Raw genomic sequence first — 265,466 nt, 5'->3', positions numbered from 1 at the left:
AAACAGGATGTGCTGTTGCTAGTCCTGATAGATAATGGATTTATCAAAAATGAGACTGAGTGTGATGACATCTGAAGAAAAAATAGTTTATGTTAAATTTATGGGGTAGAAGTAACCTTTTTTTCTATAAAACATTTTGTTTTAATTATGTCCTTATGGTGTCACTGTAAAGGAATAGTTGAAATTCTTTGCACAATGGTGATGTGATTTATTAGAAACATTGTGTATTATAGGCCCATCACAGTCTCTGTTTATGGAAAAGATAACAGCAATGCAAAGGAGGGAGAATCTGAAGCTGATTAACTCTACATCACACTCCCAACATTTCTTGATGACAGCTCATATAATATTGTTAGCAAAATTCCATTATGTTGGAATGGATCATTCGGTCCAAAGTGAACTATTTTTCTTATTTTGTGGAATTCTTCCTTAATCGTTCTAGAATTGAATGTCAAGGATCACTTGATAAAGTAAAAATCCTTGATTATCACATCAAATCTTCTCCTGAGGGCTGAGAATTAAATGGATTTGAACCAATCTGTTCAGTAATTTATGAAATAGTTTTGTGTATTTACCAGCTGTCCAACACTGGACTGCTTTGATTCAGGCTTCCCAGTGTCCTAGTCATCTAAATGACCAAAAATAACTTGCTCAGGTGGAACAAGAATATTGTAGAAAGTGTTAGAAAGCATGAATTGAGCCTTTTCCTATTACCAAGCAACAATACCTCAGGGTACAGTAGCCTCCTAACTATGGTACTAGAAACAAGAGTTTGTAAATTTAGACCTCATCCTGGCAAGTTGTGAAATTGAATTCAATAAATCTGGCAATTTGTGGCTGGTCACAAAGTAGCTCTGACAGCTGGATTACTGCATAGACCCAACTGATTCACTTCAAGGAGGAAACATCACCACTGCTTGGTCTAGTTAACAAGTAATTGGCACTCACTGCCCATATCCCAAAATAATTTAAAAATTATAAGTCACGGGGGGAGGTTGTGTAAGTTCATACTAGCTCTTTAAAAGAGCTGTCAATTTACTCACACTCCCTGGCTTTGACCCTTCGTTTCTCACGATTTCCACCCCTTCCTATTATTGATGCAATTTCCTGAAAGTTGTTGGATCTGCTTCCTGTACCCTTTTAGGCTGACTACGATAACTTGCTGTATGCATTTCTTATTCCTAATGTTGTTTAAGGCTCTTTTGTCTGTTCCTTTCAAATGTTCTTCTGTTACAGATATTTCTGCTATAAGGAAGTTTTGCCTTATTTAATGTGCCAAAATCATGATTTTGATAAACCTGATTACAAATTTCCGTTAGCTTATGCTATATGGAGATTCTCAGGTTCCAATAATTCCAGGTAGCTCTAACTTAATAAATCTCCTCCACTCCCTCTCCAAGGCTTTGTTATCCTTCCTCTGAACTTCCCTGTATAGCTGAACAGGGCCCTGGTGAGACCACACGTGGAGTACTGTGTACAGTTCTGGTCTCCAAATTTGAGGAAAGACATTCTGGCTATTGAGGGAGTGCAGTATAGGTTCACAAGGTCAATTCCTGGAATGGCGGGACTACCTTATGCTGAAAGACTGGAACGACTGGGCTTGTATATCCTTGAGTTTAGAAGACTGAGAGGGGATCTGATTGAGACATATAAGATTGTTAAAGGATTGGACACTCTGGAGGTAGGAAACATATTTCTGCTGATGGGTGAGTGCTGAACCAGAGGACACAGCTTAAAAAAACGGGGTAGATCATTTAGGACAGAGATGAGGAGAAACTTCTTCACCCAGAGAGTGGTGGCTGTGTGGAATGCTCTCCCCCAGAGGGCAGTGGAGGCCCAGTCTCTGGATTCATTTAAGAAAGAGTTGGATAGAGTTCTCAAGGATAGTGGAATCAAGGGTTATGGAGATAAGGCAGGAACAGGATACTGATTAAGGATGATCAGCCATGATCATATTGAATGGTGGTGCAGGCTCGAAGGGCAGAATGGCCTATTCCTGTACTTATTGTCTATTGTCCTCAGTTGTGATGCCCAAAATAGGACACAGTCCTCCATCTAACACTTAATCTGTGCTTTATAAAGCTTCAGAAAATTTGAGGTCTAAGGCTGAAATTTGTCACATGTCGAAGATTTTCAAGCATTAGGAATTTTCAGATCTTGCTCCCTGCTCCTTACTGGCAAAATCTTATTGGAGGTGGTGAGTTAACTTCCTGCATATTCACTGAACAACAAGAAATGGTAGGTGTTTTATGTTATAGATGATTGTTAGGATTCTGGCAGCCTTCACTGTCTTCCCAGTCAAGATTGTGAAAGCAGCTGCCGCTGTCGAAGATATCAGTCTCTAAGTGACCCTTTACCATTTATCGCAGCTGTACATTTGAAATCCTTCAAATTGATTGCATATCCACTGTCCTGCTGTTTGCCACCTCCTCCAAGCTGCCAGGGTGCTGACACAGTGAGTGGCCTGTCTCTTGCATGGGAGGTTGCATTACTCTGCTAAAATAGGTGTTAATTTGGCTCTTTGGAAACTTTAATTAGATTTCTGCTACTGTTAGTTGGCTTGCAGTCACCACTGTCACATTTCCAGTAAAAGTGTGAGAAGGAGCAAGCGTGTTGGAGAGCCAGCCCTGACGATTTTATGTGTGATTTTTCACTATTCCATGTGACTGGAAAATAATGTCCTATGCTTCTGTTTCTAAAGCTTTTTAGTAGTATCACAACTTGCAGCAGGGAAACAGACTTTTCTGCTCAACCTATCCATGCCGACCAAGTTTTATAAACGGAACTAGTTCCATTTGGCTGCCTTTGGCTCATACCCCTCCAAAGTTTTCCTATCCATGTACCTATCCAAGTGTCTTTTAAATGTTGTAATCATACCCACTTCTACCACTTCCTCTTGACAGTTTATGCCATACACGCACCATCCTCTGTGTGAAAAGGTTGCCCCTAAGTTCCTTTTAAATCTTTCCCCTCTCACCTTAAACCTATGCCCTCTAGTTTTGGACTCCCCTACCCTGGGGAAATGACCTTGGCTATTCATCCTATATAAACCCCTCATGATTTTATAACCTCTATAAGGTCACCCCTCAGCCTCCGGCGCTCCAGGGAAAATAGCCCCAGTCTATTTAGCCTCTCACTATAGCTCGAACATAGAACATTCCAGCGCAGTACAGGTCCTTCAGCCCTCGATGTTGCTTTGATCTGTGAAACCAATCTGAAGTCTGTCTAACCTACACAATTCCATTATCATTCATATGTTTATCCAATTACTATTTAAATGCCCTTAAAGTTGGCGAGTCCACTGCAGTTGCAGGCTGTTCCACACTCTTACTTCTCTCTGAGTAAAGAACCTACCTCTGACATCTGTCAGTTTAAAGCTATGTCCCCTTGTGCAGCCATCACCAACCGAGAAAAAAGGCTCTCACTGTCCACCCTGTCTAATTCTTTGATCATCTTACGTCTCTGTTAAGTCACCTCTTAACCTTCTTCCCTCTAACGAAACAAGCCTCAAGTCCCTCAGACTTTTCTCGTAAGACCTTCCCTTCATATACCAGGCAACATCCTGGTAAATCTCCTCTGCACCCTTTCCAAAGCTCCCACATTCTTCCTATAATGCGGTGACCAGAACTGTACGCAATACTCCAAGTGCGGCTGCACCAGAGCTTTGTACAACTGCAACATGACCTCATGGCTCCCTTTCCCAATAAAAGCTAACACACCATATGCCCTCTTAACAACCCTATCAACCTGGGTGGCAACTTTCAGGGATTTATGTACATGGACACAGATCTCTCTGCTCATCCACATTACCAAGAATCTTACCATTAGTCTAGTACTCTGTATTCCTGTTACTCCTTCCAAAGTGAATCATCTTACACTTTTCCACATTAAACTCCGTTTGCCACCTCTCAGCCCAGTTCTGCAGCTTATCTCTGTCTCTCTGTAAACTGCAACATCCTTTGGTACTGTCCACAACTCCACTGTAATTTTATGCCATCTTCCAGGTCATGACAAAAAGCAGTGGGCCCAAAACAGATCCTTGCGGTACCTCATTAGTAACTGAACTCCAGGACAAAAATTTCCCATCAACCATCACCCTCAGTCTTCTTTTAGCTAGCCAAGTTCTGATCCAAATTGCTAGATCACCCTCAATCCCATGCCTCTGTATTTTGTGCAATAGCCTACCATGGGGAACCTTATCAAACGCCTTACTGAAATCCATATACATCACATCAATTGCTTTACCCTCATCCACCTGTTTGGTCACCTTCTCAAAGAACTCAATAAGGTTTGTGAGGCATGACCTCCTCATCTGATTGAAAATATCTATCCTTCAGAATTGTGGCGCTCAGGGTGCAATGTATTGCTTCAACCAGAAATTTATACATCTGTATAATAACATCCATAACTTTATCTTCAAACCTTCTTGAGTTAAAAAACAATATCCTGTTAGCCTAAAACATTTTTTGTATCTGTTCACAAGCTTTTACTGGTTCATGTACTAGGACCTATAAATCTCTCTACTTATAGAACATAGAACATAGAACATAGAAGGATACAGCGCAGTACAGGCCCTTCGGCCCTCGATGTTGCACCGACCGAATCCTACCTAGCCTATACTAGCCCAATAACTTCCAAATGCCTATCCAATGCCCGCTTAAATGACCATAAAGAAGGAGAGTTCACCACTGATACAGGCAGGGCATTCCATGAACTCACAACCCGCTGTGTGAAGAATCTACCCCTAACATCTGTCCTATACCTACCACCCCTTAATTTAAAGCTATGTCCCCTAGTAACACCTGACTCCATTAGCGGTAAAAGGTTCTTAGTATCTACCCTATCTAAACCCCTAATCATCTTATACACTTCTATCAGATCTCCCCTAAACCTTCTCTTCTCCAATGAGAACAGCCCCAAGTGCCTCAGCCTTTCCTCATAAGATTTTCCTACCATTCCAGGCAACATCCTGGTAAACCTCCTCTGCACTCGTTCTAAAGCTTCCACATCCTTCCTATAGTATGGTGACCAAAACTGCACACAATACTCCAGATGAGGCCGCACCAGAGTCCTATACAACTGCAACATGACCCCAGGACTCCGGAACTCAATTCCTCTGCCAATAAAGCCCAGTACACCATATGCCTTCCTCACAGCACTATTTACCTGGGTGGCAACTTTCAGAGATCTGTGTACATGGACACCAAGATCCCTCTGCTCATCCACACTACCAAGTAGCCTACCATTAGCCCAGTAATCCATCATCTTGTTATTCCTACCAAAGTGAACGACTTCGCACTTAGCTACATTGAATTCCATTTGCCACATTTCCGCCCAGCTCTGCAACTTATCTATATCCCGCTGTAACTTACCACTTCCTTCCTCACTATCCACAACTCCACCGACTTTTGTGTCATCCGCAAACTTGCTTACCCAGCTTTCAAGTCCTTCCTCTAGATCATTTATAAAGATAACAAAAAGCAATGGTCCCAAAACAGATCCTTGTGGTACACCGCTAGTAACTGCGCTCCAAGATGAACATAATCCATCAACTACTACCCTCTGTCTCCTTCCAGCCAGCCAATTCCTAATCCAAACCTCTAATGTATCCTCAATGCCATACCTCCGAAGTTTTAGCATTAGCCTACCATGGGAAACCTTATCGAACGCCTTACTAAAATCCATATACACAACATCTACTGCTTTACCCTCATCCACTTCCTTGGTCACCTTCTCAAAGAACTCAATAAGGTTTGTGAGGCACGACCTGCCCTTCACAAAACCATGCTGGCTATCCCTGATCACGTTATTCCTACCCAGATGTTCATAAATCTTATCCCTTACCATTCTCTCTAAGACTTTGCCCACCACTGAAGTCAGACTCACTGGCCTATAGTTGCTAGGGCTATCCCTACTCCCTTTCTTGAACAATGGGACCACATTCGCTATCCTCCAGTCCTCTGGTACTATTCCTGTTGACAACGACGACATAAAAATCCAGGCCAATGGCTCTGCTATCTCCTCCCTAGCTTCCCATAGGATCCTGGGGTAAATGCCATCAGGCCCAGGAGACTTATCTATATTCATCCTTTCCAATATTCCCAAAACCTCTTCCCTGCATATTTCCAGGGCATCCATTCTAATTATTTGTGATTCCATATTCACATCAGCAACAGTGTCCTGTTCCTGAGTGAATACTGATGAAAAGTACTGATTTAATGTCTCTCCAATCTCCTCCGCCTCCACACACAACTTCCCACTACTATCCTTGACTGGACCGATAACTACCCTAGTCATCCTTTTATTCTTGACATACCTATAGAAAGCCTTTGGGTTTTCCCTAATCCTACCAGCTAAAGACTTTTCATGTCCCCTTCTCGCTTCTCTTAGCTCCCTCTTTAGCTCCTTCCTGGCTACCTTATAACTCTCAATCGCCCCTACTGAACCTTCACGCCTCATCTTTACATATGCCGCCTTCTTCCCTTTCACAAGGGACTCCAATTCCTTACTAAACCACGGCTGCCTCACAAGGCCCTTTACACCATGCCTGACTGGTACATACCTATCGAGGACACGCAGTAGCTGCTCCTTGAACACTCCCCACATCTCATTAGTGTTCTTCTCTTGAAGCCTGTTTTTCCAATCCACACATCCTAAGTCATGCCTCACTGCATCATAATTTCCCTGCCCCCAGCTATAGCTCTTGCCCTGCGGCACACGATTATCCCTCTCCATCACTAAAGTAAAAGTCACCGAGTTGTGGTCACTGTCCCCGAAGTGCTCACCTACCTCCAAGTCCAACACCTGGCCTGGTTCATTACCTAGAACCAAATCCAATATAGCCTCCCCTCTTGTTGGCCTGTCGACATATTGTGTCAGGAAACCCTCCTGCACACATTGTACAAACACTGACCCATCTAATGAACTCGAGCTATAGCTCTCCCAGTCAATATCTGGGAAGTTAAAGTCCCCCATAACAACCACCCTGCTACCTTCACTCTTTTCCTGAATCATCCTCGCAATATTATCCTCTACTTCTCTAGGACTATTAGGAGGCCTGTAGAAAACACCTAACAGGGTGACCTCACCTTTCCTATTTCTAACCTCAGCCCAAACTACCTCAGATGGCAAGTCCTCTTCCATCGTCCATTCCACTGCTGTGATACTGTCTTTGACAAGTAATGCCACGCCTCCCCCTTTTTTACCCCCATGTCTGATCCTACTAAAACATTTGAACCCTGGAATGTGCAACAGCCATTCTTGTCCCTGTTCTACCCACGTCTCTGTAATGGCCACAACATCGAAGTCCCAGGTACCAACCCACGCTGCAAGTTCACCTACCTTATTCCTTATACTTCTGGCATTGAAGTATACACACTTCAATCCACCTTTCTGGTTACAGGCACCCTCCTTAGAGATCGCTGCATTATTCCTAACCTCCCTACACTCAAGGTCCTGTACCCTAAAGCTACAGTCCTGGTTCCCATGCCCCCGCGGAGTTAGTTTAAACCCTCCCAAAGAGCACTAGCAAACCTCCCCCCAAGGATACTGGTGCCCCTCAGGTTCAAGTGTAGACCATCCTTTTTATAGAGGTCCCACCTTCCCCAGAAAGGACCCCAGTTATCCAGAAACCGGAATCCCTCCCTCCTGCACCATCCCTGTAGCCACGCATTTAACTGCTCTCTCTCCCTGTTCCTCGACTCTCTATCACGTGGCACGGGTAACAAACCAGAGACTACAACTCTGTTTGTTCTAACTTCTGCACAGTTCCCAACTCTACCCCATTTCAAATACTCTTCTCTATGTTTTTACATCCACAATAGATGACCTTGCAATTACTTAATCTATCAATAACCCTTTACAACTTTCTGCTTCTGCTATTCCTTGCCCATGTCAATAGACTGTCTCAAATTCCACTTGCTCTCATTTTTGTTAACAAAAAGAGATTTCTTGTTGAATGTCTTCTGGAATTCCAAATAAATAACATCTGTAGAAACTCACTTATCTGACTTATTTGTTCCCTCTCAAATTTCACTGGGGTTATTAGACATGGCTTACTCTAAAAAATGTTTGTATCTTTGTAGAGACTTCACCAAAGGCCAGTAAGGCAGTAAATCCTATGAATAAAACAATCTTACTAATCTCACTATCTACATTCTCTTCCAAATCATTTATATATACAGTCATTTCTTTTATAACTCGATAATGGCATTCTTGTGTGACCCTGCGCTACATAAAAATTGCACAATAAGAATCACACTTAGTGTTAGTGATATAATCACATTATAGCCAACACAAGTTTTACAAGTTCGCATTTTAGAAACAGCTTTCTCTATTCATTTGCTGCACAGCCAATTCGTGTTAACGAAAGATGCATAATAGCAGAACTGGCTGTATTACAAACAACTTGGATTTTACCATGATTCCTGTGTTACATCACTGGTCACAGATCTCCAGTCAGAAAAGCACCCTTCCATCTGTATTCTCTGTCTTCTATGATCAAGTCAGTTCTATATCCACCATACCAGCTCAAAGCAGATCCCATGTGACTTCACCTTTTATATCAGCCTGCCTTAAGGGACATTGTCAAAGGTCTTGCTAATGTCCATATAGACGACAACTACTACCCTGCCGTCATAATCATCTTTGTCACTTCCTCAAAAAACACAATCAAATTTGCGAGACACAATCTTCCCCACAGAAAACCTTGCTGCTTATCACTTATAAGACCATAATTTTCCAAATATGAGTGAATCCTATCTATAAGAATCTTCTCTAATAATTTCCCTACCACTAACCTTAGGTTCATCAGCCTGTAAATTGCCAGATTATCCCTATTGACCTTCTTAAACTAAAGAATAACATTTGCTATTCTCCAGTCCTCTAGGACTCTCCTGTAACTAAAGAGGATACAAAGATTTCACACAAAGCCCCAGCAATTTCCTCACCTTCCTCCCTCAGCATACTGGGATAGATCACATCAGGTCCTGGGGGCTTGTCTACTTTAATGCTTTTTAAAACACCAACATTTCCTCCTTTTTCATATTGGTATGGCCCAGAATATCAACATATCCCTGTTGATGCTTACCTTCTTGTTGTTCTTTGTGAATATTGATGCAAAATATTCATTAAGAACCACCTCCAGTTCCTCAGGCTCTCGACATAAAGTCCTTCCTTTGTCTTTGAGTGGACCTACCCTTTCCCTAGCTATCCTCTTGTTTCTTATATGTTTAAAACATGTTGGAATTTCCTTAATCCTGTTTGCCAAAGACATTTCATAGTCCTTTTCAACCCTCGTAAATTCCTTGTTTGAGTTCTTTCTTGTTATCTTTGTATTCTTTGAGCTCTGTCTGTCTTTTGTTTCCTAAACCTTAAGTATGCTATTTGCTCTGCTCTTGTATTCAAACCCCCTTGAAATGAATTCTAACATTGAACTTCCCTTCTTAACTGAACCTGCACGCTAACCTTAAGAGATTGCTGAACTAGACCCTTTGAGTTTCAGATTCCTGAAGAATTTCCCCATTTCTAAAATAGTTTATTCCACTACTCTTCCTACCAAAGTGCATTAACCTCTCACTTTCTAACTTGTGTGTTCCATGTGCCATGTCTTTGCCCACTCTCCTAGCCTGTCCAAGTCCTTCTGCAGTTTCCCCACTTCTTCAACACCACATGTCCCTCCATCACATGTCATCCACAAACCTAGCAACAATGCCCTTGGTTCCTTCATCCACACATTTAAAGTATAACATGAGTAGTTGTGGTCTCAACACTGAACCCTGCTGAATTTCACTCATCACCTGAAAAAGACCCCCCTCTGCCAGTCGATTAATTCTCTATCCATGCCAATACCTTACCCTAACACCTTGGACTCTCATCTTATTTAGCAGCTGCTTGTGCTGACCTCATTGTAACCTCAAATCTGAATTCCTGCATCAGTGATAATCTTTCACCCCCTTGGTTAGCAAAAATCTATCTCTGCCTTAAAAGTATTCAAGGACTCTGCTTCCATCACCTTTTGGGAAGAGAGTTAGCAAGATTACTTTCTCGGAGAAACAAAATTGCCTCTTCTCCATTTTAAATGGGTGACCTCTGATTTTTAATTTTGGTGATCCCTCTTTCTAGCTTCTTCCATAAGAGGAAATATCCTTTCCACATTCACCTTGCCGGATCCTGAGAATTTATGTTTCAATCAAGTCATCCCTTATTTTTCTGAACTCCAGTAGATATAAGCCTAGCCTGTCCAACCTTTCCTTATAAGACATTTCGCATGTCAACAATGACTCTTACCAATTTTTATAGATGCACCGTAAAAAACATTCTATCCAGATGCAACATAGTGTGGTATGTTAGGATCAAGGAAAACTCTAAATCTTTCTATAGGTATGTCAAGAATAAAAGAATGATTAGAGTAAGATTCGGGCCAGTCAATGACAGTAGTGGGATGTTGTGCGTGGAGTCAGAGGAGATAGGCGAGGCGATAAATGAATATCTTTTGTCAGTATTCACACAGGAGAAAGACAATGTTGTCAAAGAGAATACTGAGATACAGGCTATTAAACTAGACATGATTGAGGTTCACAAGGAGGAGGTGGTAGCAGTTCTGGAAAGGGTGAAAATAAATAAGTCTTCTGAGCAGGATGAGATTTATCCTCGTATTCTCTGGGAAGTGATTGCAGAAACTTTGGCTTTGATCCTAATGTTGCCATTGTGTACAGGAATTGTGCCAGAAGACTGGAGGATAGTGAATATTGCCCCCTTGTTCAAGAAGGGTCTGGAGACAATCCTGCTAATTATAGACCAGTGAACCTTACTTTGGTTGTGGGTAAAGTCCTGGAAAGGATTATAAGAGATAGGATTTATAATCATTTAGAAAGGAACAATTTGATTAGGGATAGTCAACACAGCTTTGTGAAGGGTGAGTTGTGCTTCAAAAACCTTATTGAGTTTTTTGAGAAGGTGACCAAACAGGTGGATGAGGGTAAAGCAGTTGATGTGGTGAATATGGATTTCAGCAAGGTGTTTGATAAGGTTCCTCACAGTCGGCTATTGCAGAAAATACGGAGGCATGGGATTGAGGGTGATTTAGTAGTTTGGATCAAAAATTGGCTAGGTGAAAGAAGACAGAGGGTGGCAGTTGATGAAAAATGTTCATCCTAATGTTCAGTTACTAGTGGGGTACTGCAAGGATCTGTTTTGGGCCCACTGCTTTTTGTCATTTTATAAATTACCTGGATGAGGGCGTAGAAGGTGAGCTAGTAAATTTGCTCATGACACTGAGGTCGGAGGAGTTGTGGACAGTGCCGAAGGTTACAGAGAGACAGAGATAAACTGCAGAGCTGGGCTGAGAGATGGCAAAAAGAGTTTAATGCAGAAAAGTGTGAGGCGATTCACTTTGGAAGGAATAATAGGAATACAGAGTACTGGGCTAATGGTAAGAATCTTGGTAGTGTGGATGAGTAGAGAGATCTAATTGTCTGTGTACATAGATGCCTGAAAGTTGCCACCCAGGTTGACAGATTTATTAAGAAGGCTAACATGAGGGGACATAGTTTTAAATTGAAGAGTGATAGATACAGGACTGATGTCAGAAGTAGTAAGGGTGTGGAATGCCCTGCCTCCCACAGTAGTAGACTCGCTAACTTTAAGGGCATTTAAATGGTCATTGGATAAACATATGAATGATAATGAAATAGTGTAGGTTAGATGGGCTTCAGATTGGTTTCACAGGTTGGCGCATCATTGGGGTCCTGTACTGCACTTTAATGTTCTATGTTCTGTACACCAGACATCTCTATATCTCAGAGCTCATTTAAATAATATGTTTATTTAGAGTAGGTTTGAGGAGCTTCCCTTTTGAAGTTTTGTCAATTAGTATAGTCCTAGCTGATGATAATACTTAGAACTGTCCCGAAAGTATGGCAAATGGAGTGACTTCCTAGACTCTGTTCTTTGGGGAGGGGGACCATGCTGGGACCATAAGGCACTGAGAGGAGCTGAAAGCTGGGGTGGTGCTGATGTTAAAATAAATTAGTGCACAGTGTGACCTTTAGTTTAATTTACTTTACAAGTGGCATGACGTCATGGAAATATCGTGCCAGGTAGATGGTGAACAGGCTTTAGGGATTCAGGAGGTGAGTTACTCGCTGCAGTTCTGACCTGATCATGTGGTCAGTGCAGTTGATTTTCTGGTAAATAATAACCCCCAGAATGTTGATGGGGGAAATTCAGTGGATGGTAAAACCATTGAATGTCAAGGGGTGGTGGTTATATGGTCTCTTATTGGTGATGGTTATAGCCAGGCATTTGTGTGGTGGGGTTATTACTTGCCACTTGTCAGCCCAAGCCTGGGTATTGTCCAGATCTTGTTGCATTTGAACATGGACTGCTTTAGTATCTGACGAGTCACAAATTGTGCTGAACATTGTGCAATCATCGGCAAACATCCCCACTTCTGAGCTTATGGTGGAGGGAAGGTCATTGATGAAGCAGCTGAAGATGGTTGGGCTGAGGACATTACCCTGAGATACTTGTGCAGAGATGTCCAAGAGCTGAGATGACTAACCTCCAACAACCATGACCAACTTCCTATGTATCAGGTAATTCCAATTTTGCTAGGCCTCCTTGATGCCACACTCGGTCGAATACAGCTGTGATTTCAAGGACTGTCATTCTCCCCTTTCCTCTGGAATTCAGCTCTTTTGTCCATGTTTGAACCAAGGCTGTAATGAGATCAGGAGCTGAGTGGCCGTGATGGAACCCAAACTGAGCATCACTGAGCAGGTTATTGCTGACAGGTGTTGCTTGATAGCTCTGTTGATGACACCTTCCATCACTTTACTGATGATCAAGAGTAGATTGATTGGATGGTTATTGGCCAGGTTGGATCTGTCCTGCTTTTCATGTACAGGACATACCTGGTCAATTTTCCTCATCGCCAGGTAGATGCTAATGTTGTAACTGTACTGGAACAGCTTGGCTAGGGGAGGCAGCAAGTTCTGGAGAACAAATCTTCAGTACTATTGCCAGAATGTTGTCAGGCCCTATAGCCTTTGCAATATCCAGTGCCTCCAACTGTTTCTTGATATCACATGGAGTGAATGAAATTGGCTGAAGACTGGTATCTGTAATGCTGGGGACCACTGGAGGAGAAGGACGTGGATCATTTACTCGATACTTCTGGCTAAAGATTGCTGTGAAAGCTGGAGGCTTATCTTTTACAGTGGTGTTCTGGGCTCTTCCATCAATGAGGATGGAGATATTTGTGGAGCCTCCTCCTCCAGTGAGTACTTAATTATCCACTACCATTCTTGACTGAATGTGGTAGGACTGCAGAGGTTAGATCTGATACATTGATTGTGGGATTGCTTACCTCTGTTTATCATTTGCTGCTTATGATGTTTGGCAAGTAATCCTGTTTGACCAGGTTGACACATCATCAGGTATGCCTGGTATGCTCCTGGCATGCCCTCCGACACTCTCCATTGATGGAGAGTTGGTCGTAATGGTTGAGTGGGGTCTGTGCTGGGCCATGAGGTTGCAGATTGTGCTGGAGTACAATTCTTCTGCTGTTAATAGCCCACAGCGCTTCATGGATTGCCAGTCTTGAATTGCTCGATCTGTTCAAAGTCTGTCCCATTTAGCACAATGATAATGCCACACAACATGATGGAGGTTATTCTCATTGTGAAGGCGGGAGTTTGTCTCCACAAGAACTGTGTGGTGGTCACTCTCTTACCGTACTGTCACCGTGGGGCGGCACGGTGGCACAGTGGTCAGCACTGCTGCCTCACAGCGCCTGAGACCCGGGTTCAATTCCTGCCTCAGGCAACTGACTGTGTGGAGTTTGCACATTCTTCCCGTGTCTGCGTGGGTTTCCTCCGGGTGCTCCGGTTTCCTCCCACAGTCCAAAGATGTGCAGGTCAGGTGAATTGGCTATGCTAAATTGCCCGTAGTGTTAGGTAAGTGGTAAATATAGGGGTATGGGTGGGTTGCGCTTCGGCGGGTCGGTGTGGACTTGTTGGGCCGAAGGGCCTGTTTCCACACTGTAATGTAATGTAACCTAATCTAAATAGGTTACTTTTGCAGCTGGCATATTGGTAAGGATGACTTCCAGTATGTTTTTCCCTCTTGTTGGTTCCCTCAGAACCTTCCACATACCCAGTCCAGTAGCTATGGTAGTGGACATTGAAATCCCCCACACAGAGTACTTTTTATGCCCTTGCCATCCTCAGTAGTTCCTCTAAGCATTGTTCAACATGGAAGAGTATCTAAGTAATTGTGGTTCTGTTCGCCGAGCTGGAAGTTTTTGTTGCAAACGTTTCGTCCCCTGGCTAGGCGACATCATCAGTGCTTTGGAGCCTCCTGCGAAGCGCTTCTTTGATGTTTCTTCCGGTATTTATAGTGGTCTGTCCTTGCCGCTTCCGGGTGTCAGTTTCAGCTGTCCGCTGTGGTGGTTGGTATACTGGGTCCAGGTCGATGTGTTTGTTGATGGAGTTTGTGGATGAATGCCATGCCTCTAGGAATTCCCTGGCTGTTCTCTGTCTGGCTTGCCCTATGATAGTAGTGTTGTCCCAGTCAAATCCATGTTGCTTGTTGTCTGCGTGTGTGGCTACTAGGGATAGCTGGTCTTGTCGTTTCGTGGCTAGTTGATGTTCATGTATGCGGATTGTTAGCTGTCTTCCTGTTTGTCCTATGTAGTGTTTTGTGCAGTCCTTGCATGGTATTTTGTACACTACATTAGTTTTGCTCATGTTGGGTATCGGGTCCTTCGTTCTAGTGAGTTGTTGTCTGAGCGTGGCTGTTGGTTTGTGTGCCGTTATGAGTCCTAAGGGTCGCAGTAGTCTGGCTGTCAGTTCTGAAACGCTCCTGGTGTATGGTAGTGTGGCTAGTCCTTTTGGTTGTGGTATGTCCTCGTTCCGTGGTCTATCTATTAGGCATCTGTTGATAAAGTTGCGCGGGTGTCCGTTTTTGGCGAATACCCTGTATAGGTGTTCCTCTTCTTCTTTTTGCAGTTCTGGTGTACTGCAGTGTGTTATGGCCCTTTTGAATAGTGTCCTGATGCAGCTTCGTTTGTGTGTGTTGGGGTAGTTACTTTCATAGTTTAGGACTTGGTCTGTGTGTGTTGCTTTCCTGTGTACCCTTGTGGTGAATTCTCTGTTCGGTGTTCTCTGTACTATCACGTCTAGGAATGGGAGTTGGCTGTCCTTTTCTTCTTCTCTCGTGAATCGGATTCCTGTGAGTGTGGTGTTGATGATCCGGTGTGTTTTTTCTATTTCCGTGTTTTTGATGATTACAAACGTGTCATCGACATATCTGACCCAGAGTTTGGGTTGAATTTGTGGTAGGACTGTTTGTTCTAACCTTTGCATAACTGCCTCTGCTATGAGTCCCGAGATTGGTGATCCCATGGGTGTTCCGTTGATTTGTTCGTATATCTGGCTGTTGAATGTAAAGTGTGTAGTGAGGCACAAGTCCAGTAGTTTAAGTATGCCGTCTTTGTTGATAGTTCCGCCTCCTGTTTTCTGTTCTGTATGTCCAGTAGGTTGGCTATTGTTTCTCTGGCTAGGGTTTTGTCAATCGAAGTGAACAGTGCCGTCACGTCGAATGAGATCATGGTTTCTTCTTTGTCTATGTGTGTATTTCTGATGATGTTCAAGAATTCCTGTATTGATTGTATGGAGTGTTTGGATCCGCTGACCAGGTGTTTCAGTTTCTGTTGTAGCTCTTTGGCCAGTTTGTATGATGGTGTCCCTGGTAGTGATACTATGGGTCTGAGTGGGATGTCTGGTTTGTGTACTTTAGGTAGTAAAGTACGAACCTGTTTTTCATCTCTTCTTTCTCTTTCAACTGATCATGAAAATGAAGTCAGCAAAACCATTTCAATTATCTTCCCAGGTAGTTTGTTGGTCATTTAGGTAGAATTACGTGACTTGTAAATACTATTTTGAATTTTGTTCTAAATGATTTTCTAACATTCACTGAAAAGCAGGTCAGGCTTTTACAAAACCTGGAAAATAAAATTAATTTTTCGTCATGAGAACCCAAATTCTCAGATAATGTATTAAGAATCTTCATCACATCTCCCTGCAGAAGCAAGGATATTTTTAAGAGGTATTTTCATTTTCCATTATAATTTCATCATCACTATTTCTATTTTATATATGCAGATTTTAGTTTGATAATGTATATTTACATGAAACACACAGTCTTTTTATATCTTTCATATCTTATACAAGTTCATTTTGATCATGAAATTCATTTTCCTCAATATTTGCTTTGATAAAGCAACTGTTCTGATATTGTCTCTTCCTGCTACATAACTGGTTTTTGAAGTTGTATGGGTAACATTCAACTTCAGTGAAACAGTCTCAAATTCTTAGCATGACGTTTTGTTGCCTCTGCAGAGTTGTTGGGTACATAGACTGAAATGTTGCAGAACCATTATCAAACACAAAGTTACTTTTTCCACAGCTGAATATTTATGCTGGCAGAAATTTAACTTGCAAGAAACATAATTGATTGGTCATTCAATCTGGCTGTTGTCCTCCTGTGATAAAACTGCACCAACACTGATGTTTGCAGGCATCAACAGCCAGTTGTAATTGCTTTGCATGATTCAGTGCTGCTAAAACCATGGGATAGTCAACATAGTTTTCAAGCTGTCAGTGGCAACCTTACCCTCCTCTGAACATTTAAGTTTATTTTCTTTTAACAGATTTGTCAAAGAGCTACTGCAGTGTTGAAATTTGGAACAAACACCTAATAGATTTCAGTCCTGCCACAAATTCTCTCCTTTTGTCTTAGGCACCGGAGAATCCAAGGCAGCCCTTAGTTTTGCTTCTCCAGATGCTACTTGGCCTTGTCCCCCAGTGCCATCCAAATACATTTCTTTTTGTTTTGGCAAATTAAGTTTTGGCCACGTTTATGATTAAATTGTCTCTTTGGAATCAATTAAAGTATTCATCCAAATCTTATAAATGGTCCTTCCAGGCTGAATACAATCAATTCATTGATATATACAACACAATTGTATAATCCTTCATTGACTTTGTTGATTAACGCATGAAAAATTGCAGGTGCATTTTTATTACAAATGGCATGACTTTTACATTGACGAAGTCCACGTGGGATTAAAAGAGTTGATATTACTTTGGCCATTTCAATCTTTGGAAGTGGCCAACATCTCTTTAATAAATCTATTTCTTGTAATCAGCTATGCTTGTTCAAAACTCTGAATGCACTTAATACAATATACAACACAATACAGCACAGGAACAGGTCCTTCAAACCACCAAGCCTGTGCCAACTTCTAATCCTTATTTTAGACACGCTACTTATTGCCCATGTGCACCGTCTATTCCTCTGTTTACCTCACATTCATGTGTCTATCAAGATATGCCTTAAATGTTGCTAACATGCCTGCTACCACCTCCACTGGCAGTGTGTTCAAAGAACCCACCAGCCTGTGTGAGAGAGGTTTTCCCTGAATTTTCCCCTTAAACATCTTGGTAGACCTTCCCTGCACCCTCTCCAGAGCATTCATGCCCTTTTGGTGGTATGGCAACCAGAACTGCATGTAATATTCTAAATATGGCCTAATGAATGTAACATAACTTACCAACTTTTATATTTGGTGGCCCAGCTGATGAAAGCAAGCATGCTGTATGTCATCTTGACCTTTTATCCACCTGTGTTGTCACTTTCAGGGATCTGTGGACCTGTACGCCCAGATTCATCTGTATGTCAATGCTCCTCAGGATTCTGCCATTTATTCTATAATTCGCACCTGAACATGATCTTCCAAAATGCATCACCATGTATTTTTCTGTATTAAACTGCATCTGCCGTTTCACTGCCCAAATCTTCAATGTCGCTCAATGCCATTGCATCCTTTGACAATCTTCCTCACCATCTGCAACTCGGCCAATTTTGGTGTCATCCACAAACTTACTAATCAGACCACTTACGTTTTCTTCCAGATCATTTGTGCATGTCATAAATAACAAAGATCCTAGTGCTAAACCCTGTGGAACACCATATTCTGCAGTAGAATCAGATATCGTTTTGTCTTTAGTACTATATTAACGTTGTGATAATCTATACCTGTTCATTGAGATCAATTTGGTTTTGACACAGTGTCATGGACATTTACAGGACAGAAACAGACCCTTCGGTTCAACTTGTCAATGCCAACCAGATAGCTAAGAGAAATCTAGTCCTATTTGCCAGCGATTCACCCATATCTCTCTGAAACCTTCCCATTCATATATCCATCCAGATGCCTTTTAAATGCTGTAATTGTACCAGCCTCCACTAATTCCTCTGGCAGCTCATTCCATATATGTACCACTCTCTGCATGAAAAACTTGCCCATTAGGTCCCTTTTATATCCTTCCTCTTTCACCTTAAATTTCTAGTTCTGGACTCTCCCAGCCCAGGGAAAAGACTGTCTATTTGTCCTATCCATGCCTCTCATGATTTTATAAACCTTTATAAGGTCACCCCTCAGTCTCTGATGCTCCAGGGAAAATATCCCAACCAATCCAGCCTCTTCCTTTAGCTCAAAGCCACCAACCCTGGCAACATGCTTGTAAATTTTTTCTTAACTTTTTTCAAGTTTCACAACATCCTTTCTAAAGCAGGGAGACCAGAATTGCACACAGTATTCCTTACTAAATTCCAGATATTGTGATTCCATTCCAGAATCTCAATCTCATTGGAGCTAACGTCTCTGAATTGAGACTGTAGGATATTGCTTTATAGGTAATGCATCTCTTATATGGTCAAAGGTGTTTTTCCTGACCTTTTTACACAAATCAGTTTTGTAAGCCACATTGATCATTTTCTGGGAGATAGCTGTTATGAAGATGTGGGCATATTGTATCTTTAAGAGAATTTAAAAGCTAGCAGTGACAACACCAAGTGTTCTTAATAAGCTACAATGTAACAGGTGCTCCATCTGCTAGGATAGATGATTGCCTGGAAACGACAAAACAGATTTGAATTAGGCCAATCAGTTTAAATTATACCCCAAAAAATACCAAACTCCAATCCTGTTTGAATTTAGTATATCGACAATCTTAAAAGGCGATGATACGGATCCAAGATGGCGGCGACCCAGCAAGACTGAGTCCACAGTGCTCTACCCAAAACTTGGGCAAAGTGGGCTATCCACCCCCACCACACTCACTAAACCATTTATAATAGTTGTTAACCTTAAATAGTTACCTATTAGTACATTTAAATAGTCTAATACTAGCTGGAAAATGAGTAAAGGGAAGGGAACAGGCGGCTGTAAGAAAGCAGGGACCCCTCCCCCACCCTCTCCCTCTTCAGCTGCAACAAAGGTGTCTTCAGCTACTTCAGGAGATTTACCAATGAAGATGAGCTTTGAGGAGATGTTTGCCAGGTGGGAGGCGAAGGTTGATGCTTTTATCGATGAGTCTCAGCACAGCAGAGAAGCACTATCAGCCGAGCTGCAGAAGCAGGGCAGAGACATTCAGGAATTGGGGTGCCGAGTCAGAGAGGTGGAGTCGAAGGCCGCAGCCTCAGAGACTGCGATAAAATCAACAGCCGACCACATCCGTTTTCTCGAGAATCGAGTCCAGAACCTAGAAAACCACATTGATGACCTCGAAAATCGATGTCGTAGAAAAAATATTCGGTTGTTGGGCCTGCCCGAGCAGGAAGAGGGAGGTCAGCTGACAGCATTCTTAGAGCATTGGCTGCCACAACTTTTAAATCTGCATAATGGATCAGGCCAGGTAAGGGTAGAATGGGCCTACCGGGTCACAGTACGTGGGCCCGGCTCAACCCAGCGCCCACGCCCGGTCCTGTTCCAGCTGCAGAGCTATAGGGAGAGGCAGATGCTCCTGGAAGCCTCAAAAAATCTGGGAAAAGATCCCCAAGCTATGACCCACAAAGGATCCAGGATCATGCTGTTCCAGGACTTCTCCCCAGCTTTGGTCCGAAAGAGGAAGGCATTTGATGAGGCGAAGAAGCGTTTAAGGGACTTAAATATTCAGTACTCCTTACGATATCCAGCGACGCTACGCCTTAGCCACGAAGGATCCATATATAACTTCGGATCACCGGAGAAGGCTAAGGAATTCTTGGACTCTCTTAAATAAACTGTAAGAGATTGTGGACGCTGGTCTGCCTTTCCCATTATTTTGGTTTACATCCCTTCATCTTTTCTTATCTTTCCCCCTATGTGTGTATGTATATATATATGTTGGGGCGTTTGGTTAATGTTGATGGGGAGAGGTGGTTACCTTATTCTATTTTACTTCTGTTTTTAGGAGCGGGGTTGTTTTTCTTTCCCCTGTTATTTTGTGGTATTATATTTAAGTATTACATGTTGAGATTGTAATCTTATAGTTATATATGGTATTAATATTCACAAATATATTTAGATGTGGGTGTGGGTGGGGGTGGGGTGTTCACTGTTAACTCTAGCTTTATATTATATTTGAATTCTCCTCATTTTATTGAGGAACACCTGGGTCACGGGTGGGGCACTGGTTTGAAGAGGGTAAGATGGACTGTGGGAGAGGAAGTGACGCTCCCTGGGAACAAGGGAGAAAATCTCCAATTCGGAATGTTTTATATCTTTTATACTTAGAAAGAGTTTTTTGTTATATTGTTTTGAGTGTATCAGAGAGTCTTTACTTTTGTAAATCTTGTATGCTCCATGCTCGGGATGTTCTAGATAGGGTTTCCCCTCCCGAGGGGTCTCGGATCTGTCCAGATGATTATGGCTGAACAGTCGGTTAAGTGGTGCACCTGGAATGTCAGGGGGAGTAATTCGCCAGTTAAAAGGAAGAAAATATTATCAAATCTTAAGAAGGAGAGAGTTGATATAGCTCTCCTACAGGAGACACACCTGTCGGATAAAGAACACTTAAAATTACGACAGGGCGGATTTGATCAGGCCTTTTTTTCCTCTTTTAATTCAAAAAGCAGGGGAGTCGTTATCCTTGTCCGGAAGAACTTCCCTTTGAAAATTCTAAATCAGATAAAAGACGAATCTGGACGATATATTTTGATTAAAGCCCTCATAAATGGAGAGGAATATGGGATCTTAAATGTGTACTGCCCCCCGGCACACCCCTTTAAATTCATAACGGAAGCTTTTTCAAAACTGATGGCCTTTGGTGCCCGTCAGACAATTATAGGGGGAGACTTTAATTGTATTATGGATCCGGAAATAGACAGGATTCCCAAGAGTGCCGCTGGAGTATCTCCCAGATCTAGACAACTGGCGGACCTGAATAAAGAATTAGGATTGGTAGATGTATGGAGATGTCTCCATCCACAGGGTAGAGATTTTTCTTTCTACTCTAATCCACATAAATGTCACACAAGAATTGATATGTTTTTTGCCCCATCGATTTTTCTAAATTCTATAGCAACCTGTAAAATAGGTACTATAGCAATCTCTGACCATGCCGCTGTATACATGGAAACTAAGGTAAAGAACAATGGGACATCCGCTCGGCATTGGCGTATGGACCCCTTCCTGATAAAAGATAGCAAATTTTTAAAGTACTTCTCCCAAGAACTTAAAACTTTTTTAGAAATTAATACTGGCACGGCTAGCAATCCGTCAATGATGTGGGAGACCATCAAAGCTTATGCACGAGGTTTGATCATCTCCTATTCAGCGACCCAGAGGAAAATGAAGGGAGAGCAACAGCGTCTGCTCGAAGCTCGCCTAAAAGCAGCCGAAACAGCATACGCTGATAGACCTTCTATCACAAAATTGCAGAGGATTACAGCTCTTAGGACAGCTTTAAACACCGCGCTTACTCAAACGGCTAAAAGGGAAATATTATTTGCGAAACAAAGATTATATGAATATGGCGACAAACCGGGTAGATACTTAGCATTTCTTGCAAAGAAAAAGAAAGCCCCTCAAACTATTCCGACCATCAAGGAAAGTACAGGTACCCTGACTCATGATCATAAAAAGATCAATGCGACCTTTAAAGAATTTTATTCTGAACTATATAGATCGCAGGATTGTGAAGATAGGATTAGGAGGATGCAGTCATTTTTTAAAAATTTGACCTTCCCGGGCCTGACTCCGGAACAGGTGTCGGCCCTACATACCCCTTTAACAGTCCAAGAAATACTTGAGGCAATTAGGCAACTTCAGAGCGGAAAAGCACCGGGCCCGGATGGTTTTCAAGCTGAATTCTATAAAGAATTTACAGGAATATTGGTTGACCCACTTATGGATATGTATAATTTTGCGCATAGTCAGGTCTGTCTCCCGCCCACGCTGAAAGAAGCAAATATTTCTCTTATCCTCAAAAAAGGAAAAGACCCAGAAGATTGTGCATCTTACAGACCAATATCCTTACTAAATGTAGACTTTAAAATTCTCTCAAAAATGTTAGCACTAAGACTAGAAAGGGTACTGCCATATATTATAAAGGAGGACCAGACGGGATTTATTAAGGGCCGCAGATCATCCAATAATATCAGAAGGGTCTTGAATATGATCCAAGCCTGTCATCAGGGAAAGATACCAGGAGTAGTAATTTCATTGGATGCGGAAAAGGCATTCGATAGGGTTGAATGGTCATATTTATTTTACACATTGGAAAGGTTTGGCGTTGGACAGGTGATTACCAAATGGGTTTCAACATTGTATAATGACCCCAAAGCAGCTGTTATTACTAATGGGTTAAGATCGGATGGCTTCAGTGTGGGTAGGGGCTGCCGTCAAGGATGTCCTCTCTCACCATTGTTGTTTACACTGATAATCGAACCATTAGCAGAAGCCATCCGGACTGATCCTAATATAACGGCCCCGAGGATTGGTACAGGTAAACACAAAATTACCCTCTATGCAGATGATGTTCTCTTATTCCTCAGTAATCCTTTAATGTCAGTGCCTCGTCTAATTCAAGTTATTAATACATTTAGTGCATTCTCAGGCTATAAAATTAATTTTTCAAAATCGGAAGCCATGCCAATGGGTGGTCTGGCTATGATACCCCACTTAATGGACAGATCCCCTTTTCCCTTCCGTTGGTCCCTGGAGGGCTTCTTATATTTAGGTATTTTTATCATGCCAGTATTTGATCAGCTGTATAGGGCTAATTTTGTACAATTAATGGAAAGGATAAGGCAGGACCTCCAGCGATGGAGAGACCTTCCGACTTCCTGGCTAGGGAGAATAGCATTAATTAAAATGAATGTTCTGCCCCGTCTCTTATATCCTATGAGAATGCTCCCGCTGATGCTGCCAAGGCTAGCCCTACGTAAATTATATGGCTGGTTGGGCTCCTTTATTTGGAACCATAGACGGCCCCTTATTAAGCTGAAGAAGCTACAGCTTCCACAGGCAAGGGGAGGACTGGACTTCCCAGACTTTAGGAAATATCAGTTAAGCTCCCTACTAAGTTACATAGCTGATTGGGTTTCTTTAGATTAGACTTACAGTGTGGAAACAGGCCCTTCGGCCCAACAAGTCCACACCGACCCGCCGAAGCGCAACCCACCCATACCCCTACATTTACCCCTTACCTAACGCTACGGGCAATTTAGCTTGGCCAATTCACCTGACCCGCACATCTTTGGACTGTGGGAGGAAACCGGAGCACCCGGAGGAAACCCACGCAGACACGGGGAGAATGTGCAAACTCCACACAGTCAGTCGCCTGAGTCGGGAATTGAACCCGGGTCTACAGGCGCTGTGAGGCAGCAGTGCTAACCACTGTGCCACCGTGCCGCCCACTTGTGCCACCGTGCCGCCCACTGTGCCACCGTGCCGCCCACTATGCCACCGTGCCGCCCACATCTGATCATCTGATCCACAATCAATTTGGCTGGATATCGAAGCCTCCCAAGTAAAATACCCACTTATTAACCTTTTATTTTCAGATAAGAGGAAAATCATTACAGACCACTGTAAAAATCCCATAATATTAAACACAATTAAGGCCTGGAATATAATGCGGCAAAATGAGGGTAACTCACATAAAACATCCCCCCAGGCACCAATAGTAGGCGCATGGGGATTCCAACCAGGGATTACAGATGCCACCTTTAAACTCTGGAGATCCAGGGGCATCTCATGCTTAGGGGACCTATTTAAAGATGGGATCCTGATGTCCTTTGAGCAGCTGCGTCTGAAATTCGGAATACCTAATGGGGATCTGTTTCGATACTTCCAAGTTCGAGATTATATACAGAGGAAGACTACATTAATAGATAGTCTTTATAAATCAGACAGAGAACGTAATGTCTTACGACCAGCGGGGGCATCCTCCGTTAGTACTATATACCATTTGCTACATGATGGAGTCTCAGGAGACATGGATGACCTGCTTAAAACATGGGAGCAGGACTTGGGGCTAGAAATCTCTGAGGATATGTGGAATGACATTTGGGAAAATGCTAGAAGAATTGCTATCTGTAACAGAACTCAGGCTATCCAACTGAAGATACTTCATAGGGCCCATATAGCTCCGGCTCGACTGGCAAAATTTAAGGCAGGAGCATCTCCAATGTGTCCCAAATGCAAAATAGAGGTGGGTACTCTTGCACATTGTCTGTGGACTTGTCAGAAAATCCGCAGATACTGGACTAAAGTGGCAAATACCCTGACAGAAATTTTAGGAACGGAAATTAGGGTGGACCCTGTATCTCTCCTTTTGGGCTTTTCGAACCTCTCATTTCTGGATATGCATGGGAAGAGACTATTTTCTATTCTCTCTTTCTGTGCAAGGAAAAATATTTTGGTGAACTGGGTGGCTGAGGGCCCCCCTGGACTTTCAAATTGGCACAGATTAATTATGGAATATATCCCCCTTGACTTCCTCACAAATATGGTGCACCGAAAGACTGAATTATTTTATAAAATATGGCAGCCCTTTTTGAATTATATAAATGCAGATATTTCGGCTATCCTAACAAGGGCTTTTATTTAGTGAAGATTTCAGACCGGGCTGCTCCGGGGCCCCTTGGGAGAGGAATCCTGCGCGAATACGGGTTTTATTATATTTGATGTTTATACATTCCGAGCATGTAAGAGACTTAGGTATACACTCTGGTTAATTATAGGTTAGATTAGTAGAAAGTTGAGTTTTTTTTCTTTCTTTTTTCGTTTTTTTTTCTCTTTTTGTTTTCTTTCTTTCTCTTTTCTTTGTTAAATTATGACTATTGTATATATGATTTAATTGTACATCAATGTTTGTATTTGAGAGTTTTGTTTATTTTTGTAAATTTGCAAAAATGTTAAATTTCAATAAAAATATCTACAAAAAAAAGGCGATGATACAATCCAATGCTTTGGGAGTATAACTCGGGGGAAAATTGAACATTAGAGAAGAAAACTGCCAAACTACTAGCATGTAAAAAGACTGCCTTAAAATAGCTCTCCTAAAAGGTACCTTTATCGATCAGTAATCTGTGAAGGAGAATCCCATTCTCATCTTCCTGTAGGTGTACAGCTCTAACTCATATGTCACTAGCATCGATGGCAACTTTAAAGGTTTTGAAAAGTTTGGTGTTGCTAAAATGGTTTGGTGGTTAATATGGCTTTCAAATGGTTGAACGCCTTCTGGTATGGTTTTGTCCACTGAAACTTTGTGTTCTTCTTTAGCAAATCGGTTAACAGTGCCATGACACTGCTGAAGTTTGGAACAAACTTCCGATAAAATCCAATGAGTCCGAAGAATCAAAACACCTCTTTTTTATCTCTTTCTCTCCTTTCTCTCTTCCTTTGCTTATCTTCTAACTCCATTTTCCTCAATTGTAATTTAAGTTTTTCTGCCTCTACTACACTTGTCTGATTCTCTGATATACCCAATTGTTTGAGTAATTCCCTTACAGTTTAAACTTTACTTTTATCCTTGGTTAAACCCAAATCTAACTTACTTGGTAAGTCTAAAAGTATGGCCTTTTTCTTTCCTTCTAAACTTTCTTGGCAAACTTGAGAATCATCTTTGAATCCCAGAACCTCTAGAGCCATTTCTCTCACTTTTAATTTAATCAACCACAAGTCATCGAAATTAAACACATTTGTTTCACCTACATTTTATTTAAAGATCTAGGGCACTAACCTGCAAGTTTTTAAATCTGCTGGGATTTTTCGTATCCCCAAATTTATTTAAATCTGCCTCAACCGCTTCAAATCCCGGACGAGCCCCCAAGCTGTTATGACACGGGGCAAACGTTCCTGCTTAATTTAAACCAGCAAACAGAAAACATCTATCCCGTGTAGGAGTCTGATCAAATTCAAGTGGCCAAACATTATTTAAAGTAAAAATTAATAATTGTATTTCTTAAAGTATAACAGAGAATAATTAACAGTTATTTACAAGGCCTTCCTCTAACCTATCTCTTACCTTTCCCTTCTACAATACTAGTCTGATAAAACTCCCAGTTAAGATTTATGAAACAAAAACTTCTTATCTCAAAACCAGGCAGCTTTCAGTTTTCTGTGTATTCCTATCTTCTTTTCTTCTTGGGGATTCTGCTTTATAGGTTACTAATCGATAAAGGTACCTTTTAAGAGAACTATTTTTCAGACAGTCTTTATGTACTGGTAGCTTGGCAGTTACCTCTGAACTATTCAATTTTCCCTGGTCTTCTAACCCCCCCCCCCCCCCCCCCCACCCAGATGTCGGATTGTGTCATTGCCTTTTAAGACGGTCAATATAGAAATTCAAACTGGATTGGAGCTTGATATTTTTCGGGGTATAATTTAAACTGATTGGCCTAATTTGAATCTGTTTTGTTGTTTCCAGGTAACCGCTACCCTTAACAGTTGGAGCACCTGTTACATTATAGCTTATTGAGAACATTTGGTGCTATCACTGCTAGCTTTTAACTCTCTGAAAGGTTCAGGACACCCACATCTTCATAATATAGATTAATATTCCATTTAACTTTATTAACAATTCTCCTACTCACCAAAGGCAGATATATTCCAGGATCCCTAGTGCTAGTGCCACCTTTAAAAGGCTGGTATGCATCCAGTCAAGAACTGTCAGTCTGGAGCTGCCTCATGACACTTACCCTGGATATGACAGCAAAGGAGAAATTGGGCCCTACTTTTGTGTACCATTTTTTTAGATTAGCATCAGTCTGACCATTGTGGTACAGACAGCCCCACACAGGGCAGCTCCCACCTTAAATGCATTATCTGGGCCGACATGATGCCAATTGTTAAAAGTTGAGAATGTAACTTTTAAAAAAGCTCTGTGATTTACATATGAAAGAACTGATGAAATTGTGTCACCAGAAATCCAGTCTGACTTTCATGTGATGAATTCTCAATGTCTAGTTCCTATTAAGCAGGTAGTAGAATGGGCAGTTGGGGATACATGTTAATGAGGCTCCCAATGTCAAGAAAGATCTCATGTAATTTCTCACATGATTCTCCTAGATTCTCACCATAGTCCATGTCTTTGAAACATTAACGCTCAGATATTGGTTCTGATCCATTTTTTGTGTGGGCTGTTATTACAACTCACTCAATTCTGGATCAATTTTCTGCACTTCTGTTTAAGAAGATGAGCTAAACATGTCAATCCCATTTTCTTTATCTTCCTCCTTTTGCCTTAAGTTTTCAGAGATAGTGCCTGAAAACTGAATTTCAACATCATCTCCCTTTGCATAGACACTTCCTCTTCCGGTGTAACTCTGAGGGCCTGAGACCTATTCACAGTATAGTCAAGAAACAACACACATGTCTTTCTTGTAGCACCTTGTTTTGTGCCTCAACCCTTGGTAAGGCTAACATTTTAGATCCAGCCAGGTCATTTCCTAAACTAAAATAAATAAATTTTATTGGGATTTGTTGGACTACACTAACTGCAATTTCTACACTTAATATGATTGCTCTTTAATCCAATTCTATATAGTTCAGAATCTCTGTGTACGCCTCCAATATATATTTTGTTCTTCAGTAGTCCTTCTGGAAAACAAATTCAGTGACTAGCTCCAATAGTTTCTCAATAATATTCCTTGATTGAAAGAATAAAGAAACTTTTGTTGTTTTGAAATATTTTCAGAATGCCCAGTGGTCTGATTCTGTTTAGCGATAATCTGGAAGGGATTTTCTTGACTGTTCTGAGCTATCTCTCCATCTTTGTAGGTTCTGAAGGAACATGTTCCACCTGTGCTACTCTACAGCTTTAATACTCATTTCCTTTCCTGATACAGCCTTCTCTGAGGGTTCCTTTGACATTCTTCACTACTGTAATTTAATTACCAGTAATTGGATTTAGTATATGCAATCTTTATTACAATAGAGGTATTTTAATTTTTCTTTCTCATGTTGAGTATGTGCTGCTGGAAAAGCACAGCAGGTCAGGCAGCATCTGAATAGAAGGAGAATCGACGTTTCGGGCATAAGCCCTTCATCAGTCATTCCTGATGAAGGGCTTATGCCTGAAACATCGATTCTGCTACTGCTCGGATGCTGCCTCACCTGCTGTGCTTTTCCAGCACCACACTGTCAACTCTGATCTCCAGCATCTGCAGCCTTCACTTTCTATTTTTTCTTTCTCATGTTTGGGTTTATCCTTTTTCCTTTATTAATTTGGCATCCTTCTGATTGTTCTGTAAAACTCATACATTTCCTATCCCTATTTTTCCATTTTTCCAGTTTCTTTGTGGATCACTATATGACTATCCCTCCACAAGTCACTGCCTGGGTGAGATATCATAATTATCTAACAAAACTGCAGCTTTTCAGATCTTTAATACTTGATGCTCATATAAATATGTCTCAAGGTTTACAGAAATATTATTTTCGAATTATAACACATGATTTACCTCATGTTCTCAATTTTTTCCCTCTAATTCCAGTGATTGAAACCACTCATCCTATAGCATTTTTTTGTCTTATAAACTCTACAAACGTCTGATTAGCTTTCTTTCTTAAAATTGAAAATTTTGATTGATAAGCTTCAGGGACAAGTTTAGAAGCATTGTGTGTTGTCCTTTTAAAAAATTAATTATCAATAGACTGCTGTCTGACAAACGTTCATTGCTCTACCAATCAGGACACTCTGTAACATTAATGTCCAAACATCTTTTAGACATTTTGACTTCACAGTGAATTACTTCACAGCGTTCCATTCAAATATGATGAAATATCTTTCAACTCCATCCTCTGTAAATTTTGACATTAAATGCAATATTCTAGTTAAATCATATTCCTCATTGGAATCATCATCTGAGCTGCAGCCACTTTTTTCTTCCCTTACCCCGAGCTTTTCTGGATGTAAGTTTGCTCACTGAGCTGGAAGCTTTGTTTTTCCATCGTTTTTACATTTCCTTCTTTTATCTCTAAATGATGTATAATCACAATAAGCATCCTACCCTTTGGGGATCCTGCTTTTATTTCTGCCTTCAATGACTTTCTCAGTCAATGCCACATCTTTTCCTCCCAGAAAAATCTTAACCTCAGTTTAATTTGTTTTAAAATTCCAACCTGTGTAATATACTTCTAGCAACTCTCCAATGTTAATGCTCAATACCACCATGTATTTATTTTTAAAGATTCAGAGTTCCTCTTAAACTCAAGGAGTTTGATTTTGTAAAGAACTCCCACCCTGTTATAATTTCAGGAACTGGTAATATCAGACATTTTTGACCATCACAGTAAACAAAAAGAAAACAATCACTGAATATATTCACAAAGTTGTTGCCTATATATGTTAACAAAATAACATAACTGTTTATTACACAAAAGAGAAGCATGAATTATATCACAGTATATAAGAAATATTGGAACAATCTCATTACAGACATCAGAAAGAAAGACTCATCACTTTTATGATAAGCAACATCCTATATATGCATTGAAAACTCAGTTGAAGAGTGACTCCTTTCTCCACACTAAAGCTTCTTGCTCACCTGTAAATGTGTTTCTTTCCAGAAAATTCTGTGTTTTCATTGTGTTTTTTTTCAAAGTTTAATATCTTTCTCCAAGACCCTTAAAACCAGCTATTAAATTCAGCTCGCTATTATTCATTAACATTGTTTTCCTAAACTCATGTCTTGAATAGCTTTGTAGGATCGTTTCCTTTTTGATAGCTTCAGAGGCTTCTGCTTCTGCAGCTTACCTTTCTCTGGCTCCCAAGTAACTCAGGACCTCTCTGTAGCCCTGACTATTTGGGGACTGCTATTAACAGCAGTTCTGCTGTTACAGACCAGATCTTTCCATATGAACCTGTCTCCCTGTCTCTCTCTCTCTCTCTCTCTCTCTCGTTGCTATCACGAAACTCAAGGCAGCAAGCAGCTTAACAACTATTTCCCTTGGTTGGCTTGCTGGTCATTTAACTAAAATTGCATGACTTCATGTAAATGCTGTATTGAACTCAGTTCCAAATGACTTTCTGACTTCTTTAAAACAAAAAAAGTTACCCCGCCCCCAACAACTGGAAACTATAATCTACTTTCCTCCACTTTGGAACAGGTTCTCAAATAATAATGACACAATAAAATCTTCATCACAATCAACGATGGTAAATGCTAATTATGACGAGTTAGAATTCATAAGGGAAGGCAGGAGAATGGGTTTGGAAACACATTAGCCATGATTGAATGGCAGAACAGACCTGATGAGCTGAATGGCCTAATTTTGCTCCTATAGTGTATGGTCTTAAAGGAGAATGTCTAAATTTAGATTTTACAAATTATATTAATTATATTTAATTTTATACTTAATTTATTCAAAGGCAAAAAACATTTGACATCCTTAGAGATTTAGAGTTGCATGTACAAAGCTCACTCAAGTATCACAAAAGGTAATTAAAATACTGATGGAGTACAATCCTTTCTGAAGGCTAGAATGTAATTCGGACAATTCTTTTCTGCTCAGTACAAAGCCATAGTTCGATTGTGTCTATAGCACTGCGTACACTTTTGAGCATCACACTTAGTAAGGATATTGAATTAAAATGACCATATATTAGATTATAAAAGCTATTCAGTTATAAGAATGATTAGCATGAGAAATTAGAAAATCTTCATTCTGGCAAATATTATTTCTGATGATTTCTGATTAGAGTTTGTAAATAATACCCATCTGTTCATAATGCAGGGGAAATGTTTGAAAATATTGAATGGATCTGTTCATATTTCTCTAAATTTAACCACTTGAAACAAAATAAAATAATTCCTGAAGCAGAGTTTTTTTTGTGAAATGTTTGACAGAAAACTTTATCTCGGCTTTTTTTCAATGCTGCAACTGCCTCTTCTATAAGCAAGGAGAAAGTGACGACTGCAGATGCTGGAGATCAGAGTCGAGAGTGTGCTGCTGGACAAGCAGGTCTGGCAGCGTCCGAGGAGCAGGAAAGTCGATGTTTCAGGCCTAAGCCCTCCGTCAAGAATGGTGAAGGGCGTATGCCCAAAACGTCGATTCTGTTGCTTCTCGGACGCTGCCTGACCGGCTCTGCTTTTCCAGCACCACAATCTCGACTCTTCTATAAGATAATCTCACACCCTGCAATCCAAACACCGACTTCCAAATTCTGACTTCCCTGAGTCTTTAACTGTTCCTTCTGTAATTATATGCTGACTGGATGTTTGAAACCTCACATTATTCTGCAAAACTTCTTCAAAATGATGAAGATTACCCGTAAAACAATTGAAATGAAAATTGTGTGAGTTTGTGTAATAGCTGGATAACCTGCAAAGCCACTTTATAACTGTCCAATAAATTTGCATATCAAACTATGTATCTAAGTTTGTGTTGCTTTTGTGGGAAAGAGTTCCACATATGTCTCGTTTTTTAACATATCATACTCCTGAAAGATCTGGCTCTAATTTGAAGGCTATTCCCACTTGTCCAAGCAATGTTCCCTGAGTAGCTGAGAAACTCTGCCGTATGACTTCCTCTCTGTTTAAATATCATATTGATCACAGACTGCCTCACCCATGGAAGTGGTTGCTTTACCTATCCTATTGTTTTCTTTCAAAATCCTAAAACTTAAATCACCCTTAATTCCTCGCTATTCCATGGAGTACAACCCAGTTTATGTAATTTATGCCTGTACCTGAACCCTTGAATTCTTGATAATTTCCTTCCTCAGTGTATTGCTCACAGTGCTGTTGACATGGTCACAACAGGACTTCTTATTGCTGCAGTAAGACTTCTTTGAAGGTAATATCCTAGCCCTCTAGTGTGAAAAGTTAATATTCTGTTAACGTTTTGACCATATTTTGTATATGATTATTATATTTTAATGATCTCTCTATGAATCCTTTGTTTTGGCATTCTATTCTGCACCACAAAGTTTTACATATTATACTGTGATATAACATTCTTAGTGTGAAGGATAGTCTTGCTCTATTAAGCCAATCACTTCAGATTCCCACTAGGATAATTGCTGTTGCATATAATGCTTAAATATAAAATATGATTTATTTACCTATGATACCTTTTCCAGCTGGTTCATTAAAAAGAACTCACTCATGACTTTATTGTCATTTCTCCCTGATTGAGTTGTGCAGGCCTGAAGGACAAATGGCTTACTCCTGCACCTATTTTCTGTGTTTCTATGATAAGTTCAATGGGCCTTTCACCTTCCTTTCCAGGGCTAGTGGTGGAGGCAGCCTGTGGAATAGTCATCAGCATTTTAAGTTTTGGAGAGATTGCTTAATTATTAAGAGATTATTGTATTTTCACTTGCATATTGTGAAAGTCTTCATTTAATTTTTATTCCCAGTAATACATGAGTATAATGGAACACAAAGCAACTTTAGAAGGTGGTTTGCTGGTATGTTTGCAGCTTTAGCATATTAATGTATGATGTCTTCCCGTACATCACTGTGGCAGAGTTGGCTACAATGTGATTGTGGAGAACATAAATTGATTCTATTGTACTGATCAGAATTATTTAAGCACTGGACTGAAAGTTGTAGAGCTAAATCGTCAGGTTGCACTTCACTAATTGTCTCCTTGATGCATTTAATAGCTCCATTTCCAATGGCTGAAAGTATCATGTTCAGCTCATATAAAACCGAATACTTTATTCATGGTTCAGCAGTCAGTCAGTGAGCCAGTGAGATCAGAAAGTTTTGGGAGCTGGTCCCCATCTGTGTTGATGTAGTTGATCTAACCAGAGTGCTGTTTGGGCTGCTGCAATTGAGGTTAGTCCTTCAAAAAGGAAGAGAAAGTAAATGAACTGCTCTTGCACACAATTCAAAAGTACATGTGGATGTTGGGCATGAACATAGATTGGGGTTGATTGTGATGATCCTGTCCCTTGCCTGGATCATTCTGCCAAGATGCACTGTAGGTGCAAACTCAAAGAATAAGCAGTTGGTGAGGTTGCATTGTATTACAGGTATTAAACCCCATTAACCAGCAGTATCTAAGGAACACATAGAGGAAAACTCAAGGGAACAAAATTCCAATGGATGGAAATATAAATCCTTGCCATTGCCATATAATTTTCATACTAGACAAAACATCATTCTGATAAAGTTTGGACATTAATGGGGTAACACTTAGTAGATGATATACTACATTATGAGTTGTACCATGTTTAAAACTGTATTGAAGTTGTTCGAAGATTGTTAACAATGGACACATTACATTTGCATTGCATACTTGAGAATTATTAGATTAGATTCCCTACAGTGCGGAAACAGGCCCTTCGGCCCAACCAGTCCACACCGACCCTCTGAAGAGTAATCCACCCTGACCCATTTCCCTCTGACTACTGCACCTGGCACTATGGGCAATTCACCTAACCTGTCCATCTTTGAAGGTGTGGGAAGAAACTGGAGCACCCGGAGGAAACCCATGCAGAATGTGCAAACTCCACACAGACAGTTGCCTGAAACTGGATTTGAACCTGGGATCCTGGTACTGTGAGGCAACAGTGCTAACCACTGAGCCATCGTGCCACCCTGGGAAAGCCAGCCTCTGACCATTGAATGTTTGTGGATCCTATCAGTTAGTACCGCAAAGAATTATGACATCATGCTCTGCAATAGCAAATAATCAGCCTACTGGCACATTTTCACACCTGCCTGTAAGGATGCACAGTTACAACTTAGGTAAAGTGATTAGAGTGTTTTTGGTTGTTATTATCCCAGACCTTTTAATGGTTAATGGATCAAGGTGATTATCAGTGTCTCCTTGGAAATGTCCACTCTGCCCATGCTTCCTGAGTGAAGGTGATAGGGATGAAGATTTGCGAAGGGAGAAGACTGTACTCCAAACAGAAAGGACACCGTTCATTTTAGCTCTGCTCACTCCTTGACAAGAATCTGTCATTAGCTGGCTTTTCCCCTGTACTGTAGGTGTTATTACATCCAAGACTGTTGACAGCTGTGTGCTTTATGAGGTAGGTTGAGTCCCCTCTCTGACTACAATTAGGCTCTAAGCACGACATCATTAGATTGACTGCTTGCTTTGCAAGAGCATCCTGGGATCTTTTATTTGGGGGATAGTCTATTCAAATAACAGCACAAATTCTTTAGCACTTATTGACGGAACTCCTGTTACATATAGATATCTTGGAAAAAATTATATTTAACATTAAATTAAATTAAACATTAAAGGAATCCCACTCCTTCAATAGAACCCTGTTTTAAAAGCTAACGTTTTACAGGAACAATTGCTGGACAGTAATGTGCCATGAAAACTGTTTTTCAGATTAGAATTTTGATTATTTGGTTTTGCTAAACTTTAGTTAATTTAACCAGAAACTGTTTTCAGAAATGAACAGTAGAATAAGTTAGGAGCAGGCGGAGCAGCAATCGTGGGTTTAACTCTTTGAGACCAGCAGTTTCATGTTCGCATCAAAACGAAAAACAGAAGAACATTTCAGTTGTTGCTTTATTCAGAGTGTGTTACAGGAATGACATTTCTGTATTCTCAGGGGTTTTAAAACCCACAAAGGAAAATAACATAAGTGGTTAAAGGAGCAGATAGGCCATCTGGCTGTCTTTCTAACATAACAGCTTTTACAGAGGAAAATTTGGGCTTCTGATTTTCTCTCCTTATTATTGTACTTTAATCCCCTAAAACTGCAAGCTGGAGTTGAGCTGTGAGTCAATATCAGCATAAGCTTCCAGGAGAATTATACTGTTATTTGATGAGGGTACATATCATATCTTCATCTAATTCTGACTTTAACCAAATTCAGCCACCCCCACACCACTTACATACCACACCCAACTCCACTCATAAACATGTACCATGGTCATAGACCTCACCCTACATACACCCATATATTCACACACCCTACACCACCTCAAGACACACACATCATTGACTCTACAACATACACACCCCACCTTGCATATACAAAACCCCAATCACCAACGGACATACTCTGTACACTCACCAATCTCCCTACACACTCAGACAACCGCTTTGCAAATGCACTCAACTCTCCTATCCTCGTACAAACACATGCTCTACGTACAAACCCCATTCCACACACACCGTATGGACATACTCTCACACATATACACATTCACATTTTCCCAAAGGTATCCACATCCCACATGTGCACGTTTCTCACACACTCTCTTGTATACATCCGACCACATCTTCTCACACACATAAAAAAACCCCACACATTTGTCCCTGACATTTGGTTTGCACATTTGCTGAAGGTGGAAAATGTCTATTCAAGAAGTTCTTGGCATCATGAATATTGAGCATGCTTTGATGGAACAAGTGGTCTTTTGCTGCCCACATTTAATGTTTTTGTATACTCGGGTATTTCATAATATATGCACACATTCCAACAGTGAATAAAGAAATGGGATCAGCTGTAAATCTCCAGCTGACTCTTCATATCCTTTGATTCCCTGAGGGACCAAAAAAACTATCTTAAATACATGCAATGATGAGGCATCCATCACTGTGAGTTAGAGAATTCTATAGATTTACAAACCTATGAGTGAAGAAATTTCACTTACTCTTGGTGCTAAGTGACTGTACCTTATCCTGAAACAGTTCTAGACTCCCCTGTTGGAATGAGTCTAGGCTGTCATGCTCCTTCGGAATCTTGTATGTTTCAACAAGTTCACCTCATTTTTCTAACACCCAGAGAATTTAGGCTGAACTTACTCAGCTTCTAATCATAGGGCAGTCCACTCATCCCAGGAATTAATCTAGTGCATCTTTGCTGCCCTGTCTCCAATGCATTATATCTTTCCTTATATCTGGAAATGAAAACTGCACTACTGTATGTGTCAAATGAAGGATTTGAAATGGTTTTACTCCTCTCCAGCTCAAGGGTCAATACAGTCAATTATAATGCTTTGTTTGTAATATTGGATGGAGAACAGCTAATCCTGCCTCATTTTAAAGAGCATTATCTCTCAACACCATTGTGAAGATGCAACGTTTGGATCAAGTCCTTTTTTAATACAACTAAGAACTCTGATTAAACAAAAGAAACTTTTATTTCTACATTTTTCATTTTGTTGATTTTCTAAAAATGCTTCTGTTTGGGTGCTGAGTGCTGACGATTTTATTCAGGGAATGAGTTACTTGCAGGTATTGATTTGGAGTGAACATGGAAGCTAACTAAAGAGACACAAAAAATATGAGGGTTAGTGGTTGTATTACAAGCACAAACTGGCTACATGATGTTGTTGTAAGCAACACTGAATGAGGCAGTTTAAGTTTAATAACTTTATACTTTGAATCATATTAGTTGTAAATTCATGCTTTAATAGGTTTTTGGGGTTGCTTGATTCAAATTGTTGGGTTGTTTGATTTTATTAATCATCAAATGTCAGCTGCAGCTCAGTGCATTGCACTCTAACATCTAAATCACGGAGTTCAAGCTCACTCCAGCAAAAAAAAATGCTAACACCACACTGCATAACTGAGGTAATGTTGGAAGGTCATTACAGAGGGAATGCTGCATTGTTGAGGGACAGTAGGACCACAGAAACAGCAGTAGGCCATTCAGTATTCTGTGAATCATGGCTGATTTGTGGCCTAACTCCATATATCTGCCTTTTGCCCACATCCCTTACTACCTTTACTTAATTTTAAATCAGGGAAATAAATATTTATTAACACCTGATGGAATATCCACTGCGATTTTGGAATAGTGTTTCAACATCTACTGACCACTGTTTCCGAACATCTCTCCTGAATGGTCTGGCCCTAATTCTCAGACGATGCCCCCAGTTCTAGAATTCCCAACCAGTTGAAATAGTTTAATTTTATCTTCTCTGTACTTTCATGTCAATATCTTGAAGACTTCAATCAGATCACCTCTTAATCTTGTAAATTCTAAAGAAAACAGGCCTAGTTTGTATAATTTATCCCTCATAACTCTGAAGTCCAGATATCATTCTTGTAAGCTGACGTTGTAGATTAGATTAGATTACTTACAGTGTGGAAACAGGCCCTTCGGCCCAACAAGTCCACACTGACCCGCCGAAGCGCAACCCACCCATACCCCTACATTTACCCCTTACCTAACACTACGGGCAATTTAGCATGGCCAATTCACCTGACCCGCACATCTTTGGATTGTGGGAGGAAACCAGAGCACCCAGAGGAAACCCACGCAGACACGGGGAGAACGTGCAAACTCCACAAGTCTGTCGCCTGAGTCGCCTCTCAAGCGCTGTGAGGCAGCAGTGCTAACCACTGTGCCACCGTGCCGCCCACAAGTAGCCTCTCCAAAGCCAAGATATCATTCTTAAGGTGTGGTGCCCAGATCTGATCACTACTCCAAATGGACTTTGTTTAACTGCAACATAACTTCTGCATCCTTGTACTCCTATCCTTTAAACATAAAGGCCAGCATTCAATTAACGTTTGTGATTATTTTCTGCACCTGTTTGTGACATTTTAAAGAACTTTGCAACTGAACCCCAAAATCTCTTTGGGCACCCATTGTATTTAACTTCATATTATATAGAAAGTACCTGATCCACCCTTTTTCACTCCAAAATGGACAACCTCACGATTGTTTATTTTGAACTCCAACTGCCACAGTTTTACCCATTCACCTTGTCTATCAATATCCCTTAGTAATTTTATGCTAACATTTATAATGTCTACAATGCTGCCTAAGTTTGTGTCATCAGTAAGTTTAGATATGACTTTCTATGCCATTATTCAAGTCGTTAATAAATAATGTGAATAATTAAGGCTCTAACACAGATCCTTGTGGGACACCATTGGTCACTTGGTGCCAATTTGAGTACCTACCCATTATCCTTAATCTCTGTCATCTGCCACTCAACCATTTTCCCAGCCGAAAAGTGCCAAAGTTAAAAATCTGTGTGTGTGGCAGGCCAAATCCTGAACTATGAAAGCAACCACCCCAGCACACACAAAAGAAGTTGCATCAAAACATTATTCAAAAGGCCATAACATACTGCAGTACACCAGAACTGCAAAAAGAGGAAGAAGACCACCTATATAATGTATTCACCAAAAACGGATACCCGCGCAATTTCATCAACAGATTCCTAAGGGAAAGACAATGGAACGAGGACATGCCACAACCCAAAGGACTAGCCACACTACCATACATCAAGAGCATTTCCGAACTGACAGCCAGAGTATTGCGACCACTAGGACTCATAACAGCACACAAACCAACAGCCACTCTCAGACAACAACTCACCAGGACGAAGGACCCGATACCCAGCATGAGCAAAACCAATGTAATGTACAAAATCCCATGCAAGGACTGCACAAAACACTGCATAGGACAAACAGAAGACAGCTAACGATCTGCATCCATGAACACCAACTAGCCATGAAACGACACGACCAGCTATCCTTAGTAGCCACACACGCAGATGACAAGCAACATGAGTTCGACTGGGACAACACTACTATTATAGGATAAGCCAAACAGAGAACAGCCAGGGAATTCCTAGAGGCATGGCATTCATCCACAGATTCAATCAATAAGCACATCGACCTGGACCCAATATACCGGCCACTGCAATGGACAGGTGGAACTGACCACCGGAAGTGGCAGATTCAAACCACTACAAATGCCGGAGGAAAGATCACAGAAGCACTTCACAGGAGGCTCCCAAACACTGAGAATGTCACCTAGACAGGGGACAAAACGTCTGCAACACAAATTCCCAGCTCGCCGAACAGAACCATAACAATGAGCACCCGAGCTACAAATCTTCTCCCAAACTTTAAATAGAAAGCAGAGTTAACATTTCAGGTCCTGTGATCCTTAATGAGAACAGATGTTGCCTGATCTGCTGAGTTTTTCCAGCAATTTTCTTTTTATTTCCAGCATCTGCAGTTATTTGGCACTTTTTGTGAGCTTTTGTTCTGAATTTTTCCAGCAATTTCTGATTTTCCCAGCCATGTCAGTAATTCACACTCAATTCTGTTGACTTCTGCCTTAGTTAAGTTTCTTACGTGGAATTTTCTCAGATGCTTTCTGGAAGTCTATATAACAACATCCATGGACATTCCCCTGTCCGCTATCTTCAAGCAATTCACTGAGGTTTGTTAGACATGAATCATGAAACCTGTCATGAATCCATTCTGGCTCTCCCTGATTAATTGAACATTTTTAAGGTGTTCAGTTATCACACTTTTGATATATAGACTCTGACAATTTCCTCAACACAGATGTTAAGCTGACTGGTCTGTAATTCCCTAGTTTTTTTCTTTTGCCCTCCTTCAAAAGGGGAATATCGTGAGTGTGGTGCTGGAAAAGCACAGCAGGTCAGGCAGCATCCGAGGAGCAGGGGAATCGACGTTTCAGGCATTAGCCCTTCATCGGGACTGAGGCTTGTGGGCCGGGGGAGGCTGAGAGATAAATGGGAGGGGGGTGGGTTTGAGGGGAAAGTAAAAAATCTTCGAGTAAAAAATGAGGTCTGCAGATGCTGGAGCCAGGATACAAGGATTTCAGTGAGTCCCTCTCTCACTGCACCCCCCAGGTCATCTCCTCTGCACAGAAACGTTCTCCACCTATCCCACCTCCATCGCCCCTCCCCCTAGTCCCTCCTCCCTACCTTTTATCTTAGCCTGCTTGGCTACTCTCTCTTATTCCTGATGAAGGGCTTATGCTCGAAACGTCGAATTCTCTATTCCTGAGATGCTGCCTGGCCTGCTAGAACATAGAACATAGAACATAGAAGGATACAGCGCAGTACAGGCCCTTCGGCCCTCGATGTTGCGCCGACCGAATCCTACCTAACCTATACTAGCCCAATAACTTCCAAATGCCTATCCAATGCCCGCTTAAATGACCATAAAGAAGGAGAGTTCACCACTGATACGGGCAGGGCATTCCATGAACTCACAACCCGCTGTGTGAAGAATCTACCCCTAACATCTGTCCTATACCTACCACCCCTTAATTTAAAGCTATGTCCCCTAGTAACACCTGACTCCATTAGCGGTAAAAGGTTCTTAGTATCTACCCTATCTAAACCCCTAATCATCTTATACACTTCTATCAGATCTCCCCTAAACCTTCTCTTCTCCAATGAGAACAGCCCCAAGTGCCTCAGCCTTTCCTCATAAGATTTTCCTACCATTCCAGGCAACATCCTGGTAAACCTCCTCTGCACTCGTTCTAAAGCTTCCACATCCTTCCTATAGTATGGCGACCAAAACTGCACACAATACTCCAGATGAGGCCGCACCAGAGTCTTATACAACTGCAACATGACCTCAGGACTCCGGAACTCAATTCCTCTGCTGTGCTTTGACCAGCAACACATTTGCAGCTGTGATCTCCAGCATCTGCAGACCTCATTTTTTACTCGAAGATTTTAACCTACTGCGAATCCTCTTACAAGGATGCCTTCCTTGAAGAAGCTCTCTTCCTCCCTCTACAAGGATTTCAGTGAGTCCCTCTCTCACTGCACCCCCCAGATCATCTCCTCTGCACAGAAACGTTCTCCACCTATCCTACCTCCATCGCCCCTCCCCCTAGTCCCTCCTCCCTACCTTTTATCTTAGCCTGCTTGGCTACTCTCTCTTATTCCTGATGAAGGGCTTATGCTCGAAACGTCGAATTCTCTATTCCTGAGATGCTGCCTGGCCTGCTGTGCTTTGACCAGCAACACATTTGCAGTTGAGGGGAAAGTAGCTGGGAATGCGAGAGGTAGATGAAGGTGGGGGAGAAGGTAATAGGTCAGATAGGAGGGAGGAGTGGATAGATGGGAAAGGCAATGGACAGGTCAAAAGGGTGGTGTCAGGTTGGAGGCTTGACACTTGGATAATGTGGGGAGAGGGGAAATGAGAAAACTGGTGAAATCAGTGTCAGACCTCTCACCTTCTCCTCCACTTTCACTTACCTATCGCATTCTCAGATACCTTCTCTCCAATCCCATCTCCCTCCTATTTATCTCTCAGACCCCCGGCCCACAAGCCTCATTCCTGCTGAAGGGCTGATGCCCGAAATTTCGATTCTCCTGCTTCTTGAATGCCTGACCTGCTGTGCTTTTCCAGCACCACACTCTTTATTCTGAACTCCAGCATCTGCAGTCCTCTTTTTCTCCTCTCCTTTCAAAGACGGAACACTACATTGTCAGAGGGTCAGTACTGAGGGAGCGTGGCACTGTTGGAGGGTCGGTATGGACTGAACACTGCACTGTTGAGGAGTGTCAGTACTGAAAGAGCACTGCACTGTCTGGAATGTTGGTACTGGGGGCACACTGCATTGTCAGAGGTGTTGTTTTTCAGATGCAGAATTAAATTGAGGCCCCATCTGTCTTTGGATTAATGTGAAAAATTCATGCCAGCATTCAGCAGAAGAGCTGGAGACTTAACCCTGGTAACCTGACCAAAATAATCACTTGGTTAACACAAAAAAAGCAGAATATTTGGGCATTATCACATTGCTATTTGTAGGCATTTACATTTTGGCTATAGCACTTATTCATTACAACTTTGACTGCTCTTAAGGTGCATCATGAACTGTGAAAAACTTTGAGAAGTCAGTGGTAATGTAAAGCACTGTGCAAGTACAAGTCTGTCCGGCTATTAAAGAAAGCTTTGTATTATCAGGAGTGAACTATCACTTGCACTCACTACTGAATTTGGAATTCATCAGTTTGTACTCCCTGATTAAAGAATGAATGAAGAGACATTTCATTTTCTGTTCTTTCTACCATTTTTCCTATCATGTTCTGAATTTGTACACTCAACAACTTGTAATACCTAAGAAAATATTGGACTTGGATGCTGCTAAACTCAAGCAGTTCCCTAGCTCTATAGTAAAGAGCAAGAGAGCTATCTCTCTGTCAACAATGCAAATGAGTATAAAAGTAATTAATATTCTAATCAGTACTGGGTTTAAGATGGTAGTGACAGCAAGAGGCTCCATTACGACACAGCTCAAGTCAGCTGTTCAGTCTTCACAGCAAAACTCATGCAATAACTTTTAATATCCTCCTCAACAAATATTGATGACCAATACTTTGTGTATTTTTGGCAAACTAACAAATTAGGCAGTTGTAATGCAGACTAAGAATAGAATTCTGATAGGGTAGTGATGGCAAAACTTTGGACTTTTAAGAAAAAAACAGTACAGAAGTTCAATATGGGCCTTGTAGGTACCTACTGAATGCATTATGTAGAATGGGTTAAAGGATCTGGTATGTTTTTATTAGAGTCAAAGAGTCATAGAGATGTACAGCACAGAAACAGACCCTTTGGTCCAATTCGTCCATGCCGACCAGATATCCTAATCTAATCTAGTCCCATTTGCCAGCACTGGCCCATGTCCCTCTAAACCCTTTGTAATCATATATCCATCCAGATGCCTTTAAAAAGCTGTAATTGTAACATCCTCCTCTGGTAGCTCATTCCATGCATGCACCACCCCCGTGTGAAAAAGTTGCCCCTTAGATTCCATTTAAGTCTTTCCCCTCTTACCCTAAAGCCAAGCCCTCTAGTTCTGGACTCACCCACCCCAGAGAAAATACTTTATCTATTTATCCTATCCATGTCCCTCATGATTTTATAAACCTCTATAAAGTCACCCCTTAGCCTCCGACGCTCCAGGGAAAACAGCCCCAGCCTGTTCAGCCTTTCCCGATAGCTCAAATCCTCCAACTCTGGCAACATCATTGAAAGGGTTCAGCAAAGATTTACAAGTTTCACAATATTCTTCTGATTGGAAGGAGACCAGAATTGTACAAAATATTCCAACAGTGGCCTAACCAATGTCCTATACAGCCACTACATGACCACCCAACTCCTATACTCAACGCTGTGGCCAATAAAGAAAAGCAGACCAAATGTATTTTTCACTGTCTTATCTACCTGCAACTCTACTTTCAAGGAACTATGAATCTGTACTCCAAGGTCTCTTTGTTCAGCAACACTCCCCAGGACCTTACCATTAAGTGTATAAGTCCTGCTCTGATTTGCTTTTCCAAAATGCAGCACCTTGCATTTATCTAAATTAAACTCCATCTGCCACTTCTCAGCCCATTGGCCCATCTGATAAAGATCCCGTTGTAATCTGAGGTAACCTTCTCCGCTATCCACTGCCAGTCCACTTTTGCGGTCATCTGCAAACTTACTAACTATACCTCCACTGTTCACATCCAAATCATGTATATAAATGACGAAATGTAATGGACTGATCCTTGTGGCACACCACTGGTCACAGGCCTCTCATCTGAAAAGCAACCCTCCTCCACCACCACCCTCTGTCTTCTACCTTTGAGTCAGTTTTGTATCCGAATGGCTAGTTCTCCCTGTATTCCAAGAGATCTAACTAGTCTCCCATGAGGAACCTTGTCCAATGCCTTAGTGAAGTCTATATAGATCACACCTACTGCTCTGCCCTCATCAATCCTCTTTGTTACTTCTTCAAAAAGCTCAATCAGGTTCATGGGACAAGTTTTCCCATGCACAAAGCCAAGATGACTATCTCTAATCAGTCCTTGCCTTTACAAATACATGTACGTCCTGTCCCTCAGGATTCCCTCCAACAACTTGCTTGCTCACCACCGATGACAGACCCACCGGTCTGTAGTTTTCTGGCTTTTCCTTACCACTAAATAGTGGCACCAGGTTAGCCAACCTTCAGTCTTCCAGCACCTCACCTGTGACTATCAATGATACAAATATCTCAGTAAGAGGCCCAGCAATCATTTCCCTAGTTTCCCACGGAATTCTAGGTACACCTGATCATGTCCTGTGGATTTATCCACTTTTTGCATTTCAAGACCTCCAGCAACTCCTCCTCTGTAATATGGACATTTTTCAAGATTTCACCATCTATTTCCCCACATTCTATACTCCCAGTGTCCTTCTCTCCAGTAAATACTGACGAAAAATACTTGTTCAGTATCTCCTCCGTCTCTTGTGGCTCCACACATAGGCTGCTTTGCTGACCTTTAAGGGGCTCTATTCTCTCCCTAGTTACCCTTTTGTCCTTTTGATATCACTGAGTGTCTTGCTTGGCCATTCAAAAGGTAGTTAAGACTCAACTGCATTACAATGGGGGTGGGGGTGGGGGAGCTGGAGTCACATGTAGGTCAGACCAGGTAAATACAATGGACTTTTTTTCCCTAAAGGCCATTAGCGAGCTAGATGGATTTTTAAGAAAGTCAGAATCGAGTCGCTCATGGTCACCACAACTAATACAAATTGTCAATTTCAGATTGTATTCAATACTTTTTCATCTTAAAGCCATCAATGCCTTATGTTGGTCCATTGGCTGGTCAAACACATCTGTTAAAATCCTATGAACTAGGACCACATCTGTTGAGCTGACCAATGGAGTATTTCCAGATCTATGGGCTGATCAGTGGACTGACACCAGGTCTGGCCATTGGGTTCTCACCAGGTCCCTTGGGCTGGTCAGTGAACTGGCACCAGGTGTACAGCTGGTTTTGCCTTTTTTGATCCGCGTCTGAGAGCTCAATGGTTTTTGATTTCTGTCGATGGGCCTGTGAGAGTTGCAGGACAGTGATACACCTTGTTGCAGGATAGTGATACACCTTGTAGATAGGACAACTTCAAAGTAAAGCAAGGAACACTGCTACATTCTGGTGGCACTGGGAAACTATCGTATCCCTTTACAATTCCTCCAGGTCAATGTTTTTCTTATGACTGTGACTAAGAATGAGTTTCCTTTTTGGAAGGTTCTTCACAAGTTACTAACGCCTCCATTGGCAGACAACCCAAAACCCCACCCACCTGCAGCTAACAAGATGCAAGCGAATCTTCTGAATTTTCACAATGCACTGACAAGAAACACAATTTTCCAAAGTATCCACACGGCAGAGCAGAAATGTCATTCCCTTTCTCTGAAAAATATTCTGTCATCCTATGAATGAATCCCAGTGATACCACCTTATGGAGCATTCTGAGAATTACAGTTATGACTGTCTGTACTTTGGTTAGATGGACCTATGATGTTGAAATGAACTGTGCATAATTGTTTCTGGTTACTGTACTGGAATTGATATTCTGAAAGATTACTGTAAAGACTGTGGTGTTGGAGGCAGCTGCCACAGTCATGTTGAGTCAGGCTGTGTCATATTGAAGAGTAGTAATAAGAATATATTAAGTGGTTTTAATTTTTGGCAAGGTTTTTCTACTGAATTGGCATACGGATTGTGTTTGTTAGGCAAGTATCCACATTCTCTGAAATCTCTCAGTCTTTTCTTAATTGTTTTGCTTGTTAAGTTGCTAGTTGGAGTAGACTAGAAGAGGTGGTTTTGTGAATTTCAGTTCATGCTCCTTCTACCCAGTAGCTTAAAAGTGTAAAATGTATGATCAGATAATAACTAACTAATGACAGTGAATTATTAAATTACCATGAATAATTTTAGTAGATTTTTAAACAAAACCAAAACAATTCTTCCCCATGTCAAAGCTTTCTGACTATGGGAATAAATTTAAATGTTGCAAATTGTCTGGCTGTGGAATCATAACTATAAAAGCTACAGAAAATTATCAGATGTATGTACATAAATATGTTCTATTGTGATTGCTTCGCTGCTTGCGAAGATCTTTGCATCCTCGCTCTCCACTGGAGTCATATCTGAGGACTGGAGGGAGGCAAATGTAATTCTTCTCTTCAAGAAAGGAAATAGGAAATCCCCGGCAATTACAGACCAGTCTGTCTCACGTCTATTGTCTGCAAGGTGTTAGGAAGGATTCTGAGGGATAGAATTTATGAACATCTGGAAGAGCATGGCTTGAGTAAAGGCAGTCAGCATGGCTTTGAGGGACAGGTCATGCCTCACAAGTCTTATTGAGTTCTTTGAGGATGTTACTAGACAAATTGATGAGGGTCGAGCGGTGGATGTTGTGTATATGGACTTCAGTAAGGCATTTGATAAGGTTCCCCATGATAGGCTCGTTCAGAAGGTCAGGAGGAATAGGATACAGGGAAATTTAGCTGTATGGATACAGAATTGGCTGGTCGACAGAAGACACCGAGTGGTAGTGGAAGGAAAATATTCTACCTGGAAGTAAATGGTGAGTGGTGTTCCACAGGGCTCTGTTCTTGGGTCTTTACTCTTTGTAATTTTTATTAATGACTTGGATGAGGAGATGAAAGGATGGGTTAGCAAGTTTGCAGACGACACAAAAGTTGGAGGTGTCGTTGACAGTATAGAGGACTGTTTTAGGCTGCAGCGTGACATTGATAGGATGCAGAGATGGGCTGAGACGTGGCAGATGGAGTTCAACCTGGATAAATGCGAAGTGATGCATTTTGGAAGGTCGAACTTGAACGTTGAGTACAGGATTAAAGACAGGATTCTTGGCAGTGTGGAGGTACAGCAGGATCTTGGTGTGCAGTTACGTAGATCCCTTAAAATTGCCACCCAGATGGACAGGGTTGTTAAGAAAGCATATGGTGTTTTGGCTTTCATTAACAGGGGGATTGAGTTTAAGAGCCATGAGATCTTGTTGCAGCTCTATAAAACTTTGGTTAGACTGCACTTGGACTACTGTGTCCAGTTCTGGTTGGCCTATTATAGGAACGATGTGGATGCTTTGGAGAGGGTTCAGAGGAGATTTACCAGGATGCTGTCTGGAATGGAGGGCTTATCTTACGAAGTGAGGTTGACTGAGCTCAGACATTTTTCATTGGAAAAAAGAAGGAAGAGAGGGGACCTAATTGAGGTGTGCAAGATAATGAGAGGCATAGATAGAGTTGTAGCCAGAAAGTTTTTCCCAGGGCAGAAATTGTTAACATGAGGGGTCATAGTTTTAAGCTGGTTGGAGGAAAGTATAGAGGGGATGTCAGAGGCGGGTTCTTTATGCAGAGAGTTGTGAGAGCATGGAATGCGTTGCCAGCTGCAGTTGTGGAAGTGAGGTCATTGGGGATATTTAAGAGACTGCTGGACATGCATATGGTCACAGAAATTTGAGAGTTTGTACATTAGGTTTACTTTACATGAGGATCAATGGTAGGCACATCATCATGGGCTGAAGGGCCTGTTCTGTGCTGTACTGTTCAATGTTCTATGTGCTATTAATTTAGCACTGTAAAAATATAATTTATGACTTAAGAATTATCTAAAGTGGCTAGATTTGTTCATATTACCATGGTACTAAAATTTCTGTCCATTAATGACAGCACTAACTACCTTTATTGTCATTAGTGATATATTCAGAAAATATGAAGATTGGAATTTATCTCCTAAATTTTAAAACTTTCTGTTTCAGAAAATGTCTGACGTGGGAACAGAAGAGATCCAAGAAAAGTCTCAACCAGAAGGTAATGCTGCCCTTACTTGAATTATTAGCGTGTTACTCTCGAAAATAATATCTGTTTAGGACACTCTCAACCTAAAGGCCTGAAATGTTTTAGAATAAGGATTTACTTACATTTGGAAACTCAACTGCTGGCACCATCCTAACTATCATTCTGTTTCAGAGGTGAATCTAGCTGAAAGTCATAGAGTCACACAGCAAAGAATAAAATTTTTGGTCCATTGTGTCTACGCTGATCTATCTGCACAAATCTCTCTTTCTAGCATTTGACCCATAACCCTTAATGTTATAACATTTCAAGTATTTATCCATGTACCTTTTTAAAAGTTGTAAGGTTTCCCACCTCAAGTACTCTCCCAGGCATTGCATTCCAGACCCTATCTGAGTGAAAAACATTTTCCTCAAATTCCCTCTTAATCTCCCACTCTTCACCTTAAAATTATGCTTCCTTGTTACTGACCCTTCAAGTAAGGGGAGCACCTGCTTTCTATCTTCCCTGTCCATGCCCCTCATGATCTTATACACCTTTATCAGATCTCCCCTCAGCTTTCTTTGATCTAAAGAAAACAACCCAGTCTTATCCAGCCTCTCAGGCAACATCCTGGTAACCCTCTTCTGCCCCCCCCCTCACCTCGTGTCTCCAGGTGGAGACTATTAAAATGTTAGCATATTTTTTTAAAAATAGTAATGGATGAAAGGGAGTTAGTGCAGATGCTGGAAACCCGAGACAAAACGGAAAATGTTGTAAGTATTCAGGAAGGCATGCAGCATCTGTAGGGAGATAACTATTTAATATTTGGGATTGGTGTTCCTTTGTCAGAAATGTTTGTACCAAGCTTTAAACAAGAAGAAGGAGAAAAGTCACTCTGGATAAACAAAAGGGAAAGTCTGTCTGAAGAGATTAAATAATAGTAACAACATCAAAGGATAAGGTGGTGGTAATAGTACCAACAAAGCTAAGTAAGATGAACCTAGAGGAATGGAAATGGGAAAAGTGGCATCATTATTAATAGCTACCTCCTGAATAAAGGGGTGCAAAGCTTATAATCTGAAATTGTTAATTTGTTATTGAGTCTAGAAAGTTTCCTAAAAAAAATCTATTTAAGGCCCAGAACTTTCATCTGACATTACTACCACTTTTGTGCAAAATATGATCAATGTTCTGTCTTATCCACCACTGGTAGGTAGTTAGTTCTATAAGTTTAAAACAGAAGGTGGCTGTTTTGGCGACTTTGATATTTATATGTACACATTGTTGTGGTTCTGTTCGCCGAGCTGGGAGTTTTTGTTGCAAACGTTTCGTCCCCTTTCTAGGTGACATCCTCAGTGCTTGGGAGCCTCCTGTGAAGCACTTCTGTGATGTTTCCTCCGGCATCCATGAGCAAAACCAACGTAGTGTACAAAATCCCATGCAAGGACTGCACAAGACACTACATAGGACAAACAGGAAGACAGCTAACAACCTGCATCCATGAACACCAACTAGCCACGAAACGACACGACCAGCTATCCTTAGTAGCCACACACGCAGATGACAAACAACATGAATTCGACTGGGACAACACTACTATTATAGGGCAAGCCAAACAGAGAACAGCCAGGGAATTCCTAGAGGCATGGCACTCATCCACAGATTCTATCAACAAACACATCGTCCTGGACCCAATATACCGGCCACTGCAACGGAAAGCAACTGACAACTGGAAGCGGCAGAGACAAGCCACTATAAATGCCAGAGGAAACATCACAGAAGTGCTTCACAGGAGGCTCCCAAGCACTGAGGATGTCACCTAGAAAGGGGATGAAACGTTTGCAACAAAAACTCCCAGCTCGGCAAACAGAACTACAACAATGAGCACCCGAGCTACAAATCTTCTACCAAACTTTGAATATGTACACGTTCCACAGTAATGTACATGAGGATATTTTTTATATTGTCTAGATGTTGAGACAATCCCCATTGTAAGAGAAGTTTCAGATCTCTCAAAGAAGAATGATGTCTCTGATCCTCAAGAGCTCTGTGATCAAGAACATCTCAACACTGATACCATTGTTGGTAAGATCATAAATCAAATAAAAGAACCAACTTCTATCAGATTATTTTATCAGATGGTTGTCAGGATGTTTAATTCAATCTTGGTGGCTTGTATGGGCCCCTCTCAAGAACTGCCATCCATTAATGCTGCTTTATTGTTTAAAAGTAGTTCAGTTGGTGAGGTGCATGTCCTTAGTTTATATGATACTCCCGCTATTAGCCCATGTGAAACTTGGCAAAACTCACCCTGACTAGAATAGGTAGTTTACATAGTCAGATTAGATCCATTGATCTATGGAATTGGCCCTCAAAATTTAAGTATTTCTAAACAATTGGATTTTGAAGTAACATAATGTGCTTGTTTTTGGCAATTTGGGCAGTTCTACATGTTGTTCAGCTGAAGCCTCTGTATCATGTGTGGCCTGGCCTGGCCTACCAGTGTTGAATTGGACTTGGAAGACTCCTTGCATCGGGTGACACATGAGGCAGGCAAATTGCATGCTTTCATATGTTGTTTCCCCTGGGAAAAAAAAGTCACTAGTTTGAAGCCACAGGCAAGAACCTGAAGAGTGCTATTCTGAATCAAACATGACTGATTGAGAATCCTCTCTGCCATTAATGCCTCTTGCAGTATTGGAAGGAATTACATGGTGTTCGTCAAGTTTATTATTTTTTTAAAAAGTACACGTGCTGGAAATTTGAAATAAAAACAAAGAATTGGAGAAACTCAGTTCTGAAGAAAAGTTACATTGGTCTTGAAATGTTAAATCTGTTTCACTTTCCACAGATGGTGCCAGACCAGCTGAGTTTGTCCTGCACCTGTTGTTTATTAACTTTTTTACACCATAATTGGCCATTAGTTCCTGGAATGGTTAATCAGAAATATCTGTCTTGGAAACAGGATCACTACCTGGTGTGCCATAAGACCATCTACTCTCTCTTGAACCAGGTTAAAATGAGTTATTTAACAAGTGTGTGGCACTACAGAAATACCCATTCATCACCTTTGTTTTGTTTTAAAAAGTTAATGTTTTTCAAAAGCAGAGGATCACGCTTTGAATTAGCACTCTTTGTCTGCTGTCTATATTACAAAAATATTCATAAGTATGATAATGGAACTAAGGGGTTATAATTGTAAGGAAAAAACTAGCTAGGGGCCTCCTTTAGATGAGGGAATGGTGAGGAGTGACCTGATGAAAGTTAAGGATTTTACGGAGGACATACAGAAAATATGTTTCCTCTTGAGGGATGATACAAAGTTAGAGATTATCAATATAAAGCAGTCACTAATAAGCCCAATAGGGAATTCAATAGGAAGAACCTTCTATGGTGAGGATGTGAAACTCACTGTTCTATCAAGAAGTTAAACTGATAGAATTGTACAGCACAGAAGGAGACCGTTATACATTTTATTATTTAAAAAAATCTAATCTCATATTACCTTTGGTCCTTTTGTCAATTACATGAAAGTAGTGAAGGCTAATGTGGAGCATTAGTACAGTGTAATCTTGAAAAATGTCCATATTACAGAGAAGGTGGTGTTGGATGTCTTGAAACACATAAAAGTGGATAAATCCCCAGAGCCTAATCAGGTGTCCCCCTTCTGTGGGAAGCTAGGTAAATGATAGCTGGACCTCTTGCTGAGATATTTGCATCATCGATACGGCGGAAGACTGGAGGTTGGCTAATGTGGTGCCATTATTTAAGAAAGGATGTAAGGAAAAGCCATGGAATTATAGACCAATGAGCCTGACATCGGTGGTGGAGCAAGTTGTTGGACAGAATCCTCAGGGACAGGATTTACATGTATTTGGAAAGGCAAGGACTGATTAGGAATAGTCAGCATAGCTTTGGTGTGGGAAATCATGTCTCATGAACTTAATTGAGTTTTTCTTTGAAGAAATAACAAAGAGGATTGATGAGGGCAGAGCGGTGGATGTGATCTATATGGACTTCAGTAAGGCGTTCGACAAGGTTCCAATGGGAGACTAGTTAGCAAGGTTAGGTCTCATGGATGGAATACAGGGAGAACTAGCCATTTGGATACAGAACTGGCTCAAAGGTAGAAGACAGCGAATGGTGATGGAGGGTTGCTTTTCAGACTGGAGGCCTGTGACCAGTGGAGTGCTATAAGGATCGGTGCTGGGTCAACTACTTTTCGTCATTTATATAAATGATTTGGATGTGAACATAGGAGGTATAGTTAGTAAGTTTGCAGATGACACTAAAATTGGTGGTTTAGTGGAGAGCGAAGAAGGTTACCTCAGAGTACAATGGGATCTTGATCAGAAGGGCCAATGGTCTGAGGAGTGGCAGATGGAATTTAATTTAGATAAATGTGAGGTGCTGTATTTTGGAAAGCCAAATCTTAGCAGGACTTATGCACTTAATGGTAAGGTCCTAGGGAGTGTTGCTGAACAAAGAGATCTTGGAGTGCAAGTTCATAGTTCCTTGGAAGTAGAATCACAGGTAGATAGGATAGTGACAAATGCATTTGGTATGTTTTACTTTATTGGTTAGAGCATTGAGTACAAGAGTTGGGAAGTCATGTTGCAGCTGTATAGGACATTGGTTAGGCCACTTTGGAATATTGTGCGCAATTCTGGTCTTCTTCCCATGGGATGGATGTTATGAAACTTGAAAGGGTCAGAAAAGATTTACAAGGATGTTGCCAAGGTTGGAGGATTTGAGCTATAGGGAGAGGCTGAAAAGGCTGGGGCTGTTTTCCCTGGAATATTGGAGGCTGAGGAGTTCATAAAATCATGAGGGGCATGGATAGGATATATAGACAAAATCTTTTCCCTGCGGTGGGGGAGTCCAGGACTAGAGGGCATAGGTTTAGGGTGAGAGGGAAAAGATATAAAAGGGACCTAAAGGGCAACTTTTTCATGCACAGAGTGATGTGTGTATGGAATGTGCTGCTAGAGGAAGTGGTGTAGGCTGGTACAATTACAGCATTTAAAATGCATGTGGGTGGGTATATGAATAGGAAGGGTTTGGAGGGATTTGGGCCAAGTGCTGGCAAATGGGACTAGATTAAGCTAGGCTATCTGGGCAGCATGGACGAGTTGGACCAAAGGGTCTGTTTCCATGCTGTACTTCTCTTCAACTCAATGAATCAGTAGGGCTGAATGGCCTGTTTCTCTGCTATAAATCCTTTAAACAGTGTGCTAATTGGAAGCCAGTTATTTCTGAGTTTACTATAACCCTGTTTGTACAGTTAGTGTTTGGTCTCGGTTGTGGAAATATTAGAAACTTTTACCAGATTTTCAGTGAGTTTCTTTATATCATACCAGTGTAAGATAGCACTAAGCACAGCAAAACAAAAAAAACTGGACATCTTGATCTTGCAACCACTACTGATATTTGAGTGGCTGCTTCCATACTTACCTGGTTGAATCATGGTTCAGGCAGGAACCTGGAAGTGACCCTGCCAGAGGGCATCAATTAACAGGATTAGGAATTCTGATGAAGGGCTCCTGCCCGAAATGTTGATTTTCCTGCTCGTCAGGTACCGCCTGACCTGCTGTGCTTTTCCAGCACCACTCTAATCTTGACTCTGATCTCCAGCATCTGCAGTCTTCACTTTTGCCTGGCATCAATTAACAGGCAATCTCCAAGAGATCTCATCCATTGAGGACAGTGTTTGGATCAGTGAGATGTGAGCTGAACAGTAGAACTTGCATTAAAATTTAGCTGGCAGAATAACACAGAGACAGGCATATGTTATGCAACTAGGGAGATGTTGGCATTGTGGTATGTCACTGTCTGAGGCAAATGTTCAGGATACATGTGTTTGAATCGCACCGTGGCAATTGGTGAAGTTTAAATTTGATGAAATTTTGAATTAGAAGCTGGTATACGGGTGATCACGTAGCAATTTTTGATTGGCCTATCTGGTTCACTCATGTCCTTGGGGAAAGACTCCACACCCACAACAATGTGGTTGACTTCTAACTATCCTCTTGAAGTAGTGTAAAGAACCAGTCAATTAAAAGACAATTACAGATGGGCAACAAATACTGACCTTGCCAGTGATGCCTACTTCCTATGCAGGAATAAAGAAAAAGATTACCTGGATTATGGTTTTTCCACTATTGCTACAAAAAACCCTGTTTGTAATGCCCCATTATGGTCAAGATGTGGAGGTACTGGTGTTGGACTGGGATCGACAAAGTTAAAAATCATATGACATCAGGTTATAGTCCAGTGGTTTATTTGGAAGTGCCAGCTTTTGGAGCGCTGCTCCTTCATCAGGTAGTTAGTGGAGTCTGCTCCTACTCTGCTAGCTACCTGAGGAGCAGTGCTGCAAAAGCTTGCAGGTCCAAATAAACCTGTTGGACTATAACCTGGTGTCGTGTGATTTTCAACATTATAGTCAATTTTTGCCTAATCTGTCTACATGAGACCCGTAAAGTTAAGTTCTATTGTTTCAGAGAAATTGGCTTCACAAATATCATTTTAAGAGGTTAGATTAGAAAAGAAGAATATTCATTAATTGCAACTGATTTGAGCTGTGGAGTTGAGAGATGTAATGAAAAACAAGAGTCACTCCAGGACATGATTATTGTTGGAACAAATAAAATGCAGAACCAGGATATACTGGAAGTAGTGACTAGGTGACGCAAGCTTTGATTAAAGAGTGAAGATTAATTAGGAAATTAGTCTTCATAGTTAGGCTTTCAGGACAGTTTTGCAAAATTAAGAAAGTATGCGTTAGAGAAGGAGCCTGCAGCAGATTTTGATTTTAGTGTTGGGAATTAATGACACAGAAGGGAAATCAATGATCTGAAGTTCTGCTCCGAAGCTGAGACAGTAGAGTTTGTAAATTTCTTTGCTCTGCAAACAGAGATGGTATTATACTGATAATATCACTGGAATAATAATCCAGAGACCCAGGCTAAAAATCTGCACACATGGGTTTAAATCCCACTGCAGTAGATAGTGAAATCTGACTTCAATAACATTTACAATTTAAAGCTCGTCAAATATAACAATATAATCTTTGTTGATTGCTGTAAAAATCCATCTGGTTTACCAAACCCCTTTGGGAAGGAAATGGATCCTTACCCAATCTGTCCCACATGTAATTCCAGACTCACAATCAAGTGGCTGAAATGGCCTAGCAAGCTACACAGCTATGTGAAATTGTTACAAAGTCAAAAGAAAGGAATTGAATTGGATCTGCCATTCATCATCAGTTGAAGCACTGATGGCAAACTCAGCCCTGTCAAACCCTGTAAAGTCCACCTTGTGCCAAAATTGGGAGAGTTACATCATGGACTGACGAGCAAAGTCACAGCATCATAGGTTACAATGTACCAGACACAACCAGCACCATTCCTTTGTTTTCCTGCCTTACTTTTGTTTTAGATTACTTACAGTGTGGAAACAGGCCCTTCAGCCCAACAAGTTCACACTGGCCCACTGAGTGCAATCCACCCAGACCCATTCCCCTACATTTACCACTTCACCTAACACTATGGGCAATTTAGCATAGCCAATTCACCTAACCTGCACATTTTTGGACTGTGGGAGGAAACCCACGTAGGCACAGGGAGAATGTGCAAACTCCACACAGTCAGTTGCCCGAGGCGGGAATTGAACCCGGATCTCTGGCACTGTGAGGCAGCAGTACTAACCACTGTGCCGCCGTGCTGCCTTACTGACAGGATCCATCAAGTAGAAGTGGCAGCACTTTGGGGAGGTTGTTGCCTTGGCCGTCCTTAACATTGCTGCCAACCAAGCCCTCTACTCACCATTAATATAAGTGTTTTCATTCAATCACCAAAATGGCATTTAATCTCCTTTAGTACAACCGTTCACAGTAAGAGATTTCATCAAAGCTTCCTTAATGAACTCAAAATAACCTGCTTAAAGTGGCAAACATTTAAATTGTAATCTGGAATTATAACCCTTTTTCTTTAAAACATTTACACTCAACACAATAGACAACTGACTTTGTAGAGATGATGTTTGAAAGAAACATCATTTGGAAAATAAAAACACCCGTGTTGGCCAAGTTTCTGAAAATAAGACAGAGAATTTGATGAATTCTCACAGGTTCTATTATTGATAAAATTGAATTTGCTGGCAGCCATAGACTAATGAAAGGTCTGTTGTTTGGATTGAAATGAACTTGGCTATAAGTTCAGAGTTCTTCTTTCCGGACTTTATACAGGAGTCAGAAATACTGATATTTGGGAATGTTATCCAATTCCAAGAAGTTCCTGCTGAAGGAAAAGGGAGAAAGAAACTTGCAGCTTCTGGGGTTCTCTTCCTTGTGACTACGTCCATCTGTGAAAAGAGAAACAAAGCTCAGAAAGGGTTGCTAGGCAACCATGAGCAAAGAGGCTTTTGTATTGGTCTTCACTACAGAAGATAAAAAGTTGGTGAGTCAGGAAATGGCACGGAAGGAAGAACTCAGGAATTACTACTACCAGAGAAGTAGTACTGGGTAAATTGTTGAGCTGCAGGTTGACAAATGCCTTGGTCTTGATAGACTGCATTCTAGTATCTTAAAATATGTCAGTACTGAATTAGTTGATGCATTGATTTAATTTTCCAAAACTCCCTGGATTCTGGGAAGGTCCCATTAGATTGGATGATAACAATGTGAATTCTTTATTCAGAAGTGGAGGGAGACAGAAAGCAGGAAAGTACAAACCAGTTAGCTTAACATCTATCAGAGAGACAATGTTAGAATCTATTAACAAGAAAATTATAGCAAGAGACTTAGATACATTTATGGTAATCAGGCAGTGTCAACCTTTGTGAAGGGGAAATCATCTATAAACAATTTATTGAAATTCTTTGAGTAAGTAAGATATGCTGTGAATGAAGGAGAACCAGAGAGGTACTGAACTTGAATTTTAAAAGGTATTTGATGAAAGACCAGTTGAAAGATTAGTGATAATAAAAGCTCAGATAGGGTGTAGCATATTGGCGTGGATAGAAGATTGGCTGACAAACAGGAAGCAGAGAGAGTGCATGAATAAGTCTCTTTCAGGTTGGCAAGACGTAACAAATGTGTCGCTAGGATCTGTGTTGGGATCTCAACTGTTCACAGTTTATGCAAATGACTTGATGAAGGGACAGAATTATGGTTGCAAAATTTGCTGATGACAGATAGGTAGGAAAGTAAGTTGCAAAAGGACGTAAAGAGGCTACATGATTAGATAAATTGAGTGAGCAAAGGTCTGAAAAGTGATGTATCATGTCGGAAAATAGAAACTATCCATTTTGTCAGAAAAAAAAAGCATATTACTTCGATGGGAAGAACCTGCAAAGCTCTGAGATGCAGAGGGATCAGGCTGTCTTCATGCATGAATTGCAAAATGTTTGTATGCAGGTGCAACAAGTAATTTGGAAAGCTTGTGAATAATATCAAGAGACTGGCAATTCTATCGTAAATAATTCGGACACAAATCAAGAGCATGGAATACAGGGAGAACTAGCCATTTGGATACAGAATTGGCTCAAAGGTAGAAAACAGCGAGTGGTGGTGGAGGGTTGCTTTTCAGACTGGACACCTGTGATCGGTGTTAGGTCCACTACATTTTGTCATTTACATACATGATTTGGATATGAACATAGGAGATATAGTTAGTAAGCTTGCAGATGACACCAAAATTGGAGGCAGTAGATAGCGAAGAAGGTTGCCTCAATATACAATGGAATAAATGTGAGGTGCTGCATTTTGGAAAGCCAAATAAGGGCAAGATCTGTACACTTAATGGTAAGGTCCTGGGAACTACTGCTGAACAAAAAGTCCTTAGAGTGCAGGTTCATAGTTCCTTGAAAGTAGAGTTGCAGGTAGATAAGATCATGAAGGCGGCGTTTAGTATGTTTTCCTTTATTGGTCAGAGTATTGAATATAGTACTTGGGAGGTAATATTACAGCTGTGCAGGACATTGGTTAGGCCACTTTGGAGTATTGTGTGCAATTCTGGTCTTCCTCCTGTTGGAAGGATGTTGTGAAACTTGAAAAGGTTCAGAAAAGATTTATAAGGATGTTGCTAGGATTGGAGGGTTTGAGCTATAGGGAGAGGCTGAATAGGCTGGGGCTGTCTTCCCTAGAGCATTGGAGGTTGAAGTGTGACCTTATAGAGGTTTATAAAATTAATAGGAGCATGGATAGGGTAAGTAAACAAGCTCTTTTCCCTCTGTGGGGGGAGTCCAGAACTGGAGGACATAGGTTTGGAGTGAGAGGTGAAAGATTTAAAAAGGGACGTAGGACACTTTTTCACACAAAGGGTGGTGCATGTATGGAATGAGCTGCCAGAGGAAATGGTGGAAGCTGGTACAATTACAACATTTAAAAAGGTATCTGGATGGGGTAAATGAATAGGAAGGGTTAAGGGATATGGGTCAAGTGCTGGCAAATGGGACTAGATTAAGTTAGGATATCTGGTCACATGGACAAATTGGACCAAAGGGTCTGTTTCCATGCTGTACATCTCTATGTCTCTATGGTGGAATAATCTTCACTTGACTCAATGAGTGCAGCTCTAATAACACGAAAACTCAATATCCTCCAGGACAAAGCCACCCACTTGATTATCACCAATATTCACTCCCTTCAGTGCTGACACACATCAGTACAGTCTGTACTGCTTATAAGACATGCTGCAGCAGCTGACCAAAGTTCTCCTGACAGCACCTTGCAGACCCTTGATCTGTACCACCTACAAGACAAGGGCAGTTAAAGCGTGGGAACAATAGCACCTGCAAGTTTCCTTTGAAGCCACTCACCATCCTGACTTGAAAATATATCGCCATTTCTTCATTTTCTTTACATCGAAAGCTTCGAACACCCTCACAGTACTATGGATTCCATGGTCTGCAGCAGTTCTAGAAAGCAGCTCATGATCACTTTCCAAGGGTAATTAAGGATAGGCAATAATTACTTAACTAGTAGGTGTTGACACCATCCATTGACTGAATTTTAAAAATTGACTTTGGGAGAAAAAGACCCCAGATTGTTTAATTTATGTTCTGATGCGGGGTTAAGATATTAAGAGAAGTCAGGCTGCAGCCCCCAAAGAGAGTTCAGTGGTAGCTACAGGGGATGTCAGTAGTACGAAAGCATGTTGTGGGAAGTTGTAGTTATTAACCTCATACTGCAAAATTCTCCATGCACCACCCCAACTGAATTCATGCTATGTTATGCCAACAAATGTCTCTCTACTTACCTCAATGTCTCCCCATGCCATCTATATCAATCTGCATCCGTCCACCCAAACTCCATGTCCCTTCACAGTCCTGTGCCATCTCTTCCTAACCCATGCTTGCTACCTTTTTTCCCTTAATGCCCTCTACTCTGACTTACCCTTGGCAGACCATAGTGACCCAGGTGAGATTAGTAAACTCCTGAACTGCACATGAAAAAAGGATTTTTATTCATGGCCCCATGTGAAAGATTTTATCTAGCACTTTGTTACGACACAGGGTAAACTCTCCTGCTTAATTTAAACCAGCAACACAGAAAAGATCTATTCCATGTAGTAATGTGAAAATTCGAGAGGTCAAGAACCATCTAAAGTAAAAATTAACAACTTTATTTCTTAAAGTATAACAGAATAATTATCTAACAACTATTTACAACTCCTTCCTCTAACCTATCTTTTACCTTTCCCTTCTACAATACTAGTCCAATAAAACCGGAAATTAAAGATATACAAAACAAAAACTTCTTATCTCAATCAGGCATCTTTTGGTTCTTCCGTTTTCTGGTCATTTTTTCTTCTTCTTGGGGATTTTGCTTCATCAGTTCCTGATCGATAGTAGCTTTAAGAGAGCTATTTTTCAGGCAGTCTCTACATGCTGGCTTGGCAATTCTTCATAACATCTCTCCCCTTTTAAGAAAAAAATGAACCATCATATTGAAAGGATGGCTTCATTTTTTTAAAAAAACACATTACCCTAACATATAGATATCTTTAATATAAGTTCACTTTAACGCCATATACAAAATTAAATACAAATCTCATCTAAACTCAGTTAAATCTGTGATAACACATCTGTGATTACATTCTTACGACTTGCAACATGTATGATTTTTAAATTAAAAGTCTGTAACATAAGACTCCAATGAAACAGTCTCATATTCTTGTCTTGAAAGTGTTCTAAGAATGCAGTTAGATTCTGATCCATGTACACAACAGTCTTTGACACATTGTTTGTGACATACACATTAAAATATTGTAATGTCAGTACCAAACTCAATAGTTCCTTTTCGATTGTGGACATTTCCTCTGGTGGATGTTGATCTTTGAAAAGTAACCAACTGGCAGTTCAATCCTATCCTCATTTTCCTGTGGGAATACAGCCCCAACTCCTATGTCACTAGCAATGATGGCGACTTTAAAGGGTTTTGAAAAGTTTGGTGAAGCTCAAACTGGTTTGGTGGTTCTTATTGATTTCAAATGGTCAAATGCCTCCTTGCATTGTTCTGTCCACTGAAACGTTGTGTTCTTCTTCAGCAAATCGGTTAACAGTGCTACTACACTGCTGAAGTTTGGAACAAAATTCCAATTGAATCCGCTGAGTCCTAAAATCAAAGCACCTATTTCTTAGAGATTGGTCATGGAAATTCTTCGATGGCCTTAGTCTTTGCAATTCGTGGGGTCGCCCTTCCATACCCGATGTTATGTCCCAAGAACATCATCTCTGCTTTTGCATTTTTCCCTTTCCCTTTCTCAGTTTTATTTAAGTTTATCACCAGTTTTGTGTCTCATAGCTGTTCAAAGAGCTCTGCCATGTGATCTTTCCAGGACTTAAAGGTCACTACATCGTCCAAATACACTGCACAGTTTGTTAACCAATCCACAACTCTGTTCATGAGTCTTTGGAATGTGGTGGGTGTGTTCTTCATTCCAAAGGGCTTCACCTTAAATGGATATAGCCCACTTGGGGTTACAAATGCAGAAATTTCTTTTGCTGTCTCTGATAAAGGTACCTGCCAGTAACCATTCTGTAAGTCCAACTTGGTGATGTAACTGACTTGTCCGACTCTCTCAATACAGTCCTTCAATCTAGGAATTGGATAGGAGTCTGATTTTGTTACGGCATTGACTTCTGATAAACCACACAGAGTCATTGAGTCCCATCTGGTTTGGGAATTAAGACGATCGGCGTACTCCACTCACGCTGGCTTGGTTTGATTATGTCCTCAGAGCATGACTTCCACCTGGACCTATTTGACTTTGAAATGATTAAGCCAATAGGGCTGTTGTTTTTATCGGAGCAGTATTCTCTATGTCTACTTCATGTACAATAGCATTAGTCCTCCCCATCTGATTCTTACATATGTCCTTATACTGCAGTAACAAATATTTCAACTGCATTCTATGCTCCTGAGACAGACAGCTATCCCACTCCTCAAGGGCGACTTCATTTTTTAATCTATTTTGAGGCACATCAAAATCCACATCATCTGGATTTGATTCCTTACTCTGCAGGGCAGTAACTCGCACCAGTTTCTCCAGTTCTTTTGTATATTACAGTTTCAACATGTTCACATGACAAATCAGATTTTTTTTTCCTATCTGGCATCTTTACTAAATAGTTCACCTGATTCAACTTTTTCTCAATTTAATAGGGACCACTAAACCTGGTTTTAAAGGGATCTCCTATCAGTGGTAACAGTACTAACATGTCATCCACTCGGGAAAATGTCTGAGCCTGACAGCTTTTATCTGCCACCTGCTTCATTCTACACTGTGCCCTCCTTGGGTGCTGTTTAGCTAACTCACGTATTCTAGTTAATCTCTCCCTCACCTCTGATACATAATCTAAGTGTGAGATCTCTGGCTTTGGTTCTGTCAATTTTTCTTTAATTAATTTCAATTCATGACGAAATATTAACTCGAAGGAATGAACTGAGTAAATTCATTTGGGGCAAACAATACGAATGGGGTACCTTTATCCCAGTCATTCGGGTAATCCTGACAGTATGCTCTCAACATGACCTTCAAAGTCTGATGCCACTTTTCTAAAGCTCCCTGGTATTCAGGATGATACACACTGGATTTAAAGTGCTGCATACCTAAGCTAGCCATAACTTTACACCTTAGCAGTAAAATTTGACCCTTGGTCTGATTGAATCTCTCTGGGTGGCCCATACTGTGTGAAGAAAGCTACTAACTCCTCTACTAACCTTTTTGCCTTGATACTCTGTAATGGAATTGCCTTTAGAAATTTGGTAGACACATCCATTATGGTTAATAAGTACTGGTTCCCACTTTTAGTTCTCGGGAGGGGACCTATATAATCAATTATAACCCATGTGGAAGGTTCTTCAAATGTGGGAATTGGCAACAAAGGTGCTGGTTTTATTACCGCCTGTGGCTTACCTACCATTTGGCAGATATGACACGTACAGCAAAAGTTAACCACATCCTTGTGCATTCCAGGCCAATAAAATGTTTTCGTACCTTAGCCTGAGTCTTTCGTACCCCTGGGTGACCTCATACAGGTAGTTCATGTGCCACCCATAACATCACCTGTCTGTATGCTACCAGCAACACAATCTGGAACACTTTGGCCCATTTCTCCTTTGCACTAACCTGCTGTGGTCTCCAATTCTGCCTTAGGATTCTAATCTTTCAGATAATAACCCTCTGGAATATTCTCTGCCTCCTTTTCACTGTACGCATCCACATATATATCTTTTATTATCTTATCTTGCTGTTGCAAGTCCCTTAGCTGTTCAGGACTAAACATTTCTCTGAACTTCTGCCTGTTCAGGTTTTCCCTGCACCATTACGTCAAACAGGGTACCCGCTGATAGAACCTTAACTCCTTTATCTTTCTCTTTACTTTTCCCTTCATGATGTGACTTCTTACAGTGGGATCTGGTTACCACAGAGTCTGGGAAAATATCAGGATATTTCTGTTTTAACTCCTCAGTTTCTTGGTTTTCCTTGGGCTTCTCCACAACAAGGGTGTCACTCCGCCTTGGATCCTGCCAAATCATTCCCAAGAACAAACTGAATTCCTGGAAGTAACACTCTGTCCGTCACTCTCACTGTAACTTCCCCAGTCTTGAGTTGGCACTCCAACCTGATCTTATGTAGGGGAACACTACATTTCTGTCCATCTATCCCACAAATTACCACATTCTCAGATAACAGATCAGAAAGTGTGCATATTCGTTCATTTTTTACTATCAGTGACTGGTTAGATCCTGCATCTCTCAAAATGATAACTTCTTGCCCTTCTTCCTCTGTTCTTTCCGAGTAAACTTTACCCAGAGGTGAATTATTTGTAGGAGATCAGGTACTAACTCCATACCCAGCCCCTACCTAGGCTGTGCACACTCCTGCAGCTCCTTGGCTCTTCTTGGGATCTCCTTCACTAATGCCACTGGATCAGCTTCTTTTACCATTTCTTTTCCCATGGTGCCTTTCGTTAATGACCAGCACTGTGACTTTGTGTCCCATTTTACCACAGTAGAAACACCTGAGGCCTTTTACCTGCTTTCCATTCCCTTGGGCTTCTTTTTTATCTTGTGATAAATTCTTACCAGTGCTCTCCACTCTTAGTTTTGTAATGTAGACCTCCCTTTCTCCCAACTTCTTTTCCTTACAGAACGAAATTCTGGCCGGAAGCTTGTCTTTTGCACCAACATGCTGCCTTCTCACTTCCTGAACTTTCTGTGCCTCCTCGTGAACTCTTACCATCTCTGGAAGTGAGTTTTTAAACTCCTCCAGCAGAATAATCTCTTAGAGTCTCAAAGGTCTTATCTATTTTCAAAACATGCACCCATCGATCAAAATGACTAATGTTCAATTCTTTTGAGCTCAACATAAGTCTGACCTGGTTTCTTCTTTGTGTTTCTGAATCACTGTCTATTTGCCTGTACCAACTCATAAGCACTTAAAATAGCCTGTTTAACCTCTTGGTAATCTCTTGACCCCTTATCTTAGTGCGGCAAATACCTCACTAGCACTGTCTACCATTTTAGTCTGAACTAGCATTACCCATACATCCTCTGATCACTCCATCTGCCTAGCCAATTTTTCAAATGAAATAAAGGCGGCTGCAACATATTTTCATCAAAATGTGGCAGAGTTTTACGTCTTTATATATATATCGCTACCTTTTTTTAATCTCCATCCTGTTAACTTGACATTGCTGACTAACTTGCAACTTCTCAAGTTCAAGTTCTCTCTTTTTGCTCAGCTAGGAACCTCTCTCTCTGTCCTCTTTTTTTTCTTTCTTCTCCCTCCCTCTTTCTCTGTTTATCGTTTAACTCCATTTTCCTCTATTGTAATTTAAGTTTTTCTACCTCTACTGCAATTGTCTGTTTCTCTGACACACCTAAGTGTTTGAGTAGTTCCCTGACAATTCCAGCTTTACTTTTGTCCTTGGTTAAACACAAATCTAACTTATTTGCCAATTCTAAAAGTATGGGCTTTTTCCTTTCCTTCTAATCTTTGAGAAATTTGGGAATAATCTTCAAATTCCAGAACGTCTTTAGCAACTTTGAGTCACTTCTCACTTTTAATTTAATCAACCACGAGTTACCAAAATTAAATGAATTCTCTCACCTACATTTTATTTAAAGATCTAGGACACTAACCTGCCAGTCTTTAAATCTGCTTGCATTTCTCGTACTCCCAAATCTATTCAAATCTGTCTAAACCAGTTCAAATCCTGGATGAGCCCCCAAACTGTTATAACATGGGGTAAACTCTCCTGCTTAATTTAAACCAGCAACACAGAAAAGATCGATCCTGTACAGTAATCTGTGAAAATTTGAGAGGCCAAAAATTATTTGAAGTAAAAATTAATAACTCTATTTCTTAAAGTATAACAGAGAATAATTAACAACTAATTACAATTCCTTCCTCTAACCTATCTTTTACCTTCCCCTTCTACAACACCAGTCCAATAAAACCCCCAATTAAGATTTACAAAACAAAACTTATCTTAAAACCAGGCAGCTTTCGGATCTTCTCTGTATTCCGGTCTTTTCTTCTTCATGGGGATTTGCTTCACAGGTTACTGATCGATAAAGATAGCTTTACGAAAGCTATTTTTTTGGGCGGTCTCTACATGCTGGCTTGGCAGTTATCCTCCCAACTGTTCAATTTCCTCCCGTCTTATACCCCCAAAACATTGGATTGTGTCATTGCGTTAAGATTGTCAATATACTAAATTCAAACTTAATTGGCCTAATTCAAATCTGTTTTAGTCTCCAGGCAACCAGCTACCCTAGCTGCTAGATCACATGTTACATTGTATCATATTAAAAACACTTGGTGCTTGTCACTGCTAGCTTTTAACTCTTAAAGGTACAGTATACCCACATCTTCATAATAACTTGGACCTGTCAATCAAACTGTGAACTAACTGTGATGTCCCACTGTGATAATAGGTTATTAAACCTTTGTGGCGTATCATGGATTTATGTCAAAAAACAAAATTAAATAGCAAGCATTAATTTTTTAAACAGTTTCTCTCCCTACCAAAGTTAGTATCAAGATGCTCAACAGCTTTCTTTTATTCTTTCATGGGACTTGGGCCTCCCTGATTTGGCCAGTATTTGTTACCGATTCCTAATTACCTCGAACTGAATAATTGCACGACAATTTTAGAAGGCACTTAAGAATCAACCACACAGTTGTGGGCCTGATATCACATGCAAGTCAGACCAGCTAAAGATAACAGATTTCATCCTTTAAAAGCACCTTAGTGATCAAGATTGTTTTTCGTGGTGATCAGTTATAATTTCATGGTCACCATTATTGTGACTGGTTTTCAATGTGATGATTTATTGAATTTAAATTTCACATTGGTAGGATTTGAACCTGTGTAGCCATAGCATTATTGCTTAGAAGGGTTGTGGGGCAGAGTTCTTGAAAGGCTGGACCAGCTCCATGAAAATTGGGAGCCAAGAAATGCCCGTCCCTGTAATGATTTGGAGGAGCTGGTGTTGGACTGGGGTGGACAAAGTTTAAAATCACATAACACCGGGTTATAGTCCAACAGGTTTATTTGGAAGCACTAGCTTTCAAAGTGCTGCTTCTTCACCAGGTGGTGGTGAAGCAGGACCATAAGACACAGAATTTATAGCAAAAGATTAGTGATACATTGAACAAATCTAGATTATTAAGTCTTTCATCTTTTAGAAAGACTTGCTGTTTTCGGTTCTTTAATATGTAAATCCTAAAACTTCTTTTAAGTCACTTTCTCCAGATTAACTTAAGGTTTTGGAACAAAAGGTACCATCTCAGCTCAGACAATGCCTTTGAGATGTGAGGTTAGAGAGTCTGGATCTCAATCTTGAGTCAGACTGATTCTATTTCCAAAGTGGAATTACAAAACAAATTGCATGGATTGACTGTTTGCAGGTTCTGCGTTTTTTTCAACAAATTAGAATATATCTGAAAATATAATTCTGCATATACAAATTCACCCCAATAACAATAAGTGTGTGCGTGTGCAGGAGAGAGAGACAGAGTGAATGTGTGCATGTGAGTGCGGGTGAGAGAGTGTGCATGTGTGCAAGCTTGGTAAAGTGTGTATGGGAGTGTGATGGGGTATAAGCCTATGAGGGTACCTGTGTGGGTGTGAGTGAGGGATGTATGTGTGTGTATGTGTGAGAGAGGGTCCACATGAGTGTGAGTGTATGTCAGAGACTGTGTGTGTGTGTGAGTGAGAGAGAGACACAGAGAGAGAGACAGAGATGGGGTCACCTGCAGTGTGACATGAACCCAAGATCCTGGTGGAGGCCTGTCTATCAGCTTCTGCTCAGCCACTCTGCATTGTTGCCTGTCCTGAAGTCAGTCTTGGAGGATGGTCACCCGAAGGTCCGAGGCTGAATGTCCCTGACTGGGAGGGAACACCCTGCCTGGCGATTGTTTTGTGGTGTCCATTCATCCGCTGTTGTAGCGTCTGCTTGGTTTCGCCAGTGTGCCATCCTCTGGGCATCCTTGCCTGCAGCATATGAGATAGACAATGTAGACTGAGCCGCATGAGTACCTGCTGTGTACATAGTGGATGATGTTCCCACTATAATGGTGGTATCCATGTCCATTCTCTGACATGTCTTGTAGTGATTGCCATGATTTGAAGAAACCGCTTTGGACTGGGGTGGACAAAGGTAAAAATCACAACACCAGGTTATAGTCCAACTTGAAGTAGCACTTCCAAAGCTAATGCCTCCAAATAAACCTGTTGGACTATAACCTGGTGTTGTGATTTTTAACTGTGGTTGCCATGACAGGGCCGTATGATGCTGTGGTCGATGTTGTCCTGAAGGTTAGGCAATTTAATGCGAACAATGATCTGTTTAAGGTTTGGTGGTTGTTTAAAGATGAGAAGTGGAGGCATAGGAAAGGTCTTGGCGAGGTCTAATCCTCATTGATGGCTGCGAAGTCAATCCATGTAATTTTTTAAAAAAAATTCCACTTAGGAAATAGAAGCAATCTGACTCAAGATTGGGAAACAGACAGACAGATTCTAACCTCACACCTTTAAGGCATTGTCTGAGCGGAGATGTCACCTTTTGTTATAAAACCTTAAATTAATCTGGAGAATGTGATTTAAAAGAAGTTCTGGGATTACTTGTTAAAGAACCAAAATCAGCAAACCCATTCTACAAGATGAAAGATTTAACAATCTAGATTTGTTCAATGTATCACTAACCTTTTGCTTTAAATTCTGTGTTTTATGGTCATGCTTCACAACCACCTGATGAAGAAGCAGTGCTTTGAAAGCTAGTGCTTCCAAATAAATCTGTTGAACTATAACCTAGTGATGTGATTTTTAACTGTCTCTGTAATAGAAGGTTTGCCTGAGAGTTAAGTAGACAATGCAAATGACAGGTGATCAGAAGCTCATAATCATGCTTTCAGAATGGAGGTATTCTGCAATGCAGTTCCCCAATCGGTATATGATCTTCACAGTGTCAAGCAGTGAATTCGGTGTACAAAATTGAAGGATGTAGACTGTAAGGATTGTTGGGATCTTTGACGATGTGGAGAGATACAAAAGTATGTATTGCACCTCCTGTACTTGAATGCGAACGGGCATGGAAAGAAGAGAAGTCATGGAGGTGCTTGAGGAATGGACCAGGGTATCACAAAGGTAAAAGGTCCCTATGGATTACTGAGGGGAAGACGGAATTATGTGGTGAATGCATCATGGCTGATATAATGGAAATGGTGGAGGATGATCCATTGAAATGGAGACTGGTCAGATTCAAGATGGCGGCGACCCAACAAGTCTGAGTCTGTAGTGCTTTGCCTAAGATTCGGGCAAAGTGGGGCACTCTCCTTCACCACACTCTTTAAATCATTTAAGATAGCTTTTACCCAGCATAGTTAGTCATTTTACATCAAACTTGGACAGTTTGGTATTATTTTTTAAATGACTAGGGGCAAAAGTTCCCACAGTTCACAACATGCAGGAACCCCCCCCCCCCCCGCCCATCCCCTCCTACAGCAGCAGAGATGTCCGCAGCCGCTTCGGGGGACTTACCTGCAGATGTGAGCCTGATCTCCGGGATCAACAAACTTCAAGAGACGATCGATTCCTTTAATCGAGGAATCCAGGTGGGACTCGTTCTCGGTCATGCTGCAGAAGAAATCGAAAAACTTGAACAGCATGGAGGGGCAGAGAAACGGGCCACTGCCTCAGAGACTGCTGCCGAGTCGTCCATGGGTTGGGTCCGGGCTCTCGAGCAGCAAATCCAGAACTTGGAAGAGCGCATCAACGACCTTGACAATTGCAGCAGTTGAAAAAATATTTGGTTGCTGCGCCTTTCCAAACGGATAAAAGAGGAAGGCCAGCTTGTAGACTTTCTGGAGTGATGGCTCCCACAAATATTAAAGTTGGAGTCAGGATCAGGCCGGTTGCAGGTGGAGTGGGCCCATCGGGTTTCTGTATGCATGCCTGGGTCAGACCAGTGCCTCCGCCCGGTTCTATTCCGACTCCAATGTTATAGAGAAAAATAAATGCTCCTGGAAGCCTCCAGAGTCCTGGGGAAGGATCCCCAGGCCATGATGCACAAGGGTTCCAGGATAATGTTATTTCAGGACTTCTCTCCAGCCGTGATCTGCAAGAGGAGGGCATTTGATGAGGCAAAGAAGCATTTCAGGTAATGTTGCCAGGTAACGCTTATTCTTTACTCTCTTTGGTTTTTTTCTTACAGGTCGTGCAGCTTATTCGATTTGTGTGACGGGTGGGTTTGTTTCGTTCTACTTCTCTTTAGAGTAGGGTTTTCTCCTTTTGTCATTTTACTTAGTTACCTAAACGCACCTAGGTGTTGGTGTGGTGGTGGTGGGGGGGGTCACTCACTTAACTTTGGTTTTATAGAACACTTGAATTTGTCTACTCCATTCTGTAACGCCTGGGCTGAGGGAAGGGCCCTAGTTAGGAGAGGTTATGGTGGGGTTATTGACAGGTAGTCACATGCCCTTGGAGGAAGTGGTGGGCGGAGGGGGGGAGGAGTCGAGTCTCCTTTTAAAATGTATTTGTGTTGTTTGTTTTACTTAGGAATAGTTTTTAATTGTGTTGGTGTCAATGTTTTAAAGAATTTTTGCACTTGTGAATTTTCTATGGTCTTTATTCAAGGTATTTTAGGTGGGGTTCTTCCTCCTGGGGGGTCTCTGACTTGCCTGGACAATCATGGCTAGCCATTCGCTTAGGTGGTACACCTGGAATGTCAAGGGGAGTCATTCACCAAAAGGAAAAAGATATTATCAAATCTCAAAAAGGAAGGATTGACATAGCTCTCTTACAGGAGACACATTTACTTGACAAAGAGCACTTAAAAGCTACAATAGGGTGGATTTGATCAGGCCTTTTTCTAATTTTTTTAGTTCAAACAGTAGGGGAGTAGTCTTTCTCATTCAGAAGAATCTTCCTTTCCAAATGTTAAGCCAGAAAAAAGAGGAGTCTGGACAGTGTATACTGATCAAAGCCCTAATATATGGAGAGGAATGTGGAATTTTGAATCTTTATTGCCCCCTGGCACACCCCTTTAAATTTGTAACGGAAGCATTCTCTTAGTTGATGGTTTTTGGGGTCCACCATACAATTATAGGAGGAGATTTTAACTGTATTATGGACCCAGATTCAGATAGGATACCTAAGAGCACTATGGGTATATCTTTTAGATCTAGACAACTAGTGGATCTGAATAAGGAGCTAGAACTAGTTGATGTGTGGGAGGTGCCTTCATCTCCAGGATAGAGACTTTACTTTCTACTCTCACTCACACAAGTGCCATCCCAGAATTGATGTGTTCTTGGCTCCCTCGACCCTTTTGAATTCCATATTGTCTTGTAAAATAGGTAATATAGCTATTTCTGATCATGCCGCAGTATATATGGAAGTCAAGACTAGGGACGATGGGATAGGCCCCTGACATTGGCGTATGGATTCTCTTATTGAAGGATAGCAAATTTATAAAATATTTATCAGAAATTCAAAGCCTTTTTGAAAATTAATTCAGGTATGACCAGTAACCCATTGACCATGTGGGAGACCATTAAGGCTTATGCACAAGGTTTGGTCATCTCGTATTCTGTGACACAGAAAAGACAAAAGGGAGAACAACTGTATCTGCTTGAGGCTTGTTTGAAGGCAGCTGAGACAGCGTATGTTGATAGGCCCTCTATTACTAAGCCACAAAGGATCACAGCCTTTGGGGCAGTCTTGAATACCACACTTACCAAACAGCAAAGAGGGAAATATTATTTGCAAAGCAGAGATTATATGAATATGGCAACAAGCCTAGCAAATACCTAGCATACCTAGCAAAAAAAGGCTCCTCAAGCTATTATGTCCATTTGAGAAAGTGCTGGTATTGACTTGTGATCGTAAAAAGATCAATACAGCCTTTAGAAAGTTCTATTTTGAACTGTAAAATTGGAGGACTGAGAGGATAGAGAAGATGGAGTCCTTTAAAAACTTGGCCTTTCCAGGCTTAACCTCTGAGGTGTTGATCTTGAATGCCCCCCTGACAACCCAGGAAGTACTCGATGCAATTAGACAGCTTCAGAGTGGCAAAGCGCCTGGACCAGATGGATTCCAGGTTGAGTTTTATAAAGAATTTATTGGGGAACTGGCCGGGCCACTTATAAATATGTATAATTACTCACAGTCAGGGCTGCCTCCCGCCTTCGTTGGGAGAAGCAAATATATCTCTCATTCTTTAAAAAAGGAAAGGCCCCAGGAGACTGCTCATCATATAGACTAATATCCTTGCTAAATGTGGATTTTAAAATTCTAAAATGTTAACATTAAGATTGGAGACGGTCTTAACATACATCATAAGAGGACCAGATGGGGTTTATTAAGGGCAGCAGATCAACTAATAACATTAGAAGGGTCTTAAACATGATACAAGCCTGTCAACAGGGAAGAATATCGGGGTTAGTTGTCTCCTTGGACGCAGAGAAGGCATTTGATCAGGTAGAATGGTCATATCTCTTCTACACTGGAAAGGTTCAGTGTAGGAGGGGTATTTTCTAAATGGGTCTCAGTATTATACAATGACCCCAAAGCAGCTGTGATCACCAATGGTTTAGGTTTGGATAGCTTCAGTGTTGGTAGGGGCTGTCGTCAGGGATGTCCTCTCACTATTATTATTCACGCGAGTAAATTGAACCACTAGCAGAACCTATACGAACTGACCCTAACATAGCTGGTTATGAACATAGAACAAAGAACATTACAGCTCAGTACAGGCCCTTCGGTCCTCGATGTTGTGCCGACCTGTCATACCAATCTGAAGCCCATCTAACCTACACTATTCCATGTACGTCCATATACTTGTCCATATGAAGACTGCATTGATTTGTGCGAACACAGTAATCAGGTTCAAATCCTCCTGACATTAATTAGGAGGTAGCAGAAGCAATTACTGCATCCAGAATGAAGAAAATTGGAGGAAAACAGAACACGAGTACAATGAGTTTTTTTAACTTTTGTAGTTGTTGGGCTTCCAGGACCAGAAGGACTGAGCACTGTAACATCACAAACAGTCAAGTCTCCACTGATAAAGTTTGTCCCATTTTACAAACTACAAAATTAAGCTTGAACTGTACCGGGTAAACATAAAATTACTCTCTGCAGATTATATCCTCCTTTACTTATATGATCCTTTGATACCTGTGCCCCGCCTAATTCAAGTGGTCAATCTATTTAGTATATTCAGGCTATAAAATCACTTTTTTAAAATCAGAGGCCGTACCGTTGGATGGTCTCGCCAGTATATCCAACTTACCAGATAGATCTTGCTTTCCCTTTCAGTGGAAACTGGAAGGTTTTCTATACTTGGATATTTTTATCACCCCAGTATTTGGTCAGCTGTATAAAGCCAATTTTGTGCTTCTAGAGAAAATAAGGCAGAACCTTCAATGCTGGGGAGATCTCCCAATATCCTGGTTAAACAGAGTAGCTCTAGTTAAAATGAATATTCTACCTTGTCTTCTATATCCTATGAGAATACTCCCTCTGATGTTGCCGAGATTGGCTTGCATAAGCTCGGCTGGCTTGGTTCCTTTATCTGGAATCATAGATGGCCCCCTATCAAATTAGAAAAACTGCAGCTTCCACAGGCAAGGGGAGGATTGGACTTTCCAGACTTTAGGAGGTACCAGTTGAGCTCTTTATTATCTTACGTAGCTGATTGGGTCTCCTGTGACCCACAATCAATTTGGTTAGACGTTGAGACCTCCCAAGCAAAGTATCCCCTCAATCTTTTTTTAAAAATGGATATGATGAGAACTATTAAGGACTATTGCAAAAACCCTATTGTGTTAAATACAATTAAAGTCTGAAGGATAATGCGAAAAGATGAGGGTAACTTGCAAAAAAGAAAAAAATTCCCCTTATACCCTTATAGTGGGAGCATCAGGATTTCAGCCAGGGCTGACAGATGCTACATTTAAAACTTGGAAGTCCAGAGATATCTCTTGCTTGGGGGACCTGTTCGATGGGGAGGTTGTGATGTCTTTTGAACAGTTGCACCAGAAGTTTGGACTGCCTATCAGGGACTTTTTTCGCTATTTCCAAATAAGAGATTATATACAGCAGACGACCACATTGATAAGCAATCCCTACAAATCGGATAGGGAAAGAAGAGTGTTTTGGCGATGGGGCCACCCTTAGTCAAGTCAGTACTCTTTATCACTCATTATGAGGCATCGAAAGACATGGAACGATTATTTAAAACATGGAACCAAGAATTGGGGTTAGAAATCTCTTTAGAAATATGGGAGGACATCTGGGAAAATACCAGCAAGATCTCTATTTGTAATAGAACTCGAGCTATTCAATTAAAGATACTCCACAGGGCTCATATAGCACCCAAACGACTTGCAAAATTTAAGGTAGGAGCATCCCCAATGTATCCTAAATGCAAAATAGAAGTTGGCACTCTCACACATTATCTATGGACATGCCATAAGATCCACAGGTATTGGGACAGAGTAGCGAATGCCTTGACAGAGATCTTGGGTACGGAGATTAGATTGGGTCCAGTGTCTCTACTCTTGAGCTTTTCAGATTTTCCCTCCCTGGACGTGCACGGGAGGAAACTCTTTTCCATTCTCTGCTTTTGTGCAAGGAAAAATATTTTAGTGAATTGGACAGCTGAAGGCCCTTCAGGTTAATATATCCCCCTTGGCCTCCTCACAGATATGGTGCACAAAAAAAACCAACTATTCTATAAAATATGGCAGCCCTTTTTGAACTATTTTGACTCAGATATTTCGGCCATATTGTCCAGGGCTTTTGTCTGGCTCTGGTAGTGGTTCTGGCTGGTCCGGGGGCCCCCAGGAGGAGGAATCCTGTATAAGTACAGGCTTTGTTATGGCTTGATGTAAATCTATTTTGACCATGTACTTATTTAATTATTCTGTTGTTTATCACCAGTAATGTATGATATCCTATTTTATGTTTTGGTTGTTTGTAGGATAGATCAGTAGTTAGTTGGATTTTCCTCTTTTTGTTTCAGTTATTTCTTTTTTTTCGCTTATTTAATTTTATATTGGTGTTTATACTTGTTTGTATTACTTTTGTAATTTTGTAAAAAAAACCTTTAAAATTCTCTATTATTCACAAAAAACGTATATAAAAAAATTGGAGACTGGTGTGGTTAAAAACCAAGCCAAGGAGAACACATTCATGGTTCTGGGAAGGAGGCGAAATATGAACAGAAACTTTGAAGTAGAAAAACATGGTCAAAGCAGAATGTGGAGTCCTCCACTGTGAAAAAAGAATGAACATACATTGGAAGTGCAAGTACAGAGGTTTGCATCATCAGGACAAATACAATGGAGGCAGAAAAAGAGAGAGAATGGAATGGAGTTTTTAACAGAAACAGAGTGTAAGGAAATGTAGTAGAGGGAGCTCTATAACTCTGGCTTATGCAAATATTGACTGATAACCTGTCACCAGGTTCAGAGCTAGACCACAAGAACAAAGAGTGATGGAAAATAGAAGAAAAGTTGATGCAATTTTCTAGATGTGGGTGAAGGCACCTATACCATCTGTGGGAGCCATTCAAAAGCAAGGTTCTACAGTAACATGTAGTCATAGCCCCATGAAGAAAAAGAGCAGTACAGTCAAATCTAGAAACCCCTGATTATCTAGAAGCATAGAGAATTAGAGAAAGCAGAAAAGTACAGCTTACGACAATTTCAAAAATAGTTATAGAGGAATACAGAGTATATTAAGTATGAGGTGAAGTGAATAAGGTAATTTGAAGATCAAAGGGAAAATGCTAAAACAAATTTGCATATCAAATTGGGAAAACTCCAAAATATTTTATCAGTGCATTAAGAGCAAGAGGATGACTAAAGAAAGGGTTGGGTCCGTCAGAGATGTACATAGTAACTAATGTGTGGATGCAGAAGATGTGGGCAGGGTTCGAAATGAGTATTTTGTATCTGACATTATAAAGGAGAGATATGATGTAAACATTCTAGGTAAAGAGGAGGAGAGTGAAACTTTACATAAAATAGCAATGAGAAGGGACATATTGGAATGACTGACTTCCTTGAAGAGGATAAATCAGAGCTGAATGAATTGTATCCAAGGCTGTTAATGGAACCAGAGAAGAAATAGCAGTGTTGTTTTTTTATATATCAAAAATTTAGACTTAAATGTCAGAGGTATGATTGAGAAATTTGAAGATGATTCAAAAATTAACATCTAACTTATAAACATTGGATAGCAGGATAATATCCATGGTTTGGTCAAGTGGGTGAAAAAGTGGCAGGTAGAGTTCAATCCAGAGAAATAAAGATTTTGCATTTGAGCAGGACAAACAAGCCAGGGGAATATGCAATAACAGGAGGATATTGAGAGGGTAGAGGAAGTGAGACACCTTGGGTGGATGTACACAGATCCCTCAAGGTGGCAGGACAGGTAAATATGGTGGCAAAGAATAAGGACACTTTCCTTCATTGGATGAGTTATTAAAACAAAAGCAGCGATATAATGTGGAAACTATACCAGACACTGGTTTGACTGCAGCTGGACTGTTGTGTACAGCTCTGGCCACCACATTACAGGAAGGACATAATTACATCAAAGAGAGTACAGATGAGATTTACAAGAATATTGCCAGGCCTTGAACATGGAAGCTATAAGGAAAGACAAGATAGGCTAAAGTTGTTTCCTTAGAACAGAGCAGATTGAAGGATGACAGTCAAGATATACAAAACAATGAGGGTCTTAGATGAGGAAAGACCACTTTCTTCTGGTGAAGAAGTCAGTTGCTGGGGGTGGGAAATGAGGGAATGGTGGATAACAGATTTAAAGTGATTGGTAGAAAAAGATTAAAAAGAACGCAAGAAAAACCTTGTTCACAAGGAATGGTGGTTGTCTGGAACTCCCTGCCCAGTTGAGATGAAAACCCTTAACTTATTCAACAGAACCTAGGTTGCATCTGAAGTGCAGGAATCTGCAAGGCTGTAGATCAGGGAACTACAAAGTAGGATTAGAATGGACAGCTAGTTAACTTAGCCAGCATAGATATGATGGTGCTGATTGGCCTGTAACATTTCTATGGAAATGGTGTCAAAGACATAGGAAATAAAAACTGAAAGAATTGCAGATGCTATAAATCAGAAGTAACAACAAATCTTTGTAAAATCTCAGCAGTATCTGTGGAGAGAAATCAGAATAAATGTTTCAGGTCGAGTGACCCTTCCTCAGAACTCTTCTGGGAAGATAAAATTTAAATGGTGTATTAGCAACTCTGCTGAAGGTATCCCTGTAGTTGCACGAGGAATGGTCCAATAATCAAATAGAACCTGGACAGTTTGGTATTGAGTGAAGTTGTAGATTGTTTCTTCCTGTTTTACCAGAATGTTCCGGTGGTGGTATCACTGGTGGCATATCTGCCAGTGGGAGGTGGCTTAATGCATCTGCATTCACTTCTTGGCCTCCCAGATAGTGTTCCAACTTGTAATTATATGCACATAGTATTAGGGCCCACCACTGTATTTGGCCTGAAGCTGTGGGCAGCACTGCCTCGTCCTGTTTAAGTAGATAGAGGAGAAATTTGTCATCTGTTATTATGACAAATTTGCATCTGTAAGGGTATTGGTGGAACTTGTCAACTCTCCAAATATGACATCCAAACTTTCTTTCTCTATCTGGGCCTATTAACGCTCTGCATTATCCAAAGTCCTCAATGCATACGCAATTGGGCATTCTTCCCCACTGGGCCACCTATGAGCTAATACTACCCTAATGCTTTATGGGGAAGACATCACATGTCAATACCAGATCCCACTTGGAATCTTACTGTACCAAAGCCTTAGAGGATGATACCTGTTTTTTTCTCTTCCCCAAAAGCTATGCTTTTACTATGCAACCATTTCTAAGACTGACCATTTTTTTTAAGGGATAATGCAGAGGTATCAGGATGGAAGCCAGGTTGTGTATGCACTCTCTGTAATAGTTCACCAACCCAAGGAAAGACCTGAGTTACAGTACAGACATAAGAGCCAGAACACCTTTGTTGTCACTTTATCTTCCACTGTAACCCAGTCTTGTCAACTTTATAACTCAAGTAGGTCACTTAGACCATAAAACATAGGAGTGGAAGTAAGGCCATTTGGCCCATCGAGTCCACTCCGCCATTCAATCATTGCTGATGGGCATTTCAACTCCACTTACCAGTGTTCTCCCCGTAGCCCTTAATTCCTCGAGACAACAAGAATCTATCAATCTTGCAGTGCCTGGAACACACATTTTTCCCTTCTAAGGTATATTTCTATGTGGGAGAAATGTCAAAGGAGTATGTCCACGTCCTCTAAGTGCTCCTTATCCATCTTCCCCAATATTAGCAGGTCATCCAGATAACTAGCAACTTGGGGTAGACCTTAAAAAATGTTCTGTGGTCCGCTGGAAAAGGGTACAGGCTGATGATACCCCAAATGGTAGTGTCGTATATTGGTGTCATGTATATTTAATTAAGACTTCTCTTGAGCAGCCATTTTCTAACTGAAAAATGTTGAGACAATCTAGATGAATCTTCCTCAACCAAGTTCTCCCCATCGAGCCTGGACTCAAGCCTTTTACTACAATCAGTGGTAACTGAACCAGCTGCTTCTCATAAGAGACTGGAACTGAAATCGTACCATTAAGCTGTAAAGGTTCCCAGTGTAGGTTCTTCGTCTAGCCAAGGTCTTGCGCAACCTTAAGGATTGGAGTCCAGAGTGAATTTTGTTAAAGACCTGTTCTGTGATCACTGAAACGACTGCACTGGTATCAACCTTCACTAGAACTAGGTGACCATTTAACCAGACATTTGTTTTGAGTGATTCGGATTTGGATGTTGCTAAGCAATTTAACTGTTCCAAATCAGATGTAGTGAACTTTGCAGGGTGTGCACTTTCCTGGATATCAGCTTGAGTTCTATTAATCCATTCAGTGGGACTCTTTTGCTGCCTCGAGTCCACATGCCAGCAGCAACGGCAATGGCTTGTCAGCCTGGATCCTGGAGAAAATTTTAACCATTTGGCCAAGGCTTGGCTGTGTTTTGGGATTTTGCTGTAGGCTGATCTAGAGTCTCCCTACTCAGGATGTGTGCTGAGTGAAGCTATGTAATTGGTGTTCACTCAAGTGGTGTTCCCCAAGCTCAGTCAGATGGTGAAGGTGTTCACTTGTAACAGAAAACTCTGCAACTCAAATGCTCCACTTTCCACATTTTCCAATGATAAAGCCAGTTGTAGTGCCTGTTTGAAGTTCAATTGAACTTCAGCTAGTAGGCACTTTTGCATCATTACCTCATTAATTCCACATGCCAAATAATCTCTCAATCTCATTAAGATTATACTAAAGTCACATGCCTCTGCCAGTCATCCTAACCTAGTCAAAAATCCCAATAGGATGCCCCTTGTTCTGAAATTGCCAAGTAAAACAATAGCATCTCATGGCAACGCATGGTGTGTTGCCTGCCCGGTGCCAGGGTGCGGGACATCTCCGACCGGCTTGAAAGAATATTGGAGCGGGAGGGGGAGGATCCAGTTGTTGTGGTCCACGTTGTTACTAACAACATAGGCAAAGCTCAGGTGAAGGACCTGTTTGGGGATTATCAAGCACTAGGAAGGAAATTGAAGTACAGGTCCTCAAGGGTCATAATCTCCGATTACTGCCCGAGCCAGGTGCCAATTGGCATATGGATAAGAAAATTAGGGAAGTAAATATGTGGCTAAGGGATTGGTGTAGGAAAGAAGGATTCCACTTCATGGGGCACAGCATCAGTTTTGGATCCGGGGGGATCTGTACCGTTGGGACAGTCTCCACCTGAACCGATCAGGTACCAATGTTCTAGCGAAGAGAATAAATAGGATGGTCAGTAGGACTTTAAACTTCTGAGTTGGGGGAAGGGAAAGTGAAAGTGACAGGGAGTATGGAGTTAAATGGAAAGATAAGCAACTGGATAGCATATGTGCAGGCGGATTTAAACTCGAGGCAGACTGGAATGCAGCAAAAAGGAAGGATAACTTAGGACATCTTATGACTTCCAATATCTCTAATGATAAAGTTAGCATTAAGGCACTTTACCTGAATGCTCGTAGATTCATAACAAAGCAGATGAACTAATGGCACAGATCATAGTGAATGATTATGATGTGGTAGGCATCACAGAGACGTGGTTACAGGGGGGTCAGGACTGGCAGTTAAACATCCAAGGATTTTCAACTTATCGAAAAGACAGGGAGGTGGGCAGAGGGGGTGGGGTTGCCTTGTTAGTTAAGAACAAAATTAAATCTATGGCACTGAATGACATAGTGTCGGATGATGTGGAGTCTGTGTGGGTGAAATTGAGGAATCACGAAGGCAAAAAAACCATAATGGGAGTTATGTACAGACCTCCTAACAGTGGTCAGGAGCAGGGGCGCAACATGTACTGGGAAATAGAGAAGGCGGTCAGAAAGGCAAGGTCACGGTGATCATGGGAGACTTCAATATGCAGGTGGACTGGGTAAATAATGTTGCCAGTGGATCCAAAGAAAGGGAATTCATGGAATGCTTACAGGATGGCTTTTTGGAACAGCTTGTCATGGAGCCCACAAGAGAGCAGGCTATTCTGGACCTAGTCCTTTGTAATGAACCAGGCTTTATAAAAGATCTTAAAGTAAGGGAACACTTAGGAAGCAGCGATCATAATATGGTAGAGTTCAGCCTGCAGTTTGAAAGAGAGAAGGCAAAATCGGATGTAATGGTGTTACAGTTAAATAAAGGTAATTATGAGGGCATGAGAGAGGAACTGACAAAAATAGACTGGAAGCAGAGCCTAGCGGGGAAGACAGTAGAGCAAAAATGGCAGGAGTTTGTGGATATAATTGAGGACACTGTACAGAGGTTCATCGCCAAGAAAAGAAAGATTATCCGGGGAGGGATTAGACAGCCATGGCTGACAAAGGAAGTCAGGAAATGGATTAAAGAAAAAGAGAGATCCTATAAAGTGGCCAAGAGCAGTGGGAAATCAGAAGATTGGGAAGGCTACAAAAACAAACAGAGGATAACAAAGAGTAATAAGAAAGGAGAGAATCAAATATGAAGGTAGCCTAGCCAGTAATATTAGAAATGATAGTAAAAGTTTCTTTCAATACATAAGAAACAAACGACAGGCAAAAGTAGACTTTGGGCCACTTCAAACTGATGCTGGAAGCCTAGTGATGGGAGATAAGGAAATAACAGGAGAACTTAACAAGTAATTTGCGTCAGTCTTCACAGTGGAAGACATGAGTAATATTCCAGCAATTAAAGGGAGTCGGGGCTGAGTTGAGTATGGTTGCCATTACAAAAGAGAAAGTGCTAGAAAAGCTAAAAGGTCTTAAAATTGATAAATCTCCTGGCCCCGATGGGATACACCCTAGAGTTCTGAGAGAGGTGGCTGAGGAAATAGCGGAGGCATTGGTTGAGATCTTTCAAAAGTCACTGGAGTCAGGGAAAGTCCCGGATGATTGGAAGATCACTGTTGTAACCCCCTTGTTCAAGAAAGGAAAAAAAAATGGAAAATTATAGGCCAATTAGCCTAACCTCGGTTGTTGGTAAAATTCTAGAATCCATCATTAAGGATGAGGTTTCTAAATTCTGGGGAGAGCAGAGTCTGATTAGAACAAGTCAACATGGATTTAGTAAGGGGAGGTCGTGTATGACAAACCTGTTGGAATTCTTTGAAGAGGTGACAAGTAGGTTAGACCAGGGAAACTATCTAGACTTCCAAAAGGCCTTTGATAAGGTGCCACACGGGAGGCTGCTGAGCAAGGTGAGGGCCCATGTGTTCGAGGTGAGCTACTGGTATGGATTGAGGATTGGATGTCTGACAGAAGGCAGAGAGTTGGGAATGGCAGCCGTTGACAAGCGGTGTCCCGCAGGGTTCAGTGTTGGGGCCGCAGCTGTTCACATTATATATTAATGATCTGGATGAAGGGACTGGGGGCATTCTAGCGAAGTTTGCCGATGATACGAAGTTAGGTGGACAGGCAGGTAGTACTGAGGAAGTGGGGAGGCTGCAGAAGATCTAGACAGTTTGGGAGAGTGGTCCAGGAAATGGCTGATGGAATTCAACGTGAGCAAATGCGAGGTCTTGCACTTTGGAAAAAAGAATAAAAGTATAGACTACTTTCTAAACAGTGAGAAAATTCGTAAAGCCAAAGTACAAAGGGATCTGGGAGTGCTAGTCAAGGATCCTCTAAAGGTAAACATGCAGGTTGAGTCCGTGATTAAGAAAGCGAATGCAGTGTAGTCATTTATCTCAAGAGGGCTGGAATATAAAAGCACCGTTGTGCTACTGAGACTTTATAAAGCTCTGGTTAGGCCCCATTTGGAGTACTGTGTCCAGTTTTGGTCCCCACACCTCAGGAAGGACATACTGGCACTGGAGCGTGTCCAGCGGAGATTCACACGGATGATCCCTGGTTGGTCTAACAAATGAGGAACGGCTGAGGATCCTGGGATTGTATTCATTGGAGTTTAGAAGATTAAGGGGAGATTTAATAGAAACTTACAAGATAATACATGGCTTGGAAAGGGTGGACGCTAGGAAATTATTTCCTTTAGGCGAGGAGACCAGGACCCGTGGACACAGCCTTAGAATTAGAGGGGGTCAATTCATAACAGAAATGAGGAGACATTTCTTCAGCCAGAGAGTGGTGGGCCTGTGGAATTCATTGCCGCAGAGTGCAGTGGAGACCGGGACACTAAATGTCTTCAAGGCAGAGATTGATAAATTCTTGATGTCACAAGGAATTAAGGGCTACGGGAAGAATGCGGGTAAGTGGGGTTGAAATGCCCATCAGCCTTGATTGAATGGCGGAGTGGACTCGATGGGCCAAATGGCCTTATGTCCACTCCTATGTCTTATGGTCACTCCTATGTCTTATGGTCTTATGGTCTTATCTCAGAATTAGAGGAGGCTTAGGATCATAATATTCCTGAGCTACATATGTCAACTCTTGAAAGTTTTCAGGGTCTGGTGTCTCAGGGAAAGTTAGGCTCCTATTAACTGAAAAGGCTGCAGGTCCATGAGCTTCAGGACAATTACTCATTGCTTTTCATCTGCCCCTTTGTTTTTTTTATCCTGGGCAAATAACATTCTTTCCACATATTGGGCCCAGTTTTTGACAGTAGGATCAAATGAGTCAAGCTTCTCAAATAATGGCATGATGCCAGAATTGCTTACCCCAATTTAAAGATAACTGTTGTGAGCAGATTCCTTCAGGAACCTCATCTTCCCTTATCCCCACTGAAATAACTCCACAAAAGCCATCACCATGTCACACTTTATTTACATGTGAGGAGTCCTTGACACTGATCCAGCTTCCTCCCAGCCAGTTCTGAGTGATTAGAACTCTGATTCCTATTTATATCTGTCAGTCAGGGCTGCCTGACTGGGCTGTTAATCTGATCCAATCAGGAAACTCATATTCTATCAGGTCCACCTGGCTGACTTCATTGGAGTTACGACAGTGTTCAGCCAGGTGAAGGTGAATATTGCTGTATGGAGAGAATCGGGCTTTGTTCAAGGAGAAAGCAGGGACAACACAGATGTCCTGGTGGAGCATGAGGCTGTAGGAAAATTAGACTTCTGTATTTGGGGTTGATGTAAACAGAACCAGGAAATTGTTAAAAAGTGACAGAGACCATTGGAAGAATCACAGACGTAGGTAGGGAAAGACTGGATGAAAGAAAAAATGTCAGACAAAAAGAAATCAATTCAGCGGGGCAGGAATAGGCTGAAACAATAGCTCTGTGAGGGCATTCCATGTGTGGATTTTGAGAAGATAGAGGCAAATTGTTCAGTTTCCTTTATATCCTACCTGTGTGCACAGGCATTAAACATCTTTTTGTGAATATGTGCCGCACAGACTGCTTGTTCTAACTACTTATAATGAGCTGGGTTAGCCAAGATGTTAGGATAGCATTCCACAGTGTCCTGACAGAACATAAGAATATTTATGCATTTGGAAAATATAAGAGCATTTGGAAAAGAACAATATGTTCTCCTCTGTAGAAAGCACCAACATAGGAGCAAGAGTAAGCTATTTAGTTCCTGTTACGCCAATCAGTGAGATCATGGCTGATCTGTGGCCTAATGGGGCGGCATGGTGGCTCAGTGGTTAGCACTGCTGCCTCTCAGCGCCAGGAACCCGGGTTGGATTCCACCCTTGGGCGACTGTCTGTGTGGAGTTTGCACATTCTCCCCGTGTCTGCGTGGGTTTCGTCCAGGTGCTCCGGTTTCCTCCCACAGTTCAAAGATGTTCAGGTCAAGTGAATTGGCCATGCTAAATTATCCATAGTGTTGGGTGTATTAGAGGGAAACGGGTCTGGATGGGTTACAGTTTGGAAGGTCAGTGTGGACTTGTTGGGCCAAAGGACCTGTTTCCACACTGTAAGGAATATAAGCTAATCTAACTTCATATACCTGCATCTGGTCCACAATCCTCAAAATCTTTGCCGAACAAACATTTAGCTATCTCAGTTTTAAAAGTAACAACTGATCTAGCTTATACAGCCATTTATGGAAGCAAGTTCCAAGAGTGTATCACACTTTGAGTGTAGAAGCGCTTCCTAATATCCCTCCTGAATGATTTAGCCCTAATTCTCAGACTGTACCCATAGTTCTAGAATCCCCAACCAGTGGAAGTAGGTTTTCATAACTAAGCTGTCTATTCCTGTTAATATCTTAAAGACTTCGATCAGATCACCACTTAAGTTCACAGAAATACAAGTGGAGTCTAACTAGGCTTTGTACAATTGTACACAACGTCTGCATCCTTATTCTCCAGTCCTCTAGATATAAAGACCAGCCTTGCATTGGTTTTCTTGGTTATTTCCTGCAGCTGTTCGTGACATTTTAATGATCTATTCAACTGAACCCCCAAGTCTTTTTAACATCACCTGACTCCACCCCTATCTTCAGCTAATCTGCTGCTGGAATTCTCATCCATGCCTTTGTTGTGTTTATACTTACCTACTGCATTGTGTCTTTCTGGCTGACCTTACATCTTCTAGCCTCCATAAATTTGAGCTCTTGAACTTGAGCTAAAGTTCTGCTCCTCCTAATTTCAGCCAAGTCCCCTTTCTGTTCACCCATCATTCCATTGCTGACCTATGTTAGCTGCCATTCTAGCAACACCTTGATTTTAAGATTCTCTTTGTTATTTTGAAACTTGTCATCCCTGTTTATCATCATAACCTGCTCCAGCCTTACCGCACTCCAGACAGAGCCTTCAGCTATTTTAATCTTGAACACTGGAACTTGTGTTTTGTACCTCTTTGCGTCCCTACACCCTCCCTCTTTAATGTGCTTCTTAACATCAATCTTTATTTCCAAGATTTTGTTCATTTCTCCTGATATTCTTATGATGCCTTGAATGCCTTGGGATTTGGTAAATATCAGAGGAATAATATATTTTGTTTAGGGAATGAACCCAGCAGATGAGTTTATACAAAATAACCCATTCTACATATCTCTGAGAACCTAGTTTAAAAAAAAGCTTTTTGATGAGCTGCCAAAGGTAGCTCCGTTTGCAGTATTTCTTTTGCAATTGCTATTCATCAAATTTTGTTATGGGTTTTGTGGTCTGACCTTACTCATGCCACTTCCAGACTGTCAGTAACCTAGGTATTTTCAACTTGTTGAACAATATGTGATTAGCGGCAACACTCCTGGAAACCCCCATCCACATGTCACCAATAAGAGCCTAAGTGGTTTAAACTTGCGTCAAACTTTAAACTATTGCCTTAACCACTAGCTTGTTCTCATTGCACCTTTAACAATGGCACTGGCACGGTGGAAACATCTACCACTTATCCTGGAAAGAAAATCAATAAAAAAACTCTGATGAAAAATATTCTGAAAATGTCATCTGGAGAATTATTTCCTACAGTTGGATTATGCAATTTAATTTAAGAATAATTTTTTAACATACTGTATTGTGGAATTCAATAAGGTCTAAAAAAAACACAAAATGGATTTAACCTCTGCCTGTTTCATGCAGACAGCATGAAAAAGTTGTGTTGTCTGCACATTATCTTGGGTATGCAAACAGTGCTAGCTATGCTGGATGGCTACATTTCTGAATATGTTTTGCAAAATCATGAGACTAGCACCACTCAAAATTGGCCTGTGTGGCTTAAGGAGAGTTGTATTTTAAGTGGAGCGGATTGTGGAAGTGGCTAAGAAAGAACGATTGAGCAAGATGAATACTGAACAAATGCACAGAGCATGCTTCAGGGTTCTCCATGTCTTGGTGCAGTAGATAGACAGGTAGAAGGCTGGAAATAACACAGCAAGCAAGGCAGCATTAGGAGGTGGAGAAGTCAACTTTTTGGGTGTAAACCTTCTTCAGGACGGGGGGTGGGTGTAAAGGGAGTTGCAGATAAAAGGGGTGGCGGGGGCAGGATGGTGAAGTGGGGATAGGTGAAGACAGGTAGAGGGTACAACCTGGTTGGTCAATGAGAGGAGTGAATCTGGTTGATGGCAGTGAAGAGTGGAAGGGAGGGGGGGTGCTGGGAAAGGAGTCAGGGATGGGAAAGGAGGTTATTTGAAATTGGAGAACTCGATGTTGAGTCCTCTGGGCTGTAGGCTGCCCAGGCGGAAGATGAGGTGCATTGTGGTTCGCTGTGGCAATGGAGGAGGCCAAGGATGGTCATTGTCAGAAATGGAGTGGTTAGGGGAATTGAAATGGGCGGAGACTGGGAGGTCTGGTCGGCCCTGCTGGCCCAGCTGCAATGTTTGGTGAACCATTCCATAAGTTTACATTTGGTCTGCTTGATGTAGAGAAGGTCACATCAGGAGCATCTGATGCAGTAAACTAGATTAGAAGAGAGGCAGATGAACTTCGGTCTTGTTTTTTTGCATGAGATAGACAGAAGAGTGGTGTTTTATTCATGAGGGGCGAGGTAGCCCTCCAAACAGTGTGAAAGCAGATAGTTGTTGTGATAAATACCAGTAGTCATGCCGAGAGGACATGAATCCATGCTGCAGGATGTTCAATGACCTTATATAAATGGTCCTGTTAGGAAATCATATCATGAACCTCATAATTCATTTCATTTTACTAGTTTATGGTTTGTGGACATCACTAACTGGACAGCATTTATTGTCTATCCCTAATCAGATCTTGAACTGACTGGTTTGTTGGCCATTTTAGAGGGTAGATGAGAGTCAGTCACATTGCTGTGGGTTCCAAGTCATGCATGGACAAATCAGAACAACAGATTTTACTACCTGAAGGATATTGATAAGCCAGGTGGATTTTTATGACAATCAATACATTGTCACCATTTGACTAACTTTAATTCTCGATTTCTTTGATTCAAATTTGACTATATTGCCACGGTGGGTTTTGAACGTGTGTCTCCAGATCATTTGACTGGGTTTCTAGATTACTAGTCTAATAGTAAAACCACTACGTCACTGCCTCCCCACAATTACAAAAAGTGTCCATCAACCATGACTCAAACCTTACATCCACAGGTTTACCTCACTTCACACACTAACACTGTGACTCATCTTGTATCCACATCTTACAGCTGTCCTACATTTCCAGGTATTCAACCATGACAGTCACATATCTCAAGCACATAGCACTGCAGTAACTATCGCACTTTCCTCCCTCTTATCGGACAGTGTGGTGCACAACTGCACGCTGTGGTGCTTAACTGGTTGGGAACAGTATAGGTGTGTGTCTTCACCCTCGTGCTGGAGACAGTGCTTGCACCTTTGGAGTGATTATGATTGAGGACATAGACACCTAATCATCCTTCTCATAGCCCACTTCCCGCTCATACACATTCTATTATTTATCAGGTGCAGATGAAACATGCATCTCATGTTTATTTCCTTCTGTGTCACTGCAACTCCTTTCAATATCTTTTTCAGATATCAAGAGTCAATAGTCAGCTGGCCAGGCAGTGTTGCAAGGACAAGAAATGAAAGAGGAAAGAGTGGCTGGTGAAGAAAAAGCATTGTTACTCTCTCAGACTTGCAGCCACCAACTCAGATACGGACATGATATATATTTTAGAGTGTAGCTTGGAGGAAGGACCTGCACCTGGTGTGACATTGGGCACAGCATCTTACAGCCAGAGCAGGAGGAAATTGTAGCACAGGTACCAACCAAAGGGCAAGGTCATACAAGTTTTATTGCAGAAGACTAAATTAAGGACTTTGGTACAAACTACATGAAAAGCTGATGTCAGTGCACACACAATTATTGGTGTTTGGCAGGCCTGCTAGAAAGTCTATAGTTAATATAAGAGAACACAGAGTTATCCAAGCCCAGCTTGGACATCTATGCTAGAATTATACTTCTGTTTTAAAAAATATCTTTGTAGGTTTGGGGACATGGCCATGGTGAGCTGTCTTCTTGAACTTTATGTTTCCTCCCCACCCCTTTCCGCCTTCGCAAAGACCGTTCCCTCCGTGACTACCTGGTCAGGTCCACGCCCCCCAACAACCCACCCTCCCATCCTGGCACCTTCCCCTGCCACCGCAGGAATTGCAAAACCTGCGCCCACACCTCCTCCCTCACCTCCATCCAAAGCACTAAAGGAGCCTTCCAACTCCATCAAAGTTTTACCTGCACATCCACCAATATAATTTATTGTATCAGTTGCTCCAGATGCAGTCTCCCCTACTTTGGGGAGACTGGACGCCTCCTAGCAGAGCGCTTTAGGGAACATCTCTGGGACACCACACCGCCCTGTGGCCCAACATTTCAACTCCCCCTCCCACTCAGCTGCTCCCTCACCACCCAACACCTGGAGGAAGAACGCCTCATCTTCTGCCTCGGAACACTTCAACCCCAGGGCATCAATGTGGACTTCACCAGTTTCCTCATTTCCCCTCCCCCACCTCATCCTAGCTCCAAACTTCCAGCTCAGCACTGTCCCCAGGACTTGTCCTACCTGCCTATCTTCTTTTCCACCAATCCACTCCATCCTCCTCCCTGACCTATCCACTTCGACCCCACCCCCATTCACCTCTTGTACTCTATGCTACTTTCTCCCCACCCCCACCCTCCTCTCATTTATCTCTCCACCCTTCAGGCACTCTGCCTGTATTCCTGATGAAGGGCTTTTGCCCGAAACGTCGATTTTCCTGCCCCTCGGATGCTGCCTGAACTGACGCTTTTCCAGCACCACTCTAATCCAACTTTTTGTTGCAGTCCATTTGGTGTAATTAGACCAACAGTCTAAGGAGGGAGTTTCAGATTTTGACCCAGCAACAGTGAAGAAACTGTGTTGTATAGAATCATAGAATGTCTACAGCGCAGAAGGAGACTATTTGGCCCCATATCTGCACATTTACCATAGTTAAGCCACCTAGCTTGTACATCGCTGGACTCTAAAGGGCAATTGGATTTCCACTTCTCTGGACTGCGGGAGGAAACCAGAGCATCCGGTGGAATCTCACTAGACATGGGGAGAATGTACAAACTCCACACAGACACTTGTCTAAGGCTCGAATTGAACCTAGCTCCCTGGCACTATGAGGCAACAGTGCCAACCACTGTACCACCATCCTGCTCCAAGTCATTTTTTAAAGTCAGATGTGACTGATTCAGAGGGGAACTTGGAGCTAGTAGTGGTCCATCTATCTGCTCCTAGAAGATTGTTGTCTTGGGTTTAGAGATTTTTGGAAGGTCTAAGGAGCCTTGATGAATTTCTGTAACAAATCTTGTATGATACACATTGCTGACACTGAGCATTGGTTATTCAGAGGTGTATTTATATGGACGTGATGTCAATCAAATAAATGGGCTGCTTTGTTCTGGATGGTGTCAAGCTTCTTGAGTGTGAGGCAAGTGAGGAATATTCCATTTCACTTGTGTCATGTAGATGATGGGCAGGCTTTGAGGAATCAGAAGGTAAGTTACTTGCTGCAGGATTCCTAACCTCTGATCTGCTCGTGTAGCTACCATTAATATGGCTTGTCCAGTTCAGTTTGCGGTAAATGGTAACTCCCAGGATGTTGATTGTGGTGGGTTCGGTGATGGTAATGCCATTGAATGTCACAGAGTGTTAATTCAATTCTGTCTTATCGGAGGTGGTCATTGCCTGTCACTTGTGTGGAAAAAATGTGACTTGTTACTTATCGCCCAAGCTTTGATATTATCCAGATCTTGGTGAATTTGGACATAGATTGCTTCAATATCTAAGGAGTAATGAATAGATTAAGTTAGATTCCCTACTGTATGGAAACATGCCCCTTCGGCCCAACAAGTTCCAGGATACAAATGCTACAGGAAGGATAGAAGGAGAGGCAAGAGAGGAGTGGGAGTGGCATTTTTGATAAGGGATAGCATTACAGCTGTGCTGAGGGAGGATATTCCTGGAAATTCATCCAGGGAAGTTATTTGGGTGGAATTGAGAAATAAGAAAGGGGTGATCACCTTATTGGGATTGTATTATAGACCCCCTAACAGTAAGGGTGAAATTGAGAAACGAATTTGTAAAGAGATCTCAGCTATCTGTAAGAATAATAGGGTGGTTATGGTAGGGGATTTTAACTTTGCAAACATGGACTGGGACTGCCTTGGTGTTAAGGATTTAGATGGAAAAGAATTTCTTAAGTGTGTACAAGAAAATTTTCTGATCCAGTATGTGGATGTACAGGAGGTGCAAAACTTGACCTACTCTTGGGAAATAAGGCGGGGCAGGTGACTGAGGTGTCAGTGGGGGAGCACTTTGGGGCCAGTGACCATAATTCTATTAGATTTAAAATAGTGATGGAAAAGGATAGACCAGATCTAAAAATTGAAGTTCTAAATTGGAGAAAGGCCAATTTTGATGTATTAGGCAAGAACTTTCAAAAGCTTGGGGGCAGATGTTCGCAGGTAAAGGGATGGCTGGAAAATGGGAAGCCTTCAGGAATAAGATAACGAGAATCCAGAGAAAGTATATTCCTGTTAGGGTGAAAGGAAAGGCTGTAGGTATAGGGAATGCTGGATGACTAAAGAAATTTGAGGGTTTGGTTAAGAAAAAGAAGGAAGCAGATATAAGGTACAGACAGAATAGATTGAGTGAATCCTGAGAAGAGTATAAAGGCAGTAGGAGTATACTTAAGAGGGAAATCAGGAGGGCAAAAAGAGGACATGAGATAGCTTTGGCTAATAGAATTAAGGAGAATCCAAAGGGTTTTTACAAATACATTAAGGACAAAAGGGCAATTAGGGAGAGAATAGGGCACCTCAAAGATCAGCAAGGCAGCCTTTGTGTGGAGCCGCAGAAAATGGGGGAGATACTAAACGAGTATTTTGCACCAGTATTTACTGTGGAAAAGGATATGGAAGATATAGAATGTAGGGAAATAGATGGTGACACCTTGCAAAATGTCCAGTTTGCAGAGGAGGAAGTGCTGGATGTCTTGAAATGCATAAAGGTGGATAAATTCCCAGGACCTGATTAGGTGTACCTGTGGGATGCTCGTGACATGATTGCTGGCCTCTTACTGAGATATTTGTATCATCGTTAGTCACAGGTGAGATGCCGGAAGACTGGGGGTTGGCTAACGTTGTGCCACTGTTTAAGAAGGGTGGTAAGGACAAACCAGGGAACTATGGATCTGATGTCGGTGGTGGGCAGGTTGTTGGAGAGAATCCTGAGGGACACGATGTCCATGTATTTGGAAAGGCAAGGACTGATTAGGGACTGTCAACATGGCCTTGTGCGTGGGAAATCATGTCTCAAACTTGATTGAGTTTTTTGAAGAAGTAACAAAGAAGATTGATGAGGGCAGAGCGATAGATGTGACCTATATGGACTTCAGTAAGGCGTCTGACAAGGTTCCCCATGGGAGATTGATTAGCAAGGTTAGATCTCAAGGAATACAGGGAGAACTAGCCATTTGGATACAGAACTGGCTCAAAGGTAGAAGACAGAGGGTGGTGGTGGAGGGTTGTTTTTCAGACTGGAGGCCTGTGACCAGTGGAGTGCCACAAGGATCAGTGCTGGATCCTCTACTTTTTGTCATTTACATAAATGATTTGGATGTGAGATAAGAGGTACAGTTAGTAAGTTTGCAGATGACACCACAATTGGAGGTGTAGTGGACAGCGAAGAAGATTACCTCAGATTATAGCAGGATCTGGATCAGATGGGCCAATGGGCTGAGAAGTGGCAGATGGAGTTTAAAAAAGGTAAAAACAAAGACTGCAGTTGCTGGAAACCAGATTCTGGATTAGTGGTGCTGGAAGTGCACAGCCATTCAGGCAGCATCTGAGGAGCAGTAAAACTGGTCCTCGGATGCTGCCTGAACTACTGTGCTCTTCCAGCACCACTAATCCAGATGGAGTTTAGTTCAGGTATATGCAAGGTGCTGCATTTTGAGAAAGCAAATCTTAGCAGGACTTGTACACTTAATGGTAAGGTCCTCTGGAGTGTTGCTGAACAAAGAGACCTTGGAGTGCAGGTTCATAGCTCCTTGAAGGTGGAGTCGCAGGTAGACAGGATAGTAAAGAAGGCGTTTGGTATGCTTTCCTTTATTGGTCAGCGTACTGAGTCCAGGAGTTGGGAGGTCATGTTGTGGCTTTACAGGATATTGGTTAGGCCACTGTTGGAATATTGCATGTAATTCTGGTCTCCTTCCTATCGGAAAGCTGTTGTGAAACTTGAAAGGGTTCAGAAAAGATTTACAAGGATGCTGCCAGGGTTGGAGGATCTGAGCTACAGGGAGAGGCTGAACAGGCTAGGGCTGTTTTCCCTGGAGTGTGGGAGGCTGAGGGGTGACCTTATAGAGGTTTATAAAATTATGAGGGGCATGGATAGGATGAATAGACAAAGCCTTTTCCCTGGGGTTGGGGAGTCCAGAACTAGAGGGCATAGGTTTGGGTGAGAGAGGAAGGATATAAAAGAGACCTAAGGGATAACGTTTTCACACAGAGGGTGGTATGTGTATGGAATAAGCTGCCAGAGGAAGTGGTGGAGGCTGGTACAATTGCAACACTTAAAAGGCATTTGGATGGATATATGAATAGCAACGGTTTGGAGGGATATGGGCCGGGTGCTCGCAGGTGGAACTAGATTGGGTTGGGATATCTGGTCGGCATGGACGGGTTGGACCGAAGGGTCTGTTTCCATGCTGTACATCTCTGTGACTCTAAGTTCACACCAACCCTCTGAAGAATAACCCACCCAGACCCATTCCCCTGTGCTATATTTACCTCTGACAAATGCACCTAACACTATGGTAAATTTAGCATGGCCATTTCACCTGGCCTGTACATCTTTGGATGGGGGAGGAAACCGGAGCACCCAGAGGAAACCCACGTAGATATGGGGAGAATATGCAAACTCCACACAGAGAGTCACCCGAGGCGGTAATCAAACTCGGATCCCTGGTGCTGTGAGGCAGCATTGCTAACCTCTGAGCCACCGTGCCATGGTGACACCTGTGCCACGGTGCTGAACACTGCACAGATATCAGCAAACATCCACAGTTCTGGCCCTTTGTCAGTGGGAAAATCTTTGAAGCAGCTGAAGATTCTGGACAGGAGGTTCTGTGGTCGCGAACGAGACTCCCAGGCGTATGTTGCTGCCCATTTGCCAGGGTCGGGAATGTCTCGGATTGAGTCTACACGATTCTCAATGGGGAGGGTAAGCAGCTAGAAGTTGTGATACACATCGGTACCAATGGCATAGCTAGGAAAAGGGATGAGGACCTGAAAAGTGAATATAGGGAGTTAGGTTGGAAGCTAAAAGGCAGGACAAGCAGATAGTAATCTCAGGATTGCTACCGGTACCATGGGCTAGTGAGGCTAGGAACAGAGTGTGAGTGCTGCTGAACACGTGGCTGCAGGACTGGTGTAGGAGGGAGGGCTTCAAATTTGTAGATCATTGGGGTACCTTCTGGGGGAGGTGGGACCTGTACAAGGAGGATGGGTTGCATCTGAACTGGAGGGAAACAATCCTGGGTAGGAGGTTCACTTGAGCTCTTTGGGAGGGTTTAAACAAGACTGGCAGGGGGATGGGAACTGGAGCTACAGATCAGAGGATGGGGTGGCTGGTGAATAGGCACATACAGCGTGTGGAGAGTCTGTGAGGAAGGATAGACAGTTGATAAGGCAAAGTTGCAGCCAGTGTGATGGGGTGAAGTGTGTCTATTTTAACGCAAGAAATGTCAGGATGATGATGAATAGACAAAGCCTTTTCCCTGGGGTTGGGGAGTCCAGAACTAGAGGGCATAGGTTTGGGTGAGAGAGGAAGGATATAAAAGAGACCTAAGGGTGATGAATAGATTAGATTAGATTACTTTAGATTAGATTACTTACAGTGTGGAAACAGGCCCTTCGGCCCAACAAGTCCACACCGACCCGCAACCCACTCATATCCCTACATATACCCCTTACCTAACACTACGGGCAAGTTAGCATGGCCAATTCACCTGACCCGCACATCTTTGAACTTAGAACATAGATCAGTACTTGAAGCTATAATGTTGTGGCCATTGCTGACACTTTGATCTCACAGGAGCAGAAATGGTTGTTCGATATTCTGGTGTTTAGGTATTTCAAAAGGAATGAGGAGGAAGGTAAAAGAGATGGGGGAGTGGATTGCTCATCAGGGATAGTATAACAGCTGCAGAAAGGGAAATCATCGAGGAGGGTTTGTCCACAGAGAGTCAGTATAGGTGGAAGTCAGAAATAGGAAAGAAGCTGTGACTTTATTGGGGGGTTTCTATAGACCCCTCTCCCCACCGCCCAAAAGCAACAGAGACATGGAGGAGAAGATTGGGAGGCAGATTTTAGAAAGGTGTGGAAGTAACAGGTTTGGTATCATGGGTGACTCCAACTTCCCTAATATTGATTGGAACCTCCTTACTGCAAATAGTTTGGATGGAGCAGATTTTGTCAGGTGTGTCCAGGAAGGATTCCTCACTTAATATGTAGATTTACAGGGGAGGCCATATTGGATTTGGTGCTTGGCAATGAACCAGGTCAGGTATCAGATCTCTCGGTGGGAGAGCATTTTGGTGTTCCGTCAAGATCTGTTCTGAGACCTCTGCTCTTTGTAATTTTTCTAAGAGACTTGGATGAGGAAGTGGAAGGGTGAGTTAGTAAGTTTGCCAATAACATGAAGGTTGGTGAAGTTGTAGATAACGTGGAGGGCTGTTATAGCTTGCAGTGGGACATTGACAGAATGCAGAGCTGGGCTAAGAAGTGGCAGGTAGAGTTCAACCTAGAAAAGTGTGAAGTGATTCATTTTGGAAGGTCGAATTTGATTGCAGATTACAGGATTAATGGCAGGATTCTTGGCAGTGTGGAGGAACTGTGGGATCTAGGAACCATGTCCATAGACCCCTCAAAGTTGCCACCAAACTTGATAGGGTTATTAAGAAGGCATATGGTGTGTTGGATCTCATTAGCAGGGAGATTGAGTTTAAGAGCTGCGAGGTTTTGCTGCTGCAGCTCTATGAGGTCTGGTGAAACCACACTTGGAATATTGTGTTCAGTTCGGGTCACCTCATTGTAGGAAGGAAATGGAAGTTTTGGAGAGGATGCAGAGGAAATTTACCAGGATGCTGCCTGGATTGGAGGGCATGTCTTATGAGGAAAGGTTGAGGGAGCAAGGACTTTTCTCATTGGAGCAAAGAAGAATGAAAGGTGACTTGATAGAGATGTACAAGATGATGAGAGGATAGATGGAGTGGATAGTCAGAGACTTTATCACCCAGGGCAGAAATGGCTATCACGAGGGGGCATTGGTTTAAGTTGACTGGAGGAAGGTTTAGGGGAAATTTCAGAGGTCTGTTCTTTACTCAGAGAGTGGTGGGTGTGTGGAATGCACTGCTAGCAGTGGTATTAGAATCAGATACATTTGGGACATTTAAGCGACTCTTGGATAAGCACATGGATGATAGTAAAATGTGGGCTATGTAATTTAGTTTGATCTTAAGAGTACGATAAAAGGTTGGCACAACATTGAGGGCCAATGGGTCTGTATTGTGCTGTACTGTTCTATGTTCTAAGATTGTTAGGCCAGGAGAGTATCTTGAGGAATACAAGGAATCACTATAGTGTGCAAGCAGGCTATTCACCCTGAGGCGAAAGTGAGGACTGCAGATGCTGGAGATTAGAGTCAAGATTAGAGTGGTGCTGGAAAAGCACAGCAGGTCAGGCAGCATCCAAGGAACAGGAAAATTGACGGATCAGGCAAAAGCACTGAATCAGGAATGACTCATTTTGACAAATACATTAAGGACAAGAGGGTTCTCCTTAATTCTATTTGCCAAAGCTATCTCATGTCCCCTTTTTTCCCTCCTGATTTTACTCTTAAGTATACTCTTACTGCCTTTATACTCTTCTAAGGATTCACTCTATCTATCCTGTCTATACCTTACAACTGCTTCCTTCTTTTTCTTAACCAAACTCTCAATTTCTTTAGTCATCCAGCATTCCCTATCCAACCAGCCTTTCTTTTCACCCTGAAAATGTGTTGCTGGAAAAGCGCAGCAGGTCAGGCAGCATCCAAGGAGCAGGAGAATCGACGTTTCGGGCATGAGCCCTTCTTCAGGAATGAGGAAAGTGTGTCCAGCAGGCTAAGATAAAAGGTATGGAGGAAGGACTTGGGGGAGGAGCGTTGGAAATGTGATAGATGGAAGGAGGCCAAGGTGAGGATGATTGGCCAGAGTGGGGTGGAGGCGGAGAGGTCAGGAAGAAGATTGCAGGTTAGGAGGGCGGTGCTGACTTTGAGGGATTTGACTGAGACAAGGTGGGGGGAGGGGAAATGAGGAAACTGGAGAAATCTGAGTTCATCTCTTGTGGTTGGAGGGTTCCTAGGCGGAAGATGAGACTCTCTTCCTACAGCCGTCGTATTGCTATGGTCTGGCGATGGAGGAGTCCAAGGACCTGCAATGTCCTTGGTGGAGTGGGAGGGGGAGTTGAAGTGTTGAGCCACGGGGTGGTTGGGTTGGTTGGTCCGGGTGTCCCAGAGGTGTTCTTTGAAACGTTCCGCAAGTAGGCGGCCTGTTTCCCCAATATGGAGGAGGTCACATCAGGTGCAGCGGATGCAGTAAATGATGTGTGTGGAGGTGCAGGTGAATTTGTGGCAGATATGGAAGGATCCCTTGGGGCCTTGGAGGGAAGTAAGGGGAGAGGTGTGGACGCAAGTTCACCCTAACAGGAATATACTTTCTCTGGATTCTCGTTATTTCATTCCTGAAGGCTTCCCATTTTCCAACCGTCCCTTTACCTGCGAACATCAGCCCCCAATCAGCTTTTGAAAGTTCTTGCCTAATACGTCAAAATTGGCCCTTCTCCAATTTAGAACTTCAACTTTTAGATCTGGGGAACCTTATCAAGTGCCTTGCTAAAATCAATATTTACCACATCCACTGCTCTACCTTCAATTTGTTTTGTCACATCCTCAAAGAATTCAATAAGGTTTGTGAGGCATTACCTGCCCCTCAAAAAGCCATGCTGACTATCTCTAATCAAACTATGGTTTTCCAATTAACCATAAATCCTGAGTCTCAGAATCCTCTCTAATAATTTGCCAAAAATAGATGTAAGACTGACTGGTCTGTAATTCATAGGATTATCCCTCTTCCCTTTCTTGAACAAAGGAATAACAATTGCTACCCTCCAATCATCTGGCAGTACTCCAATGAACAGCGAGGACGCAAAGATCATTACCAAAGGCATTGCAAGCTCTTCCCTTACCTCTGTAGAAGGGCTCTGGCCCGAAACGTCAAATTTCCTGTTCCTTGGATGCTGCCTAACCTGCTGTGCTTTAACCAGCAACACATTTTCAGCTCTGATCTCCAGCATCTGCAGACCTCACTTTTTACTCAAATATTTCCCATCTGGTCCAGGGGACTTATCTATCCTCATGTTTTTCAAAATTTCCAGCACATCCTCCTTAACATCAACCTTTCCGAGTGTATCAGCCTGCTTCACACTGGCCTCACAAACAACAAGGTCCCTCCCACTAATAAATACTGAAGCAAAGTATTCATTAAGGACCCCCCCCCCCCCCCAACCTCCTCTGACTTTAGACACAAGTTTCCTCCAGTATCCCTGATCGGCACTCCTCTCACTCTGGCCGACCTCTTGTTCCTTACATAAGTGTAGAATGCCTTAGGGTTTTCCTTAATCCTACTTGCCAAGGGTTGTTCATGCTCCCTTCTAGCTCTCCTCAGTCTGTTCTTTGATGCCACGCTTGGTCAAATGCAGTCTTGAATTCGAGAGCTGTCACTCTTGCCTCACCTCTTAAGTTTAGTTCTTTTTTTCCATATTTGAACCATGACTGGATTGAGCTCAGAAGCTGCATAGCCATGATGAAACCCACACTGAGACGTGAGCAGGTTACTGTTAAGCAAATGCTGCTTGATGGCATTGTTGATGGACCCTTCCATCATTTTACCAATGATTGAAAATACTCAGATTTTGTGGTGACTGGCCAGTTTGGCTTTTGCTTGCTATTTATGTACAGGACATAGCTGGACAATTTTCCATTTTGTCAAGCAGATGCCAATGTTATAACTGTACTGCAACACCTTGGCTTAACATTAAGTTCTGGGGCCCAGGTCTTCGGTACTATTGTTGGTATATTGTTATTTCCTTTTCAGAATGTAAAGCTGTCTTTTGGTATCATGTGGAGTTTATCAATTTGGCTGAAGACTGACATATGTGATGCTGTGGCCTCTGGAGGAGCCCGAAACGGGTCAACAGCTCTGCACTTCTAACTGAAGCCTGTTACACAGAAAAGTAGAAAATAGGAACAGGCTTAGACTATTTGGCCATTTGAGACTTGTCAGCCATTTGTACCACATTGCAAATGCTTTAGCCTTATCCTTTGGACTGATGTGCAGGGCTCCCCATTGTTGAGGATGGGGATATTTATTGAGCCTCCTCCTGCAGTGAGCTGCTTAATTGTCAACCACCATTCACAACTGGATGTTGCATGACTGTAGAGCTTAGAGTTGATCTGTTTTTTTGTGGAATTGCTTAGCCCTGTTTGTCACTTGCTGATCGTGTTTTAATACACACACAGTCTTGTAGTGTCATTTCATCAGGCTGATAGCTCAGTTTTAGATAAGCTTGGTGCTACTCTGAGCATGCTGTCCTGCACTCTTCATTGAACTGAGGTTGTGCCTCTGGCTTGATGATAATGTTAGTGAGGGAAATGCCAGTCCATGAGTTTGTGGATTGAGTCAGGAGTACAACTCTGCTGCTCTGATGGCCTATAGTGCTTCATTACTGCCAATCCCGAGCTGTTTGAAATCATTAGCATGGTGGTAGTAGCACAATGTGAACATGAGACTTTGTCCCCACAAGGACTGCAGTGGTCACTATTACCAATATTGTCAAGGACTGATGCTTCTGCAGCAATCAGACTGGTGAGGATGGGTTCAAGTAGGCTTTTCATTGTAGTTGGTTCCCTTACCAACTGCCACAACCCCAGTCTCCCAGCAATTTAGAACTCAACAAGCTTGATCAATAGTGGGGCTGCTGAGACACTCTTGATGATGGTCATTGAAGTCCCCTACCAGAGTCCAATCTCCACCCTTGCCACCCTGAGTGCTTCCTTCCAGTGCTGGTCAACATGGAGGAGCATTGATTAATCAGCTGAGGGGGTCAATGCATTCAGCAAGAAGTTTCCTTGCCCATGTTTGACTGATGCCATGATGACTGGAGTCAATATTGAGGGCCCAGGGCAACTCCCTTTCTAGTGTTTACTACTGAGCCGTTACCTCTGCTGAGCTTGTCCTGCCAGATAGTCTTGGTTGGGACATTGTCTGTGAGGTATGAATCCACAAGCATAGTGCTGTGAGAGCTCTCAGATATTAGTGAGGAAGTCTTTAAGGGTGGACATGGCTGAACTTGCTCTTGTCACTTCCAGTGCCAGGCAATCTGTCTTGTATTATTCCTTTTTTGAGACTGTTTAGCAATTTGATACAACTGAGTTTCTGCTTGGCCATTTCACGGGTGAGTTAACAGTCAAGGGGCAGCACGGTGGCTCAGTGGTTAGCACTGTTGCCTCACAGCGAAAGGGTCCAGGGTTCAATTCTAGCCTTAGGCGACTGTCTGTCTGTGTGGAGTTTGCACATTCACCCAGTGTCTGTGTGGGTTTCCTCCAGGTGCTCCGGTTTCCTCCCACAGTCCAAAGATGTGCAGGTTAGGTGAATTGGCCATGCTAAATTGCCCAGAGTGTTAGGTGCACTAGTCAGAGGGAAATGGGTCTGGGTGGTTACTCTTCGGAGAGTTGGTGTGGGCTTGTTAGGCCAAAGGGCTTGTTTCCACACTGTAGGGAATCTAATCTAATCAAGCTGTGGGTCTGGAGTTACATGTGGACTAGGCCACGTAAAGACATCCATAAAAGGCATTAGTGTATCAGACATTATTTTCTACAATAAGTGAAATTGACTTCTAAAACTTACATATTTAGCAGGCTTTTGGTCATCTGGCCTAACATCTTCCTCTGTGTATTAAGTTTTGTTTCATAATACTCTTGTCTTGGAACATTGTATTGAGCCAAATGAGAAAATGAATGCAAATTTTTGTTAGAGACAGTATGAATCAATTCTCCTCAATTTCTTGTCGTTGGACAGTCTCCCTCATCGGAGTATTCCATTACTGAATCCTTGTTGTTTTTATTGTTTACCAAATCTTCTCTAAGGGGCAGAAGTGGGTACTGCAAATGCTGGCGATGAGAGTCAAAATTAAAGTGGTGCTGGAAAAGCACAGCAGGTCAGGCAGCATCTGAGGAGCAGGAAGTATCGCCTTTTCGGGCAAAAGCCCTTCATCAGGAATGGGGTTTCATTCCTGATGAAGGGCTTTTGCCCAAAAAATTTTTCCTGATCCTCAAATGCTGCCTGACCTGCTGTGCTGTTCCAGCACCGCTTTAATTAATCTTCTCTAAGGCATGTCTATTCGTCCTTGAATGCAGAGATTAATATTATGCACAGTATTCTAGGTCTGATGTCACCAAAGCCCTTTACAATCTGCAAAACAAGCCAACATACATTTGCCTTTCTAATCGCCAAGTTAACCTGTATAATTGCTGTGCATGTTGTTTGTACAAAAGGAAACACACAAATTAGGAGCAGGTGAAGACCACTCTTCTCTTTGAGTCTGCTCTATCATTTGTTAGATCATGGTTAGTCCAATTGTAGCCTCAACTGTACTTTTAACCTGCATACCCTTTGACTCCCTTGTCAATCAAGAATCCATTTGATTTACCAAATATTTGATGGCCCCACCTCTACTGCTCTCTGGAAAACTTCCTTGAGTAGTGACCCTCTGGGAGAAAATAAATTCTTGTCATCTTGTAACCATATAAAAGGAGGACTTTTTATATTTGAACGGTGTTTTCTCATTTAGTCCGTCCCACAAAATGATACATCCTCTCACCATCTACGCTATCTAGTCCCCTGAAGATCTTATTTTTTTTAGTAAGATCGCCTTTCTCTGTTCTAAACTTCAATTGACACAGGCCTAATGTGTAATTTGGATTACTACACCAGAGAGTTGGTAATACTAAGTCATGAGTATATTCAAGAAAGATATCAATAGGCTTTTGACACTTCATCTTCAATATTTCTTGGAGGACATGCATTTTGCAGGATTATAGGACAATGTATTTATTTAAACTTTTATGGACTTAACCAGAGAAGAGCAATGGCACTGGCATGGGAGGTAATGTTTGGGCTGATCCCGTCCACTCCAGGCTGACTACTTTCTTCTTCTCTCTCTTAGAGTCATAGAGATGTACAACATGGAAACAGACTGTTCGGTCCAACCCGTCCATGCCGACCAGATATCCCAATCCAATCTAGTCCCACCTACAGCACCCTGCACAAATCCCTCCAAACCCTTCCTATTCATATACCCATCCAAATGCCGCTTAAATGTTGCAATTGTACCAGCCTCCACCACAACCTCTGGCAGCTCATTCCATACATGTACCACTCTCTGCGTGAAAATGTTGCCCCTTAGGTCTCTTTCATATCTTTCCCCTCTCACCCTAAACCTATGCCCTCTAGTTCTGGACTCCCCGACCCCAGGGAAAAGACTTCGTCCATTTATTCTATCCATGCCCCTCATAATTTTGTAAACCTCTATAAGGTCACCCCTCAGCCTCCCACGGTCCAGGGAAAACGGCCGCAGACTGTTCAGTCTCTCCCTGTAGCTCAGATCTTCCAACGCTGGCAACATCCTTGTAAATCTCTTCTGAACCCTTTCAAGTTTCACAACATCTTTCCGATAGGAAGGAGACCAGAATTACATGCAATATTCCAACAGTGGCCTAACCAATGTCCTGTACAGCCGCAACATGACCTCCCAACTCCTGTACTCAATACTCTGACCAAGAAAGGAAAGCATACCTAATGTCGTCTTCACTATCCTATCTACCTGTGACTCCACTTTCAAGGAGCCATTAACCTGCACTCCAAGGTCTCTTTGTTCAGCAACACTCCCGAGGACCTTACCTTTAAGTATATAAGTACTGCTAAGATTTGCTTTCCCAAAATGCAGTACCTCACAATTATATGAATTAAACTCCATCTGCCACTTCTCAGCCCATTGGCCCATCTGGTCTAGATCCTGTTGTAATCTGAGGTAACCCTCTTCCCTGTCCACTACACCTCCAATTGTGGTGTCATCTGCAAACTTACTAACTGTACCTCTTATGCTCACATCCAAATCATTTATGTAAATGACAAAAAGTAGAGGGCCCAGCACCAATCCTTGTGGCACTCCACTAGTCACAGGCCTCCAGTCTGAAAAACAATCCTCCACCACCACCCTCTGTCTTCTACCTTTGAGCCAGTTCTGTATCCAAATGGCTAGTTCTCCCTGTATTCCTTAAGATCTAACCTTGCTAATCAATCTCCCATGGGGAACCTTGTCGAACGTCTTACTGAAGTCCATATAGATCATATCTACTGCTCTGCCCTCATCAATCTTCTTTGTTACTTCTTCAAAAAACTCAATCAAGTTTGTGAGACATGATTTCCCACGCACAAAGCCATGTTGACTATCCCGAATCAATCCTTGCCTTTCCAAATACATGTGCATCCTGTCCCTCATGATTCCCTCCAACAACTTGCCCACCACCGAGGTCAGGCTCACCGGTCTATAGTTCCCTGGCTTGTCTTTACCACCCTTTCTTAAACAGTGGCACCATGTTTGCCAACCTCCAGTCTTCCAGCACCTTACCTTTGTCTTTTTTCTTTTCATCTTCCTGATGTCGTGGGGAGACTGGAACGGTGTCAGCGGTGACTCCTTTCTCTTAAGTCTGATGCATGGGTTCCTGGAATGGCGGTGGGACATCTGCTGTGATAGCAGAGCAAGTACTTCTGGCTGATGTACCCTGGAGAGGGGACCTTGTAGAAGTTCTGGAGCTGTGTTTGGGATCCTGATTGATGGAGATGAACTCGACTTAAGTACTTTCTTTTTATTCTTTCGTACCTCAAAATGGCACCTTTGTAATTTCTCTTTGTAGTTTTTTATCCTCACAACTTTCTTCCCCATTGTGGTAACAGAACACTTCCACTTTATCTCCCTGGATATATGTGGCAATAAATCATTCAAATAACCTGTGCAACCTTTCCTCAAAAGATAATCTCCTCAACCCAGGAATCAATCAAATGAACCTCTGTTGCATTATGCATTTATATCCTTTCTTTATTAAGGAGACCAAAACAATACATGGTGTTGCAATGTGGTCTCACCAACAGCCTTTACAATTGTGGAAAACCAACTTAGTTTTATATTTTAGTCTCCTGCCAAAAAGAACCAAAATTCCATTTGTCTTTCAAATCATTTGATGTGCTTGCATGCTAATGCTTTGTGAATTACTTACGAGAACACTAACATCCCTCTATGCAGCAGAGTTTTACAATCTCTCTCCATTTGAATGTTTTTCTATTTTTCCTGCCAAAATGGACAAATTCACATTTTCTCACATTACATCTTTCACCTAAATCTTTGTCCACCTCCCTATCTAAATTCTTTGTGGTTTCTTTATCCTCACAACTTTCTTTCCCATCTATCTTTTTGACTTCAGAAAATCTAACAACTATAGATTTGGTCCCTTCGTCAAAGTAGTTAATATAGATTATTTAGAGTTGAGGGTCCAACATTACTTCCTGTGCACTCCACTAGTTGTAGCCTGCCAAACTAAAAAAAATGAGCCATTATATATAAGTAATTAATATCATTCTTTTCTTTTTAGCCAACCAATCCTTTATCCTTAATATGTTAGTGTCTAGTTTATACTGAATTTTTATTTTGTTTAGAAATTTTCAGTCTTCAATAGCTTCATCAAACTTCTGGAAATTGGAATGCACCACTAGCTATAGATTTCCCCTTTATTCATATTACTTTTTATTTCCTCAAAGAACTCAAATAAATTAGTTTCACAACATATAGATGCTGCCAGACCTGCTGAACTTTTCCAGCAATTTCTGTTTTTGTTTCTGATTTCCTGCATCTGCAGTTTTTTTGGCTTTTTAAATGAATTATATCACTTTCCTGTGACAGATGTTAAGCTAACTGGTCTGTAGTTTGCTGCTTTCTCTCTCCCTTTGTTCTTGAATACAGGATTCATATTTTGCAGTCTAATGGGACCTTTCCAGAAATTCAGAAGTTTTAGAAATGTTCAATGCATCTACTATCTCTGCAGTCACTTTTTTTAAGATCCTAGGATGAAACAATCAAACCTTCTCTCAGGCCTCGATGTAAATATTGACACCTTCGTGGAGATGCAGTGTAAATACTGTAAATAGCCCTGGGGATCCAGTGTGATACTGAAACATTCCTGGGTGTCCTTACATAAAGGAGAAAGTGAGGTCTGCACATGCTGGAGATCAGAGCTGAAAATGTGTTGCTGGAAAAGTGCAGCAGGTCAGGCAGCATCCAAGGAACAGGAGATTCGACGTTTCGGGCATAAGCCCTTCTTCAGGAATTCCTGAAGAAGGGCTTATGCCCGAAACGTCGAATCTCCTGTTCCTTGGATGCTGCCTGACCTGCTGCGCTTTTCCAGCAACACATTTTCAGCTCTGTCCTTACATAAAGACTGACACATCCCTGGAGACTCTGTGTGAATGCTGATACATTTCTGGGGACCTCTGTAAATGGTGACACATTGAAGGCATGCCTAAGTAGACACAACCAATTTCAGGGGCTCCACTGCCCAGCATCTCAACAAGTCATCAATTCTACATCATTTACTGTAAATAAAGGCACTTTAAATCAAGAAATATACAATAATTGGGAAGTGGCAATTTATTGGCAGCTGATGCACTGCAATAGATGAGGTAGTACTGGCCTCCAGAAGGTCCTGTTGGAGTATCTCCAGTGCTGGGGATGAGCCAGACATTATTTGCAATGTCATGGGGATAGACTGTGCCAAAGAAACAGCAAGAGGGGTTTCCATCTGTCAGTGGAGTACATAGAAGGTGCCAAGAGTACCAAGAATATTGTAGGTTGCTAGTGCCAGAATTTCCACCACTCCCTTAATTCTGATGACATAGCTGGTCCCATTTTGAAAAGCTGTGCTCACATGTGACCATTGTACTCTGGCAACAAAGATTCAGCTTTAATACTGAGTATGAGATCACTGAAGAGATACAGGATCAAAGCCACTTGCGCCTTGTTTTCCAGTTCATGATAGAAAGCAATGGTAGAAAGTATGACAAAGTAGTTTACATTAAAAAAAATTTACTTCAGGAAATGTGTTATACTCTGTTTCTGGAAAGTTGTGAAAAATTCACAGGAAGAAAATCATCTGCATTTTCCCCAGACTTTTTATTAGGCCTAAAATAAATGCTTGGGTAAATTTTAAATTATTAACATTTGGAGAAGAAAGTTTTTTAAAAAAGTATTTTAGAAAGTTGTTGATTCGCTAATGTACGGCCGATATACTTTTGAAAGCAGCGGTGAGGGATTCATCTGCCACCTGTTGATGGCGTTAATAGTGCACACGCACAACAAGGACGTTGACGGCGTTAAACAGCAATACAAGTGTTTATATTAACTAATTGTAAGAAGTGAAGGTTTAAACTGCTCACTTGCTCAATCAGGAGAAGCAACTTTGGTTCTCGGATCTGAGGATACCATTGCACAAGAACGGGATCACGAAACGGGAACATGGAGGGCGCGAGGGACAGCCTGTTCCTCCCCTCCCCCCACCCGCGCGCGCTGGGGCCTGGGAGGGAGCGCGAGCAGAAACGGCCAAGGCAGCTCAGAACATTTAACTTCACTTTTAAACGGAATAAACATAAAATGGTGATAGTACAGTTTGTTAAGACACGGACATTGCTACGCTCAAAGCGTGAACGCATTTTGAATTGTGACCAGTTGACATCAATGGCTCCATTTGAACAAGCCCAGGGGCCAGCAGCAGTTTTATCAGCCATTTTTGGTATTTTGAATAATTACTGTTTTTCTTAAATATACAGACTAGGAGAAGCCAAATTTTATGTTTCACCTGTTAAGGAGTTATAAATCTAATGTTGCAATTGCAGATCTATAAAGGAGTTGGTTCTCAATGTTCATTATTACTTTGCTGATTTATCTTCATTGCTCCTTATTGCTTGTAGATTGTTTGAATCACCCTGTTCAGACATATTATGACATACCTCTGCAGCAGGTGGGACTTGAAACCATGCCATCTAACCCAGAGGTGGGGACACTGTCACAGAAATGTAGAAAATAAGAGCTGAAGTAGGCAGTTTGCTCCACTATTCAATATGATCATAGCGGATTATCCAACTTCCCCTGTTCTGTTTTCTCTTAATATTCTTTCATCCCTTTAAGCCCTAATAGCTGAAACCATTCTTAGAAAGGGTCACCCGATCCGAAACGTTAACTATGATTTCTCTCCGCAAATGCTGCCAGACTTGCTGAACTTTTCCAGCAGTTTCTATTTTTGAGCTAAAGTATTCATTGTTTTGACCTCAACTGCCTAAGAAATTGAATGGATAACTGGTTGAGGGTTAAAGTGTGGAATGCATTATTGAAAAAAAAATTGATTATTTATTTTAAAAAGGGAGCTAGTTTTGGAAAACAGTCACAGTGAGTATGTTGGGAATGAACAAAATAATGGTATTCCATGAGCAGATAATATGGTGTGAAATAGTATGTTGTAGTCAGGTTATGCTACAATGGGGGTGGCAAGGTGGCTCTGTGGTTAGCAGTGCTACCTCACAGGCCTAGGGACCTAGGTTTGATTCCAGCCTCTGGTGTGTGTGTGTGTGTAGTTTGCATATTCGCGCTGTGGCCAGGAGAGTTTCTGCCAGGTGCTCCAGTTTCCTCTCACAGTCCAAAAGATGAGCAAGTTAGGTTTATTGGCCATGTTAAATTACCCATAGTGTTCAGGGATGTGTAGGCAAGGTGCGTTAGCCATGGGAAATCCAGAGTAAAAGGATGGTCTTCTGAGGGTCAGTGTTAGGCCAAATGGCCTGTTTCCACACTGTATAGTATCTAGGAACCAGTTTAGAAGGGAAAGAATGGTTTTCCTCTTTTCCCATCCTCCGTTTGTTTATAGCAGAAGTTTAGTTGTAGAAGCATGTGATCTTGCCAATTCAGTATGTACTTGACTGGATGCAGTCTTGTAAGAGCTATGCCAGGTAAATTAAACATGTAAGAAGTCATTTTTAGTGTCAAAACTTACTCCAGTGAAAATGTGAAAAAATGTTAATATGTATGAATACTTCCTACAGTAATTCCAGTTGATACTTGCAAACATATACCTTCCCCAAGTGTGCCAAAAGGTAATAAAACTTCATAGAGTGATGTCTGTTAAATTTGGGCAAATTAGATGCAGATAAAAAGGTTAAATCAATAAAAATTCATTGATTACATGTGGATGTTTTGGTTTCCGATGAGGAATTTTTCTTCAGTCATGGCTAGTACATTCCTTTTTCTCCTGGAATTACTGTTGCAAAAATCCATTAGTTTTTAATGTATTTGATGTAGAGCGTTTTCTCAACAAAACAGAGTTCAGAACATAGCAGGAATGTTGAGAAAGGAGGGCTGAAGAAAGTTGCTCAGTCTGGCAACTTGTGTTTTCTCTGCCTTGCTTCTAATTCCAACAGCCGCATAAATGTATGGTCTTTCCATAGAATATCAAGGACTAGCTCATGTCTTGAATTGCTTCTCCCTTGTAATTCATCATTTTCATAATTTACAAAATTTTAAAGGCTTCATAGTCCAGTCATGGACTTGCAATAAAAATAGAAAATGCCAATAATATGGAGCAAATGTATTGATGTCTGAAGGAAGAAGGAAAGGATTTTTTGAAGAGCTCCATTTTAAACATTTACTTGACTTTTTCCTTTTCAGGCTGTTTACTTCTGTACATTTTCAGGGTGTAACTCTGAAGATAGACGAGGGAGATCCAGTAGATGTAGTATACCTGGTCTTTCAGAAAGCTTTTGAGAAAGTCCCACATAGGAGGTTAGTGAGCAAAATTAGGGTGCATAGTATTGGGGGCAAAGTACTAACTTGGATTGAAAGTTGGTTGGCTGACAGTGATAAACGGCTCCATTTCGGAATGGCAGGCAGTGACCAGTGGGATTCTGCAGGGATCAGTGCTGGGACCGCAGCTTTTTACAATATATATTAATGATATAGAAGGGGGATCCAAGATGGCGGCGACTCAGCAAGACTGAGTCCACAGTGCTCTACCCAAAACTTGGGAAAAGTGGGCTATCCACCCCCACCACACTCACTAAACCATTTATAATAGTTGTTAACCTTAAATAGTTACCTATTAGTACATTTAAATAGTCTAATACTAGCTGGAAAATGAGTAAAGGGAAGGGAACAGGCGGCTCTAAGAAAGCAGGGACCCCTCCCCCACCCTCTCCCTCTTCATCTGCAACAAAGGTGTCTTCAGCTACTTCAGGAGATTTACCAATGAAGATGAGCTTTGAGGAGATGTTTGCCAGGTGGGAGGCGAAGATTGATGCTTTTATCAGCCGAGCTGCAGAAGCAGGGCAGAGACATTCAGGAATTGGGGTGCCGAGTCAGAGAGGTGGAGTCGAAGGCCGCAGCCTCAGAGACTGCGATAAAATCAACAGCCGACCACATCCGTTTTCTCGAGAATCGAGTCCAGAACCTAGAAAACCACATTGATGACCTCGAAAATCGATGTTGTAGAAAAAATATTCGGTTGTTGGGCCTTCCCGAGCAGGAAGAGGGAGGTCAGCTGACAGCATTCTTAGAGCATTGGCTGCCACAACTTTTAAATCTGCATAATGGATCAGGCCAGGTAAGGGTAGAATGGGCCTACTGGGTCACAGTACGTGGGCCCGGCTCAACCCAGCGCCCACGCCCGGTCCTGTTCCAGCTGCAGAGCTATAGGGAGAGGCAGATGCTCCTGGAAGCCTCAAGAAATCTGGGAAAAGATCCCCAAGCTATGACCCACAAAGGATCCAGGATCATGCTGTTCCAGGACTTCTCCCCAGCTTTGGTCCGAAAGAGGAAGGCATTCGATGAGGCAAAGAAGCGTTTAAGGGACTTAAATATCCAGTACTCCTTACGATATCCAGCGACGCTACGCCTTAGCCACGAAGGATCCATATATAACTTCGGATCACCGGAGAAGGCTAAGGAATTCTTGGACTCTCTTAAATAAACTGTAAGAGATTGTGGACGCTGGTCTGTCTTTCCCATTATTTTGGTTTACATCCCTTCATCTTTTCTTATCTTTCCCCCTATGTGTGTATGTATATATATATATATATATATATATATATATATATGTTGGGGCGTTTGGTTAATGTTGATGGGGAGAGGTGGTTACCTTATTCTATTTTACTTCTGTTTTTAGGAGCGGGGTTGTTTTTCTTTCCCCTGTTATTTTGTGGTATTATATTTAAGTATTACATGTTGAGATTGTAATCTTATAGTTATATATGGTATTAATATTCACAAATATATTTAGATGTGGGTGTGGGTGGGGGTGGGGTGTTCACTGTTAACTCTAGCTTTATATTATATTTGAATTCTCCTCATTTTATTGAGGAACACCTGGGTCAAGGGTGGGGCACTGGTTGGAAGAGGGTAAGATGGACTGTGGGAGAGGAAGTGACGCTCCCTGGGAACAAGGGAGAAAATCTCCAATTCGGAATGTTTTATATTTTTTATACTTAGAAAGAGTTTTTTGTTATATTGTTTTGAGTGTATCAGAGAATCTTTACTTTTGTAAATCTTGTATGCTCCATGCTCGGGATGTTCTAGATAGGGTTTCCCCTCCCGAGGGGTCTCGGATCTGTTCAGATGATTATGGCTGAACAGTCGGTTAAGTGGTGCACCTGGAATGTCAGGGGGAGTAATTCGCCAGTTAAAAGGAAGAAAATATTATCAAATCTTAAGAAGGAGAGAGTTGATATAGCTCTCCTACAGGAGACACACCTGTCGGATAAAGAACACTTAAAATTATGACAGGGCAAATTTGATCAGGCCTTTTTTTCCTCTTTTAATTCAAAAAGCAGGGGAGTCGTTATCCTTGTCCGGAAGAACTTCCCTTTGAAAATTCTAGATCAGATAAAAGACTTTAAAATTCTCTCAAAAATGTTAGCACTAAGACTAGAAAGGGTACTGCCATATATTATAAAGGAGGACCAGACGGGATTTATTAAGGGCCGCAGATCATCCAATAATATCAGAAGGGTCTTGAATATGATCCAAGCCTGTCATCAGGGAAAGATACCAGGAGTAGTAATTTCATTGGATGCGGAAAAGGCATTCGATAGGGTTGAATGGTCATATTTATTTTACACATTGGAAAGGTTTGGCGTTGGACATGTGTTTACCAAATGGGTTTCAACATTGTATAATGACCCCAAAGCAGCTGTTATTACTAATGGGTTAAGATCGGATGGCTTCAGTGTGGGTAGGGGCTGCCGTCAAGGATGTCCTCTCTCACCATTGTTGTTTACACTGATAATCGAACCATTAGCAGAAGCCATCCGGACTGATCCTAATATAACGGCCCCGAGGATTGGTACAGGTAAACACAAAATTACCCTCTATGCAGATGACGTTCTCTTATTCCTCAGTAATCCTTTAATGTCAGTGCCTCGTCTAATTCAAGTTATTAATACATTTAGTGCATTCTCAGGCTATAAAATTAATTTTTCAAAATCGGAAACCATGCCAATGGGTGGTCTGGCTATGATACCCCACTTAATGGGCGGATTCCCTTTTCCCTTCCGTTGGTCCCTGGAGGGCTTCTTATATTTAGGTATTTTTATCATGCCAGTATTTGATCAGCTGTATAGGGCTAATTTTGTACAATTAATGGAAAGGATAAGGCAGGACCTCCAGCGATGGAGAGACCTTCCGATTTCCTGGCTAGGGAGAATAGCATTAATTAAAATGAATGTTCTGCCCCGTCTCTTATATCCTATGAGAATGTTCCCGCTGATGCTGCCAAGGCTAGCCCTACGTAAATTATATGGCTGGTTGGGCTCCTTTATTTGGAACCATAGACGGCCCCTTATTAAGCTGAAGAAGCTACAGCTTCCACAGGCAAGGGGAGGACTGGACTTCCCAGACTTTAGGAAATATCAGTTAAGCTCCCTACTAAGTTACATAGCTGATTGGGTTTCATCTGATCCACAATCAATTTGGCTGGATATCGAAGCCTCCCAAGTAAAATACCCACTTATTAACCTTTTATTTTCAGATAAGAGGAAAATCATTACAGACCACTGTAAAAATCCCATAATATTAAACACAATTAAGGCCTGGAATATAATGCGGCAAAATGAGGGTAACTCACATAAAACATCCCCCCATGCACCAATAGTAGGCGCATGGGGATTCCAACCGGGGATTACAGATGCCACCTTTAAACTCTGGAGATCCAGGGGCATCTCATGCTTAGGGGACCTATTTAAAGATGGGATCCTGATGTCCTTTGAGCAGCTGCGTCTGAAATTCGGAATACCTAATGGGGATCTCTTTCGATGGATCTCTTTCGATACTTCCAAGTTCGAGATTATATACAGAGGAAGACTACATTAATAGATAGTCTTTATAAATCAGACAGAGAACGTAATGTCTTACGACCAGCGGGGGCATCCTCCGTTAGTACTATATACCATTTGCTACATGATGGAGTCTCAGGAGACATGGATGACCTGCTTAAAACATGGGAGCAGGACTTGGGGCTAGAAATCTCTGAGGATATGTGGAATGACATTTGGGAAAATGCTAGAAGAATTGCTATCTGTAACAGAACTCAGGCTATCCAACTAAAGATACTTCATAGGGCCCATATAGCTCCGGCTCGACTGGCAAAATTTAAGGCAGGAGCATCTCCAATGTGTCCTAAATGCAAAATAGAGGTGGGTACTCTTGTACATTGTCTGTGGACTTGTCAGAAAATCCGCAGATACTGGACTAAAGTGGCAAATACCCTGACAGAAATTTTAGGAACAGAAATTAGGGTGGACCCTGTATCTCTCCTTTTGGGCTTTTGGAACCTCTCCTCTCTGGATATGCATGGGAAGAGACTATTTTCTATTCTCTCTTTCTGTGCAAGGAAAAATATTTTGGTGAACTGGGTGGCTGAGGGCCCCCCTGGACTTTCAAATTGGCACAGATTAATTATGGAATATATCCCCCTTGACTTCCTCACAAATATGGTGCACCGAAAGACTGAATTATTTTATAAAATATGGCAGCCCTTTTTGAATTATATAAATGCAGATATTTCGGCTATCCTAACAAGGGCTTTTATTTAGTGAAGATTTCAGACCCGGCTGCTCCGGGGCCCCTTGGGAGAGGAATCCTGCGCGAATATGGGTTTTATTATATTTGATGTTTATACATTCCGAGCATGTAAGAGACTTAGGTATACACTCTGGTTAGTTATAGGTTAGATTAGTAGAAAGTTGAGTTTTTTTTTCTTTCTTTTTACGTTTCATTTTTTTCTTTTTTTGTTTTCTTTCTTTCTCTTTCTTTGTTAAATTATGACTATTGTATATATGATTTAATTGTACATCAATGTTTGTATTTGAGAGTTTTGTTTATTTTTGTAAATTTGCAAAAATGTTAAATTTCAATAAAAATATCTAAAAAAAAATGATATAGAAGATGGTATTAGTAATAACATTAGCAAATTTGCTGATGATACTAAGCTGGGTGGCAGGATGAAATGTGAGGAGGATGTTAGGATATTACAGGGTGACCTGGACAGGTTAGGTGAGTGGTCAGATGCATGGCAGATACAGTTTAATGTGGATAAATGTATGGTTATCGACCTTGGTGGCAAGAACAGGAAGGCAGATTACTACGTAAATGGAATCAATTTAGGTAAAGGGGCAGTGCAAAGAGATCTGGGTGTTCTTGTACACCAGTCAATGAAGGTAAGCATGCAGGTACAGCAGGTAGTGAAGAAGGCTAATAGCATGCTGGCCTTCATAACAAGAGGGATTGAGTATAGAAGCAAAGAGGTTCTTCTGCAGCTGTACAGGGCCCTGGTGAGACCACACCTGGAGTATTGTGTGCAGTTCTGGTCTCCAAATTTGAGGAAAGACATTCTGACTATTGAGGGTGTGCAGCGTAGGTTCACGAGATCAATTCCTGGAATGGCTGGGCTACCTTACGCTGAAAGACTGGAGCGACTGGGCTTGTATACCCTTGAGTTTAGAAGACTGAGAGGGGATCTGATTGAGACACGTAAGATTATTAAAGGATTGGACACTCTGGAGGCAGGAATCATGTTTCCGCTGATGGGTGAGTGCCAAACCAAGAGGACACGGCTTAAAAATACGGGATAGACCATTTAGGACAGAGATGAGGAGAAACTTCTTCACCCAGAGAGTGGTGGCTGTGTGGAATGCTCTGCCCCAGAGGGCAGTGGAGGCCCTGTCTTTGGATTAATTTAAGAAAGAGTTGGAAAGAGTTCTCAAGGATAGTGGAATCAAGGGTTATGGAGATAAGGCAGGAACATGATACTGATTAAGGATGATCAGCCATGATCATATTGAATGATGGTGCAGGCTCGAAGGGCAGAATGGCCTACTCCTGCACCTATTGTTTATGGTCTATTTGGTGTTATTATAGTTGATAGGAGCGGGAGTACTTGCAACTTCAGCAGAGGCATTAAACGGATGGTTGTCAGTCAACCGTCTGTCCCACACTTGGTCCCATTGACTTACTGATGTTATTCTGTGTATATAACAAACAGGTGTTCAATCTGACACCACTCATTTGTGATCTTCCACCACCCGCCCCATCATTACGAATATCTTGATTAATGCCCTATGTCTACAGAAATAGTTAACACCTCATAGGAAGTCCTTCTTCTGAGAGAAGCAGGGCTTTTGTAAACAACACACTTGCATCATTAGAATTCTGTGCCTTATGGTCCTGCTCCACAATGACCTGATGATGAAGCAGCGTTTCGAAAGCTAGTGCTTCCACATACACCTGTTGGACCATAACCTGATGTTATGTGATTTTTAACTTTGTCTACCCCAGTCCAACACCGGCTCCTCAAAAATCATCATTAGAATTGCCATTTTAACTGCGGGCTCAACTAAGGCCAAACATTCTTCTATTTGCCAACAGTGGATGATAAGCACAAGGTTCCCATTGTTCCCATAGAACCCATTCAAGGTTTTTAAATTCCCTCAAATTGTTCATCTCTCAGATTTAAAAAAACAGACTGCTATTCAGATTCCACATCAAAGACAGTTAATCCTCTATTTTTCCAAACAGGCAAACAGATTACTTTAGTTGTTTCAACTCAGCAAACCTCTATAATTCTATTGCAGTAGCTGTGTGGAAATGTCAATACAGATTTCTATTGAAACTACACAACCAGATGCAACTTTTTTAAGACATGAATAGAAACTGCTGGAAAAACTCAGCAGGTCTGGCAGCATCTATAGACAGAAATCAGACTTAATGTTCCAGGTCGAGTGACCCTTCCTCAGAACTCTCGTTTTTTGTTTGCTAAGCTGCAGCATATGAGTTAATCAGAGCAGTCCAGAAAGGGTTTTCTTATACGCTCAGGTGATGACATAATTATCAGCAAAGTAGTGGAAATGGTTGTCAATGGAGCTATCAATTCAGCACTTGCAGAAAAATAATCTGATCACTGATGCTCAGTTTGGGTAAGCCAAGGCCACTTCAATTCTAATTGTATTATAGCTTTAGGTTCAAATATAGTCAAAAGAGTTGAACTTTAGAGGTGAGGTGGGAGTTACTAACCTTGACATCAGCACCACTTATGACATTAAGGAGCCCTACAAAGACTGAAAGATGTCGCCTGGGTTGGAGGGTTTAAGCTATAGGGAGAGGATATATAGGCTGGGGCTATTTTCCCTGGAGCATCAGAGGCTGAGGGGTGACCTTAATAAACAGGAAAACAAAATCATAGTTATTATAACCTATTTATTCTCCAAAAAGGAAAAAGATCAGATTATTAATTACTAATATGCAAACTTAAACAATATCCCCTTCAGATCCAAACATAAAGCCCTATCAATGCAGTCTTCTAATCTGAGAATAGGGTATGAATCTGTCTTTGTGACTGCCTTCACTTTCCTGTAATCTATGCATAATCTAACTGAACCGTCTGGTTTAGGAATCAGTACTACAGGAGAACTTAGGTTTCTCAGACGTGGTTTGATCGATTGATTCTGCAACTTGTATTGAACTTGTTTTTTTGGCCTGTTTCTTTGGGTATAACTGATATGGGTTTTGTTTTACCGGGTCTGAAATACCTAAACCCTGGTCGTGGTTGGTTAGTGTGATGCATCCAAGTGTATCTTTGCAAGCATCTTTGTCCTGAGCAATCTCATTATGTCTCTCTACTGATCTTTCTCCAGCTACGAAAATGCAGTGTCTGAGTTCTTTTAATTTCTCTGAATTTGTTAATCTAACAGTAGGAAGTTCACTTTGGAAATTGTCCAGTTCTCTTTGGCTCATCATTTTTTGACATATCCTCCTCTACTGTACCTACAATTTGCCATGCCTGTTTATTCTCATCTTCTCTATGATTGTACTGTTGCAACATGTTCACATCACACAATCATTTTTTTTTCCCTATGAACAGGTGTATCAATTAAATATGTGACCTGACAAACCCTTTTAATTTGTGTTCTGATGAAAAGACACCAGACTTGGAATGTTAACTCTGCTTTTTTCCCACAGATGCTTCTAGACCTGCTGAGTTTTGCCAGCAATTTCTGTTTTTGTTTCAGATCTCCAGCATCCACAGTTCTTTGGTATAACCTTTTTAATTACTTTGTAGTTTGCTTTTGCTGGGTCACCATGTAAAGGCAACAGCACCAAGACTTTATCTGCTGCTTTAAACATTTTGGTTCTCTCATCTTTGAATAAGTTGATTAAGGATAGTCAGCACAGTTTTGTGAGGGATAGGTTGTGCCTCAGAAACGTTATTGAGTTCTTTGAGAAGGTGACCAAACAGGTGGATGAGGGTAAATCGTTTGATGTGGTGTACATGGGTTTCAGTAAGACATTCGATACGTTTCCCATGGTAGGCTATTCCACAAAATACGGAAGTGTGAGATTGAGGGTGATTTAGTGGTTTGGATCAGAATTTAGCTAGCTGAAAGAAGACAGAGGGTGGTGGTTGATGGGCAATGTTCTTCCTGGAGCTTAGTTACTAGAGGTGTGCCATAAGAATCTGTTTTGGGTCTACTGCTGTTTGTCATTTTTATAAATGACCTGGATGAGGGCATAAAAGGATGGGTTAGTAAATTTGTGGATGACACTCCGCTCAGTAAAGTTGTAGATAGTGCAGAATGATGTTATAGGCCACAGATGGATATAGGTAAGCTGCAGAGCTGGGCTGAGGGGTGGCAAATGGAGTTTAATGTGGAAAAGTGTGAGGTGATTCATTTTGGAAGGAGCAACAGGAATGCAGAGTACCAGGCTAATGGTAAGATTGTTGGTAGTGTGGATGAGCAGAGAGATCTCGGTGTCCATGTACATAGATTCCTGAAAGTTGCCACCCAGGTTGATAGGATTGTTAAGAAGGCATACGGTGTACTAGCTTTTATTAATAGAGGGATTGAGTTTCGGAACATGAGGTCATTCTGCAACTGTACAAAATTCTGGTGCAGCTGAACTTGGAGTATTGCATACAGTTCTGGTCACCACATTATAGGAAGGATGTGGAAACTTTGGAAAGGGTTAAGAGGAAATTTACTAGATGTTGCCTGGTATGAAGGGAAGGTCCTACAAGGAATGGTTGAGGGACTTGGAGCTGTTTTCATTGGAAAGAAGAAGGTTGAGAGGTGACTTAATTGAGACATACAAGATAATCAGAGGGTTAGATAAGGTGGACAGTGAGAGCCTTTTTCCTTGGATGGTGAAGGCTATCACAAGGGGGCATAGCTTTAAATTGAGGAATGATAGATATAGGACAGATGTCAGAGGTAGTTTCTTTACTCAGAGAGTAGTAGGAGCTTGAAACACATTGCCTGCAACAGTAGTAGATTTGCCAACTTTAAGAGCATTTAAATGGTCATTGGATAGCTATATGGATGAAAATGGAATTGTGATGGGCTTAGATGGGCTTCAGATTGGTTTCACAGGTCAGCGCAACATTGAGGGCTGAAGGGCCTGTACTGTGCTGTAATGTTCTATGGTTTATCTGCCCATTCTTTCATCTTGTTTTGGCAAGTTTTTAGATATTCCTATCCAATTCTACATGTTCCTGTTAACCTTTGAGAAATGTGAATACGTACTGTAACATTGAAGATTAATTTTTCAGGTTTAGCAATTGGCCATAAGCAGATTTAATTGTCCTCTTATTCATGGTCAAAAACTAATTTGAATGGGCTGAAACCAATGGATTCTTTTGGAGAATCTCTGGTTTCAAAAATAAGAAAAGAGAACAATTTAAGGATAACATGATAGCTCGGTAGTTAGCACTGCTACCTCACAGAGCCAGGGACTCAGGTTTAATTCCACCCTCAGGCAACTGTTTGTGTAGAGTTTGCACGTTCTACCCATATCTGCATAAGTTTCCTCCAGGTGCTCCGATTTCCTCCCACATTCTAAAGTTGTGTAGGTTAGGTGGATTAGCCATTGGAAATGCTGGGATGCAGGGATAAAGTGAGATGGGAGGGTGGGTCTGGATGGGATGCTGTTTGGAGGGGCGATGAGGATTGGGCTAATTAGCCTGCTTCTATACAACATAGGAATGGAAGTAAGGCCATTTGGCCCATCGCGTTCACTCTGCCATTCAATCATGGCTGATGGGCATTTCAACGCCACTTACCCGCACTCTCCCCGTAGCCCTTAATTCCTTGCGAGATCAAGAATTTATCATCTCTGCCTTGAAGACATTTAACATTCCAAACTGTAGGGATTCTATGATTGTATAAACTCTTTTTGCAATCCTTTGGACACTTGTAACAATAGGCTTTGGCCCTGGTTCCGAGAGTTTAGTGATGCCTCTCCAGTGCGCCTTCTGTCTGTGGATGGTCCGCAGTCAATTCTAATTGGTTAATCCCTCAACTACCGATGATATTTTGAAAATCTTTTGATATAAAATTTAATCCTTGGCCAAACTGTACTTCCATTGGTAGACCAAATTGTGAGAGTTTTACCACAACAACTTTAACTTTGATTGTTCTTAAGAGAAAAGCTTCTGGAAATCAAGTAGTCTTATCCAAAATAGTAAGGAAATATTCATTTCCAGCTTTCATTTTAAGTAATTGTGCTACACAACCCACTAGTACATGACTGAATAGTTCCTCCAAAAACTGGTATAGGAATCAAGGATACAAGAACAAAAACAGAGTTCAATGACTTTAGGGCATGAACTCTACAATGTCCTCGCCTCCATCGCTACAAACTAGGCCTTGTAATCACATAGTCTGCTATTGTGCTCAAACCATTCTTAACCACTAGCAGTCTTCATTAACAGCCATTCACACCTAGCCAAATCGATATCCACCCCTTTATCTGTCCAACTGTTTCTCTCTGTATTTGGACTCTATTGTTTACTCCCCCCCCCCAACGCGAGTGGACCCTATCCTCTGCATAAAATCTGACATTTTCCTTGTGTCCTTCAGTTCTGAAGAAAGGTCACCAGACCTGAAACTTTAACTCTGATTTCTCCTCACTGATGCTGCCAGACTGCTGACTTCTTCCAGTAGTTGTTATTTTTGTTTCTGATTTACAGCATCTGCAGTTCTTCTGGTTTTTATTTAGGAATCAGGAATGCTGGTTTAACTAGACATTGAAGTTTATCTACAATCTGACAAGTATGACACAGTTTACAAAACTGCACTATGTTTTTATGCAGTCTTGGTCAGGAAAATAACTTTTTGTAGATACCTGAACTGTCTGAATTCATATGTGCCCTGGTGTGGAAATCTCATGTGCTACTGCAATTCTTCGTCTGCAGGTCTGTAAGGGGTCTCCACTTCCTCATTTGCATCTGAAACACCTTTGGCCTGTACCTCAGTATGAGCTGACTGTGCTCATTTATTTAATTCAGAATCTGCTTTTTGTGCCATCATTTGAGATATTATATCAAACACTCCACCTGGATTATCTTCATTTTTCAGGAAAGTTTCAGCTATCCTTTCACTTGCTTGAGATGCCACATTGACTCTTATTGATAGATTTTGTTTTACCACTGCCCTAATTAACACACATGAAGGAAGGATACCAGGAACTGTTCCGGTCATTATTCTGTTTCACGTACCTCTGTGAGGCATTCTGTAATTATCAGTGAAGCTATTACCTTTAATCCTGCCAAATTATTACCCACAAGTAAATCTATTCCGTCTACAGGGAATGATTTTACTACTCTAACCATTACCTCTTCTGATAATGTTACATTCTTGTTGTACTTTATATAATAGAACCAGAATCTCCACCAAACCCATTTATTAATACCTTAGCTCCCATCAAACTCTCTGAAGAGAAAATCAGTTCTTTCTCAAATAAAAATGATTGTGTTGCCCTTTCATATGGTTATGGGTTGAGCTACCTTACCTGAGGAAAAAGAAGTCATCATTTCTTTTGACACAAATCCTGCATCCCTCTCAGCTACCTGACAACTTTCTTTACTCATGATGGGATTCATCTCCGGCCTTTCTGTTAGGGGTAGAGCTACAACCGGTTCATGGTATAATTTTTTTGTGTTCCAATCTCTGATTCATTTTTACTAACTCCTATAAGTACCATGGATTTAGCTTGCAACGTCCAACATTCTGAACACGTGGTTCAATTTTGCTATGATGGAAATATTTAAGCTTCCAAATGTCATTTCCACCCTCAGCAGTTTCCATCTTAATTCAAGGAGGAGCGTTTAAAAAATGTCCATTCTCGATCCTTACTACTTGTCTTCCTTTTTCTCTTCCACTCTTTACTTTCTCAATTTCCGATGGTGACAGGAAAAAAATGTTATGGATGAATTTGGAATCATCATCCCTTATTGCTGTTTGTCTTGCAGTTACTACCCTTTGGTCTTCTACATGGGTTTTGATTACAGATGAGAAGGAAGCTTTAAATCCTTCTTAAAAAAATTCTCTGAGAGCATCAAAAGTACTTTCAGTCTTTAATGCTCCTATTCAGTTATGAAGATTATTCTGGTTAATTCTTTCAAACTCGGTATGAGTTTATCCAAGCTGTTTCCTTAAGTTCTGAAACCTCTGCTTGTATGCTTCTGGAACCATCTCATGTGGACTTGGGGTAGACATGTACAACTCATCATAATCTCTAGAATCTTCCTTTGACAGAGATGCATACATCCCCTGTGCTTTGCTAGTTGATTGGACCATGCAAAATCAATCTGCTTTAGGCCATTTCATTTGTTGCTGTCTTCTCACACAAAATGAAAATGGCTTCCACATCCTTCAAATTTTTGCCAAAGCCTGCATGACCTTAAATATTTCCTTACTGAATCATGCATTATGATGAAAACCATTTCTTTCACATTTTCCCAAACTTCTGGCTTAGATTGCCAAAACTGCATCGTTTTTATTTTAAATCCTTGTTCTGTCTCTCTTTTCTCCCTTTGTTTCTCTTTTTCTTCCCTTTTTCTTTCTTTCCTATGTGGGATTGTTTTCTTTAAATTTCTAACACTCTTTGTAATTCTCTTTCTTTTTCGTTTCCTTTGTTTTTGAAATTCAGTGCAGTGGGGAAGAGGTGCTATTTGCTATTTTTTTCCAGTGGTTCATAGTTTGTAAAGACTATTTCCAATAGTTAGCAGGACTAATAAATAAGTCCCTAGAGGAGTTAATATTATTTGATATCATGTGTCTGATGGATTAGTTTAAAGGGGTTAAATCGCTGCAGGGAGAAAGTGAGGTCTGCAGATGCTGGAGATCAGAGCTGAAAATGTGTTGCTGGAAAAGCACAGCTGGTCAGGCAGCATCCAAGGAACAGGAAATTCGACGTTTCGGGCATAAACCCTTCATCAGGAACCCTTCCTGATGAAGGGCTTATGCCCGAAACGTCGAATTTCCTGTTCCTTGGATGCTGCCTGACCTGCTGCGCTTTTCCAGCAACACATTTTCAGCTTAACTCGCTGCAGGACAGCTCAAAGCAGTGGCATGCTATTCCTGCTCTCTGTAGGAAGCCAGGAACATTTCCAGGGTCAGCATGTAAGGAAGTGTCTCCTGCTGTATCTCCTAGAAGACTAGGTTTTGGAGCTGGAGCAATGCCGGGACAGCATGCTTGCTCAGTGGTTAGCACTGCTGCCTCACAGCGCCAGGGACCTGAGTTCAATTCTAGCCTCGGGTGACATGTGGAGTTTGTGCATTCTCCTGTGCCTGCGTGGGTTTCCTCCAGGTGCTCCGGTTTCCTCCCACAATCCAAAGATGTGCAGGTCAGGTGGATTGGCCATAGTATTTGAGGATCTGTAGATAAGGTGCATTAGTCAGGGGTAATTAGGGTAGAAGAATGGGTCTGGGTGGGTTACTCTTTGGAGGACTTGTTAGGCCAAAGGACCTGTTTGCACATTGTTGGGATTCTGTGATCTGCGAGGCAGAGCGTGTCATGGATAGCACGTGCACAGGTGGTCACTTAGTAAGCTAAAGCTCCACAGACAGGAAGAGCAAAAGGTGAGGCAGACAGTGCAGGTGCCTCCCATTACTATGCCTCTGCAAAGTAGATATATTGTTTTGGATACTGTTGAAGGGATTGGCCTCCGCAGACAATAACAGCAGCCAAATTTGTTGCACCATAACTGGCTCTGCTGCACAGGGGAGGAGTTAAAAAGTGTGGGAATACAATAGTTATCGGTGATTCAGTTGTAAGGGGAAATAGACAGGCATTTCTGTGACCACAAATGAGACTCCAGTTCAGTCAAGGATGTCTCAGAGCAGCTACAGGACACTCTGGAGGGATCGATGAACAGTTACTGGTCATGTTACATTGGTAGAATGGCATAGATAAACAGAAGAATGGGGTCCTAAAAGCAGAATGTTAGGAGTTGGGAAGTAAAAATCACTACCTAAAATAGTGATCTCAGAATCACTAGCCACATGCTAGTCAGGATAGAAATAGCAGAATATATCAGATTAAAAAGTGACTAAAATGATGATGCGAGAGGAGGGTTTCAGATTCCTGAGGCATTGAGACTGATTCTGGGAAGATGGGACCACTAGAAACAAAGTTATACCTTGGCATGACTGAGACAGTTGACCTTTGGGGGATATTGCTAGAGTGGCTGGGGAGCGTTTAATATAAAATGGCAGTGGCATAGGAACCTCTATAAGGAGTCAGAGGAAAGGGAGTCAAGGTCAATAGATGGAAAGGGGAATAAGAAGTATGATAGAGAACTCAAGAGCCAGAATCAATCAGGCCCACAGTGAAAAATAATTGGAATTGGACAATTAAAGCTAAAGAGACAATTTTAGGGCTTTGTACTTTGATGTGTGGACTATTTGCAATACAGTAGATTAATTAACCATGCAAATATCTTAAAATAGGTAAATGATATAGTTGGGGTTACAGAGATATAACTGCATGGTGATCAAAGATGGGAACTGAATCTAAGGGGTATTCAGTATTTAGGAAGGATAGGCAAAAAGTAAAAGACAGTAGAGTTGCATTAGTGATTAAACATAATATAAGGAAGGAAGTGAGCTCCAACAATGTGCAAACTGTTTGGTTAGAGCTGAAAAACACCAAGGAGCAAATGTTATGGACTAGGCCAGACCTCTCAAAAACATTTTGAAGCAGGTGGCCCAGACCGAAACTTTGCTATTTGTTTTAGGTAGTGTATAGTGGATATTTCCGGAGTAAATTGACTGGTTTGAGTGCCAAGTTTTAAACAAAGTTTATTTAAAAAATTATTGAATGAAACATGAGGAACAGAAAACAGAATACTGGATCACTTATCCTATCCAAACCCGACTTAATAATGTTGTTCTGAAAGTACTTGCAATAGCCCCAATATGTACATTCCTTAGCACAAACAGTAAAAATGACACAGGCAGCTTACAGTTCGAGGTCAGAAGGGCAGAAGGCAAGAGATAGAGAGAGCTTCCAGTTTTCACTGTGACTTTTACTCAACTAACCCTCGAACAGAATTGAACTCCACTGCTAGAGAGATCGCCACACACTCTCTTGACTATACCAATTCATCAAAGGACTTTTCAAGCTTTTTGCCTGAAGCACTATATGTTCGGGTAAACAAAACGCCCAATGAACCATTCAAACTGCAGACACGGAGTCTGGCCAATTACCCCCTCTCTGAAAAAAAACTCAATGGCATAGCAGAATTGTGACCCAAAAAACATTAGTAGGGGTTGTACAGAGAACGTGTTGCTGGAAAAGTGCAGCAGGTCAGGCAGCATCCAAGGGGCAGGAGAATCGATGTTTCGAGCATGAGCCCTTCTTAAGGGTTTATGCCCGAAACGTCGATCTCCTGCTTCTTGGATGCTGCCTGACCTGCTGCGCTTTTCCAGCAACACATTTTCAGCTCTGATCTCCAGCATCTGCAGACCTCACTTTCTCCTAGTTGTACAGAGAACACAAACTGGAGGGGTAATGTTGGGAATGGCATTAAACAGGAAATTACAGATGCATTAAATTATGGAACGTCTGCAATTAGTATGAATTGATATAGATTGGTCAAATCAAATTTGTAATGGTACTGTAGAGGAGGGTTTCCTGGAGTGTATACAAGATGGATTGTTGGACCAATACATGGAGCCAACTAGAGAACAGGTGACTTTAGACATGGTATTTTGCAATGAGAAAGGAATTGGCAGTCTCATTGTGCAAGGCCCCTTGGGGATGAGCAACCATAATATGACTGGGTTCCTCATCAAGATGGACAGGTGATTCTGAGACTAGTATCCTGAACTGAAGTAGAGGAAATTATTATTGTTTGAGGCATGAGTTGCATTTGATAGATTGCTGAAGGGGATAGATTGCTTAAGGTTACTTAGGGTTGAAAAGCAATGGCAAGCATTCAAAAGAGTGTATGGGAGAACTGCAACAATTGTTCATCCCTATCTTGCACAAAAGTAAAAAAGGAACCGTCTCTCGTATGGGAAACTGATAGCAAAGGTAAGAGCATGAGCAATCCAAAGAAAAAAAAACTCATTAATATTTCCCCCCTCAGTCTCCTCTGCTCAAAGGAAAACAAACCCAATTTGTCCAATCTCTGTTCATAAGGAAAAACATCAGTCCATGCAAAATCCTGGAAAATTCCCTCTGCAACATCTTCAATACAGTATAGACTCCAGAACTGCACACAATACTGTGGCCTAACCAACTTTTTATTTCAGTTCCAGTATAACCTTTCAGTTCTCAAACTGTATGCCTGGGCTAATAAAGACAAGTATTCCACATACCTTTTCAACCACTTAATCTACATGTCCTGCTACCATAAGGAACTGGTTTACGTATATACCAAGGTCCCGCTGATCCTCAATGCTTCTCAAGGTCTTGCCATTCATCACATATTCCCTTCTCTTATTTGTCCTGCTCAAGTGCATCACTCCACACTTATCCAGGTTGAATTCCATTCACCACTGATCAGCAAATCTGACCAGTCCATCTATATTGTCATGTAATTTTTTTTATTCACTTGTGGGATGTGGGCATCACTGACTGGTCAGCATTTATTGCCCATGCCTAATTGCCCTTAAAAAGGTGGTGATGAGCTGCCTTCTTGAACCTCACAGTTCATGTGATATAGGTAGACGCAAATGCTCTTAGGGAGAGATTTCCAGGATTTTGATGCAGGCTAAGGCATTCCTTCTCACTATTTACCACCGCACTAATTTTTGTATCATTCCTGAACTTGCTTAATAACCTCCTGCATTCAAATTTAAATTCTTTATGTATACCACAAAAGCAAGGGCCCCAACACTGATCCCTGCAGAAACCCACTGGATACATACTACTAGTCACAAAAAACATCCATTGATGTTTCCTGCCTCTCAGCCATTTGTGGATCAAAATAGCCAAATTTCTTTGGATCTCAAGGGCTGTCAGCTTTGCTATCAGTCTCTCATGTGGGATCTTGTCAAAAGCCTGACTGAAGTCCAAGCAGACGTTAGGTGTAGGTTTGCTCGCTGAGCTGTACTCCAAGTATTGCCTTCCATCTGCAAACCTGAAAAATTTTGAAAAGTTTTGTCAAGTTGCTCAGATATGACCTCCCTCTATCAAAATTCTGCTGACTGTTCTTGATTAATCCCTGCCTCTCTAAGTGCAGATTAGTTCTGTCCTTCAGAATTGCTTCCATTTGTTTCCCCACCACTGAGGTTAGACTGATTGGCCTGTAGTTTGCTGATTTTTACCCTTGCTGTCTCCTTGAATGATGGCACCGCACTGGCTGTCTTCCAGTCCTCTGACACCTCACCTATGATCTATGTCTCACTAAAGTATTAAATCGATCTTCCGCAAAAAAAACGCACATTTTTCTTCAAGTTATAAAAATAACCTGGTTCATCCTCTGTAAAAAAAGGATCCAAATTTCCATTTCCCAGTTTATGTTTCAAATATGTTGTTCTTTAGTAGGAATTCAAAATAGAAAAAATTTACACAAAAATGTGACAAAATTATAACAGGGAGTAAGACTTGACAGAGTTAGGGTTTTAAAGTGTTTGCAACTTAGTACATTTAATATCATAAGTGTCTTCCAAAATGAAAATATACAATATTGAAAATACTAGTACACTATCTCAGCAAATTGAATCAAATGATTGTCAATGTGCTGGAACATTTTATGAAAACAAAATATTTCAGGAATGCTTTTCTGAATGTATGGAGCCTGAGAAATTGGCAGCATTGGTGTATTTTTACTTTCTTCAGACTGGTTACCTTAAATGAGAAAATAATAAAGGTTGATAGGCAGAAGGGCTTATTTGAACAAAGCTTTATGGTCCTTTGATTTTAAAAAAAAGTATAGTCCTTGAATATATAGAACATTGTGTTGGGGAGATTGCAATGTGTGAAGTGCTCCTGAAAATAAAATCAGGATGGTGACTATGTGATGAAAATAAAGTTTGCATGTAGCCGTATGCTCGTTATTGCTGCATAGAGATCATGTGCTTCATCTCCCCATAGCAAAACCATTTAAGAGTCCCAGAAAGTTTTGTTGGTGGGATTAGCAGGTAAATGCTTAATATAATCAAATCATATTCCTCTGCTACAGTTTTAAGACAACTGTCATTGAGTGAAAGCTTTTCAACTGGTAGACAAAGAACGTCATCCAAATACATTAGGCATTATATTGCTCACCTTGCCAGCAATACTGTTGCAATTGTAACAAGGTCAGCCAGGTGGATCTCATAGAATATAAGTTCTCTGAATGGGGTTGTTAATCTGGGAGAAAGTGAGGACTGCAGATGCTGGAGAGTCAGAGTGGAAAAGTGTGACGCTGGAAAAGCACAGCAGGTCAGGCAGCATCTGCGGATCAGGAGAGTTGACGTTTCAGGCATAAGCCCTTCGCCAGGAAAGGAGGTGGAAGGGGCCTGAGAGATAAATAGGAGGGTGGGGCTGGGGGAAAGGTAGATGGGAAGGCAATTGGTGGATGCAGGTTGATGGCGATTGTGATAGGCCGGGGAGCGTGGAGCGGTAGGTGGGAAGGAAGATGGACAGGTCAAGAGGGTAGTGCTGAGTTGGAAGGTTGGATCTGGGATGAGGTTTATCTGGGCCAGTCAAGGAGGCCTGGCTGAAATATATAAACAGGTGTGTCAGACATCCTGTCATTTTGAAAGCTGGCGCTGAGGGAGTTGGATCAGTGTCAAGGACTTTCCACGTTTAATTAAAGGGTGACTTGGTAACAAGATACTGGCATCTGTGAAGTTATTTCAGTGGCAACGGGAGTAAAGCATGCCCTGAACATACTCGTTACAACAGTCCTCCTTGAACTAGGGTAAGCATTGCTTGTATTATGCCATTATTTGGGAAGCTTGACTTGTTTGACTCTACAGTCAAAGACTGGATCCAATATGTGGGAAGAATGCAAATGACATTCGAGGTGGATAAAATGCAATGAATAATTCTTCTGACAGCTTATAGACCTTTCTGTTATTAGGAACCTAACTTGCCCTGAGCAAAAGACACAAACCTTTCAAGAGTTGATGGATTTAGTTTAGGAATATTACAACCTCTCCCCTAATTCTCAGATGCTATTGTTATTACTTGGCAGTTTAAGAACCAGGAGAAGCCATATTGGGATTTTTGACTAGGGTTAAGACAACTGCCAAAGGCATGTGACTTTAACCCTTAATGAGATGCTGAGAGACCATTTGGGTATGTGAGATTAATGATGTAACCATGCAAAAAGCCTACTAACTGTAGCCCAACTGGGTTTCAACCATGCACTACAACTGGCTTTATCATTGGAAAATGTGCATATGAGCTGCAGGGTATTCCGATGGAACTGGACACCCTCACCATCTGACTGAGGCTGGGGAACACCACTTGAGTGAAGGCAATTACATCACCTCACTCAGGACATATCCTGAACAGACAGACTCTAGGTCAGCCCACAGCAAAATCCTAAAACAAGCTTTGACCAAATGGTCAAAATTTTCTTCAAGATCCAGGACAGTAAGCCATTGTGTTACTTCATTTATGAACATTGGGACTCTTTTGCTGACTCAAATCCACTTATCAGCAGCAGAAGAGTCCGACTAGATCTGTACTGAGTAAGAGAACTCATAGACCAGTATCCTGGAAGTTCACCTAGGTCTAGTTGGAACTGTTAAATTGATTTTGATTCGGATGTTGCTAAGCAATCAAAATGAATATTTGGTTAAATGGTCACCAGTTCTAATGGAGTTTGATACCGGTGCGGCTGTTGCAATGATCATAGAACCAGTATTTAACACAACTTGCTCTGGTCTACAACCTTTAAGTTTGTGCAAGGCTCTGACCAGAGAGAGAGATTGTGCAAAATATTTTCGAGCAACTCTGTACTGATGAACAACAGGCAAATGGTAACCGTAATCTTGACGAGGGCGCTTCTTCACTCCTCCAGCTTTTCCATTAGTAGTGGTATTTGGCATATAATATATTTATGGGGGGATGTGGTGTGTTTGCATTTTGCTTTCATTAGCCATCACAGAAAGCTATTGGATGCCATATGTCTGTGATAAAGATTGTTTAGTCTATAGTACATGCTTCCTACTCCTGATAGTTTTTGCGTACCAATTAATATGTCCTCTTACACTGTAGATATGTATTTTGTAGTAAGTAGTGACAGTAGACAGCTGTACTGGGTGATGGGCTTTGTGGCATAATTCACTATTCATTACATAATATGAAAATTTCTATTACATAAAATTTTTAAAAATTAGAGGTTGTTCTGGCATTATTCTCCTAAAAGAACTGGTGGAATGGATTTTACGTCCTCCTTAGCTTTGTACTGATCTCAGCCAGGTCCCAGGATCTGTCATATGTAGAGCACCACTGGGCTCCTCATTCAGATCAGGGCAATTTGTGTGATGTTGAAACATGCTTCTGACCAAATTTTTGTTCATTATTTTTAGTTAATTCTGACCTTGTCAGCAATCTTATCTGGTGCACTGTCCACTGCCCAGACGTTGTAACTCCATCAAGATTAGAGTGGTGCTGGAAAAGCACAGCAAGGCAGGCAGCATCCGCAGAGCAGGAAAATTGACGTTTCGGGCAAAAGCCCTTCATCAGGATTGAGCTACTCCATCTAAATACCTCACCATGTTTTGCACTGTTTACTGGAATCATAGCCTGGAACAGGAGTTTTCCATAACTTTACTCAGCTCCTTGAATTTTAGAGACTGAGATGTAATGGAAGCTATGTTTTCCTCATTCTCAATGTCTCTCATTTAAACTGTCTGTGGCATTTTGTCTGCTGGCCTAACTTGTAAGTTACTCAGCTTGTACAAAATGTATGTCCTTTCTGGAAGCACTGTGCATTAGTGGGACTGCTCTGCAGTCTCGTCATTGCCCTCGTCTTCTAATAAACCTATCTGGCAATTTCAAGTTGGCTGTAAGTCGTTGACAGTTCAGAAGAGCCTTACGCCAAATGCATATAACACACTGAAAGCCAGGTGGGTTACCTGTGTACTAGTTGCTTTGTAACCTTCATTTTGTTTTTACTTACCTGGTAAATAGGCTGCCATTTTTATTTGCCACTGGCTAAGTCTTTCCAGCTTTGGAAATTTTTTTTATTACTTATCCATGAGGGCAGTGCTGACTGGCCAATATTTATTGCCTAGCCTTAAACGTCCAGAGCATGGTTAAGAGTCAACTGCATTCTGTGAATGTGGTGCCATATGTAGGTCCACCCAGGCAAGGAAGGTATATTTCCTTTCCTAAAGGACATTAGTGAACCAGATAATTGTTTTTATAACAGTTGATAGAGATTTGCATGCTTTTTTAAGCTGTTAATTATTCTAGGTTTATTTTTATTGAATTCAAATTTCACCATCTGCTGTGATGAATTCAAACCCATGTCCCCAGAACTCTAGCCTGTGATTCTAGATTAAACGTTCGCCGATATTATCACCATGCAATTACCTCTCCTCAGTTAAAGCTTCAAGAGATGACGTTGCCTTCTATCTGTCTTTACAACATTTCACCTGCCTACTACATTGAGATATTGGGACTGGAGCTTTTTGGAGATTGCTTTAAAATTCTATTATCAAGCTTACAAGCTTGTTCAGGCCTACAGAATTGGACTTTAATTGTAGTTATATTGCAGTGCTTGAAGGTATCACTGTATCATTCAGCACAGAAGGAAGCCAGTCATAGAATCATCAGAAAATATTGAACTGTTCAGATGGTTGTTCAGGCCACGATGCCTATGTAACTTATTGAAAGAACAATCCCACCCATCTGCTATTACTCTATTGACTTGTAGTTTTTGTTTCTCTAGTATAGAGCTGTTTCCCTTTTGAAAGTTGTACGGGATCTATTACCTCTACCCTTTCAGTGCTGGGCAATCTGTACTTTATGAAATGTACCTTACTGTAGAGTTTACAGGAAATACATCCTTGATAAATAAGCTATAATCGAGTCAATGGAGCCTGCAGCATTTTCACACAGTAGTTCAACTGTGAGTCTTACCAGACAGCTGCCTGTTTAGTTGAACGAGTGCTTGTAGGTTTTAGGCTTCTCAGCAAAGTACGTGTGGCTCATGGATGTCAAGGAGTGCTCAGTACACAATTGGAAAGGATTTCCATTTATTGCTGTGGAGTGAGACTGAAGAGGCAGGAGGTCTGCACACCATGCTCGCTCAACTGCACATACATTGAGGCCTTGACAATGCTGCTGCAGTCTTGCTCATATCGGCTATGAGAGGAAGTCTTTATCAGCATGTTACATCTCTGAAGCCCAGATAAACCCTATCTCATGGGAGTGAGACTTATCTCACAGCATCACAGTTCTGCTGCAGTAACTCAATAGCTGGGGATTTTCTGTAGGTGTTATCAAATGATAGTTGATCTGAACATATCAGCCTTTTTGTCAGTTTTCCTGATTGATGATGCTGTTTTCCACCCTGTTTTATCCTTTTTGTTTAAAAATAGATCCTGAGACATTATGGAAGTTAAAATTTGTTCTTTTTCGTTACAAGAGGTATGCTGAGCTACTGCTTAGAAGATATCCTCAATGAATCAGAAACAAGAAAGGAGAACAGGGTGAAGTGACAGAGTGGACTTTGGTCCACTGCGGAATTTCCCCAATGATTTTCCCCACACAGGAATATTGAGACACTGAACACACTTAAGGCTCTTCCCAGGGGACTTGTGTGTGGTTGTACCTATCTTCTCAACCAGAACCAGTTGTAAAAGGGCCAGATAAAATTTAAAATATAAAATTATAATAGAAAAAGCGATTGATGAAAATTTTTAACTGCATATTTAACCCACATTATTCTGAATTAGCGCAGTGGAGTTGATACTGATTAACTGAGAACTAGGACTATGATCTAAGAATACTAAGATCTAGACCTAAGGACTTAGCCTAGAATATTGTGTGTAGTTTTGTTCTCCTTTTCTGAGGAAGGATGTTCTTGCTCTTGAAGCCGAAGGTTTCCCCAGGCTGATTCCGGGGATGGTGGGACTGACGTATGAGGAGAGGTTGACTCGGTTAGAATGGTTTTCGCTACAGTTCAGATGAATGAGGGGGAAATCTCATAGAAACTTACAAAATTCTAACAGGACTAGACAGGGTAGATCTAGGGAGGATGTTCCTGATGGTACATGTGTCCAGAACCAAGGGTCACAGTCTGAGGATTTGGGGTCGACCGTTTAGGATTGAGATGAAGAGACATTTCTTCAACCAAAGAGTGGTGAGCCTATGCAATTCATTACCACAGGAAGTAGTTAATGCTAAAACATTGAATGTATTCAAGAGGCAACTAAATATATCATTGGGGCGAATGGGGTCAAAGATTTGTAGAGAAAGCAGGATTAGGCTATAAAATTGGATGATCAGCCATGATTGTGATGAATGGTAGATCAGGCTCGAAGAGCTGAATGGTGACCTCCTGTGCTGATCTTCTATGTATCTACGTATCCTTTAGAAAACAATGTCTTTCATTCCTTACTTTTGACTACAGAATTTAGTCTTATGAACACTTTGGGAAACCAATAAAAAGATATCGCCAAATGTGCAGATTCCAACCATGGGGAATGACTTTGAGTACTGTACAAGCAGCACGATTTCCCAGTAGAAATACCTTCCAGTGGTCTAGACTTGAATGTAGAGTCAGAGTCATAATATGTCTACTTTTTCTGCTGGGTAGAGAAGATGCATTTTTGATTTTGTGAGCCATACTCATCGGGAAGGTCTCAGGTCTAGCTTTGCTGAATTTGGTGAACTGACTCAAACTAGTTTGAAATATATTCCAGTTATACCTTTACTGTACACAACAGAGTGGGCAGGATTCCCATTTCCATTCTCATCCAGGGATGATGCTGAAAATCTACATGTATAGGTATTGACTACAGCGAGACTTGGGTTGTGCTCTGTTGGGCTTTGTCTTCCAAACTTTAGTGAGTTACCAACATTTGCGGCCCAAATTTACTGTCTTCAGAAGAAGAAGAGCAAGCTTCTTTGTTGATAAGTTAACTAAAGCATTGTTATATGACACATTCCAATCAAGAGAGCATAGGCTGATGCATTATTATCATAAGTTCAATTTGTGACCAGGCCTCTGTATTAGAATGCAGTTTAATGTGGAGTTACACAGGAAGTGTGCACTGTGATAGACCATCCAGAAAGTGGATGCTGCAGAACTTGTAGACTGTTGCAGTTGAGCTGTTTCTTTCACGTCTTCCGTTTGTTCCTTGTTTCTCTTCCTGTCTCTTACTTCCGCTGGAAGAATAAAATGGAGGATTGACTGCCCTGTAGGCTCTGTTTCCTAAAGTCTCATTAACAGTATCATATTTAGTGAAGTCTATTTTACCTCCAATTTCACTCTTGTATCTGAATGAGTTTAAGTATGTAAGAAAAGAGAAACATTCAGCTCCTTATGCATGTTTTACCATCCAGCTACACCATGGATGGTCAACATCATAACCATTTTTATCTGCTTTGGTTCTCCAACACCCACGTGTAACAAACATCTATCAATTTCAGCTTTGAAATTTCCATTTGATACCATCCCTTCAATCCTCAATAGCTTTTCAGGGCAATGATTTTCAGACTTTCACTTCCCTTTGTGTAACTAAGTGCTCCCTGACATCACCATCGTACAAGCTATTTCTGGCTTTAAAATTATACCCTTAAAATTATACTACTTTAGTGACTGTCCTCACCAAAGTACAGAGTTTCTCTCTATCCATTTCTCTCCATGTACCATTTCATACCCTTTCAACATCTTAAATACTTCCATTATATCACCCTTTATTCTTCATTACTCAAGGGATTAGTTGTCTAATCATCCAACCAGCCCTGATAATTTAACACTTGTGGCCTCAGTGTCATTCTGATGAATCTGTGCTGCCATCCATTCCAAGACCAGTGTATCCTTTCCAAGATACTGCAAGTAGAACTGAACATGATATCTTGGGTGGGACCTATGCTTAACTGTACTGTAACTTCCTCATGTTTTTATTCCAGCTCTGCTCACATAAAGGACAATAGTTACACAGTGTGCCGCTGTCATTGTTTCTTTTGCAGTAAGGACTTTGTCTTTTAGACAATCACTGCTAAAAGCCAGTATCCTGCTGTTCTTTAAAGTAGCAGGTTGAGAATCATGGTGCTGACGGTCAAAGGCGCCATGTCCTTTTAACGGTGTTGAGTGGACAATGTGGCATAGGCCAGTTCCTGTTTAGAAGTTTAAAGTTGCCAGTAATAGTTTTACAGAATCCTGTCTTACCTGGTGTAATGAAAAAATGCATACAACTTTATAAATCAGTCATTGTGTCATGACCTCCACATAGCACTGTAGCATCTCAACTTTTTCCACAAGGCTCAATTTATTGTTGCTTAAAATAAATCAGAGTAAAGTTTAACCCCATGTAAGCAATTTCCGGCTTTCGTAGGATTTCTTTTACAATCAGAGTGCTTGAAAGTTACATCTATGGTTAGGTGGGAGGCCCATGGAAAATCTACTGTATCAGTTTTACTGCCCTTCTAAGAATTTCATTCTGAGAAATCTGAAAAGTGAGGCTCTTGTTACACATTTGTATCGGAGGTAAATAGGTGTAAAAAGAAATGAATAATCCTTTTTTGACAACCTTTATTATGCAAAGTATTTTAACTGGCTTATTTCTGTAAAACAAAATCACTCATTAAACACTTACTGAACATCAGAACAATTAGTAATCAACATTCCCAGCTAAAGGTCTTTTTCCACATGATCTCTGCCTTTCAAACTTCTCTTGAATACTCTGTGAATATCAGCTAACCTCATTCTAGGTCATGTATGAATCGCCACATGTAGGCTATGTTTTGAAAGCATCACATCTATGATGTGGCCACCACTAACTTCTGGCATCTGGAATACTATGAAAGTCACCTTACCTTGCTACCCTCTCCATGCCTTAAACAGCTTTTGAAAAAAAGTTTCAATTAAGCCATCTGATCTCTGCCTATTCTTAGTTCTTTCACTTTCCTATTCATGTCAGGGTGGTATCTTAAAGATCAACGTCAGACTGTGGTCAGATTTGTTGCAGAATTATCTGAAAGATCCAGGAGAAGCCTATCAGGACATTGGGAACATCCTGCTCCAGCTTTTATGGTTTTGCAGAGCAGCACAGTAAATTTATTGCTAGGCAGTGGCGAGTTACCAACTAAGGTGAATTGGAGCTTGTTAAATGCTTTATTAAAAGCTAACTCACTTAATTAATATTCATCTTCCAATCTTACCAAATGTGTAGGTTTGCTCACTGAGCTGTAGGTTTGATATCCAGACGTTTCATTACCTGGCTAGGTAACATCATCAGTGGCGACCTCCATGTGAAGCGAAGCTGTTGTCTCCTGCTTTCTATTTATATCTTTCTCCTGGATGGGATTCCTGGGGTTTGTGGTGATGTCATTTCCTGTTTGTTTTCTGAGGGGTTGATAGATGGCATCGAGATCTTTGTGCTTGTTTATGGCGTTGTGGTTGGAGTGCCAGGCCTCTAGGAATTCTCTGGCATGTCTTTGCTTAGCCTGTCCCAGGATAGATGTGTTGTCCCAGTCGAAATGGTGTTTTTTTTCATCCGTGTGTAGGGCTATGAGGGAGAGGGGGTCATATCTTTTTGTGGCTAGCTGGTGTTCGTGTAACCTGGTGGCTGACCTTCTTCCTGTTTGTCCAACGTAGTGTTTGTGGCAGTCCTTGCATGGAATTTTGTAGATGACGTTGGTTTTGTCCATGGGTTGTACTGGGTCTTTTAAGTTTGTTAGTTTTTCTTTGAGAGTGTTGGTGGGTTTGTGTGCTACTAGGATTCTGAGGGGTCTCAGTAGTCTGGCTGTCATTTCTGAAACTTCTTTGATATACGGTAAAGTGGTTACGGTTTCTGGCTGTGTTTTGTCTGCTTGTCATGGTTTGTTCTTGAGGAATCTGCGCACTGTGTTTTTTGAGTATCCGTTCTTCTTGAATATGTCGTACAGGTGGTTCTCTTCTGTTTTTCGGAGTTTGTCTGTGCTGCAGTGTGTGGTGGCTCGTTGGAATAGTGTTCTGATACAGCTTCATTTGCGTGTGTTGAGATGGTTGCTGGTGTAGTTGAGTATTTGGTCAGTGTTTGTCGGTTTTCTGTATATGCAGGTTTGTAATTCTCCCTTGTCCTTTCTTTCTACTGTGACGTCCAGTGGACCTGTGCCTCACCACCCACTTCACTTTCAACAACATAGTCTACAAACAAACCAACGGCACACCCATGGGATCTCCGCTATCAGGATTCATAGCAGAAGCGGTAATACAAAGATTAGAACAAACAGCCCTCCCTACCAATCATCAAACCAAAAATCTGGGTTCTACCTTTGTCATCACAAAACGAAACAAGGTAGAAGAGATATTTAACATCATCAACAACACCCTCACAGGCATAAAGTTCACCAAGGAGGAAAAAACTGACAGCAAACTCACATTTCTGGATGTCCCATCCAGGAGAAAGATATAAATAGAAAGCAGGAGACAACAGCTTCGCTTCACTTGGAGGTCGCCACTGATGATGTTACCTAGCCAGGTAGTGAAATGTCTGGATATCAAACCTACAGCTCAGCGAGCAAACCTACACCCTAAACCTCAACCTGAGCTACAAACCTTCAGAAAACTTGCGCTTACCAAATGTGCTAAACAAACCGGATGTTGACCGTTTTCAACATAGAAATGAGAACAGACATCAGGAAACTGCTGGCTGTCATGAACCTCCATGTTGCTTGGCATCTTAGACCAGATCTATGGTCATTGGAAGCATACACCCCTCATCCATGGATGTTGGCATCCTCTGTTTGCAAATGCCTCATGACTACCATTGACACCTCTTCAGTCCATTGCAGGACATTTAAGAAGTACAACATTGCATTGCTGGACACACTGACAACTAGCATTAAAAAAAAACTATAGGTACACTTTGCTCTCAGCAACAGCACCCAGCTCACAATTGGATCAGGCTGCATCTTATGGCTGTTCAGTTGCTAGCTTAATGATCACTCACCAGCATCTGCCTGTTTGCTCATAGCATTCATGCCATACCTATGAGCACATTGATTCTTCCTCCAGAGTTTTGTTATGCTGTATTGACATGCTCTTTAGCACAGACAAGCTGCTTGTCAGTAGGGATCTGTCCAGAATGAGGCATATCTTGCTGTATAGCACTTTGGTTGTCAATCTAACACCTACAATAGCATGTACCAGTTGCCTGCTCAGCAAACATACTGTGTGTGTATGCAGCCAAATGACCATGTCAGAAACTGGGTGGGGGCTAGTTATCAGTCTAGTCAAGTAGGGCAGTTGTTGGTTAAGGGGTCCCAATATCGACATTAACAGGCAAAGTCTTAGAGCTTCACCATGATCAATCATCAACTTGGGACATTTACAGTCAGGGAATCAGTCCAGCTGTAATCTGGGTATTGGGCATCAGCCAGTTCTGAAGGGCCAGCACCAGGTGTAAGGGAAGTCACATGTTGTCATGCAGGGAGCTGAAAGTACAGCAGCCAGGTCTCTGGTCAATTATGACCACTGCACATTGAGGTCAGTCACGTCTGACTGAGTATAGTCTGGAGATCTGACCATCAATCATTTGGGAGGGTGCAGAGGGACCTGCACTGGCAGCAGGTGGCATCATTGATAACAGGGATGGGAGAGTCACGGCTTGGAGTGGGTGAGCAGAGGCATTTGTGGAAGTGGGAACAAGGATAGTGATGGCAGCTGTGTGGAGAATCAGAGGATATTGTAGGCTGCAAGGGTGGGGAAGGGATTTATTGGCAGTGATGGCCACTATGGCCTCCATAGGGGAACATAGAGGGAGTAGGGTGGGCCTCATTCAGATGTAATGTTGGGCTTGGAGGACAGTTGTATGTGAACTCCAATGCAGTAGGTCTCCAGCAGGGGTAATGTCGTGGTGTGGAGTAAAAAGGGACAAGGAGGCCCCTGGGGATGGAACATGGTGACCAGGCAGGGCCTGGTGTGACAGTGTTCACTTTGAGCTACATTCCCTGTTCTCACTTTTCCCACTGCTCTCACAGTGAAACACAACTGGAAAATGGCTGGGACAATGCCCAGGGCGGACAGAGTCTGTGTCAGTTTGATGTGATCCACATCTGCTGGATGTTAGGACATGAAGTGTCTAATACTGAAGCATACATTTGCAAACTGCAGCTACGTTTTGTTTGAATATATTTAATCTCACACATGCAGTGCAGGCAGTGAACATACATATGGGTCAAGTGCAGGCCCAAAGCATGCCCATTGGTATTGAACTTTCAAGGGTGCAATGGGATGAGGGGAACATTGCAGCATTATGTCATGTGAGTGTGATAATAGCCCCTAATAAATGTAATGAAGAGTGGAATGATTGATGTGAGTCTGGGATGGGAACATAATCAGAATGCAGCAGGCTCTCATTTTAAGTAATGTGTTGGCTTGTCAAACCAGTGCAGCATTGTCTGCAAGGTGTTGCACATGCTGCAATTAGAACAATGTGGAGCAGGCGATGGAGCTGCTGAAGATGGGGTTACATTGCTTGGACCTGGTTGACACCTCTGCTGTATAATCTGGACAGAATGTGCTGCATTGACCTGGCATGATTTGCTCTGCATAAGTGGAGTAGGCAACAAAAAAAGTACTGGATGCTGAAGATTAAGAGAACAGGAGCAGTCTTTTGAGGAGAAAAACGAGGACATTGAGCTATAGGATGACAGAACTCAGCTGCAACAGTTGCTACATGGTCAACAGGATTTTACTGTCACCCACATCCAGTAGGTGCAAGCTGAGTGCAGAACACCATCATGATCTGGCCAGCATTTGGTTCACATTGTGGGAGCAACTGCAACCTCTCTGTAATCTAACAGTGTTCTCTCTTGCTGGCTGTGAGTAAAGGTTCATGTTTAGAATTGTCCGACTGCTTGCCTTTATGTGAGGTCCCCTACTAGACAATGACAAGATGTGGATGATGTCTGGGTATTGGGGACAGAATGGTGGTAACATAGAGAGGATGTTTATACAGGATGAAGCTAAGGACAAGTAAACTGTGTGACATGGTGGTGAAACAGTGACAAGAGTGATAGAGAATGTAAGTGAGAGGGAGTGTCGGCCAAAATATGCTGTGGGCAGTGTGGCTTCAGGGCTACTGTGACATTATGCTGATGGTGAGGGGCAATGCTAGAATGCTAATGTTTGTCCAGGCTCAATGTTGCGGGTACAAGGGAAATGGTGAGTTGTTTTGGGAATGATGTGCAATAAAATAGGGATAGAATCTGAAATGAAGGGCATTATAAGGACTAGGTAGATGGCTACTTAATGAATCATGTTTGTAAAATACAGCGAGAAATCTCACTGGGCCTCACAATAAGAATCCCTCTAACAATCTCAATGCAACTCACACTTAGCCAAGAAAACTAAGATTCAGCCCAATGTCTCTGAATGTCCTGAATCAAGATCATGTATGTTCGTTTTGTTACTGGACTAGTATTGCAGTGGTCTGGATTAATAATCCCTTACCCACTGTTAACATCCCCTCCCTCATCCATGTTAATGAACCCCTTGCTCACAGCCTGTAAAACAATGCCTTGCCTACCCATTGTCATCAGCCCTTTCCTGTCTGACTGTAATTTGCTGTTTCCTCACTGACTGTAATCAAAGAACATACAGATTGGGAACAGGTGTAGGCCATTCGGCTAGTCAAGCGTGCCTGCCATTTGTTGAGATCTTGGTTAATCAGATTACTTTGCATGCCAGCCTACTTCTGATAACCATTCATTTCATGTTTATCAAAAATCTATGCAGCTCTGCCTTAAAAATATTCAAGAATCTGCTTCTAATGTATTTTGAGGAAAAGAGGTCCAAAAACTCATGACACTTTAAGAGTTCTCCTTATCTCTGTCATAGATGGGTAACCCTTCATGCTTAAATGGTGAGCCCTTGTTCTAGATTCTCCCACAAGGGGAAGCATCCTTTCCACATGCATCCTGTCAAGATCCTGAAGGAAATTGTCAAGTCCCCTCTTACCCTTTTAAGCTCGAGTGCATAAAAGCCAAATCTGTCAAACTTTTCCACATATGACAACTCGCTGATTCCAGGTATTTGTTTAGTAAACCATCTTTGAGTTTTTCACAACACATTTACTTACTTCCTTAAATGGAGAGGCCAATATTGCAGATATGGTCTTGCCAATGCTCTGTATACTTGAATGATAACCTCTTTTGTATTCAATTCCCTTCATAATAAACAATAACATTTTCCATTTACTTGCTGTAATTGAAAATTAGGAGAAAGTGAGGACTGCAGATGCTGGAGATCAGAGCTGAAAATGTGTTGCTGGAAAAGCGCAGCAGTCCAGGCAGCATCCAAGGAGCAGGAGAGTCGACATTTCGGGCATGAGCCTGAAGAAGGGCTCATGCCTGAAACGTCAACTCTCCTGCTCCGTAATTGAAAATTAGGCTTAGCCAGGAGCCATACTGAGAATTCTGATTTTACAATGAATTAATATAACACTAATATTGTATGTTCTCATTTCACTTAATGTCAAACAAACCACATGCGTCATTAAGATGCAGTGAGTAGTGGGGAGTCCTCCTAATGGAGGAGCAGGCTGAGTGTTGTCCTCCTCTAGTGGCTGGTTGGCAGCAGTGACAAAGCTTTAGTTGACCTATTCAAGAAGCAGTCATAAACTTCTAAAAAAAAATTACTTCAACTGATGGGAATGTAGTAATAATTAAATTTGTATGTTTTCACTGTCATGAAAATGATATTAAGTGCTATCAGTAGTGTTTACTGATAAGAATATAGAGTGTGTCGGGTGTATGTGAGAGCGCCTGTGACTTTGACCATGCACCAGAAAACAGCAGCTTCTTTCCTTTACTTTAAGGTTCTGAGAGAAAGGGCAATTTTGAGTTCAGTCTGCTCAGCTTTATATGTTCATGCTGCCTTTGTACTTTCTACGCCTACACTTGATCAGCCAGACCTGGCGGGATGGCAGCACAGCTGAGGAGACCGAAAGGCAGGTGCATCCTTTAGCAAACTACTTCTTATTGAAGTGTGAAGGTCACGCAGCATGCAAAGGTTGATTTTCAGGAGAACAAAGATTGGCCTCACAAAGCACATTTCACTTCACAGTGCCTCTGAACGGTTAGAGACACCAACAACTGAAACATTAAAATATTTTGCAACAACTGCAGTTTGCCATCATATGAGTACAATTTCCATTTGCATACAAGTCCAGCGCACAAATTAAATAATAGTGTACATTGGTTACTGTGTTTGTTTCAAACTATGCTTGTTCTTTCTGAATTGCTTTTTGACATCCTGAGGATGTGATACAGGGCAAAGACACATGTTTGTTCCTTCAAAACACACTCTAATGCAACTGCTGTGCATGTGCTGCACCATCGAAAAAAACCAGATGAAATGTCAAACTGAGTCTGTGTCTACCCCCGTAAAAGATTTCCTGGCACTACTTTGAACAAGAGCAGGCAGTTTTTCCCAAGGTGCTGGCCTTTTTTCATCCTTCAGTTGGTGTGACTGGACAGATTATCTGGTCATTGCTATTTGAGAGAGTTTGCTACAAGGAAATTGCCTTCTGAGTTTTTTTTTATAGCACAAAAGTGCTAAGTTCTAGGGTAACTCATTGACAATAAAGTGCTTGGAACATGTTGAGTTTCTTGAATGAAGTCCTATCGTTACAATTATTTTCTTAGATTCAAAGCTTTTACTTGTTTACAGTGCACCTGCCCATAAAATTGTAATGCTGTTCAAAATTAGTATTTCCTGTCTTCCAAGTCAACAGGAGATCAGTGGACCATGTTCAGTTTCACAAACTTTAAATTATTTCCAACATGTTTTATTTTAGCTTCTGTATTTTCGGTTATGAGTAACCTGGGTAGCATATCCATGTGCTGCATCTATCCTCCCTGAGAGACTCCTAAGAAACATGTTGGGTTTTGTTTAAGATGTCCAATGTTGGAGTCACATGAGAATACCAACCTTCCAATGTGTAAGAAAAAGTGCCAGACAATGATTTTCCATGAATTTCTCAATTAGTGGCCATAGGGTGAGTTCTATGTCTCATTAAGAATGGTGAAAAGGCTTTCAAAATTGGAGTGACAATAGGAGGCTTATCAATCTCAGAAGCAGCAATCTGCAGTTCATCCGTTTCCTCGTTTTAAAAAGTTTTAAATTAAAATTAGTTTCAGTGGTCAGGCTCCCATTGTTGAGGTGAACAGTCTGGTCTGACTTCAAGAAGCCACCTCCAGGAAACTGGACTAGTCCCAATGACTTAAGGATTCATAGGGACTGGAAAGTTGCAACCAAACTTTGGCAATTGGTTTCTGCAGCTTATGGGCAGGGAACCCTTCCTGCTCCCACTTGAAGGAAGTGAAACAAAGGTAAGATGATGCTAACAAACAGGCTATGTTGGTGTCTCAAACCTTGATGGCCACTTTCCTCTATGTTTTCCCCCATTGGTTGGTAAAGCATCAGCTGCTCCCACCACCGTGTCAAGTTCTGAAAATTACATTGATCCAGGAAAAAGGTCTCTGTTTTGGATTGAGCTTCTTAACATTTATAGAACATCTTTTTGTATTTCAGACTCACCTTAAAACAATGAACTTTCACCAAATTATTTTGATATGTAAATAATGAGGTGTTAAATGCACAGCTTGTTCATGTACTGACCTGTCTCCTCTGGATGCGAGCTTCACTCAAGTGCAGGCTACTTACTCACTGTAAAAATGTTAAAAGACATGAGCTTGAGTTAGTGTGCCAAGAACTTAACCATAGAACATTGCAGACTCTAATCAATATTAATTTAGCTATAAAGCATACTAGCTGGATATTGTAAAGTAGGCGTATCAATGTGGTATTTCATACTCATAGCTGAAAATCGGTGGGTTCCAGCATTTGCAGAAACAAACGTAGCTACCAAGATGAAAGATTGTTCCATTCCTCAGCACTGATAGTCTTCACAGTCCATATAGCATAAATGAATATTTCCTATTCTTGTTGATTAATACCTGTCAATCAAACCACTGCATGTAATCAAACAAAGTGGATCACCACCACCCCCTTGGGGAAAGTAAGGATGAGCAATAAATGCTTGCTTTGCCAGCAATGCTCATGTCTCTAAGAATACATTTTAAAATATTCTTGTAAGATCTGTTGGATTCCTCTCTTATTTTGTTATGGCGAGATTAATGTAACCCAGATTTCCTGATGAGAAACTGCTGGAGGGGTAATGAATTAGTAGGTTTCTGATCTCACCCTTGATTTAACTTTATCTGAGTTCACTTTCCATTAAAACCTTCTTGATTGTGCACCATTATCCCTAGTGTTTTCTGAGGATCTATCAATTTCACAGCTACATGTTCACCTTTAGTGACATAATCTAACCTTGTATGAGAGTCTAGGACCAGAGGGCATAATTTCAGAATAAGGGGGTCACCCTTTTAAGGCAGAGATGAGGAAGAATTTCTTCTGTCAGAAGGGAATGAATCTGTAGAATTGTATACAACAGAGGTAGGTGGAAGCTTGATAAGGCAAGGGGAGTAAAGACAGGAAAGTAGCATTGAAGGTTATCAAATCAGCCATGATCTCTTTTAATAGTGGAGCAGACTCGGTGGACTGAATGGCCTACTTTTGCTTCCACATTTCATGGCCTTACTAAGAAGTGCGACCTCAGTTCCATAAATATGTTGACAACATATTCACTATCATTTCTTTCACGCCCTACACTATATCCAAACTCAGACTTTTTGATGTGAATGAGCAGATTTTTTTCTTGTTAAATTATTTGAAGATTCAAAGCCATTTCTTTAATCACTGATCCATTCCTTAGTCATCAATTCAAACTCTCCCTGGTGACTGAGGATGAATTACACTGTTTGTAGTTTTATTGTCATATTTGACTCTTAAATGAGATTCTGACATACCCATGCCATCTTTGAAGTGCTTATTTCCACTTCCATAACATTGTCTGATTCTATCCCTGTGTTCACTCATTTGTTGTTGAAACTCTCATCCAAATTTTTGTTAAATACACATAACTTCTACACTTTACTGTCTGACCTATCTACTACCCCTCCAGAAAGCCATAGTTAACAAAAGCTTTGCTGCTTGCCTACCTTCTAACTCAGAACAAACCCTCTTCAGCAATTATCCTTGTCCTTACTGATCTAAGTTGTCCCACAGTGACAAAGTGCCTCAATTTTAGAAGCTCTTGCCCTTGTTTCCAGATTTATTTATGGCCATGATCCCCCTCTTTAAAATTTTCCAGCTGTACACTAATAGGTTCACAAGAAGTAGGAACACGGCAGCCTATGTGGCCTCTCAACGCTGCTCTATCATTAAACATGACCATAGTTGATTCAGCATTTTCTGATATCCACTTTCTTGCATTTTCCTTGTGAACTTAGATTCTTGATCAATTGTGGATTTAATCAATCTCAGCTTTAAATAAACACAAGAACACTTCCCCCACAGCTATGGCAGTAAGTTTGAAAGACAGTAACCTTCAGAGAAGAAAATTCTCTTCACCTCGGTCTTAAATTGGTGCCTCTTTATCCTGAGACTGTGCTGTCCGTTCTAGATTCTTCCATGAAGGGAAACATCCACTCAGCATTTACCCTGTTAAGCTCCTTAAGAATCACATATGTTTCAATGAGATCACCTCTCATTCTTGTAAACTCCAGTGAATAGAGTCCCAACTTGTTCAGCCTTTGCTCGTAAGACAATCCCTCCAACCGAGGGATCTTCCTAGCAAACCTTCTTTCAATTTCCTCCAATGAAATGATCTCCTTCCTTAAATAAGGGGACCAAAACAGCTCACAGTACTCCAGATGTGGTCTCACCAGTTCAGTTGCTGTAAGAGTTCCCCATTCTTACACTCCAGCCCCCTTGAATTAAAGGCTAACATTCCATTTGCCTTTCTGATTACCTGTTGTACTAGCTTTCTGTGTTTCATGCAGATGTGTCCTCAAGTCCCTTTGCAGCTTTCTGCAGTTTTTCTCCATTTAATTAAGACTCTATTCTTCCTTCCAAAATGAACAACTTTACAATTTCCCACATTAGAACTCATTTGCCACTTTTTGCCCAGTGTATTATCTGTCTGTAAATTTCACAACTTGCTTTTCCACCTATTTATGTGTCATCTACAAATTTGGCAACAGTTCATTTGCTTCCTTTCTCCAAGTGTTTCATATATATTTTAAACAGTCGCAGTTCCAGCACTGATTTCTGTGGAACCTTGCTCATTCCCAAGCTGAAAAAGAAATCCTTATCACACTTGCCATTTCTTGCCCTTTAGTCAATACTCTATTCTCTCCCGTATTCTTTAGTATTAATGGGATGGTCAAAGTATCTTCCCTGTAAAGCTAGATTCAAAATATCTGTTAACTCCTCTGCCATTTCCTTGTTCCATACAACTATCTCCCAACTTCATTTTCTAAGGAACTTATGTTCATTTTGACCTCTTCCTTCCATTTTATATAGTTAAAGGAGCTCTTATTGTCAGTTTTTATATGCCTAGCCAGTTTGCCCTCATAGTTTATTTTCTCAATTTTTATTATCTTTTTAGTTCTTCTTTACTGGATTCTGCAGTTATCCCAGTCTTTGGGGCTATCACTAACTTACCTGTTTATATCCTTTTGCTTTCAACTTTACATTCTCCTTAACTTGCTTAATTAACCATGGTTGGTTTATCCCTCTCTTAGAATCTTTCCAACTTGCTGGGATATATTTTTGCTGAGAGACAAGTATTACCTCCTTAAATGTCTGTCACTGCTTGCTTACTGCCTTTCCTGGTATTCTACCTCTCCTGTCCTCTTGAGTTAACTCCTTTTCTTATTTCATTGTTCATTTCATTTAAGTTAAACACAATTGTTTCTGGTCCAAGTTTCTCACTCTCAAACTGAATATTAAAGTCTGTCATGTTACGGTCACTTCTTCCTCAGATCTTTTCCTCTGAGGTCATTTGTACTGCCTATACCCATTACCAGATCTAGGAAAGCCTGTTCCCTAGTTAGCTCCATCAACATTGCTGTGGGAAACTATCCCCAATACACTCTATGAATTCACTGTCATCGCTACCCTTTCCAACTTAATTGATCTACAATGTGAAGATTAAAGTCACCAATAGTTATTGCTCTATTCTTTTTACATGTTCCTATTAGTTAATGATATATAGCCTTTCCAACAGTGTGGCAACTGTTTGGAGCTCTGTACACTATTTCTTCCACTGTTTTATTTCCTTTGCTGTCCACTCAGATGGACTCTACACCATCCACTCCTAGATCAGCATTCACAACTGTCCCAGTTTCATCTCTTATTAACAGTGCTACTCCACCTGCTTTTCCTTCCCTCTCTTCTTTCTGAAAAGCCAAATAACCCTGGATTTTTAAGTTCCCAGTTTTGTTCATGTTGTAACCATGTGTCCATACTGGTGATGAGATCCTATCCAGTTACCTTGATTTGTGCCATCAGTTTTTCTACCTTATTCCAAATATTTTGTGCATCATGATGCAAAGTCTTTAGGTTTGACTTTCTGCCATTTTTAATCATTCTAACATTTCTTTGTACTGTGGTCCTATTGGCACTTGCCCTTGATTATCCAGTGTATGTTTGTGCATTTTCCTGTTATTTCTTTTATTGCTTTCCTTATTTCTCTTTCCATTGTCACCCTGCTTAGATTCCTATATCCTTGCTGTTCTAATTTAAACCTGCCATGACTAAAATAGCAAATACTTGCCCTGGAATATAAGTCCCCTGCCCAGGTATAACTCATCCTGTTTGCACTGGTCCTACCTCTCCCACCAGGGAAGGTTTTTTTTTCTCTATAAAAGCACGCAGCCTGTCCCCGTTGCTCAGAAGGGAAGGGCGGAGAAAAATAGAGCGATAGTTATTGGGACTCAATAGTGAGGGGCTCAGATAGGCAGTTTTGCGGGGGCGACAGAGACTCACGTTTGGTATGTTGCCTCCCAGGTGCAAGGGTGCGTGATGTCTCTGATCGTGTTTTCCGGGTCCTTAAGGGGGAGGGGGAGCAGCCCTAGGTCGTGGTCCACGTTGGCACCAACGACATAGGTGGGAAGAGGGGTGAGGATGTTAGGCAGACTTTCAGGGAGCTAGGTTGGAAGCTCAGAGCTAGAACGAACAGAGTTGTTGTCTCTGGTTTGTTACCCGTGCCACGTGATAGAGAGTCGAGGAATAGGGAGAGAGAACAGTTAAATGCGTGGCTACAGGGATGGTGCAGGAGGGAGGGATTCCTGTTTCTGGACAACTGGGGTTCTTTCTGGGGAAGGTGGGACCTCTATAAACAGGATGATCTCCACCTGAACCTGAGGGGCACCAGCATCCTTGGGGGGAGGTTTGCTAGTGCTCTTTGGGAGGGTTTAAACTAACTCTGCAGGGGCATGGGAACCTGGACTGTAGCTTTAGGGTACAGGACCTTGAGTGTAGGGAGGTTAGGAACAAGGCATCGATCTCGAAGGAGGGTGCCGGTAAACAGGAAGGTGGCTTGAAGTGTGTATACTTCAATGCCAGAAGTATAAGAAATAAGGTAGGTGAACTTGCAGCGTGGGTTGGTACCTGGGACTTTGATGTTGTGGCCATTACAGAGACGTGGGTAGAACAAGGACAGGAATGGCTATTGCAGGTTCCAGGGTTTAAATGTTTTAGCAGGATCAGAGATGGGGGTAAAAGAGGGGAAGGTGTGACAATGATTGTCAAGGATAGTATTACAGCGGTGGAAAGGACGATGGAGGAAGACTTGCCATCTGAGGTAGTTTGGGCTGAGGTTAGAAATAGGAAAGGTGAGGTCACCCTGTTAGGAGTTTTCTACAGGCCTCCTAATAGTCCGAGAGATGTAGAGGAAAGTATTGCAAGGATGATTCAGAAGAAGAGTGAAAGTAGTAGGGTGGTTGTTATGGGGGACTTTAACTTCCCAGGTATTGACTGGGAAAGCTATAGCTCGAGTTCGTTAGATGGGTCGGTGTTTGTCCAATGTGTGCAGGAGGGTTTCCTGACACAATATGTAGACAGGCCAACAAGAGGTGAGGCCATACTGGATTTGGTTCTAGGTAATGAACCAGGCCAGGTGTTAGACTTGGAGGTAGGTGAGCACTTCGGGGACAGTGACCACAACTCGGTGACTTTTACTCTAGTGATGGAGAGGGATAAGTGTGCACTGCAGGGCAAGAGTTATAGCTGGGGGCAGGGAAATTATGATGCGGTGAGGCATGACTTAGGATGTGTGGATTGGAAAAATAGGCTTCAAGGCTCCACACAAATGATATGTGGAGCTTGTTCAAGGAACAGCTATTGGGTGTCCTTGATAAGTATGTACCAGTCAGGCAGGGAGGAAAGGGTCTTGTGAGGGAGCCGTGGTTTAATAAGGAATTGGAATCCCTTGTAAAAGGGAAGAGGGCGGCCTATGTAAAGATGAGGCGTGAAGATTCAATTGGGGCGATTGAGAGTTATAAGGTAGCCAGGAAGGATCTAAAGAGAGAGCTAAGAGCAGCAAGGAGGGGACATGAAAAATCCTTGGTTGGTAGGATTAGGGAAAACCCAAAGGCTTTCTATAGGTATGTCAGGAATAAAAGGATGACTAGGGTAGGTATCGGTCCAGTCAAGGATAGTAGTGGGAAGTTGTGCGTGGAGGAGGAGGAGATTGGAGAGACACTAAATCAATACTTTTCGTCAGTATTCACTCAGGAACAGGACATTGTTGCTGATGTGAATATTGAGTCACAAGTGATTAGAATGGATGGCTTTGAGGTATGTAGGGAAGAGGTCCGGGGAATACTGGAAAGGGTGAAAATAGATAAGTCCCCTGGGCCTGATGGCATTTATCCTAGGATCCTCTGGGAAGCAAGGGAGGAGATAGCGGAGCCATTGGCCTTGATTTTTATGCCGTCGTTGTCTACAGGAATAGTGCCAGAAGACTGGAGGGTAGCGAATGTGGTCCCCTTGTTCAAGAAAGGGAGTAGGGACAGCCCTAGTAACTATAGGCCAGTGAGTCTCACTTCTGTTGTGGGCAAAGTCTTAGAGAGAATTTTAAGGGATAGGATTTATGAACATCTGGATAGGAATAATGTGATCAAGGATAGCCAGCATGGTTTTGTGAAGGGCAGGTCGTGCCTCACAAACCTTATTGAGTTCTTTGAGAAGGTGACCAAGGAGGTGGACGAGGGTAAAGCAGTAGATGTGGTGTATATGGATTTTAGGAAGGCGTTCGATAAGGTACCCCATGGTAGGCTACTGCAAAAATTACGGAGGTATGGCATTGAGGGTGCATTAGAGGTTTGGATTAGGAATTGGCTGGCTGGAAGGAGACAGAGGGTAGTAGTTGATGGTAAAGGTTCATCTTGGAGTGCAGTTTCTAGCGGTGTTCCACAAGGATCTGTTTTGGGACCATTGCTGTTTGTCATTTTTATAAATGACCTGGAGGAGGAGCTTGAAATCTGGGTGAGCAAGTTTGCGGATGATACGAAAGTCGGTGGAGTGGTGGACAGTGAAGAAGGATGTGGCAGGTTACAGCGAGATATAGATAAGTTGCAGAGCTGGGCAGAAAGGTGGCAAATGGAGTTCAATGTAGCTAAGTGTGAAGTCATTCACTTTGGTAGGAGTAACAAGAAGATGGATTACTGGGCTAATGGTAGGCTACTTGGTAGTGTGGATGAGCAGAGGGATCTTGGTGTCCATGTACACAGATCTCTGAAAGTTGCCACCCAGGTAAATAGTGCTGTGAAGAAGGCATATGGTGTACTGGGCTTTATTGGTAGAGGAATTGAGTTCCGGAGTCCTGAGGTCATGTTGCAGTTGTATAAGACTCTGGTGCAGCCTTATCTGGAGTATTGTGTGCAGTTTTGGTCGCCATACTATAGGAAGGATGTGGAGGCACTGGAACGGGTGCAGAGGAGGTTTACCAGGATGTTGCCTGGTATGGTAGGAAGATCGTATGAGGAAAGGCTGAGGCACTTGGGGCTGTTCTCATTGGAGAAAAGAAGGTTTAGGGGAGATTTGATAGAGGTGTACAAGATGATTAGGGGTTTAGATAGGGTTGACAGTGAGAACCTTTTTCTGCGCATGGAGTCAGCTGTTACTAGGGGACACAGCTTTAAATTAAGCAGGGGGGTTGGTATAGGACAGATGTTAGGGGTAGATTCTTTACTCAGCGGGTTATGAGTTAATGGAATGCCCTGCCAGTAACAGTGGTGGACTCTCCCTCTTTATGGGCATTTAAGCGGGCATTGGATAAGCATATGGAGATTATTGGGCTAGCGTAGGTTAGGTAGGCTTCGGTCGGCGCAACATCGAGGGCTGAAGGGCCTGTACTGCGCTGTATTTTTCTATGTTCTATTAACCAATCCCAATGCCTCAAGAATTTGAAACACTCCCCATCATTTCAGCCACACACTCATCTGATATATTCTGCTATTTCTGCTGACTAGCATGTGGCCCTGGTAATAATCCTGAGATTATAAACTTTGAGGTACTAATTTTTAATGTGCTTCCTAACTCCCTATATTTTACTTTTAGAACCTCATCCCTCTTTTCTGCCTATGTCATTGGCTGCTCACCCTTCCCCCTCCCAGAATGTCCTGTAGATACCCTGAGACACCTTGACCTTAGCACAGGGAGGAAACATATCATCCTGAAACACAGAAATGCCTATTTATTCCCCTTACAAATGAATTCCAAATAACTATTGCAATCCCACACTTTTCATTCATGTGCAGCAGAGCCAATAGTGTTGCAGCAAATTTGACTGTTCCTGGTTTCCCCTGAGAATCCATGCCTATCAACAGTATCCAAAGTGGTTTATCTATTTTGCAGGGGAATATCCACAGGGGTTTCTTGCCATGCCTGCCTAGTTGTCCTACTCTGTCCATTGCTCATCCATTCCCTTTCTGCCTGTGGAATTTTCGCCTGCAGTGTGACCACCTTTGTGCATGTACTTTCTGTAGTGTTCTCAGTTTCGTGGTTGCTGTACCATGTCCGCAGTCACTGTTCCACCTCTGAAACCCAGGCTCCAGGAATGGCAACTCGAGACTCTTCCTGTATAGGTGCTGGCCTGTAGGATCTGGATGAAGGGACTGGGTGCATTCTGGCAAAGTTTGCCAATGATACGAAGTTAGGCAGACAGGCTGGTAGTTCTGAGGAGGAGGGGGGGAGGCTGCAGAAAGATTTAGACAGTTTAAGAGAGTGGTCCAGGAAATGGCAGGACTTATACACTTAAGGTCCTCGGGAGTGTTGCTGAACAAAGAGATCTTGGAGTACAGCTTCATAGCTCCTTGAAAGTGGAGTCGCAGATAGTTAGGATAATAAAGAAGGTGTTTAGTATGCTTTCCTTTACTGGTCAGAGTACTGAGTACAGGAGTTGGGAGGTCATGTTGCAGCTGTACAGGTCATTGAATAGACCACTGTTGGAATTTTGCGTGCATTTCTGGTCTCCTTCCTATCAGAAAGATGTTGTGAAACTTGAAAGGGTTCAGAAAATATTTACAAGGAAGTTGCCAGGGTTGGAGGATTTCAGCAATAGGTAGAGGTTAAATAGGCTAGTGGGTGACCTTATAGAGGTTTACAAAATCATGAGGGGCATGGATGGGGTAAATAGACAAGTTCTTTTCCCTAGGGTGAGGGGGACTAGAACTAGAGGGCATAGGTTTAGGGTGAGAGGGGAAAGATATAAAAAAGATCTCAGGGGCAACGTTTTCACACAGAGGGTGGTACGTGTATGGAATGAGCTGCAAGAAGAAGTGGTGGAGGTTGGTACAATTGCAACATTTAAAAGGCATTTGGATGGGTATATGAACAGGTAGGGTTGGGAGGGATATGGGCCGGGTGCTGGCAGGTGGGACTAGATTGTTTTTACCTAGATATCCCAACCCAATGACTGCAGATGCTGGAAACCAGATTCTGGATTAGTGGTGCTGGAAGAGCACAGCAGTTCAGGCAGCATCCAACGAGCAGCGAAATCGACGTTTCGGGCAAAAGCCCTTCATCAGGAATAAAGGGTTGCTCAACCTCCTCGCGGAAGCACGAGGTGGCGCCAATGCAGTCATCAATATAGCGGAGGAAGAGGTGGGGAGTGGTGCCGGTGTAATTACGGAAGATCAACTGTTCTACATAGCCAACAAAGAGTCAGGCATAGCTGGGGCCCATACGTGTGCCCATGGCTACCCCTTTGGTCTGGAGGAAGTGGGAGGATTCAAAGGAGAAATTGTTAAGGGTGATGACCAGTTCGACCGAACGAATGAGAGTGTCGGTGGAAGGGTACTGTTGGGGACGTCTGGAGAGGAAAAAACGGAGGGCTTGGAGGCCCTGGTCATGGCGGATGGAGGTATAGAGGGGTTGGAATAGCTGGTCGGCATGGACAAGTTGGAATGAATGGTCTGTTTCTGTGCTGTACATCTCTATGACTTTATGGCTGATGAAATTCAACATGAACAAGTGCGAGGTCTTGCGCTTTGAAAAAAAGTACAAAGTACAAAGGGATCTGGGAGTGCTAGTCCAGGATTCTCTAAAGGTTGACTTGCAGGTTGAGTCCGTGGTTAAGAAAGCAGATGTAATGTTGTCATTTATCTCAAGAGGGTTGGAATATAAAAGCAGTGATGTGCTACTGAGACTTTATGAAGCTCTAGTTAGATCCCATTTAGAATACTGAGTCCACTCTTGGGTCCTAGACCTCAAGAAGGACATAATGGCACTGGAGCCTGTCCGACGGAGATTCACACAGATGATCCCTGGAATGGTAGGCCTAACATACGATGAATGGCTGAGGAACCTGGGATTGTATTCATTAGAGTTTAGAAGGTTGAGGGGAGGTCTAATAGAAACTTACAAGATAATGCATGGCTTTGAAAGGGTGGACGCTGGGAATTTGTTTCCATTAGGTGGGGAGACTAGGACCGTGAGGGTCACTTTAGAATAAGGAAATGAGACATTTCTTCAGCCAGAGAGTGGTGGGCCTGTGGAATTCATTGCCATGGAGCGCAGTGGAGGCCGGGACATTAAATGTCTTCAAGGTAGAGATTGATAAGTTCTTTACCTTGCAAGGAATGAAGGGCTACGGGGAGGGTGTGGATCAGTGGAGTTGAAATGCCCATCAGCCCATGATTGAATGGCGGAGTGGACCCGATGGCTGAATGGCCTTACTTCCACTCCTATGTCTCATGGTCTTATGGCCTGGGCACTGGAAATGTACCTGGCTTGCCCCACAGTGCAAAGGGAGCAGACCATGGCTTTGAGCGAGCTCACCTGTCATGACTTACCCTTTCGGATGAAACCTTTAGAGGTGATCCCTAATCCAAATGCTTCTGAAATAATACTAAACCTGTTCTCTAATTAACTACCTTCAAATGTGTACCTCTGATCTCTGAATTATTCCAAGGGCCCCTCTTCTGGCACAATGACAGTATCCCAACCCCTAGATTGGGAGACCTGGGTTCCAGTCTCCCCTGCTGTCATAACATCTCTGAACAGGTTGATTAGAAAATAAGGTTTAAAAGTTTTTTTTGAATTGTTCCAATTCTGACCTTTTCAGCCTCCCTGGTCTTAATTGCACCTGCATTGGTGAAACCCCCTCAGCTTCCTGAACCATAAACCCTAGAATTTACTCCCTCGACTTCTCCCCTTTCCTTCTCTTACCTCCTTAAAGAAGCTTGTTAAAGCCAACCTTTTAGGTCAAGCTGTTGGTCACCTACCCTGATATCTCCTTACAAAACTTAGTGTTGAAATGTTTAGGAACATTTGCTATATTAAAAGCTCTATATAAATGCAGGTTGTTATGGAAGAATAAGAGTGGATCAGAAACAGAGATATTCTGAAGAGTACACTAGTTATATTAATTGTCTGTGTACTTAGTCTTGAGAGATCTGTTAGCATTTTATAATATCCTAAAATAAAAGCAAAATACTGTAGAGGCTGTAAATTGGAAATAAAAGCAGAAAGTGCTGGAAAAGCTCAGCAGATCTGGCAGCATATGTGGAGAGAGAGAAACAGAGTTAATATTTCAAGTTCAGTATGACTAATATAACATTGATATTGTAGCCTGCTCCTTTGCAATATTTTATAATACCCTACTTTTATCTTGGGCATTTTTAATGCCAATATTCTGCCCTTTGCTACTCTGTATTCCTCAGCACATTCCACAGATGCTGCCCATTCTGTGTCACCTTACCAAACTGACCTTTAGAAATACAGAGGTCTTTACATTGTCAGGAGATTTTGGACCAGAGTTGTTTGAGGGAGAGAAAGGTAGAAGGAATTGCAGCTAAACCCTAACTTGTCAACACTGAATGTTCATGTTTAGATTAGATCAGATTACTTACAGTGTGGAAACAGGCCCTTCGGCCCAACAAGTTCACACTGACCCTCTGAAGAGCAACCCACCCAGACCCATTCCCCTACATTTACCCCTTCACCTAACATTGCAGGCAATTTAGCATGGCCAATTCACCTAACCTGCACATTTTTGGACTGTGGGAGGAAACCGGAGCACCTGGAGCAAACCCACTCAGACACGGGGAGAATGTGCAAACTCCTCACAGGCAGTTGCCTGAGGCGGGAATTGTGAGGCAGCAGTGCTAACCACTGTGCCACCGTGCTGCCCACAATTCTGGCATGGGAGATGAGACAAATCAGGAGTACGAGCTACAATTAACTTTTACAAACTCAATTGAAGAAAACCTAGGTCACTTTTGGGACCTTCCTTTGACACATAATTTATTCAGTTTATAATTAAGTTTTTCTGTCAGTCTCTTAACTTCTTAAGATATTAGACTGTGTTCTTGTTCTTCATAGGTCTTGCATTAATTCTGACAAAGAGAACAAGTTGGTAAAAACAAGGACTGCAGATGCTGGAAACCAGATTCTAGATTAGAGTGGTGCTGGAAAAGCACAGCAGTTCAGGCAGCCTCTGAGGAGCAGGAAAATCGACGTTTCGGGCAAAAGCCCTTTATCAGGAATAGAGGCAGAGTGCCTGCAGGGTGGAAAGGTATCTCATTTATCCCTCCACCCTGCAGGCACTCTGCCTCTATTCCTGATAAAGGGCTTTTGCCCAAAACATCGATTTTCCCGCTCCTCGGAGGCTGCCTGAACTGCTGTGCTTTTCCAGCACCACTCTAATCTAGAAAGAGAACAAGTTGCTGGGTGACTGCCCACTCCCAGGTTTGCACTGACATTGCTCCAGAAAACGGCCAAGATTCCTTAACGAACCACTAGGGATTGACTGATGTCATTTCACCTTGGTCTTCATTCAGGATAATCCCACAGCATCACAGCTGAAGCGAGTAATTCCATGTGGAAAACATGAGCATTGTCCTCTGTTGCCTTGGGACTGTGCACCATTGAATGTGCACTGCGTTATTGTGTTGACCAGCCTGTCCTTTTATATGTCACTTAGCTACACTTCTGTTTATAACCAGTTGGGATGACTAATGATTGTTTTCTGACATCCTTGTGAAGATATTCATACAATAGAATTGGATTGAGAATGTGATGTTAAATTAGTCATTGTCCTGTTCAGGTTAGCAGATGGTGGAAACTTTAATTCAACCAACTAGGCATGATTGGAATTCACAAACAAGAAGTGAAATACCATTGTCTAAATTCATTACAGAACAAAGTCCTCTTTAGGACTGTTTGCTTAATTGAAATTAAGATGAATATTCAGAATGCCAATTTACTGCTTACATTTTTCCAGTCTACCTTTCACCTGCTGGATATTGTAAAATCACAATGGCTCAGATTACAGGCTGAATCAGTTTTATTGTAATTGTTAAAGGGTACTCTTCTACCAGAGGATTTGCTGTTTGTCCTACGCATCCTCAGTAGTTCATCTGCACCACTTTGTGATGCCCCTAAGTCTCGGTTGACCACTCTTTCTGCTGTCCTCCACATTGCCCTTGAGAGCAGAGATCTCTGTAGCTCTGTTCAAATGACCCAGCCACTGACATTTACTTTTCGAGTGACTCTTTGTTTATCTTATTGTCTGTAACTAGAATTTTAAATCTACATCTTAGCTGCCATATTTCAAAGGCCTCTATTTTTTCCTTAGCTGTTTACTTATTATCCAGGTTTTTGAGGCACACAGCAAAATGGATAGCTTATGATACCTTATAAATATTTTCCTTGTTACAAGCTTGAATTTTCTTGTGAACACATCCTTCACCTTCACCAAGTTTTTATGCCTATCTGTATCCTTCTTCAACACCCTTCAGTTATATTTTGTCTTAAGTAAATGGAGTAATTATTACTAATTTAATTGTTTTATGACGGTTTTAAGTTTTTTATTGAGAAATTAATATTATTAAAAAGGAGTAAGTACATTTTGACACAATATTATTCTCTAAGATTGAACTAACAGTTATGTTATTGTGTGTCGTACAGCAGATGCAGTAAAACCTGATTATGATGAGAGTGAACAAGCTCTTGCTCTAAGGGAGGAAGGGTATCATGCTGAAGAGTTTGGAGGAACCAACAGCAACCTGCTGGAAAGTGAAAACTATGACGGGGATCATTTCAACAATCGACCAACTTCAGCCGATGGTATTAGAGCATCTAATGGAAAACTGACATGTGATATCTGTGGACTGTCATGTGTTGGGCCAAATGTCCTCATGGTACACAAGCGAAGCCACACTGGTAATTGGTGTTACTAAATTTACAGTACAAGACAATAATCCATGCATTTTACAGTGGAACCAATTTAAATGCATAACATTTAAACAAATATCACACTTCAGTGCTATTTTAGTTAATATATAATTGTTTTATCTCTTGAATACAGGGCTTTTTAACCTGTAATATGTTTTATGAGTGCTTAAATGCTGAGGGTGGGGTGAGAGAGAGAGTTTGAGCTTTGCATTCTCTATAGACATTGTCAGTACAATATTCTACAGTTTTAACCTCTACTTAGCAGCATTGGTTAGCTCAGTTTGTGATGTAGAGCGATGCTAACAGCTTGGTTTCAGTTCCCACACCAGCTATGGTAACCATGAAGGATTCTCCTTATCACCCTTTTTGCACACCTGAGACATAATGACTGTCAGGTTAAATCACCATCATTTGTGTCTCTCTAATGAGACAGCAGTACTATGGCCTGGTAGGACTAGTGCAACTTTACTGTTTTCAGTGAAGTATCATAACTTTTAGTCAAAGTTGAATTTCCTGATGACAGTGCTCAATGGCTACTGAAACATGCACTCTTATAAGTACTGTTCCATGATAGATGCATATTAAAAGATAATGTTTGAACAATCCACCAATGGAATATGTATTCTTTACTGGTGTCCTTGTCACAATTGACAAGTAATCAGGTACTCATTCATTGGCCAGTTGTTGCACGTACCATGTGCACAATTGGCCAATAGGAGATATGCTTAGTGATGCCATGAGTGTCCAATGAGACTGTGTTGCAACAGAATGTGAACTTCATTTTCCCCTTACATTTATACAAATTGGAAGATTTGTTCATTTCTAGAAACTTAAAAGTGCAAATCATCCAGTTTCCTAACAATCCAGTTGACATTTACAGGAGGACTTAAACTGAAGCTTAAGCAACACTGAATCTATTCAGTATTTGATAATAGTTACAAAAATTATCAATACATTTCTACAATAATATTAAATGAAGCTTAGCAAAGAGAGTAATGTGATTGAAATATTGTAAAAACCAACTGACATTTCAAATTTTCAGATGTGGACTCTAAGGAACCAGAATCTGTAGCTCACATCCCTTTCTATATAGTTGACTATAGGTTTACAGAATGGCTACAACATAGAAGAAAGCATTTTGAACTGTAGTGTCTATATTGGCCCTCCAAAGGTGCAATTCATCCAATACCATTCCCTACCAAAATTGGTGTGATGGTAAATGTGCGGAGGAAAGCCTTAGGCTACAAGAGGATATACATGGACTGGTCAGATAGGCTGATCAGTGACAACTGGAATTCAATTTGGATAACTGTGAGGTGGTGCACCTGTGCAGGACAAACGAGGCAAAGGAAGTTCCAAAGATCAGAGGGACCTTGGTGTACATGTAAAGCAGTCCCTTAAAGAATCAGGACAGGTAGATAAAGCGGTTCTGAAGGTCTATGCTATATTTACCTTTATTAGCCAAGGCACAGAGTTAAATAACAGGAATGTTATGGTTGAACTATATAAAATGTTGGTTAAGCCACAGCTAGAGTATTGTGTGCACTTCTGGAATTGACATTATGTGATAGCTCTGGACAAAGTCAGAGGAGATTTACCAGGATGCCATCTAGACTGGACAGTTTTGGTTATGAAGAAAGATTGGACAGACTAGGGATGTTTTCCTTAGAGGAAACATAATCAAGATGTATAAAATTATCTCGTGCATAGGTAGTATGTTCAGGAAGAAACGTTTCCCCTTGATGGAGGGTCAGTGACTGGGTTTTGAGGGGGGCGGGGGGTGCATTAATTTAAGGTAAGGGACAGAAGGTTTGGAGGAGATGAAAAGAAAAACATTTTCACCGAGAGGGTGGTGGAGTCTGGAACTCGCTGCTTGTAAGATTGAATCTCTCATAACATTGAAGGAATATTTAGATGTTCAGTTGCCATATATGGCTATGGACCAAGTGTTGGAAAATGGGATTAAGGGTTGTTTACAACCTGCGTGGAAGTAATGACTGAAGGGCTGTTTTCTGTGGTAGATCTTTTATGACTATAATAATCCAGTTCCTTTTTGACTGCCTAAATTAAATCTGTCTCTATCAGGCATATTCTTAGACAGTGCATAGCACTTTTCTTTCTGAATGAATTGATCTGTTATTTACAACAATACCTTGTTTTGGTTGTTCAGCTGCATAAGGTTTGGAAGTTCTGTCAGAAAAGGAAAAACATTTGTGAGATTTATTTGTACACACATGTTAATCACTTTCCCCAGTACTTTCTCAGAACATGCTGTTTAAAATTCCTTGTACTGTTGGGTATTACCTTTGGCACATGTAATGTGAGTTGAGTTGGAGGTAAACCCAGGCTCTGAGGTAATTTAATCATAAAAATCGTTGTTACAGATGTTCAGAATTCTGCCATCTAGCTGTGAGTAGTGAAAAGTAGTCACATTGAACAAGGCTGTTTGCAATTTGTAAAGCACTATCACTAAGTTTTAGGATCATTGAAGTGCTCAAAATTTATCCCTGGAATTCTAAGGATTTTTCAAGAGCCCTGGAAAATTGTGGCTATTGTTTTGTTTCTTATCTTCCAACAAGTTGGATCTCACTTTAACACACCATTAAAATTTAAAAAGTTAGACTTTACTGAAATGATGCCTGTTACTCAACATTAATGTGAGCCTCATGAGACATTCATTCCTTTATGGAATAGATTGAGGAAGTCAGCATAAAGTCCTAGCTGGAAGCTACATTCAGCAATTCAAGTTCATTTGCTTCAATTATACACTGCAGTGGTGAGGTCACATCTTTAAATACTGTGCACAATTTTGGTCTCTGTTTAAGGAAGCTTGTAATGAATCAGAGGTGGTTCCAAGGAGGTTCACTGGATTAATACCTGGAATGAGTGGGTTGTCATATGAGGAAAGATTCAACAGGCTGGACTTGTTTCCACTGGAATTTAGAAGTGCGAGGGTTGATTTGATTGGTCTTTGGTAAGATCCTGGATGGTCTTGAGAAAGCGGATGTGGAAAAGACATTTCCTGATGTCAGTGAGGCCGTTTACAGGGAGCGATGCCATTTACTGGGAGCGATGCTTTAAAATTAGGGGTCATCCTTCAATTACGGAGATAAGTGGAAATGTTTTCTCAGTGGGTTGTGGGACTTTGGAACTCCTTTCCCTCCTTCCTGGAGGAAGGATTATTGAGTACTTTTAAAGCAGAGAGAGAGAGATTCTTGTTAGCCAGGGGACTTGAAGGTTGTCTGGAATGGATGGGAATGTGGAACTTGGAACATAGCAGATCAGCTGAGAGACTAGAGTGGCGGAACAGGCTTGACAGCCAGAATGGCCTACTCCTAATTTGTCCATGCAATCTAGTTCAAGGTGTTCAGTGCCAAATACATGTTCCTGGTCATCACTTTAAATTTTATTAGAGGATTCATGTTTAACATTCACATAGCATGTCACAGATATGTCAGGTGCTCAGGCACACGTTCATTGTGTTTTAACAGTGGACAGGTGGGAAATCATAGAAGGTGCACTTCCAGCAGGAGCAGCTGCTGAAACTACCTTTAGTAGCTGGCCAGCAACTACTTCTCTCACATTTTTGAGTTTTCTTTGTTTTTCATGATTTGCAGGAGCTGGTGTTGGACTGGGGTGGACAAAGTTAAAAATCATGCAACACCAGGTTACAGTTCAATAGATTTATTGGAAGCACGAGCCTTCGGAGCACTGCTTCTTCTTCAGGTTGTTGTAGCAGTGCTCCAAAAGCTAGCGTTTCCAAATAAACCTGTTGGACTATAACCTGGTGTTGTGTGACTTTTAACTTTGTTTTTCATGAAAGACTTTAGCACAAGGGGGTACTGTGATCTTATGATACGCTCTAGAACAATCTGTTCCTCACCATACCAACCCCCTCCTCGCCAAAATTACATGAATGCTTTTGTATGCAATATGGTTGAACTGCTTAAATTGTTAATTGTTACTTTAATCTCTTGCTTTTGCAGGTGAGCGGCCATTTCATTGTAATCAGTGTGGAGCATCCTTTACTCAGAAAGGCAATCTTTTGCGCCACATAAAGCTTCATACTGGTGAGAAGCCGTTCAAATGTCACCTTTGTAATTATGCCTGTCGACGCAGAGACGCTCTGTCAGGTCACCTGCGTACACATTCCAGTAAGTTGATCAGTGAATTCAATTATTTAGCGTCATCAAAAATTTTGACATTGTTTCAGATCGAGTTCCAAGAAGTATGAGTAAAGGTCATGATTTGCATGCAAGCTTCATTTGAGGAAATAGGCTAGAAGATATCAAACTATTTCATATTTATAAAATTATAATTTCAAGAAGATATGTAAAATGTTTGTCAGAACAGTAAATTTCAGTGATTTTTTTTGTTGTCTGACTGCCAGGTTTGTTTGGAAAATGCTGATTAAAGTTATATTTCTCTGTAGTGATGTAGGACTCATCAAAAGAAACAGAAAATGTTATTAATGATCACCTATTGAATGTTTGACTTAATGTTTAGTTTTTTTTCAGAGTAATTTGCAATGACCTTTACAACCTGTTCAACTATACTACTTGTATAGATCAACTTTGAATGTTTCAAACGTTATCCAGTTTCTCAGTATCTTCATGTGATTATTGTGAACAAGGAAGACTACGCAGTTCATTATGATTCGTCCATTTGAAAAAACTAAGTTGCTCCCAATGCACAATCCAATTGCTCTTCAATTATTTCAGAGCATTTACTTCCACTATCCTAACTGAAAGTCAATTTATTTCCTCATAGCTTAGCACATCTACCACTAGGAATCAGGCAGGTTCATTTTTGTACTTTAATTTCTCACTTTTGCCTGGTTGACCAAGTCGAATTCAGTGCAATAAAACTATAGCTTCTGCAACATCCTGTCCATTCACTCTGACTTCCAGCATCTGCAGTCCTTACTGTCTCCTAATCAATGAAACAATATACTTTGGTCAGGATTTGGACTTGTGAACTTTAACATTCTAATAGCTTTCTTCAGAACTGATGAAGAGTCATTGGATTTGAAATGTTAATTCTGCTTTCTTTCCCCAACAATGCTGCCAGACCTGCTGAGTTTTGCCAGCAATTTCTATTTTTGTTTCACATCTCCAGCATCTGCAGTTCTTTGTTTTTGATCTGGCACAGCTTTACAAGTAAAATAAAACAATTTCTCAGAAATATGCCAGAAAGGGGCCAATCTGTATTATAACTGAGCCATCCGTTACCACTCTGTGCCACATTACTGATCAGACAGTGCTGTTGGTGGACATTTTGTGAAATATCAATTACTTGTTCCCATCTCAGCATCACATTCTCCTCCTTTGTATTGATGATCAATGCCTTTTCACTGAGTCTGTTGCAAATCAATATACTACTTGTATGAAAATTGCCTTAAAGTTATAACATTTTACAAGATGATTAGGGGTTTAGATAGGGTTGACCATGAGAACCTTTTTCCACGTATGTAGTCAGATATTACGAGGGGCCATAGCTTTAAATTAAGGGGTGGTAGGTATAGGACTGATGTTAGGGGTAGATTCTTTACTCAGCGAGTCATGAGTTCATGGAATGCCCTGCCAGTAACAGTGGTGAAGTCTCCCTCTTTATGGGCATTTAAACGGGCATTGGATATGCATATGGAGGAAAGTGGGCTAGTGTAGGTTAGGTGGGCTTGGATCGGCGCAACATCGAGGGCCGAAGGGCCTGTACTACGCTGTATTTTTCTATGTTTTTCTATTGTTGGACATTGGGACTGGTTCTGGGGAAGGTGGAACTATTACAAAATGGATGGTCTACATCTAAACCACCGGAACCAATGTCCTTGGGAGAGTTTTTGCTACTGCTGTTGGGGAGGTTTTAAACTAACGTAGGAGGGGACTGGGAACCAGAAGAGAAAACAAGTAGGCAGCGAGGTGAAGACTGCAGACTGTAAGAATTATGAAGATAGCATTAATAAAGGGAGGAATAGGTAGAGAGCAAGTGAGTGCAAAAGAACTGGTGGCCTGAAGTGCATCTACTTTAATGCAAGGAGTGTAGTGTGTAAGGCAGATGAACTTAGGGCTTGGATTGATGCCTGCAAGTATGACATTATTGCCATCACAGAGACTTGATTGAAGGAAGAGCATGATGATTGGCAACTAAATGTTCCAGGATATAGACGTTTCAGACAGGACAGGGAGGGAAGTAAAAGGGGGCGTGGAGTTGTATTGCTGGTCAGGGATGATATCATGGCTGTGCTAAAGGAGCAAACTATGGAGATCTTGGGTAGTGAGGCATTATGGGTGGAGCTGAGAAATAAGAAGGGTGCAGTTACATTGTTGGGGCTGTATTACAGGCCTCTCAACAGGGAGGGTGAGGTAGAAGAACAAATAGGTAAACAGATTACGAATAGATGTAGAGGCAATAGGTTGGTGGTGATGAGAGATTTTAATTTTCCCAACATTGACTGGGATACACTTAGTGTCAGACATCTGGATGGAATAGAATTTGTATGAAGCGTCCAGGAAAGTTTTCTAGAGCTGTATATCAATAGTCCGACGAGGGAAGGGGCCATACTGGACCTGATACTGGGGAATGAGCCAGGACAATTGGTAGAAGTTGTGGTGCGGGATTTCTTTGGGAACAGTTACCACCATTCTGTAAGTTTTATAATACTCGTAGATAAAAAAGAGAGTGGCTCTAAGGGAAAAGTGCTAAACTGGGCCAAGGCCAGTTATATCAAAATTAGGTTGGAGCTGGGAAATGTGGATTGGACACAGCTATTTGAAAGGAAGTCTACATTTGAGATGTGGGAGGTTTCAAAGATAGTGCAGGATAGGCATGTCCCGTTGAAGGCAAAGGGTAAGAAGGGCAAGATTCATGAACCGTGGATGACAGGAGAAATTGTACGACTGACCAAGAAGAAAAGGGAAGTGTACATAAAGTCTAGGCAGCTAAGATCAGAACGAGCCCTGGAGGAATATCGGAAGAGTAGGACAAGTCTAAAACGAGGAATCAAGCGGGCTAAAAGGGGTCATGAAATAGCTTTAGCTAGCAGAATTAAGGAAAATCCCAAAGCATTTTCTTTTTATATAAGAAGCAAGTGGGTAACTAGAGAAAGGATTGGTCCACTAAAAGATAATGAAGGAAGGCTGTGTGTCGAACCTGAGAGAATGGGTGAGATTCTGAATGATTACTTTGCATCAGTGTTCACTGGGGAGAGGAACATGATGAATGTTGAGACTAGAGATAGAAGTTTGATTAGGCTGGATCACGTTGGCATAAGTAGGGAAAATGTGATGGGTAGGCTAGAGGTTATTAAGGTGGACAAATCCCCAGGACCGGATGGGCTCTATCCCATGTTGCTGAGGGAGGAGAGAGAGGAAATAGCTGGGGTCCTGACAGATACCTTTGTGGCATCCTTAAATACAGGTGAGGTGCCAGAGGACTGGAAGGTTGCTCATATTGTCCCCCTGTACAAGAAGGGTAGTAGGGATATTCCTGGTACCTACAGACCAGTGAGCCTGACGTCGGTGGTGGGGAAGTTCTGGAGAGGGTACTGAGAGATAGGATCTATTTATATTTGGAAAGGAATGAGCTTATCGCTGATGGGCAACGTGGTTTTGTGTGGGGGAGATCGTGCCTTACCAACTTAATAGAGTTCTTTGAGGAAGTGACCAAGTTGTTAGGTGAAGGAAGGACTGTTGATGTCATAGACATGGACTTTAGTAAGGCGTTTGATAAGGTTCCCCATTGTAGACTAATGGAGAAAGTGAAGTCACATGGTGTGCAGGGTGTTCCAGCTAGGTGGATAAAGAATTGGTTGAGCAACAGCAGACAGAGAGTAGTAGTTGAAGGAAGTTTCTTGAAATGGAGAAAGGTGACCAGTGGTGTTCTACAGAGCTGAAAATGTGTTGCTGGAAAAGCGCAACAGGTCAAGCAGCATCCAAGGAGCAGGAGAGTCGACGTTTCGGGCATGAGCCCTTCTTCAGGAATGGTGGTGTTCCACAGGGGTCAGTATTGGGGCCACTGTTGTTTGTAATATACATAAATGATCTGGAAGAGGGCACTGTTGGTATGATCAAGTTTACAGATGACACAAAGTTTGGTGGAGTGGCAGAAAGCATAAGGGACTGCCAGAGAATACAGGAGGATATGGATAGACTGGAGAATTGGGCGGAAAAATGACAGATGGCTTTCAATCCAGACAAATGTGAGGTGATGCATTTAGGCAAGTCTAATTCTAGAGTGAATTATACAATGAATGGAAGAGGGCACAGTGGTTAGCACTGCTGCCTCACAGCGCCTGAGACCCGGGTTCAATTCCCGACTCAGGCGACTGACTGTGTGGAGTTTGCACGTTCTCCCCGTGTCTGCGTGGGTTTCCTCCGGGTGCTCTGGTTTCCTCCCACAGTCCAAAGATGTGCGGGTCAGGTGAATTGGCCATGCTAAATTGCCCGTAGTGTTAGGCAAGGGGTAAACGTAGGGGTATGGGTGGGTTGCGCTTCGGCGGGTCGGTGTGGACTTGTTGGGCCGAAGGGCCTGTTTCCACACTGTAAGTAATCTAATCTAAAAAAAAAGAGCCTTGGGAAAGGTTGATGAGCAGAGAGATCTGGGAGTGCAGGTCCATTGTACCCTGAAGGTTGCTGCACCAGGTGGATAGAGTGGTCAAGAAGGCATGTAGTTTGCTTGCCTTCATCGGACGGGGTATTGAGTATAAGAGCTGGCAAGTCATGTTAAAATTGTACAAGACTGCATTTAGAATACTGTGTACAGTTCTGGGCACCACATTACCAAAAAGATGTGGGTGCTTTGGAGAGGGTACAGAGAAGGTTGACGAGGATGTTGCCTGGTTTGGAAGGTGCTAGCTATGAAGAGAGGTTGAGTAGGTTAGATTTGTTTTCATTAGAAAAAAGGAGATTGGGGGTTGGGGAGGGGGAACCTGATTGAGGTTTACAAAATCACCAAGGTTATAGACAGGGTGGATAAAGACAAACTTTTTCCCAGGGTGAAGGATTCAATAACGAGAGGTCATGCTTTCAAGGTGAGAGGTGGAAAGTTTAAGGGGGATACACACGGCAAGTACTTCACACAGAGGGTGGTGGGCATTTGGAACATGTTGCCAGCAGAGGTGGTAGAGGCAGGCACGGTAGATTCATTTAAGATGTGTCTGGACAGATGCATGAGTAGGGATACAGATGCTTAGGGATTGGGCGACAGGTTTAGACAGTACATTTGGATCAGCTCAGGCTTGGAGGGCCGAAGGGCCTGTTCCTGGGCTGTAAATTTTCTTTGTTCTTCTTTATCCCTTTCCTTGTGTTTAACCAAAATGTTAGTAAATCATTTAATTTTTCTTATTTGTAGTAGCCTTTCAAGTGTAAATTTAACTTTTACTATTCTGTTATCAAAATAGAAAACAATAATTATCGTTCCAGAAATTGTATTTTTCGTGATCTAGCTTTATAAAATTAATTTGCTGTACTTGTAACTTCATGGTTTTAATATCAGTGAATTAAAATCTCAAGTGGCACAAAATTGACTTTCTGAAACAAAAACATTTAGAATGGTTCAATATCAAAGCCAAAAGCAAAGAGTTCTAAAAATGTACCAAGAAAGTGTTAAAATATGGACCCATTAAACCTTATAATTTAATAAAAATTATAAATGCTAAAAGACTTAAAATAGACAAGTCTGCAAGACCTGATGGTTACCACCCAGACTATTAGAATGAGTGCTAACATACTGCAGAGGTTTTAAACCTGAAATAAATGTAAAAAATGTTGGAAATACTCTGCTGTTTAGAGAAATTGAAAGAAATTATTTAACCAACATTTCAGAATCATCAAACCTGAAATCTTGTTTCTCTCTCCACAAATGTTACCAAATCGTCTGAGTATTTCTAGGATTTTCCCTTTGTTAGCGAATTTTGGGAAGATTGAGATTCTGGATGTAGGTTTGCTTGCTGTTCATAAAAACGAACCTTCCAGCTCAGTGAGCAAACCTAAATTCATTTTCCCTTTTTGTTAAAATAAGCTTGACGAGGATCATGTAAATATAGCTGTTATAATTTTCTACAGAATTTTCAATCTAAAAATTGTGTTTTTAGGTTGGAAAATGGTACTCCATGAATTAAAAAAAGAAGAGACGGTGAAACCAGTAACTTCAGACTTTTTAGTTTGTGGTCAGGTTACTGGAGAGAATGACTGAGTACTTGGGCAGGTTTTCAATTGATCATAGAGAAACAAGGTGTACTTGTGATTGTCAGGTTACTTTTGACAAACTTAGTTGAGATTATGAAGAGAAACATAGCATGGTGCTTAAGGGAATGTCTATGGAAGATGTCTGTAAGGACTTCCGGAAAATATTTTGTAAGGTCCGCAGCAGAGGTTCAAGGTAAAAATTGGAGCATATGGAATTGGAAAGAAGAACAAGAAAATGTTTTTTTAAATTGAGAAAAGCTGCAGAAATTTGCAATACAATGGGCTTATGGGTACCTGTGCAAGAAATACAGACAGCTAACACACAGGAGCAACAGATAATGAAGAAAGCTAAGGGAATGTTGATCCTTATTTCAAAGGTGTTGATGTATCAGAGTAGGAAAGCATTACAGCAACTATACAAGATGCTGGTGAGAGCACATCTGGAGTATTGTGAACAGTTTTGGTCCCCCTTATTTAATTGGAGCCGTTCAGAGAAGGTTCACTGGGATGATCCACGGTATGGAAGATTGTTTTAGGAGTAAAGGTTAAACGGGCTGTGATTTGACTTATTAGAATTTAGAAGTATGAGAGGTGATCTCATTGAAACTTGCAGGATTGTTAAGGAGCCTGACAGGATAAATGCTGAGAGGATATTTCTCCTCATGGGAAAGTCTCAAACAAGAAGGAATAGCCTCAGTTAAGTAGCACCAATTTAAGACTGAGTTTCAGATTAGAGTCTTCTCTCAGAGGGTTGAGAGTCTTTGGAAATCCTTGCCAAAGAGATCTGTGGGAGCAGAGTTCTTGTGTATATTTAAGGCTGAGGTAGATAGATTTTTGATCCATTGGAGAATCAAAGCTTACAGAGAAAATTCAGGAAAGTGAATGTGAGACTCTGATTGAATGGTGAAGCAGGTTCAAGGGGCGGAACAATCTACTCCTCTTCCTATTGTTTATAGTCTTATGGCCGATCATCATTGATTCTAAACATAAACCTTCTAAACTTACATTTATCGGTGAATAGAAACATGTAAAAAGTGATCCATTTTGGTCAGGAGGAAAAGCAGAGGGATCATAATGTGAAATGTACAATTTTAATGCAGGTGTAGAAGCCGAGGGACCCAGGTGTATATGTGCAAAAATCATTGTAGTTGGCAGAGCAATGAAAGCATGGTACAGCAGATGCTGGAGATCTTAAGTAAAAAAAGGAAGTGCTGGAGAAGCTCATTATGTCTCACAGTATAAAAATCAAGAGGGTAGACAGGGAAAGGGTTGACCCATCAAGGACAAAGGATGGAAGCTATGTGCGGAGCCAAGAGAGGTCGATGAGGTCCTAAATGAATACTTTGTGTTGGTACTCATCAAAGAGAATAAAACTGATGGAGGATGATCTCAGGGAAGGGAGTGTCAAATTTCTAAGACAGGTTGCTATTAAAAAGGAAGAAGTATTATGTGTCTTAAGAAGTATTAAGGTAGTTAAGTCCCCGGGCCTTGAAGGGATCTATCCCAGAATTTTGAATGAGGCAAGAAAACAAATTGCTGGAGCATTAACAGAAATCGTTGTAGCCTCTTTGGCCACAGGTGAGGTCCCTGAGATCTGGAGAATGGCCAACATTGTCTTATTGTTTAAGGAGGGTAACAGGGATAATCCAGGAAATGATGGGCCTGTGAGCCTCACACTGGTGGTATTAGAAATGATTCTCAGCAACAAGATCTATACGCTTTTAGAAGCAAATGGACTTCTTGGTGATAGACAGCAAGGTGTTTTGCTGGGGGGGTGGGGGTGGGGGTGGGGGTTTGGGTGGTCGTGCCTCACTGACTCAATTGAGTTTTTTTTGAGGAGGTGATGTAGATGGTTGATGAGCATAAAGTGGTTGATGTTCTCTATATGAACTTCAGTAAAGCCTTTGACAAGGTCCCTCATGGCAGACTGGTATAAAAGGTGAAGTCACATGGTATCAGGGATGAGCTGGCAAGATGGATACAGAACTGGTATAGTCATAGAAGACAGAGGGTAGTGGCGGAATAGTGCTTTTTGGAATGGAGGGTTGTGACTAGTGGTGTTCCACAGGAATCGGTGCTGGGAGCTATGCTGTTCCTGGCCTACTTAAATGATTTGGAGGAAAATGTAGCTAGTCTAATTAGTAAGTTTGCGGACAATGCAGAAATTGGTGGAGTTGCGGATAGTTAGGAGGATTGTCAGAGAACACAGCAGGATATAAATCACTTGGAGGCATGGGCAGAAAAATATCAGTTGGAGTTTAATCTGGACAAGTTTGAAGTGATGCATTTTGGAAAGTCAAGTACAGATGGAGATTATACAGCGAGTGGCAGAAACCTTAGGAGTATTAATTTGCAGAGTGATCTGGGTGTGCAGATCCACAGATCATTGAAGGTGGCAGTGCAGGTAGATAAGCAGTAAAAAGGCCTATGGCATGTTTGCCTTCATTGGAAGGGGCATGCAGTACAAGGATAGACAAGTTATGCTGCAGCTTTATAGAACTTTAGTTACGTCACACTTGGAATATTGCTTAAAGTTCTGGGTCACCACACCACCAGAAGGATGTGAATACTTGTGAGAGGATACGTAGAACAATACAGCGCAGAACAGGCCCTTCAGCCCTCGATGTTGTGCCAATCTGTGAACTAATCTAAGCCCATTCCCCTACACAATCCCATCATCATCCATATGCTTATCCAAGGATTGTTTAAATCTCCCTAATATGGCTGAGTTGACTACATTGGCAGGTAGGGCATTCCACCCACTTATTACTCTCTACGTAAAGAACCTGCCTCTGACATCTGTCTTAAATCTATCACCCCTCAATTTGTAGTTATGCCCTCTCGTACAAGCTAACATCATCATTCTAGGAAAAAGACTGTCATTGTCTACTCTATCTAATCCTCTGATCATCTTGTGTGTCTGTATCAAATCGTCTCTTAGTCTTCTTCTCTCCAATGAGAACAGACCCAAGTCTCCCAGCCTTTCCTCATAAGACCTTCCCTCTAAACCAGGCAACATCCTGGTAAATCTCCTCTACATCTTTTCCAATGCTTCTACATCCTTCTTGTAATGAGGCAACCAAAACTGGACACAATATTCCGAGTGCAGCCACACTAGTGTTTTATATAGTTATAGCATGATATTATGGATCTGGAATGTAATCCCTCTACCAATAAAACCTAACACACCATATACCTTCTTAACAACACTATCAACCTCAGCACAGCAACTTCCAGGGATCTGTGTACATCGACTTCAAGATCCCTCTGCACATCCACACTACCAAGAATTTTTCCATTGACCCAGTACTCTGACTTCCTGTTATTTTTCCCAAAGTGCATCACCTCACATTTATCTGTATTGAACTCCATTTGCCACCTCTCAGCCAATTCTGCAGTTTATTCAAGTCCCCCTGCAACCTGTAACATTCTTCCACACTGTCCACTACTCCACCGACTTTAGTGTCACCTGCAAATTTACTCACCCATCGCCTGTATCCAAGTCAGTTATAAAAATGACCAACAGCAGTGGTCCCAAAACAGATCCTTATGGCACACCACTAGTAACTGGACTCCAGACTGAATATTTTCCATCAATCACCACTTGCTGCCTTCTTTCAGAAAGCCAGTTTCCAATCCAAACTGTTAAATCACCCTCAATTCCACGCCTCTCCATTTTCTCCAATAGCCTACCATGTAGAACCTTATCAAAGGCTTTACTGAAGTCCGTGTACACCAAGCCAACTGCCCTTCCCTCATCCACCTTCTCAAAAAACTCACTGAGGTTTGTGAGAGATGACCAGCCCTTGACAAAACCATGTTGACTATCTGCAATCGAATTGTTGCTACTTGATGATTATAAATCCAATCTCTTATAATCCTTTCCAAAACTTTTCCTACAACAGAAATAAAGCTCTGGTCTATAATTACCTGGGTCATCTCTACTGCCTTTTTGAACAAGGGCACAACATTTGCAATCCTCCAGTCCTCTAGTACTAAACCTGTAGACAATGAAGACTCAATGATCAAGGCCAAAGGCTCCAACATCACCTCCCTAGCTTTCCAGAGTATCCTCGGATAAATCCCATCTGGCCCAGGGGACTTGTCTACTTTCGCTCCTTCGAGAATTGAAAATACCTCTTCCTTACTAACCTTGATCCTTTTTAGTCTAATATTCTGTATCTCATTCTTCCTCGCTACAATATTCTCCTTTTCCTGAGTGAAAAAAGATGAGAAATATTCATTTAGCACCTCTCCGATCTCCACAGGGTCCACATACAACTTCCCACTTCTGTCTGACTGGCCCTATTCCTACCCTAGTTATCCTTTTATTCCGCACATAGTTTTTCATTTAGGGTTTCATTTATTCTACCTGCTAAAGACTGCTCATGTCCTCTCTTTGCTCTTCTTAACTGTGTGTTTAAATTCTCCCTAGCTAATCTGTAACTCTCCATCGCCTCATCTGAACCATCTTGTCTCAACGTCACAAAAGCTTCCTTCTTCCGTTTAACAAGACATGCAGTTTCTCTTGTAAACCACAGTTCCCTTACCTTATCACTTCCTCCCTGCCCGATAAGGACATACATATCAAGGACACGCAGTATCTATTCCTGAAATCAGCTCCACATTTTGAATTGTCCCCATTCCCTGCATTTTTCTACCCAATTCTATGCATTCTAAGTCTTGCCTAATCACATTATAATTGCCCTTCCCCTATCTATAGCTCTTGCCCTGTGGTATGTACCTATCCCTTTCCATCGCTAAACTAAACATAACCGAATTATGGTCACTGTCTCCAAAGTGCTCATCTACCACTAAATTAAACATCTGGCCTGGTTCAGGAACCAGATCCAGTGTGGCCTCCCCTCTTGTCGGCTCTCCTGCACACATTGGACAAAAGCTAATCCATCTGACATACTAGAGTTATAGCATCTCCAGTCAATGTTGGGAAAGTTAAAGTCCCCCATAATGACCACCCTATTTCTTTCACATCTAACCAGAATCGTTTTGCCGACCCTCTCCTCCACATCCTTGGAACTCTGCAGAGGCCTGTAAAAAACCTCCCAGCAGGGAAAAGTGTACAGAAAAGGTTTACCTGGATGTTGCCTGGTTTAGGGGATTTTAGCTATGAAGAAAGGTTGGATAGACAAGGTTTGTTGTCACTGTCAACTAGGAAGAGGTTGAGGGGGTGACCTGACAGAAGTTTAAGACTGCGAATGACATGGATAGAGTGGAAAGTATGAGACTTTTTTCCCCAGAGTGAAGGGGTCAATAACTAGGGGATACAAGCCCAGGCTCCGGGGCAGGGGGAGCAGTTTAAAAGAGAGATTTTCACACAAAGGGTGGTGAGTGCCTGGAATGCGCTGCCAGAGGATGTGGTGGAAGCGGACACAATAGCAGCTTTCAAGAAGCACCTGGACAAATACAGGAATAGGAAAGGGAATAGAGGGATATGGATGCTGTAAGTGAAGACGGTTTTAATATGGAAGGGCAAAATGTGTCGGTGCAGGCTTGGAGGGCTGAAGGGCCGGATCCTGATTAGAATAGATTACTTACAGTGTGGAAACAGGCCCTTCAGCCCAACAAGTCCACACCGACCCGCAACCCACCCAGACCCATTCCCCTACATTTACCCCTTCATCTAACACTATGGGCAATTTAGCATGGCCAATCCACCTAACCTGCACATTTTTGGCTTGTGGGAGGAAACCGGAGCACCCGGAGGAAGCCCACGCAGACACTGGGTGAATGTGCAAACTCCACACAGAGAGTCGCCCGAGGCAGGAATTGAACCCGGGTCTCTGGCGCTGTGAGGCAGCAGTGCTAACCACTGTGCCGCCCACTTTTTATAATTGGAATGCAGCAAAACATCAGTGCACAATAAAAGGAAAATTTGAGGTCCTGTACTGTATTATTGATCTTTGTTCTTAAGATCTGTGGAGAGAGGAACATAGTTAATGTTTTAAGTTCAATATGACTCTTCTTTGGAACTGAAATATCACAGATGCTGCCAGACCTGCTGATCTTTTTTTTTGCACTTTTTATTTTATACTGAAGGTGAAAGGGAAGGATGAGATAATAATTAATATGCAATTGTTGATTTGTCATATTTTCAAAATCCTGAAGCGTCAGGACAGGGTAGATGGGGAGATTCTTTTCCCATTGACTGAAGACTCCATTTAAAGTGATTACAAAAGAACCAGAGACAACATGAAGAGAAAAATATTTATATGGCTACATGCAAAAGGCATGTTGCTTTCAAAGCTAGGAAGGAGATAATCTTCCCCTGTGCTGTAAATTTCTAATGATTCTGTTGAGTACCAGCCCAACTCACTTTTAAAATTGTTTGAAATCAGCTTCCACCACTTTTCAGGGAGACTGCTGTAGATCTCAATAATTCAGTGAAAATATTACATCCACCTTCCATCCTGATCTTTTCCCAGTAATTCTGTGGTGAGTAACTTATCTCCTAACTCCTCAAAGTCAGTCCACAAGGCATAATTCAGGAGTGCACCAAAAACAGAGTACTGGAGAAGCCTTGCAACTCTAACAGCATCTGTAGAGAGAAAACAGAATTCACGTTTCGCTCCAGTGATCCTTTGTCAGTTCTGGATTTGAAATATTAACTCTGTTTTCTCTTGACAGATGTTTCTCTCCAGCACACTCTCTGTTTTTGTTCTGATTTCCAGCATCAGGAGCATAATGGAATATTCCCCACTTCTCTAGATGAGTGTAGCTCAAGTTACGTTCAGGACATTCAGCAGCATTTAGGACAAACAGGCCACTAGGTTGACAACCTATCACTACCTTCAGTATTCACTGTCTCCACCACCAAGGCAGCAGTGTATACCAGTTGCGAGGTGCAATGCAGCAATTACCCAGGCTCCTTCAACAGCATCTTCCAAACTCACATCTTCTAGCACTTAGAATGATATTGACAGCACGTGCATTGAACATCAACACTTGCAATTTCACCTCCAAGCCGCCATCCTGATTTGGAGCTATATTGCCAGCACTGTGGCTATATATATTCCACATGGATTTCAGAAGTTTAAGAAGGCAACTCATCACCACCTTGACAAGCCTATTAGAGCTAGGCAGTAAATGATGGCCTAGCCAGTGACACCAATTCTTGTGAATGAATTTTTAAAAAAAATTAAATCTACAACTTCTCTTTATTCACCCACTCATCAGAGGAAATTATTTTTCTCAATCTGCCCTATCAGAATCTCAACTTCTGAAAGACTGTATGAAGTCACCGTTTGGCTTCTTTGTTCCAAGGAGCACAGTCCTAAATTCTACAATCTCTCCCCATAACTGAAGTTCGCAGCCTCAGTCTAAATATCTTTATTAGTCATATCCTAACATATCAGATGGTCACATCTGATACTCCTTGTTGCTGCCAACTTCTCGGTTTAGCAATTTATAGCCGTGTTATTGATTCATCACCTCATCTGCACAGCGGAAAGTTTCACATTGTCACCTCCACTACAAAGGCATATACTGTAATGTGTGGGTAATTAACAATACAACATAAAGAAACAGAAAATCAGAAAGAACCAGTACAGTTACCTCCTCCTCTGCTATTTATGCAATAATACTTTGCTCTTGTTTGATCCTTTTAACTGTATGCCATTCTGTGACCAAGCTCATATTCCAAGGCTGTCACATATGCTACCGTTCAGTTAACTGTGCAGCAGAAATGTGTAAAATTGTTCCCTTCTTTGCACCTTCCCCAAAAGGTCTGGCCATCAGCAGATCACTGCACACTACATTACTTATTAAACTCCAGTTAGAATTTTGACGATACTTTGCAGATTTTCACAGAACATGAGTCATTGAGATAGCATAAAGATGCACGACATGTATGTATGTAGAGAAAGAGCACAGTTCAGGCAGCATCCGAGGAGCAGTAAAATCGGCATTTTGGGCAAAAGCCCTTCATCAGGAATAAAGGCAGAGAGCCTGAAGCGTGGAGAGATAAGCTAGAGGAGGGTGGGGGTGGGGCGAAAGTAACATAGAGTACTATAGTTGAGTGGGGTAGGGGATGAAGGTGATAAATCGGGGATGGGGAGAGGGTGGAGTGGATAGGTGGAAAAGAAGATAGGCAGATAGCACAAGTCATGGGGACAGTGCTGAATTGGAAATTTGGAACTAGGGTGAGGTGGGGGAAGGGGAAACTGTTAAAGTCCACATTGATGCCCTGGGGTTGAAGTGTTCCGAAGATGAGGCGTTCTTCCTCCAGGTGTCTGGTGATGAGGGAGCGGCAGTGAAGGAGGCCCAGGACCTCCATGTCCTCGACAGAGTGGGAGGGGGAGTTGAAATGTTGGGCCACGGGGCGGTGTGGTTGATTGGTGCAGGTGTCCCGGAGATGTTCCCTAAAGCGCTCTGCTAAGAGGCATCCAGTCTCCCCAATGTAGAGGAGACCGCAGCAGGAGCAACGGATACAATCAGTGATATTAGTGGATGTGCAGGTAAAACTTTGATGGATGTGGAAGGCTCCTTTAGGGCCTTGGATGGAGGTGAGGGAGGAGGTGTGGGCGCAGGTTTTGCAGTTCCTGCCGTGGCAGGGGAAGGTGCCAGGATGGGAGGGTGGGTTGTAGGGGGGCATGGACCTGACCAGGTAGTCACGGAGGGAACGGTCTTTGCAGAAGGCGGAAAGGGGTGGGGAGGGAAATATATCCCTGGTGGTGGGGTCTTTTTGGAGGTGGCAGAAACGTCGGCGGATGATTTGGTTTATGCGAAGGTTGGTAGGGGAGAAGGTGAGCACCAGGGGCGTAGTGTCCTTGTTATGATTGGAGGGGTGGGGTCTGAGGGCAGAGGTGCAGGATGTGGACGATTTTACAGCTCCTCGGATGCTGCCTGAACTGCTGTGCTCTTCCAGCACCACTAATCCAGAATCTGGTTTCCAGCATCTGCAGTCATTGTTTTTACCTGTATGTAGAAAATGTTATTTACCTTGTCGCTGAAGAATTTTTGTATTTGAATTTTATCAAAGAACAAAAAATTATGGCAAAATGCCCGGCAGTCAGTCTACTTTGGACTACCTCATGTATCACTCCAAGCGAGCATTACTGACTGCTGCAAACAGTGAGACCATGGCAACTATGACAGAATGACTCTATAACAGCCTTTCATAGTCATACTCGTGGGATACCTTACAATGTGCTCGACCTTCTATCACTATCCTTGGGTATGATCTGTCTTACTGGAATGACAGACCTGCCGAAGATCATCGCGCATTTTTGGAAAGGGAATTGCCTGCGGAGCCCTCAACATTAACTCCAGCCCCTATCAAATTTCATGGCATCAGGTCAAACATGAACAAGGAAACCGCCTGCTGATTGCCACCTGTATTCCCCCTCGGCTGATGAATCATGTTGAACTCCACTTGAAGGAAGCACTGAAGGTAGTAAGGACCAGGGGTGTACTCTGGGTGGGGAACCTCAATGTCAATCACTAAGATTGGCTTGACAACACACTGTTGACCAAGCTGGCTGAGAGCTAAAAGATGTGGCTACAATCCTGGATCTGCAGCAGGTTGTGAAGGAGCCACAATAGGGAAATGTCTACTTGACCATGTCCTTAGCAATCTACTTGTCACTTATATTGTCATAGATGGATGCATAACTCAAAGTGACCATGGCACAGTCATTGTGGATATAACGTCCTGTCTTCACAATGAGAATACTCCTACTACCATGGCCTACTTCCATTCTAAATAGAATAGACTCGGTTGGCATGGATTAGTTGGATCATAGGATCAGTTTCCATGCTGTATGACTCTATCACTCCTAAACTATCTAACAACTCAAAACTTGGCACCTATGAGGCTCTGTGTGCCATCTGCATCAGCAGAATTATATTCAACCACAATCTGAACTTGTGCACTGGCATATGCTACACACTATCATTACCATCAAGCCTGGTTCAATGAACAGTGCAAGAGAGCAGATTAGGACTAACACCAGGCACAGGTTTAAAAGAGAACAAGACATCAATCTGATGAAGCTACAACACAGGACTACTTGCATGTAAGCAGCATGTAATAGACAGGGCTAAGTAATCCCACAGCTATCAAGTGATTTAAGCTCTGTGCCCCTTCCGCATCCAGTCACATGAATAAAGGTTGACAGTTATGCTGCCAATGGGTGGTGAGGGCTGTGCAAATGTCCCCATCCTCAACAATGGGGGAGGCCAGCACATTGGTGTGAAAGACAAGGCTGAAACATTGACAACAAACTTCAGCCAGCAATGCAAAGTGGTTGAGCTATCATAGCTTCCTCCAGAGGACTCCAACATCACAGATGCCAGTCTTAAACTAATTTCATTCAGTCCACGTCAAAGAATAACAAGATTAACTGATATATAAAGGCTACAGGCCCTGACAACATCCAGCAATAATACTGGAGCCATGTCCTTCAAAGCTTGTCATGCCTCCAGTCAAGCTGTTACTGCACTGTTCCAAAACTGACATCTTCCCAACACTGTGGAAAATTGCCTAGCTTTCTCCCATGCATAAAAAACCAGAACAAATCCAACATGGCCAATTATTACTACATCAGTCTACTTTCAATCATAACAGAGCAATCGAAGGGGTTGTCAAGAGTGCTATCAAATGACATTTGGAAGGGAATATAATGGTTCACTGACTCAGTTTGGGTTCTGCCAGGCCCACTCTGCTGCTGATCTCATTGCAACCTTGGTCCAAATATGGACAACTGAATTTCAGAGCCCTCGACATCAAGGCAGCATTTGACCCTGTGTGGCATTAAGGAGCCCTAACAAAACTGGAGTCATGAGGAATCGGGGGGAAATTGTTCACTGGTTATAATCATTCCTGGCACAAAAAAATGGTCACACAAACAACAATTGCTGGGAAAGTTCAGCAAGCCTGGCAAAATCTGTGAAGAGAAATCTGAATTAATGCTTCAGGTCCAGTGAGCCTCAGAACTGTGATTTCTCTCTCCAGGTGCTGCCAGACTTGCTGAACTTTTCCAGAAATTTGAGCTTTTGTTTCTGATTTCCAGCATCCACAATTCTTTTAGTTTTTACAAAATAAAATGGTTGTGATTGTTGGTCAGTAATCATAGGACCAAGACATCTTTGCAACAGCTCCTCAGAGAAGTGCCCAATCATCATCAACTGCTCTACCAACGACCATCCCTTCATCACAAGTTCAGAAACGGGAATGTTCTGTGATGATTGTAAAATGTCCAGTACCTCATATACCAGTTTCCTCATATACTGAAGCAATCCATGTCCAAATGCTACAAGACCTGGACAATATTCTGGTCAGGGCTGATGAGTGGCAGGTAACATTCATGCCACACAAGTCCCAGGCAATGTCTGAATTAACAATAGCCGCTTGGCATGCAATGACATTAGCATTGCTGAATGCCTGAGTGTCAACATCATGTCAGCTAGCATTGAATAGAAACTGAACTGGATCAATCATATAAATACTATCACTCCAAGAGCAGGTCAGAGGCTAAAAATTGAGTGAGTAATTCACCTCCTCACTCCATCTACAAGACATCAATCAGGAGTGTAATGGAATACTCTCCACTTGGTAGTGTAGCTCAACAATATTCAACAAATTTGAAACCATCCAGAACAAAGCAGCCAGTTTGATTAGCACCCCATCCATAACTTTGATACCCTCTCCTTTCACCTCCAACTCTTAGTGGCAGCACAGTGACATCTACAAGATGCGCTGCAGCAACTCACCAAGTCACCTCCACTAGACTCTTCCAAACTCACAGCCTCTACCACCTAAAAGGGCCAAGTAGCCGATCACACTGAAACATCACATCCTGCAAGATCCCCTCCAGGTCATGCACAATCCTGACATGGAACTACATCACCACTCCTTTAATGTGACTTCCTCAAAATCCTGCAACTTCCTCCCTAATGGCACTGTGGGTGTTCCTACTCCAAGGACCACAGCAGTTCAAGAAACCAGTCTTTGACCTCTCAAGGGCAACTAGGAATGCGCAATAAATACTGGCCCAGCCAGCAATGTCCATACACCCTGAATAAATACTAGCTCAGCCAGCAATGTCCATGCACCCTGAATAAATACTGGCTCAGCCAGCAATGTCCATGCACCCTGAATAAATACTGGCCCAGCCAGCAATGTCCATGCACCCTGAATAAATACTGGATCAGCCAGCAATGTCCATGCACCCTGAATAAATACTGGCTCAGCCAGCAATGTCCATACACCCTGAATAAATACTAGCTCAGCCAGCAATGTCCATACACCCTGAATAAATACTGGCTCAGCCAGCAATGTCCATGCACCCTGAATAAATACTAGCCCAGCCAGCAATGTCCATGCACCCTGAATAAATACTGGCCCAGCCAGCAATGTCCATGCACCCTGAATAAATACTGGATCAGCCAGCAATGTCCATGCACCCTGAATAAATACTAGCCCAGCCAGCAATGTCCATGCACCCTGAATAAATACTGGATCAGCCAGCAATGTCCATGCACCCTGAATAAATACTAGCCCAGCCAGCAATGTCCATGCACCCTGAATAAATACTGGCTCAGCCAGCAATGTCCATGCACCCTGAATAAATACTAGCCCAGCCAGCAATGTCCATGCACCCTGAATAAATACTGGCCCAGCCAGCAATGTCCATGCACCCTGAATAAATACTGGATCAGCCAGCAATGTCCATGCACCCTGAATAAATACTAGCCCAGCCAGCAATGTCCATGCACCCTGAATAAATACTGGCCCAGCCAGCAATGTCCATGCACCCTGAATAAATACTGGATCAGCCAGCAATGTCCATGCACCCTGAATAAATACTAGCCCAGCCAGCAATGTCCATGCACCCTGAATAAATACTGGATCAGCCAGCAATGTCCATGCACCCTGAATAAATACTAGCCCAGCCAGCAATGTCCATGCACCCTGAATAAATACTGGCTCAGCCAGCAATGTCCATGCACCCTGAATAAATACTAGCCCAGCCAGCAATGTCCATGCACCCTGAATAAATACTGGCCCAGCCAGCAATGTCCATGCACCCTGAATAAATACTGGATCAGCCAGCTATGTCCATGCACCCTGAATAAATACTGGATCAGCCAGCAATGTCCATGCACCCTGAATAAATACTAGCCCAGCCAGCAATGTCCATGCACCCTGAATAAATACTGGATCAGCCAGCAATGTCCATGCACCCTGAATAAATACTAGCCCAGCCAGCAATGTCCATGCACCCTGAATAAACACTGGATCAGCCAGCAATGTCCATGCACCCTGAATAAATACTGGCCCGGCCAGCAATGTCCATGCACCCTGAATAAATACTGGCTCAGCCAGCAATGTCCATGCACCCTGAATAAATACTGGCTCAGCCAGCAATGTCCATGCACCCTGAATAAATACTGGATCAGCCAGCAATGTCCATACACCCTGAATAAATACTAGCCCAGCCAGCAATGTCCATGCACCCTGAATAAATACTGGATCAGCCAGCAATGTCCATGCACCCTGAATAAATACTAGCCCAGCCAGCAATGTCCATGCACCCTGAATAAATACTGGATCAGCCAGCAATGTCCATGCACCCTGAATAAATACTGGATCAGCCAGCAATGTCCATGCACCCTGAATAAATACTAGCTCAGCCAGCAATGTCCATGCACCCTGAATAAATACTGGATCAGCCAGCAATGTCCATGCACCCTGAATAAATACTAGCTCAGCCAGCAATGTCCATGCACCCTGAATAAATACTGGCCCAGCCAGCAATGTCCATGCACCCTGAATAAATACTGGATCAGCCAGCAATGTCCATGCACCCTGAATAAATACTAGCCCAGCCAGCAATGTCCATGCACCCTGAATAAATACTGGCCCAGCCAGCAATGTCCATGCACCCTGAATAAATACTGGATCAGCCAGCAATGTCCATGCACCCTGAATAAATACTAGCCCAGCCAGCAATGTCCATGCACCCTGAATAAATACTGGATCAGCCAGCAATGTCCATGCACCCTGAATAAATACTAGCCCAGCCAGCAATGTCCATGCACCCTGAATAAATACTGGATCAGCCAGCAATGTCCATGCACCCTGAATAAATACTGGCCCAGCCAGCAATGTCCATGCACCCTGAATAAATACTGGCTCAGCCAGCAATGTCCATGCACCCTGAATAAATACTGGCTCAGCCAGCAATGTCCATGCACCCTGAATAAATACTGGATCAGCCAGCAATGTCCATACACCCTGAATAAATACTAGCCCAGCCAGCAATGTCCATGCACCCTGAATAAATACTGGATCAGCCAGCAATGTCCATGCACCCTGAATAAATACTAGCCCAGCCAGCAATGTCCATGCACCCTGAATAAATACTGGATCAGCCAGCAATGTCCATGCACCCTGAATAAATACTGGATCAGCCAGCAATGTCCATGCACCCTGAATAAATACTAGCTCAGCCAGCAATGTCCATGCACCCTGAATAAATACTGGATCAGCCAGCAATGTCCATGCACCCTGAATAAATACTAGCTCAGCCAGCAATGTCCATGCACCCTGAATAAATACTGGCCCAGCCAGCAATGTCCATGCACCCTGAATAAATACTGGATCAGCCAGCAATGTCCATGCACCCTGAATAAATACTAGCCCAGCCAGCAATGTCCATGCACCCTGAATAAATACTGGCTCAGCCAGCAATGTCCATACACCCTGAATAAATACTAGCTCAGCCAGCAATGTCCATGCACCCTGAATAAATACTGGCCCAGCCAGCAATGTCCATGCACCCTGAATAAATACTGGATCAGCCAGCAATGTCCATGCACCCTGAATAAATACTGGCCCAGCCAGCAATGTCCATGCACCCTGAATAAATACTGGATCAGCCAGCAATGTCCATGCACCCTGAATAAATACTGGCCCAGCCAGCAATGTCCATGCACCCTGAATAAATACTGGCCCAGCCAGCAATGTCCATGCACCCTGAATAAATACTGGATCAGCCAGCAATGTCCATGCACCCTGAATAAATACTGGATCAGCCAGCAATGTCCATGCACCCTGAATAAATACTAGCCCAGCCAGCAATGTCCATGCACCCTGAATAAATACTGGATCAGCCAGCAATGTCCATGCACCCTGAATAAATACTAGCCCAGCCAGCAATGTCCATGCACCCTGAATAAATACTGGCTCAGCCAGCAATGTCCATGCACCCTGAATAAATACTAGCCCAGCCAGCAATGTCCATGCACCCTGAATAAATACTGGCCCAGCCAGCAATGTCCATGCACCCTGAATAAATACTGGATCAGCCAGCAATGTCCATGCACCCTGAATAAATACTGGATCAGCCAGCAATGTCCATGCACCCTGAATAAATACTAGCCCAGCCAGCAATGTCCATGCACCCTGAATAAATACTGGATCAGCCAGCAATGTCCATGCACCCTGAATAAATACTAGCCCAGCCAGCAATGTCCATGCACCCTGAATAAACACTGGATCAGCCAGCAATGTCCATGCACCCTGAATAAATACTGGCCCGGCCAGCAATGTCCATGCACCCTGAATAAATACTGGCTCAGCCAGCAATGTCCATGCACCCTGAATAAATACTGGCTCAGCCAGCAATGTCCATGCACCCTGAATAAATACTGGATCAGCCAGCAATGTCCATACACCCTGAATAAATACTAGCCCAGCCAGCAATGTCCATGCACCCTGAATAAATACTGGATCAGCCAGCAATGTCCATGCACCCTGAATAAATACTAGCCCAGCCAGCAATGTCCATGCACCCTGAATAAATACTGGATCAGCCAGCAATGTCCATGCACCCTGAATAAATACTGGATCAGCCAGCAATGTCCATGCACCCTGAATAAATACTAGCTCAGCCAGCAATGTCCATGCACCCTGAATAAATACTGGATCAGCCAGCAATGTCCATGCACCCTGAATAAATACTAGCTCAGCCAGCAATGTCCATGCACCCTGAATAAATACTGGCCCAGCCAGCAATGTCCATGCACCCTGAATAAATACTGGATCAGCCAGCAATGTCCATGCACCCTGAATAAATACTAGCCCAGCCAGCAATGTCCATGCACCCTGAATAAATACTGGCTCAGCCAGCAATGTCCATACACCCTGAATAAATACTAGCTCAGCCAGCAATGTCCATGCACCCTGAATAAATACTGGCCCAGCCAGCAATGTCCATGCACCCTGAATAAATACTGGATCAGCCAGCAATGTCCATGCACCCTGAATAAATACTGGCCCAGCCAGCAATGTCCATGCACCCTGAATAAATACTGGATCAGCCAGCAATGTCCATGCACCCTGAATAAATACTGGATCAGCCAGCAATGTCCATGCACCCTGAATAAATACTGGATCAGCCAGCAATGTCCATGCACCCTGAATAAATACTAGCCCAGCCAGCAATGTCCATGCACCCTGAATAAATACTGGATCAGCCAGCAATGTCCATGCACCCTGAATAAATACTAGCCCAGCCAGCAATGTCCATGCACCCTGAATAAATACTGGATCAGCCAGCAATGTCCATGCACCCTGAATAAATACTGGCCCAGCCAGCAATGTCCATGCACCCTGAATAAATACTGGCTCAGCCAGCAATGTCCATGCACCCTGAATAAATACTGGCTCAGCCAGCAATGTCCATGCACCCTGAATAAATACTGGATCAGCCAGCAATGTCCATACACTCTGAATAAATACTAGCCCAGCCAGCAATGTCCATGCACCCTGAATAAATACTGGATCAGCCAGCAATGTCCATGCACCCTGAATAAATACTAGCCCAGCCAGCAATGTCCATGCACCCTGAATAAATACTGGGTCAGCCAGCAATGTCCATGCACCCTGAATAAATACTTGATCAGCCAGCAATGTCCATGCACCCTGAATAAATACTGGATCAGCCAGCAATGTCCATGCACCCTGAATAAATACTGGATCAGCCAGCAATGTCCATGCACCCTGAATAAATACTAGCCCAGCCAGCAATGTCCATGCACCCTGAATAAATACTGGCCCAGCCAGCAATGTCCATACACCCTGAATAAATACTGGATCAGCCAGCAATGTCCATGCACCCTGAATAAATACTGGCTCAGCCAGCAATGTCCATACACCCTGAATAAATACTAGCCCAGCCAGCAATGTCCATGCACCCTGAATAAATACTGGATCAGCCAGCAATGTCCATGCACCCTGAATAAATACTGGATCAGCCAGCAATGTCCATGCACCCTGAATAAATACTAGCCCAGCCAGCAATGTCCATGCACCCTGAATAAATACTGGCTCAGCCAGCAATGTCCATGCACCCTGAATAAATACTAGCCCAGCCAGCAATGTCCATGCACCCTGAATAAATACTGGCTCAGCCAGCAATGTCCATGCACCCTGAATAAATACTAGCTCAGCCAGCAATGTCCATGCACCCTGAATAAATACTAGCTCAGCCAGCAATGTCCATGCACCCTGAATAAATACTGGATCAGCCAGCAATGTCCATGCACCCTGAATAAATACTAGCTCAGCCAGCAATGTCCATGCACCCTGAATAAATACTGGCCCAGCCAGCAATGTCCATGCACCCTGAATAAATACTGGATCAGCCAGCAATGTCCATACACCCTGAATAAATACTGGATCAGCCAGCAATGTCCATACACCCTGAATAAATACTAGCTCAGCCAGCAATGTCCATGCACCCTGAATAAATACTGGCTCAGCCAGCAATGTCCATGCACCCTGAATAAATACTAGCTCAGCCAGCAATGTCCATGCACCCTGAATAAATACTAGCTCAGCCAGCAATGTCCATGCACCCTGAATAAATACTGGATCAGCCAGCAATGTCCATACACCCTGAATAAATACTAGCCCAGCCAGCAATGTCCATGCACCCTGAATAAATACTGGATCAGCCAGCAATGTCCATGCACCCTGAATAAATACTGGCCCAGCCAGCAATGTCCATACACCCTGAATAAATACTGGATCAGCCAGCAATGTCCATGCACCCTGAATAAATACTGGATCAGCCAGCAATGTCCATGCACCCTGAATAAATACTAGCCCAGCCAGCAATGTCCATGCACCCTGAATAAATACTGGATCAGCCAGCAATGTCCATGCACCCTGAATAAATACTGGATCAGCCAGCAATGTCCATGCACCCTGAATAAATACTGGATCAGCCAGCAATGTCCATGCACCCTGAATAAATACTAGCTCAGCCAGCAATGTCCATGCACCCTGAATAAATACTGGATCAGCCAGCAATGTCCATGCACCCTGAATAAATACTAGCCCAGCCAGCAATGTCCATGCACCCTGAATAAATACTGGATCAGCCAGCAATGTCCATACACCCTGAATAAATACTGGATCAGCCAGCAATGTCCATACACCCTGAATAAATACTAGCTCAGCCAGCAATGTCCATGCACCCTGAATAAATACTGGCTCAGCCAGCAATGTCCATGCACCCTGAATAAATACTAGCTCAGCCAGCAATGTCCATGCACCCTGAATAAATACTAGCTCAGCCAGCAATGTCCATGCACCCTGAATAAATACTGGATCAGCCAGCAATGTCCATACACCCTGAATAAATACTAGCCCAGCCAGCAATGTCCATGCACCCTGAATAAATACTGGCCCAGCCAGCAATGTCCATACACCCTGAATAAATACTGGATCAGCCAGCAATGTCCATGCACCCTGAATAAATACTGGATCAGCCAGCAATGTCCATGCACCCTGAATAAATACTGGCCCAGCCAGCAATGTCCATACACCCTGAATAAATACTGGATCAGCCAGCAATGTCCATGCACCCTGAATAAATACTGGATCAGCCAGCAATGTCCATGCACCCTGAATAAATACTAGCCCAGCCAGCAATGTCCATGCACCCTGAATAAATACTGGATCAGCCAGCAATGTCCATGCACCCTGAATAAATACTGGATCAGCCAGCAATGTCCATGCACCCTGAATAAATACTGGATCAGCCAGCAATGTCCATGCACCCTGAATAAATACTAGCTCAGCCAGCAATGTCCATGCACCCTGAATAAATACTGGATCAGCCAGCAATGTCCATGCACCCTGAATAAATACTAGCCCAGCCAGCAATGTCCATGCACCCTGAATAAATACTAGCCCAGCCAGCAATGTCCATGCACCCTGAATAAATACTGGCCCAGCCAGCAATGTCCATGCACCCTGAATAAATACTAGCTCAGCCAGCAATGTCCATGCACCCTGAATAAATACTAGCGCAGCCAGCAATGTCCATGCACCCTGAATAAATACTGGATCAGCCAGCAATGTCCATGCACCCTGAATAAATACTAGCCCAGCCAGCAATGTCCATACACCCTGAATAAATACTGGATCAGCCAGCAATGTCCATGCACCCTGAATAAATACTGGCCCAGCCAGCAATGTCCATGCACCCTGAATAAATACTGGATCAGCCAGCAATGTCCATGCACCCTGAATAAATACTGGATCAGCCAGCAATGTCCATGCACCCTGAATAAATACTAGCTCAGCCAGCAATGTCCATGCACCCTGAATAAATACTGGATCAGCCAGCAATGTCCATGCACCCTGAATAAATACTAGCTCAGCCAGCAATGTCCATGCACCCTGAATAAATACTGGATCAGCCAGCAATGTCCATGCACCCTGAATAAATACTGGCCCAGCCAGCAATGTCCATGCACCCTGAATAAATACTGGATCAGCCAGCAATGTCCATGCACCCTGAATAAATACTGGATCAGCCAGCAATGTCCATGCACCCTGAATAAATACTGGCTCAGCCAGCAATGTCCATACACCCTGAATAAATACTGGCTCAGCCAGCAATGTCCATACACCCTGAATAAATACTGGCTCAGCCAGCAATGTCCATGCACTCTGAATAAATACTGGATCAGCCAGCAATGTCCATGCACCCTGAATAAATACTGGATCAGCCAGCAATGTCCATGCACCCTGAATAAATACTAGCTCAGCCAGCAATGTCCATGCAACCTGAATAAATACTGGCCCAGCCAGCAATGTCCATACACCCTGAATAAATACTGGATCAGCCAGCAATGTCCATGCACCCTGAATAAATACTAGCCCAGCCAGCAATGTCCATGCACCCTGAATAAATACTGGATCAGCCAGCAATGTCCATGCACCCTGAATAAATACTGGATCAGCCAGCAATGTCCATACACCCTGAATAAATACTGGATCAGCCAGCAATGTCCATGCACCCTGAATAAATACTGGCCCAGCCAGCAATGTCCATACACCCTGAATAAATACTAGCCCAGCCAGCAATGTCCATGCACCCTGAATAAATACTGGATCAGCCAGCAATGTCCATGCACCCTGAATAAATACTGGATCAGCCAGCAATGTCCATACACCCTGAATAAATACTGGATCAGCCAGCAATGTCCATGCACCCTGAATAAATACTGGATCAGCCAGCAATGTCCATACACCCTGAATAAATACTGGATCAGCCAGCAATGTCCATGCACCCTGAATAAATACTGGATCAGCCAGCAATGTCCATGCACCCTGAATAAATACTGGATCAGCCAGCAATGTCCATGCACCCTGAATAAATACTGGATCAGCCAGCAATGTCCATGCACCCTGAATAAATACTGGATCAGCCAGCAATGTCCATGCACCCTGAATAAATACTGGATCAGCCAGCAATGTCCATGCACCCTGAATAAATACTAGCTCAGCCAGCAATGTCCATGCACCCTGAATAAATACTGGATCAGCCAGCAATGTCCATGCACCCTGAATAAATACTAGCCCAGCCAGCAATGTCCATGCACCCTGAATAAATACTGGATCAGCCAGCAATGTCCATGCACCCTGAATAAATACTGGCCCAGCCAGCAATGTCCATGCACCCTGAATAAATACTAGCTCAGCCAGCAATGTCCATGCACCCTGAATAAATACTGGATCAGCCAGCAATGTCCATGCACCCTGAATAAATACTAGCCCAGCCAGCAATGTCCATACACCCTGAATAAATACTGGATCAGCCAGCAATGTCCATGCACCCTGAATAAATACTGGCCCAGCCAGCAATGTCCATGCACCCTGAATAAATACTGGATCAGCCAGCAATGTCCATGCACCCTGAATAAATACTGGATCAGCCAGCAATGTCCATGCACCCTGAATAAATACTAGCTCAGCCAGCAATGTCCATGCACCCTGAATAAATACTGGATCAGCCAGCAATGTCCATGCACCCTGAATAAATACTAGCTCAGCCAGCAATGTCCATGCACCCTGAATAAATACTGGATCAGCCAGCAATGTCCATGCACCCTGAATAAATACTAGCTCAGCCAGCAATGTCCATGCACCCTGAATAAATACTGGCCCAGCCAGCAATGTCCATGCACCCTGAATAAATACTGGATCAGCCAGCAATGTCCATGCACCCTGAATAAATACTGGATCAGCCAGCAATGTCCATGCACCCTGAATAAATACTGGCTCAGCCAGCAATGTCCATACACCCTGAATAAATACTGACTCAGCCAGCAATGTCCATACACCCTGAATAAATACTGGCTCAGCCAGCAATGTCCATGCACTCTGAATAAATACTGGATCAGCCAGCAATGTCCATGCACCCTGAATAAATACTGGATCAGCCAGCAATGTCCATGCACCCTGAATAAATACTAGCTCAGCCAGCAATGTCCATGCAACCTGAATAAATACTGGCCCAGCCAGCAATGTCCATACACCCTGAATAAATACTGGATCAGCCAGCAATGTCCATGCACCCTGAATAAATACTAGCCCAGCCAGCAATGTCCATGCACCCTGAATAAATACTGGATCAGCCAGCAATGTCCATGCACCCTGAATAAATACTGGATCAGCCAGCAATGTCCATACACCCTGAATAAATACTTGATCAGCCAGCAATGTCCATGCACCCTGAATAAATACTGGCCCAGCCAGCAATGTCCATACACCCTGAATAAATACTAGCCCAGCCAGCAATGTCCATGCACCCTGAATAAATACTGGATCAGCCAGCAATGTCCATGCACCCTGAATAAATACTGGATCAGCCAGCAATGTCCATACACCCTGAATAAATACTGGATCAGCCAGCAATGTCCATGCACCCTGAATAAATACTGGATCAGCCAGCAATGTCCATACACCCTGAATAAATACTGGATCAGCCAGCAATGTCCATGCACCCTGAATAAATACTGGATCAGCCAGCAATGTCCATACACCCTGAATAAATACTGGATCAGCCAGCAATGTCCATGCACCCTGAATAAATACTGGATCAGCCAGCAATGTCCATGCACCCTGAATAAATACTGGATCAGCCAGCAATGTCCATGCACCCTGAATAAATACTGGATCAGCCAGCAATGTCCATGCACCCTGAATAAATACTGGCCCAGCCAGCAATGTCCATGCACCCTGAATAAATACTGGATCAGCCAGCAATGTCCATGCACCCTGAATAAATACTGGATCAGCCAGCAATGTCCATGCACCCTGAATAAATACTAGCTCAGCCAGCAATGTCCATGCACCCTGAATAAATACTGGCCCAGCCAGCAATGTCCATGCACCCTGAATAAATACTGGCCCAGCCAGCAATGTCCATGCACCCTGAATAAGTACTGGCTCAGCCAGCAATGTCCATGCACCCTGAATAAATACTGGATCAGCCAGCAATGTCCATGCACCCTGAATAAATACTGGATCAGCCAGCAATGTCCATACACCCTGAATAAATACTGGATCAGCCAGCAATGTCCATGCACCCTGAATAAATACTGGATCAGCCAGCAATGTCCATGCACCCTGAATAAATACTAGCTCAGCCAGCAATGTCCATGCACCCTGAATAAATACTGGATCAGCCAGCAATGTCCATGCACCCTGAATAAATACTGGCCCAGCCAGCAATGTCCATGTACCCTGAATAAATACTGGATCAGCCAGCAATGTCCATGCACCCTGAATAAATACTGGATCAGCCAGCAATGTCCATGCACCCTGAATAAATACTGGATCAGCCAGCAATGTCCATGCACCCTGAATAAATACTGGATCAGCCAGCAATGTCCATACACCCTGAATAAATACTGGCTCAGCCAGCAATGTCCATGCACCCTGAATAAATACTGGATCAGCCAGCAATGTCCATACACCCTGAATAAATACTGGCTCAGCCAGCAATGTCCATGCACCCTGAATTAAAGAAATAAAAATGACCACTTTATCACTTCACTCAGTCACGTCATAAAGTTTTTCATATGATGAATTGCTCTTTTTGAATGTAGTGACTATCAAGCTTCCCAGTTAGCAGGAGCAGGAGACAAAACCAAACCCATAACGTCTGCTCTAGTTTCAGATCTCATACTGATATTTTTGACCACTAAAAGTTGGTTTTGGACTTGTGTCTCAGTCTCCTCCACCCCCGCACCAGTTTGATGGTGTTTTTGCTGCCACTAACTGCATGATCTCTGTTTGTGCGGGTGTGCTCCGTGCATTTGCAGTTCTGGATTCGAACATTGTGTCTTCTTAGACTGTGCATTTAATTATGAGATTCTGAGATAAATATGTTGAAATCGAGGATGCTGGCTTATTGTCTGTGACTTCTGTGATGTCCCAACTTCAGCTTACTTGCAACTCACCCCATTGCAGCCTGCACTGCTCTCATTATCCCTTCTCCCTGGTCCTGACTCAAACTTACACTATCCAAGCCTTACTATCACCACAGACATCTCATTCCAACATCAAGGAGAAACTTATTGAGAATGGAAGCTTCATATTCTAAGTTACGGATCAATTGACCTGTCAATCAGGTTGACATCTAGTGTGGCTTAATGCAAGGGAAAGAACTGGGAGAGAGAATCTAGGGAGTTAGACAATGTATTTAGGGAGGAAGTTGGGGAGGTACTTTCAGCTTCTGAGGGTGTTTTTATAAGCAGGCCTCAAGGAAAGAGAGGGTATTGAGGATGGAAGCAGATGATGAAGAGGTTTCTAAGTGGCAAGCAATTATGAGTTTGAGGGAGTGCCGTGGGTGTGGGAGTTGATGTGCAGGGTAAGACTAACATTGAAGCTACAAACAGCAAATAATCTAACTGACAGTTTTCTCATTTCACTACACCCTTCCTCTGCATAAACACGCTCTCCTGAAATGACAATACATTTGCTGTTAGCTGGAGTGAGATTTACACTGTGCAGACACTTTTTCACTACATGCGAACAACTGAAAGTAATTAGCATTTGTCAGATCCTCCCTCTTATGACCTCGTCCTGTTGCTCAAAACCACTCACCACAACAAAAGAATCAATAAAGCTAACATATATTACACATTCCAACACATAAGGTTTTAAATTTATACTTTATCCTGTATTTCTTTTTAATCCATAAGGCTAGAGACATGGATAAGAATCCATTCATTGGCTTCAGCCACTGCAGTATTATTGGTTTTGATGCTGGGAATGAGTGTCCGAGGTCAGGAGTTTAGTATGTATGAGTTAGAACTGGAGTCGGCCATTTGACGCTTTTTGCTTGCTCCTCCATTTAATAAGATCTTGCCTGATTTGATTGAAATCTCAACTACACTCTACAACCTACTAGATTTTCCATGGAAGGTTGAAACCTGAATGTTCACCCTGGGTCAGTTGCCAGGTTGCAATTCGTGATGTTTGTAATTAACCAAAAGTAGGCCATCGAGAAATGTTTGTAAAATCATCATTAGTTTGTAAAATGTAATGTGTGTTCCAATTAGAGCTGTGGATTTCAAAGAGGGAGCATAGGGTTTCCTTACAGTCCTGTGTGAATGCAAGAGATATCAGCCAGTAATATTCTTTGAGGAAATTGCTTTCCCAAAAGATTTTGAGAAGTTCAATGTGTACGAGCTATATTGATCTCAGGTTGTAATCCTCATAGCTTTATCTAGGTGGACATTTAGTGCACTGAAATGGTGACCCTCAAGTCAGGCAGCAGCACTGTGTTGTTGAGTAGGTCAGGGCAAATGAAGCAGTGCATATTAGATTAGATTATTTACAGTGTGGAAACAGGCCCTTCGGCCCAACAAGTCCACACTGACCCGCCGAAGCACAACCCACCCATATCCCTACATTTACCCCTTACCTAACACTACGGGCAATTTAGCATGGCCAATTCACCTGACCCGCACATCTTTGGACTGTGGGAGGAAACCGGAGCACCCGGAGGAAACCCATGCAGACACGGGGAGAACGTGCAAACTCCACACAGTCTGAGTCGGGAATTGAACCCGGGTCTCAGGCGCTGTAAGGCAGCAGTGCTAACCACTGTGCCACCATGCTTATTGGCCAGGTGGTACCTGCCAGTTCTAGTGTGGGATTCACTCTCATCTTGACTTTGGTTCTAGTGTTCTCGAACCAGTATACAGTCAAGGGTGATGTTATTTTAACGTTGGACCATGGGTGAACAGTTGGCCACGGAACTGGACATTAAGTTCTTCTTGACCATTGAACTACTTAGGCTGAAACAAGTATGTACCCACAACTATTTAAATGGGCAGACAGGTTGATGCAGGTAAGAGGATGTTTCCAGTGGTTGGGGTGTCAAGAACCAGAGGACACCATTTAAACTTAAGGGGAATGCCGTCTAGGACAGAGATAAAGAGACTTCTACTTACTCGCAAATTGTGAATCTTTGGAATTCTGTCTCCTGGAGGACTGTGGAAGCTCAGTCTCTGAGTACATTTAAAGTAGAGGTTGACAAACGTTTGATGATCAGTGGAGCAGAGGATTATGGGGATAGCATGGGTAAAAGGCACTAAAGTGTTCAATCAGCCATGATTGTACTAAATGATGGAACAGGCTTGAAAGGTTTAAGAATGTACTCCAATTCCAGTGTCCATATGCGCCTCACAATTTTGGCAGCATTTGATCAGCTGCCAGAGAACCTGAATCTACAGGGAGCCTTTTCTCAATATTATGATAAGCTGTGACTGAGGGGTGGCCACTCATTTATATGTTGAAGAGAGCTGCTGCAAGCTCTGGTCCCTGTGGAAGGGTTTTTTATATGTGGGCAGCTGATTTAATGTCCGATGTGCACAGAACGCTTGGTTGCAATTACAAAGTTGATTTGCAGAGTTTCCACGTAGCAAATGATTTTGGAGAGTTTCACTAGCATGCCTGGGTGTTGTACTCTGTAGCAGAATAAATTAGCACAGTTCCTGTCTTCAAATCTTCCTGAAAATCAGCCTCAACATGCAGTGTCAGGGAGCACTGCAGCTTGTGCAAAATCTGTTTGTTGGAGGAGTTTCATTCTTTCCACAGGGTGACCCAGCAAGTGTGTTTAACAGATTAAGTTTCAGAACCTTATATGTTGCTGAGAGAGAGTGATGGATATTCTTTGTGAGGGTTGTTAAATGGTTTTTGTGGCTCAGCATTGGCTGTTATGTAGGTTAGTTCTGGACAGCTGTGACCAATACAAATTGTTCTGGTCATGTCCCCAGTGATTGCATGGAGCATCTTCGGCCAAAGCACAAATTTGAATACTTACCGAGGTTTTAATGTTATATGTTAATGGTAGGGTGGTTATTTACACTAAACAGTCCAGTTTTCAGGTGGACTGACCCATGTCTGCTACCTAATTTGAACCTGATGTCTTATTGTTTGGTAACTTCATAACGTCAATTGTCCCAGTCTTTGGGAAACATTGTGGGCTACTGTCCCCTCAACGATCCTTGTGACTATCCAAGCAGGTAGTGGAGAAGGGGTGCCTGGTTGTGGTCAAGGGAAGGATGGGAACAGGATTACCTGCATGTGTCCTTGATGGTGCCGTCATGGTGTGGCTGTACAGACAGTCTGATGCATACAGAATGCTGCCATCAGCCAAGCAGCTGCTACATGGTGTGCGAAGAAAGTATGAGAGACACAACAGCAGCCTGGTAAAAACAGGTAAAATGCTTCACTCATTTTTTTAAACTGCATTAGCTTGATCAAAGTCCATCAGAAGCTGGAATGTACAAACTCAAATCAGCTTGCTTTAAGTCACTGGGGTCATTTTCTGCAGTTTTTTAAAATAAGCACTGCGTGCATTGGAATCGGCATGAGCATCTTGTACTCCTGAGGGTTGGCTGTGGCCACCCTAGTTAAAGATAAGAATTCCATATGCAAAATCATAAAGATGTGAGCTGAAATGGAAGAATCTAAATGATGGCAATTATTAAACTAAAATCTTGGTGAGGTTGGCATTGTAACTCTTATCAATTGTTGTAAAAGCCCATCTGGTTCATTAATTGTTTTTAGAGAGAAGAAAATCTGCTATCTCTACAGTGACTTCAGACCCATAGCAATGTAGTTGATTCTTAGCCATCCTCTGAAACAGCCGAACAAGTTGCTCAATTTTATCAACTGACTGCTTTGAAATTTGAAGAAAAGGATTGAAACTGGACAGTCTTAGATACCAGAAATGATAAACACAACCTTGCCAAATATTCATTACCAACATATGGAGTCTTGTACCAAAATTGGTACAGCTGTCCCACAGATTGGTCAAGCAATAATCTGAGACAGTCATATTCACAGAATCATACCCTAAAAATAATGTCTCAAAGGACAAGACAGGCCACAGTAGTGGCATACAATGGGGAGGGTTTATCCCTGAGAGTCCAACATTGACTCCAAACCCAGGAAATCTCACAGCATCAGATCAAACATGCTAATTACATCCCCTTCTCCCCCACTGATGCATCAATGCTCCTTCATGCTGAACACCACTTGGAAGAAGGTCTGAGGACGGCAAGGGTGCAGAATATACGCTGGGTGGGGAAAATAATTTCTTATCACCATAAGTGGCTCATTATCACCACGACAACTAGGCTGGTTGAGTCTGAAAAAACTTGACCGCTGGACTGGGTCTGCAAGAGGTGGTGAGGAAACCAGTAAGAGGGATAAGTATACTTGACTTTGTTCTCACCAATGTTGTGTGCCACTACCACGGTGGTAAATCCAAGTTAACTCAAGAAGTTAGGGGAAGCATCAACATTGAGGAGGAAGAATGCATCTGCACAAAGATGAATGGCAGACCAGCTGATTATTCAGATTGGGAAACAATACCACTTTAAGCCAAAGAACTATGGAAGAAAATATTGCAAATTTGTATTTAAAAATGAGATACCTCAATTCATTGTGTGTTGCACCTACAATGTGGTTTTATTCACGCAACTGGGGAGGATGTTAGACGCCTCACATTCATGGGATTGTATATGTGGCAGTTTTGCCCAGAGACAAGATTGGTTTTCTGGGAATGCTTAGCATGGTAATAAATTAAAAATGTGTTCTTGGGTGAGTGGCACATCCAGTCTGTGAAAAAGAAAGCATCTCTCCCTGCCTCCCACTTCAGTGAGAGGAGAGGTAAGACTAAAACCAGGACAGCAAGTTAGTCTCTGTCTCTGCCCTTCTCTCTGATAATACCCTTCTTAAAAGGAAAAAGGGACAAACAACCTTCAGAGATACCAAAAGGGCGAATCCTCAACCAGTGAATGAAAGGGGTCGGGAATCGGTATGTCTGCACCCTCGCTTTCTCATCAGAGAGTTATAAATGAACTGAAAGAAACTGACAGTCAACATCTCGTCAATGCCAGTCATTCAGATTGGTGCCAGGACTCTGCTTCTTTTGTTCTTTCTTCGCACATAATATTTGTGGCTTGTCTTTTCTGTCTTTTTGTATGTACATGGAAATTTTTGTAAAAGGGATAGGATTTTAAGTTAAAGACATTAATTAGTTAGGAATTTGTGGGTTTTTTTGCCATTTGTTAAAAATAATCTGTGTTGCAAAAAACAGCTGTTTTCTGGTTCAGTGCAGAAACCTGCTGAGTATTTTAGCCTGGGTTCACTGGTCACGTAAACTGGGGTCTTTAGATAATTTAATTAAATGTTTTTAAGCATGAGATGACCCCAGGAATAGTGGGACTTGAATTCTGAAGCACTCCCCCAATGAGTCATGACATGGCAGAGAATGATTAAAGATTAATCCGGAAGAAGAAATTACGGTACAAGTGGAATCTGGTGAGGAATGTAAAAATGGGTAACAAGAACTTCTGCAGCTCTTTAAAATGAAAAGGAGTAAGTAAAATGAGGGTTGGTCCTCCTGACAGTAGGAAATTAGTAGGAGTTAGTAAGGACATGCTGGATAACATGAACATTTATTTTGTTTCTGGCTTTGCCATCAAGGAAACAAAATACATTTCAGTAATAGCTGTAAGTCTGCTGGTGGAAGAGAGAGAGAGAGGATCTGAGTGAAATAGTAATCATGAGAGAAGCAGTAATGAGAAAACTGATACAGCTGTAAGCTAGATTCAGACGGACTTCATCCTAGGATCTTAAGAGATTGTTAATGGCCTGGTGGCTGTGTTGGTATTGATTTTCCCAAACTCCATCAATTCAGAAAAGGTTCCATTGGATTGGAAACTATAAAAATATAACCTCTCTACTCAAGAATGGAGGAAGGCAAAAATAAGGATATTATGTTTCAGTTATACAGGGCATTGGTGAGACCTCATCTTGTGTATTGTGTACCATTTGAATCAGTTTAGGAAAGGTTGTCAAAGGTAGGTTAGAGGTGGTATACTAGATTGATACAGTGGTACCTTGGCTCAGTGGTTAGCACTACTGTCACACAATCATAGAATCCTTACAGTATGGAAACAGGCCATTTGGCTCAACAAGTCCACACTGACCCTCCAAAGAGCCTCCCACCCAGACCCATACCCCCACCCTTTTTTCCCATGGCTAACGCACTTAACCTATACATCCCTGGACGCTACAGGGCAATTTAGATTAGATTTGATTAGATTAGATTCCCTAAAGTGTGGAAACAGGCCCTCTGGCCCAACAAGTCCACACCGATCCTCCGAAGAGCAATCCACTCAGACCCATTTCCCTACATCTAACACTATGGGCAATTTAGCATGACCAATTCAACTAACCTGCATATCTTTGTTCAGGTTTCAATTCCACCCTTGGGTGACAGTCTATGTGGAATTTGCACATTCTCCGCATGTCTGCATGGGTTTCCTTCGGGTGCTCCAGTTTTCTCCCATAGTTAGGTGGATTCGCCATGCTAAATTGTTCCAGGGGCTAAGTAACAATCGGAAAATTATCTTTAATATCACATATCACCAGGAAAGCTGCATCCATTCCCTTGGCTACTCCACCTTACAGAGAAGAGTCAAGACAGTGATCCTCAAGGACAATGATACAACTGCAAGAGAAGATCAGAAAAATTTGGGCTCTTCCGCTGAGAAAGATATGAGAAAAGTGACCTCACACGCGATTTTGAAGATATGTAAAGAAATGGAATAACATTTTAACTTGTATTCCAGGAAGCTAGAATTCAGCAGAAGAAGTCAAATTAAAATATTAATGTAGGACAGAGATCAGCAGATCTTCATAAAGAGTGATCAACTCCTGAAAATAATTATAATTTAAAAATCCAGTATTTTTCATGTCTTCCCAGGATAATGGAATATATTGAGGGGCAGCACAATGGCTCAGTGGTTAGCATTGCTGCCTCACAGTGCCAGGGACCCAGGTTCAATTCCTGCCTCGGGCATTAGTCTGTGTGGAGTTTGCACATTCTCCCCGTGTCTGTGTGGGTTTCCACCGGGTGCTCCGGTTTCCTCCCACAGTCCAAAGATATGCAGGTTAAGTGAATTGGTGACGCTAAATTGCCCATAGTGTTCGGAGGGAATGGGTCTAGGTGGGTTGTTCTTCGTAGGGTCGGTGTGGACTTGTTGGGTCGAAGGGCCAGTTTCCACACTGTAGAAAATCTAATCTAATCTAATCTAATCTGTAGTGTCCAGGGATGTGTAGTTAAATGCATTAGCCGTGGGAAATATAGGGTCGGGGGATGGGTCTGGGTGGGAGAATCCTTGGAGGGTCAGTATGGACTTGTTGGGCCAAATAGCCTGTTTCCATTCTGTAGGGATTCTATGATTGATACCTGGATTGTGCAGTTTGTCTTACGAGAAGAGAATAGGCAGACTGAGTTGTTTCCATTGGAGTTTCACAGACCAAGTTGTGACTTGATAGAAGTATTTAAGACCCTGAATGATGTGTGCCCTGACAACATTCTGATAATAGTACTGAAGATTGCTGCTCCAAAAGCAGGTGTGCCCCCAGCCAAAGCTGTTCCACTACATCTGCAATCCTGGCATTTACCCAACAATGTGCAAATTTGCCCAGGTATCTCCTGTCCACAAGAAAGCAGGACAAATTTGACTTAGCCAGTTACTGATCTATCAGTCTACCTCAGATAATCAGCAAAGAGTTGGAAGGGTCATTGATAGAACTATCAAATGGAATTTTAGAAGATGACACCTAATGCATCATAAGACCGTAAGTTAAAGGAGCAAATTTAGGCCATACAACCTATCAAATCTGCTCTGCCATTTGATTGTGACTGGTATGTTTCACAACTCCAGTCTCTTGTCTTTTCCCCACAATTGGTTAAGGATTCTAGAACAGGGACATAGTCTGAGAATTAGGGCCAGACCATTCAGGAGAGATGTTAGGAAGCATTTTGACACACAGAATGGTAGAGGTTTGGAACTTTCTTCCTCAAACGGCAGTGGATGGTGGGTCAGTTGTTGCTTTTAAATCTGAGACAGACAATATTTTCTTAAGCAAAGATGTTAAGGGATAGGGGCCAAAGGCTGTTGTATGGAAAGAACAGATATTGCTAGAAAACCTCAGGAGGGTGAGTGGTTTTAGATTAGATTATTTACAGTGTGGAAACAGGCCCTTCGGCCCAACAAGTCCACACTGACCCGCCGAAGCGTAACCCACCCATACCCCTACATTTACCCCTTTTACCTAACACTACGGGCAATTTAGCATGGCCAACTCACCTGACCCGCACATCTTTGGACTGTGGGAGGAAACCGGAGCACCCGGAGGAAACCCACGCAGACACGGGGAGAACGTGCAAACTCCACACAGTCAGCCGCCTGAGTCGGGAACTGAACCCGGGTCTCAGGCGCTGTGAGGCAGCAGTGCTAACCACTGTGCCACCGTGCCGCCCATCACGGTGTAGAGGGTAATTTGAACATAGGCATTCTCAAGTATCTGCTGCCCTTGTCCTTCTACATGGAAGTGGTTGTGGGTTTGGAAGGTGCTATCTGAGGATCTTTGGTGAATTTCTGCTGTGCATCTTATAGATAGTACACAGTGCTGCTACTGAATGTTAGTGGTAGAGGGAGTGGATGTTTGTGGATATGGTACCAATCAAACATGTTTTTTTCCTGGATGGTATCCAGTTTCTTGAGTAGTGTTGGAGCTGCACCAGGTAAGTGGAGAGTATTCCAGCACACTCCTGACTTATGTCTTGTAGATAATTGACAGGCTTTGGGGAATCAGGAGGTGAGTTATTCACATTCTCAGCCTCTGACCTGGTCTTATAGCCATTGTGTTTATGTAGTGAGGAAATGAGGACTGCAGATGCTGGAGATCAGAGCTGAAAATGTGTTGCTGGAAAAGCGCAGCAGGTCAGGCAGCATCCAAGGAGCAGGAGAATCGACGTTTCGGGCATGAGCCCTTCTTCAGTTGTTCTCCACTTAATGTTCTGATATGTTCACTTCTGCAGTGAAAAATAAAATAACATTTCCCTATTATCCTGTATCTAACAGATGTTCACCCACTCACTGAACCAGTCCACATCCATCTGCAACCTCTTCCTGATTACCTTGAGTTCTAAGTGCAAAGCTATAATCTCTTTAATGACTGATCCTAATACATTCCCAATGACAAATGTTAAGCTAATTGACCTATAGTTTCCTGGTTTCTGCCCTGATTCCTGAAGAAGGGCTCATGCCCGAAACGTCGATTCTCCTCTCCTTGGATGCTGCCTGACCTGCTGTGCTTTTCCAGCAACACATTTTCAGCTGTTTATGTAGTGAGTCCAGTTGAGTTTCTGGTTAACGGTAACCCCAGGATGTTGATAATGGGGAATTCAGTGATGACAACACCATTGAATGTCATGTGGCAGTAGTTAGATTGTCTCTTATTGGTGATGGTCATAGCCAGGTATTTGTGTAGTTCAAATGTTACTTGCCACTGTCAGTCCAAGCCTGGGTAATGTCCAGATCTTGTTGCATTTCAGCCCTCTCAAAATGAATGTTAATATGAGGTCATAGACTTGTTTGCCGAGCTGTTTTTTTTTTGCTGACGTTTGGTCACCTTGCAAGGGTGACATTGTCATTGCCCCTGGTGAGGCATTGATGGTTTGTCCTGCCTGGTATTTATGTGAGTATGTTTTCTGGTACTTCTGATTCTATATCTAAGTGGTTTGTATTATGGGGTCCAGTTCAATGTGTTTATTAATTGAGTTCCGGTTCGAGTGCCAGGCTTCAAGCAATTGTCTTGTATGTCTCTGTTTTGCCTGTGCTCTGTTTTGTCTCAGTTAAAATTGTGTCCTTCATTGTCTGTCTATGTGGAAATGAGAGTACTGGTCGTATCTGGAAGCTGATGTTGGTGCACTCGGATAGTCAGTTTTCTTCCTGTTTGACCTATGTCGTGTTTTCCACAGTCATAGAGTCATAGAGATGTACCGCACAGAAACAGACCCTTCGGTCCAACTCGTCCATGTCGACCAGATATCCCAACCCAATCTAGTCCCAACTGCCAGCACCCGACCCATATCCCTCCAAACCCTTCCTATTCATATACCCATCCAAATGCCTCTTAAATGTTGCAATTATACCAGCCTCCACCACATCCTCTGGCAGCTCATTCCATACACGTACCACCCTCTGTGTGAAAATGTTGCCCCTTAGGTCTCTTTTATATTTTTCCCCTCTCACCCTAAACCTATGCCCTCTAGTTCTGGACTCCCCGACCCCAGGGAAAAGACTTTGTCTATTTATCCTATTCATGCCCCTCATAATTTTGTAAACCTCTATAAGGTCACCCCTCAGCCTCCAACACTCCAGGGAAAACAGTCCCAGCCTGTTCAGCCTCTCTCTATAATTCAGATCCTCCAACCCTGGTAGTATCCTTGTAAATCTTTTCTGAACCCTTTCAAGTTTCACAACATCTTTCCGATAGGAAGGAGACCAGAATTGCACACAATATTCCAACAGTGGCCTAACCAATGTCCTGTACAGCCGCAACAAACCTAAAGAAGAAAGCACTACATGACCAAACGCGATAGTGGCCATACTGCAGGGTATCTTGTTAATTATGTTCATCCTGTTGGGTGTGAGCACCAAGTCTTTAACTTTTGTGAGGAGCTGGTGAAAGGTGTTTACTGGTTTGTGGGTCACTATGATTCCTCGGGGTCTAAGTAGTTGGGTAGTCATTTCCGATATGTCCTTAATGTACAATATGGTCACTATCGTGTTTGGTCATGTAATGCTTTCTTCTTTAGGTTTGTTGCATAAGTACTGGCAGATAATACTCTTGGGGTAACCGTTCCGTTTAAATCCCTTGAATAAGTGTTTGTGTTCTGCCGTCTGGAGTTCTGCGATGCTGCAGTGCATCCTTGCTCATTTAATAATGTCCTAATGCAGCGCCGTTTGTGGATGCTGGGGTAGTTGGTTTATAGTTCAATATCTGGTCCGTATGGTTATTCTGCCTGTACACACTGGTCTGGAGTTCACCAGTAGGTGTACATTCCACTAATACATACAAGAATGTTAATATTGCATTTGCCTTCTGAATGCCAACTGCATGTTAACCTTAAGAGGGTCCTGAACTAGGACCTCTACATCCCTTTGTGTTTCAGAGTTCATAACCTCACTTTCCCACATTGTATTCCATCTGCCGGTTCTTTGTCCATTCTTCTAGCCTGTCCAAGTCATTCCATAGCTCCCCACATCCTCAGCACTATCTGTTCCTCCACCTATCTTTGTGTCATCTGCAAACTTAGCAACAATGGCCTCAGTACGTTCATCCAGATTGTAATGTATAACATGAATAGTTGTGGACTCAATACTGATCCCTGAGGAACTCCACTAGTCGTTGGCTGCCATTCCTGAAAAAGACCTGTTCATCCTCACTCTCTGCCTTCTGCCAATCAACCAATCCTCTATTCATGCCAGTACCAACACATTGGGATCTTATCGTATTTCTCAGCCTCCTATGTGACAACTTGTCAAAGGCCTTCTGAAAATCCAAATATATCACGTCTACTGGCTCTCTTTTGATTAACTTGCTAGTTACCACCTTAAAGAATTCTAAGAGACTTGTCAGGCATGACCTCCCCTTGACAAAGTCATGCTGACTCAGCCCTATTTTACCATGCACGTCCAATACTCTGTAATCTTATCCTTAGTAACAGACTCCAAAATCTTACCAATGACAGAGGTTGGGCAAATCAACCTATAATTTCACATCTTTGGCTTAAATAGTGGTGTTCCATTAACTATTTTCTGGTCCTCTGGGACCCTCCCTGACTCTGGTGACTGCTGAAAGATCACCATCAATGTCTGTACAATCTCCTCAACTATTCCCTTCAGAATTCTGGGATGGAGTCCATCTAGTCCGGATGATTTATTCACCTTCAGGTCTTTCAGCTTCCCCGGCATCTTCTCCTTAGTGATAGCCAGGACACTCACCTCTGCTCCCTGACTGTCTTGAAATTCCGGCATGCTGTTGGTGTCTTCCACCATGATGACCAAAGTAAAGAACATATTTAATTACAAAAACAGAAATTGCTGGAAAAAGCTTAGCAGGCCTGGCAGCATCTGTGGAGAGAAATCAGCACGAACGTGTGAGGTCCAGTGACTCTTAAAATATATTTAGTTCCTCTGCTATTTATTTGTTCCTCATTCTACTTCTTCAACCAAATTTTTCAACAGTCCAATGTCCACTCTTGCTTCTGTCTTATCTGTTATATATCTAAAATAGCCTGTTGTAATCTTCTGTCATATTGCTAGTCAGCTTTCCCTCATATTTCATCTTCTCTCTCCTTATTGATTGTTTTATCTGTCCTCTGCTGGTTTTTATGGAGAGGACACTCTTCCTAGCATGCTGCTGAGTGCAGACTACTCTTCCCAGTAAAAACCAAACCCATGCCCTTTAGGAAAGGAAATCCGCTCTCCTTGGCTGGCCTGACTAACATGTGACTCCAGACCTACAACTTTCCTTTGTGCAATTCAGGATGGGCAATGCTGGCCCAGCCGGTGAATAACCCCCTGCTATCCTATGATTGAATGTTTTTTAGAAAACGAGTTGAGAAGGCAGAGAGACATATACCCCATAACCTGATCCTAGTACAGAAACACAGCACAGTGACTCCATCTTCAGAGAAAACAGTGGATGGAATTGGATGTTTTTGACATTGGAACATACCACCATTTGGAGAACTGCCGGAAAAGCCTGAAGGCTTCCACGTGGAAGGTCCAACTGTCAGCCGTTTAACCCAGCCAAATCAGCCTTTGTGGCAGATTCTGAACCCAGGGGATATCCAGGGTGTTAACAAAAAAAAGCTCACTATATTCACATTAGTGCTTCCGTATTCCTGAATTCTGCTTCTATTTCACCATATCCAGTGCAACATATTGATTCCCTGCCAGAGTATTGGAGCTTCTTTGTCTCCTACCCACTTTTGTTCATTATCATTTGAACACACATACTTTATGGAACCAGTAATTGATATGGCTTACCCCCAGTGTGGCTGTTGATCCTTTGATGCTGTGGTGGCCTGCATTATAGTCTTTGACCCTTTACCTCAGTCAAGTGCTTTAGCTATGTTTCTCAATTTTAAAGGAGCCTGGGAGGGCAATGAAATAAATGATGAGCTGCGAGGTAGGAACTGGTGTGTGACTGTTGGTCTGCTGTCCTTAACCAATCATTGTTGTTGATTAGCTATGTACATTGCTCACTTCCATAAATTGTGTGTCATTTGTTCCCCGAATATTATGTTAAACTTTTTTATGCTGTGTCACCATAAAGTTCTTTCAATTGTCTATAGATGGCCACTTTTACAATATGAGACTGTTGTGATGTCACAGTCTGCAAAAGCAGCCTGATATGTAGCAATGTCCACTGAGCTTTGTCCCAATACAGCATGTTTACTGATAATCTTTGTGGTCTCTGCTAAGTGTGGTATGCTACTCATCTTGAGTGAACACTTTATTTAACTAGTTCATGTTTGTAGTGAATGAAATCGTTGGTAGAGACTTGAAACTTTGCCTGTATGCAACCCACATTGTCTACAGCCGGCTAATTGTGGTGAATTACATCCAAATTAGACATTTTTATTGTGATACTGTTGTTACTTGCAGAAAAAGGAAGCTTTTTTTAAAAGTAAACTCTATTCCGTGATAGATTCCAGCCTTATAAGCTCTCTCGGACAATTTGAAACCACAGAACTGTAAACATGATTGTTCAAGCCAGCAACATTCTCTTCAAAACCCAGACTTAGAGAAACTGAGACCAGAACTTGGCTCAAGGTTTTGATCTGTTGGGCTTTCTGATTTAACATTTTTCTCCCTCTCCGTCAACAGTTCCCTGACAAAAGCAGAACTTTAAACATAAACAGGATGTGAAATCTAACTTCTCAGATATTGCAATCCAGATTAAGTAAAATTTCTGTTGCATGAAAATATTGATATCCTATTGCTCTGTTCTAACAAATCAAACATTGTGAGTAGGGGAGGCATTGATGTAGTGTTAATGTCACTGACTAGTAATCTAAAACTTTCGGGTCCTAACTGTTTAATACAAATACCTTGCACCTGGTCAAAAAGTAGACTCTGCGTAAACATAGACTGTAAGAGTTTGGAAATAGACCACTCAGCTCAGATGTCTTACACTGGCAGAGCACACTACATTTGAACCAGTTGGGCAATTTGCTTTGTAAAGGAGGACCAGTGAATGTGTTTGTTTTTGGATTTTCAGAAGATTTTTGATAAGGTCCCAAGGTGCATTTTATGAGAAAAAGTTAAGCTGTTTGTACTCTTTGGAATTTAGGAGAATGAGAGGAGACCTTACTGAAACAAATAAGATTCTTAGGGAGTTTGATGGGGTAGATGCAGACGGGTTATTTATCCCTGTAGTTGAATCTAGGACCAGAGGATATTATCACAAATTAAGGAGGTGTCCATCTAAGACAGAGATGAGGGGGATTTTACCACTGAGTGTTGTTGAGGCTGGGTTATTAAATACACTAAAGATTGACATTTTTTTTGTCTCCTTTCTGATTTGAATAAGGTTATTGGCAGTTTTCCAATCTCTGGGACGTTTCCAGAATCCATTCTTGCAAGATTACTACCAGTGCATCCCAGTTAGGAAATCCTGCCCATCTTTGGAAGTGAACTAGACGATCCACTGTGCTGATATTAGCAAGGTGTAAATGCAACATTCAGTAGTGAAACCAGGAAACACTTTTCCATACAAAAAGTAGAGTCAAAACGTGTGGCGCTGGAAAAGCACAGCTGGTCAGGCAGCATCCGAGGAGCAGGAGAGTCGATGTTTCAGGCATAAGCCCTTTTTCAAGATGGACTTAGACCCGAAATATTGACTGTCCTCCTCCTCGGATGTTGCCTGACCAGCTGTGCTTTTCCAGCACCACACCTTTTGACTCTGATCTTCAGCATCTGCAGTCCTCATTTTCTCCATACAAAAAATAGTAGCACTCCAGAATCCCATTGCACCTGCCACACTGTTTGAACTCCTATATTCCAGCAAAAGGACTGTGAGTCAACTTTTAATAATAGTAAAACAATAATATTTGTTTATTTGACATAATTAATATGAGAACAACAAATACACTAAGAGCTAATAATAAATAAATCTACCTTATGCTTTAACTTAACTTTGATCATGTACCACCACAGTAGACCTTGGCCAGTCTCCACATGGTGATGTGCTCTGGTTTTCTTCCGATAGTTTCAGAGGTGCGTTCTCTTTTGGTGGTTATCCTTGAATTACTGCCCTCCAGTTACTGCTCGGGTTATTGCGCCTGAGGGGGGTGTTGCAGTGATTGTTACACTCCAAAGGCTTTGCGTCTTTTTGGGATCTTCACGGTTCACCAATGGATTGATCAGGATCAATCAGACCCAACCAGGCATTAGCATGCTGATGGCAGGGCAGTCCTTAGGCACCCATTCCTGGAGATGCTGGGTGCATGCCATCCAAATAAGGGTGTGAGGTGCCTCAGTGTCTGGTACACACCTTGATGTTTCCAATCGCGCTGAGGACGATGTCCATGGCCTCCATTCAACCCCAAATTTGATTGTGTTTTGTAGGATCTGGAGCTACCAGGTTTGTTTGCAAACTTTCTGTTGGCAGTTGCGGCCTGCCTGGATTCTGCAGCATGTTGATAAGCATAGTCATTTTGGTCAAGGCTAGTTTCCATTTTCCAGCATGGTTTAGTCCTTGTCCATTTTTCATCAAATCCATCATAAACTTTATCATTTTGAGCAGTACATCCAGCCATAATTCGCTCTCCACTAAAGTGATGGATGTTAAGACTGAAAGAATTTTGTTTGGTCACAGTTATACAGGGAGATAGAGCTAAGGCAGATAAGTAGAGTTGTGATTGTACAGTTATTCGAAGTCTGTCATCTCGGCTCCAGGTTATCTCTGCAGGAATTCCTCAAGCTAATATCTTAGGCTCGACCATGTTTAGATGCTTTATCAATGCCCATTTCAAGGACAGAAGTGGAGATGTTTGTTGATAATTGCACAATGTTTAGCACCATTCATAACTCCACACATACTGAAGCAGTCCATGTTCAAATGCAACAAGATTTGAACTCTTATCCAGGCTTGGGCTGACAAGTGGCAAATAATATTTGCACCACACAAATATCGGACAATGGCCATCTCAAAAAGAGACTATCTGACTACCTCCCCATGCCATTCAAAGGCATTATCATCACTGAACACCCCACTAGCAATATCCTCGGAGTTAACATTGACCAGAAACCCAACTGGACTCGCCATGTAAACACATCAGCTACAAGAGCAGGTCAGAGGCTAGGAACACTGCAGTGAGTAACTCACCACATGACTCTCCAATCACTGTCTGCCATTGACATGGCGCAAGTGAGAGTGTAATGGAATAGTCCCCACTTGCCTGGATGTGTACAGCTCCAACAATACTCAAGAAGTTTGACATTATCCAGGAGAAAGTAGCCTGCTTGATTGGCAAAACATCCATAGCATTCACTTCCTCCATCACTGACATTCACTAGCAGCAAGCTGTACCATCTACAAGATGCCTTGCAGAAATTCATCAAGGCTCCTTCGACCACACCTTCCATCTAGAAGGACGAAGGCAACAGATACATGAGAACCCCATCCCTTGTAAGTTCCCCTGCAAGTAACTCATCATCCTCACTTGAAATATGTTGCCACTCTTTCAGTGTTGCTGGGTCAAAATCCTGATATGTTCCACTTAATGGCAATGGCACACAGACTGCAGTGGTTCAAGGAGGCAGCTCATCACCACTTTCTCAAGGGCAGCTAGGGATGGGAAATAAATGCTGGCCAGCCAGCAACACCCACTTTCCATGAGTGAATTTAAAAAACGATATTGATCAGCCATAACTGAACACAGAAGCACCTCAAGAGACTGAATGGGCTCCTCCTGTTCCTATAACAAAGAGTTGCAAAAACAGTTACAATGGAAGAAAATGAATGGTTTAGAAGGTTTCTGGATTACAAATGATAAATTAGCTTCATGAGTCAGAGATGTATAGCACAGAAACAGACCCTTTAGTCCAACTCATCCATACTGACCAGATATCCTAAATTAATCTAGTCCCACCTGCCAGCATTTGGCCCATATCCCTCTAAACCCTTCTTATTTATAAACCTATTCAGATGCTTTTTAAATGCTGTAATTTTATCAGTGTCCACCATCTGACAGCTCATTCCATACATGGTCCACCCTCTGTAATATACTGCCTAATATACTACTTGTCCACACAGCATGTTGTAAAAACATTATTGCGATGCATCATCCTCATGTAAAAATTGCCATAATTAAATTCTCAAGGCACCCTGGGATTGGCAATGAATATCAATTTTGGCAGTGCCATTACAATCTGAGAATGAATTAACGAAAGACACTCTGGATAAAATTGGGTGGACAAATTTTATCGTAGGGGATTAAAAGAAAAGAAAAATTGTGACAACTAGCTCAGGGACATAAGGATTCCAAAGTCCAAATACAGAAAAAACTGATATAACAGTGAATTGTGAAGTGTTGTGGTTTGCTGAAATGGCAGGTTTTTTAACTGAAGAGAACTGGCCACATGATTATGATTCCATCTTTTGATGCTGCCATTAATGTGAAATACCACCATCAAAGTTACTGGTCTAAAGTATTAAACCCTTAAATCTTGAACTTAAGTCAGAAGGTTAGAAGTGGTTGTGCTTTAATGCTGCACACCATTCTCTCTTCCTGAGTAACGCTTTATTAACATACACAGGGAACTGTTATTTATACCATGATTGCTATTTACTGAGAATTTTTTTGTTAACTGACTAAATATAAAAATATTACTGCTATTAATAGCTCTTAAACTCACATGTGTTTACTTTGTATTCCTGTGAGATGTCTTACTATTTGCATATTTTCATTGCAGTTGATAAGCCCTACAAGTGTAGCTTTTGTGGACGAAGCTACAAGCAACGTAGCTCCCTCGAAGAACACAAGGATCGTTGTCACAGTTACTTGGAAAGTACAGGTCTCTGCACACCAGGTAAGATGGATATATATTTACGTATTTTCAAAAGGTGTATAGAGTTTCTTTTAAAAGTTCGCATTTGTCAACTGGTATCAGAACACTGCATTTTTTTTTGTAGCCCAGTTTATTAAAGAAATTCATTCTCATTGGAGATTTAGTTAAACCTGTCAGGTTTATATAAAGACAAGCAGGAAATTCTGCCAGTGTCCTAGCCACTGAATTCACCACAGAAAGACAGATCTCTCGTTACTTAATTGATTGTAGTAGCACATTGCTGTATGCAAATTGGCTGCTGTATTTCCTCCATTGTTACAGTGACTATGCTTCATAAGTACTTCATTGGCTGTAAAGCACTTTGGGACAGCTCGAGGTTGTGAAAAGTGCTATATAAACACAAGTCCTTCTTTTAATATTTGTGGTTAAACACCTTGTAAACATTCAGTGTAGCAGTTTTCCTTCCAAACCTGTTCACCCTCTATTCAATATCGTATACTTTTTCCTTCCAAACTTTTCCTTTGACTATTCGGCACAGATACATTCCTCTAAATTTACCAAAGTTAGAAGCTAACAAATTACAATATTCTGCTTCTAAGGCAAGTGCAACCCTTAATGTGTCCCAAATATTAAACCAAGTCACAGCTTGGAGGATGCACACAGTGACTATTTCTGGGTGTAAAGTATCAATTTTTGAATACCTCCCACATTGGTGGTTTACTATACTGTTACAATTGAAAATACCTCTTTTCCTGTCAATTTAAGGAATTCCTGTGGATTATCTGAGTATTTATTTATCTGAATGCATACAGGGAAAAAGTTGCAGGATGGCAAGGATGGTACTAAGTTATAATGTTAATTTGGAGAACTGATGCAGACACTGCACCATAACAGTTCTGGTTCTGTTCTGCCACTCTGTGGTATGATGCAAAACTTTTCTGAAGTGCAAAACTTAGGGTACGAAGGATCAAATAATAACTAAAATATAGACTCAAAATGTTCACCCTAGTTTTGAAATTCCTCCATGGCCTTCTCCGGCTCTGTTTTGGTATCTTCCATCAATTTTTAGCAGCCCTGATTTTAATCATTTCATTGTTGGTGGCTGTGGAATTACCATCATATCTCTCTTCCTCATTACCATTCTCCTCTCCTTTTAACTGCTCCTTAAAAGTTAACTCATTGTCGAAACTCATTTTATCATCACATTTTCTTTGATAAAACTCATCAGATATGTCCTGGGGCTTTTTATCAAGGGCAGAATCTTCCTCCTGAGAAGCAGCAGGGAAGGTAGTTACATGTTCCAAATGTCTTTGCTGCAGCCACCAGCAGAAGGTTCTGCTCCATCTTAAAGGTGTAATTTTAATGCAAATTACTTGCATTAATATGATTATCAATAAAATTCATCGTTTTTGCTTATAGCTCACAGCCATTTTAAATTTCGCTTTCTCCCTCTGAGAGAGAATCCCAAAGATTCCCAACCCTGCAAGTAAAAAGATTTCTCCTCATCGTAGTATAAGTGGAATCTCCCTTATTTTTAAATTGTGTTCCCCTAGTTAGAGACTTGCCCTTGCAGGGATAATATCTACCCTGTCTACTCTTTTAAGTATTTTGTAAATTTCAATCAGATCACCTCTCATTCTTTAAAGCTCGAGAGAACACATGCCTAGTCTGTCCAATCAGATGGAGGTTAATTTGGATAAATTCATTTTGGTAAAACAAACAAGGGCAGGACTTATCCAATGAATGGTCTTGGACAATGTTGTACAACAGAGAGACTGAGGAGTTCAGTTACATAGTTCTTTGAAATTTGTGTCTCAGGTAGACAGGGTGGTTAAGAAGGGGCTTAGCACCTTTACACACACCTTTGTTCACACCTTTGAATATAGGAGTTGGGATGTCACGTTGAGGTTGTACAGAATGTTAGTGAGGCCTGTTCTGGAGTACTGTGTGCAATTCTGGTTGTCCTGCTATAGGATGGATATTATTAAATTGGAGACAGTTCAGAAAGATTTACCAGGATGTTGCCGGGAATGGAGGATTTGAGTTATAAAGATAGAGTGGGATATTTTTTCGCTGGAGCATAGGATGTTGAGAAGTGACCTTATAAAGGTTTATAAAATCATGAGGAGCATAGGTAATGTCAATAGCAAAGGTTTTTCTCCCCCAAGGGTAGGGGAGTTCAAAGATAAGGGGCATGGTTTTAGGATGAGAGGGGAAAGCTTTTTAAAACTACATGAGGGGTTTAACTTTTTACACAGTGAATGGATTTTGTGTGAAATGAACAGCCAAAGTGGTGGATGCAGGTACAGTTACAATATCTAAAAAACATTTGGATAAATGCATGAATAGGAAAGGTTTAGAAGGATATGGGCCAAACGCAGGCAAGTGGGACTAAAGTTCAGTTTGGAAACGTGGTCAGCATGGACCGAAGGGCTTGTGTCTGTGCTGGATGACTCTATGACTCTCTTCATAGGACAGCCCTACCATCCTGGAAACATTGAGAAAGTGAGAACTGCAGATGCTGGAGATCAGAGTCGCGAGTGTGGTGCTGGAAAAGCACAGCCAGTCAGGCAGCCTCTAAGGAGGAGGAGAGTTAATGTTTTGAGCATAACACATTCCTAATGAAGAGCTTATGCTTGAAATATCAACTCTCTTACTCCTCCGATGCTGCCTGACTGGCTGTGCTTTTCCAATGCCACATTTTTCATCCTGGGAACAAGCCTGGTGAACCTTTGTTGCACTCCCTCTGTGGCAATAATATCTTGCACGGTGGCTCAGTGGTTAGCACTGCTGCCTCACAGTGCCAGGAACTTGGGTTCAATTCTTGCCTCAGGCAACTGTCTGTGTGGAGTTTGCACATTCTTCCCCTGCCTGCGTGGGTTTCCTCCAGTTTATTCCCACAGTCCAAAGATGTGCAGGTTAGGTGAATTGTCCATGCTAAATTGCCCGTAGTGTTAGTCAGGGGTGAATCTAGGCGAATGGGTCTGAGTGGGTTGTTCTTCTGAGGGTTGATGTGGACTTGTTGGGCCGAAGGGCGTGTTTCCACACTATAGGGAACCTAATCTAATCAAATAAAGAGACCACAGCTGCACACAGTGCTTCATGTGCAGTCTAACCAATCTCCTATGCAACTGAATTAAGAGTTCACTACTTACGCACTCAAATCCTTTTTCAAGCTTTACAACGTAATGCTTTTTATTTACTTTGCTTGCCTTTCAGCCTTGTTCCAAAATTTGTTGCCATATGTTTTTATGTGTGTCTCAAGTTTATTGGTTAATTCTGTTTCAAAGATCAGTATGATCTTGTCTCAGTTTGTTTGGAACTCCTGGCTGAGTAACTGTGATGTTATGATTACTTATAAAGGTGATGTTTTGTGAGTGTATAATTAGTGGGAACTCTTTACTGGTATATTTGGAGGCAGAATTACTGCCCATGGTTTGCCAAAAATTGTGGACAGTAACCAAGTTTCCATAAAACCCTTCTAGTGGGTGACGCACTCAACCAGCAGCAGTGACTCAGAAAATTATCCTATGATATCATTCTAATTCAGATTGTCTGTTTAACAAAAGGTTGGTTATCTGTGATTGGTTTTTGCTCTTTATACCAATTGTGTACTTTTTACTTAGTTGATTTAACATTTTTGTTGTGTAGAGGTTAATAGATTTGTGTAAAATTTCTTTATTTCAAGCTGGTGTAAAAACACTATATACAAAGGAAGATTGGGACACTGAAGATGTACAAAGGAGAAAATTCAAAGACTAGGGACCATTATCATGTACTGTGTCTGTTTTGTCTCAGTGCTAGCACTGTTGCCTCTGAGTCAGACCGTTCATGGGTTTGAGCCTGATTTGAAGCTTCAGAATTTAAGCACTAAACCAAGACATGGAGTTGAGTCATACTTCTTTTTGTTCAGCCTGAGTTGAATTGTGTTTTTGGGGCGTTTCTGGCCATGAGGCCAGGCAAGTTTTCTCACCATACAAACCAAAATTCTGCTTCATTGATTATATACTCTGCCCTTATGGCATTTGTCGTGCTTGATTTCTACACTATCTTACGACATGCCATTCCCAAAACAACTCAACACTCAGCAGATATCCCAGAATTCATCAACATCCCTTGAGTCTGTGCCATTTTGAAATGCTCATTTACAACCACTTTCAGTCTGGAGCTGCTGTCTGTAGTGGCTGACATTTGCCCCAGACATAGAGGCAGTGGACGTTGCTGCCCTGCTTTGTTGGCAGGGACCTGATGATCCTGCCGGATGGGGTGGTGCAGAGTCAGAACTTCCTCTTCCCCCTGGACCAGCCATGCATAATACAATGCCAGACCATGTCAGCCTGGTCTGAGGTTGCCATCTGCGCTAAAGCAGTTTCAGTTACCTGGGGGATTGTCCAGCATTATAGGAAGAATGTCAGTGTCCCTCTTCTGTCGGCCAGCAGAAGTGACGCCATTCTTTCTCTGCTATCTCACACAAACACTTTCTCCTACTGTACTACTGCCCACCAAAGCTCATGCTCAACCACTCTCACTATTGCCTGCTATATTTTGCCCACTCACCCTCACCCTCACCCCAACCTCTGAAAGCCACTAATCCTGCATTGCCCTCTGTGCTGCCTACTCACTTAGTCAGAACACCTCCCGTGAGCACCAACAGTAGCAGATGTGCCACCCACTTTCATCTTCTGTAACACCTGCCTCGCTCCAATTCCAAAAAACAAACAATCACAGAAGTTGGAAATGTGAAACAAAAATAAGTATTGCTGGAGGACCTCAGCAGGTCTGGCAGCACCTGTGGAGAGGAATGAGAATCAACATTAAGGTCCTGAGACCCTCTCCACTGGACTCGAAACATTAACTCTGCTTTCTCTTCACAGATGCTGCCAGACCTACTGAGGTTCCCCAGCAGTTTCTGTTTTTGTCTCTCTCAGTTCATGTGGAAAACAGCCCAGAATAGGAATCAAGATCAGTGGCATGCTGCCTATCATTTGACTATTCTCCCCTTATCAGGAAAGCATCCTGACTGACCACCCAGGAGGGACCTGAACTGGTATCAGAGACTCTCTATGTCAAGACGTTTGAAGAAAAAACAAAAAAAACTGCAGATGCTGGAAATCAGAAACAAAATCAGAAATTGCTGAAAAAAACAAAGCTTTCTCTTACGGATGATGCTAGACCTGTTGAGCTTTTCCAACAATTTCTGTTTTTGTTACCCCGATCAAAGGCTGGCCTCCTTGTCTTGACAGAGATCTGCTGGCAACCATGCCAACATACTGGCTTCATGCCAGGTTTTGGCTCTGCATTAAACAGCATGGCAAAATAGCTATATTATGAGCCTGGCATCTCTGAATGAAGAGTCAAATTGCGAAAAGGTACAGCAATGCAAGGCAGGGATGATCTGAGCGTCCAGCTCCAGTTAAACTGAATGATTGCTGTGACAACAAGCAAACCACTCAGAGTTGCTGCCTGTTCCAGTCCAAGAACTGGGTGTGTGTCCCAAGTGCACAGTGTCCACGCTAGTTGTTGGTACAGCCAGAGGTGCCACATTAAAGTGAAGTGCATTGGAGATGTGCTGTGGGTTCTTAGAGGCTGGCACATGTCAAATGCCAGTGTTCCATGACTTAGGGTGCATGTAGCCAGTGTTGAGAGTATGTTGCTGGAAAAGCACAGCAGGTCAGACAGCATCCGAGGAGCAGATCAGGTAGCATCCGAGCAGCAGGAAAATTGACATTTCGGGCTGGATTCCTGATAAAGGGCTCCAGCCCGAAACGTCGACTCTCCTGCTCCTCGGATGCTGCCTGACTTGCTTGTTTTTCCAGCAACACATGCTCAACTCTGATATCCAGCATCTGCCGACCTCACTGTCTCCTGCATGTAGCCAGTGTCTATTGAGTGTGCCCTGAGATGTTGGTATCTGGTTTTCAACAAGGAAGTCATTCGAAGAAAGCAGTAAGCTGAATTCACCAGATGCATTCTCTGTTACATGTTGCATCTTCTTGACATCTAGCTTGTTTGGCAGTTTGGCAGTTTGGCAAGATGGAAGGCTGAATATTAATGAGGCAAGTTGTGTTGTTAACAGGGTTTTTTTAACATGCAATAACCAGGGTGTAATGACAGCTCATCACTGCCAACTGAGAATCTCCCTTTGCCACGGTGGTGCAGTGGGTTTCTCCTGATGTTAAGATAGGCCTCACTGGACTAATTGCCCAATTCTGCCATACATCTCACTCACACCCCAATAATATTCTACCCTTGGTCTGCACTCTCAGCTGGATGTAAAAAAAATCCCACTGTTTTGACAAGAGCACTTTTACTAACATCCTAACATGACTAACACATGTGTACTGGCCAACACATTTAATGAATCATACGTTACTGCAATTCAAAGCATTTAATTGGCTGTGAAATGCACTCAATAAATATGTTATTTCTTTTTTGAGCATGAGACATAATAAAGAGTGCATCAGAAAGTGAGAGAAGATAAAATCTAAACTTGGAAATATAATTGTCAGATTACAGGGTTATCTTGTACCTACCATGGAAAATAGAAGTGCCGGAAAACTGAAGCAATGTTTAATTATGTGACGTAATAGAACAGAATTACTGAGAACGTGTCAGGTTCACTGGTGTCCTTCTCTGAAGAAGGTCACTGAACTCGAAACATTGACTCTCATTTCTTTCCACAGATGCTGCTAGACCTGCTGAGTTTTTCCAGCAATTTCTGCTTTTTGTTTCTGATTTCCAGCACCAATAGTTCTTTTGATTTTACCAAGCCTGTCAGTTGTGCCAAATTGCCACAAAGTAGTCAAGTATGAATTAAACCATGTAGATCACTTGCCCCTCAAAATGACAATCTACACCCACCACTATCAACTTTGCAAAGACCCCTTACTAACACTTGGAGGCACGAACCAAAACTGAGAGGAGCTGTTCCACATGCTAATCAAGAAATAGTTTGGCATAGTCGAACTCATGAGAATTATAGCTTACAGGCAATCTACCTGACAGTGTGGAAAATTGCCCAGGTTTGTCCTTAACACAGAAGCAGGATAAATCCAACCTGGCCAATTACTGGTCAATTAGTCTACTCTCAATTATCATTTAAGTGAAAGAGGGTGTCATCAACAGTGCTAAGAAGCAGCACCTGCTCAGCAATAACTGCTCAGTGATGCCCAGTTTGGGTTCCGCAAAAGCCACTCAACACCTGACCTCATTACAGCCTTGGTTCAAACATGATCAAAAGAGCAGAATTCCAGAGGGGAGGCGAGAGTGACTGGCCTTTAGGTTGAGAATGCATTTTATTGAATGTGATATCAAGGTACCCTAGCAAACTGGAATCAATGGGTATCAACGGGCGAACAGCTGGAGTCCTACCTGGCACATAGGAAGATGGTTATGGCTGTTGGAAGTCAGTCATCTCAGCTCCAGGAGATCTCTGCAGGAGTTTCTCAGGGTAGTGTCCTCGGCCCAACCATCTTCAGTTACTTCATCAATGACCTTCCCTCCATCATAAGGTAAAAAATGGGAGGTTTGTTGATGAATACACAATTTTCAGCACCATATGTGACTCCTCAGATCCTGAAGCAGTTCATGTTCAAATGCAACAGTACCGGCTGAAAAGTGGCAACTAACATTGCATCACACAAATGCCAGGAATTGACCGTCACCGGCAACCAACAATCCAATTAATATTCAATTGCGTTATCATCCCTGCCCCCTTTTATCAACATCTTAGGGGTTAGCATTGGTTAGAAACTAAACTGGACTGGCCACATAAATATAGTGGCTACAAGGTCAGGCCAGAGGATCGGAATCCTGCAGCAAATAGCTCAACTCCTGTCTCCAAAACCTGTCCACTGTCTACAAGGCACAGGTGAGTGTGTGTTGGAATACTCCCCACTTGCCTGGATGGGTGCAGCTCCAGCAACACTCAAGAAGCTTGATACCATCCAAGCAAAACAGCCCACTTGATTGGCACTACATCCATAAACATCCATTCCTTCCACTACCAGTGCTCAATAGTACATACTGTTGCTATTTACAAGATGCACCAAGGCTCCATAGACACCAACTTCCAAACCCACGACTACTTCCATCCAGAAGCTCAGGGGCAGCAGATACATGGGAACACTACCACCACCTGCACATTTCTCCCCAATCTCCTACCATCCTAACTTGGAAATATATTGCCATTCCATCAGTGTCATTGAGTCAAAATCCAGGAATCCCCTCCCTAAGGGCATTGTGGGTGGGTCTACCTACAGCACATGGACTGCAGCAGCTCACGAAGGCAGCTCACCCCCACCTTCTTAAGGGCAACTAGAGCTTGGCCATAAACACTGGAACAGTATAGCTGAGAAAATTTTCGAGGCTCAATCACTGAAAGTATTTAAAGAAGAGGTAGATAGACTTCAAAAATATTGACAAGTTGAAGTCTATGAGGAGCTGGAAAGAAAGAGGATTTGAGGCCTTTGAGAAATCCACTAAGATTTCAGAGTTGAGGGGCTGAATGGCCTACTCCTGCTCTTATTTTGTATGTTTACCATTGTTCTGGAGAAACTGAGTGTTAGATGAGAAAGAAGAAAAATCAGATATTACGACATAGGAAAGTGAGGCTTGTAAAAAGCTTGAGAAGAAGCAAGATAACGTTAGTGACCCTGCTATTGTAACAACAAGCAAATAGGCATTTCCTGTTTCACCTGGTATTGAATCCGCTTATCAATGCTGGTTTTTGAGAGAGGTGATAGTCAAGATCTGGGATGTGTTCAACATATTCCATATACTCCTCTTCAACATATATAGGAGCTGAAATATTTTACTGATCAGATGCAAAATTATTTATGAATTTTGGCAATATTCAAATACAAACTGAGTTTCCTATATACAGAATTGAAGAGTTTGAGAATGGCTTGCCAATCTGGTGCAGAACAGGCAACAATAATGCTGTAATCTGCAAACTCCAGGTCATGTATGTCTGTGATCACCTAACAAAGGAGCAGCGCCTCTGAAAGCTTGTGATTTCAAATAAACCCGTTGGACTATAACCTGGTGTTGTGTGACTTCTGACTCGGTTAGAACAGCTTGCTAAAGGTCATGATTTGGAGATGCAGGTGTTGGACTGGGGTGTACAAAGTTAAAAATCACACAACACCAGGTTACAGTCCAACAGGTCTGACAAATCTGTTGGACTATAACTGGTGTTGTGTGATTTTTAACTTTGGCTAAAGGTGTACAAGTCTTCAGTATTATTGCCAGAATATTGTCAAATCTGATATCCTTTGCAGTATTCAGTGCCCTCAGCCATTTCTTGATAACACATGGAGTGAATTGAACTGGCAGGAGGCTGGGACCTGGGATGCAGGAGAGCTCAGGAGAAGACCGAAATGGATCATCCACTCGTCACTTCTGAAAAGGAATTTTAAAAATTTGTTCAGGGGAGTGGGTGTTGCATCAATTGCCCATGGGGAGTTAAGAATCAGCCATATTGTCAGGCTCTAGAGTCACATGCAGGCCAGACTGGGTAAGGATGGCTGAAATCCTTCCCTGAAGGACATTAATGAACCAGATGCATTTTTACAACAATCAACAGTGGTTACATGGTTATCATTGGGCTAGCATTTTTCAATTCCAGATTTTTACTGAATTCAAATTTCACTCTCTGTGGTGGTGAGATTCAAACCCAGAAGGGGCCTGTGATTCTGGGATTACTTATCCAGTGAAATTATCACTGTGCACTTCCTCCCCACTTGTGGATGCTTCAGCCTAAGTCTTTGCACGGCTGTGTTGGACTCCCCATCATTTAGTAAATGGGATGTTTGTGAATCTCCTTGTATTAGTTGTTTATTTCTCCACTTATATTCACAACTGGGTGTGGTAGGACTGCAGAATTTAGATCTGTTCCATTGCCTATGGGGTTACTTAGTCCTGTGTATCATTTGCTGTTTTCAACAATCGGCCAATAATTACACCTACACTGTAGCTTCATCAAATTGATTTCACATTTTTAGGTGTGTTCGGTGTTCCTCCCAGCTTATTCTTTTGCACTCTTCATTGAACAAGGGTTGACATCCTATTTTGATAGCAGCGGTAAGGCGAGGGATATGCTGGGCTCCACATTATGAATCAATACGATTCAGCTGCTGCTGATGGCCTTCAGGAAAGGCGGAAGAAGGACTCATGCCCGAAACGTCGATTCTCCTGCTCTTTGGATGCTGCCTGACCTGCTGCGCTTTTCCAGCAACACATTTTCCAGCTCTGGTCTCTAGCATCTGCAGTCCTCACTTTCTCCTACAGTGATGTATACCCAGTATTCACTGTTAGATCTGCCTGAGGTCTATCCAATTTAGCATGATGGTAGTGCCACGTGACACCATGGAAGGCATTCTTAATGTGAAGATGGGTTTCTTCTCTTCAAGGACTGTGCAGTGATCGCTGCTACTTAAACATCAATGTTCAGATACATTGTGACGGTAGATTAGCCGAGGACAAGATCATGTAGGTTTTCTCTCCAGTTGGTTCCCTCACAACTTGTCATAGACTGAGTTGAGCAGCAATGTCCTCCAGGACTAAACCAGCTCAGTCAGGAGTGATGCTACCAAGCCACTTTTGGTGATGCACATCCACCCCAAGGGCACCCTGTGCCTGTGCCACCCTCAGTACTTCCTCTCAGTGGTGTCTAACTTGGAGGATTACTGATTCATCAGCTGAGATTGGGGCATGACATAAAATGTAATCAGCAGAAGGTCTCCTTGCCCATATTTGAATTGAAGGCATGAAACTTCATGGGTTCGGAATTCAATGTTGTGAGCTGCCAGGCCAAATTTCTCCCAAATGTACACCACAGTAACACTACCTCTACTGTATCTGACCTTCCGTTAAGGCGGGACATGATGGTTGTGTCTGAAACAGTTATTGCTTACTTATTTGTGGTCAGTAAAATGTTTCAGTTCCTGTATGTGTTGAAGGAGAGACTCTGGAATATGAAATAATTCTGGACAGTCACTATCCTCTGAGAGAAGAAATTCCTTCTCATTTTAAATGAGTGTCCCCTTATTTTGTGACTATGTCTCCTTTTTCAAAATTCTTCTAGCAGTTCAAACAGCATCTCAACATCTGCCTTGTCAACCCTCCTCAGAATCTTGTATGTTTCAATTAGATCGCTCCATTGTTCTAAACTCTAATAAATAAAAGCCCATTTAGCTATTCTAGATTTGTTATAACACCAAAATTATGGAGTTGCAGATAGTGAGGAGTATTGTCAAAGGTTATTGTGGGCTCTGGATAGAGTGATAGAGTCATAGAGATGTACAACATGGAAACAGACCCTTCAGTCCAACTCGTCCATTCTGACCAGATATCCGAAATTAATCCAGTCCCATTTGCCAGCACTTGGCCCATATCCCTCTAAACCCTTCCTACTCATATACCCATTTAGGGAAAACAGCTCCAGCCTATAAGTTTCATAACATCCTCCCTATAGGAGAGAGACCAGAGTTGCACACAATATTCCAAAAGTGTCCTGTACAACCACAACATGACCTCCCAACTCCTATACCCAATGCTCTGACCAATAAAGGAAAGCAAACCAAATTCATTCTTCACTATCCTATTCACCTGCGACTCCACTTTCAAGGAACTATGTACCTGCACTCCAAGGTCTCTTTGTTCAGCAACACTCCCTAGGACCTTACCATTCAGTGTATGATATTCTGCACTGATTTGCCTTTCCAAAATGCAGCACCTCACATTTATCTAAATTAAACTCCACCTGCCACGCCTTGGCCCATTGGCCTATCTGATCAAGATCCATAGTACTCTGAAGTAACCTTCTTCTCTTTCCACTACACCTCCAATTTTGGTGTCATCTGCAAACTTACCAACTATACCTCTTATGCTCACATTCAATTCACTTATATAAATGACAAAAAGCAGCAGACCCAGCACCACTGGTCACAGGCCACCAGTCTGAAAAGCAACTCTCCACCACCACCCTGTGTCTTCTATCTTTGCACCAGTTCTGTATTCAAATGGCTAATTCTCCCTGTATTCCATCTGTAACTTTGTTAATCAGTCTACCATGTGGAACCTTGTCGAATGCCTTACTGAAGTCCATATAGATCAGGTCCATCACTCTGCTCTCATCAATCCTCTTTGTTACTTCTTCAAAAAACCCAATCAAGTTAGTGAGAGACATGATTGCCCATACACAAAGCCATGTTGACTCTCCCTAATCAATCCATACCTGTCAAAATACATGTAAATCCTGTCCCTCATGATTCCCCCCAGCAAGTTGCCCACCACCAATGTCAGCTCACCTGTCTGTTTTCCCTGGCTTTTCCTTACTACCTTTCTTACACAGTGGCACCATGTTAGCCACCCTCCAGTCTTCTGGCACCTCATCTCTGACTATTGATGATGCAAATATCTCAACAAGGGGCCCAGCAATCACTTCCCTAGCTCCCCACAGTGTTCTGGGGTACACCTGATTAGGTCCTGGGGATTTATCCACCTTTGTGTTTTCAGACATGCAGCACCTTCTCCTGTGTAATGTGGACACTTTTCAAGATGTTGCCATCTATTTCCCACATTTTATATCTTCCATGTCCTTCTCCACAGTAAACATTGATACAAAATACTTGTTTAGTAACTCCCCATTGGCTGCCTTGCTGATATGTGAGGGGTCCTATTCTCTCCCTAGTTATCTTTTTATCCTTAATGTATATATAAAATCCTTTTGAATTCTCCTTAACGCTATTTCCCAAAGCTATCTCATGTCCCCTTCTTGTCCTCCTGATTTCTCTCTTAAGTATACTCCTACTGCCTTGATATTCTTGTAAGGATTCACACAATCTCTGCTGTCTATACCTGACATATGTTTCCTTCTTTTTCTTAACCAAAACTGCTCTAGTCATCCAGCATTCTCTACACCTACCAGCCTTGCCTTTCACCCTAACAGGAATATACTGTCTCTGGACTCTTCATCATTTCATTTTTGAAGGGTTCCCATTTTCCATCCATCCCCAATCAACTTTTGAAAGTTCTTGCCTATTACCGTCAAAATTGGCCTTCCTCTAATTTAGAACTTCAACTTTTAGATCCGGTCTATCCTTTTCTATCACTATTTTAAAACTAATAGAATTACAGTCACTGACCCCAAAGTGTTCGCCCACTGACACCTCAGTCACTTGCCCTGCCTTATTTCCAAAATTCAGTCAAATTTTGCATCTTTATAGTAGGTACATCCACATACTGAATCAGAAAGTTTTCTTGTTCACACTTCATAAATTCCTCTCCATCCAAACCCTTAACACTAGGGCAGTCCCAGTCTATGTTTACAAAGTTAACATCCCCTACCATTACCACTGTATTATTCTTACAGATAACTGAGGTCTCCTTACAAACTTGTTTCTCAATTACCTGCTAACTACTGGTGGGTCTGTAATACAATCCCAATAAGGTGATCATCCCTTTCTTATTTCTCACTTTTACCCAATAACTTGCCTGGATGTATTCCCAGGAATATCCTCCCGAAGTATAGCCATAATGCTATCCCTTAGCAAAAATGCCACTCCCCCTCCTCTGTAGCCTCCTTTTCTATCCTTCCTGTAGCATTTGTATCCTGGAACATTAAGCTGCCAGTCCAGTCTATCCCTGAGCCATGTTTCTATAATTGCTATGATATCCCAGTCCCATGTTCCTAACCATGCCCTGAGTTCATTTGTCTTCCCTGTTAGACCTCTTGTAATGAAATAAATGCAGTTTAATTTATTAGTCCTACCTTATTCTCTACTTTGTTCCTGCCTGCCCTGACTGTTTGACTTGTTCCTTTTCCCAACTGTAGAGGTCACAGACTGATCTAAATAAAAGCAAATGAGCTTTGACAAAGGGTCAGTTAGAATCGAAACGTCAGCTCTTTTCTCTCCTTACAGATGCTGGCAGACCTGCTGAGATTTTCCAGCATTTCTCTTTTTGTCACAGACTGATCTGTTTCCTCACTATCTCCATTGCCACGCCCCCACTCCAAACCTTACTAGTTTAAATCCTCCTGAGCAGCTTGAACAAATCTCCCTGCCAGTATATTTGATCCCTTCCAATTCAGGTGCAATCCATCCTTCTTATACAGGTCACTTCTACCCCAGATGAGATTCTAATGATCCAAAAATGTGAATCCTTCTCCCATGCACTAACTCTTTAGTCACACATTCATCTGCTCAACCCTCCTATTTTTCACTCCGAGATATTCATGATCTTGGCACCAGTGAGGCAACACACCATTCTGATTTGTCACTGTCGACCGCAGGAACAACTGTCTGTGCCTCTGACTAGAGACTCCCCTATCTTAATTGATCACTTGAAACCTGATGTACCCCTCATTACATTAGACCCAGTCTCAGTACCAGAAACTTGGCTGTTACTGCTACATGCTCCTGAGAGTCCATCACTCCCTGCATTTTCCAAAATAGCATACTTGTTTGAAATGGGCATAGCCACAGGAGACCTCTGCACTACCTGCCTCCCTCTCCTACCTTTCTTGAAGGTAACCCATCTACCTAATTGTATCTGAGGTTTTTCTCTCTCTAACTGCAATCCATTACACTCCCCAGCTCCTGTAAATTCCTCATTTCCTCTAACTGCCGCTCCAACCAATCCAAATTAGGATTCGCAACAAAACACACTTCCGACAGACATAATCATCAGTAACATAGACAAGTGAATCTTCCTTGGATTGCCCCCAGTGCCAGTATGCTTTTTTAAATACAGGGACCAAAATTGTACATAGTACTGCAGGTGCTCACCAACACCCTGTTCAGTTGTAACGGAACCTCCCATTTTTAAACTCCATCCATACAGGCTAAAATTCCATTTTTCTTCTTAATAAATTGTGGTACATGGATGCCAATGTTTTGTGTTTCACACAAAAACATCAAGATTATTTTATCGGAATCTGTTCCCATTTAAATAATATAATTCTTCCTGCCAAAGTGCGCGACCTTACACTTGCCTACAATATACTCTGCTAAATATTTTCCCTTTCTCTTTATCTCCCTGCAGATTCCTTACATCCTCATCACAGTATTCCCTCCCATCTATTATTTTAACTTCCCTAAATTTGGATATATTACACACAGACCCCTCTTCCAAGTTATTAATATATTTGAGACCCTAAGATTGATCCTGTGGTGCTCCGCTAATTACGTCTTTTCAACCTGATAAAGAGCCATCAATCCCAAATCTGTCTTCTCTGTGTCAACCAATCCTCAATCCATGCTAATACATTATCCCCAATGTAGCGAGTTCCTATCTTATGTAATAAACTTTTATGAGACAATTTTTTGAATGCTTTCTGGAAATCCAAATGCACTATATCAACCTTTGCCTTTTCATCAACTTCTCTTTGTTTAAACCCTGAAAGAGCTCGAGGAAATTTTCCATTTCACAAAAATATGCTGACTCTGTGTCAAACATCCCTGTTCTCTTTTGCTCTGTTGTAAAGACTGCATCTTTTTAATTTTCTGATATAGTTGGCATGGTAACTCAGTGGTTAGCATTGCTGTCTCACAGTGCCAGGACCCGGGTTCAATTCCAGTCTCAGATGACTGTGGAATTTGCTCATTCTCCCTGTGTCTGCATGGGTTTCCTCCAGCTGCTCCAGTTTCCTCCCACAGTCCAAAGATATGCAGTGCAGGTTAGGTGGATTGGTCATGGTGAATTGCCTATACTGTCCAGGAATGTGCAGGCTAGGTGGTTTAGCCTTAGGAAATGCAGGGCTACAGGGATAGGGTGAGTCTGGGTGAGGTGCTTTTTGGAGGGTTGGTGTGGACTCAATGGACCGAATGGCCTGGTTACGTAGTGTAGGGATTCTATAATATATTTTGACTGTGGACCAAAACAGAAATTATTGCTTTGAAATAAGGGAACTGTGTAAAGGAATGGCTGCAGTTTTAAAAATCAGGTTTAATGCAGCTGCTTGCAGCTTGCAACATAAATGGAGCTAACAGGTACATAGGTATTACTGCATGTGAGACATTGAAGCCAGACCACATTCTCCCTTTCTTTCAATCAGGTGAAGCTACTCAGTGACACTAGATCAGTCGGTTTAACCATGGACCAATTGGAATACGTGTGAGGGAACCTGACTTAGCAACAGCATTTGGATTGGCCTCTTGTTGGAAGACCAAATGTTTGGCATTCTAAATACATATTAGGAAATCCATGTAAAAGGCAGTTGATTTCTTACTTGGAACCAAAATGGTAAAGTGTGCACTTTATTTCAGAAGAAGAATTGGAAAGACAGATGTTACATTAGCACTGAAATCATTGAAATTATTGCTGTTTCTAAAAGCACTGTATTATAGTTGGGTTATTATTCATCACAAGTGCTGGACTTCTTTGCATCTTCTCATTACCCCTCGCAGTACAATGTGTGATGTTAAACTCCTCACTCTTGTAACACTGCTGGATACCTATTTCTATAGGCACCAAAAGTGTGCCAATTTCTTAACAGAAGTTATTGTAGAGAATGTTTTAATAAAGCAGAACTCATCATTCCTGTAGTGTAAAGCTCACATCTAACTATTTTAAAATAATGTGAAAGCATCTGATTTGAGATCTTTCCCTTTGGACAAATATCAAGTGAAAAATGGAGTTTTCCGGGAAGAAAGCTGGGGAGTTTCATAGGAAGCTTCCTTTCCAAAAAGTCCCAGAAATCAGTAAAAATGAGTCTGTGCTACTCTCACAATTAAAGGAAAAGTAGGTCCAGTATCCCAGGCAGGCCATCACTCATTATCCATGCCATTGTAACATTAATTTCAAACAGATCAAATTCACAAATTAAAATATTTGCATGGAATGAGAGATTTTCATGGAAAGTATCTCTAAATGTGAATTCCAAAGCACAGAAGGCATTATTTCCTGTTGAAGCTGTCTGTACCAAACATATCCTGAAATCAAGCATGTTTCTTTTTATGCAATAATTATCAGAGGATCCCAGCTGCTTCTGATAATAATCATTGTTAATCAGATAGACAGTTGTGATTGCAAAATAATCTACCTCTGTGCACATACCTCTATCACAAGGCAACCACATTACATATCTAACAGGAAATGAGCATTTTCCTTTACTTGTGCTTGGCCTAGGTGGTTGAATCTGGTGTTTTTCACCATTCTACATTTGACAAATCTGGACAACAAACAATGAAGTTTGCGGCAGGAACAATTTGTTCTTAACATTGCCTCAGAATGTGCCAATGCATTAATAAGCTGCGGTTTTTTTCGAGGGCATATGACATCAGATAAGCTTAAGAGGTCAAACTCTTTCTTGTTACATAAAAATCCATGAAATTAAATAATCTTCTTAGTTTTCACACAGTTATTATGGCCATTTGTCCCATTCCGGAATCCACGTTATAGGAGGGATGAGATTTTTCAGGATGCTGTCTGGGCCTGAGGAGAGATTGGACTGACTGCAGCTGCTTTCCTTGGAGCAGAGGAAACTGAGAGGGGATATGATTGAAATCTGTACAATTATGAGGGGCATGGATAGGGTAGTCAGGAAGTGACTATTCCTCTTAGGAAGGGAGTCAAAGACTAGATGGCATAGCTTTACGATAAGGGGCAGAAGATTTAGTGTCAGTGTGAGAAAAAAATCTTTTCACCCAGAGGGTGATGAGATTCTGGAAATCCCTGCCTGTAGGGGTGGTAGAGGCATGAGCCCCTCATCACAACTAAGTATTTAGATGTGTACTTGTGATGCCTAAGCATAAACGGCTATGGGCCAAGTACTGGAAATATGGTTAGAATAGTTAACTGGTTATTTTTGACTGGCTCAAAAGCAATGGATCGAAGGCCCCTTTTATCTGCTGTCGATCTCTATGATTCTGTTATATCTTTTCTACTTTTACTGAGGAACAAGTTACCTCTTACACTCTCCTATCTTATCCCTGGAGCACCGAAAAATTTTCCCTTCCAGATAAAATCCTAATCCTTCTCTATTGTCTAGATTAATCCTTCCTCCACCATAATCTCAGGCAGTGCATGTCGGATCTAAACATTCAATGTGTGAAAAGGTTGCTCCTCATGTTGCGATTGTTTCTTCTGCCAATTAACTTAAATCCATGCTCTCTTGTCACAAACCTGCCTTCAGGAGGAACAATTTCCCATTCTCTATCCAGACCCCTCATGATTTTGGATGCCTCAATCAAATCTCCTCCTAACTTTCTTTTCTTTGAGAAAATCAAACCCGTTTTCTCCAACATGTCGACGTAACTGAAATTCCTCACCCCAGGTACCTTTCTCATGAATCCTTTCCACATTCTCTCTAATATCTGCACTACTTTCCTAAAATGTGGTGCCCAGAACTAGACACAATACTACAGTTGAAGTTGGACCATTGCTGGATACAATTTTAACATCACTTTCTTTGCTCTTGTACTCTATGGTCCTATTAATAAAACCTAGGATTCTGCATTCTTTACTGGTTACTCTCTCAATTTGTCCTGCCACCTTCAAAGATTGTTGTGCATATATCTTCAAGTATAATAAGACAAGGAGGTTGGAAATATGAAGAAATACAGAAACTCAGCTGATCTGGCAGCATCTGTGGAGAGAAAACAGAGTTAACAGTTTGAGTCCAGTTTTTTAGAACATTCTAAATTGCTCTGTTCCATCTTTCGATTTGTGTGCATTTAATTATGTTATCAATCTGCATTTTCCTAACAAAATGCTGGAGCAGACCTGATGAATCAGCTGTTCATGCAGAAACCAAATGATGGATGTGTATTTTTGACAGCAGTCTATATTGATGTTGACCAGCAGTTTTAATGCTATTACAACTGACATTGATTGGCAACGTCAGTCAGCCAATGCATGTAGCTAGCCATTATCTTGTTTTCTGCATCCATTAAGAGCTCTGCATACCATTACCACTGTCAATCTTTATCTCAGCACCAAATGTTGGCTGCAGTCAGTTTTCTTGGTTGACACTACAGATTGCAGCTGAAAATTCCACTTTATTTTCCACAGAAAAATAAAAGGACAGTTTCAATAGCAAATTTCTGGCATGTTTGCAAAACATTTCGGCATCTGTATTTGCTGGGGTTTACTTGGGCAACCAGGTGAAGTCTTAATAAAAAAAGGTAGAAATAGCATGTCTGGAATCACTGAGCCATGTGATTGGTGATGCCGTGCCCTTGGGATTGGCCCTGTGGAAATCTGACTAGATGTGCTATATTCAGCTGATTACTGAGAGAGGAGTCCTGTGTCAGTTAAGGTAATCCTGTGGGATTATTCTGGATACTATAGTGATTTTAGAAGGCGAAGCTGAAACTGAAAATCGTTTTCCACAGTTCTCCTTTTCAGTTGTGCCCAGGTGCCAGTGAAATGTTCGACTTGTTGGATTTGACCGGACTTTAGAAGTTAATTATTTCTCTGGGAACAGAGAAGTAAATCAGTTTTACCGCCCCTGACTATATTTTTTGATCTTGTCTTCCCTAGCCCAGTGTCCACATCATTTTATCGCTCGGTCACAGAGCCAGCAACAAGCCCTCTCTGTCACTGACTGGTTCCTGGCTCTGTTTGTTGACCGTGCATCAACTGAACTGCTTGATCAATCGATACGTCGAGGATTTATGACTGCCTTGGAAAGGAATGAAGGCAGACATGATCAGACGCAGATAGAGATTCTGCATTATGGCTGTGTAACTCTGGCAAGTTTCCGAACTTCAAGATGATAATAGATTTAATTTGTTGCAGTACTTCACTCATGGATGATGCTATTCTATTTTAACTGGAAGTTCAACAAATTCTTGAAGGTGAAAAGCTCAGGCTCAGGTTGCTAACACTATCTCAAGTTACTCTCAAATGTACTGACATTCACATCCTCATTTTGGGTTTCCCACTTTTGATAGTTTTAGTTGAATTTTCAGGATAGCTCTTTCTCTGTTCCAAGGATATTCAAAAAAATAGGTTATTATCAACAGCTGATGTCGTAACATTGCACATTCATTTGTACTTTGTTAGCATGCTACTGGGAAAATGTTTGGATAGTTCTTCTACAAATTCATATGCAGTACTCCAGGTGACAAAACTCAGCCACTTTTCCTCATTTGGAGACAAAAAAGGACACAGTAGGAAGCTTTTTGCAAATTCATGATTCCACCTATGGATATGAGGCAAGAGCAGCCAAGGTGCAAGCTCCCAGCAACTGAAGACTTAAGATAATCCAGTTTAATTATTATTGAAGCGTTGGGGAAAGTTTTCACACAGCTCTCATTTTGGTCCCAAGTCCTTTGGAGATTCTTGAGGAATCAAATTTATCAGAAAATACTTTTGTATTCACTTTGATGGGACTTCAGTTTAAATGCCCAGCTTTTTTATGAGGTGACTGTGTTTGTATTTCCTCACAAAACTTAATTAACATTGTGGATAGATTAGAGACTGAGTTGAATATGAAGTAACAATCCCAGGAATCTAATGTTCTCTGGAAGGGAAGATCTAATCAACGCCCTACTCAATAAATTTACCATCAGGTCGTGTAGCTGTAATTTCTTTAAAAAATGACTACTTAGTCTAGGAAGCCTGTCATTTCCCTGTACCTGCCATTAGTCTAAAGGTTAAAAATGTGATCATTTTATTTCCCTTTATGTAAACTTTCCATTTTATTAAATAGGGCAATGTATTCAGATATGATCACATCACATCCCTTTATATAGGTCACAACTTCTGATATGTGACATTAGGTTACATTTTTTAATTTCTCATTTCAAAACTTGCAGCAATAGTCCAGCAATTAAATATATTCAAATTTTAAAAAAATTGTATGAGAGCATTTTTGAAAGTGTTTGTTGATTCTGTCATGTTCTGTAGCTTGCTGTGATAGTTTCTTTAATTTATTCATTCAGGCGATATGAGTATTGCTGGTAAGGCCAGCATTTATTGCCCATTCTGAATTGTCTTTGAGAAGGAGGTGGCAAGATGCAGTCTTAAAGCTACTGCAAAACAGCCCAGGGATCCAGCAGGTACACACACTCACTATCGGAGTTCTGGAATTTTGACTCAACAACAGTAAAGCAACAGCAACATAACCCCATTTTGCTGCTTAGGATGGTGTGTGGCCTGACAGGGAACTTGTTGGCAGTGATGCTTCCATGCATCTACTGCCCCTGTCTTTCTAGCTGGTTGAGATCATGGATTTGGAAAGTGCTGGTGGAGGAGCCTTGGTGGGTTAATGTGTGCATCTTGTAGATGTTGCAAACTGCTGTTATTGTGCCCTGGTAGTGAAGGGCATTAACGTTTAAAGTGTTGGATGAGCTGCCAGTCAAGTGAGGTGCTGTGTTTTGGATGGTGTTGTGTGTCTTGAGTGTTGCTGGAGCTGTACTCATCCAGGCATAAGGAGTGTACCACGCTCCTGACTTGTGCCTTGTAGATGATGAACAGGCATTAGGGAGATAGGAGGCCTCCTGATGCAGAATTCCTAGCAATCAACCTGTTCTTGTAGCATTGTGTTTATATTGGTTCAGGTCAGTTTCTGGTCAGGATGTTAAATAGGAGTATTTAGTGACGATGATGTCATTAAATGTCATGGGGAGATGGTTAGATTTTATCTTCTTATCTAGTCAGAAGGTTGGTGTGGTTGAGAAGGTATTCAGAATTCAAAGAAGTCTTGGATCAGTTCTTCAATGTCATATGTCGTGCCTTCAATTGGAGAGAACACAAACCAGGAAACGTCAGTGAGTGGATGGAGGAATTGCACCAGCAAGAATAAATTTTCAAGCTGGGTGTAGTTAATCAGTTTCATTTTCATCACCAGATTTAACATTGGCAAGGGATTTAGCACTTCATATTATTGCAGTTTAAGGATTTGTTAAAGATCTGTGGTTTGGGAGCTGGTTGAATTTGTTGTTGGTCCGTTTGCTGAGCTGGTGGGTTTGTTGGAAGACGTTTTGCTTCCTTTCTAGGTGACATCATCATTACTGTGTTGCCTTCTGTGAAGCTGCTGTACTGTTCCACTTTGAATTGATCTGGTTCAGTTTGAGCTGTTTCCGGTTGGTTTTCCATTGCAGTGATTTGTATTTTGGGCCCAGGTCATTGTGTATGTTGATGGAGTCCAAAGGCGAGTACCGTGCTACCAGGAATTCTCCTGCTGTTCTTTGTTTAGCCTGTCCTAGTATCATCGTGTTGACCCAGTCCAATTCATTGTTCTTGTTATCCACACCAAAGTCTCTAAACAGTTTTGGTCCCCTTATCTAAGAAAAGATACAATGGCATTGGAGACAACCCAGGGAGGGTTTGCTAGGCTAATCCCAGGAATGGAAAGATTTTCTTATGTGGAAAGTTGTGCAGGTTAGACCAGTAATCGTTGAGGTTTAGGAAAATGAGAGGTGACCTCATTGAAACTGCTGAATTTGTTAAACTTCAATGAAAAGATTCTTACAGGGCTTGACAGGATAGATGCTAAGAAGTTTTCTCCCATTGTGGGAGATTCTAGGACCAGAGGGCATAATCTCAGAGTAAGGGGTCACCCATTTAAGACAGAGATGAGAAGGAGTATCTTCTCTCAGAGAGTAGTGAAGCTGTGGAGTTCTTTACCCCAGAGGGCTGTCAAGGCAAATCATTAAGTATAATCAAGGCTGAGATAAAGAGATTTTTAATCAACGAGAGAACTAAAGGTTATGGGGACCATGTAGGAAAGTTGAGTTGAAGGTGATCAGACCAACAGTGATTTCATTGAATGGTGTACTGGACTTGCTGACCCAAGTGGCCTGCTTTTCCTCCTATGTTTATATTGTACGTAATTCAATAAAGGATTCTAGTTACAAAGTCTGACTCCATGTCTGCCACTGAGCATGCTCACACCATAGCAGAAATGATAAAACCAAAAAATCTTTGCTCTGAGCAGTGGGGCCAACACCCAGCATCACCTGGACTGGCGCAAAACTTTAAACAAAAGCAAACAGCAGTCTTCCACCATGTTTCAGTACTAAAGCGAGTACAGCAGAAAATGCAGCAGTGCACAAAACCAATCAGAATGAATCAGAGATCAGAACAAATAGTTTCAGCTCATAGAAACCAGTGAGCAAAACATGGCAATAAAATGGCAAAACCCAGAGCAGAAAAAAACTGGCAGCTAGTGCAACTGGCAGAAATAGGAACAGCTAGATACCAGTAGGAATTAACACAGAAATTAGAAGAAGTTGCATATGGTATTTAACCCTGATAAGTGCAAGGTGATGTATTTTGGAAGAAGAAATAAGATGAGGAAGTGTTTAATGAATGGCAGGACACTGAGTAGCTTCAAGGAATAGAGAGATCTTGGGATAATTATTCACAGAGTACATAAATAAGATAGTTAAGGAAGCATATGAGACACTTGCTTTCATCAGTCATCGCATAGATTATAAGAGCAAGGAGGTGATGTTTGAATTCTCCAGCGCATTGGTCAGGCCACAGCTGGAGTACCGAGTGCAGTTCTGGTCACTTTACTACAGGAAAGATGTGAACTCAGCCCACAGAAAAACCCCAAAACAAAGCCAAGTGTCAGCTACATGGTTAAGATTTCTCAAGGATCCAGACTGATAGGCCACTGTAATTGCTACCAGTATGTGGACTTGAAACAGTAAGTGTCCCTCTGGGCCTGAATGGAATAAGAAAATTCAGAGGTATATATGCAGGAGAGTGTACACCATGGAAAGACCACCTACAGTTTGGAATAATTCAGTACTCCCAACTTGCCTGGATGGGTGCAGTTCCAACAACACTCAAGAAGTTCAACAATATCCAGAACAAAGCAACACACATCCACAAACATCCACTTCCTCCACCGCCAACATTCAGTAGAACCAGCCTGAACCATCTACAAGATGCAGAAATTCACCAACGATCCTTAGACAACACCTTCCAAATCTATGGCCATTTCCATGTAGAAGGGCAAGGGCAGCAGAGGCATTGGAATAGCACCCTCTGCAAGCCACTCACCATCTTTACTTGGAAATATATCGCCGTTTCTTCAGTGTCGCAAAGTCAAAGTCCTGGAATTCCCTCCCTGAGGGTGTTGTGAGTCTACCCATATCAAATGGGCTGCATCATTACCTTCACAAGGAACGTGCAACCAATGCTGGCCAACTAGTGATACCCACATCCCACAAATAAATGAAAAAAAAGTAAAATCAGAACCAATCAAACTAAGTGTCTGGTTAAATGGTCACCCAGTTCAAATGAAGATCAATACCTGCATGGCCGTAATTGTGTAACCAGTCTTTAACAAAATTCACTCTGGACTCCAACCCTTAAGTTTGCATAAGGACTCGGCTAGCTGAAAACCTATACCAGGAAATCTTTACAGAATAAGGGTACAACTTCGGTTCTGGTCTCTTATGTGAAGCAACTGGTTCAGTTACCTCAGAGTGTAGTAAAAGGCTTGGGCCCATGCTTGATGAGACCAAATTGATTGAGAAAAGTTCAACTTGATTGGCTCAACATTTTTCGATTTAAAAAATGGCTGCCTGAGTGAAGTCCAGATTAAATACTCAGATGTTTTTCAGGCAGGTCCAAAGACTATCAAAGGAGCCAAGGCCACCTTACATATTGACCAAAAGCAATTCCCTAATTCTGTAAGGCCCACCCAATGCCTTACGGGCAAAAGTAGAGGCAGAAATCAGAAGCTGGAAAGCAAAGGAATCATCAAGACAGTTTACAGAATAGATAACACCGATCATACTGATTTTGAACCCCACCAGGTCAGTTCACCTTTGTGGGGATTTCAAACAAATGGTAAATTACTCTTCATGGCTGGATAAATACACAATCCCTCATATTGAGGACTTATGTACAAAACTGGCACTGTAGCTGCCCTTCACAAAGCTGGACAGGAGCCAGCCGTACCTGCAATTGCGATTTGATGAGGATTCCCAGAAGTATGCTAGATTTAATACCCATTGGGGTTTGATCTGATATATGAGACTGCCTTTTGAAGTATCATCACCATGTGCTATTTTCCAGTGGACATTGGGGAATATTTTACAAGAGCTGCCCCAAGATGGAAGTGCTAATAACAGGAAGACCAATAAACAGCATTTAGAAAACTTGGACTTAGTACTTAAACATTTCTCCAAGGCAGGTATATGCCTTAGAAAGGAAAAATATGTCTTCCATTCACCCAAGTGACCTCCTTGGGCTACAGAATCAACAAGACCGGGTTACATCCACTGGAAGATAAAGTGAAGGCAAAGTCTGTACTGGGGCTTGGGTCTTTCCTTGGGTTGGTAAATTTATTACAGAAAATTTATGTATAACCTAGCCTCTATCCTGGCACCCTTACATGTGCTATTAAGAATAGGTGAGCGTTGGAAATGGTCACCGAGACAAGATGTAGCCTTTAGGGAAGCAAAAACACAACTATTGTTGTCTAAGGTGTTGGCATACTACAATCCCAAGCAGGATGTGGTGCTGACATGTAATGCTTCAACATATGATATCGGGGTGGTGTTGGCTCACTGGTAGCCCACCAGAGAGGAACGCCCAATAGTGTATGCTTTCTGGACTTTGGTTGATGCTGAAGATTTGATGGTTGTTTTTGATGTGTGAAAGTTCCAGCAATACCTTTATGAATGGACATTTGTAACAGTAACGGACCACAAATCCCTCCTAGGGCTACTTAAAGAGGGCAGGGCTGTGTTGTCCATAGCTTCAGATCTAGTTCATTCTGTGCGTACAATTACAAGTTGGAACATCATCCTGGAGGCCAATGTGGATGCCTAGAGCTGCCTCCCACTGGCAGATACACCACCGGTGGTATCACCACGGGAAAAGTCCGTTCAGATTTTAAACTTTCTGGACACCCTTGCAGTCATCCCTGACAATATCAGACTGTGGACAAAAAACAAATCCCATCCTGACGAAACTAAAACAACTGGTGATGGGGGAGACAAAAGGGCCATCACAACCAGAATTGAAACTTTCTGACCCAGCAGGACCTGATCATTGTAGAAGGCAGCATATTATTAGGGGGAGCAAGAGTGATTGTCCTGAGCAATGGTCACTACCAGATACTGGCTGAACTCCACCAGAGTTACCCAGGGCTTTTCAAAATGAAGACGTTGGCAAAAAGTTGTCTGGTGGCCAAGATTAGATGTGACATAGCCATGTTGGTTGGGCAGTGCCCAGACTGTCAACAAGGGTAAAACTTACTGCCAGCAGCTCCCTACATTCGTGAGAATTGTCGGGTAAACCCTAGACTTGATTACACTTCACCTATGCAGTTCCTTTCATTGGCTGTATATTTTTAATCATTGTGGGCAGCCATTCAAAATGGTTGGACGTGCATAGAGTTCATTTGTCAAACACGGGGTGATGATTCAAAAGTTGCTAGCATCTTTTGTGATACACAGACTCCCAGAGGTGTTTGTCACAGACAATGGGCCATCATTTAAGAGCAGGGAATTTGAGTATTTCCTAAAGTCAAATGGCAATCGGCATGTAAGGACAGCTCTGTACCATCATCAATCATCCTATGGTTTGGTGGAAAGAGCAATCCAGACTTTGACACCAGGCTTAAAGAAATAGCCTACAGCCTCACTCAATACCAAACTGTCCCAGTTTCTATTGATTATAGGACCATCCCTCACAACTACAGGGACAGCTCCAGCAGAGTCACTAATGGCATCAAGAACTCAAGACTCCTCTAAGCAACAGAAGCAGTTTACTTCAGGAGACACAGGTTGGGTCGAAACCATGGGAATGGCCTTGAATGGCCAAGAGGCATGGTCAACACAAGGTCAGGTTCTGTGACTTACGAAGTTCAGATCAGAGAGGACAATATAAAAACTGCAACCTGCCATACAGGGCAGAAGCAAAGCATACCCGGCCCCTCTGAACATAAGGCAAAGCTGTCAGAACCAACAGCACAGCATCAAAAAAACCTCTGAGGATGAGATGGACATGGCAGATGTCGCAGCTTCAACGCCATTACTACCCGAGAAAGAGGATGAGTTTCAGTCAAGACGATGTGGGTGCAAGAAGCAGCTACAGTCGTGTACACCCCACCAATATCTGAGGATATGAGTTCCCTGATTGAGGCTGCTAACCTGGTCTAATCAGAGAGCCCTGGCTGGCAGATATAAACAGGAGTGTCAGGGGTTTTAGTCATTCTAGGACTGGGCTCTTAAGCTAGCTGGATCAGTGTCATACTATGCACGTATAAGTAAAGGGTGACTTGTTGACAGGATACCGGCCTTTGTGGAGTTATTTCATTATCTATGTATGAACATAGTTCAACAAATAATTCAGGTTAGACTGTCCTGTTCCAGGTTTGTCTGAGCGTGTTCACAAGAGTATTCATGATCTTTTAGCTTTGAGTTGAAACGTACTATGTTGACTGCAGCTGAAACACAGTAAGGAAATTTGGCTGAAGGATGATATAGCTCTTATACTTCCTCTCCCCATTTCAAGGTGTAGAACGTACTCCCTTCTGGCATTGCGAGTGTATCCACATTAAATGGTCTGCAGTGGTTCAAGAAGACAACTCACCATCACCTTCACAAAGGCAGTTAGGGGTGGACAATAGTTGCTGGCCCAACCACATACATCCCATGGATGAATTTTTTAAAAAACAAATATATAATACTTTATAAGTAACTCTAAAGATACTGTGACCAGAGCAGAAAATAAATTAAGCTACATTCAATGTGTCGCTGCATGAATAGGTGCAGACTGAGGGACTGCATGAATTCCACACTGGCTCATGTAAGGATAAAATCATGCATATAAACTATTACATTGTTTAGCATAAAGCTGATGCATTTCACTAGATCAGGACAGTTTTGGAACAGAATACTTTGAAGGTTGTTAGCAGGATGAGTCAGAATTACAGAACTTAATGCTGATTAGGTGAATGTTCCTCATTCTTTCCCTCTATTTTCAACCCAAGCTCAATTTTGATCAGTTATTTCATTGATGAAATAGTGCTGATAGCACATCTCTAGCATAAGTGGTAACCACAAGGTCTCTCTCCATGCCCCCAATGGCCAGTACCCTCAGTCATTACGTCAGAGCTTCCTTCCACCTGCCACACAAACTGTTCAGAGGTGAAACCTCATGTTATTCCGGTAATTTTTTTTCTCCCTTTGAGCAGAGACCGACGAAGTTCGACAGCACAGCCTGAGGGCAGAGATGGGATCCGAGAGAGCTCTTGTCCTGGACAGACTTGCTAGCAATGTTGCCAAACGGAAAAGCTCAATGCCTCAGAAATTCATTGGTAAGAACAAGAATTTAAACACTTTATTCATTGCAAGTACTCTGACTTCTGACGCCCACCAGTTCCTGCAAATCATGCTGAGGATTTTTAAGCTTTTGTGTTTGCATCGAGTTCTTATTTTCACAAGTGGCAGTATCAGTTTTTCTGGTATTGCTTGTATAAGTAATCACTAAATCTCGTAACTGAATGCTGCATCGTTAGCAATTGCTTGACTATTGGAGTTTTTTTATGCATTGAAGAGTTCTTGGAGTTTTAAAACTTGTTTGGTAATTATTCTTTTCAAGAAAAAAGTGATCATTTAATCTGAATTTTAAAAAGTTTCTCTTGAATAAATTACTGTGTTACACAGTAACATCCAGAGCATTGTCCACGGAGTTATGTTAATTTAAAATATAGTGTTTGTAAAACTGTAGTCTAATAGATATTTAACTAGCTTAAAACACTTTCTGATTCATTGAGGATATAAAAGATTTGGTACTTGATTTACTGGTGCTATGTTATTATTTGAGAATCTCAGAAGGTTTCTTACACTGTGTAAACTTTGCTGCAAGATTAATCAGTTCAGTTCCACCAACAGAATTCCATTTTAAAACCAAAAAAGTTCCAGTGAAATAAGACTGATTTTTCAGTTAAAATGCAAATTAAAATGCAAATTACAGTGAAGTGTGTTCTTAGTCAAAGAGCAAAGCTGAAAATCGAGATGAACTTTTTAAAACATTTACCAGCTGTTAATGTAAAATATACATCTAACAGGTAACTGACAATTAATTCATCACTAATGTTTGTGCTCATTATGCTCTCCACTTTAATATTTTCTTGTGTTGCATTTTGTCATATTTGAAATTCTCTCTGCGCTGCAAAATTTATAAAAATTGCTTTATAATTTGCATGACTGCACCTACTGACGTGGAAATAATTGCAGGAAGAAAAATGGAAAGGTTTATATTTTAAGATGTTCTGCTGTTTGGAGTATTTTGAAGTTTAGTCAGTAAATTTCAGCTCTGGGAATCAAGTCAATATTTAGATATTTCAGGTTTGAGTTTCCAAAGCAGAGCTCAGATTGAATACTGAGAAGAGCTTGTATTAAATTCCTTTGAGTGTTGTTTTTACCAGTTTAGCACCAGTATAAAGTAGCACACTCAGGAACATAATAGCAGTGTACATTGTTTACATGTGGACTTTCACCTACTACATCGTTACCTCTTGGTTTCCTCTGTTTATATTTTTAAACTGGTAAGAAATGAGAATAGAACTAGTGCTGTGTGAGACATCAGGGGATTCATTGCTTGGCCTGGCATAATTAAGTTGCAGGCATAATTTCAAAGTGTCATGTCCAATCAGTTCAATTTTCTTTACAGCCAAATGTTAGTCTGCAGTGATGTAAGGGTTAACTCAGAACATCAAATAAAATTACCCATGTCCAATCTGCCAAAGCAGAGTAATATAGTTTCATATTTGCAACAGTTATAGAGATAAAATGCTAAACTTCTTGACACTTCTGCCTGTGGTATTTTAACCCTTTTAAAGTTTATAGGTGCTCCCTATCTGAGTTACACAGCACTAAAGATTTCCACTTTGCAGGAAATGTATGTTTTGAAAAAATTACTTTTCTGTGAATGTTTTTCATTTTATACTCTTTTGTTCCCAGCTATTTACAATGTCAAGATGGTTTTGTAACGAGCTTGTTAAAATGATTCTGCAAAGCTGCATAGAAACTGTAACTGAAGTGTTAATGTGGATCAAAGTACCAGAGTTCTTTTCCTGTTCACAGGAGGCTTTTTCACACTGGTTATTCTGAACTTTATCTGTTGCTTTTATAAAATAAGAGAGAAAGTAACACAAATCGAACCAAGGTAATTCGATCAATCGCTTTCATCTGCTGGCAATCTCTTGACATTTATATTACCCGTAAATGTAAGAACATTTGTGATAGATATCTATATGTTTTACTTATTTAAACCAAAGCCACCACATGATTTGGATTATGCATATTTTAGTTGGAAGAGAGAAGAAACGAGATCCTTAGCCACAGGGTCAGCTTATTTCACATCATTTGATGAGTCTTTAAGATTTTGAGTCATTCCTCTCAGTTTCAAATTAACCAAGCTAGGTTTGATAATATAATTTTTTTTTCTTTAATGCTTCCATAAACTCTGCACAAGTTAGATAAAGTACATTATCACTGTACACAGCTTCGTCATTCTGTACGAGATACAGCTGAATGATATGGCGTTCCCAATCCCTCTTCATTTGATTTAACTCCCAGTTCCAGCAGGTTTCTCCTTTAATTGGAACCTGGAGTATTGTGGCTTCCTTATACAAATACTGATTGAAGGTCAAAAGCAGTACTTGAGGGATTAGAGTCACCACGTGACTCCATTGTGATCCTGGTGGGATATGAAGCTCCATGTCAACTCCAGCTGGAATAATTCCACTCCTTCTGGATCTGAGGACAGATTATACAAACCTGGCATAACATCATCTTAAATACCTTAGTTCGATCACCCCATTAATATATTTTATATTCGAGTGAATGTCGACTCTACTCCATGTTTTCAGGAGACTGTCATGTGATTTGTGAGTTATTAATCTCATCTGCTTTACATCTGCCTGTATCCAGATTGAGAGCCTGCATCTTGAAGCTCCAAAACAGTCAATGGTTCTAAGTGACAGTGCAAGTGCACAGCCCTAAACTGTTCATAATTGTGCACGGATTTGTTCTGAGCGATTACAAGGACAACTGATATGGGCTTCTGTTTCATATAGTTTTCACAGTAGGAAAAGAGACCCTTCAGCCCATCAAAATTGGAGATGTAGTGGAGAGGGAAGAGGGTAATCTCAGGGGACAGTTGGACCTTGACTGGATGGGTCAGTGGGCTGAGGAGTGGTAAATGGAGTTTAATTTAGATAAATGTGAGATGTTGCAATTTGGAAAAACAAATAGGGCAGGACTCACACACTTAATGCTAAGGTCCTAAGGAGTGTTTCTGAACAAGGAGATCTTCGAGTACAGCTACATAGTTCCTTGAAAGTGAAGAAGGTGTTTGGTATGCTTGCCTTTATTGGTCAGTGCATTGAGTATAGGAGTTGGGAAGTTATGTTGCGGCTGTACAGGACATTGGTTAGGACACTTTGGAATACTGCATGCAATTCTGGTCTCCCTGCTATAGGAAGGATATTATGAAACTTGAAATGGTTCACAAAAGATGTACAAGGATGTTGCCAGGGTTGGAGGATTTGAGCTACAGGGAGAGGCTGAATAGGCTGAGGCTGTTTTCCCTGGAGTGTCGGAGGCCGAGGGGTGACCATATAGAGGCACGATAGGATGAACAACCAAGGTCTTTTTCCTGGAGTGGGGGAGTCCAAAACTAGAGGATATAGATTTAAGGTGAGAAAGGAAAAAGTTAAAAGCGGCCTAAGGGGTAACTTTTTCACGCAGAGGGTTGTGCATGTATAGAATGAGCTGCCAGAGGAAGCAGTGGAGGCTGGTACAATTACAACATTTCTTAGAACATAGAACATTACAGCATAGTACAGGCCCTTCAGCCCCTGATTTAAAAGGCATCTGGATGGGTATATGAATAGGAAGAGTTTAGAGAGATATAGGCCAAATGTTGGCAAATGGGACTAGATTCATTGAGAATATTTGGTCAAAATTGATGAGTTAGACCAAAGAGTCTTCTGTGCTGTGCAACTCTATGACTCCATGGTGTGTGTGTGTGTAAAAATACGCAGCCATAACCTTGTATGCTATTGCATTTCAAGTGCTCATCTAAAAAGTTCTTAAATGTCTTCAGAGTTTCTGCACCTCTTACAATAGTAGACAATGAGTTCCAGATACCTACAACATCTAGGTGAAAAAATCTTTCCTGAAGTCCCATCTAAATCACCTGCTCCTTACCTTAAAAACGGTTGACTCCAGTTAGAGACAAGTTTCTTCCTTTCTACCCTGCCTTTGCCTGTCAGAACCTTATACACCTTCACCAGATCCCCTCCACCTTACCCTCCTCTGCTTTCTCGTCTGTCTCCATAGTTGAATCAACCCAGCCCAGGCAACATTCTGGTGAGTCTCTTCTACACCCTGTCTAGTGCAGTCACATCTTGCCTAAAGTGAGATGACCAGAACTGCACACAATACTTCAGCTGTAGTCTAACTAACAGTATATTTGACTACATCATTATTGTATTCAGTGCATTGACTGATAAAGGGCAAGTATCCAAATGTCTTCCACACCACCTTATTTACATGTCCTGCTATCTTCAAGGACCTATGAACATTCATAGATCCTATCATTCAACACGTAATCTCTTGACTTGTTAGTCTTCCCAAAATGCATCACTCACACTTTTCAGCATTAGATTCCATTTGCTATAGTTCAGGCCAATCTGACCAGCTCATCTATATGGTCATTTAGTCTAAGGATCATCTTCCCACCAATTTTCATGTCATCTGTGAATTTATTGATCACACCTCCTACAGTCATGTCTTGATCATTAATGTACACAACAAATGGCAAGGCACCTAACACCAAACTCTGTGATACTTGATGTAGGCCTCCAGTCACAAAAACCTTTGACCATCACCACCTGCTTCCTGCCATTAAGCCAATTTTCAATCCAGACTGCCCTGGCCTCTTGACCTCTTAATTAAGCGGTCTGCCAAAAATCTTGTCAAAAACCTCACTGAAGTTGAAGTACACTACATCAACTGCACGACCCTCATTTACACTCTAATCACTTCCTCAAAAAGATTCAATCAAAATGAGTTAAATATGATCTCCCTCATGATCACTATCCTTGATTAACCCTTGCCTCTCCTTGAATGATTTAATCTATACTGTTCTTGACCGAAAATGCTTGTTGTGAACATGGGGAGAAAAGTTGCAAAATTCGTGTTTCTGAAGTGATTTGATAGGAACAAAATTTACTAAAATTTGTTAATTTAAAGCATTAGATTCACTATCGGAGAGCAATCACAGTTTATTACATTTTAATCATTTGCAGCAAAGGTTCAGTTACTGATGGAGTTTTATCAATTTGTATCGGGTACAACTTTCTGCTCTCAATTTCTCAAAGGTGCCAGATTACTCAATACTCTATTGCAAAAGTTGGACAACAGCCCACCAACTTAATAAAAAAGCGTGTCATGCAGCAGTAATATGCTGTCAGTAGCTAAATGAAGAGAGTGTGTATCTTCTGCCTGTCAATGGGAGCAAATCCCATCTTTGAGAGCGGCTGGCTAATCTGATTGCAGAGCTCTAACAATCCCAGCAGTGTTAGAACTTAGTAGTGACTGCTACTGGAACTACAAGGGGGACCTAGGATGAAGACCACCATGGCCTATTTTATGTGCTGCTTCCCCTGGAAACACACCAGGTGGAGGACTGTAAACGCCAAACACTCATTAAACGTGGTGTTATTTCTAAATAATTTTATTGTTTCACAACAGTAATTGAATCTCTTAAAATCCGGGAAGACAGACTATCCTACTAGATAATTTTAATTTTCCAAACATTGACTGAGGCTACCATAGTGTTAAAGGTTTGGATGGTGAAGAATTTGTCAAATGTGTTGAAGAAAATTTTCTTTATCAATATGTTGATGCTCCTAATAGAGAAGAAGCAAAGCTTGACCTTTATTTTGCCAATAAGGGAGGGCAGGTGACTGAAGTGAAAGTAGGGGAATGCTTCGGGTCTAGTGATCATAATTCTATTTGTTTTTAAATGGTTATGGAAAAGGATAAGTCTTCCATAAAAGTTAAAGTTTTAAATTGGAGTAAGGCAAATTTTAATAGAATGAGACAAGAACTTTCAAAAGTTGATTGGAATAGACTATTCGCAGGCAAAAGGAGGAGGCTTTCAGATGTGTGTTGATAAGAGTTCAGAGGCAGAATGTACATTAGAGTGAAAGGTAAGGCTGATAAAATTAAGGAACAATGGATGAATAAAGATTTGAGGTTCTAGTCAAGAATAAAAGAGAATCTTTGATATAGACGACCGGTTCAAATGAATTTTCTTACTCAATATAAAGAGTGTAGGGGCATTCTAAAGAAAGCAAAGATGGGATATGAGATAGCATTGGTAGATACTGTTAAGGATAATCTAAAGGGATTCTACAAATTCCTGAAGAAAGGCTCATGCCCAAGACGTCGATTCTCCTGCTCCTTGGATGTTGCCTGACCTGCTGCACTTTTCCAGCAACACATTTTCAGCTCTGATCTCCAGCATCTGCAGACCTCACTTTCTCCTCGGATTCTACAAATATACCAAGAGTAAAAAGGGTAACTAGAGAGAGGGTAGGGCATCTTAAAAATCAAAAAGATTGGCTTTGTGTTGAACCCCAGGAGATGGGAGAAAAATTAAATGAATATTTCATGTCAATGTTTACTGTGGAGAAAGAAATGGAGGCTAGAGAATTTAGGGAAATAAGTATTGTTTTAAAAACAGTTCACACTAGAGAAGAGGAGGATCTGGAAATGTTAGAGAAGATAAACATGAAGAAATCTCTGGGACTTGATCTAATGTATCCCAGAATGTTGTGAGATGTAAGGGAGGAAATTGTGAGACCCCTTGCAAAAATATTTGCATCATCTGTAAGTACGCGTTGAGGTACCTGATGACTGGAGAGTGACTAATGTTGTACCTTTGTTGTAAGGAGAAATTGGGGAACCTTAGACCTGTGACCCTGACTTTGATTGTGGGTAAATTGTTGAAGGTGATTCTAAAAGTTAGGATTTATAAATATTTAGAGAGGCAATAACTGATTCGGGATAGTCAGCATGGTTTTGTGCTAGGGAAATCGTGTCTCATGAACTAGATTGAGTTTTTTGAGGAAATAACCAAAACGATTGATGAGGGCAGAGCAGTAGACATTGTTGACTTGGACTTCAGTAAAGCCTTTGGCAAGGTGGCAGATGAAGTTCAACTTGGATAAATGCAAGGGGTTGCATTTTGGTACAAGAAAGCGAGACAGGATTTATACAATTAACGTTAGGGCCTTGGGTAGTGTTGTAGAACAGAGACCTAGGGGTTCAAGTGCATAATTCTTTCAAGTTTGCATCACATGTAGATTGGGGTGGGGGTGGTGGTGGTGTTAAAAAGGCACTTAGCTTGCTTGCCTTCATTGATCAAACCTTTGAGTATAGGAGTTGGGAAGGTTGTACAGGTCATTGGTGAGGCCCCTTTTGGAATACTGTATCCAGTTCTGGTCACTCCATTTTAGGAAGGATAGTATTAAGCCAGAGAGGATTCAGAAAGTATTTACCAGGATGTTGCTGGGTATGGAAGGTTGATTTATAAAGAAAGGCTGGATAGAATCAGAGTCATAAAGATGTGCAGCATAGAAACAGACCCTTCGATCCAACTTGTCCACGGCGGCCTAAATTAGTCTAGTTCCATTTGCTAGCATTTGACTCACATCCCTGTAAATCCTTCCTATTCATACACCAATCCAGATGCCTTTTAAATGTTGTAAATGTGTCAACCTCCACTGGGCACATAGGCTGGGACTTTCTTCACTGGAGCATTGGAGGTTGAGAGGTGACGTCATAGACGTTTATAAAATCATGGAGGGTATAGATAGGATTACTGGCAGGTGTCTTTTCCTTAGGATGGGGGATTTCAAGACTAGAGTGAGGAGATAGATTCAAAAAAGACATGGGAGCAAATTCTTTACACTGAGGGTAGTTCGTGTATGGAATGAGCTTCCTCAGGAAGTGGTGGATGTGGGCAGAGTTACACTGTTTAAAAGACTTGAAAAGTACATGAAAAGGAAAGGTTTGAGCCATGTAGGTCAGGAGCAGGCAGATGGGGCAAGTTTAGTTTGGGATTATGTTCGGCATGGACTGATTGGACTGTAGCGTCTGTTTTGATGCTGTATGACTCTGTCAGTGTGGACCCCAATCAAACATTTATTTGATAATAGAAATGTAGTTTCTCAGTTTGTATTTCAGAATTTCCTAACTGTAGATAATAATTGAATATCTGCTTGTTTCCACTGAAGGTAAGTGTTTCCACTGAAGGTAAGTGTTCCCACTGAAGGTAAGTGAGTGTTCCTCCATATGCTTTTGGTTCAGCAGCAGCCAATGAGCATTTGCTTTTCTCAACTTTCTAATCCTTATTACTACCAGATTGTTAAACACTTGCTCCTTTATGGAGGTCAGTTGCTGTTGCGAGGCAACTGTCGGACTGCAGTATGATGGAGGGAAATTTTTTTGTGTTTTTCTTCAGTCTCATTGAGGGTTTGTTCATCACAACCCTATGGTTCCAATATTAATCTGAAGGTGGTATCCAAGCAGAGTATATCTATAACCTGATTCACTCATTCACTGCTTATAAATTTCAGCCTGGAATCTTATCTTCCGCCAAGCTTTCTCCCTCTGGTGAGACTGCATTAATCTAAGCCACGGATTATCCCCGATAATAAATTCAAAGTCCCACAGTGTGGACCACAGAGGGAGAGACTGGCTCTGCCTAGGGTGGTGAACATAACCAGAGACATAAAATGGTATCAAATAATGCTTCAGGCAGGGTAAACTTCTGCATCTTTGGTCTACTGGAGTTGGGAAGGAAATTGAAAACTGAAACACAACAATGGTGAAGTAATTGAAAGAAGTATTCAAAATTCTTAAGATTTTGGTAGACACAGGTAGTATTAGAGCACCATAGGACTGCTCTCCCATTAGAGAGAGAAAGAGACAGCTGCTGGTGAGTTTAACCCGAGGGTCCTGATGATGTGATAGTCACTGAGAAATCCAACAGAGAGCTCAGAAGAATTTTGTTTTGCCCAGGGAGCTGTGAGAATGTGCAATCTGCACCTGTAGGCAGAGACTGCGATGAATAATCATAGATCCAGATATGAAGAAGCTAGACAAGTGAGTGAGAGAGAAGAGAATAGATGGTTACAGCATGGATTTAGATGCAGAAAGATGGAAGGGGGTCATAGGCTATGGGGTGAGCAGGCTGAATGGCCAGTTCTGAGCTATTTATCCTACATAGAACATGAAATCGGAAGAGGCAGATGATTAGAAAGTGAAGAAAAATGATAAAATTGAGAGGAACAGAAAGAGAGCACAATTGTATACAATGATCATATTAGGAATGATGCGTGCACATGACTGGGGAGCCAATGCAGTAAATATGCTAACACTTTTATTCTTGTTACCCTTTTATCAAGTCTGCTTGTACCTTCTGGACATTGGGATAAATAGGAAACCACAATGAATGAATCATATCACATGGTGGAATATCTATTGTATCTCTCTTAACTTTGAAGTAGGAATATAGTGCAGAATCCTGGAGGAGAGGTTCAGTGTCACCTTTCAGTGCAGTGCTGTGGGGTCTATCAGCACTGGTACACGTATTAGCCCGGTACCTGAATCATTCTATTTTTTCACCAAGATTATTGATTAGAGTTTAAATATTAAATATTTTGAGCATTTTGAAATTTAATCCTGCATTTCTTCATGTTGAATTCAAAAGGATGTGCTTCAACTGATTTTGATTCACGCTGAGTATTGTAGACAAGGCTGATAAAGTTTCCCTACCTGGAAACATGATAATACACTCTAGTGGGTTTTTTTGGGGGATTCTGCAGAGCCCTTTATTTTGACATAGCTGCACATACATGATAACTTGGTGGGGCTTAACTAAGTTGTTGCTGAGCATCTTCAAGGGAATGTTAAAACTCTACAATGTAACAGAGTTGGTGAAGGGTTCTATGGGTAGAGTCATTAACGAAAACATTACATAGAATTTATAACACAGAAATAAACTTCCTGTGCTCCACATCAACTTACCCCCAGTCTGTTTCATCCATAACGTCTCCCACGTTCCTGACTGAAGAGAGTATGGCAGGGCCTGTCTCTAACTCCAACCTTGAATATGTGTTATGAAGTAGGTTTTGGTATAGAGCAGTTAGCTTTAAACTTGTTCTTTATTAGTGAACAATGCCATCATATTAGAGGGTGCCAGTAGTTAAAGATTATTTAAACATTGAACACTGAAACAGAAAGTTTGAGCTCTAATCAAAGGCAGGTGTATATCAGAGTGAGGCAGCTTTGGAGAAATTGTGCATGAATTGTGTTGTCACCTGCCTCTCACGTGCAGGGTTATCATCATCAGCACAAACAGAGTGAGTTCACTGTGTTCCGAACCCACTCCTTCACTCCTTAGCATCAGTCATCAATCTTGCATTTGCAGGTTTGTCTGTCCATGAGCCAGGGATTCATTTTCATTCAGAGTATTCCATATGAACACAAATCCCAGACAAATTGCCTCTTAAACCATTGTAAACAAATGAATTAAATATACCCTGGAAAGGCCACCCTGAGCATGTCAAGTGTGGCACTTAATTTGATGGTTTTTGCCCCATTGCCTCCATTAAGACCATAAGACATAGGAGTGGAAGTAAGGCCATTCGGCCCATCGAGTCCACTCTGCCATTCAATCATGGCTGATGGGCATTTCAACTCCACTTACCCGCATTCTCCCCGTAGCCCTTAATTCCTCGAGACAACAAGAATCTATCAATCTCTGCCTTGAATACATTTAGCATCCCGGCCTCCACTGCACTCTGCGGCAATGAATTCCACAGGCCCACCACTCTCTGGCTGAAGAAATGTCTCCGCATTTCTGTTCTGAATTGACCCCCTCTAATTCTAAGGCTGTGTCCACGGGTCCTAGTATCCTTGCCTAACGGAAACAGTTTCCTAGCATCCACCCTTTCCAAGCCATGTATTATCTTGTACGACTCTATTAAGTCCCCCCTCAATCTTCTAAACTCCAATGAATATAATCCCAGGACCCTCAGCCGTTCCTCGTATGTTAGACCAACCATGCCAGGGATCATCCGTGTGAATCTCCACTGGACACATTCCAGTGCCAGTATGTCCTTCCTGAGGTGTGGGGACCAAAAAGTCCTGTCTGGGAATGATTCCACATTTCGGGGAATTTAAGACCATTGTGCAGCCTCGAGTTCCCAACTGGAAGTGGTGCTCACACTAAGAGTGCAGGTTGGACCAGCACCTATGACATTAGCCTGGACATTCTGGTGTCTTGCTGCTGTTTCTAGCAAAACTGGGGAAAAGTAAACTGGGGAAAACTGGGGAAAATGTTGGGTGCCCAGGCCAGCTCCTTCCTGCTCTCCCCAACTTGTTCCTTCCTCTTAATATGGGGTTGGGGAATTGCTAGATAAGCTGCTGTTGATACCCTGACTACCCAATAACTGGCATTTAAAGACCTGAGTCCAGCTGTACTACCTGGCAAATGGCCAGAGTCTAAAAGCCATTTTTGAAAAGACAGCAGTGAAGCTGGACTCTTCAATCAGGGGTTCCCTGTCCTTGTCACAGCACCTCCCAAGATGTCAGTCACCCCACCCTTCTATTTTTCCTCCTCTATCTGCCTTTAAAGCCCAGTCTGTCCACTCTTGCCTTCCTCTCGTTAGGCTCTCCAGCCCTGGCCCATCCTACAGGTGTAGCTGCACTTTGGGAGCACAGAATCACAAAGTTATTCTTTCAAAGTGAGAAGTGAATTGTACTGAAATGTCGTGTTGAGGATAAGTATATTAAAGAAAATAGACATAGTGACACCTTTCTCGAAAAAATAATGGGATGAACTTAAAGTTATTGTATATTGTGTTAGAGCCATATCCCTTATAATGACATTTGGAAAATTCATCCTGTGGGTATGTAAATGCAAAACAGGAAATTAACATTATGAAGAAATTTACAAGTGTTTGATTAATGTGATAGTCTCAGTTTCATATATCATAGAGCAACTTTAGATAGTTTATTTTATTGTTAAGAACTCATTCCCATCTTTAATAAAGCACCCAAATGTTAAAACCATGTATGAGCCCACAGAATCTAAACTGAATTCCATTGTGGGCTGTCCCACACTGACTGAGTTGTGGGACTACTTACAAAATAAATGCTGCAGGATACACTGTAAGTGTGTAAAGAGTTTCAGTGAAGAAGCAGTCTGACATCTCATAGACTCTGGGTAAGTTACTGATCTGCTTCTTCTCACAGTCCCCCATGTTATACTGATCCACATATTAGGTCGCCTTTACTGTGAGTGAATCAGCTGCTTTATAACTCTGAGTTATCCATAACAGCCATTAACTCCTGATGACTCTGGAACTTATCACCTAATGTAGAATTTGAGTTGCGATGCCCCTCACAACCCCTAAAGTCTGCTTTTCTTTTTATACACAGGTGAGAAGCAGTATTGTCTGGGCTACCCTGATCTGCAGTACAATTCAACCCCATCTTATGACAAGGAGGGTGAAATGATGCAGACCCGTTTCATGGACCAGGCTATCAACAATGCCATCTCCTATCTTGGGGCAGAATCATTGCGGCCCCTTGTCCAGACAGCCCCTGCTCCCACCTCAGAGATGGTGTCTGTCATCAGCAGCCTCTACCCACTGTCTCTCACACGTTCTGATGCCCCGAATGGCCATGTGCGAGAAGCAACCACAGAGAACACTGGTTCCCAATTGAAAACAAAGTCTTCTGAAAGAGGGGTGTCCCCTAGCAACAGTTGCCAGGACTCCACAGACACAGAGAGCAACCACGAGGAGCGACAGAGTCAGGCCTACCTGCAGCATCAGATGATCGCACCCCGAGTCAGAAATGGGGTTCCTGCCATCAAAGAGAGCCCAAAACCATTTGACGTCATGAAAACAACAGGGGGGTTGGGCCGCGAGATGTTTAAAGTGATTACTAATGAGGGTGAACAGGTCAGAGTCTTCAAATGTGACCACTGTCGAGTGCTGTACTTGGATTATGTGATGTTCACTATACACATGGGCTGCCATGGTTTTCGTGACCCTTTTGAATGTAACGTGTGTGGATATCGCAGCCAGGACAGATATGAGTTCTCCTCTCATATAGCCAGAGGGGAGCATCGTTACTGCAGAAAATGAGCTATAGAGATCAGATTCTTTCCAGGAGCAAACAGACCAAAAATATTTTAGACCTCATGCTTTGCTTTCATACTTAATGCTGTGTTTCTGTGCCTTTGTGTGCACTCATCTGAAGTCTATACACCTGCGATCAGGTAAAGGCCATTTTATTGAGCATTACATTGTAGCAGTAATGAACTCACCAAGTAACATTTAAGCAGCAATGCTGACCATGGAGAGACTATAGGGTGTTATCCAGACACAAAGCTGATTGGATCTGAACATTACACAAAATGCCTTCTAAAAGAACAGTGAAGTTAACTAACTAATGCAACTCATATTGTGAGAGTTTCTGGGAAGGAAGAGGCATTAAATTAAGATGCCATCCCATGATAAGGCATTCTCCTATGTTAGCACCTGAAGGACAATGAGGTCTCACCATTAAAATTATGAGCAGTTCACTTCTTTGATTCATACGGCCCTTATTCAAGATCTGCCTGTGTCCCTGTAACAGGATGTCATTTGTTCTTTCTTGAAAGTAGTGGTAATTCTGACCTTGATGGTGTCAAAAACATCTCTACAACACCAGTTGCCTTATAACTCGGTCGTCTCTGAAAGGGGTTTATTTTTCATAGCTCAGTAAACCCAACCCCTTGACTTCTACTAATTGGTTACAAATGTGAATACCAGAGATTTCTAATGTTCAGAACTCATTCCTGATGAGAGTTTCTTCCATTGCCATCTCAAACACTTCAGATCGGAGAAGGATAATCTCAGAACTACCTTTCAAATGATGAGGATCATTGAAACGCTGATTGCAAGGAGAAGAGTCACTCAATTCAGTTCAATGTGGAAGGGAAGGACATTTCTCATCCAGTAACTGGATTGTGCACTGGAGTGAGTTCAGGCATTGTATCCAGTCAATCAAAGGGAGAAGCGTGCATGAAATATCAAACCTCAAATTGATGCTTTGTGATTGCCTTTCCTGTTAGATTTTTTTGCTTTTGTAAATTGCTTACACTTTTTAACGCTGCTTTTATATTGAATGAAGTCTGTCGTGTTGGAACAGAACAAAACAGTAACGTCACAGGTGCTTGTCACAATCAGGACTTCGTTAAGTTTGATTTGTTCCTTTATTGTTTTGGCTAAACTGCCATTGGAACTGCTCCATGCACTTGTGTATCCGACATGGACACTCATTACTGCTTTCTTTAATGATATGAGAAAAGCAGTCATGCAGGGAATTTATGTAATAGTATAGTTCAGAATTTTTAGAAGATTTAGGATCTCAACTTCAATAACCATCACTAGAATTTTTTCTTTCTGTTCTTAGTGGCCTCATTTCATTTTTTTGTGTTTCTTTTATGATTTTCAGCATTATAACTTTTACAGATATTGCTTTAAGATACTATGTGTAATATTTGAACAGCATGTGCCTGTATTGCAAGAAAGATAAGAGTCTCAGATCTCAGCATGTACTGACAAAGCACTTTTATTTCCCATTTCTACACAAGTGAATAAGAAATGCAGAAAGTGTTCTGAGTTGCACACAGCAACAGAGTCCAGAATTCACAGTCTAACTTGTGCACATTAACAAACACTCTCAGATAATAACTGTATCTGAGCATTGTCACTCTGCAGCGTGCAGTGTAACTAGTGTACCACGTGTGGGCTGACAAATAGCCCATAGCTTGCATATGAACCCAAGAATTCCTTTTGTTAATGTAAAATTCAGTATAACACTAGGAATGGCCTTATCACTGTTTTGCGGCCTGCTATTGGGTAATCTAGCATGTATTTACTTTGGATCTATTACTCTTGCACTTGGATTATTTCTGTTTTTGTTTGCTCTTGCCTTATCTAATTAAGTTTTACATAGCTAATCATGCATCTAATTTCAATGCTGCCATTACACAGCCTAAACCCTATTGTCTTCCCGGAGAACCCAAGTCACACTGTGGTGTTTCTGAATCTGACAACTTTTGCTGAATGTGCCCAGTAACATTGGTAGTGGGGAGACTGTAAGAATCCTGAAACTGTTAATTTCACCTTCACCAACACACTTACAGTAAAATGACTGAGGAAACATGCAACCAAATCCTGTAAATTGTTAAGATTAGCAGCTTTAAATGTACATTTTGAAAACATATTGCTTTCGTCTGCACTGTTGCTCATGTAAATTAGACATCCATCTTAATTTTTTACACAGACCTAATAGTCTGTGCAATCAGACTGCAGTGGTGTAGTTTTCCATAAGCCTGTCCTGACTGACACAGTGCATTCATGTGTACATCTCACAAGCAATATTGTGTTTGACAGTTTGTTCTACAACTTCTGTGGTTCACACCCACATACAATATATTGTATCTCTAAATCATTAACCTATTCACCTATTGTAGGCATTATCATCTATACAAAAGATCAGTACATCTTTATAACAAAAAAAAATCACAACTCTGAAGCTGCATAGCAGTTCTAGTATCTGAAAAAGGAAAAGTCTCGTTGATTTTTCAAGAGGATGTTCTATTCAATAGCCTAAATCCAAAACTTAAACTTGGCTTTATTTCAGAGGTTGATGGGCATGCTATGTTTTTTTTATTATTCTGATATTGAAGGATTTTTCAACTTTGAGCGTGCTGTGTTTTATTTGTGCCACAGTTTGGAACTTCTCTACACAGCTTAATTCTCAAAAGTATTTTTACTGCAGATTCAATCCACTCCATTTTATTAGAAACTGACTGCTTTTTCAATGGGGTGGTACTAGATGTAACAGGCAAAAGGAGAGAACAGGTAGACAGCCTTCTGTATGGTCCAGCACTTTGCAGATATTGAGGGCAGCTTCCATTATCAGGGCAGTAACTGATACAGCAGGTTGAGTGATCATTGACCCATATCCGAGCGGGACCCGCGGGAACAGTCTGTGAAAACAGGAAAGCAGATTCACTGTGCTGTCTGAAATAACCAGCTGTTGCTGTATAAACACCCAAAATAAATATACTTCTACTGTGAATGTAAATGTGAAACATTTTTATATTTCCTGCTTCATTAGATTTTACACTAGACTGATACAGTAAAATTATTTCCAAACAAAGATTTTTTGATTTTATATAGTTTGTTTTTTTTAAACAATTTTGCTCTGCTTTGTTTTAAATAATGCAATTCGTCATATTTGGAACCAGTTGTGTACATTTTTAATCGTTCACTTTCATGAGAAATGAATTGATTCTAATGAGTTTTATTTCTCTGAAAATAAAGATTCCAAGCAACAACCTTGGACCCACTGGCAATGGAAGACTGATGAAAACCTTGTTTGTAAAAACATGTGGATTGTGAATTAAAAATCACACAACAGGTTATAGTCCAACAGGTTTAATTGGAAGTACACTAGCTTTCAGAGCATCGCTCCTTCATCAGATGATCCAAATCATGTGGATTGTGGTAATGTTTATCCCATCATTTCTCATTGAGCTGTTGAGAATGAGCCTGCCCAGAACAAGCAAAATCCCAAGAGGCCAGCACCAAACCTGCTGACCTTGAGTCAACTCCATACTCCAAACAGTTAACACACCTTTACATGTAACCCAGTCCTGACCCCAACCTATAGGTAGTTGCGTCAATTAATAATTTTTAAAAAACTCTTTCCAATGCATCCCCTTTAAACATTGCAAATCCAGAAAGTTGCCAGTCAGTACAACAGTTGCAAGAGACCACTTGTCGGAGGTTTCTTACACTATCAGAATTTATAACATAGCAGCAAGAAAACTGAGGTAGTGTTCAGTTAGGTGGAATAACATCTATTCCCGAGATGTGGGATTCCCTATAGCTTGATCCTGTCTCAACATTTGTGGATCCAAGGCTTCAAGATGAAATTTCATATTTCCTGTCGCTGCTCTCCACATCATGTCCGAATCTGGAATGATGGAGAAAGTGAGGACTGCAGATGCTGGAGATCAGGAGCTGAAAATGTGTTGCTGGAAAAGCACAGCAGGTCAGGCAGCATCCAAAGAGCAGGAGAATTGACGCTTCGGGCATGAGCCCTTCTTCAGGAATGAGGAGAGTCTCCTCATTCCTGAAGAAGGGCTCATGCCCGAAACGTCGATTCTCCTGCTCTTTGGATGCTGCCTGACCTGCTGCGCTTTCCCAGCAACACATCTAATCTGGAATGATGGCCATGAGTAGTGTTAGGGTTAGAATTGTCTGAACTTTGTGACTGAACAGATGGCTCACAGTCTCACCTTTGTAACAAATGCAAGCGTATGTATCTCTGTTCAACCGAGCCAGACGGAAAGGATCTGTTTAATATAGGCTAGTAATCTGTAGATTTAGTGCTGTACAGCACTGAAATTTCCAAGTAGTCTTTATGTTATGGGGAGACACGACACTGTGATACTATCATTGGATTAGTGATCCAGACACCTGGGAGGAGGGAGCAAAAATTGAAATCCCACCATGATGGCTGGTGGAATTTAAATCAATTAATTTTTTATTTTCCAATTTTTAATTGGAAGCTAGTTTCAGTAGTTGTGACCTTGAAATGATCATCGATTGTTGTTAAAGCCCAACTAGTTCACTGTTTCAGGGAAAGAAATCTGCCATCCCTAACATTTTTAACATTTCTTGTCATGCAGCAACTATACAAAATGCTAGCGTGGCCGCACTTGGAATATTGTGTACAGTTCTGATCGCCCCGTTACAGAAGGATGTGGAAGCATTGGAAAAGGTGCAGAGGAGATTTACCAGGATGTTGCCTGGTCTGGAGGGAAGCTCTTATGAGGAAAGACTGAGAGACTTGTTTCTGTTCTAATTGGAAAGAAGAAGAGGGGAATTGAAAGTGACATACAAGATGATCAGAGGATTAGAGTAGACAGTGAGAGTCTTTTTCCTAGGATGATGACGTCAGCTTGTAAGAGGAGGTATAACTACAAATTGAGGGGCGATAGATTTAAGACAGATGTCAGAGGCAGGTTCTTTACTCAGAGAGTGGTAAGGGTGTGGAATGCCCTGCCTGCCAATGTAGTCAACTCAGCCACATTAGGAGCATTTAAACAGTCCTTGGATAAGCACATGGATGATGATGGGATAGTGTAGGGGGACGAGCTGAGAATTGTTCTATGTTCTACCTGGTCTGACCCTACATGTGAGTCCAGTCGCATTGCAATGTGGTTGACTCTTAACTGCTTGCTGAAATAATCTGGAGGGCTGATCAGTTCAAGGGATGGGCCACAAATACTGCAGCCACATCGAGCAGCACCTACATCGTCTGAAAGGAAGCTCTTCATATCGCGGGCCGCCCACTCCAAAGAGGTAGAGAAGCCTCAGGAAGGCTCTCATGAACCTGAAAGTGGCAAAGTTTCACTTTAATGTCAACTATCAACAGAAGTTTATTATTTTGGATTGTAATATCATTGTTAACTGTGGCTCAGTGAGAGGCACTGTCACCTCTGAATCTGAAAGTTGAGTTCATTTTCCCATTCATAGACTTCAGCTTAACAATCAAGGTTGAAACTGATGTGCAGTACTGAGATGTGGTGCCATCTTTCAAGGGAGGCGTTAAACCCAGAATCCATCTGCTCAGTTGGACCTAAAAGGTCCCATGGTTCTGTTTTGAAGTGGCCTGTCTAATATTTATCCCTCAAACAATATCAATAAAAAACCTGCAAGTTATCTGGTGTTGAACACATTGCTGTGAATGGGATTTTGCCATGCAGACATTGGTTGCTGCATGCCTACTCTTCTAAAATAATTCATTGGCTGTTAAGAACATTGTCACACATTGAGATTGTAAAAGGCAATACAAAAGTTTGTAGTTTGAATCATGTTCATTTGTACTGAAGGATTATGGTATGGGGTGGGATAGCCTAATATGATTATGAAGTAAAATATCAAATTAAATAAAAACTTTGAAAATACTTGGTGTTATGATGTGTGAATGAATCAGTCACTTGTTTTATTTTCTTTGTAATGAATTTGCAAACTGCAATATTCTGAGAAGCTTTGCTGTTAAACTAACAGCTTTTGAATTAACAACCTCATCAATTTTCATGTCATCTGCAAACTTACTAGTCAGACCACCTGATTTTCATTGAAACCATTTTATAAGTTCAAAACAAAAGAGGTCCCAGCACTGAACCTTGTAGAACACCACTGGTCACAGACCTCCAGTCAGAAAAACACCCCTCCAAAACCTACCTTCTATTAAATCATTGGGTACTCAATGCAATTTCAACAAACCTTTATCATTTAATTAAAGTAACTGATACATATTCCTTCTCCAATATTTCAAGCAGCTTTGAATATTGCACCAGGTTAGACAAAAAAAACAAGCAGGAGGCTGGAAGAACACAGGCAGCATTAGGAGGTGAAGTCAGCATTTTAGATGCAACACTTCTTCAGGTCCTGGTGCTGTCTGGATTGCTGTGTTCTTCCAGCCTTCTGCTTGTCTGCGTTGAATATTGCACTGCCTATTTGACTATCATCAGAAAAGAGCAGTTCAAATTATGTCCTGGATGGCAGAAAGCATCTTCCAATTGTGCTAACACACTATCTGGAGGATATTCTTTTTGTAGTTGTACTGACTGATATGTTATATCTGCCTCTGCGGAGAGGTTAAGAAAAAATGTATCACGGTAACTGAATATTGTATATGCAGCAAATAACTGTTGTGATACCTTGGCACTGCCATTGAGTACATTGTTAGACTACCGGCACAGCCAGTCTCAGTCCCTTGGTGATTTGTGTAAATTTGATAAATTTCCCCAATTAACTGGAAACCCTCACAGACCTCCCACAAGCACAGATTTCCCATCAAGCTGACACACTGCTCACCAGTCACTCTGGCTATTCTGTACTGATAATTCAAATTTATTTTTAAAATTAGAGTACTGAGTCAAACAGAGAATTGTCAGCAATCCTGAGGGAGATAAACCAGATTCATTGTTTTCTGGGGTGCATGCAGACAGTCCAGTGGATTGGGTGAGACAAGAATTAGTTAGGAATTGATTAAATGAGTGAAAGACTGTTAACTTTCATCAACAGCCGGAATCCCTTTGTGCGTTAGATACCAGAGTGCACCCAGCCCTGTGTACAGTAAATCACAGATCAATGACCACAGACTGTCTCCACACATATTTGCCGATAAGATTAGAATAAATGTCAATCACCTGAAGGAAATCTTAGTACAGCACAGGCCTTCCCCACCATGCTGCCATTCTAAAATAACCCCACCTACTTCCATATGGTCTGTATCCCTCAATTCCCTGCCTGTTCATGTGTCTGTCTAAATGCCTCTTATACATGGATATTATATTTGCTTCTACCACTTCCCCTGGCAGAGTGTACCAAGCACCAGAGTGTACCAAGTACCAAGCACCTACTGCCCTCTGCATCAAAAATTTGCCTTGCACATCTCCTTTAAACTTTATCCCCCTCACCTCAATCTATGCACCTCCAGTATTTGATATTATAACCCTGGGAAAGAAACTCCACCTATCCACCCTATCCATGTCTCTCATACTTTTATATTGTTTTATCAGGTCGCCCCTCAGTCTCAGATGCTCTAGCGAAAACAATGTAAGTTTGTCCAACCTTTTATACAGCTGCAACATGACTTGCCAACTTTTATACTCAATGTGTCGTCCGATGAAGCCGAGTATGCCATGTGTGTTGCCACGTTCAGAAAACTATGGACTTGCACCTCAAGATCCCGCTGTATATCAATGTTCCAAAGTGTCCTGCATTTTTTGTATATTTCCCCCTTGCACTTGACTTTCCAAAATACATCACCACCCAACTTTCTAAGTGATCGAGGACTTGCTGTATCCTTTGACAACCTCCTCACTATCCACAACCCCACCAATTTTCATGTCATCTGCAAACGTACTAATCAGACCACCTGATTTTCATCGAAGCCATTTATATAAGTTACAAACAACAGAGGTCCCAGCACTTAACCTTGTAGAACACCACTGGTCACAGATCTTCAGTCAGAAAAAACCCCCTCCAAAACCTACCTTCTGTCTCCTTTGACTAAGCCAATTTTTCACCTGTTTTCAACTTACCAACTCACTGTGGATCCCATACGACTGAATTTTCTTGCCAATCGACCATGATGAACCTCATCAAATGCTCTAGTAAAGTCCATGTAAGCTTAACCTGCCCTATCCTCATCAATAACCTTCATCACTTCTTCAAAAAAACTCAGCATAATTTGTGACACAAAGCCACACTGAGTATCCATTTTTGATGTTTGCTGACGCAGGAGAACACTTTGTACCTTGGAAGGATCCATTACATTGGCCAGACTGAGTATCTACCTCTTTTAATCTGAGGCTGAGATTGCACAATTTAGTGAGGGCTTTGAAATAGTTTGGCATATCAGACATGGGCTACTGTAGCCTCCAATGTGAAGTGTCTTTTTAAACATAATTCCCAATATTGTCATTCCTAAAGTCCCATCATATCAGAATGGCACAATGGAAACAGTATTCAACCATCATCAGTAAATGTTTTCATTAAAGGTTTATTTTCCCTGGTTTCAGTCCCAGCCCCAAGCATTTCTCCATCCTGTGGTCTCCTTTTTGCAGATTTGCTATTAAAAAGTAACACAAAAAAAAATTCATCAACTATCAGAGGAATTCTTCATCATATCGATCAGAGCAAAGTTTGACCAAAAAGTAGAAATGCACAGTGATGAACTTAGGACAAGTGTGATGAATAAAATGAGAAACAGAATTGAGGGAGGGACATTACTTGATGCAGTATATATGGCAATGGGATGACAGTGCTGCAATGACTATGGTACTGGTGTTCTTGCAGTCTCTGCTGTGACACTGTAATAAACTCCACTGCAATGACCGAAATTCTATAATGGACTGAAACAGTGACTCCATAATAAATCCCAGTGTGGTAAGCACTGTCCCAAAATCCCAGTGCAGTAAACACTGTCCCTAAACCCCAGTGCGGTAACAACTGTCCCTAAACTCCAATGCTATAATCCCTGTCCCTAAGCCCCAGTGTGGAAAATACTGTCCCAAAACCCCAGTGCAGAAAACACTGTCCCTAAACCCCAGTGCAGAAAACACTGTCCCTAAACCCCAGTGTTGTAAACACTGTCCCTAAACCCCAGTGCGGTATGCACTGTCCCGAAATTTTAGTGTGGTAAACACTGTTCATAAACCCCAGTGCAGTAAACACTGTCCCTAAACCCCAGTGCGGTAACAACTGTCCCTAAACTCCAATGCTATAATCCCTGTCTCTAAGCCCCAGTGTGGAAAATACTGTCCCAAAACCCCAGTGCAGAAAACACTGTCCCTAAACCCCAGTGCAGAAAACACTGTCCCTAAACTCCAGTGTTGTAAACACTGTCCCTAAACCTCAGTGCGGTATGCACTGTCCCGAAATTCTAGTGTGGTAAACACTGTCCATAAACCCCAGTGTGGTAAACACTGTCCCTAAACCCCAGTACAGTAAACACTGTCCCTAAACCCCAGTGCAGTAAACACTGTCCCTAAATCCCAGTACGGTAAACACTGTCCCTAAACCCCAGTGTGGTAAACACTGTCCCTAAATCCCAGTACAGTAAACACTGTCCCTAAACCCCAGTGTGGTAAACACTGTCCCCAAACCCCAGTGCAGTAAACACTGTCCCTAAACCCCAGTGTGGTAAACACTGTCCCTAAATCCTAGTGCAGTCAGCACTGTCCCTAACTCCCAGTGCAGCAAACACTGTCCCTAAACCCCAGTGCGGTAAACACTGTCCCTAAACCCCAGTGTGGTAAACACTGTCCCTAAACCCCAGTGCAGTAAACACTGTCCCTAAACCCCAGTGTGGTAAACTGTGTCCCTAAATCCTAGTGCAGTCAGCACTGTCCCTAAACCCCAGTGCGGTAAACTCTGTCCCTAAACCCCAGTGTGGTAAACTGTGTCCCTAAATCCTAGTGCAGTAAACACTGTCCCTAAACCCCAGTGCGGTAAACACTGTCCCTAAACCCCAGTGCAGTAAACACTGTCCCTAAACCCCAGTGTGGTAAACTGTGTCCCTAAATCCTAGTGCAGTCAGCACTGTCCCAAAACCCCAGTGCGGTAAACACTGTCCCTAAACCCCAGTGCGGTAAACACTGTCCCTAAACCCCAGTGTGGTAAACTGTGTCCCTAAATCCTAGTGCAGTAAACACTGTCCCAAAACCCCAGTGCGGTAAACACTGTCCCTAAACCCCAGTGCGGTAAACACTGTCCCTAAACCCCAGTGTGGTAAACTGTGTCCCTAAATCCTAGTGCAGTAAACACTGTCCCTAAACCCCAGTGCGGTAAACACTGTCCCTAAACCCCAGTGCAGTAAACACTGTCCCTAAACCCCAGTGTGGTTAACACTGTCCCTAAACCCCAGTGTAGCTAACACTGTCCCTAAACCCCAGTGCTTTTGCTACAAATTCTGTGCCTTACAACTGTGTCCTCCACAACCACCTGATGAAGGAGCAGCGTTCCGAAAGCTAGTGCTTCCAAATAAACCTGTTGGACTATAACCTGGTGTTGTGTGATTTTTAACTTTGTACACCCCAGTCCAACACTGGCATTTCCAAGTCATATCCTACCATAAACTTCCAGAATGTGTGCATTCACCAGTTTAATCTGATTATTTAAATAGTGTTACATTTTTTCACACATAGTGAAATCCAATATTTCAAATCTGGAGACATGGTTTACTGAAAAAATGTGAGCTGTGAGTAAACTTAGAGGAATTGTGGAGGCTGGTCCATCACTGATTGTTGGGTAAATATCTGCATGTAGGCTGTCACCAAATGAATTTAAGTTTTGATATTAACAGTTCATTTGTCAACACATCAAGCATACTGTCAGTTCAGCTGTTGTCCTTGTTATTTTAAGTTGTGTTAACCCAAGGAAAAGGAGCAATTTGAAGTAAAGAATATTTAACAGCTCCTTTAACATTCCCAATATCTCAATTAGATCACACCTTCATCTTTTAGATACAAATTAATACAAACCTAATCTGTGTGACATTTTCTCACACAGTTTAAGAGGCTTTAACTCACAGTCCCATTCAGGTACCTTTTTGGAGGCTGGTACATCTCTCATTTGGAATGTTTCCTCCAATTGGAATCTAGCCAAGCTTCTGGAAATGTGAAGCACCCAATTTTCCCTGGGCGATAACCACCAACATTCCTCACTCATGCAAAACATTTCAGTGAATAGTCTACAGGAGACACCTGAAACAATGCAAAGTAATTAACTGATTATGGAAAAGTTTTAATTTTCTTTTTAATTTTCTAAATAAGCCCTGACTGTTTTAAACTGTTTCCTGATTATTGTGACTGTTCTGTGTTGCTAGTCTCCATATCAAGACCATATCTTATAATTAATTCTGACAGTTTAAAGTCAGTTAGTCAGCTATTCGAGGGACACACACAGACTGCACTCAGCCTGTGGTACACTTATGTTGATGTCTGTTTGTCTACGAGGTCAATATTTGAATATAGCGAAACCCTCTTCAGTGTCAGACAGTTTCTAATTGCTAATCTCACACTCAGACCTGTAAACAGTCCATGCACTGGGGAACCGACTGGATGACCAAAGTCTCTCAGACATTGCGGTTACACCTGCTAAAGAACACTTTTTTTAAAAGAGGAATTGGATATAATAAGATATTACAACTCATAAGAATATAACTGACAGATCCATCAGAAACATTTAAATCGAATGCAGCTCAATAATTCCACTGTCACTGTTTGCCTCCAATCTCTCACTATCTTCTTCTCTGACCCTATTCATTTTTGCTTTCATTACTTCAAAGATTCTAATTCTCAGGTATTATATATTTTGTTCCCTGAACTCTAAACCCATGCCACCCATATTCCCCAGTGTCTCATTTTCTTTCCCCCCCCCCCCCCCCACTCACGTCCTATATCCACACTTCCTGCCCCACACATCTCCTTGTTCCCTGCATCTTTAAATTGAAATCAGGTCTCATGATTTCTCAGTCTATCCCATTACATTTTTTTTGTTGTGAAGATCTTCGATAAAATCATGGCTGATCCAATTTTAACTTCAAATTGAAATGTATATCACTGAGAGAAGCCCATCTCCTTTATCTTCTCAGATAGACCTGACCGTAACATCTGAAGATTACTTTCTTTTTTGGTCTCCATTCCTCTAACTGAACACCAACCTATGAAATGGTTGATAAAACTACATCAGGTTAAGTTGAATTTATAAATAGGTGATTTTGTCAAAAACATTACAACTTGCTAGTTAGGCCCCAGTTGGAGTATTGGAGTATCAGCCTCGGAGTGGGAACAGTGAGGAATTACCCAGGACCGTTTCAGGGATTTGAAGGTTTAGTTCATTTAAACAGATTAGAGAGGCTGCTCTGGTTCTTGGATTAGAACTGGGACAGGAAACCTAATCAAAGTTCAAAAGGGGTTTTGACAGAACAAGGGAGGAGGAATGATTTCCTTTTGGGACTATAGCCAAAGAAGAAATTAAAAACAATTTACCAAAAATCAAGAGAAAATGAGGAGAAAAATCATTACATAGAGATTGAACGCATGACCTGAAATGATGGAGGGAAAAGATTCCATAGGAACTTTCAAAAAACAATTAAACATGTCATTGGATAGAAGAAAGACACAGAAAATGGGAAACAGCTAGAGAGCTAGAACAGACAGGAAGACTGAACATCCTTCATGTATAGTGATATGATTCTATAATTCTCTAATCATGTCATAGAGTCAAGGAGTCCTGCAGCATGGAGACAGGATTTTGATGACATTACGCTAACTGTCCAGTACACCTTCTGTCACTTGTTTGTGGGAAGAGGGCATTTCAATTATTGTCTTTCAGGAGTTTGAACCAGTGTGCTCTCACCCCAATCTCCCTACCTCGGGAAATAGGAGCAGGAGTTGACATTCAGTCACTGTAATTGTAGAAGGGTGTTAATGTATTGGAAGAAGTTCAGAGAAGGTTAATTCCACTAATCTCGGGAATGAATGGATTGCCTTATGAAGAAAGGTTAGGCAGGACTGGGCCAGTATCCTCAGGAGTTTAGAACAGTCAGAGGTGACTGAATTGAAACAAAATTGGGATTTGACTGGGTGGATGTGGAAAGGATGTTTTCTATTGTGGAAGAGTCTAAAAATAGGGGACACAGTTTAAAAAAAAACTTCAGACAGAGATGAGGAAAAAAGGTTGTGAGTCTTCGGAAATCACTTCCCTAAAAGACAATTCATGCAGGATCTTTAAATACTTTTTAAGGCACAGGAGGATAGTTACCAAGGGGGTGAAAGATTATCAGTGATATACATTTTGAGTTGAAGTTAAAATTGGATCAGCCATGATTTTATCAAAGAGCTGAGTGGTCTCCTGGTGAGTGCTGTTCAATCCCTCCATGGCAAATATATAACTCCTTTGAGAAAGTGACGTCTGGGCCGGTTGGTCATTAACACTTTACAATCTCTCACTGTTGACCGGATACAGGCATCATTGGCAAGCCCAGCATTTACAGTCATAGAGTCAAGGAGTCCTACAGCACAGAGACAGGCCCTTTGGCTCAAACAGGTCCATGCTGACCAAAATGTCCACCCACGCTAACACCATTTCCCTGCACTTGGCCCCTATCCTTCTAATCCTTTCCTATCCATGTATTTGTCCAAATGCCTTTCCACTGGCAGCTCATTCCATATGCGTACCACCCTCTGTGTAAAACCATTGCCCAGCAGCACCCCTCCTATTCCTTCACCTCTAACCTGAAACTGATGCTGTCTAGTCTTCAATTCCCCAGCCATATGAAAAAGACTGAGTGCATTCACCCTATCCATGCCTCTCATGACATTATACACTTCTATAAGATTCCCCCATAGCCTCCCACATTCTAAAGAAAATAATCCTAGCTTATCCAACCTCTCCCTATAACTCAAACTATTGAGTCCTGGCAACATCCCTGTAAATTTCTTGTACACTCTTTCCAGTTTAATAACATACTTAAATGTGTTGCCCATCCCCTGATTTCCTTGAACTGATTGGGGCTGCTTAGGTCACTTCAGAGGGCAGTTAAAAGTCAATGACATTACTGTGGGTCTGGAGTCACATTTAGGCCATGCTTGGCCAGGACAACAGACTTCCTTCCCCAAAGGATATAAGTGAATCAAACAGAGGAGTAAGTGTTGAAGGTAGTGGATGTGGTGCCAATCAAGCGACACTTTGTCCTGGATGGTATTGAGTTTCTTCAGCTGCACTCACCCAGGCAGGCTGTCACACATGCACTACACAAATACCCCACAGACTGACTTCAAACATAGCTCCACACATACATTGTCCAACAATGATGATGTTTGAAGGTCTGTGTGATGACAACCAGTGGTAACACAGAATCAAATATGATTGATATAAACAGAAAATGGGGGGCATCTGTGAACAACTGAAGCTGATGACATGGAAATAGAGATAGCAGCAACTCTCCAAGGCAACAGTAATTTGCACCTTTGCTAATTTAATTTCGCAAAAATGAATTGGTTAAGGACAAAATGATGAAGTGTCGACAGACCAACAATTTGAAGCGTTACATTTAGTGGTTAAATTCTTTCTGATCTTTATCTAAAAGATCTACAGTTATTTCTGCGGGGAGCAGTGGAAATGCAGTGCTGAGACCCAGAGGTGATAGCATTGCATTAAATATAGATTAAAGCCCTTGGATTGGAGTGTTGGTTCTACACTTCAGAGTGGCTTGCTGCTGCTTTAGAGATGGGTCCAAGCTGATAAAAATCTTACTTTATTTGTTGCTTACAAATGAGACTGGAGTGTAACTGTTTCAAAGCTGCTGAATATCAACTCTTTAACCCTCTATAGACTTTCCAACTTGAGCTGGGTAAAGTTAAAGGATTTTAACTAAAATAACAATTTATCAGTTAATGTGAGTTCGTTCTCAGCAGTCAACCATGAATTGGAAATACAATATCAGACAAGTTCAATGTTGCGAATGAGAATCATTGAAAATCAAACTTTAACAAGGTGTTCAAACACTGCATCAGAGTGGGGAGGGCCATGGAAGGTTTTGATTAGAGGGGGAAGTTTTACAAGTGACTGTCCTTGTTGATGACTGACAGCAGTTGGATTTTTATCCATGATCAGTGGGCAAGTCAACATTGCACAGCCAAAGAAGGGCCTTTTGCATTGTCACCAGAACAGGAAGTGTAGCGAATAACCTGAACTCAGCAAGATCACCCAACAGCATGATAATGACCAGGTATCATTTCTTGGTGTGGTGAATGAATTGATTAATTGATTATTTATTGTTGTCACATGTACTGGGTTACAGTGAAAAGTGTTGTTTTGAGTGCTATATAGACATATCACACCGTACAGAGTGCATCAGGGTAACAGAACAGAGTGCAGAGTACAGTGTTACAGAAGGTCATAGAGTCATAGAGATGTACAGCAAGGAAACAGACCCTTTGGTCCAACCCAATCTAGTCCCCTGCCAGTACCCAGCCCAAATCCCTCCAAACCCTTCCTATTCATATACCCATCCAGATGCCTCTTAAATGTTCCAATTGTACCAGGCTCCACCACATCCTCTGGCAGCTCATTCCATACACATACCACCCTCTGTGTGAAAAAGTTGCCCCGTTGGTCTCTTTTATATCTTTCACCTCTCACCCTAAACCTATAACCTCTAGTTCTGGACTCCCCAACCCCAGGGAAAAGGCTTTGTCTATTTATCCTATCCATGCCCGTCATGATTTTGTAAACCTCTATAAGGTCACCCCTCAGCCTCCGACACTCCAGGGAAAACAGCCCCAGCCTATTCCACCTCTCCCTATATCTCAAATCCTCCAACTCTGGCAACATCTTTGTAAGTCCTTTCTGAACCTTTTCAAGTTTCACAACATCTTTCCGATAGGAAGGAGACCAGAATTGCTTGCAATATTCCAACAGTGGCCTAACCAATGTCCTATACAGCTGCAACATGACCTCCTAACTCCTGTACGCAATACTCTGACCAATAAATGAAAGGAAATTAAACCCCTTCTTCACTATCCTATCTACCTGCAACTCCACTTTCAAGGAGCTATGACCCTGCACTCCAATGTCTCTTTGTTCAGCAACACTCCCTAGGACCTTACCATTAAGTGTATAAGTCCTGCTAAGATTTGCTTTCCCAAAATGCACCTCACATTTATCTGAATTAAACTCCATCTGCCACTCCTCAGCCCATTGGCCCATCTGGTCAAGATCCTGTTGTAATCTGAGGTAACCCTCTTCGCTGTCCACTACACCTCCAATGTTGGTGTCATCTGCAAACTTACTACCTGTACCTCTTATGCTCGCATCCAAATCATTTATATAAACGATGAAAAGTAATGGACCCAATACTGATCCTTGTGGCACTCCACTGGTCACAGGCCTCCAGTCTGAAAAACAACCCTCCACCACCACCCTCTGTCTTCTACCTTTGAGCCAGTTCTGTATCCAAATGGCTAGTTCTCCCTGTTTTCCATGAGATCTAACCTTGCTAACCAGTCTCCCATGGGGAAACTTGTCGAATGCCTTACTTAAGTCCATATAGATCACATCTACTGCTCTGCCCTCATCAATCCTCTTTGTTACTTCCTCAAAAGACTCAATCAAGTTTGTGAGACATGATTTCCATGCACAAAGCCATGTTGACTATCCCGAATCAGTCCTTGCCTTTCCAAATACATGGACATCGTGTCCCTCAGGATTCCCTCCAACAACTTGCGCACCACTGACGTCACGGTCACCGGTCTATAGTTCCCTGGCTTGTCCTTACCATCCTTCTTAAACAGTGGCACCACGTTTGCCAACCTCCAGTCTTCCGGCACCTCACCTGTGACGATTGATGATACAAATATCTCAGAAAGGAGCTCAGCGATCACTTCCCTCTGCTGAGAAATTTGTATCGTCGATGATCACAGGTAAGGTGCAGAGCACAAGACAGAAAGCAACATTAAAGAGGTCTGATAGCAGGGAAGAAGCTGCCCGTGAACCTGTGCACGTATATTCAAGCGTTTCTGTCTTCTACCTGACAGAAAAGGGTGGGTGAGAGTCTAACTGGGGTGGGAGGGGTCTGTGATGATGTTGATTGCTTTCTTGAGTCAGTAGGATGTGTAGATGGAGACAATGGACAAGAGGCTGGTTTGTGTGATTGGGGGATAAATATTGCCTGTGATGAAATTGTGATTCAAACTCTCAAACAAAGAAAGGCCTTTCAACCCATTAACTCAACTTGGGCCATCTCCACGATCAAGTTTAACTGCAGAGATTGAAGCTAAGATTCCCAATGGAGTACTGAGAGAGTGCTACACTGTTCAAAGTGGCTTCTTTGAGGCTGAGATAATAAACTGAGATCTTGACTACCCTCTACTCCAACCAAGTCCCTCGAGAGGTATAACTTCCTGTCTTTTCATTCTGAAACTTGGCTAACAGAGTTTAATTTGTTCAAAA

The 265,466-nt window shown here is 41.9% G+C and overlaps 1 protein-coding gene across 1 annotated transcript; it reads left to right on the top strand.

The window, feature by feature from the left end:
- The first annotated feature begins 48,349 nt into the window (after positions 1 to 48,349).
- On the top strand, positions 48,350 to 251,997 carry LOC132830958 (zinc finger protein Aiolos-like). Its single transcript, XM_060848921.1, has 7 exons — positions 48,350 to 48,422; positions 49,605 to 49,718; positions 154,590 to 154,844; positions 158,843 to 159,010; positions 206,747 to 206,863; positions 234,963 to 235,085; positions 247,300 to 251,997. Exons 1-7 carry the CDS (start codon positions 48,350 to 48,352, stop codon positions 248,010 to 248,012), a joined length of 1,563 nt encoding a protein of 520 aa, XP_060704904.1. The 3' UTR covers positions 248,013 to 251,997.
- The last annotated feature ends 13,469 nt before the right edge of the window (positions 251,998 to 265,466 follow it).

The sequence above is a fragment of the Hemiscyllium ocellatum genome, chromosome 32 (assembly GCF_020745735.1).
Source record: "Hemiscyllium ocellatum isolate sHemOce1 chromosome 32, sHemOce1.pat.X.cur, whole genome shotgun sequence".
NCBI lineage: Eukaryota > Metazoa > Chordata > Chondrichthyes > Orectolobiformes > Hemiscylliidae > Hemiscyllium > Hemiscyllium ocellatum.
The sequence above is the reverse complement of the archived record's forward strand: the minus strand, read 5'-3'. Positions and strand labels throughout refer to the sequence as shown.

Bases quoted from the DNA above. Each gene is read 5' to 3' on its own strand.
- LOC132830958 (XM_060848921.1), top strand. From the start codon at position 48,350: ATGGATGAAAGGGAGTTAGTGCAGATGCTGGAAACCCGAGACAAAACG. The intron at 49,719-154,589 runs GTAAGATCATAA...TGTGTCGTACAG, and splicing joins CAACACTGATACCATTGTTG to CAGATGCAGTAAAACCTGAT. The intron at 159,011-206,746 runs GTAAGTTGATCA...TTTTCATTGCAG, and splicing joins TCACCTGCGTACACATTCCA to TTGATAAGCCCTACAAGTGT.